The sequence below is a fragment of the Cryptomeria japonica genome, chromosome 3 (genome assembly GCF_030272615.1).
Source record: "Cryptomeria japonica chromosome 3, Sugi_1.0, whole genome shotgun sequence".
Taxonomy (NCBI): Eukaryota; Viridiplantae; Streptophyta; class Pinopsida; order Cupressales; family Cupressaceae; genus Cryptomeria; species Cryptomeria japonica.
Window position 1 is genome coordinate 73,314,596 of NC_081407.1, and position 288,358 is coordinate 73,602,953.

The following is a 288,358-nucleotide window of genomic DNA, read 5'->3' on the forward strand; positions in this document are numbered from 1 at the left end:
TGTAGAAGGAACCGCTTGCATCTTGTGAATCCATGGTCTTCCAAGAATAATGGTGTAGGAGAGATTCAAATCTAAAACTTGACATAATGTATCCTTTTCCATAGGTCCTATCCTTATTGGTGGCACAACAGTTCCTTTAGAAGAACGTTCTGCTTCATCATAAGCCTTGATGGTTATTTTCTTTTTCGGGTCTACTGCATCCTCTGAATATCCCAAAGCTTTTGTCAAACTTAATGCACAAATGTTTAAACCAGCTCCTTCATCTATGAGCACACGTTTGACACGAGTTTTATTTATGGAGACTTCAACATGTAAGGGAGCATTATTAGGATGTTGTAAGGACACGTCATCATTTTCAGAAAATGACAAACAATGAGGAGCTATAAGGTGTCCTACCATGTTTTGGAACTGATCTACATCCAAATCTTTTGAAACTGTTGTTTCCAATAAAGCTTTCTCCAAAATTTCATTATGCATAGGTGAAAACTTGAGAAGTTCCAAAATTGATATTTGAGCGGGTATTCGTTGTAATTGCTCTACTAAATTGTACTGTTGTGGATTGGGTGTTGGGTCTTTTGCTATACTTGGAAAGGTAACCTTTGCTTTGCTTCTCGTAATAACATTGATTCGTTCTGAAGATGGATTTTCGTTAACAATTATCACATTTACTACATCATCGTATGTATAAGTGTAGTTCACTTTGGATTTTCCTTTGTCATCTTTTAATTGAGAGGATTCACCCTTGTCATAATTTGGAAGTGGAGTTTTAAAAGCCAAGTGTCATTCGTTTGTCTTATGGCTATCCACTGTAATGGTTCCATTATCGATTAGATCTTGGATAAGGTGTTTCAATCTCTGACAATCATTTGTTAGGTGTCCTTGATTTCAATGGTAATTGCAAAAATGATTGTCATTCCACCAATTGGGCTTGACTGGTGGTTCATAACTTCTTGCTTCTGGCAAAACAATCAATTTGTTAGCAAGCAAAATTTTTAGAGCCGATTCCAAAGATTCTCCAATGTTTGTGAATTTCCTTCGCGGATTGGAGAAAAAGGACTTAGCTTTATTGTTTTCTGGATTGTTATTGCTTGGGATTTGACTTGATAAATTGAAAATTGGTGGTTGTTGTTTTGTAGTACTATTATCGTCATTCCCTTCATTGCTGACATTCTTATTCTTTGACGAGAACTTGGGTTTGTCATTGTTGTTGTTGTTGTTGTTGTTGTTGTTGTATGTTTTATTATAAAATTTTAGTTCTCCTTTCTTTACCATTGCATTTTCTATTTTCAAACCATTCTCGATCATTTTGGCAAAAGAGGGAGGACATTGCATCCTTAGTCAATAACTCATTTCACTGATAAGATTATCAATGAATATGTCCATTTTTTCTTGTTCAGGTACATCGCTGGGATACCTATTAAACATATGTTTCCATCGTTGCAAGAAAATCATAAAAGATTCACCATTCTTTTGTTTAACATCGCAAAGATCCAGCATTGTTATTTCATTCCTTATATTATAGGAGTATTGTGAAATAAACCTATTCACAAGTTCTTCAAAGGATTTGATTCCGGATGGTAATCTTGAAAACCACTCTGTCATGCCCAAACTTTTGGGCACAAACGGGATAATTATGTTTTTTTAAATACTTAACTTAGTATGACTTACTTAATTAAAATACTGTAAACTAGTTTAGTCTTAACTAAGTTTTTGAGTGTATCAAACAATTAAATTAATTAAGCAATATTTAATACAAGTTACAAGCGAGCTAAATATTTTTCCAAAAAAGTTATCTCTAATCTCCATTAATAAATAATCAAACTCTCAAACCTAACGATTAATCTCTAATTTAAATGATCGATATTTATCTTATAGTTCTTAACTACCTAGGATCTAAATTTAATTGTCCTAGTTATTAAGTTTAACAACCTTATTAAATAAAATCCCCATAAATTGAAATACTTTATAAATTTGCAATTTAAATGGGCCACCTGACCCTACAATTATCGTTGTGTTATTTATATATATATATTTTTTTTTTAAATGTCTACTCTACCCAAGAATTTAAAATCTTCCTCTAACAATGCTCCTACATTTATTTACTAATTTAAAAGAGCATTGGTTAATTTTTTTTTACCACTAACTAATTTCATTTCCACAATTATAGAAGTTAAATTGCTTTTATATATATATATATATATATATATATATATATATATTACCTACGAAGATAAATATATGTTTATAGCATATTCTAAAGAGGAAGGGGGAAGGTTTTATTTTATTTTAACTTTGAACCCCTTTTAACATTTCCACACATATTCTCTTTTTGTTTTTTAAATATAGCCAGGTATGTTTGCCCTAACCCGAAATTAGGGTTAGGGCATGTGTGTTTTAACATACATATTTTTTTATGTGGACTGTGTGTGTGGGAGTGATGCCTATTTTATTGTGTGTGTGTGTGCAGGTGTAGGGATGCGGCAGCCATAGAAAGCGGCATTCTTTTTATCTTATCCCCGGCGGCGCACAGGGCCGAACCGGGGGTTCATTTTATTTCATAGCGGATTGAGGGGGAGAGAGAGCCGAACGGGGAGAGCTTTCTTAATGTTAGCGGGCGTGGGAGGAGACGGCGTGGGGGAGCCGCGGGCTGCAGACAGTGCCGCCCACGGCTGCAGCACCCGCAACCTGTGGACGTCGCCGCCCACGGCTGCGGGTTCCGCAGCCTGTGGACAGCGCCGCCCACAGCTGCGGCTTCCCGCGGCCTGTGAGCGTCGCTGCCCAAGGCTGCGACGCCCCCCATTATTGCACAATGTTATTTTTTTTAACTTTTTTTTTTTGTTAAAAACATACAATGCGAAATATTTACATATATTGTTTTTTATTATTTTTTTTAATTTTTATTTATATATATATATATATATGTATATTGGTAAGAAAAAAAAAACATATAGTTTTATTTTGGGAATGGCAGATTTCACTTATATATATATATATATATATATATATATATATATATATATATATATATATATATATATATATATATATATATATATATATGTTTTAATGACCTATTTAGCAAGTTATCAGTTTTCTCATTCTTCCTTTAGTATTATTAAATCTGTAATTTCATCTTTGTTTGTTTTATAATCAGATTTTCAAAATAATGAAGAATATATATATATATATATATATATATATATATATATATATATATATATATATATATATTACCCTTTTATAACTCATTTTGGCAAGCTTGGGAGGTTATTATTCTTGTATATCTTTTAAATGTATGCAAAAAATTTTCTAATACTTATTGCAGATTGAATAATGAGGAAAACATATTCTTTTATTTTCTAAATAGAGTTGAAGTCACATATGTTGTATATTCCTTTTTTATTTAAAACTAACATTCTATAACAATAACTACAATGCATTCTAATAGCAACTAAAAATATAATCTTTTTGGTAACAAAATAAATCTAAATCTAAATGCTAATTTTCTTTTTGAAAAGAAATAGACTTACTATAATAAGAATTATTTCTACCTTAAATGGAAAAATAATGACAGGTTTAATTAAATTTACAGCAGCATAAATAACATAAAGGAATAGGTAGTAACAACTAATTTTATTTTTTCAGATTACACAAAAATGCATCTACTCCTTTTTTTTTTTGTAAAACATGAAGATTTAAATACAAGCTAATACTATTCTCCTTTCTTTTTACAAAACTAACCAAGTAGGAAAATTATATATTCCTTTAGCAAAGATAGATACAAAGTAAATATGAATACAAATGGGTTTGAAAACCCAACAATATCTTTCTTTTCATGGTAATATAAATAAAATAATCACACTTCTTTTCTTGGAAATAAATACAACATAGCTCACATCCCCTTTTTTTAATACAAACTACAATATTGAATACATTTCTTTTTTTTTTCTTCAATACTTTTCTGCAACCCAAAACAGCAACAAAGCTCTTTATTCATTCTTTTCCCCATCCCAAGCAACCTGCAATAAAACACAACTTGACCATGGAGAGCTCACCTCCCAGCCTAGGCTTACTAGAAGCCACCCCCGAGCTTGGAGAACCAAGCACTAGACGGGTTATAAACAAGCAAACTCCACAACAAATAAAGGAAAACACTCAACATACATCTTCCCATCCCAAGTTACACTTTCACCACACATTGTGATGATCATTCCACGAGTGGAAGTGGACCAAATACCATTGGGGAGATTGCAAGCCAAAATACAACTCAAGCCACCTCATGGCAATACAAATGCAACAAAAATACACCTCCATACCTTATGCCCCCCCCACAAGGCTCAAAGGCCATATTTTCTCCCCTTATGACCCCCAAATGCATACACAAGGCTATGCAACAAGGGTCACAAAGGACACCCTTGAGATCACCCTCCATAAGGAGAGCCTCTCACCCAAGGTTGTCATACTTCTTCCACCCGACGACCCTCCTACTCTCCCAAGAGTAGGAGATCTTGGACACTCCCAAAACAGGAACACATAACAAAAACATAGAAAAGAAAGTTTACACTTCTTTTTTTTTACAACAATTTACACAAACACAACTCTTTCAACAAGCTTTTCTTTCCTTCAACATAACAACATAAACAACATAAATAAGAGGAGATAAAAACCAACCTTATTCTACCAATAGGTATGCTAGATTTAGTTGGGGATGAGCTGCCCAATTCCACACAAACTTTTCTCCAATCTCTTCCAAAAATTCTATTCTACTACTAATTTTCAAAACAATAGCATAATCTCCCAAAAATGGAGAGTGGGTGATTACTCACTAAGTCTCCAATTCTTGCCTAAGAAGGCCTCTCACACACTTCCCAACCCCTTGGGTGAGGTGAGAGTTCCGATTGGTTGCTCTTCCCAAACTCTTACACATTACTAAAACTGGAAAGGGAAAAGGTGAGAGAAGATGGGGAAGAGAGTTTGACATCAAAAGGGAAGGTTGTCTATCCTAGGAGGAACTTTCTAAGTTGAATTTTCGCTCACCTTGGAAAAACCACTTTTTGAAGTGACTAAACAGTCACATGGGAGTAGTCACATGTTTCAAAATACCCCTAACCCATAGGTATACCCTTTGGACCTTTGGAAAAGCCCTAAAACTGACCCTAGGAGTCCATTTAACCCCTTAGAAATCCAACTGAAGTTTACCTACGGGTCAAACCTGAGTTGACCACTCCCAAGACTCCCTACCCAAGGCAAATTTGGGACCACACTCATGTTTTTGAATGGCTTTGGTAGAAACAAAACTCCCTCCAAGAGACAAGTCAAAATCAATGACACTAATCAGCACATGTGTCAAGTGACACAATAAAAATATAATATAAAAATCACACATAGAATTTGTCTCTTGTAGGATTACACATATACATAAAAATTAATTTTAACACTCAAGCATCATACACTTCACAAATAAAATACATTACAAATAGGGTGTTGTCTCTCCAAATAGACAACTCCCGGCTTAACAAACATACATTGGTCTAGGTTTGGTTCTCCATATAAATTCCATGGTCACATGGATAATTTTCCTGCGCATCTCAATTAACACATTAGTAATTCCAAATAATCACAATTATACATAATCAAATACATGGATTTCATTGCACATCAAACACTTCATACATTGGCAACAATAATTCAATATCTCATTCAATTAAATTCGATTCCACATAAGCAATTAACATAATTCTCCAAAATTGAACCATTCATAAATAAGCATCATTTTCATTTTATTTTTTTTATCATCAAAATGAAGTCCTGCAATTCCAATACTGATATCCACCATTTCAAAATAATTCTATTCTAGCAACATATATATAGTTTCATAATCATCATGCATAAAATAAAGCATCAACATATGTCAATGTGATCCAAATCATGGAATCATATAAGTTCCTAAATCCATAAAGCATAAAATAAAGCATCTATAATAGTCTCAATATGCAAATAACTGAAAATGTCAAACTGAATCGGGGTAGGGCCTCACACACTCCATTGATTGTCCGTTTGAACTCCTAGGAAAGAGACGCATGAGGTAAGTTTCATCATGAGCAAATTCCATGCTTAGTACAAAACTCCCTAATGTGATCTTGAGGATCAAATTTTCTATCGTATTTGTCATATTTAGGAATCTCACAATGTTGCGGAAATGGTATCATATTTAGATTTTTATCAAAAGGATATGAGCATATATCTTCTAATGAATATTTCTTGGAGCTTGTCACATTTTGCATGTCTTGTATTTGTTGTTGTAGAGTTTGTATTTGTTGAGTAAGGTTTGATAATGGATTATCCACATAGTTTCTCCTTTTTTCTTCGTGAGCTCTCTTATCACTATGCTCTTTTCTTTTGTCATCCTTCTCTTTCTCTATTTTTTCATTGCTTTCTTTGTTCACATCTTTGTTATTTGGCTCATCTATGTTTTGGGTGTTACCTGCCTCCACATCTTGTTTCAAACTTTCTATGTTAAAGTCCTGTGGTAGTTTAGCTCCAGATTTTGCCAACATCAAGAGAGATTTTTATTTTTGTTTTGTCAACAATTTTTCCATTAGCCTATCAAATTTGAAATCTTGTTCAAGGTCTCCAATGGTGCTATTGACTACTTCCTCGTCAACAACAGTAAATCCAAAAGTGTGGAATATAGGAGTATCTTCTTCCTGCATTTGTTGTTGCTTTCTAAGTTGCTCGTGTTGGGCTCTAGTCCAAACTGGCATGTGATTATTTCAATGTTGTTGAAATTTCCAAAGGACAAAGTCAATAGGTGATTATTGGTCTAGGAAGATATGCTTTGTTGATCTTACCACTATTGTTTGTTCATTGGGATAAAGCGTCTTTTTGTTGAAAGGCACGTCTTTGTAGAGTTTCACTGTCAAATTATGTACCGCAGCCACGTAGGTAGTGACGAAAACGGTGTAAGAATGTCCTATGTTTCAATAAGATCTTGCGATTGATATACAAGAATCTTATCCTTTTCTGAGTAGCTTTATAACTGGGTTTTCTTTTCTTAAGGTGATACTTAAAAGTCATATAAACATTTGGCAATTCACAAGTTTGTTTGATTCCAATGTCGGTGCAATTCTGGTTTTGATATAACCTAGGTTCAAAATAGGAAAGATATATCCAAGATTAGGAACCTAGCATAGTTTGATCAAGCTTCGTGATAGAGGATTTGATTATCATGATGAGAAACTTGATAACGATGTTGATTTTTTTGCACTTACGATGTTGGAATCAATAGCTTGTTGAATGTTGATGTTTATAGAGCTTCTTGGGAATAACTTGTGGGATTAGTGACCTAGTTGTTTGAGCTAGTTTGACAATACGTGATGGTATAGAGACAAACCTAATTCAAGAATAATTTTGATACTGACATTTTGACACTTTGGTTTTGATCTAGTGTTTCAAGTGTTGGAAAGTTTTTGTATTCCCCTTTTCAATCAAACTTTTTTAGTAATTTGTTGGATTTTTGCTCACTTGTAGATGATAATTTTCTTCAATTTTTGACCATTTGGAACATGTTATAGACATAGAAGACACAGTGTCTAATAAACAAAATGCACAAGCAAGTACAATTCCTATGGCAGGCTGAGACAATAGTTGTTGAATCTCATGTGGGGTTTCCCCCGAGGCTATGCTATTGAAAGCGGATATTTAGATGATTGACCCCATTGGCTCCACCCTCGGTACTCACTTCTTCGGGGCTGTCAAGCACCAGTTTCCATGAAAACTCCCCATGACAAACTTTATATCTCTACTAGGAATCGTATGTACGTGAACCGCTTCAGAGGTCCGACCTCTTGCACCAACAACTAAAAGGATTTTGGCAACTAGTACAAGTGGTTTTTAGTAAAGGCTTCCGGTCATGTGGCCATACATGTGGCACTTTCAGCTCTGTAAATATAGAAGGTTCCCAGCCTATAAATGTTACGCTCCATAGGGTTTATGGGGAAACATAGTGTCGGTATGAACTTATCAGCACATGTTGTTTGGGACTTTCGTCACAAACACAATTTATTTATAGTGGATTGAAAGGACTCGATATTAACCTGTTTCCACTTTAGGTCATTCGCCTCTCACTGGCCCCCTCAAAGCAGCTCGAGAAGGTTAGCTCTCTAAAGGATTTAATTGCTTGAAAGTAAAAAAAGCGTAAAAGAGTGGGTTTGGCTTTTTGGTCATCCAATTAAGGGGAGAACATATACCTACCACTTTCAAGACACAGAATACAAGAATTTTTTTTATCCTTTTCAAAGCAATTATTGCCTAAGTTCTATTTGGAGATATTGCTCCAACAAGCATGGTGTTCATTTTAACTTTTTTTAAAGTCTAAGTGTAACTATCTTTAGAGAAACTACTAAAAATGCAAGTTGCATGTTGTCAATTCATCCTCTTAGTTAAATTAGATGAATAAGATATGATATATTACTTCCCAAATGAAGACTTTTAATTAACTAAATGATGAAATGCATAAAATTTGTCTTAAATGTCATCCTGCATATGCACATTAGTAATCTGAAAAACCTGATTTCTTGGACATTCTGACTTGCAAGAAAATTTTGTCAGTTTTATGAATAGAAGCATTAATCTAACATATGCGCTATCTTTTTGCTCAAAAGCGCTAACCTACAGATCATAAGCGCTAACCTAAACTACAAAAACATTGCTCTGTGGATACAAAAGTGCGATTTCTTTGACATATGCGCTAACCAAGGGCACAAATGCGCGAACCTGTAATATAAATGCGCAGACTCTAAGACAAAAGTACTAACCTAGAATGCTCATGTGCTAACCTATGTTGCAAATGCGCTATCCTAGAAGGCAAATGCGCTAACCTACAGAACAAAAGCGTTGTCAGAATTCACACATGCGTGAATCTGCATTACAAATGTGTTAATTTAACTATTTGCGAGATTTTTAGAAGTATATGCGAGGTTTATGAGCCCCACGGTGGGCGCCAAAATATGTGAGCTTGAATTTCATCCTCAGAATGCTACCTGCAATAAGTTAGTTTCACAAAATACAAATGGAAATGCATACAAGAAATCTAAATTCAACCAATAAAACTACATGAAATACATATTAAAATAAAACATTATTTTACCTTAATGTCCTAACTCCACTGTTCTTGGTTGCAAATGGTGTGCTCTCAAACAATGCATTGATGGCTTCCAAGATAGCATATGAAGAATGGACTGATAACTTGTAGTTAACTGATGCTATGATATGCAAATACTACATGGTTATGCTAAAATGTTATATGATATTTGCTATTACTATTTGCTGCAAAACTAAAACTCACGGATGCATATGATTAGCTTGCAAAATGCACTTGAAGTCTCTTGAAGTCTAACTCTCTCTCAACTGAAGCTCTTGATTTTATAGACCTTGAGAGGATTAGATGATGTGGCTTAGATCAACGGTCCTGATCAGATCTGCAAATTTGGATGATTGTGAGCAAAGGTGAAGGTTGAGAGAAAGGGGGAAGGAGAAGACAAGTGTCACTCATCTCACCTTGACTGGGTTGCTGACTGAGAGAATCTAGGGATGGTTGGAAAAGATTTAGGCATGGTAGGACAAGTGGACTCAAGCCCTTCCTAGGATGTAGGTATGTCTGAGAGAATATAGGAGAAGGTTATGAAATATGTGTACGTACACAATTTTCATTAAGTTTGTAAGTTGGAGATAAATGATGAATTAATATTAAGAAATATTAATTTCCTTAGCCACATATTTGATGAGTTGGCAAAGGGAAGATGAAGTGGAAATGAAAGGTGAGTTGAAAAAGGGATTAAATAATTTAAGAATTATTTAATTTTTGAGACTATAGTATAGGAGAATAACTATTAAATATTGGATATTTAATTTGTTTGGAGAATATAATTAAATATTAGATATTTAATTAACTTGGTTAGAAGGATAATTAAATATTAGATATTTAATTAATTAGAGGAATAGGACAAATGAATTAATTAATAAATATTAATTAATAGAAAGACATAAAAATGAATTAAATAAATTAATCTTTTCAAATTAACTATTTAATAGAAGAATAATTATTAAATAAATATAAAATATTTATTTAATTGCTCATAGCCATTTTTTATGTGTATACAAGTTGTTTGAGACATTTGTATTGAGGTCCCTTCGGCTAGTTGATTTATGGTCTCATTTTTTTTTTGTCATGGGCCGGTTGTGCTTGGTCTTGTTTTTGTTTGTCTTGTTCTTTTTGTGTTTTGTGTGCTCTTGCATATGATCGAGTGAGTCAAGATCCTAAGATTGGGGGCTTTGTTCCTCAAGATTGCTGATGTCTTATACCCCTTGTGGTATTGCTCTGTATCTCTCATCTTTATCTCTCTCTCTTTCTTCAACTTTATTGGTAGTATTGGCGTAAGTCATACTCCCGCTAAAGTGGGGGCTAAATGTAGCGTCACAAAATTGCAACCCTTGTAATTTTGACCGCATTTTAGGCCCTCACCTTTGTGATTGCATTCCCCTACTCAATTGCAACTGATGCAGGAGCATCCCCGATCGATGACCAATCTTGCATCAACAAAAAACATTTTTCCTTTCTTGTTTAGTTCTTTGTCCAGTTTCAGTATTCTTATCGGTATGTACCGGTAGTTGCTTGTTCTTCATGGCAAATCTTGTTTATAGTTTCCTGGCAGATTCATGTGGTTGATTTTAGATTTCTAGTTCATTTGGGTTCTTCTCCGGTCAATTATTGCTTTTGGTTCACTGTTTATGGGTTTTTGGGACAGTTCTTGTGCTTACCAGTTGGTTTTGCTTCATTTCCGGTGTGATTCTTGTCGTGTGGATCCATCTTGGGTCTTGTTTGATGTTCTTTGGCATGTGGTCGACCCTCCTGTTAATCCACATCACTTGGTTGTTATTTTCTGGAAAGATTTCTTAAATCTTAGGACCGACCTATTTACAAGTTTCATTTTCCTGCATTGGTGAATGTAATCTTTTGGGGCCAACCCGGATATGTTCTAGTGGGTATAAATATGATGCTATGTAATCATTTGTAGGGGCAGAGGAAGTAGAACTGAGAATAAGGATTGAGATTCGGATGTTGTGATCCGGTTGATTCTTAGAGTCTCCGTTTGATTGTATCTGGCTTGAAGCCTGCATGTAACTGGTTAACTACCAGATGTTCTTTGGTGATAATCTGATGATTACCGAATGATTGCCAGAAGTTCTATGGATTGAATATAATCTGTTTATATGAATTTGCTATGTTTTCTTACTACTTTCGTTGTGTCTCTCTTGTTGCATAAGTCGGTTGACTCTTTTGAGGGTTTTCACCAGTTATGACTGCATTTGCAACCCCTCCCTGCATCATCATTTCAAATCTTCTCCTATTTCGGCCCCTGCATCACCTTGAGACCCTGTCCGGACCCCAAAATAAGGCAGGACAGCTCTCTTAGGGTGGCCCTAAGATGGGTCCATCTGACCCTTGGACCTAATTTGTTTCTCGGGGACTTAAATTCTCCTATGTTGGTCTTCAGTGAGATGAAAATTAATCCTCCGAGGTAAGTATAAAAATGGATTTAGTCCTCTCATTTGCATAAGCGAAGTGGATCATAAGCAAGCATAAGAGAAAATATACATCATCAAGGGTTCAAGTGTACAAATCTTCAAACATCTCCTTCATGTGTTTTCTTCATTCATCAATTGGAGCAACATTACAACATTCATTTGCAAGCATGTGTGTTAGGGTTTTTTCATGTTACATGTCATTTCATGCAACACTTGTGATTAGATTCAAGAAGCAAAGCAATCATCATCAACAAATTATAGATCTACAAGGTATACGTTTCCATCATTTGCATTTAAGCATTTGCAAGTACTTTCTTTCAAGGTTGATTCCTCAACTAGGGTTTGACTGAGGCAAACCCCTATCTACAACCCTTCGTCCCTTTTTTTATGTTTGTAGGTTGCAGGTGCACATTTGTAATTACAAGTTTGGGCTTCATTTTTAGAGATGGAAAAACCCTTTTTGTTTCACGGATTTTTTGGAAGACCGTGTGCACTTTGAACTTGGTCCCGACGACTTTTCTCCAAATTTGCAAGGCAGATCCATATCAATCTAAATATCTCAGATCCAAAATTACAACGCGATCTCGAACCGGTAACTCCTCATTTCACCCTTTTTATCTCTCTTTTCTGCATAATCAACAAGTCAACTCTTCTAATTACAAAATAGGGTAAATTGCATTGCACCCTTGTAATTCACTTAATATTCAGATCCTTATTCACTCTAGGGTTTGGATCTAGTGAATTCAACCCCTCTTTTGAAAGTAAAGTATCTCCCAAGTGAAAATCATCCTAGTGATTTCCTTTCTCTCTCTTAGGTGGGGAATCATTAAGGTTCAATTTTCCACTTTACTCTTACAGTCAGCCATGTCAAATCTAGAGAGCATATCAAGTGCATACTTGGGTTGTTCAAGGAAGAAATGTAAAAGACCCAAGTTTGACATTAAAAATCTATCACTTAGAGCAATTTTAACTGCCTTGATGGTGGATGAGTGACTCCTTGTGATCAACAAGTCATCAACATAGAGAACCAAAAAAGTGAGAGTATCATCCTGTTGTAGAATGTATGCGTTCGAATCAAAATGACATTAAGTGAAACCAACTATCAAAAGGAATGAATCCATCTGGGAATACCAAGCTTGAGGAACATGTTTGAGGCCATAAAGAGACTTTTGAAGTCGACACACAAGTGAAGGATCCTAAACAAACCCCTGTGACTACTCCATGTAGATTTCCTCCTGAAGGTCACCATGAAGAAATGCACTCTTCACATCCATTTGATGAACTTCCCAACAATGAGCTGCAGCTATAGCAAGGACAAGTCGGATGGAATTCATCTTAGCAACTGGAGCAAAAGTCTCAGAGTAATCAACCCCTAAAACTTGAGAAAAACCTTTTTGATACCAAACGTGCCTTATACTTATCAACCGACCCATCGGCTACAAATTTTGTTCGATAGATCTATTTGCATCGAACAAGTTTCTTTCCCTAGGAAGAGGAACTAAATCCCATGTGTGATTCATTTCCAAGGAATTGAACTCTTCTTGCATTGCAACATCCCACTCAGGAACACCTGAAGCTTCTTGAAAAGAATGTGGATCAGAAGCTAAAGCAATGAAGAGATATGGAGCCTGCTGAAATTGTGACCTTGTTCTTCTAGTATCTTATGGATCAACAAGCCAATCTCCTACTGACTCAAATGTTTGTCGAGCCCAAAGAGGCAATGAAGTTGGAGAGTATGGGGGAGAATCATCAACCTCTGAATGATGACTATGAGAAGAATGTGAATCCTCATCATCATTGTTGCCATCTAAAGTGGAGAAAAAAGACTCCTCATCAAGATTAGGAGGTTCAATATCCTCTGAAGAACTATCATCATGATGCAATGTCTCCAATGTGATAGTGGATGGAGAAGTCGTATGAGAAGAACTAGAACTCTCCTCAAAACAAACACTCCTCTCAATGAACTCATGAGTAGAGGGATGGAGAAGTCTATACCCTTTGACATCATTTGGTACCCAACAAATATACAAGGCTTGCTATGCGGATCCATAGCCATATGTTTCTCTTCTAGAATGTGGGCCCGTGCAAGAGAAGCAAACACTCTGAAGTGCTTAACTGTAGGTTTCCGACCAGTCCAAGCTTCAAAAGGAGTTACCCCCTTCACGACTTTGTGAACGACTTTGTGAAGAACTCAGTTCTGGATGTAACACACAGTTCATAGCCTTTGCCCAATTTGAGGTGCCAAAGACTTGGAGTGAATCATACAATTGGTGGTCTACTTTAAGGACCTATTCTTGCACTCTGCGACAACATTTTGTTGAGGACTATATGGAATTGTGTGTTACATGTTAATACCTTCTGAAGCACAAAACTGATCAAACTAATTATTAACATAATCACTCCCATTATTCTTACGCAAAATCTTGATGAACTTCCCAGATTGTTTCTTTGCAAAAGCTTTGAAAAGTAGAAAATTCTAAAATACCTCAAACTTTTGTTTGAGAAAGTAAACCCATGTATATCTAGAAAAGTCATCAATAAATGTCAAGACGTATCTAGCCCTGTTGAAAGATGGTTGCGAAAATAGTCATCAATAAATACAAGACATATTAAAAGAAGAACTGAAGATGCATCCATGATAGCAAAAAAGAAGATTACAAAGATTCAAGAAGAGTGGAAGAAATGAGACACAACAGATACCCACCCTTTCCGCTACTGGCCCCTCTTGAACCAGTCCATAGTCAGTCCGGGTGGGGCTTATTTCCAACACCAACAACCTGCAATATCCAATGAAAAAAGGTAGAATATTTCAATGAGACCTACAAGAATGGAAAGTGCTCGTTTCCAACTTTCCATCAAGTACTCATTTGCAAAAATCCAACACTCAAAACAAAAGTTATGCAACTTTTAAGACAGGTTGTTGAATTTGTCGGTCAGAAAAATGGCTCACGCCCTATTCAAACTCGATTTCTGCGAAAAGTATTAATTTTTTGGGAACACCATCAAAAACCCAAAAAAATTTCAATGCTTAGAAGAAAACCTAGAAATCTTTTATTCTGCAAATGAGCGAAGGTTGAAATTATAAAAAGGAAAAGAAAAACAACTCCAATAAAAAATAATTCACCGTAGTTTTTTTACTCTCCTCCAAACTCTGATTTTGGTGAAGTCACTTTTAACTTTCTCAAACCTTCTGGACACTCTAGAAATGTTGAATAAGCTTCCAATATTACCAAAATGTTGCAATCACCTAGATCTCAAAGAACACATATATATAAAACCATATTTAACTAAAAGCTTATTTTCATTTAAATTGTTTCGATTCTCCAGATCACACGAGAATACAAGAGTATATTTAGTTTTTAAGAAAAATATTAGTTACGTAAAAATCTCAAATCTTTCAAATAAATCAAAAAAAACAATGAACTATACCAAACGACAAAGTTCTGATACCATGTTAGATTCTGCGAGAAACGAAAACCGAGCTAGGATTTGATATCAATTGTAGATCACATGCAACTCCAAGCAACAGATGATCGAAGATCAAAATAGTTGAATAGAGATACATTTGATATGAGAGAAAAAAAATAAAGACAGAAGAAAATTTTGGAAAAAACTCACTGAGCTATCACTGAACTAGTGAAGGTGAGAGTATAATGTTTATTATATAGAAAAATAATAACATACACATCCAAGATGTGTATGAACTCCCACTTCCATAAAAAGTGGAAAGTTTTACCTACCACCCCATGAAAGGTGAAAGGTTTTTACCTACTTAGTAAATGTCAAAACATGTAACATAACCTTCTTACATGAAAATAAAAAGAATTATAAGAGGTGGCACATAAAGTCGAAAGAGGGTGAAATACCCAACTACCCCATAACCCACTTAAGAAATGACAAAATAGTAGTTATGAGAAGTGGCACAAGCAGCCAAAAACTGGTCTATAACTCAACTACCCATGTAAGGTGGAAAGTTGCACATATCGTTGAAGTATTGCATCACTTGTCTTCATATTAACCACTCCTAATAACTTAAGCAAGCTTAATAATATATGTGTAGAAAAAATAAATATCTCTTAACATAAGGAAAATAAAAAACAAAAATAAATATCCCCTAACATAAAGAAAATAAAAAACCTACACTAACACTTGGGCTATGTTTGTCATATCTAAAGGGCTCATTTGAGGAATGCATTAGGTCCAAAATCTATGAATCCATAATCCTAAAACTTCTTACCTTTCAACGCAAGGTACATTTTGTCAAGTAGATAACATAAGGGCTCATCGACAAACTATGGATAGTTCAAGACCTATACCAAGAATGGTCGGTCACTCTTGCACTTTGGGTTTAGAATAAACCCAAGAGAGTATTTCTATAAGTATTTAAAGAATTAACAATATAACATGAATATAACAAATAATTTCTATAACCAAATGTACACTTGACCCCTATAGCTATCACTAAATCAAGATTAACTAACTACATAAGACCTCGAAATAGTTGATAACAAACATTGCACATGCACCTACAAATATCAACTTGATTATAATTCCTAAGGATGGTTTTGTTTATCATTTTTTACATATTGGCAAGGCCCAAACATCCATATTCAAATTCTCTTATGATATGGTTGTTAGGTTTTCTTAATATAGTTTCTTGATTTATATTGCCAAATTATGAACATGCATTCTAATCCACTCCTACACTACTCAAACACCTAATAGGATGGAGGTAATATAGCATATGCTGATCATCAGAATTGTAATTAAAAATGCCCAAACATAGCATATGCTGATCATCAGAATTGTAATTAAAAATGCTCAAACATAACATATGCTGATCATCAGAATTGTAATGCATTTCACTAAAAGAATAAAAACAAAATGTGAATTTAATTGTGTATCACCCAAAAAAATATAAAATTATTAGTCAGTCACCCTGTCAAGTTTAATTGGCACACAAATCACATAAATCTTGAGACATATAGCTTAAGGAGTTCAGATAATCCTTACTCGTGATACAAAGTGATAACGTTCCAATAATCCAAGAAGTACCTGGTCAGAAAATCATGTCTCCTTTGAATGTTTGGTTGTGACTTAAAGTACCATAAGCTTTTTTATGCTACTTACAATGCAACGCCTTTGCATCTTTAAAAAAAAAATTTCACTAAATTTAGTCTAACTTGTCATAATTTATTTAAGAGGATTAAGACGTGAAGCTATCTTTCATCATCCTCTATCATCTAAATCTTCCACAGCAATGTTTTTGTATCTGCATCAGCCCTTTTGAAGCAGAGAAACCATGTCGAAATTGTGCTGACTAAATATTATTATTATTATGGTTGTAGTTATAATGCAGTCTGTTGTTTGGCAGTAAAAGGCAATTTCCCAAAATAAGTAATGACATTTATCATTAGCTATTTGATAGGTCAACAATAAAGATAGGCTATAGATATTTTCATAATATTCATCAATCAACAAGCTGATTTTGAGATAGGAAAGAGAAAACAAATATTATGGTTAACTTAGAAGCTTTGATAATCTGGATGAAACCGCAGAAAATATGCATGATCCGTAGATGCTAAGGTATCAAGAGCACTGACCGACTTGTAAGTTTTCCATACTACACCTCTAGGTTCAAGTACTCGTCAGGGAAGGAAAAATGCTGGTCTTATCTCATCAGTACTTAACAGGGATTAAAAGGTTGGCCCATTCCAGTTCTCCAAATGAGATTTGGCATAAGCAGTTCACCTGCTTGGATAAAGAAGAGGTTCTTATCCCACTATTTGTTGAAGTCTAGAAAAGTTTATTTCAGCTGCCAAGATGACTATAAGGCTAGATGCGATTTCTTGCACAACTAAAATGAATTGTCTACACCATTTTGGGAAAATAAAAATTTGCCAACTTAAACAACAAAGACAGTATATCATGTAAGATAAAATATACTTACCACAGAAATAAGTGTCATGGTATAATAAGTTAGACAAACCACAAAACCCAAACAAAGGAAAGGAAATGAAGAACAACAGACATGTAAGGCTTGACTATTTTACCAGATGAAAAACAACATTCTGGAGCCAACCAACCCATTGATAACCTGAAGAAATTCACTTAAGTACCCCAGAATGAAGAATTACAAACACATTGGTATATATAAATCGGTTTCTGCCTTTGACAACATATGCTGAGTCAAGATTTTCAAGGGGCTTGCAGCACTAATCAAGACAATACCCACCTTAGAATATCCTTGAAATAAAACCTTACAAAACATGTGTAAGAAGTATACGGTTCAACAATGAGAAGGATTGTGATTAATATTACATATTTCAAGGCTCGTACAGCTCACGCCATGCCCAAACTTGTGTTTATTTTCCTCCTCCCTCTCAACGTGAGTTATTCACACTACTGCTTCAGAAATAAGTTTTAGAAATTATTAGAAGGGAGAGATCTGTGTCCTCTCGTAATATACCTAGCACAAGTTAGCAATGTTGTTGTACAGCATAGAATAATCCTTCCCTGAATACTCCACACAAGAACTACGATACCTCGCTTAGCTACGATGCTCTCAACTTCTTGGATGGTGGATTCCCTCCAGCAGCATAGACATAAGTGTAGAAACTAAGCATGAATGCACTGTTTAGATTAAAAAGAGAAATATTAAGAAACCATATACAAATATTACCAGTTCTTAGACATATCCCTAGCAGGTCATACAGAGAATCCAACACAAGTTTTATTTTTAAATGAAGCAATCTAGCTTAAATCTAGTCAGATCAAACTATAATTTGTATTTTACACCTATAGCCATAACCAAGTTTCTATGCATCTTGATAAAAATGTCTTGCACTGAAAGCACAAAAAAAAAGAACAGAAAAAAAATTAAAAACAGTATTGGATATGCTTTAAAAAGTAATATTACTATCAAAATTGTGCAAGTGCATTAAGAATTAATATGCTAGGTGAAAATGAACAAATCTGGTTTTTTCATGATCGGGTGAAACTGATATAATCTTGAGCAACCAACAAAAGACAACCTTTTAATAAAAATATAGAATTGGCAAAACTTCTAGAAATATAGAATTAGAATTCTCTAGCCACATCAAATTATTTTTATTTTTTTTAAGGTAATGGGCCAAAGCCGATAAGGTGTACATATCCTACCCCCTTTATGAGATTTGAACTTGTGACCTCTATTTCAAGAGCACAAGTTCTTCACCACTAGGCCAACTCAGGTTGTATGCCACATCAAATTATTGCATTGTTGTGATGAGCATAATAAAATTGCAATCGGTCACCTTTTCACAACTAAATAGACAGTACAAGTATTTATTCATCAACAAAGTAGAAGGGAGTTCATACTTTTTTTTTTATCAGTAAAGGCAGAGCCGAGATTTATATTAATTATGCATAATTACAGAATTGATATAGCCGGTTGATGCATTATCAAAATGCTTATTGGGTGCTTTTGTAATCTTTCTCAACATTCGAGAAGGAGAGCTTCCAGACATGCAGACCATAAGCAACATATTCTATCCTTCCAAAATCTATCAATATTATGCAGTCTAAGATCATAAAAAACTATAGAAAGTTTGGGTGGCAGATTCTCTACTGCCAAATTAACAGAGATTTTACTAAAATAATAAAGCCAAAATTGATCTTAGGAGAGTCTAGAAATAAGCAACAAGTATCTTTAAACAAAGCTAAATTAGAAACCTAGCTCGCAGAATCATTGAAGATTTCAAGTTGAGGAGTAACATTTCTCACTATCCCACGACCTCTACTCGAAGGACGGCCACGGCCACGACCAGACCCACGATGACCCCTTCTAGCACCACCCCTGCAAACCTGCTCAGCCTGGAGCCTCTCATCTTCTGCTTTCATAGGCAGGAGTCCATTAAGTCTTGCGAATTGAAGGAGGTCATCCTCCCTGCCCTGGTCTTCCAGATTTTCCCCTAAGAACCGCCACTTGAGGTATCTGAGGCCTACTCTAGCAAACACCTTGTGTCTATCCAAATCCGGATAGTAATTGATAAGCTTGCCATGGGCATTAAACAGAATTCTATCCCTTGGCAGAGGAGCCCCTGAATCATAGAGAGCCTTGTTTAGAATTTCTTGGAACTCCTGGAGAACCTCTTCTGGTAATAGCTTCTTAGTAAGACTCCATACAGCTTGCTTGGCTAGTTTTAAGTCCATCAGAGAAGCTACAAACCTGGAGGAAATGCTAGTGTTATTAGGGATGCTCCTCCATGTTCAAATGCCCACTACCCATAATCCTTTTAACTGCCAATATAACAGGGAATTATGAATGGAGAAGGAGATGCTTCAATCTCAGGTTTGTTATTCTTCTAAAAGAAACTTGACGCGTTGAGGCCGAGAGGGAAATGGGAGTGTCTGCACCAAAGTAGGAGATGGGCCTTGGGTAGACACTCATAATAAACCCGTATGGAGGCTCTGTTGACATAATTAGCAGTTGCAGGGCAATCAGACAAGAAAGGGAATGGGGCAGACTGTGCTTTGGAATGATTTTGGAAAGATAAGAATGATAACGACTTGCAGAATACGCTAAGGAGAAATAATTGAGCACTCTCTTTAACGCCTAATTACGAGGGACAGTATTGCATTTAATTCGCCAGCTAAGGTGGCGGAGTATATTTGTCGAATCTACCTTTCGGACAACGCAAACCTTGAGTTCGACTTGACAATTTTGCTAGCTAGGTCTCGAGAAGCGAAGTCAGGAAAGGCTTAGCTCAAGGATGCATTTTAGATGACATCACTGGGTCTGGGCCCACTATTACCCGAAGAAAAGTGAAGTTTGAATTTTTAAAAAGAGAACTAGCCGTTACCACTAGACCGCCAAAGAAAGACATTAGATGTTTGCTTTGGGATAGGAAGCATCTTTAACTGAATTTCTCGCCTCGCTCAAATTTGTCTCTTGCATTTAAGCTTAAAGGACTTAGGGACATTTTCCTCCTGATTAACCTGATCTGCTAGGCCAAGAGACCTGACTCCCTGATCCCACCAATAAATGAAGGTTCCCTGGGCTGCAATTTTTGAAAGGGCATCTGCCTCTGAATTTGCTTCTCTGTAGATATGCTTAGCTTCATAGTGCTCAATTCTAGCCAAGTTTGCTATTATGTTGTCTAAAATTCTTTGCAATCTCCAATTTGGGGTTTTTTTCTTCTTGATTGCATTTATTGCTATCTGAATCACCCTCCACTGAAATGTTTTTTAAACCATGCTTTATGCAGTCCATCAATCCAAGCTGTAATGCTTTGAATTTTGCTATATTATTAGTGTCTGGTGGAATTGGCTTTGCCATTTTCCCTATAATTGATCCTGAGTGATCTTTGATTACGTATCCTATGTCAGAAGGGCCTGGGTTGCCTCTAGAAGCACCATCAAAATTTAGTTTTAGCCAACCAAGCTTTGGAGGGGACCAGGTAGCAGCCTTCCTGGAGTTGATTTTTTGCCCAAAAGAAGAAGGAATCCTGATTCCATGCCAGTTATTCCTTATGCTTTCATCCCATGAGCAAAAAACTTTAGGCGGTTCCAAAGAGAAAGCTATTTTGCAATTTACTGTATCCACCATTACTGATTCAATTGAATTTAGGATTGATTCTAACCTTCTGGATTTGTCTTTAAATAACCTGTGGTTCCTCTCCTTCCAAATTTCCCAGACTAAGCATAATGGGGACACTTCCATAATTAGACTCAAGGTGCTCTCCTTAATTGGAAAAGGCTAGCTTTGAAGTAGGGCTTTAATGTCATTTGGCAAGGCTATGATCAGCCCCAGTTTAGCACAGAGCCAGCGCCAGCATTTGGATGCAAAGGGGCAGTTCAGTAGGAGACGGTCCACTGACTCTGCCTCGGCTTTACACATAATGCACCTTGAAGGTCCTTCATACCCCATTTTTGTAAACTTTTCTGCAATTAAGATTTTTCTTTGATAAGCTAGCCACGCAAAAATCCCTGCCTTTGGAATGACCTTGGAACTCCAAAACAGCTTCTTCGGAATATCCTGCTTGTCCTGATCAGAACTACTGACTAGCACTCTGTAGCCATCTTTAGAGTTATACTGCCCTGTTTTAGAGGATGCCCAAATTAAAGAGTCTTCTCCTCTTCTCAGATTGATATTTCTTGCTTTTAGAAGTTCTGAGAGTAGGTTTAAATCTTCCCCTGAGATTGGCAATCCTTCCATTGATTTCCACCTCCAACTTTGAGTATTAGGTGGGCCATCCTCTACCAAATAATCTCTAACTCGGACACCCCAATGTTGCTTAAACCAGTGCTCTGTTATAGGTATGTTGAGGGAGTTCGCAACAGATGGATAGCCACCCCAAGAGTCCTCCCAAAAGAGACTTGAAGATCCATCATTAATATCCCATGTGATCCGTTCTGAAATAAATTTTCTACAAGAGATGATGAAGTTCCAGGTTCTAGATCCCTTGGGGAAAGTGCCTGTTCTAAGAAGATTGAGAGGATCCTGATCTGGTAGGTACTTGGTTGCCAGCATTCTGACCCATGTGATGTTAGGATTATTACTGAACTTCCAAACTAGTTTGGCCCCTAAGGCTTTGTTTTGCAGTTTAAGATTCTTGATGCTTAAACCCCCTATTATCTTGGGCTTGATTATTTTATCCCAGGCAATTAAGGCAATTTTGTGGTTTTCCTCAGTATTTTGCCAAAAAAAAATTCTCATCTTCTTAATTAAAAAGGCATTGGCACTTGTTGATAAGGATAAGATGGATAATAGGTAAATAGGAAGAGTTGAGACCACTGCTTGTATCATCAGTAATCTTCCAGCCCAAGAAAGCCACTTTCCTTTCCACGAGTTTGAGTTTTGTTCCACTTTTAACTTTAAGGGGTCCCAAGATTTAGTGTTCCTCAAACCTAGGTCTATTGGGATGCCCAAATGGATGCAACGGAGAGATCCTTCTCTGCAATCTAAAATTCTAAGGATCTCGGCCTACAAAAGATTAGAGGTAAAGAAGAAATAGACCTTAGATTTATCCTTGTTTCTTATTTGGCTTGAGGCCTTCCCATAGGTTTCTAAAATCTGTTTTAGGTGGATTGCTTCCTTGATTTTTGCAGCCCCCAAGAGGAGGTTGTCATCTGCAAACTGCTGGTGTGTGACTGCAAAGTTCCTGGTTACTTTGATACCCTCTAAAAGATTATTCAAGTGGCTTGCTTTAATTGACCTTCCCAATGCCTCCCCCATTATGATATAGAGGAAAGGAGAAATAGGGTCTCCTTGTTTGATACCCCTTGTAGAAGAGAAGAAGCCTGTTGGCTTTCCGTTTATCAAAATTGAGAATTTAGGAGTTGAGATGCATTCAAACACCCAGTCTATCCATTGCTTTGCAAAGCCGAAGGCTTGCATGACTTTGCATAGGAAACGCCAATCTACACTATCATAAGCTTTTGATATGTCTAATTTTATTATCATACCTGGTCTTTTTGTGCTTTGAAGAGTATGGATTGCTTCTTGCGCTATTATTGCCCCATCAAGAATTGAGCGGCCTGGGACGAATCCTGTCTTTTCATCTGATATAATACTTGCCATGAGGAGCTTCATTCTGTTCATCATGACTTTTGAGAGAATTTTGCAAACTGTATTGCATAGGGATATGGGTCTGAAATCTCCTAGATATAATGCATTCTCCTTCTTTGGTATGAGAGCTATAAACGTATTATTTACTTCTTTAAGAATTCTCCCTGATCTTCTTGAGCATTCCAGTGCATCTGCAAGGTCCTGACCTAAAATATGCCAGCACTTCTTGAAGAAATCTGCAGGGAAACCATCCGGGCCAGGAGCTTTACCAGAGGGAAGTTGATTAAGAGCTTGAAATACTTCCTCCGACTTAATTCTCTCATTTAGATTTTGATTCTGCTCATCTGTGATAATCTTGGAAATCACTTCCAACAACTTTTTTTGTTCAGGCAATTGGGATCCTTCTATGTTATTTAAGAGATTAAAGAAAAAGGTGGTGATCTCTTTCTTTATCTCATCAGGGTCCTCTATGGTTTGGTTATTCTTAGTCTCCAGTTTTGATATCCAGTTCTTACCCCTTCTAAGCTTTGTTACATTATGGAAAAACTTGGTATTTTTGTCACCCATTCTAAGCTAGTTCTCTCTAGACTTTTGTTTCCAGAAGATTTCTTCTTTTGACAAAATATCCTCATACTCCAAGGGGAGATTCTTTTCTTGATGACAGGATTCCCGATCCATTCCCACCAAGATAATCTTATCATTTAGTGCTGCCATTCTCTCTTCTAGAGATCTTTTTGTTGAAAAAATATTTTTGAAATACTAGGAATTCCATTGAAGCAATTTCTGCTTTACAAATTTTAGTTTTGCAGTAAAGCAAAAGAGTTTTGAACCTTCAAATGATTCTTCCTTCCACCAATTCTCTATCAAAGTGAGAAAGTTTGGATCTTTCATCCACATATTCTCAAACCTAAATGGGGCTCTACAAATATCCTCATTGCTGAGCAGAGAAAGCAGAATGGGATAATGGTCTGATCTTGAGCAAGGGAGAACAGAACAAGAGGGGGGAAATGGAAAGAGCCTCAAGTCTCCTTGCCAAAAGAATCTATCTATTTTTTCAGCTATATTACTAAATCCTTTCCTTCTATTTGTCCATGTGTAGGTGTCCCCTAAATCTATTTCCAATAGACCATTCCTTTCAATCCAATCATTGAAGTCCTGCTGAGATCCACCTAAGCAGGTAATTCCTCCCCTTTTGTCAGAAGCTTTCCTAATGGCATTGAAGTCTCCTCCTATAAAAAGTTGTTCCTCAATCAAAGAAGACAACACTCCATCTAAAGAGGACCATAAGAGACGATTTTTGTGTGGGGACACCGGGCCATAAGTGTTTATAACAAAAAAGGTAGTATTTCTCTGAAGATGAGTAATTTTGGCAAGAAGCCAATTTCTATTAGAAGCAATACCCTCAGCTTTAACTTGGGAAGGCTTCCAGATTATCATTAAGCCCCCTGAGGCCCCTTCTGAAGCCACTGACAAATGCATAGATGTCTGAAATAGAGGGCTAATTCCACTTCCAAATGTGACTGCTTGCTTACTATCCAATTTGGTTTCTTGCAAGAAGATGATGTCTGCAATGACCAAAAGAATACTTCTTTTGATCACCCTTTGTTTGTTAGGGGCATTGAGACCCCTAACATTCCATGATAAGATTTTCATTGTTGTTCAGGAAGGGGATTACCCTTCCCTACTTTCCATAGATCTGGTAGTTTTGATTGATTCTCCGCAACACCATCTTGGGTTTTGGCTTCAATGAGGGATTTGCGACCCTTCTTAGGAGGGGAAGAACCAAAGTTTGGTTTCTCCAGTCCCTCATGATTCTGATATAGCCCTAGTTTCCTTTTTTTCCTTAATCTGAGAGTATAGAACTGCTAGGGGAGTATCTAAAATTGATTCTGGGTCTTCATCCTCAATCATAAAATCCTGAAGAAGTTTCTAAGCATGCTGATCTAAGGAAGAGACCAGGTCTTGAGGCGCTAAAGACAGAGAAAACATGAATGGATTAGGAATTTCTGCCGAAAGATTAAAATACTGGTTTGATGGGGGTAAATTTGAGGAAGAATAAATCTCTCCATCAAATAGATGTGGCTCATGATCCTCCTCTAGGTCAGCTTTAAGATCATTTTCAATGACATCCTCTTCCTGCAGGATTTTAGCAAGATGCATAGGTTTTTTAATAGAATTTATTTGCTGAAGGGTTCCCCTTAGTTTCTTTCGCCTCAAACTATTCTTCCTTTTTGAAACCTTAGCAGGAGGTTGGGAGAATATATTAAACACTCCTCTGGTCAGGGAAGGAGTTTTCTTTTTACCAAACAAACTTCTAACAGCATTTTGAGACTGGATCTAAACAATCGGAGAAAGAATAAGAGGGGGACAACTTAAAGGAGAAGGTAGAGATGTCTGAGGGACCTTACCTGGGCTAGAATGAATCAGCTCGCCTGGCTTTCCTCTAGAAAGTTGTTTTGTTCTGGGAGTGTGGAGGAACTGTGAGTCTAGAGGAGCTGGAGAGACGGGTGGAGAAGCTAGAGCTCTATCTTGAGACTGCCAAGAAGCATTCTTGCTTGCCTAGGCTGCCTCCAAAGCAGGTGATACTAATAGATTTTCCAGGCCCTTGACCATCTTCTAACCGTCTTGATCAGTAGAAATTAGTTCTTAAGGCGGATGAGGAAGGTGGAGAGCACCCATAGAAGCTGCCACTGAGCTATTTTTTACTATTTGGTTTCGAAGGATACATTTGCCAAGGATTTCCTTTCCCATCCTTATCACTTTTTGTTTCCATCTACCCATTTCTGAAATAATTTCTAAGTCGCTATAAAAGCCTTTCTTAATGTCAATCTCCACATAGATGTTTGCTACATCTCCTTTGAGGCCTTTAAGGAAATCCGTCTCAATACCCACTAAGGATCATAAAGCGTCACCTATCTTCAGCAAAGCCTCCGAGCACCAAAACTCAGATGGGAGGCCCACTAAAGACAGCCAAACTGGGGTTTTCTCAAATCTATGATGCACCGGGTCGAAGCCTGGTTTCCAATCTATAAAATGAAGGTCGACCCTTGGAAGAATAAAGGACAGCCTTTCGTGATTGCTCTCTTTAAAGATGAATCAACACATTCTAGAAAGAAGAAATCATTTTGAAGTTGTCTGACTAAAATCAAGCCTGGGAATGAAGACTTCCACCAGGTGATTATATCGATGCTATTCCTGCCACTACCACACCATTGTGCGAAGAAAGCATTTTTGTTGAATCGGGCAATTATAGGGTTCAAGGAATCCGAAGGTAGAACAAACAGTTTGCTACCCATGGACTTCCTGTTCCATTTCTGGTCCTTGCGATCAAAGTTAGGAGTCAGCCGCTGAGAAAACGGTTTTCTGAAGCCCAAGGCCTTCGTACCCCTGAAGGACATGGTGGATGCAGCTAATGTGCGAGCTTGCAGATTTTGGTGAGTATCCCGATTATATGATAGGGGTTCCTTGGAAGGAGAGCATTTCTGAACCCTAGCTGAAATTGGGATGTTGTTTGGGCCTATTGCCACTTTCTTAGCCCAAGAGTCTAAGCTTTGGTGCTTCACAGCATCATTGGACCATTGTTTTTGGAAGCTTGCATTCTGAGCAGAGCCGGACCAGCGAGGAATGACTGTTCTCTCTAGAGGGAAACTTGCCTGAGATCCCAACCAGGAGTGCCTTTGATAGGTCTGGTTCTTATGTAGCTGCTGAAATTTATTCATTCCCTAGAAGCTCAAAGGCTTTTGGATATCTGTCCGAATGGATTGCCGCCTAAAGGGGCCCTGATTTGAATATTGATTGTGGAACCGCACTGATTTTTGGAAGCCTTGATTTCTACGAGTTCTCTGAACATTCAAGGAAAAATCCTGAGGTCTAGAGGAATTACCTCGAGGATGCCATGGCCTATCTAACCTCCTGCCTGGTCTTGATTCGTGTCCTCCATGAATATAATTCAAATTCATGTCCTCCATGGCCTATCTAACTGTTGTGCGTTGCACACGCTCCCTGTCGTCGACAGGGTCCCCTTTCCGCTTTTTGGTCTTTTCGCCTTCGCCCTGTTGTGTCCTACGCAGGGTGTCTCGCGCCCTTTTGAGCGTCCCCATAATCAGTCCATGAGATGATGATGTCATGGGTGGAGACCTGTGAATTCGCAGGGTCAGTTGAACCTTCGGGCATTGAAATTCCAAGAGATCATTCAAATTTGTAAAATCGCTTGAGATAGGCATAGAATGATAGAAACTGGTTGAATCCCCCAAGTAAAAGATAAGGCGTCTGAAGGTCGCATGAGGACCCAAAGTGTCGATTTTCGCCAAAGGATATAGGAGAGGTAAAGGAATGCAAACTGTCAAAAAACTGACAAAACTCCTCCAAATCCTAAAATTTGCACTAAGGAGGAAATTAAATAAGGTTTTAAAAGTTTGCAAAATGGGTGAAAATCCCAATTTTCGCCAGTCAGAGGGTAATTGCGAGAGGGAAAGGAAAGTTTTCAAATCATCCCAAAAACCTGAAATTCGCATTATGAAGGAATGGTGTGAAAAGGCAAAACTTTCAAACCTCCTTCAAGTGCCGAAAATCGCAGTATTGGAAAAAAATGCAATATAAGGTGAAAATGCGAAAAAAAAAAAAAAAGAACATGCAAAGTGCCGCAAAATGCCGAAATCGCGTTATAAGGGAATATTGCGAAAAGTTAAAACTTTCAAACCCCCTCAAATTCTCGAAAATTGCATAAAGAGGTAAGTGCGTAAAAAATGAAAAGTTTGCAAATCTCTTCAAATTCCCGGAAATTGCGTGAGGAGGGAGAAATATAAAGTTGAAAGTTTTCAAAACTCCCTAGAATGCCGAAAAGCGCATTATGGGAAAAAAGTATTAAAAGTTACAAAGTTTGCAAACGCCACCAAAACCCCGAAGTTCGTGTTAGAAGGCAAAAATGCGAAAGGTTTTATAAACTTGCAAACTCCACCAAAAACCCGAAATTTGCAATATCAGGGAAAATCGCGAAAGGAGGTAAAGGTGCGTGGAAGTGTAAAGTTTAAAAAGGCCTCTAAATTCCTGAAAATCGCACATCAAGGGTAAAGGGCGAAAACTCACAAACTTGCAAAAGCCTCTAAAATGCCGAAAATCGCATTTAGAGGAATATCGCGATAAAGCATAAGCTTGCAAATTACCTCCAGACTCCGAAATTCGGATAAAACCCCAAAATCGTGACCTAGGAAAATCGCAATGCTTTTAAGACTGCGTTTTAGTTAAAATTGCCAAAGTTGCACCCCAAAAGGAGATTGCAATTTTTGCCAAGGTTTGGAAACCCTCCCCATTCTCCAAAAATCGCCAAAAATGGCGTGAAAGATAAAAGTTAAAAGTTAGCAAAGCTCTTCAAACCTCTGGAATCACGCTATAAGAGGTTTTCAAACGCCATAAACCCATTTAAAACACCCATCTTTGACGCAGTTTGAAGAATCACGCAGAAGTCACAATCCCAATCAAGGTAAAATCGCTATGTCCAAGTTTCTAAACTGCATTTTCTTTCCAAATCATAGGCGCGAAATTGGGAATAGGGAATTAACTGTTGAAATTTGAAATTGCAGAACTCTCTCATTCCCAAATTTGCAAATTGTGAGTTTGTCTTTTCCAAAACGTAGGGCATAAGAGAGACATTTTTCAAAATCCAAAGGAAATCATTCTTGCAAGACAGGTTGTGCGGATTCACGCCATTCATTTTCGCCAGGTAAGTTTGCTTCGTCTCTCTTGAAATCGTTTGAAATATTTGCAAAATGGGATAGATGTGTTTGTGCAAAATTGATTAAAATGATTAAGTCTTAAAACCGCATCTTTTCCCACTTATAAGACGTCAGGTGCAATTAAAATCCAAGTCTGTTCCTAGGAATCAGCCAGAAAATGCATTTTCAGACTTAGGGAAAATTTTTAACTTCGTCCGTTTTGAAAATTGATCTTAAAATGCCTAAGTGTAAATTCAGTAATCGAAATCGCCTAAGTCTTTGAGCCACAGCCGAATAAATAAATTTGCAATCGAAAAGCTTCATAAATATTCATGTCTAAATCAATCAAGCTTTTTAGCTAAAGTATTACGCTCTTCTTTAAATTCGGTTTTCAAGTTGATCCTTGTGTGCTGGCATATCCCTTCATCTAACTTGCTTTATTTCCTTTATATCGTCTCGTAATCCACGTCCGCCTATGCAGGATAAATGCCTAAATCGGTGGTAGAATCATCAAAGACACCTATTGCAGCCAAGACATCCCGAGCATCCAAGTCAGATATTCCTCGCAAAGTCGAAAAGATTAAGTATCAATATCAGAGAGGAGGACTGAGGGAATCAAAGGTTTAGAGTACGTGGGAAAATGTAGGTGATACTGACCTGGGGCATATTGATATTCAAGATTTCAGAGATCGAGTTTTGATATTCAAGATTTCAGAGATCGAGTTTTCTCCCCTAATGCCTATGGCAGGCCTAGGCGGATGATGGAAAGTGGCATCGCCCAAGCAGTAGGATTTCCCCCATCAGTACAAAACTATGAACTAGTAGTAGAGGCTGCTCGACATTACCAACCAAACTCCAAATTGGTGCTCCTCGAGAATATGGTCCTCGCTGACTTCACTCCTGAAGCCATTGGCGACGCATTTGATATTCCCTTCCCGAACAACCCCATAACAACAACTATAGATGAAGCGCAAGTGGAGTATGATATGAACCCTGCCAAATGGAGAACACTGATAAATGAGGAGTGCTACAAGGAGAGAAGACCTCCGAGCATCAGGATTGGGAAAAAGACCCCCTGGAGTGACTTTCACGAGCATGGAGACATGGTCACATTCCTCAGCAGGATTATGGGACTTCCCCAATCCAACTACTTTGAAGAGTGGATGTTCCACTTCACAGAATAGGTCTTCGCTGGGAAATCCAAGTTCAACTGGGCCCAGATCATAAGTGACAACATCCATACCCAATTGATCGAACTTGAGGCGAAAAAGTACTTTACTATGACATCCTATTTGGTCTACATGTTAACCAGAAACCAGCCACTGTCGGGTTTAATCATGAAGGGTGAGATTGGGAATGGACCCAATCAGGTGAAGGTATATGACTATTATCCACAGCTGCACTATCAGGACATAGCTCAAAGGGAAAAAAATAGCCCTGCTTGTGCGGTTGGTCAGTATGAGCGCGTCAATGACGCCTTCACAAACGCTTGGTCAAGCTGATACAAGGAGGACTACACATAAGACTCTCAGAGCAAGCTACTATTCTAATACAGAGGTATGGCGCCTGGTTTCATCCAGTTCCCAAGGTTCTCCTACATCCAAATAGCTGGCTTTGACGGCACTCCTTTCCGACTTCCGCGATACCCAACCGACAAAATAGTTCTTCTAGAAGTCGCAAGGCAGTCACGTCCGGCGAGCAGTTTACTCAGAGACAAAAAGCAATCTGGATTCATCTTCCCTATGATCATAGGTAACCTTGATGTCCATCTGAAGAACCTAGCTCATGCAAAGGAATCCCTTGCAGAACTAGCCTCCTACGGCCTATAAGAACATTTCCCAAGGAAATGCTTTGATCACGACAATCTGGCAAAGAGAGCCTATGGTAGGCGATACAGAGCAAAGAAGTCAGTTGAAGATTATTGGAAACACTGCTCTGATGACTATGAAGTCCAACGACGCGAATATTCAAGGCTGAGTGTGCAGCATATGCGACTCTATAAATACCGTCGAGTCCCAAATTAGTTAACAGATTCAGGAAATTGCCTACAAGTCTGGGAATTCGAGGCGGTAAGACATCTTTTGCCAGGCGTCAATTGGTCGCAAGATCCAATCACTGATTTTGAGGCGGTTATGGCAGCCCCAGGAAGATACACTGACCAATGGTTGCACCAGCAAATTGAGCAACTGATTCATGAGGGAGTCTAGTTCACCTACCAAATGATGGGTAGCCTTGATTCTCAGTCTTCTGAAGATGAGGGAACCTCCAGTGCACCAAAGGAAGAGGTTGAAAAGCCTGAAAAAGGGAAGAAGGCTAAAGCCTCTAGAGGGACTCAGACATCTAAAAGAACAAGGGAAAAGATCCCTATTAGGAGACCAGAGGTCACTTGATCATCAAAAGACCCCAGTTCATCTGATGATGTAGTTGAACTAGATTATATACCTGCTCCGCCTTCCCAGAGTGATATTGATGCATTCAGAGCTGATGATCCTCCTGCACTCGACAGGCTAGATACCGAGGTAAGAGCCATTGAATCTGCCGAACCTGAGAATCAAGTGGAGGAAGGAGAGATTTCGTCCATTCAAGGGTTGGAGATGCATGAACCCACCCAGCAGAGCCGCCATGAATTGTAGCTGCATAGTACTACCAAGGATGACTCCACTGTTGAAGGAGAGCAAAGGACAAATGAGACTCGCGAGCCTGAAAAGGTTGAAGAGCAACCATCACATGAAGATACTAGACAATTGTTCAGTGAAGTGGGAGAGAATTCGGCTGTGAGCAAAGAACTTGACACTTCCTCCACTCCTCCTCTCACGGAGCAGCTGCAAATATGCAATGAGCCGACTGAAAACATTAAAGAGCAGAGTGCAAATTTAACTATAGCATCAACCCAGACCATACCTCAAGACTGGTTAGTTGCTCGAGCTCAGTGCAAGGCAGCCACCAAGCCACCCATCGACTTGGAAGACATCTTCTCATGCATAAGACCAAGCCAAGGCCAAGGGGAAGAAAAAGCCCAAGGCGTATTCCAAGATAACCCATGATGAGCAAAGGAACCATACCCTTCATATCGCCACCCCACCTGTCGACAAGCCAGCAAATCAAATTACATTGGCTGATTATAGCATCACAACTGTCCCCATCGGACGAGCCACTAAGGAGCGGGAAAGGGAGGAATTCAAAGACTCCATGCAAAACGTGCTAAGACAACTCGAAGAGATAACAGCTGAAAAGAACATGTATCGATTTCGTGCTGAGCAGGCCGAGGGGTACATTGATCAACTCCTGAGACCATTGCATAATGCTTCTGAATCCCACATTCCCCCGACAGCATTGGCACAGAGGACCACAACAGAATTTGAGGGAGTACAAGATACTTGCAAGGCCATCAAGAAATGGATGCAAGGCTTTAAAGAAAGAGGAGAGCAAAACATTGAAGAGGTAAAAGAAATGGCCCACCATCGAGAGACCATTTTGGTCAGGCTGCTCGAGGTAAAACAGGAATACCTCAGAATCCATGAGGTAGCTGCTACAACTCTGCCTCTTGTAAGAACTCTTTTCTGGACCTAGGCATAGATCCCTACACTCTCCGCCATCCCGAACCCCCACGATATCAACGTTTTTAAAGAATGGTACTGGATTATCACTATGAAGAATAAGACAAGGGAAATCATTGACAAAGAGCAAGATGCATGCGAGGGAATTCTGAAGAACATGCAAGAACTTGACAAGACAATCCTCCGATGAATGGTTTTGGGGTGGAAAAATGATCTGTCAGATGACGTAATGCAGTCGGACTGGGAGAAAAGATTGAGAACAGACAAGATTGCCTACTCCACCGAGGACCTTGGTTTTGCAGGTCAGCTACATTCAGACATGTTGTGTTTTGAGTGTAATCGGTCCAGCTGGCAGGATGGTTTGAAGCACGTAGACCGTTATCTAGAGGGCATGCAGTATAAAATTCGTCATCCCCCTATGCCTCCGTTCAGTTTGTTGTTCCAGGAGTATATTCGCAAAGAACGTGCAACAGGTAGGACCTTTGGAAAGAGTATTTGCATGGCGAAGATGAATTTTTAGAAAGAGAATCTACAGATGGAAAAGAAAAAGTGCTTTCCTAAAGTGCTTTTTTCTTTCAAATTTGAAAAAGTCACTTTTTGGCCAAAGTTCATATTTGACTGCCAAGTCAACTGTAAACTTTAAAACTTTTGTGCATGTGCACTTTTTGAATTGTTATGGATAATTTTAATTACCTTTTGTAGGTAGTTATTGCTCCCCTTTGGGTGGTTGCTAATATTTACCCTCCATTTATGGGTATGGGTACCTTTTGTAAAGATGAATTTGGGCCACTTATTTAGTTTAGATCTTGGCCATTCATCTGTTTTTGGAAACCTATTTAAAGGGGACTGGTTTTCCCTCATTTTGTAAGAAGTTCATTGATTGTTGTTGAAGCTCTGGCAAAATTTACACAAGATTTAATGCAAAGTTAAGGCTGTTTCTATTTCATTGTGAGTGCATGGTCTCCTTCACCATTTGAATTATTCTGTTATGTCTTTCATTTTTTCTATAGCATTTTCTAGATAAACATCTGATAGAATCCTCGTTGTTCATACCATTAGGGATTGACTGACTGTCATTCCTTTTGCATGGTTAGTCTGAACCCTCTCACATGCTTAGTTCGGTTATTAAACACTTAGTGAATGAATGTTAAAGTTCTGAAGTTATGTTTAATAGCATGAAAACTTAATTTTCCCTTGAAGATCGCACTAGATTCTTACAAATGTTGTGCTTAAATAGCTGATAGTGTTTAATCTGGTTATTTGGAGGTGTCTATCTCTTTTTCTTAAATATGCTATCTTAGTTAAATAATTAGATTTCCTATATCTCTTTTCCCTATCCCTCTTTTTCCCCCTTTTTTTACCAAGAAGCCCCGCAGTCCTGCTGAATTAGTATCAATCCAACTGAAACCAACCGATAACGAGACTGTTAGAATTTTAGGGAACTCATCCAGCAATTGCCCATCTCACCGTAAGTCCCCTTTGTGTTTCCAGCAAAACACATCAAACCACTGAGTAATCCCGCAGTCAAGACCTGACAATCAAAACCTTGAGATCGTCCCCTCTGATCAAACACAAAAAACAGCATTAGGGATTTCCTTATATAAAGAGAGGATAGGATACTCAGCGAGTACATTCTATTCTGCGTTGGCTGGATGGAGTTTGCAGTGATGCGACTTTCGCCACATCAACACTAACCTATTACCCTATGCATGAGTCTTGATTCGTGTCCTCCATGAAGGGAATTCATACTTAGATACATCTAATATTGTGAATATTATATTATTTGTGTGCATTTTCAATTTTTATTTTTTTTCAAACCAGCTCACAGGTGTCAAAGATGAAAAGAAGAAAAATCACATTAACACAAATGCAACATTCTACGCAGATTGTCATTACTCCAACACTAACTATATGGCTCAATGCAGTGACTGAGAGGTCTAGCTCCACCAGAAAACAGCTTTGGTGAACAGTGAGAAGCTATAAATGATTCACACGCCAGCTGTGAAGAAACTATAACTTCTTTGAGCCATGATAAAACATACATACATAGGACCAGAAAACTTCAGACAAGTTTATGCAACCTAATAAGACCCAAAAAACTGTAGATAATCATGTGCATTTTGATGAAATGATTTAGTGATGTACTATGGCATTGGTTGTTCCAATATGAAATAATAATAACCTTATATATCCATGAAGCCCAATATGAGCTGACTTTTGCATGTACAGTCAACAAAAGAGCAACGAAATACAAATGTAAGAGTACGGAATTCAATTGAGAATAGGATTACAGTAGGTCAGATAAGAAGCATAAACAAAAGGTAATAAGAAGATAAATCCACCCACATACCTTATAAGTGCAATAATCCCCGTTGGAAACGCTGCTCTTGTCTGTGACAAATTTTTCAAAACTGTGTTAGATATGCAATCAAGTGCTAACAATATTTTTTACCTGAATTATCTTGTTTCATTCCATATTGCTGTTTTGTAGTTTGGCTTCTCAGCCTCAAGTATATGCATATCATAATTCATAGGTTAATGAAATGTAAGTGATGCTTGGATTGCTTCTGAGATGATTACAATCATTTCCTCTCACAAAGATATGAAGATGTTATATACGCAAACATCAATCCTAACTGAACATCTTAACTGGAAAAACTAGTTCCCAAACGAAAGCGTGTGAATCTTTGAATGCTTACATGAACAAGTATGGCTTCTCTAATAAGCACATTATAAAGAATTACATATAGCAGAGACAATCAATTAGACTAGAAAGAACTTTACCCAGTATATTCATTATATAGACCTACACTGATTTTGAATTTAGTTCTTCATAGAAAAGATGAGACTTCAATATGTTTAACAATACAAGAATGTTGGAAATGTTGTCAAGGTCATGTCAATAATGGTTTTGTTGTCTAGGCAAATTATCGTTGATGTATGGACGAGATTGTTAGAAGGTTGTCGTTGATGTCAAAGTTGTATTGAAGATTGTTGGTAAGCTTATCATGATTAGTTAACAAAGGATGTTTCCCTTGAAGATGCCTTTCTACATGAATGGGATGCCTCTCTTCATAAGACCATGCAATGGTATAAATAGAAAATAAATGGGAAATAAAATAAGTTTTTTGCAATGAAGATTATTCGAATTTAAGAAGATATAAAATCAGATTGATTTGAAGATAAATAAAAGCATTTTAAAAGGCAACCAACACAAAAGGTGATGACTTTTATAAAGGTCATCTCTATTCAAAGAGATGTCTCTTTCATCATGAGGCATAAGAATATGTAGATATAAATGGTGATGGTGAAATGCGGAGAAGAAGATAAGTGAGTAGCAAGAAAATAGCATCATTCAGATTTGAAGAAACAGACCCTTGAAGAGGAATACGAGCAAAATTATGAAAGAAATATGAAGAATATTGCAGAACTAAAAGAAAGACAAATGCAGATTTGTGAAGCATTTATGAAGAGGAGATTATGCAGATTTGTGAAGCATTTATAGCAGAATTTTAAGAAGTCATGACCATTCAAGTGGTCATCTCCTTTAAGAAGGATTACATCTCCTCAGGATTATGAAGAAATATGTTGGCATAAGAAATATATGAAGTATATGTTGAATATATATATATATATATAAAAGTTTGTTATCAAAGAACATACCCATTCAAAGGTTTGTCACTTTCCTAAGAGTTACATCTTTTCATAAAGACATAAAGATATAAGATGTGGGTATGACTTGTGATGATAACTTAAGTTTATTGAGATGGAATTAGAGATCTGAGCGGAGAATGAATAAATATATATATATATATTTGAAGAAAAATAAAATGTTCAAAGGCAGTGATTAGTATTTAGAACTTTGTTATCAAAGAACATACCCATTCAAAGGTTTGTCTCTTTCCTAAGAGTTAATCTTCAAAGACAGTGATTAGTATTTAGAAGTTTGTTATCAAAGAACATACCCATTCAAAGGTTTGTCTCTTTCCTCAGAGTTACATCTTTTCATAAAGACATAAAGATATAAGATGTGGGTATGACTTGTGATGATAACTTAAGTTTATTGAAATGGAATAAGAGATCTGAGCGGAGTATATATATGTGTGTGTGTGTGTGTGTGTGTGTGTGTGTGTGTGTGTATGTGATTAGTATTTAAAACTTTGTTATCAAAGAACATACCCATTCAAAGGTTTGTCTCTTTCCTAAGAGTTAATCTTTTCACAAAGACATATAGATATAAGTTATCATCACAAGTCATATCAAAGAATCTGCCTTTGAGTATGTGATATGGGTATGACTTTGTGAAGATAAATTAAGTTTATTGAAATGGAATAAGAGATGTGAGTGGAGAATAAAGATATAACATTCAAACATAATCAAATTTATTAATGAAGAGATGCAATTAACATGTGAAATAAAGAGTTATGTTTTAAAGGTGAAAGGAGATGTCTCTAAATGAAATTGCCTCTCTTGGGAAGATATAAAGAGAGCATTGTGTGAAAAATAGAAAGTGTGGATTGAACAAAGAGTTATATCATCTACACACCAGCAGATACAAATATATGAAGAGCAGACTTTTAAAAAGTATACATCCAGTATTTATGAAGGATTTACGTGCAATATTATAGAACATTGTATAAGCAGACATATAAGAGTTTATAGGCACATTTATTGAAGATTATATAAGCAGATCTATGAGAGTATGTGAGCAGATTTATAAAAGATTATAAGAGAGGATTCAAGGGCAGAATTTCAGGATAAGCTACAGCAGATTTATGAGCAGCATATTAAGGATTATTTGTGTCCATAAAGGGCAGGGTTAAGAAGAGGTTACGGCAGATATATATATCAAATACATGAGCAGATTTATGAGATTCTTTTGATCTCATTTTGTGAAGACATTGGAACGAACTTATGATGATTTGTGAAAGACTGTTGTGATGACTTCAACAAGGGTATGAGAAAATTTGTGGAGAAAATTTGAAGAGGAAGTTTGCATACGTCTATCAAATTGTACTTTGAAGATTGGTGCCTACAAATTCAGAAGTGGGAGTTGGTGCTTCCAGGGGATTGGTGCCCACAAATTGAACGAGGGGTTGGTGCCTCTAGTAGCTTGGTGCATACAAGTTTAGAAGTGGCAGTTGGTGCTCACAAATTGAATAAGAAGTTGGTGCCTCTAGTCGGTTGGTGCCCACAAAAAATTTTAAAAGAAGATTAATAAAAAAGCAATATTTTGCCGTGTTTTTCTCTCGTAAAGGTTTCCACGTAATCATTATGTGTTATTGTGTTCTTCTCATGTGCATGATTATTGATGTTGAGTTAATGATGTTATTGTGATTGGTAAGGTTTTTAAATTAGTAAAAGTTGCATTATACAGATTCACCCCCCACCCCCTCTCAGTATAATTGTGTGCTCATCAAGGAATGTACCCCATTAAAGAAGAGAAGTGCCAAGTGATGATGCACAATTTTAGCGGAAGCTTTGATTAAAAAGAACCAACCAAAGGATGATTGCACAGGTGAAAGGCCATTATTGTGCATTAATGTTGATGGGGGATCATTATGCATAGTACTTGTTTATAGAAACTTTCACCAGTCCTAGATTCATTCCAACATACAAGATTTGGACTCGTTTTTTGTGAGAGATTTGATGTTGCAAGTTTTTTGCGCATTTGGAAATGGCAATGTGATATTTGACAGATGGCTCAAAACACCTTCAAAATTGACAGTGGTAGCACAATAAACATGCTTTGACATTTTCTTGATGAAAGTGGCATATAGCTAATACAAGTGTTAAATACACCTGACCTCCTCTGAAGACAATTTCCAAGTCAAACTGGTGGCTTTGATTGGATGTTAGAAGATCTACAATTGGATTCCTTAGTGGGCTCTGGCAACAAAATTTTTGATTCCTTAGGGATAACTAAATGCAGAAAATGCAAATGTTCCTACGCACGAGAAGAAAAAACCAAACTCACAAGATGAGTCAAGAGTGACAAAGAAAATTATGATGAATTAATGTGAAATTTGGCTTGTGTGAGCAGGACATGCTCAAACGCTATCTGCAAGGATTTTGCTGGGTAAGTCCACAAACTGTGTGTAATGCAAAATGATGTCATTATAGGCCAGCAAGAAAAATAACTCTACTTGAGCTAGAATCGGTTAACTTCAAGGCCTTCATAAAGAGGGTTTCCATTGAACCTGTTGTCCGTATTTTTGTATTCGCAAAAATGGACTACCCTTTTAAATTTTTTGTTAAAAAATGAAAATTTTACTCTAAGGCACACTTCCTGAGGTAAAATTTTGCAGCTTAATCCTCAATCCATCCTCAATCCACGTTTCAAATTTCATCACATTTTGAGTTCATTTGCTATGTTTTTTCTTCAATTTCGGGTTTTTTCTTCTTGACTACAAATGGGAAATTTTATTTGGATTGCAAGTTTTATTTTTCTCTTGTTTTAGTGTTGTAGGGAAATTTTAAGTGAATTACAAGTGCACTTTATGTAATTTTTAAACTTGTAACTTGTTTTTTATTTCTCCTTTGTTGTTTTATGTCTTTTAAGTCATTGTAGGAACTTTTTTGACATATTACAAGTAAATTTAAAATTATAAGTTAGAAAGAACTTGTAATTTCTTTTAAAAATTCATACTTAAGTGATTTTAAGTTGTAATAGGGATTTTATTTCCTTATTACAGGTTTTAAAGTTACTTTTTAGTTGTAATAGGGATTTTATTTCCCTATTACATGTTTTTATGTTTTTAGTCACTTGTAAAGGGAATTTTATTTCCCTATGGCAAGTTCTTTTTTTAAGTCATTAAAACTTGTAAAGGGGATTTTATTTCCCTATTACAAGTTAATTTGATGTCTTCTTGTTCTTTTCTCTCACAAACCTGATTTTGCCTTGTGAGTTGAAAAGTGAAGCAAATTAAAACATGTAAAGGGGATTTATAAACCCAATTTCATGTCTTTTGTTTGTATTTAAAACTTGTTCTTTCTTCCCAAGAACCCGACCTGATTTTTCTCCAAGGAATTCGAATTTTGGAGGATTGGCAAACCGATTTTTGTGGAGGAATGCATTCAAGAAGGAGGCATGGTGATTCCTATCCCTTTTATGATGGTTTTGGTGCCACATTTTGCCCATTTTGATAGGCGTTTTTGCTGGTTATTTGCCACGTTTTCCTCCTTTGGAGCCAGTTTTGTAGCATGAAGGAAGGCGTTTTGGCATCTCTAACCTAGACATTTCTTCTCCTTGCTTCACCATGTACCCTTGCTTGGCATTTGGACTGACGTGGTTAGGGTTTCAACATCTTCATTTTGTCTTCTATTTAAGGAGTTGATTGTTTCTTCCAAAGTTATTCCAGCTCTTTGGAGGGCATCTTGATCAAGCAAGGTATGTTTTGTATTCAGTTTTGTCTTTATTGTTTTGAAATTCCTTGATTGATCATGATTTATGCTTGTGTTGTTCTTTTTCATTTCGGGTTTAAGAAAGATCTTCCCATTTCTATCCAAGTCTTGAATGTAATTTAGGGATTGCATTGTCTTTCCCCTTCCGTTTTTCCCTCTTTACTTGCATTTCGGGTTTTTTAAATTCGATTGCAAGTAAGATGAAAAAGTGAGTTTTTCCCCTTTGGTTTTAAAGACTTCATCATTTTTTGCCAAAAGTTCAAGTTTCAAAGTTGTTAAAAGCTTGTCTTTCCAATTTCGGGTTTTAAAAACCTGATTACAAGTGAAGGATTTTCTCATTCTCTTGAGGTTAAAATAGAGATGATCTTCCAAAATTCTTTCCTTATTCATTCGCATTCATTACCCTTGTTCACATATTCCATTCTCATTATCTTTTCCATGCCAAAATTCCATTTTTCACACATCCTTCCATTTTTCTTATTACAAGTATACTTGCATTCGGGTTTTAAAAACCCAATTGCAAATATGTCCTTCCCCACTTGCATACTTGTAACATGTCTCCCAAGATACGAAATTGACCAAAAACCAAGTTCCAAGTGTTCCTATTTATTCACCATTTTCCTCTCAAGAGGGATAGAGTTTTTCCCATTGAAAAGAAGAATATGTTTCATTTGGCTGATCTTGATGTTGCTCTGAAACTTCTAGATCTTCGTCGCAGCGTGCTAGGCTCTTGTTCGATGACTAATTTACAACCTTCCTCTTCTCAAAAGAAGATGAAATACAAATATGATAAGTACCAAAATGAGATCTCTCCATCCCAAGTTTCCACTCCCATGGAGCACATCAAAGATACGGAAATAGGGCATGTATACATGTCAGAGTTCGTCAAAACGAGTGGAGGATCCCAAGGATAGCAATATGCAGTGCTTGTTGGACAGCCACGTTCACCATGCTTCTTCCTTTCCAATGGCTGCCCTAGAACCTGAGTTCGTTCTTGCTTGTGCCAATCATTTTGACAAAGAAACAAGAACTATCAGGAATGATGATGGGGAAGTGATAATTCGGCTTGATGCAGATACTATTGAGAAGGTTTTCAGAATACCACCAACACCTGTTTACATACAGATCTCCAAAGATAGTGCAGCTAAGTATTATGCTTCAAGAGAAAAAGATTGCAAACGCCATATCAATAGATGGATTAGTGAGCAACGGGCTGCTTTTACAAGATGGGCAAAGTTGTACCGTAGTGATTTTAAGTGGGAAATCGGAGATACAATCACTCTTCTCAGCAGGATGATGAGTTTAGAACATTCTAATGTTTTTGAACCATGGATGTATAAGTTCATCATGCTCATAAGAGAATCTCAACACATCTCTTGGGGTGAAATCGTCAATGATACCCTTTGTGAACAACTTGCAGTAGTTCCTTCCACCATGACGTTCTACATGAACTCATATTTGGTGTATATAGCAGCATCACTCAAACACTTCCCTAGTCTTTCTACCAAGGGTGATCGCTTGCTTATACCAGTGTGGGATTACTATGACCAATTGCCTTTGAGACCTAGCAGATTGCACTTCGGGAGGGTCCAGGATGCCTTCTTTGGTCATTATATGTGCCTATTTGATAAGACATTGAAAAACAAGAGAGTATTAGATGTTACCTGAGAGAAGGTGAATGAATATGGCTGCATATTCCCTCAATTCGCAACTTTCACTTACATGAGAGTTGGATGTTATAGCGGCCAGCCATATATGCTTCCTAGATATCCAACTGATAAGATCATTCTTACAGAGTTGGGAAGATAGATCATGGCTGTTCGTGCACATCAATCTGTTAAGCATAAGGATGGAATGGGAATTTCTACAAATAACCCATTGAAAATTGGCTATTATTCCCTCATTACATCCACCAAAGCCAAGGCCATGGAGATCGAAATGTGGGAAATAAAACTCAAGACGTTCAAGCCAAGAGTAGATTTTGATTACCGAGGCATGAAGGAGAAGATTAAAAAGTCTTTCACGCATGTGCATCGGATAGAAGACATTTGGGTTGATCTTCGTATAGAAAAGGAGGTTCGTAAGATGGATTATTGTAGGCTCACTCTTGAGCCGATTATTGACCTAAACTTGGTAAACATTCCAGAGGGAATGATTGATGATGGAAAGATACTTGATCCTGAATATGTTGAAAAGAGAGTTGATGAAGCACCACTTCCATCAATTCAATGGTCGCATAAGGAATGCACTTCCATTCTTGATAGATTTCAGCCTATCTTAGCGAACACCAATACTTGGCTCAAGGGCAACGACGTTAGACTCATCAAGATCAAGGTTGGAAAAGAAGATGATTCCACAGGACCTTTCGAACTCAAGTCTGAAATCAAAGTAGACAACAAGGAAGGTGCATCATCTTCAAGCAGAAGAATCAAGTTGAAGGTTAGTAGAGCAATGGTTCTTCCTCCTGAAGAAGTGACAGTTCGAAGGACAGAAAAGTCTCAGCTTCATATTCATGTAATTGATGTTGAAGATCTAGAGGAAGAACTACAATTAGATAATGCTCTCAAGTCACCCATTTCGAAATCACCTCATGAAGTTCCCCTCAGATTCCTCTAAAATTACCTATGTCTTCTCTTGATGCGAATGTGGATGCTTTTTCCACTATTCATATTGTTCCTGTTTCAACGGGTGAATCTCCTTAGAGAGTCATTCCGATTTCAGTTGTAGAGCCATCTCTTGATCATCCTCAAGGGAATTTGATGAATATCTTTGAGGATAATCCTGCATATACCCCTTTGTCAGAGATTGATACTTCTGCGTCTAGTTTTGATGAGTTCATGATGCGGTCATCAAGACCTTTGATTAATGAGCAGTCTATAGTTGTTCAAACAGTAACTTCTTCCGAGAAGATGACTGTTGTTCAAACAGAAACTGCTCCTCCCTCACTTTCAATCGTTGCTCAAGGAGAAATGATGACTTTACCTCCATGGCTTAGTTCTTATACACCTAAAAGAGAGAAGCAAGAAATCTCTCCTGACATCTTTGATTTCCAGCATCTCAAGCAATCAAAACCCAAGGTTGCCAAAAGAGCTAAGACGATCTCGAGGGTAACAGTTGATAGTAACAAGATGAAGGTTGCTAAAATGTTGAGCCAATTGTAGACAAGCCACAGGAACAGATGCAAGTTGCTGATTACAGGATCACAAGGGTGGAGTTGGGCAAACAAACGCATGAAGTAGTCAAACATGATGCTCAACATTTTGTAGCTTCATTGGTGCAACGGTATGATGAACTTCTAGCAAAGAAGGATAAGCTAGAAGAAGAAAATGTGCAACTTGTTGCAGCAATCCAGAAGATTACCAAGTCTTCAAGTGAAGGGTACAATCCTTCAACTTTCATAAGTACACAGGAACCAGTCCAAGGAGTTGAAAGAGCTGCTCAGAAGGTACAAGCGTTAGACTCTTGGGTGGATCAACTTCATGATCTATGTGCGCAAGTGCAAAGTTCCCAGAGTTGGACTCGGCTCTAACTCGGCAAGGCTGACTCGGGCTCAGACTCGGCAATGACTCAACAACGACTCGGCAAAATAAGAAAACCCTTGAAATTTAGAGATTTTTAACAATTTAAAACTTGTTTCATACACCCATTATTGAATTAAGCTTAAAGACACTATAACATCATCAAATAGAAGCTAATTTGATCACATACATAAACATACATCCATCACATGCGTAGAAATGTAAATTGTAGCTTGGCGAGTCAGGGAGTGTGTATATATGTGTACATTATATACACATATCAAACACACACACACACGCACACATACACACACATTATGTACACATATCATATATATGCATGTGTATGTAATGTCCCATTTTAAGGAAAATGCAAAATAACCACAAAATGTAATGTGCTCAGATAACACTTGTAATGTGCCCTTCAATTATTATTTATGAAAAGGAACATTTAACTCATTAAAATCAATTGCAAGAGACTTCTTTTCTCAATTTCGCTATTACTACTTATAAATAAGGATAATCAATGCAAGAATGATTTGATACACAATGATTTCCACTTATGATAATATTAAGTCAATATCACTGCTATCTCTGATTTGACAATCAGGTGTATGCAAAATGATCTTGATCAGTAAATATATATATATATATACTATGTGCAATGCAACCAATCTTATGTATAGATGGATTATCTCTGCTCTTCCTAATATGTTCGATGATGCTTATGCAAGCTGTGATCTGCAACTCCGCTTTGTCTGATATAATAGTGTGGAATATCCTGTCAATTAGATGTTTCGATCTGCAAATTTAGATGAGATTTCTGCTCTCTGATATAGCAATTGTTGAATATATGCTTTGAATCTCCTTCTTGAATTATAGAAATAATGTTTGCAAGGTATGTCTGGCTTGACAATGGTATTATGCTGATAAACTTTCCCTTTCACGTCTATTGATGAAGGATGAATTGCTGTCTCAGATTTATACTTGATAACTATGCAATTGTCTTGGTGCTATTTCTGATATAAACTTCGCTGTATGCAACCGCTATGCCAAAGGAAAAATGCTCAAGAGAGCCAATCCAAATAGGATACAAATAAAGAAGACAAAGTCCAATTCAATGCTTTGGAGGAGGAGTTCAGTTTTCATCTTATATGTTGGAAAAGGTTGCATTCAAAGAGATGTGTCCTTTATTAATCATGTTTCCTCATAACTAGATCACACCTCTTCATAACATGGATTCTCTTAATGCACTCGCACCCCTTTCTCTAATTAATTGCAGTTAACTTAGTCATCCTTAATCGCACCATCTCCATGCTTTGTCTGATCGCTATCATTATGTGTTAATAATCCTCTTAATTGCTGCTGTTAGTTACTGTTTGAAATCACCAATCTTGTATTAATCGTTCCTTCTTATGCCACAATCATGTCTCTTGATCAAATTGACCCCATGGTGTCTTCATCATTTACTCACATCCTTGTTTCATGCATGATCGATCTGTAATACAGATATCAATATGTACTTCATCTCTTGGCATACTTCCTTAATCTGATAATATCTCTTTATCAATGATAATTGAGTTTCAAAAATGGTTGAACTTCTTAATCAATACCTCTTGCAAATGATCATTGAGATAATCTCGAAATGCTTGCTAACTGTTAGCTCGGACTCGGCGAGTTAGGGAGTGACTCGCTGACTTGGCGAGTCAGGCGAGTCACGCCCCCTGACCCGTCTAAGCCCGGGTCAGGGTCACCGTGACCCGGCAGGGGTCACCCAGCCCGCTGACTCACGTGACTCGCCGCGAGTCACGGAACTTTGGCTGAAACACATATTCCAAATGATGATTAAGTTGGAGACCATTGGAGAAAAGTTGAACTAGGCCTCCAAAACTTTCAAACAGAACCTGGAAAGGGTTGAAGGTAGCTTGACGATTTGGCGGAAGATGCCTCAACAATAGTTGAGTGTTCTTCAAGAGCATGACATTATTCCTTCCAGGGTCATGTATCTAGAATGTGAAGAGCTCCTAGAGAACAAAGCCCTCGTTCTCAAATCCATCATTGAAGATATTGATGATGCTATGAGATTGCGAGTTGAAGGATTCCAAGGTGTTGTTTCTTGCTGTGAGAAGGCCTCTTGCAATATCATGGATCAGAATGGGGAGTTGCTACCAGAAGAAGTTCTTGCAGATCAATAGATGAAGATTCATAATGAGTGGAGGAGTGAACAATGTTCATCTGCCTCAATTCAAGTTTTGATGAAATATCAAATCTTCTTGTAGGAAATCCAATCCACTTTGGAGAAGAACAACTCTCCGCTCCTTCAGTGCCATGATACCATTATGAAGACCATGATTGTTGCCAAGAACACCCACGAGCCGAATCTTGATGAGCTACGAACGGTTATCCAGAAGTTCGAAGGATTCATGTCTAAACATACTACAACTTAAGTGTTTTTCAACACTTAGTTGTATTTTCAGAATTGTAATTTCATAGTTGTAATTTCCTTTTTGACATGTTTACTTGTAAAAGCATTTTTGTAAGATGAAAGTCATCACTTGCACTTTTGTAATTACAAGTTGGCTAGTTACAAGTCGATTTAGAATAGGACTTGTAACTTTGAATAAGTCTTAGTTAGTTGTTGAATAAGTCACGATGGTTGAGAGAATCTCTCAAGTTAGTTGGGATCCTCCCACCTTTTTCTCAAGACTCCTCTCTTATAAATACTTGAGGGGGTCTATTGTAATCTGGATCTTTTGAAAAGCAAGCAAATAAACTCTGTTAAAATTTGCAGCAAAAAAGATTGTGCTTTTTATATGTAAATTGAAGTTGAAAGAAATAGAAGAAGATTGCTCAAGGATTGAGACTTTGTGCTAAATATCTTGAGTTTGTGTTCAATATTATTTTTCTTGCTAGTGTTTCTATAAGAACTTAATCAAATTTGATTTGCAGACTTTGTGTTGCAAGTATTGGAGATTAATATCAGTTAGAGTAGATATCCTGTTGAGAGAAGTTGTAGGACTTTGTGTCTACACTTGTTCTTGAGATAAAGTAGAAGTAGATTTTGTGATTAGAAATAGTTGGGAGACATTGAGCTCACACTAGTTCTTGTTGTTTTATGTAAATGTTGCCTTATGATTTTTTTTAAAATCTTCGGTAACCCTTTCACTGGCTAATTATGAAAAATGGACATAAATTTTAAATACTTTCATTTAATAAGAGCTTAATAAATTATTTTGTACTAATATTTAATTCTTTAAGAATTAAATATTATAATATTGTGCAAAATAGTGAAATATCAAATTATGTCAAGTGAAAATTAGGTGAAATTTAGTTAAAGATTTTTACCTTTCATGTAAATTAATTCTTTCAAGAATTAATTTTTATTGTAATGTGCAGAATTATTGTACACAAATATGTAGAAATCTTAATGAAAGTGAAAAAGAAATGTAAGTGGGTAAACCAAAATTGGGAGGAAAAATTATTGAAAAAGAAAGTTGGGTAAAAGGGAAGTTATGGGTAGTTACCCAACTACTTTAGGTATGGATGAATTCTTTAAAAGGGGATTATTTTTATTGTTGGGAGATTCTCTCCTGTATAGGAAAAAAAAAGATTTGTAACCAAAGTTTATTGTTTTTTACTCATAGTTGAAATACAGGCTTGATAAAGAATAATTGTTTTCTCTCATGAATTTATATTTGAAAGTCTTTGTGCTGATCAAAGAGAGTGGGCTTTGTATCACCGATTTGGAGAAATATTGATAAACTATGTTTTATCAATATTTGCAATTATTCATTGGAGGATTTTATAAATATTGAAAGACTGTGTGCTGTTAATATTCATTTATATGTTTCTATGTGCAAGCATTTATTTCATTTTCCATATTACTCATACCAAAATTATTAATAGACTTTGTGCTATTAATAAATGTTCCTATTTTATTCTGGTCGCAATTGTTTATTTCTTGGAGAGGAGGGATTATTTTAAAGTATAAAATTAACATTTGAGGGAGTTGCTCCTCTTTGAAAGTAGAGGAAAATCATCCTTTTCCATGATGGTTTATCCAATGTTGCAAGGTTTTGTTGCTGTCCATTGGGCAAATTGGTAAAGAAAGCATAGTGACAAATTCATTTGCTAACAGTAAAGAATAAGATATTTCAGACTTTGTGCTGATATACTTTGTTCTTGTTATCATTAATTTAGAAAAGGGCAGATAGGACTTCACATATTCAAGACTTTGAGCTTGATATTGCTGTCTCGTCCCGAAGGAAGTGACGGAAGTCTTTGCGCTTTTAGGAAACTTAATTTCCTTTCTCTCATTTTGTTTTATAAGTTGTTATTGTTGTTATTTTCAATTGCTATCACTTTTCTATGAAGAGAAAAGGATATAGTTTTTCTTGAAGGAAGAAGAAAAAATTGTTGTCTCATCCGTCTTTAATTTAAGAATAGTTTATAGGTAGAGGGAGCCTTCCCTTAATTAGGAGAGTATCATACTCACACATTGTGGCTGAAACCACAATTTTGTACATTCCCCAGGTGTACAAAATTTTCAACCAACAAAACCAAGTATCCAATTTAAGGTCTCTTCAAAGGATACAAAACAAAGAAAAGCATAGTCCTAGAATAAAATAAGGGCCTTCCATTGCTGCAAAGATAGGCAATTCCCCACATTCTCTTATTAGTCCAAAGACAACAGCCTACATAAATACAAAGTAATTCTGAATGTTACAAGACTTGACAACCCCCAAGCATGGAGGTCAAAATGAGCCATGGGGACTCATGACCCGAGTACCCAATGACTCTAGTCAAAATCACCAAACCCGACAAGTCTAGTCAAACTCACCAAGTCTACCAAACTTGCCAAACCTGGTGAATCCCAACAAGTAGACTCAACCAACAACAAATTAAAAAATTAAATAAAATACATAAACATAAGCACTCCAAATAAACTCCAACACTCTAAAAGCACACTCATTTCATTTGCAAGGACAAGGAAGATTAAAAAAAGAGTACTAGAGCCAAACTCTTATGCCATTGAAAACAAATTCACATAAATTGAGGAGCAAACATTGATTGAATATCATTTGAGTGGATTTGCAATAGCCCTTGGTGCATTTAAAGGACCCTACAAAGCATTTGGAAGAGTCCACCATTGATTTTGAGCAGCCCAGCAGCTCAGTATTAATTGGAAGCAAGTTTAAAAAGGTAATTTCATATTTTGAATCTCATTTTGTTCTATTTTAAATTTCATCTGTCTTCTACATTTGTATTATTTTCATTTTAGGTTCCAAGGACAAAGAAAAAACCCTAGATATCTTTAATCTCTTTTGAACAGATCCTAGATGATTTTGTATTTTTCTATATTTTATAGCTGCAAACCTAATGATTTTTATTTTTGTCTGATGTATTAATCTTAAATTATTAAAATGCTGTAAATGTTAATTTATTTTCCTGTTATTTCTGATTGCATTATACTTTATATTTATAAACTGTTTCAAAGTCAACCTCAATTAGAAAGAACCCTTGTTGGATTTTTGCCATCCCTAAGTCAAATAAAGGGAAGATAACTTGCCTATCTTGCAAGACAAAAATACTTGGGGGAGACATTAACCAATTGAAATATCACAGTACACAAATACCATGCTAAGGTGTCAACGTGTGCCCAAAAACACCTCTTGAAGTTGTGTGCGAGGTACAAAATCACTTAAAGACCTCTGAGCAATAGTAGTGTTAGTGTTGAGCCTAAAATTTATGATTCATATATTATACCACATACTACTCCAAGTTCCCAACCATAACTTGAGAGCATGGGCTGGAATAAGGACAAACATGATGCACCAAGGAAGCAATCAACAATTTTTGGTTTTATTGTTCCATTGCATTTTTGTAGCCAAGCAATTAGTTATTATTTTTGTTTTCAAGTAATTTTTGTATTTCTGTCTTCTAGTTTTTTGAATTTAGAGGTTTATAGAATTTAAACCCTGAATTTGATTATACTTATTTTGTTTATTTTATTTGTTTCAGGTCTCTTTATTGACAAAAAATTGTAGATCTCACTCCTATTTGTGGTGCAGGGTTCAAAGGTCTTAATGATGAAGAAATAAAGGGCTCCATTTTGAATCAAAATTTTACTACTTTAAATGCCACAGTTAATGAACAGCATAAGATATGGAAGAGGAAATGTTGCATCATCATGACTGATAAATGGTTAGACGGAAGATAGAATATTGCTGAATTTCCTTGTTTCTTCCTCAAGCGATTGTAATTCCTAAAACTCATTGATTTAGTGATTAAGATTTTTAATTTCTACTATACTGATTAACACTAGCACTTCAAATTTCAATGCTTATTTTTCTTGACTGACAATTTTCTTAAAATTGATTGATGCTTCAAAAAACTAAAAATGATGAGTTCTTTTGTGAGGTTTTGAAGGGAGTTTTGTCCAAGGTGGGTGAAGAAATGTTATGCAAACAGTCAATAGGTAATACAGAAAATTATGTTGCTACAAGTAAACTTCTCATAGAGAGCTAGCCATTTTTATTTTAGACTACTTGTGTTGCTCATTGCCTTGACTTCATATTAGAGAATTTAGGCAAAATCTCATGGACCCAAGCATGTGTGGAGCATGGTAAGAATATTTGTAAATACTTATACGATCATGCTTGAGGCCTCAACCAAATTGGAAAATATATGGACAAGGAGTTGGCTCGTCTTAATAAAACTTGCTTTGCAACAAATATAATCACATTGCAATCTTTACTTCAATCAAAGGCTTCTTTGAGGTGCATGTTTGATGCAAGGATTGAAATGGTTGATTGGATTTTTAATGAACACAACTCAGAATGTATGGTTGCCTATTTGGCTTGGGAGTCTGTGATCTTAGGAATCATACACTTCTGAGGTAATGAGACAACTTGACAGAGCTCAGTGAGTGTAGCTCAACATATATTGTTGTCCAATGGATTGAGAGATTTGTAATTTGGGAGCTCATAATTCATCTCAGGAGCTACACCTTAATGAAAGTTCAAGGCAATTTGATGGAGTTCTACTTGGTGTATTTTCACGAAAAAAAGTTTCTAAAGAATGCCATATTCTTGGCTCAGGGTGTTTTAGTTTGTTATGTTTTGTTTTCAGTGAAGTGAGCCTTAAGGGGGTATTAGAATAATATTAAATTATTAAAAGATAAGGCTTACAATTGTAATAAAGTCACCTTAGCGGCAAAATTTATTTCTATTCTTTGTAGTTTATTTTTTAGCTTTAAGTGAGTCATGTAATGTTTAGTTGATTGGGTGGTTTCATTATCCAACCTCTATATAAGGAGATGAACCTCTTTGTAATTGTATCCTTTTAAATAATAGAATATGAAAATAGTGTGTTCTATTAATTTTTGCAATATTAATAATCCTTATATTACAAATCGAAATGTGTTTATCTAAGGATAACTGGTTTAAATTGAAGACCACACTTCAAATGGAAAATCAACATTAAGGCCAACCCCACAAATGCGCTTAGAGATTTTACTCAACACATTGGACCTAGCCTGCTAAATATGATTATCAATTTTCTCAAGGTATAGCTACAGCAGTAATTGTCAGTAGGACACTTAGCTAGGAATCTTAGTTTCAATCAACCTCCTTTGTAACAACACTGACACAAATTGGAATCTCCAACACCATTTCCAGCTATGAGCATTTTGGCATCCTTTCATACAAGACATTTTTTGAGAATCCAAAGCATCCTGGGACCTTACCCGTCCTACTAAACCAGACTCTTTGTCATCAAACAATTGTTGATAGTAAAGAATTTCTTTTGTAAAAGAAAAAGGACTGACACTATCCCCCAAATAGCACAATATTTTTCCTTTTATCTTTAAATAAACAGCCAATGATCAAGGATGTTAGTCTTTGATAGTCAAAGGAAAATCTTATATTGTCATTCAATCTATAAAGAAAGAAAAATTAGTGTTCCCAATGAATTCCTTAATTCAAGACATATCTACTAGCCATTTAAAAGATTTAAGGAATTTCATCATAAAGGCAACAATGTGGCTAATTTACAAATCAACATGGAAGCCAACTTGCCTGATGAATTTAAACTCAGTTGTCAATTCGGGTACGGGTGGGGTTATAGGAACCGGAACCTAGTATGGTGTGTGTGTGCAGCCATTTTGCCTAATGAATTTAAACTAAGTTGTTGGTTCAGGTCCAAATGGGGGTACGGGAACCAAAACCTAATATGATGGTGTATGTACGTTTGTGCATGTGCATGTGTAGAAAAATCAGCATTCCCAACGAATTCCTAAATTCGAAACATATTAGTGTTGTCACAAAAGTTTACACCCTTGTCTAAGCTCTTACCTCAAACAACCTTGTGAAACATGGAAACAACAACCTAGTGTGGGACCTTGCATTGAGAGGTTGAATCTCCAGAGAAGGCCGGCTTCCTCTTTGATCAGGGTGCAGTGTGGAACCAACCAACACTTAAAGCCTACTTCTAAACCTATTATAGCGACTTGTAGAGAAAAAGGGAAGAAGGAATGCAAAAAGTAAAATAAGGTGATGAATCAAGATTAGAATTTGATCCTCTGCCTATAACTGCAAAAGACATCAATAAGAAACTATCCAAGGGCATACACAGTTCCCTACATTAGTCAAAGTTTGGGCAGTTGGTAAACAGTGGAATGGGGTTGGTTTGAAAGCAATAAGGTGGCCTTCGAACGGTAAAGATTAAGTGATATGACTGGCCAACAAGTCAACGCAAAATTAGAACTGCAGGCCGAAAAAAAAGGGGTTTTAGCCATTGCTAGTATCTCAGATCGATTATAATTGATGCCTCAAGGGTGGCATGAAAATGCCAACAATTAGCTAATAGCCATTGAAAAGATTGAAGGAATTTCATCATAAAGGCAACAAGGTTGCTGATCTACAAATCAGCATGGAGAAAAATTTCCCTTCAATGCGTGCATGCATGTGCTTGTGTGTAATGTTCAAAAATATAAATTATAAGAACAATGATACTCATAATTACCAGATGAAAATACCTCATTCATAATTTGAAAAATAAAAATACTCAACTTTCAAAATGTCATTACACAATGAAAATTCAAATTACAATCGATATTTAATATTCATATTCTTCTTCATCAGAAGCATCAAGGTCAACATCAACATTTGGTTCAATTTTATTTGAACCACAATCAATTGGAATGCCACACCCACTAGCTATGTCAAGTGTAGATGCTGGTTCAATTCCATTTTGCAAACATTTGACAAAATGCCAAATCATTAACAATACAAGGAAAGTGATTTCACAAAACATAAACAAACAGCTGCTACATATGCATAATGTAAATCAACTGAAATCAATCTCATTAATGATGCTATACAGATTATTAAACTCGTGTTCACGGGTACAGCTCACAAATGCAACTAAAATGAAATTTAATTGCTTGATCGTCGGCATATTCCAATATAAAATGATACAAATGGGACTAGATGGATAAAGGAAATGGAATACCCAAAATGATAAAGAGTGAAACTAAGGTTTTAATGTATCAGTTTATGCTTGGGTACAGCCCTGGGTATTGCTTGGGCACCCACGTTCAATATGGGTCCTTCATAGAAAGATCCACAGCAAACCTTGGTTGTACCCAAACCGTAGTCATACCAGGACCTGAGCTTTACCAGCAGTACCCCATAACATAGAATTTAAAACATGGCTAATATTTTAATTTTTAATCCTTCCTCTACTAGGGGCCTAAGGCTAATAATAAACTACAATTTTATTCAAATTGAAGAGTAAAACTCTCTCATTCAATACCACAAAGCTTATGACCTGATATTTATTCCCTCTTATAGAAGACATTTTCGGTCATAAAAGTAGGGGCTACTAAATACAACTCCACAAATATCGACAAGATCAAAATCTACCACAATTTCAACATACTTTGGACCAAGAGAAAACTTCAGTTAGCATTGCTTATCACCTAGCATTTGCGAACCTTCTTTAATCCAACAAAAGCTAGAGGTCTTAGTGTGTTGAAAATTCTTCAAACCATGTTTATCCATGTAATGTCCCCTTCTCAGGCCTAGTTAGCAAGTGAGACCATTAGCCTATTCCAAAGTTCCCGTGCACTATTTAATGGTAGTAAGGGGACTCCAATGATCTTGGAGATCTTGATTTTGGCTTTTCTTGGCATGAAAATGGTTTTGAGCTCAGTATCCAAGATTGCAATGATGCTTTTGGCCTCTTGGGCTGTTCTCAACACTTCTTGGAGAGCATGCCTATTTTTAGTAAGTTCTTGTTTTACCATCCGACATCATCCTTGAGATTCATATTATCTCATGGCATGATTAATTTTACTATCTAGTGCCTTGGTGATGCTTTCTACAATTTGATTGGGAATATTTAAAATATGCACTAAAGTTCTAATGTTGGTGTTTTATTTTTTTACTTAAATGTTATATTTAATATAGTAACGTGATATCCCCTCAAGTGGATGCTTTGGGAAGGGAGACTTGCATTTAAGTTGATTTAAAAATATCAAAATGGAGATTTGAAGGAAAATGAATTATTTTGAATTCAAAATTACTCTTTTTTCCCTCCAACTCTATAAAAGGAAGTCTTGGGCTCTCATTTGGATATGCAAAAGAGTACACATAATATGTTAAATTTTTTAACGTCGATCGTACTATTTCATGCTTCCGATATATATATATATATATATATATATATATATATTAATTTGATTACATATACTAATATGTTAACATTAACTAATGATAAATTAAACCAAATTTAATTTATCACGTTTGACCAACGGTTACACCGTTCATGGTATCGGGTGGTAAAGCAATTCTCAAACAAGTCGCACTCCTTCCGATCGGGTAAGTAAATGGTGACTAGTTTATATACTGTGGTGAGAGGTACGTAGGGAAGAGATGTGTCTTCCCACGTGGGAAGACATATCTCTTCACTACGTAACCCCTCATCCACTTATATAGCATGCTTACATTGAGGAGGATGCATACACCGAAATTGATAAGTGTGGTGCATCTTTAAAACACACTATAGCAGATAAAATACAACTTTCAGATCATATCTCCATCTCTTCTATTTTTTATCACAAAATTTTGAAAGAACTTAACATGGTATCAGAGCGAAGTTAAGGAAGATCATATTAAAATCTCAAACTTTCACTAGGCTCTTGCTAAGCTCACATTCCCATAATCCTAATGGCAACCGGAGTTAGGTTTGAAGATAGATTAGATGGAGCATCTAATTTTGTATCTTGGAAATTCAGGATCATGCTTGTTTTGAAAGAAAATAAAATTGACTCCCATGTCAAAAGTGAAATTTCTGAACCCTCTGATGATACAGAGAAAATTCAGTGGAGCAAGGACAATGAGAAGGCCCTTAAGATAATTGTGGATTCAGTAGGAGACCACATTGTACTACTCATTTCTAAATATGAGACGGCCTTTTAGATGTTCAAAGCACTAGCTGACATTTATGAAATCAACAACACTAGCAGGGTTCTCACCCTAAAGAATCAACTACACAATATAAAGATGAATAAAGGAGAAACAGTTACATCCTATTTCTTGAGGATCACTAAGCTTAGGGATCAACTATCCACTATTGGACATCTAGTAGACAACAAAGAACTTGCTATGATGGCCCTAAATGGACTTCCTACCTCATGGGAATCGTTCATTCAAGGAATCAGTGCTTGTTCTAAATTTCCTAAGTTTGATAGATTGAAAACCGATTGCATTCAAGAGGAATCTCGGCTTGTCACAAGAGGAATAAAACAAAACAGTGGTAATGAAGACGTTCAAGTTCTAAACTCTAATTCCCACAAGAAAGGAAAGAAGAAGAACTTTAAGAGAAAGAGGGACAACAACTCAAATGGGAAGAGGTCTTCAAAGAAGAAGAGAGACATTTCTAAAGTACAATGTTTCAGATGTGACCAATATGGGCACTATGCAATGAAGTGTCCAGACAGGATCAAACAACAAGCTTCAATGGCAGAAATTAAGAAAGGGAGTAATTCCGAGAAGCTAGTCTTCTACTCAGCCCTCTCCAGTCAAGTCACCTCCAGTTTCAACACATGGGTGATTGATAGTGGAGCATCTCGACACATCACTAGATTTCGTGAGCACCTAGATACACTTGTGGAAAGTTCAAATGAAGAAGTGACAATTGGTGATGACTCAAATTATCCAGTTATGGGAATAGGAACCTGCAATATCAACCTAAAGTCAGGCATATCCCTACAGCTGATTGGAGTTCTATTTGTACCCGGTATAAAGAGAAACCTTGTCTCAGTTTCTGCACTTGAAGATAAGGGTTACAGATTAACCTTTCTGGAAGGAAAGGTACTTGCTTGGCCAAAGAACTCCAACATCAAGAAAGCCCACACCATTGGAGTAAGACAAGGGAGCCTCTACAAACTTTGCACCACTCCACCTCTAGCCTTGATTCATGAGACTCCAGATTCGAATGAACTTTGGCACAGAAGATTAGGACACCTTCATTTCCATACCCTACCTAAGATAGAGAAGATGGTGATCGTCTTACCCAAGCTAAGTCAAAAATTTGAAGGAGCCTGCAAAGGGTGTGCCTTGGGAAAGAATACTAAAGGGTCTTTTAATTCTAGCAACAGTAAATCCAAAAATGTATTAGAATTAGTTCATTCTGATTTATGTGGACCCGTCTCTGTAACCTCATTAGGGGGATTTTTATATTATGTAATATTTGTAGATGATTATTCTAGGAAGACCTGGATATATTTTCTGAGGTACAAAGAGTCTGAAGAAATCCTTTCTAAATTTAAGGAATTCAAAGCTCTTGCAGAAAATATGACAAGTAAGAAAATCATAACCTTAAGAACAGACAATGGGGGGGAATACACTTCTGATATATTTAAAGATTATTGTATAAATGTTGGGATTAAGAGGGAGTTAACTGTACCTTATAACCCACAACAAAATGGGGTAGCTGAAAGAAAGAATAGGACTATAGTAGAAGCTGCTAGGGCTATGTTTTTTGACCAAAATATAGAAACCTCATTTTGGGCTGAAGCATCTAGGACAGTTGTGTACATTCAAAATAGATGTCCTCATTCTCTTCTTGACAATAAAACCCCTGAAGAAGCCTTTACTAGCAACAAACCTGACATAAGTCATTTCCGGATCTTTGGGTGTCCAATCTATATTCATGTCCCCAAAGAAAAGAGGTCAAAGTTAGAACCTTTTGGAAAGAAAGGAGTATTTGTTGGGTACAGTGAAACCTCTAAAGCCTACAGAATATACATACCTGGTCAAAGACAAATTGAACTAAGCAAAGATGTCATCTTTGAGGAAGACATAGCATTCAGGAAGTCCAAAAGCTCTAATGAATTAGAACACCAAGATCCTCCTACAAGCTTGGATGAGGATTTCCCCCCTGAAGATGCTGAGCATGAAGTTCAAGGCTTACCTTTAGAAGAAAATTATCCCAAAACTAGGAAGAGACCACTTTGGGCTAAAAAGATGCTTCAAGAAGCTGAAAATTATGCTGCTCCAAAGGGGACCTTCAAAGAAAGTAAGAGACATAACCTATTTTCCAGTTATACTGCCTTGATGAGTGAGATCATTGATGCAAAACCTTCCTGTGTTGGAGATGCGCTCAAGCATCAAGCTTGGAAAGATGCTATGTCGAAAGAGTATCAATCAATTCTGAAAAATGATGTTTGGGATATTGTGCCTAGGCCTAAAAGCAAATCTGTGGTATCTTCTAAATGGCTCTTCAAAATCAAACATGCAACAGATGGTAGCATTGAGAAGCACAAAGCAAGCTTTGTTGCCAGAGGTTTCTCACAGAAAGAAGGTATTGACTATGAAGAGACATTTGCTCCTATTGCTAGATACACTTATGTCCAAGCAGTTTTGGCTATTGTAGCATCTAAAGGATGGAAAGTCCATCAAATGGATGTCAAGACTGCTTTTCTGAATGGTAAGATTGAAGAAGTTTATTTGGAGCAACCTGAAGGTTTTGTGATTCATAAGGTTGAATCACATGTTTGCAGATTAAAGAAAGCTCTTTATGGACTGAGACAGTCCCCTAAAGCATGGTATGAAAGAATTGATCACTATCTCTTGGAATTAGGGTTTTCCAAGAATGAAGCAGATCCAAATCTCTACTGCAAGGTAATCGATGGTGAATTATTAATTCTTATTCTTTATGTTGATGATCTACTAATCACAGGAGAGGATAATTGTATTTCTCGATGTAAGAAAGAATTAGCCTCTAAGTTTGATATGAAAGATTTAGGAATTCTTCACTACTTCCTTGGATTGGATGTTTGGCAGCAGGCAAATGGTATAATCCTTAATCAAGGAAAATACACCATTGATATACTCAAGAGATTTAGAATGTTGGATTGTAGATCCACGACCACACCTATGGAGACAAATCTGCACAAGCTAAAGGAAACAGCTGCAGAATCTGAGTTTGCAGATCCTACACTCTACAGACAGATTATTGGATCTCTGATGTATTTGGTAAACACAAGACCTAATATATGTTATGTTGTAAATGCACTAAGTCAGTTCATGTGTGAACCCAGGGAAATACATCTTGTTGCTGCAAAGCATATTCTGAGATATCTTTGAGGAACTATTGGTTTTGGTTTGAAATATAAACATGTAGAGCTTGATCTACATGGATTCACTAATTTTGATTGGGCTAGAAGCATAGTTGTTAGGAAAAGCACATCAGGATGTTGCTTCAGTTTAGGATCGGGAATGATCTCATGGATATGTAGAAAACAGTCTTTAGTTGCTCAGAGTTCTACAGAAGCTGAATACATTGCAGCCTCTATGGGAGCAAGAGAAGTTGTATGGCTCTAGAAATTGCTTGTAGGATTGTTTGGTCAGCCCTTAAATCCTACTGTCATCTACTGTGACAATCAGAGTTGCATCAAGCTTTCAATGAATCCAGTATTTCATCATAGGTCTAAACACATTGAGATTCCTTATCACTATGTTCGAGATATGGTGGAAAGGAATGTGATCCGACTGAATTATATTAGTACAGGTGATCAGATTGCAGACATTCTTACCAAGCCTCTCTCCAAGATCAAGATTGAACACTTTAGAGATAAACTTGGTATGGTTGAAAATGTTATTTAATTTTGAGAGAGAGTCTCATTTATTCTGATATACTAATATATTTAAAGATGTTTAGTGTGTAATGTCTTTTATTTGTCATGTGTGTGACTCCATGACTGCATGGGCCTTCTGTGAACATTATTGAAGGGTGGCGACTTTTCAATAATGAACACTTGTTTCAAATTGATATTGTAAGGTGATGATTTTACAATTATCAATTTAACTATCTTGATGGATATCATGTGACTTGATATCTGTGGACATGTCATGATAGTATATATATCTGAGAAATTATGGTAGATATCTGTTGGTTGATATCATTAAATAAACCATAATTATGATAGAGATCTTCATGGTGAATAATATGAACATAATATTCGTGGACATGCCATGAAATCATTATCAGTATGGTAGACATCATGTGACTTGATGCCAATGCACATACCTTACTTGATAACTATGAGTTATGGTGAGTATCATGAGACTTGATATTCATTGTTGAACCATATCTCTGAATATCACTATGGTGTGATATCTCCTCTCTTCACAATCAATGGATGAATTGTGATGTTTTCTCTAACATGAAATGTGTCCTCCCTAGTTAAGAGGGAGTGTTAAATTTTGTAACGTCGGTTGTACTATTTCATGCTTCCGATATATATATATATTAATTTGATTACATATACTAATATGTTAACGTTAACTAATGATAAATAAAACCAAAGTTAACTTATCGCGTTTGACCAACAGTTACACCGTTCATGGTATCGAGTGGTAAAGTGATTCTCAAACAAGTCGCACTCCTTCCGATTGGGTAAGTAAACGGTGACTAGTTTATATAGTATGGTGAGAGGTACGTACGGAAGAGATGTGTCTTCCCACGTGGGAAAACATATCTCTTCACTACGTAACCCCTCATCCACTTATATAGCATGCTTACATTGAGGAGGATGCATACACCGAAATTGATAAGTGTGGTGCATCTTTAAAACACGCTATAGCAGATAAAATACCTTCTTCCAGATCATATCTCCATCTCTTCTATTTTTTATCACAGAATTTTGAAAGAACTTAACATAATAGATGTCAGATTGAACCAAAGAGTTCTTCCAAGAATTGATTGAGAATGAAAACCCTCATTCAATCGCTGCTTTTGAATCTGGGAGATGTTCTTTAGCTTTCTGCAGTGATTTTACACAAGAATCACCCTTGTTTTCACAATTTTTGCAGTTCAGGGTTTCAGAAAATAAAATGAAGATATTCAAGGTCTTTTGATTGCAGGTTTTTGGGATTTGTTTCTTGGTAAATGTGCAGAGATTTAGTCGCAGGTGTTTCAGGAATCCTATTACTTGACGTACAGTTGTTGTTTAATGGTGATGCCCTAGCAGGATCGTACCACCATTTCTTGCTTGAAAAGGAGACAACTGAGATCAAAGATCATGGCAATCATTTTTAAGAAGTTTCTCATGCCTGGACTACTATGTTAAGGGTGTTTCTTACCAGTTTGCAAGCTTGCATGAATTTCAAGGTAGGCTGTACATCTTTAACAAGTTGTACAGTCTTGTTTAGAGCTGGATGTAGGGTTTAACAGCCTAAGAACTGCCTTTAGACTGTTGGTTGATTCCTAATGTGGATGCCTAGACTTAGGACGTGGTACTTTCAAGGGTAAAGACCATTCCAGGAGCCATACAGATGCAAAGTGCCAATCACTTCTTTCAACAATAGGTTTCACCGCGCATACACGATGCTAAGGCATCCTTATCTCATTGCTGACCCAAGGGAAATCTACTATGGAGCTCTAGATCATCTCACTGCTATGTTTGTAAGGACGCATCCTACCCCGAATGATCTAAACGCAGCATATGCAAAGGCTATTGAAGTTAGTAAGCACATGGGACAGAATATCACCGGGCCATTACTACATATGGGACCTGTCGCAGCACCAAACCAAATGCAGACAGTGGGAATGGCGTTGGCCAACCAGACTCTAGTCATGAATCCGATTCCACAAGCAACATATCCGAGCGTACAGCCGACAAACCAGTTGGTCCTTCACCCTGGAGTTCCAATTTCACAAGCTCCACCAGCACAACCTGTGTACCTGCAAAATGCCACAAGCTCATCAAGAACACAGGAAGAAAAGGATGAAATGAAAGAGTTGATTGAACAAGTCAAGAAACTATCAACCGAAGTAACTCATCTAAGGAACCAGAATAATCAACTCCAAAGTATGCAAAGGGCCAACCACGGCCAACATACGAATAATCAAAATTTCCAAGGAAACAATAATCAAGGTTTCAGAAATAATAACCAAGGTTTTCAGAGGAGACCATGGAATATGGCTCCCAATAATGGAAATGTGGTGACGCCACTAGATAACCCACCAAATTCTCAGAATCAAGAAAGTCCTTCTACCAGCAAAGTGTTTCTAGCAGAGGCGGCCTTGTCCAGTTGGTGCAGACTCCACAATACGAACCAACATTCTGAGTTACAGTGTCCTGAATTCAAGATCGCAGCTAACATATTCCAACAAGAGATGCGTAGCACTGATCCACCTGAAAATCCGCCCACGACAAGATACGAAATGGTCCCAACCACGCGGTACGATCAAGCTATGATTGTTGAAAGCTGCAAGTATTCACAAGAAGAAGTTAACCAAGCACAAAATGGGAGATTTCCACCAGAATCTGCTAATGGACCAATGGTGCCACCAGGTTCCCAGTTCCCACCTGCATCTGCAAATGGACCCATTGAAAACTCAGAGTATTATTTTCCACCGTTGAACAACAGTGTCCTAGTTGAAGGGATAAAGGAAGTATTTCACCAATCTTCAGGAGGTATGAACCAAAGGGTTTATCATAGAAATCAGAGAAATCAAGAACCTTTGACTACATCAATCCCTCCGAACAATTTCTCTACTCCTCCAGATCCCCAAGCCAGTAACAATCCAGAATATCCACAAAACACGCAAGAATACAGACAAAGGAATATTGCACCCCCCGTGGGCAATGAAATGAAAAGACTGGCCATGTTGGTGTTAGAAGAGCTCAAGAAAGTTAAAGTGAGTTTACCACTCTATGAGTTACTCAAAGTTTCGGAAATCAAAGATGTAGTGATCAATAGCTTGAGTGAGTCTAATACAGTAAGGTCAAATGTTCACGATTAGACCAACAGGGCTCAAGCTACCATCAATGTGACCCAAGAGGAAGCCGATGACCAAGGACAATCTGAACAAAACGAATGCATGGTCCAGACCATAACTTTCCCAGCTAAAAAAGAAGACATGTTGGAAGGAAAGGTGTTACTCAAAAGAGGCGAGACTAAGAAAACTTAGCCTACTATCAAAGAAGGCCTCGCCACTAGCCAAATTCTTCCAGAAAAGGAAGTTGCCATTAAGAAGGATGTGGTCAAGAAAGGGAAATCCCCAAACAAAACAGATCACTCAAAAGAAGGAAGTCTAGTAAAGGACGATTCTCCAAAGGTCAATGAAGTGAAACATCAAGAACCCAATGAGGATTCCTCAGGCATTTCTCAAGGAAAAGATGAACCGGCCCCGTTCCTATTATCAGTTAGAATTTTTGGAAAATTATTACACAATTGCCTTTATGATTCAGGAGCTTCCAGTAATGTGATGCCCCTGGCTGTCTATCAAAGACTAGGAATAACTCCCGCTCCTACCAAAAGAAGGTCACTCAGCTAGACAAGACAGAAGTTCCAGTCATGGGCGAGTTGAACAACATCCATATGCAATTGGCCGCAGACCCGAGGGTCCAAAATTTCATAGACATATCAGTGGTGGATATCCTTGACTCATATGGGATGCTCCTGAGCAGAGATTGGTCACGAAAATTGAATGGGTATGTGTCAACTGATTTTGCACATATGTGGCTACCATGGAGAGGAGTCCCGAATCAAATCAAGATCGATAGCACCCCAAGATTGAGACTTATGATAACCGAATATGGGGAAGACAATGAAGTCTTGTTCTTAGAATCCGATCTAGGGACATACAAACCTAAAGTGGAAGAAATCTTGATGATACAAAACATACAAGACAAAGACGGTCAGCAAGAAGTAATAGAATCCACAGAAATTGTTGTCGAAAGTGATCAAGGATCCGACCAAGAAGATGATGGGATGTTTGAAAATTTCAAGAGGTTCGTACATAGAAACATCTAGCAAAGTGTGCAACTTGGTAACTTAGCATCCGTCCAAGATTTGCTTCTTCCAAATTGGTGCAGGATTCACAATGCCGTTCATTCAGAACTATCTTGTGCTTTATGTCAGACTGCATTAGAACAAGTATACAAAAGAGCCCCGCAGACATTGATCATGGAAGAGATTCGAGATCCAGAAGATGAGAGTTCTGCGGGAAATGAAACTTTATCCGACACATCAACTGAAAGTCAGGAAGACCGAAAGATGGAAGATCAAGAAAATGCAATATGGACATTGAGGTTCGATGGATCTAAGTCTAAACAAGGATCTGGAGCAGGTTATGAATTGATTAGCCCAACGGGAGAGACCTACCTTGCCGCTCATAGATTACAATTTCCTTGCACCAACAATGTAGCTGAATATGAATCCTTGATCCATGGGTTATTGTTAGCTATCAAAAAAGGGGCGAAAATACTACAAGTATATGGGGACTCAGAAATAGCTATAAGGCAAATCAGGAAGCAGTATGTTTGCCACGACAAAAGATTGACCAGATACAGAAATCGAGTCTGGGATCTCATTGAGAGTTTTGAAGCTTTCAACATCAATTCTATATACAGACATCAGAATCAAGTGGCTAATTCCCTTGCGCAAGCCGCCAGTTCTTTGATACCATTAGCAATGGAAGGATTGAAGAAGTTCACAGTTGAGTTAATATCAGTACCTTCGGTCCCAGATAACATCACCAATTTTCAAGTTTTCGAAGATGACAAGCACATATTGGATTTCTTAACCAACACAGATGTCTTCTTAGCCCAGATCATTGATGAAGAAGAAGTGGGAGAAGCAGAATTCGATGCCGAAGGTGTCTTGAATTTAAAGACAAACACTATTCCAAAAGGAATGGTAGAATTGGAAAGAATTTTTGATCCTGACAAATTGAAAGAAAAGAAGAACCACAGCATGGAAGGAAACATGTGTGACACAATCAATTTAGGTGACGACACACAAGCTAAAAATGTGTTCATTGGAAAGTCCTGCACAGCAACCGAAAGAAATGGGATCCTGAAAAACATGAGAGATTTCCCAGATGTCATTGCATGGAGTTATGAAGATCTCAAGACTTACGACACTGCAATTATCACTCACACAATCCCTTTGAAGCCAGGACGCAAGCCATTTAGGCAGAGACAAAGACCGGTTAATCCTTTATTGGAACCCCTGATATACCAAGAAGTTAAGAAGCTGCTCTCAGCCAAGATCATCTTCCCAGTAAGACATTCAACGTGGGTCGCCAACCTGGTACCTGTCAGAAAGAAAAATGGAGAGATTAGATTGTGTGTAGATTTCAGAAATCTCAACCGGGCCTCAGAAAAGGATAATTATCCGCTACCATCACTAGATGAAGTGTTGCAGATTGTTAACGGGTCTCAGATAATGTCTTTTCTAGATGGATATTCAGGATATAATCAAGTTCTAGTCGAACCCGAAGATCGACTAAAGACTGCTTTTACCACCAAATGGGGAACATTTGCATACAAGAGAATGCCTTTTGGACTTATTAATGCCGGGGCCACATCCCAGAGAGCCATGGATATCGCTTTCAGGGACTTGATTGGAAAATGCATTATTATATATATGGACGACATCACAGTTTTCTCCAGGCAAAGAGAAGATCATGTGGATGACTTAAGAAAAGTTTTCCAAAGGTGCAGAAGATACGGTGTCTCCCTCAATCCGAAGAAATGTATATTTGGGGTCACTGAAGGAAAACTTTTAGGACATGTCATTTCAGAAAGAGGAATCTCCATCGATCCTGAAAGAGTAAAAGCTATATCCACTATCAATTTGCCGGCTAGTAAGAAGGAACTCAAATCGTTTTTTGGCAAGATCAACTTTGTCAGAAAATTTATTACAGGATTTGCCGAGATTGTCAGACCTTTGAACGAGATGTTGAAGAAGGACGCAAAGATTGAATGGTCGCCACAAGCCAAAAAGGCATTCGAGGAGATAAAGATGGCAATCGCAGAAGCGCCAGTATTGATCAGTCCTGATTATCTCAAGCCCTTCTATCTATATTCCTTCGCTTCTGACTACACTTGTGCAGCCATTCTTACCCAGAGAAGTGAAGAAAGGGATGAAAATCCAATTGCATTCATGAGTACCCCGTTGAAAGATGCAGAACTTAGATATCCCAACATTGAGAAACAAGCATACGCACTGGTAAAGGCCGTTAAGAAATTTAGACATTACCTCCTAAGGGCCAAGATTTATGCAATAGTACCAGATGCAGCAGTCAAGACTCTTCTCATGCAAAATGAATTAGGAGAAAGAAGAGGCAAGTGGGTCGCCATTATCCAAGAATTTGATATTGAAATCCAGCCCATGAAACTTGTTTGAGGACAAGCTTTGGCGCAAACATTGGCAATTGATGGATCAGGACTAGTCCAGCAAATTTATGAATTAGAGGATGTCACCCCTGATGAATGGTACAAAGATATTGTGACATACCTGCTTAATCACAAATGTCCTGCTCGCATGACACCCACACAGAAAAGAGCATTAAGAATGAAGTGTCAACACTATATGCTTCAAGGATCTGTTCTATATCGCAGAAATCATGAAGGAATATATTTGAGGTTTGTTGACAAAAATGAGGCTAAACAGATAATTGAACATTTCCATTCCAAGTTTGCGACCGGACATGGAGCCAACCTCGCAACAGCTCACCAGATCCTAAGGGCAGGATATTACTGGCCTACACTTTTCAAAGACACATTTAATCATATCAGGACTTGCCACACTTGCCAAGTCGCACCCTTCAGAGAAAGAAATCCTGCTATGCCACTGAATCTGGTGATTGAAGCTAGACCATTTGCCAAATGGGGAATGGATTTTATTGGTGTCATCAATCCCGCATCTTCGGCACAACACAAGTATATCATCACAGCAACTGATTATTGTACCAGATGGTCGGAGGCACAAGCACTCAAAGTATGCACCACCAAAGTTGTGATCAAATTCCTAGAAGAGAACATAATCACAAGGTTTGGATGTCCTTATGCGTTGGTTTGCGACAATGGCTCGGCATTCACATCATTGAGATTCTCGAATTGGGCTTTTGAATATGGAATAACCCTCAAATTTTCATCAAATTATTATCCTCAGGGTAATGGGTTAGCTGAGTCAACCAACAAGAACTTACTCAGCATTATCAAGAAATTGCTAGAAAGAAGTCCAAGAGAATGGCATACCCAATTGAGATTTGCCTTATGGGCGGATCGAATCAGAACCAAGAACGCATTAGGAATTTCACCTTATTTTCTGGTTTACGGCCAAGACCCAGTCTTCCCCATGCAACTCAGGATCCCAACTTTGAGATTTATTCAGGTGTACATGGAAGACACTGATGCTGTTCAGGCTCGATTGACACAGTTAATGAATCTAGAGGAAAAGAGAGATCAAGCATTGGAAAACTTCGCAAAGCACCAAGGAGTGGTGAAAAGATGGTTTGATCGGCAAGCTAGAGTCAAAGCATTCCAGATTTCAGATCTCGTTCTGTACTGGGATAAAGCACACGAGAAAAGGGGAGAACATGACAAGTTTGATAAGCTTTGGAAAGGCCCTTATCAAATTTCAGATATTTTAGGAGAAAATGCATTTAGGTTGAAGACTTTAACTGGAGAAGACATCCCATTGCCTGTCAATGGGAGGTATCTCAAACATTATTTCCAATCCTGAGATGCCCAAGGCCTTCCCTTGTACATACTTAGTTTAGTTTGCTTTCGTTTTTTTTTTTGTTTTTTTTTTTGTTTGTTTGCTTTTCTTTCGTTTTGGTTTGCCTTTTGCTTTGTTTTCGTTTTTTGTTTGGGTGTTTTGTCTTAGGTTAGTTGTTTTGTCCTGAGGGGTATCCATTTGAAATTGGGTGATTTTGTTATGTAACGCTCTGACTTCCCGGTAGGTTGTTGGTTGCATTTGGACAATCATGAGGTCTTTAGGAATTACAAAGGGAGTTTCTTTTAATAAAGCTTTGAGTCAGGACGTATTTGCAATGAAGCAAGATTAGCTTATTGAGCTCGCATATTTTTGTCCTCCAGTTATTATATCTTTTCACACTTATAATCTCCGAGTCGTTATGATTTCCAGGCAAAGCTGTGATCAGTGAAAAATCTAAAGTCTGACTTCAGCGCCACCGCAATCCTCAAACCCTAGTGAGCTTGACTGGTCACGAGTCAAGAGAATTGACAGAACTAAAAGCAGTATCAAAAGAAAAGAAAAGAAAATGAGCTAAAAAAGAAATATCAAATTGGCTAAAGGGGAATATACGAGTAACTCCATCGGGGCTATAGACGCCTGGCTGGCAATGGAGCAATGTTCGTGAGCTTGCGGCGATAACCTCGTCGGGACTATGGACGTCTGACTGGTAGTGAGGCTCTATCCAGGATGCTTTTGGAGTCCAGATAAACTACGTAGCTTATCACGGGGGAACCTGGAGATCATGATTGTCTTGTTGAGGGGAATTAATGCATTTGCACACACATGGGTAACTGTGGACTTGATACTTTGTCTCAATTTGATGATCTCTTCTTGTAAGTGTTTCTTAACTCCTGGTTTTGTTGAAGGAGGTTTTCTGAGTTTTCTTCTAGAAAGATTGATTCCCAAATGTTTTTCAACATTTCTCAGTGGTGTCACCAGATGTTGTGACCATTTCACACATCGCCCCATTAAAATGGGGACCCCCTCTTTTTTTTTGCTCGCTTTTTTTGCCTGTTCTTCTCTCTGCTTTTTAGGGTTTTGGGTTAGTAGGTCAGTCGTCTGGACTAGGGTTAAGCCTTAGGGTTTCCGTTTTATAGATTTCAAGCCAGAGTCCAGTCCATTTTTGAGAGCTATTGAGCATCCTCGCGTAAGATGCAATTTTGAAGTAAGATGAATTCGTCAGAGGTCAAGTAAGTTTGTCTAGGTTCAGTCGGAAATTTTGAATGCGAGTCCAAATTTGCCTAAGTGTTAATGAAAGAATTATGGAGTTTTGTCTGATTGAAATTTTTGACCCAATTTTGGAAATTTTAATAATTGATCATAGGCATTTGAAAGGTCTTTTTTTGCCTTGTCAAGTGATTAAAGCCGTAAAATCATGATATTTTGGCCTAAGGAAGCAAGTTCGCTCCTGTCCCTCAGCCAGGGACTAGAGCGAAAATAATATTTTATGCATCCTGGTTATTAATTTGTTTCATTTGTCTTGTGTAGGGTCGCCGGGAGATGCAGTCGAACGCGAATTGAAAGATTTGGAAGATTTTGAGATTCGAAAATGGCAAATTTTGAAGTTTAAGGCCAAATCGCTCCTGTCCCTCAGTCAGGAACCAGGGCGAAATGTCTTGTTTAGACCATTTTGACCTCATTTTGATCAAACTAAAGCATCAAGGACGTGATGGAAGATGGAATAAACGTAATGGAACCCCAAGACTTAGTCGTTTGCTACGAAAAGATGAACATTTGCCCTCAAGGACAAAAATCGCTCCTGTCCCTCACTGAAGGACCGGAGCTTGTTTCTCAAAATTTCGCTGTCCTTGCAGGATCAAGACGATTTTTGGATTGGAAGAGATAAAGGGAGGCATGTTCTTTCCATTGAATATAATTTGAAGTAATTTGCAAGCAAGGAAATGTGCCAGGAACAAAAATCGCTCCTGTCCCTCACTGAAGGACCAGAGCTTGAAATCCAAAATTGCCTTGTCCTTGAGAGATTTGAACGATTTCGCGATTTGAGAAGAACAAAGGAGATACATTTTATCAGTTGAATATAACTTAAAAGTGCTATCGTGAGGAAAATTGGCCCTAGAAGCAAAATCGCTCCTGTCCCTCTCCCAGGGACCAGGGCGAATTTTAATGGTAGCTCTCGTCCCTCTCTCAGGGACCAGAGCGATTTTCCTTATAAGACAAGTTTTGGGCGAGAATCAAGTGAGTGTCAAGTTTGAGGCAAGCAAAGGAGACGTAACGAATCCGTCGAAGATAATTTGAAGATTGCAAAACGCCAAGTGAAGCCCATATTGTCCTAGGCGCTCCTGTCCTCCAGTCAAGGACCAGAGCAATTTCTTTCCTAGACAAGTTTTTTGCCAAGATGAAGCAAATTTCACGTCAAGGATGAGTGAAGGGGAGCATGGCGGATCCATTGAAGATAGTTTTGAAGGTTGGCGAAGCAAGAATGAGCCTACAAGTGCAAGTTCGCTCCTGTCCCTCAGCCAGGGACCAGGGCGAAATCAAGGTTATCTAACATTTCCCTCCAAGTCTAAACCACTCCAAGCCAAGGTACAAGGGGGCAATGATGTTTTGAACGCCTCGAGGAGAAACAAAGTTGCAAAGACCGCAAACAATGATGAAATTACCTAAGTTCGCTCCTGTCCCTCTCCTAGGGACCAGAGCGAAATGTTCAAATGTGTCCAAATTTGAGGTGCCACTCCTATTTCAAACGTTCAAGAAGGAGTAAAGAACATCATTTTACACTGTGAAGACAATTGCAATTTGATATGAACAAGGATTAGCACAAGAAGCAAAAGTTCGCTCCTGTCCTCCAGTCAAGGACCAGGGCGATATTCATTAGACTTGTCATTTCCTTCAAAAACTACGTCAAGGCGAGGTTGCACAAGATCCGAAATGTCTTTGGGAAGATGATAAGCGAAGAACCAAACATCAAAAGGTGACCAATTTGAGCAAAGAGGCAAGTTTGCTCCTGTCCTTCAGTCAAGGACCAGGGCGATATTCACAAAATCAATCATTCTTTCCAAAAGATCACATCAAAGCAAAGTTATACAAGGTTGAAAATGTCATTTGAAAGGTGATGAATGAGAAGTCAAGGTTTAAAGATGACAAATTTGAGCTAGAAACTAAAGATCGCTCCTGTCCTCCAGTCAAGGACCAGGGCGATATTCACTTGAAGGACAAGTTTGCTTTGCAAAGAAGAAGTTTGGCGTGTGTGAAACAAACAAGGAGATCATTGCCTACCTCACGAATCAATTTGACAACTTAGAAGACAAAGGCCAAGGAGTAAATGCAAGATCGCTCCTGTCCCTCAGTCAGGGACCAGGGCGATAATGATCATAAGAGGCATTCATCTACAAAATTGAATAGACCAAGTTCAAGGTTCCTATTTAAATTGCCAATTTCAACGTAGAGGAAGTGATTTTAAACGTAAAAGGCGAGAAATTCAAGAGCAAAGTGCTAAATCGCTCCTGTCCCTCAGTCAGGGACCAGGGCGATGAGGTTTGTACCTCTTTACTTCTCTCATGTTTTGGCGCTAACATCATTTTCAAATTATTTTAAATGCTAAATTTCGATAAAATGGGCATTTAATAAGTGCGCACAAGACATTTAATTAATTAATTTTGCTTTTAAAAATCGAAACTATTAAAAACAAAGGCATTAAATTAATTAATTATTATTTTAAATAAATAAATTTGGGCGCTTGGGTTTTATTTTCTATATCTTAACAAAAGTCGGCCTTGATTTTTATTTAAAATTTGTTTTAATTGCCTTATTTCCAAAAGTCGGCCTATGGGGATTGAAGAGGTGAGCGCCTATAAAGGAAGGGTGAGTTATTGCATTTTAAAACATCATTCAATAATCCTTTGCATGCGAAATATCAAGAAGACAAGGAGAAGTGCGAAACATCATCAAAGGGAGTGCGAACTTGGTTTGAAGTGGATCAAATTTGCCATCAAGACGTTGGAGGTCCCCAAAAGGTGGTGGAATTGACAAGGAAGGCATTCGCTAGAGGAAGACCACATTGATACTTCAAACTTCGATTTTTTTTTGCCTAGGCGAATTGCCTTATTTTGCATTTTTTAGAGTTATCTCTCAAGTGAGGTATGGTGAAATCTTCCCTTTTTTTGAATTTTTTTTTGAAATGTTGATCGTCATAGTCTTAATTTTAAATTTTGAATTTTGAAATTTTGAATTTCAATAGCTCAATCACATTTAGGAAATGATAACTCAAGGACTTATCATGAAGTTTCCTAAATTTAATCTCTAATCTATAGTTATACATTGCAAAATCTATTTCTTATTATGAAATGTTGTGTAGGTGTTACAATGGCGACCCCGAAGGCGGGAGCATCCACTAGTCGTCCAGTTCTCATGAAGGAAGATCAAAAGAACGAAGAATTGGAGACCAAGATCGTGTCGAAGTGGAGCAACATTGGAGATACCAACTTGGGCAACTTCAGTACGAAGAAGTTTCGAGAGGTCCCTTACATTGGCAAGCCATCACCTGTCGCCAGGAGGATAATTGAAAGTGGCATCATTAAGGCGGCCGGCTTCCCTCCAGCAGTCCAATGCCATGAGTTGATGATCGAGTGTGCTCGCCATTATGATCCACAGTCAAGAACAATCGTGTCCAAGGAGGGAAACACTTTGGCTTATCTTTCAGAGGAAGCTATAAGTGAGGCTTTCCATCTTCCAGAACACAGAGACATGATATACAAAAGCATAGAAGGAGCCAGGTCCATGTACGAAGATGATCCAGATGCTTGCCTGAGCATCATCAACAAGAACTGGTTACTCAACTGGTTACTCAAGAGTCGTCCTCGCCTAAGCAAGATCCCGAACACACCACATAGGATCGATTTCCAGGAGGAGTACAGAGATTTGATTACACTGCTCAACCGAGTCACAGGAGCCCCTCAAGCCTTTTATTTTGAGAAGTGGATGTTCTACTTCATCCAAGTGATAGTTCAGGGAAAAGGAACAATTCATTGGGCTAGAATGATTAGCCATTGCTTGGATGTACAGTTAAGGAGACTGAAGGCTACCAAGTCTTTCCACATGAGTTCATACGTCATATATGCCTTGATCAGGAGCTTTGAGTATGCAGGACTACCTCACAGAGGAGTGATTGGAAGAGGACCCGGCGAGGTCAGAGTTTGTGATTCCTATGTTCACTTGCATCATCCGCCAGGAAGTAACTACAAGTTAGTTAATGATACCTTCACGATGAACATCACAAGGACGTTGCAAGGCGGGATTCACAATAGGCTATCACAGGATGCACAAGAGCTAGTAAAGAGGTACGGTGCTTGGTTCATCCAATTTCCGAAATTTACATATATTAGAGTTCATGGATGTCCTTCACCTCCATACATGTTGCCGAGATATCCCACAGACAGAATTGTGTTACTTGAGGTAACAAGACAATTGGCAGCTTATGCGAAGGCGTTCAGACACAGACATGGGAATGGAGTTCCTGTACCTATCATATTAGGTAATTCAGTTGAGGTATGTCCTAATGCTCTAGCCATGGATGATGCAGAGAAGGAGTTAGCTTTGTATTCTTTTTCATTCTTTGCCTAGAGAGAGCTTTGATCCATATGGATATATAGAAGAGACAGTCGGTAGAAAATATAAGCATGAGTTTCAGATAGAAGATTTTATGATGAATCTCTTAGATGATCTTGAAGTGAAAAGAAAGATGCATTCTAGATTGCCTTTGGATTTCATCAGGAAATGCAAGATTTACAGAGTGGCCGACCAAGCTCAGGACAATGGCAGACATCTCCAATCATCCTATGATCGAGAAAGCAAATCAGTGAGGTTGGATTGGAATGAGCCCGAGGTTGTGGATCTAGATACTTTGATGGGTCCAGTCTTGTCTTGTACTCGCAGATGGGTTGATGTGCAGCATCAGAAGTTGACAGAGCAAGGCATAGCTATGACTTTCACCTTGGAGGAGAGACCAGCTGAAGGTGGAGCAAGTGTAAGTGAAGGTAATCCTAATTCCAGAAATGCAAGCGAAGGCAACCTTCGAAGCGCAAGTGAAAGCAATCTCCATCCAAGAGGCTCGAAGAGGAAAGAGAGACCTGAGAAAAGAGAATCTTCCAAGAAGAAGCAAGAGGCCAACCGAGATCGTTCATCCGGCACATCTTCTCGACAAGAGAAGAGGACATTTGAGATAGAGGAGTCTATGGAATCAATGGTACAAAACGATAAAGAAGGACAAGCACCTCAAAGGTCACCAACTGGATCTCTCCAAGATAATGAGTTGCATGAAGATAAAGAAGATAACGAAGTAACATCTCCTCCCAGAGAAGAAGAAATATTGCCTAAGGAGATTCAGGTTAAAGAAACAAGATCGGCCATCCCAGATTGGTTAAAGGAAAGACTAACAAGGGTGATTGTGATCGAAGACGAGGACAACGTGATTGATTTAGAGAGCCTTGTTGGACATTCCCAGGAAGTGACAGAGAAGAGGAAGGCTACTAAGATGTCCAAGATGATTAGAGATGAGACCGGATCCAAAAAATTGCAGATAGCTACACCGGCAGTGGACAAGTATGAAGGTGAGATCCTTGCTGAAGAATATGATGTAGAGACTTTTGAGCTTGGTCCACTCACAGCCGAGCAGACACTAGATGATGCCACCGATTCATTTGAGGCATTGAAAGACAAGCTTAGGGAAGAAATGGATAAAAATAGAAAGCTTGAGAGAGAGAGAGGTGCATGGAGAACATATTTCAGCTATCTCAATCAGCCTTTAGGACGTCAGGATCCAGCAAGATCACCAGTACAGGCACTTCCCCTTCAATCTATTGGTGAGGTAGAGAGAGTCAGGAGTTTGGTCCAGCTTATGAGCTCATGAATTGACAAATCTCATACAGTTGCCATGGAATTTGCAACAAGGATGATGCAGACTATTCACAGGGTTATCCAGGTTCTTGAGATCATCCACAACTTGATGATAACGGTAGCTGCCTTTGCTCATACTAAAGATGTTATCATTCCTGTCTTACAAGTAATTAGACAAACATCAAGGAAGGCCCTAGCGCAGGAAAAGATAATGGATGGAGGACCTCACAGTTTGCTTCAGTGGTCAACCTTACTCCAGATGAAGGAAGTTCTCTTCGAGGACATCAGTACTAGGTGCAATCATGTTGAGGAGGTTATCCACCCGATCCAGGACAGAGTGTTTGAGGTACTACGTACCATTCTTGGCAGGAGGATCGAAGTTGAGACAGATGTGGATTTGCAGGAATTGGAGGAAAGAGTTAAGGTCATCTTTTGCAAGGATGCTAATGTTATCACAGATGAGCAACGGGACCAGATGTTTGCTATCATGCTCCTGATTGAGAAGACTAAAGAACTTGAACCTGGATGGGACGATGCTCTTCTCAAGGCATTTGATCAGGTCATCCACTTAGAAGAAAGAATGAGGAATCTTCCCGAGATTCCAATTGCTGAGATCGAGGGAATCGTATCAAGATTCATTGCATATGCTAAAAAGAAGCATTGGAAAGGGAATAAGATTCTAGATGAGAGGTTGTTATAGATGACATGGCACCTTAATTGTCATTGGTCTATGTCTCCTAGATTTTTGTGCCGAATTTAATATTTGGCTATGCATTTAATATTGTTCAGTAAAAAGGGGGCTATTTGTAATAAACCCTAATTAGGGTTTAGGTGTCATAATCTTGGCCATTGATCTTCTTTTCGATCTGGACCGTTCATTGTAATTGAGGATGCTATATATACCCTCATTTCATTTCATTTTGCAATTAGAAGTTATTAGATATCAGCATTAGAGAATTAGAGAGAGATTAGAAGCAAGTTATTTTGTAGCAAGATTGAGTTTTGAAGAAGGAATTTCAAACAATTGTTGTTCATGATGGCTTTGAGATCAATAAAATATTGAAGTTATGGTGTTTTATTGCAATTCTTATGGTTATCTTCATGGTTGTTCACTTTCTTGAATCATTCTCAATCAAAGTAGCGTTTTAATTTGAAGGACAAAGTGTTGGACTTGATCTTTGGTAGGATTCACTTTCCAAACCACTAGCTTCTTGCTGATTGTAGGAACGCCTTGCGTGGTCAATTGGAGAAACTTGAATCACTTAAACCTTCAATCATTGTTGTATCTTGGATATGTGCCTTCGTGGTAGTGTCCTTGATCCTTGATGAATTAAAAAATCATTTGTTACCTTAGAAGATCGCATCAATTTCAATTGAGTTGTTGTTTTATGGCAATATTGAAGTTGGTAGAATCTTGCCAAGTCTCGTCCACATTGAGTCATTCTTAGGGTTAGATTAGACTAGATCTCTTGCAAACCCTACTCTTTTGATCTTTTTGAGAACTTGTTTAGTTTAGGAAATTCTTCGGAAACGTAAGGCCCCTTGATGACACAGCAATCACAACGACCACTGGTGCTTATCCACACGTAGAGACCCTACTAAAAAGAACATTGGAGTCACCCTAACTGATCCTTCTTGCGATATCTCCAGCAGTTAGAGACTTTATTCAAGAGAGGATAAGATGCCTTTGGGTATTTTATTCTGTGTATGATTGTGTACAAAATACACGTCAACACAACCATAGCCTAACAAACAAGTCTTCTGGTCTGAAGTAAGGGTACGCATACTAAAGTATATGTCAAGCTGTGTAATCCAATTGTCAATTTTTTTCACATCCACATATCATTCATTGGTAGTATTTGGATCTTGACCTTTACCTTGAATAGAGACTTGAGAAACTATTCTCCACCTTGGGTGCTTCCTCTTCCTCATTGGAGCCCTTGTCTTTGCCCAATCTCTCAAAGAGGACTTCCATAAGATTCATGATCTCCATGGACTAAACTAAACTAGCAATTCCATTCTCCATCTTGAATGACCTTGCTTCGATATCTATATAGGCTTCTTCTCCTAACATGCTTCTCAGTTCCTTCTCCAATTCTGGGATTCAATGCTCTTTGCAAAGGTAGAATGTTCTTTCCACTAAATCTAGTTGTAGGCATGAACCTACAAAACACTTACAACACACATCCAAAAGGAATTAACTTGCTCTATTGCCACTTCATCCTTAAACTAGAAAACATATTCTTCAACTAGCTCACCAACTATGGGTAGGAAAAAGTTTCACTTCAATTTAGTAGCATTTATGAGCAATCTTTTAGTCCTTTTTTATCATTCTTTGGATCAGGAAATAATGTCAGTATTTGATTGGACAAAACAGATAAATTACAAACCAAATGAAGCATGGTATCAATTTCCCACTTCTCAAAATATTGGCACGTTAAAGATATACTAGAAGATGTTAATGCTTCAAGTTCAAAGTGATAATCTAAATTTCCAATGCCAGCAGTGAAAGTTTGCAATGCCATTAAAAAATCTAAATAAGAAATTAATCAATATGCTAAAGTGATATGCAACAATAGCCTTAAAAAAGAAATTATACTTACATAATAAAATTCCCGAAGATGCCCAGCCAAAAGAATAAGCGAGAAAGCTGCAAAGGATTAAAGGAAAAACTGTTAAACTCTACTAAGTGATCACTTCATTCTTACATTTCTTAAAACAACTTAGAATTCAAAACAATTTACATGGGAAGGCATTGCAGTTTCTAATTCTAAAATGATTTCATCTATGTTTAACAAATAATTTTGATTGTTTTACAATAGTATATTAAACTTTAAGTAGGTGCAAATCCAGTTAGGCATGAAAATGAAAATAGCATTGCCAAGATTTGAAATCACTCATTTTGTGTTGCCAATCTACACAAGCATACAATATCCAGTGGTGATCCAAATTTACAAAGTGAAAAGTCAACATGTTGTGAGATCCTTCTGCCGCCTTCCTGCCTTATTATAGAAAAGTATCCTTCTATCAAACTCAAACTATATGTTGAACTTGATTTTACTTTCTGTTATTAAACTTAAGTTAGAAACTCATCATATAATAATAGATTACTCTAAAAAGACTCGAAATCAAACCTTATCATCATGTGTTGTTCTATGCTTATTTAAATTGAGATAAGAAAGATAGTAATAGAACCCTGGAAGAGCAATGTGTTGACGTGTCTAAAGTCGCATCGCTGCAAACTCCATCCGGCCAATGCAGAATAGAATGATCTCGCCAAGTATCCTATCCTCTCTTGAGATAAGGAAATCCCTAATGTTGTTTCTTTGATCAATGGGGACGACCTCAAGGTTTTGATTGTCAAGTCTTGATTGTGGGATAACTCAGTGGTTTGATGTGTTTTGTTGGAAACACAAAGGGGACTTACGATGAGATGAATAACTTTCAAGTGAGTTCCCTGAAATTTAACAGTCTCATTATCGGTTGATTTCAGTTGGATTGATACTAATTCAGCTGCACTGTGGGGTTTCTTCTTAGTAAAAAAAAAAGGGGAAAAAAGGGGATAGGGAAAAGAGATACAGAAAATCAGACTAATTAACTAAGATAGCATGTTCAAGAAAAACAGACAGACACCTCCAAATAACTAGATTTAACACTATCATCTATTTAAGCACAATGTTTGTAAGAATCTAGTGCGATCTTCAAGGGAAACTAGATTTTCATGCTATTAAACATAAATTCAGAATTTTAACATTCCTTCACTATTAATAACCAAACTGAGCATGTGAGAGGGTTCAGATTAACCATGCAAAGGGAATGACAATCAGTCAGTCCTTAATGGTATGAACAGCGAGGATTCTATCAAATGTTTATCCTAAAATGCTATTGAAAAAATAAATGACATAACAGAATAATTTAAATGGTGAAGAAGGAGACCATGCACTCACAAAGAAATGAAAACAGCCTTAATTTTCCATTAATCCTGCGTAAATTTCTCCAAAGCTTCAGCAACAATCCTTGAACTTCTTACAAAATAAGGGGAAACCAATCCCTTTAAATAGATTTCCAGAAACAGATGAATGTCCAAGATCTAAACTAAACAAGTGGCCCAAATTCATCTGTACAAAAAGGTACCCATACCCATAAATGGAAGGTAAATATCAGCAACCACCCAAAGGGGAGCAATAACTACCTAAAAAAGGTAATTAAAACCCATCCATAACAATTCAAAAAGTGCACATGCACAGAGTTTAAAGTTTACAATTGACTTGGCAGTCAACTATGAACTTTTGGCCAAAAAGTGCTTTTTCAATTTTAAAAGAAAAATGCATTTTAAGAAAGCACTTTTTCCTTTCCAACTGTAGATTCCTTTGTGATGAATTCGACCTCGTCATGCAGGTACTCTCCCCAGATATCCCGATCGGTTGCACGCTCTACCCGAACATAGTCCTGAAATCTCAGACATAACTCGAATAGTTCGGTCGTCGGCGACATAGGAGGATTAAACATTTTGTAATGAATACCCTGTAGGAGGTTATCTAAATTCTCCAGCTCTTCCCTCCAGTATGCTTGTGATTTTCAAAACATGATATGTCTACTCGCATCCCAGCAACTAAATCTTTATCCTCCACGGAGTAAGTGACCCTGGGATTAAGCCTATCCTCCCACTGTGGTTGCACCTCACTATCTTCCATACTATTTTTCCAACCAGGAACCATGGATTTGAGGATCCTTTCATCAAGATCCTTCACATTTGATAAAGTGTCATCACACTTATCATGCATTTTATTGATATTATCCTTCATGTTGTCCTTCATGCTAAGGGTCCAATACTATTCTCTGAAGGTATTGACACTATAAGGATTTAGAATACTATCAATAGCGGGGATTTGAGAGCAGGTCCAAAATAGAGCCCTAATGAGGGGCAATGCCCTGGCAATCGCCTCATGAGTGTTATAGCATTCCTTCCTTAGCTTACACATTTTGATAATAGTGGATTCCCTATGGAGGGTCGTTTCGCACAAATCCTTGAAGATTTGCTCTCCTCTTTCTTTAATGCTTTGAATCCATTTTCTGATGGCCTTGGCGGTATCTCGTACTCCTTCAAATTCTGTAGTGGTCCTTTGCGCCAATACTGTAGGGGGAATATGGGATTCAGGGGCATTATGCAATGGTCTCAGAAGATGATCAATGTACCCCTCGGCCTGCTCAGCACGAACTCAATACATGTCTTTCTCAACAGTTATCTCTTCGAGTTGCCTGAGCATGTTTTGCACGAGTCCTTGAACTCCTCCCTTTCTTGTTCCTTGGTGGCTCGTCCGATCGGGACGGTTGTGACGCTATAATCAGCCGGTGTAACTTGATCTGTTGGCTTATTGACAAGCGGGGTGGCGATATGGAGGGTACAGTTCCTTTGTTCATCCTTGGTTATTCGAGAATATGCTTTGGGTTTTTTCTTCCCCTTGGACTTGGCTTCATCTATACGCAAGAAAATGTCCTCCAAGTCGATGGGTGGTTTGGTGGCTGCCTTTCGTTAAGCTCGAGCAACTAACCAATCTTGGGGTATAGTCTACCCGGATGCTATGGTTAAATTCCCACTCTGTTCTTTAATGTTTTCAACTGGCTCATTGCATATTTGTAGCTGCTCTGTTACAGGAGGAGTCGAGGAAGTGTCAAGTCCCTTGCTTGCAGCTGAATTCTCTCCTACTTCGCTGAACAACTATCTGGTATCTTCATGTGATGGTTGTTCTTCGGTCCTTTCAGGCTCGCGGGTCTCATCTGTCCTTTGCTCTCCTTCAACAATGGAGTCATCCTTGGCAGTACTATGCAGTTGCAATTCATGGCAACTCCCCTGGGTGGGTTCATGCACCTCAAGCCCTTGAGTGGATGGAATTTCTCCTTCCTCCACTTGATTCTCAGGTTCGGCAGACTCAATGACCTTCACCTCTGTATTTAGCATGTCTTGTGCAAGAGGATCATCAGCTCCGAATGCATCAACATCGCTCTAGGAAGGCGGAGTAGGTATATAATCTAGTTCAATTACATCATCAAATGAACGGAGGTCTTTTGATGATGAAGTGACCTCCGGTCTCCTAGTAGGGATCTTCTCCCTTCTTGTCCTTTTAGATGTTCGAGTCCCTCTGTTGGCTTTAGCCTTCTTCCTTTTTTCGAGCTTTTCAACCTCTTCCTTAGGTGCACTCGAGGTTCCCTCATCTTCGAAGGATTGAGAATCAAGGCTACCCATCATGTGGTAGGTGAATTGGACTCCCTCATGAATCAACCGCTCAATCTGCTAGTGCAACCACTGATTAGTGTACCTCCTTAGGGCTGCCATGACTGCCTCAAAATCAGTGGTTGGATCTTGTGACCAATCGATGCCCGGCAAGAGATGTCTTACTGCCTCAAATTCCCGGACTTGTAAGCAATTTCCAGAATCCCTTAGCTGATCCGAGACCCGATGGTATTCATAGAGTCACATTTGCTACACACTCAGCCTTGAATATTCACGTCGTCGGACCTCGTAGTCATCAGAGCAATTCTTTCAATAATCTTCAACTGATTCCTTTGCTCTGTAGCACCTGTTGTAGGCTCTCTTTGCCAGATTGTCGTGATCAAAGCATTTCCTTGGGAAATGTTCCTATAGGCCATAGGAGGCTAACTCAACAAGGGATTCTTCGGCATGAGCTGGATTCTTCAAATGGACATCAAGGTTACCTATAATCATAGGGAAGGCGAATCCCGACTGCTTCTTGTCTTTGAGTAAACTGTTCACCAAACGTGCCTGCCTTGCAACTTCCAAAAGAACTATTTAGTCAGTTGGATATCGTGGAAGTCGGAATGGAGCGCCTTCGAAGCCAGCTATTCGAATGTAGGAGAATCTTGGGAACTGGATGAACCAGGCATCATACCTCTATACCAAAATAGTAGCTTGCTCTGAGAGCCTTATGTGTAGTCCTCCTTGCATCAGCCTGACCAAGCACATTGTGAAGGCGTCATTGACACGCTCATACTGGCCAACCGCATAGGCAGGGTTGTTCTTTTCCCTCTGAGCTATGTCCTGATAGTGTAATTGTGGATAACAATCATACACCTTCACCTGATTGGGCCCATTCCCAATTTCACCCTTCATGATTAAACCTAGCAGTCGCTGGTTTCAGGCGAACATATAGACTAAATAGGATGTCATGGTAAAGTACTTTTTCTCCTCAAGTTCAACCAACTGGGTATGGATGTTGTCACTTATGATCTGGGCCCAGACGAACTTGGATTTCCCAGCGAAGACCTGCTCTGTAAAGTAAAACATCCACTCTTCAAAGTAGTTAGATTGGGGGAGTCCCATAACCCTGCTGAGCAATGTGACCATATCTCCATGCTCATTGTGAAAGTCGCTTCTGGGGGTCTTTTTCCCAATTCTGATGCTTGGAGGTCTTCTCTCCTTGTACCACTCCTCATTTATCAAAGTTTTGCATTTGGCAGGGTTCATATTATACGCCACTTGCGCTTCATCTATAGTTGTTGCTATGGGGTTGTTCGGGAAGGGGATGTCAAATGCGTCGCCAATGGCTTTAGGAGTGAAGTTAGCGAGGACCATATTCTCAAGGAGTACCAATCTGGTGTTTGGTTGGTAATGTCGGGCAGCCTCTACTACCAGCTCATAATTTTGTACTAACGAGGGAAATCCTACTACCTAGGTGATGCCACTTTCCATCATCCACCTAGGCCTGCCATAGGCGTTAGGGGAGAATACTCTGTCTCTGAAGTCTTGAATATCAATGTGGCCCAGGTCAGTATCACCTACATTTTCCCATACGCTTTGAACTTTCGATTCCCTCAATCCTCCTCTCTGATACTGATATTTCATCTGTTTGACTCTGCGAGGGATGTCTAACTTGGATGCTCGGGACGTTTCGGTTGCACCAGGTGTCTTTGAGGACTCTATCGCAAATTTACGCATCTATCCTGCACAGTCGGATGCGGATTACGAGACGAGATAAAGGAAACAAAACGGGTTAGATAAAAGGGATACGTTAGCACACATGGATCAATTGAAAATCGAATTTTAAAGAAAGCACGATACTTCAGCGAAAGAGCTTGATTAATTTGAACATGACCATTATGAAGCTCTTTGATTACAAATTTACTTATTCGACTGCGGTTCAAGGACTTAGGCGATTTCGACTGCTAAATTTACACTTATACATTTAAGGATCAATTTTCAAAAATGGACGAGTTTAAGATTCCTTAAGTCTGAAAATGCGTTTCTGGTTAACTCCTAGGCACAGACTCTGATTTCAATTGCCTTGCTTGATGCCTTCCGAATGGGAAAAGATGTGGTTTAAGGATTTAATCATTTAATCAATTTTGCACAAACACATCTATCCAATTTTGCATACATTTTAAACAATCTTAAGAGAGACAAAGCAAACTTACCTTGGATGAAATAAATGGTGTCAATCCGCACAATCTGGCCTGCAGGATTGATTTACTTTGAAATCTGAAAAATGCCTCTCTTATGCCCTATGCCTTTGAAAAGACAAATGCACAACTTGCAAATTTGGAATGGGAGAGTTCTGCAATTTCAAATGTTAACGGTTAACTCCCTATTTCTCTTATTTCGCGCCTAGGTTTGGAGGAGAATGCAATTCTGAGGACTTGGATTTAGCAACTTACCTTGGACGGAACTTCAGCAATTTTGACTCTTGCTGCAAGCTCTTTCTTTGCAATTTTAGTGGTAAACTTCGAGGTTATTGCAATTTTTTCAAACCATATACTTTTGTGTTTTCCCTCCTCTCTGGCGTCTTGGGCGTTTTTTCTTCTTAGCAAACTTCAAACCTCTGCGTGATTTTACCTTAAGGCATCTTGGGGCATTTTTTCTTTTGAAAACTATCAAAAAACTTTTCACACTCCTCCGCGATTGCTATGGATTTATGGCGTTTTGCACTTCATGGGGTTTACAAACTTCGCAATTTTAATCCTACGTGAACTTCGACATTTTTTTGGGGGGAGTTCAAACTCTGCGCTCTTTGCCCTAGCCGCCGAACTTGGGCGTTTTATGACTTTTGCAAACTATGAAAACTTCGCACCTTCGCCTTGGTTCACCACTTCAGCATTCTCGAGGGTCCTTTTAAATTTTAACTTAGCAATTTTCTGTATGGCGCAATTTCGGGATTATGACATGGTATCCAAACATTGAAATTGCGCACTTTAACGCCTTCTAGTCGCCTAACTTTGGCGTTTAGGGAGGTTTTGCAAGTTTCATGAGAAAAGAATCGCGATTTTGCCTTAGATGGCGAATTTTGGGATTATAACGTGGTTTGCAAACTTTAAAACGCCAGCCATTAATGCAAACTTTGGCAAATGGAGAGGGTTTGAAAACTTTTTAAACTTTTGGCACTTACCCTTTGGATCGCGATTTTCGGCGTTTGGAGAGCTTTTTTAAAATTTTAAAAATAGCGACTTAACTCTTTGGTGAAAACTTCAGGTCTTAAAAGGCTTTGGAAACTTTTAAAATTTTCGCATTTTTGCCTTAGTTGTTGAACTTCGGCGGAATGGAGCACTTTGAAAACTTTTTTAACTTTTAACATTCATCCCCTATAGTGCGAATTTCGGGGTTTTAGGTTGCTTTTTCAAACTTTTCATTTTCTATCACTTTTCCTCCATAATGCGATTTTCAAGGTTTTTGGGGTTTTTGCAAACTTTCAAAAAACTATTTGCAATTTACCCCTAATTGGCGAAAATCAAGATTTTCACCCATTTTGCAAACTGTTTAGAAACTCTTGTAATTTTCCCCCTTAGTGCGAATTTCAAGATTTTGGGAGCTTTTGTCAACTTTTGACACTTTAACAATTTTTTCTCCCCTCTATATCCTTTGGCGAAAATCGGCACTTTGGGTCCTTCTGCAACCTTTAGATGCTTTATCTTTTATTTGGGGGATTTTGCAAGCTCCTGCCATTCCTTACCTAACTTAGGCGATCTTACAAGCTTAAACGATCTCTTGGAATTTTAACGCCCGAACGTTAAACTCATCTTGCGGATTCCCAGGCTTCTGCTCATGACATCATCATCTCCTGGACTGACTACGAGCAAGCTCAAAAGGAGACGAGACACCCTGCGCAGAATTCAACAGGGCGAAGGCGAAAAGGTTCAAAAGAGAGGGGGACCTTGTCGACAACAGGGAGCATGTGCAATGCACAACACAATGTTAATTAGATATATCAATTATCATATGTCAGATAAAGATAGTAATATCTGTTAGGATATGATTAGACATGTGTGGTTCACAGGTGGTTAATATATACACATTACAGGTGTAAAGGCAATCATTGTGTGTGTATTAGGAGAAGGTAAGATTATCATTCATGTATGTAGTCACAAGTGTATATACACATGTATTATGTCACATATTCTCTCATATGCATTTAATAAAATTGTTGCTACCAAACCATACCTCTATTAGCCTCCAAGATGTTCCTGAATAGTTATCTCTTAAACTAAAATAGCTACTATACCTAAAAGAGAAAGCTAGCATATTGGGTATGAGTTTGTTTAGAGCCTGTAATTTTCTTCACCAACTGCAGTATGAGGGATTGTGAATAAATAATACTCATTTTATATACATTAATAGTAGATAAGATTATAGAACCTTTATGTAGTCACATACAAATAGCCACATGTAATAATTGTCTCATGTTGTATATGTGTATTTAATAAAGTTGTTTCTACCAACCTTATCTCTAGAAAACCTAGGGGATGCTTCTAGATAATTATCTATTCAATTAACCTACCTTACCTACCTTTCATTAATGTCATGTACCTTCAATGTTGGAGACATGGTTAGCATGTTGATTATACATTTGTCAAAAGCTCGTAAAATTGTTCTTGGGGAGCTGGATAGGAACAAAGTTGCTCAATCAAAGACTAGGGTCAGTGTAGAGATAAATAACTAGTGGGTTGTTGGAGAATAAACAGCAAGCTAATATTCGGATAAATAAGTGGATAAGCTCTTAAAATGCACGATGGGTTTAATTATCTGCAACCTGTTGACGTGTATTTTGTACACCATCATACACAGAATAAAATACCTAAAGGCATCTTATCCTCTCTTGAAAAAAGTCTCTAACTGCTGAAGATTCGCATGAAGGATCAGTTAGGATGACTCCAATGTTTTGGTTAGTAGGGTCTCTACGTGTGGACAAGCTCCAGTGGTATGATGTGATTTGTTGTATCCTCAAGGGGCCTTACACTCCGAAAGTCTTGAAATTTTACTTAAACTAAGAAGCTTTTCAAAAAAAATAACAAAAGGATAGGGTTTTGCAAGAAGTCTAATCTAATCTAACCCTAAGAATGACTTCATGTGGACAAGACTTGGCAAGATTCTACCAATCTTCAATTTTGCCATAAAATAACAACTCAATTGAAATTGATGCGATCTTCTAAGGTAACGAAATGATTTTCAATGCATCAATGATCAAAGACACTACCACGAAGGTACATATCCAAGATACAATAATGATTGAAGGTTAAGTGATTCAAATATCTCCAGTTGACCACTCAAGGCGTTTCTACAATCAGCAAGAAGCTAGTGGTTTGGATTATGAATCCTACCAAAGATCAAGTCTCACACTATGTCCTTCGAATTAACACACTACTTTGATTGAGCATGATTCAAGTAAATTGAACAACCATGAAGATAACCAAGAAAGTTGCAACAAAACACCATAACTTCAATATTTCATTGATTTCAAAGTCATCATGTACAACAATTGCTTGAATTCCTTTCCTCAAACTCAATCTTGCTACAAAAACAAATTGCTTCTAAACTCTAATCTCTCTAATCTCTTGACTATCTCTATTCTCTATTACATTACATTACATATGAAATGAAAAATGAGGGTATAAATAGCATCCTCAATTACAATGAAAGGTCCAGATTGAAAGTAGATCAACGGTCAAGATCATGACACCTAAACCCTAATTAGGGTTTGTTACAAATGGCCTCCTTTTTACTGAACAATATTAAATGCATAGCCAAATATTAAATTTTGGCACAAAAACCTAGGAGACATAAACCAATGACAATTAAGGTGCCATGTCATCTATAACAACCTCTCATCTAGAATCTTATTCCCTTTCCAATGCTCTTTTTTAGCATATGCAATGAATCTTGATACGATTCCTTCGATCTCTGCAATTGGAATCTCGGGAAGATTCTTCATACTTTCTTCCAAGTGGATGACTTGATCGAATGCATCTAGAAGAGTTGCGTCCCATGAAGATTCAAGTTCCTTTGTTCTTTCAATCAGGAGCATGGTGGCAAACATCTGATCATATTGCTCGTCTGTGACATTAGCGTCCTTACAAAAGATGACCTTGATTCTATCCTCTAATTCCTGCATATCCACATCTGTCTCAACCTCGATCCTTCTGCCAAGAATGGTACGAAGTACCTCAAATACTCTGTCCTGGATCCGATTGATCACCTCCTCAACTTGGCTACATCTAGTACTGATGTCCTCAAAGAAAACACTCTTCATATGGAGTAAGGTTGACCACTGAAGCAAACTGTGAGGTCCTCCATCCATGATCTTTTCTTGCGCTAAGACCTTCCTTGATGTGTGTCTAATTACTTTCAAGACAGGAATGATAACATCTTTGGTATGAGCAAATGTGGCTACTGTTATCATCAAATTGTGGATTATCTCAAGAACCTGGATAGCTTGATGAATAATCTTCATCATCCTTGTTACAAACTCTACGGCAACTGTATGAGATTTATCCATCCAAGTACTCGTACGTTGGACCATATTCCTGAATCTTTCTGCCTCATTAATTGATTGAAGTGGGAGTGCCTGCACTGGTGATCTAGCTGGATCCTGACGTCCCAAAGGCTCATTGAGATGACTGAAATATGTCCTCCATGCACCGACCTCTCTCTCAAGCTTTCTATTCTTCTCCATTTCTTCTCTAAGCTTGTCTTTTAATACCTCAAATGAATCGGTGGCATCATCTAGTGTTTGCTCTGCTGTGGATGGTACTAGCTCAAATGTCTTTTTATCATATTCCTCTGCTAGGATCTCACCTTCATATTTGTCTACTGCTGGTGTAGCTATCTGCAGTTTTTTGGATCCAGTCTCATCTCGAATCATCTTGGACATCTTGGTAGCCTTCCTCTTCTCTGTTACTTCGTGAGAACGTCCAACAAGGCTCTCTAAATCAATGACATTATCTTCGTCCTCTATCACGATCACCTTGGTTAATCTTTCCTTCAACCAATCTGGGATAGCTGATCTTGTCTCTTGAACTTGAATTTCCTTATGTACTACTTCTTCTTCTCTAGGAGGAGATGTTATTTCGTTGCCTTCTCGATCTTCATCTAGTTCATAATCTTGGAGAGATCCATCTGGTGACCCTAGCGGTGCCTGTCCTTCCTCCTGCCTATCATTCTATACCATCGACTCCATGGATTCTTCCACTTGAAGTGTCCTCTTCTCTGGTCTAGAAGAAGTACCGGATGAACGATCTCGGTTGGCTCCTTGCTTCCTCTTGGAAGATTCCTTCTTTTCTGATCTTTCTTTCCTCTTCGAACCTCTTGGATGGAGATTGCCCTCACTGGCACATCAAAGGTTACCTTCACCTGAATTTCTAGGATTAGGATTGCCTTCACTCACACTAGCTCCACCTTCGGCTGGTTTCTCTTCCAAAGTGAAAGTCATAGCTATGCCTTGCTCTCTCAACTTCTGATGTTGTACCTCAACCCATCTGCGAGTACAAGACAAGACTGGAGCCATCAAAGCATCTAAATCCACAACCTCGGGCTCATTCCAATCTAACCTTATTGATTTGCTTTCTCGATCATAGGATGACTGGATATGTCTGCCACTGTCCTGTGCTTGGTCGGCCACTCTATAAATCCTGCATTTCCTGATGAAATCCAAAGGCAATCTAGAATGCATTTTCCGTTTCACTTCAAGATCATCTAAGAGATTCATCATAAAATCTTCAATTTGGTACTCATGCTTAAACTTCCTACCGACTGTCTCCTCTAAATGTCCATGTGGATCAAAGCTTTCTCTCAAAGCAAAAGATGAAAAAGAATACAAGGCTAACTCCTTCTCTGCGTCATCCATAGCTAAAGCATTAGGACATACCTCAACTGAATTGCCCAAAATGATAGGTACTGGAATTCCATTCCCATGTCTGTGTCTGAATGCCTTCGCATATGCTGCCAACTGTCTTGTTACTTCAAGTAACACAATTCTATCTGTCGGATATCTCGGCAACATGTATGGAGGTGAAGGACATCCATGCACTCTAATATAAGTGAACTTCGGAAACTGAATAAACCAAGCACCATACCTCTTTATTAATTCCTGTGCATCCTGAGATAATCTGTTGTGAATCCCACCTTGCAACGTCCTTGTGATGTTCATCGTGAAGGTATCATTAACTAGCTTGTAGTTGCTTCCTGGCGGATGATGCAAGTAGGCATAGGAATCACAAGCTCTGACCTCGCCGGGTCCTCTTCCAATCACCCCTCTGTGAGGTAGTCCTACGTACTCAAAACTCCTAATCAGGGCATAGATGACGTATGAACTCATGTGGAAGGACTTGGTAGCCTTGAGTCTCCTCAACTGTACGTCCAAGCAATGGCTAATCATTCTAGCCCAATGTATGGTACCTTTCCCTTGAACGATCACCTGAATGAAGTAGAACATCCACTTCTCAAAATAGAAGGCATGAGGGGCTCCTGTAACTCGGTTGAGCATTGTGATCAAATCTCTGTACTCCTCCTGGAAATCAATCCTGTGTGGTGTGTTCGGGATCTTGCTCAGGCGAGGACGACTCTTGAGTAACCAGTTCTTGTTGATAATGCTTAAACAAGCATCTGGATCATCTTCGTACATTGACCTGGCTCCTTCTATGCTCTTGTATATCATGTCCCTGTGCTCTGGAAGATGGAAAGCTTCACTTATAGCTTCCTCTGAAAGGTACGCCAAAGTGTTTCCTTAATTGGACACAATCGTTCTGGACTGAGGATCATAATGACGAGCACACTCGATCATCAACTCATGGCACTGAACAGCTGGAGGAAAGCCGGCCGCCTTAATGATGCCACTCTCGATTATTCTTCGAGCGACAGGTGATGGCTTGCCAATGTAAGGGACCTCTCGAAACTTCTTCGTGCTGAAGTTGCCTAAGTTGGTATCTCCAATGTTGCTCCACTTCGACACGATCTTGGTCTCCACTTCTTCGGTCTTTTGATCTTCCTTCATGAGAGCTGGACGGCTGGTGGATGCTCCGCCTTCGGGTTGCCATACCTACATAACATTTCATAATGAGAAACTAGATCTTGCAATGAATAACATAGATTAGAGAATATTTTAGGAAACCTCATGATAAATCCTTAAATTATCATTTCCTAAAAAACGATTGAGCTAGTTGGAATTCAACATTTCAAAATTCAAAATTTAAGCTATGACGATCAACAATTCAAAAATTAAAACAATAAAACCATATCGTCATACCTCTCTTGAGAACTAACTCTAGAATGCAAAATGAATAAAATCGCCTAGGCAAAATCGAAATTAGATGGCTTCAACGTGATCTCCTCTTCAAGTTAGCAACTTCGCCACCTTTCAAGTCTTTGACGTGATCTTCCAATATCCTTGGCAAGTTCGCACAATATGAAACTTTAGATTGGCACCTCCTTTGATGATACTTCACACCACCTTGCTTGAAATGAAATTCGCTCTCTCTAAACACAATTCGCACTTTCCTTTGTCTTCCTCAAATCGCACTTGAATGTGGATGATAAAATGATAATGTGAAAATGAAAATCTTCACCAACCTTTATAAGCGCTCACACCTCAATTACCACTAGGCCGACCTTGGTAAAATTAGGCAATTAAAAATGATTTTTTAAATAAATAACAAGGCCGACTTCCATAAACCAAACGCTCTATTTGATTTTAAATTAATAATTAATAATTAATTATTAAATGCCTTTGTTTATAAATTAATAAATTCGATTTTTTTACAAGGCAAAAAATAATTAACTAATGTCAAGCGCAAATTTTAAATGCCATTTTTAATTAAATTTTCAAATTTATCGAATTTAGCATTTAAAATAAATTCAAAAATGTTTGTTTTAGCGCCAAAATTTGAAGATGGAGAAATGCAAACCTCATCGCCCTGGTCCCTTGGTGAGGGACAGGAGCGATCTAGCAACTTGGTCTTGATTCTTGCACCTTTGACGTTCAAAGTCTCCATTCTTACATTGAAATTGCTATTTTCGTTGGGTCATTCGAGCTTGATTGACTTGCTTGTGCGAATGAATGCCTCTATATGTGATATCGCCCTGGTCCCTTGGTGAGGGACAGGAGCGATCCCTATGTTTTTACTTGAAATTCTCCGTTTTTGGTATCAACTCCTCGTTCATTACCTTTCAAACGACGTTTTAAACACTTTGCAATTTTATTTTGACATGATCTTCGAAGGATAACAAGTGCTTTAGCAAATATCGCCCTAGTCCCTTGGTGAGGGACAGGAGCGATCCTGGTGTTTCTCTCCTTGATCTCGCTTCTTTAATCACCAATCCTCTTTATAAGGCGAATAATAACATTGTTTCTCCATTCCACGCTTGTTTCACTTGATTTCTACGAAGCATATTTGATGTTTGGAGGATCATCGCCCTGGTCCCTTGGAGAGGGACAGGAGCGATCCTTGTGTCCTAATCAACATTCTTTGTAGTTAACCTTTAACTTCTCGCTCATTGCCTTCCAAACGACGATCTTGATCTTGTACGACCTTGCCTTGTCTTGATTTTGAGGAAAAATGAATGTTTTAATAAAAATCGCTTTGGTTCTTGTCCAAAGGACAGGAGCGATATAGCTTCCTTGTTCAAATTGGTATTCATTTGACGTTTAAAACCTTTGTATATCATCTTCAAAAGACACCTTGGACCTTTTATCATCTCGCATAACCTTGACTTAACGTGATTTTAGAAGGATTTGGCCAATATGATAAATATCGCTCTGGTCCCTGCCTGAGGGACAGGAGCGAACTTAGGTATTTTGAGCTCGTGTTTGCTTTCTTCAACTTGCCATCGCCTTCATCGCATAAAATGAAGTCCCTTTGATCCCCTTGGATACTTGATGCTTGATAATCCTTCAAAATTTAGAGCCTCATGAGGATTTCGCTCTGGTCCCTTCCTGAGGGACAGGAGCGAACTTGAACATTTGATGCAAATCTTTCAATACTGGCGACCTTTGATGCTTTGTTCTTCATTGAGATGCCTTAAAACGTCCTCACCACCTCGTACTTCGTTCTTGGAGTGTCCTGAACTTAGGTAGAAAGCAAAATAATCATCATTTCGCCCTGGTCCCTTCCTGAGGGACAGGAGCGAACTTGGTTTTGTAGGCTTCATCTCACTTTGCTAACTTCAAAAATTATCTTCAATGGTCTTATTATACTTCGTTTCACTCATCCATGCCTTGGAATTCATTGTAACTTGGCAAGAAATTTGTCTAAGACAAAAATCGCTCTGGTCCCTGGCTGAGGGACAGGAGCGAACTTGGGCATTTGGGTCCCTTGTTGACGTTTTGTAATCTTCAATTTATCTTCAACAGGTTCAACTCACCTCCTTTCTTGCCTTCAAACCTAAAACTTGCTTGATCTTTGCCCAGTACATGCCCTATGAAGAATTTCGCTCGGGTCCCTGGGAGAGGTACGGGAGCTACAATAGATTTCGCCCTGGTCCCTGATTGAGGGACAGGAGCGATTTTGCATGTTTGGTCCACTTTTCTTCATGTTTGTGCCTTCGAATTATATTCAACGGGTAAAATGCACCTCTTTGGACTTCTTCAAATCATCAAGTTGTTAAAATCCTGCAAGAACAAAGCAATATTTGATTTTGAGCTCCGGTCCTTCACTGAGGGACAGGAGCGATTTTGACTCCTGGGGCATTTCCGTGTTCGTGAAATTCTTCAATTTATATTCAACGGAAAGATCACGCCTTTCTTTATTACTTCCACTCGAAAAATCATCTTGATCCTGCAGAGACAGTGAGATTTTTGAAAACGAGCTCCGGTCCTTCACTGAGGGACAGGAGCGAACTTGCTCCTACAGGCCAAAATATCAAGATTTCACAAGTTTAATCACTTCACAAGGCAAAAACAAATCATTTACGATGCCCGGGATCAAATATCATAAAACTCAAAATTTAGTCAAAATTACTCAATTGGATAAAATTCCCATTTCATCATCAACACTTAGACAAATTAAGACTCTGCATTCAAAATTCCAATTGAAAATAGACCATTCTGGCGAATTCATTTCATTCAAAATTGCATCCTACAAAAGGAGGCTCAAAAAGCTCTCAAAACTGACTGGATTCTGGCCTGAAAAGACAGAAATGGAAACCCTAAGGCTTGGCCCTAATCCAAATAACTGACAAACTACCAAAACCCTAAAAACCGAGCAAAAGGCAAGCGAGAAACAAGCAAAAAGAGGGGGTCCCCATTTTAAATGGGGCGATGTGTGAAATGGTCACAACACAACCCCAGAGTTGAAACGACTTCGCTATTTCCACCTTACTGTCGAAGTCATCCCCCTCCTACAACCCAGCCTTCAGAGTAGATTTCTCCTTCTTACACTCCTGCTTAAGCCCATGTCCCCTCTTCATCACCCACTTTCCATGCTGGTAAAGAACATGCCAAACAGTGCTGCAATTGATGAGCTAATGCCTATAGTTTATTTTGCCCCAGTTAGGTCCCAAAACAGCTCCCCTAAATCTCATTTTTTTCTCCACCTTAGAGGCAACTGGGTTTGTCTTCAACAAGGTAAATAGAGGCTCATCAATAGATTCAAAATGATTAAAGGCTATCTATGAGAGTGGGTAATCTCTCCTCTTTGATGTCAACTTAAACTTAGGAGAGTGTTCCCAAAGGTATATCTTAATACATATTCAAATCAAACAAAATGAACATCTAATATAACCTACGTACCTATACCCAATTATACTCAGTCTTAACCCTTATAATTGTCACTAGGTTAAGCTTGACTAGATGCAATAAACCTCTACATAGCTAATAAATACTTTGTGCATGCAGCTGCAGATAATAACAGTATGACTTCATAGACATTAGCCGGTGCAATCTTCAATGGATTGTGCTTATGATTAAGATGTTGGGATGCACAGAGGATGAGCTCAGGTTAACTTTGCATGGTGAAATGGAAATCATCCATTCACCAAAAGTATGAGCGGAGATACAACATTGATTGACACATATCAAATCCTTCATTCAAATTAAAAACAATGAAAGCAAATCTAGATTAATTTTAACTACGTGTTGAGGAAATTGAAACCATGGAAATCATTCAAACAATAGAGATTACAAACAAGCGCACATGCAATATATTATCTGGAAATGACCTTACGCAACAATACATCAAAAACCTCACACTCTCCAAATGAGAGGAGGTAGCCTTATATAGTTTTTCAAAAATAAATGAACGGCCGAGATCAAGCAGTGATCAAGGGCCTAGATTGAAAGCAATAAACCCTAATTAGGGTTTCCCAAAACACCATCAGTTTGAGTGAATAAGAAAGTGACACGTGGCACAGCTGCTAATCTCACTGGGCTGAGCACCTACTTTCCTCTTTCGCAGATTCGACGTACCTGGACACAATAAGCCTAACTTCCTCCATTGTGACACTTGGCAAACTGCTAATTTGGAAATCGATGATGTCCACATCCTCGGTACATGTGGCGAGGATGCCTTCCCGCTCAACCACCTGGGCAAGAAAGTTTTCATCGATGAAGAGAAAGTTTGCAATCTTTGAAAGATCACCCTTGTCAATCATCCCTGAATCCTTGAAGAAGCTTGACTGAATCCTAGCTCTCAGGTTCTCTGCCTGCAAGTGCTTCTCCCTTATACTCTCTTTCTTCCAAATCTCGGATGCTACACGAAACACTTTTCTCAAAATCTCCCTGACACTCTCCTCTGTTTCAAAGCACTTGGTCTCGGATTTCTTCAAAACTTCGGCCCAGGTAACCAAGGTGTAATACCAGGTGTTAAAGACATACCTATCTCCGGTCTATAAGACACCTGCATCCACCAGACTTCTCTTTGACAAACTTGGATAACCTTCAGATGAGGAAGTATTTCATCTTGAATTTCCTCCACGTCCTCCCAATTGGCAGCTAAGTCCTAGATACGACTGACAAGTGAAGAGGCCGACTCATGTGCTGACACTAAATTCTCTACCAGTATATCTGACGTCCTGAGGCATCTGAAATCCACTCCTTGGCCTGTGTAAATGTACCCTTCATATCCTCACAATCCTTCATCGATTCCTGTTGAAGAGGTTGTGGAGGGGTAACCGAGATCTCATGGTTAAGTGGCATGGTGAGATGGCGAACATACTTTCTCCATTGCTGGTTTTCTTCTTCAACCTTCTTTCTTTTCTCTTTCTCCTGAGCTAAACTTGCCTTCAGAGCGTTACAAGAGTCATCGAAATACTGGACCTCTTGGTCTTGGGTGGGCTTGCCCAGCTCTATGGTGGTGATCTTGTAGTCATCTGCGGCGACGTTGTCCCTAATTTTTCCTTCTCTACGCATTGCTATCTGGACTGTTCTGAATCCTACACTGTCTCATTGAATCAGAGAAAACTTTCTGGCGGGCTTGGGCGGTTTAGCTATAATTGGCTCATTCACCTTCTCCAGGAATGTTGTCGTGATTTCTTCGGAACAGGCCTCCTTGGGGACCTTAGCCTTTATTCTTTCCCTTAGTCAATCTGGGATAGTTGATTGCTCTACAGTATTCTGGTCAAATCCATCATCTGTCCCTCCTAGGTTCGTAGCTATGCCATCTAAGAAGACTGTAGGTGCTTCAGTTTGCTCTCTGTCTGGACTTTGGACCACTTCCTTCATTACTTCCTCAACCGAGGGAGAAGGCACTCTCACTTCATCATTAATCATGCATATGTTCATTTCCTATTCCCCAACTGCATTAAGATCGGGTAAGATAGAAGCGGCACTTAGGATGGACTGGCCTTCGCTAGAATACCTTCTTTCTCCTACAATCTTCTTTCCTGTGACCTTTACGGAGCTTCCAACTAACTCCTTCCGAGACCCAACACTTTCTGGATTCCGGGCATTACCTCTAGAGGTACAAGGATTGGAGGGCAAAGAGTCATCCACTCCCATCAATTCGTAGGTCAAGGTCACACCTTTGGCCTTTAATTGCTTTGTCCTTTCAGATGTCCACCACCTGGAATACTCAACCACCGTCCTCATGAGGTCTGCTAGATCTAATTTCTCCCCTTCTGCCCAATCTATCAAAACTAGTGGTTCACTCTTCATCTTTTCGAAGCCCGGTTGTTGAAGCTCAAGGCTATCCTCTTCTTGGTCAGCAACTCTGAATACCCCTGTTGCTCTTACCATACTCAAAGGAATTCTCAACCAAAACCTCTTCCTGATATTGAAACTATGGACATGTTTCCAGCCCATTACCAATTGTAAGAGAGGAAGTTCCTACATTCTTTTGTTTCTCCCTCTGAATTACCATATACTCTTCCAATTGCCTTACAACCTCGAGTAACACAACTCGGTTGGTAGGGTAAGCTGGAAGCTTATAGGGAGGCCTAGAGAATCCTTGAATTCTAAGGTAAGCGAACCTTGGATATTGGATATACCAAAACCCGAATCGACTAATCAAGTCCATAGACTCCTAAGAGAGTCTCTGGTGTAGTCCACCTTGCAATGTCCAAGTGATGTGCATGAGGAAGGTATCATTCACTCTTTTAAAATGGAACTTTTCTTCCATGTGGAGCTGAGGATAGCAATCATAGACTGGAAACTGGTTCTCCTTGTTCCCTACTTCCCCTCTGCAAGTGAGACCTTTGTATCTGTAGGTCCTGGCCAAGGAATAAAACAGGCATGAACTCATGAACAAAGTCCTATTCGCCTCTAGGTTCCTCAGCTGGCTGTCTAGGTTGTCGCTAATCATCTTGGCCCAGTCTATCATTTTTACTCCATTCATTATTTCATTAATGAAATAGTACATCCAGGGCTCGAATGAGGCTCCTTGAGGATTTCCCATTATTCTGTTGAGCAAAACGATCATGTCTCCAATGTCTTCCTTAAAGTATGCTCGCACTAGGCTCTTCCTCTGAAGTTTGGAGGCGCCCTTCCTTGGCTTGTCCAGCCAAGAATGGTTGACTATGGCATCATATTCCTCCAGGTGGTCCTGATACAGACTGTCAGCTTCGTCCTTTGTCACATACACCGTGTTGTGATACTCTGGGATCCTGAAGGCCTCTCTGATGGCCTCATCACTGATGTTCGCCAGCACTCTTCCATCAGGTGCAACAATGTCCTTACTGGTGGGGTTGTAATGTTTAGCACATTCAACCACTAATTCAATGCATTGCATGGTGGGGAGAAAACCAGTAGCATGCACGATGCCACTCTTCATCATCTTTTGTGCAATTGTGGTAAGCACAAGGTTGTCCAGACCAAACATTCGCTTCTTAAATTCCCTCAGATTGATGTGTCCGAGGTTGGTGTCGCTAATATTTTTCCATTTTGAAGTCATCCTTGACTCCGGAGGGGCATCTTTATCCACTTGAAATTTCATAGTGCCTAGGATCTGCAGATAGACAATGAAACTTTAAGTTAGAAATTAATTAGTAATTTGAAGAAAATAACGGGGCTGCAAAATGGCTAAGTGTTGGAAAATTTCATTTTACTCTCATACTTAGCCATAAAAACTGAAATTTCATCTGAAAACCCTTCAATCTCAAGGATGGTTGTGATCGTAAATCAACACCAAGTGGTATAACTACGAAAATTTCTTATACTTAGCCAAAAAAATGATTTTCTTCCCCTAGAAATTCGAATAAATTCACTAAAAATCATTTCTCAAACTCTGAAAAATGCTCAGAAAATACATAAATCTGCATCATGAATTCAATTTCACCTTCGAATGGATGGAAGTAAGGCTGGAATTTTCTCCAGAACACTCAGAAAATCCAAAAAAGATTCAATAATTCTCCCTTATACCTGCTGGCTTCACCCAAAAATCTGCAAATCCTTCGTCACGAAGTTTGTCCAACCACCAGTGATATCAAAACTTTCTCCAGATGAACTCCAAACTGAAAATATTTTATTATGCTCTCCTTAAAAACTTCGAACTTCTTGGTGTGTAAAAATGAAGTTACAAATGAAGTATTTGTAAATGAAGTTGAATTCTCAAATAGAAACACGCAAAATCCTCCAACTCATATTTTTAAATCTAGCTCGCATTTTGGGAAAGTATTGTAATCTCCTTTAGTTCGAAAATCCTTCAATAATGCAAGTTTCTAATTTGTTTTCAGTTGGTTAACTCAAACTAGGCTTGTAAAAGAATATCTTCAAAAGTTTCTAATTTAGAACTTAGCTCGAAATCTTTAGTAATCCTCAAATATTCCCTTTTGAAAACTTTCCATTTTGGATTTAAGTTTGAAATCCTTATCAATCTTCCATATTCTCCTTTTGAAAACTTTCCATTTTGGTTTCTAAGTTCGAAATCTTGAAGGATTTTCATGACATCACTTGCATTTTTACTGATTTTGTTTGACTTTCATGTTTAGGCGGACTTTTGGAGGCTTACCTTCGTATCCATCAAACTTGGGCGGACTTTCCTTACCTCTCCAAGGCATGGCGGAGTTTGAGAAGGCCTCCACATGGCCTAGAGCGGAGTTTTGAAGGTTTTCTTTGATGCTCTTCTTTTGCATGGCGGAGTTTTGACGGTTTTCAGCGTTTAATGCTACCTCACATATGGCGGAGTTTTGATCATTCTCTTAGGGCAGACTTTGGAGCTAGCTCTTCAAGGCGGAGTTTTGAAGGCTTCTACATGGCGGACTTTTCAACTAAGGCATAGGGCGGACTTCTATGAAGGCCCCTACATAGGGCGGAGTTTGAAGGCTTCTCCTTCAAGCATAGCGCGGACTTCTATGGCCTCTTCATATCTATAAAACTTTGGGCGGACTTTTGAAGGTCTTCCTTGGGCAGGATTTAGAGGGCCTCCAACATGGGCGGACTTTTGACAAGGCATGACCACCACTTGACATGCTTGGGCGGAGTTTTGATGGCCCTTCCACATTGTATGGCGGAGTTTGGGAGGCTCTCTTGATGACTCTCTATCATAGGGCGGAGTTTAGGAGAGTCCCAAGACATGGCGGACTTTTGAACATAGCCTCATGGCGGTCCTTGATCATCTTTTCAAACATGGCGGACTTTTGATGCTCCTCCTTCATGGCATGGCGGACTTTTGAGGTGCCCCAGGACATGGCGGAGTTTAGAGGGTCTTCAACATGGGCAGACTTTTGGCTTAGCCTTTTGCATGGCGGAGTTTGATGTTCTCCCTATGGCGAACTTTTGGTACCATGGAGGGCAGACTTTCTTGATGTGACCCCAAGGCATAGGGCGGAGTTTGATGAAAGCTTCTCAAGGTATGGTGGGGTTTGGGATCCTCTCCTCATGGCTTCGCCAAGGTATGGCAGAGTTTGATGATGATTCCTTCAAGGCAAAGTTTCAACTTTCTTCTTCAAGGACAGAGTTTTGGTGACTCTTCAACTTCACACACCTTCCTTCTAAGGCGGACTTTTGTTGAGGCTTCCACATGGCGGACTTTACACACTTGTCATGATACTCAAAGTTATCCATTAGCCATTGACAAAATTTTGGAAAATTTCAAATTTCACATTTTCACCAAAATTAACCAGATTAACTTGAAATTTGAAATCTATATTTAGGCAAACCATTTGAAGCGATACAACCCCTAAAATGTAGGGAACTAGCTTTTCAGGTCAAAACTTGGGAATTTTGGGTCTTGGTCGAAGCTGGTCAGTGGTGTTAGTGCAAACCCTAGATTCCCAACCCGAAAAAGCAAAAGCAGGCATCCCTAAAAAATAGGGAAAAGTTTCTAAAAATAGCCATACCGGGGATCGGGCTGAAAATGCCAAAAACAAAACTTCCTAAAAAAATAGGAAAAAGCAAAAAAGCAAACTTTCTAAAAATAGAAAGTTGTCTGAATTCATCCAAATCAATTGCGATCTTCATCCTCCGGCCTGTCTAAGCACTCTGGTGGTGTTTGTATTTTGGAATCACATGATTTGTAAAAACTAACTTTCAATCGTCAGGGCATGAACTGCTCAAAACTGGGCAAGGCCTAGTAAAACTGATGCAAAAGGCCATAGGACACTAACAAAACCCTAGAAAGAAGGAAAAGAGAGGGTCCCCATTTGCAATGGGGCGATGTGTGAAAAAGGTCACAACAGGATCATCCTAAAATTTAGGAGCTAGGTCCATTAGATAGAGAAATTTCTCACGATTCCGAATCCATAAAAAATTTCCTTATTCTGATAAGATTCAGTGTCTAAAAATGGAAAATTCAAACATTTTTCCGAGGGGACTTTTTACTTTTCATTCCTCCTTGATGCTTGGACTTTCATGCCTTAGACAAATTTCTTCAGTTTTTGGGCTTGGACATGGAATTCATCACTTCCTTGATTCTCCTTGAGGACTCCATCTTGGTGCCTACCATCTTCATTGAGAGGATTTTTGAACTAGTCATGGAATTCATGATTTGGAGGATTTTCCTTCATTACCCCTCTTTAGCGCCCTCCCTAATTGTTGGGCGGAATTTCCCTTAGGTGGAGGAATTGACTATTTTTCCTTCCTTCCAAGCATACTTCATTTTGGCACCCTGACTCACTCATGGGCGGATTTTTACATAGGTGGAGGAATTCATACTTCTTTCTAATCTTTCCTGACCACTCCACTTTGGCGCCCTCCATCTTTTCTAGGCGGCATTTTGCTTTGGTCATGGAATTCACATTTTTTCAAACTTTCCACGTTGACTTCATTCTAGCACCCTTTGACCTTCTTGGGCGGATTTTTGGTGGTGAGGAGGAATTTGGCAATTTCCATGCTATCCATGGAGACTTCATTTTGGCGCCCTTACCTGGCTTTGGGCGGATTTTGACCATGAAGGAGGAATTCAACATTTTGTCCGTTCTCCATGAGCATGCCATTTCAGCCCCCTCCTTCCCTTCTAAGCGGAATTTTGACTTGGTCAAGGATTCATCAAATTTCCGTGCATTCCAAGGACCCCTCAATTTGGCACCCTCCATAGTGTTTGGGCACTATTTCACCTAGGAGAAGGAATTCACAATTTTCTTCCTCCCTGCATGGCACTTGAGTTTTGGCGCCTTCCTTTCATGTTGGGCACTATTTCGACCAAGGAAGGAATTCATTGCTTTTTCTCCTTTCCATCTCCACCTGAGTTTGGCGCCTTGGATTGTAATCTAGCATGGGTGAAGGAATTCCACTTGTCTTAGATTCTTCATGAACTTAGGTGAATTTCTGAGCTATTTCCGGATGAGGACTTGATGTGATTTCCTGGACATAGATAGATTTCTCGAACTTTCTACTTCAGGAATGGGCTTTCAACACTTCGTCATTTTTTGACTGATTCTATCTACTTATCAAACCTTCCGGATTTAGAAATAGTCGTGAATGCTTGACCCTCATTGCTGCTTGAATGGTCCTGTCAAAAATAAACTTTCCAAAGATAGAAACTTTCAAAGCGTCAGTGCTAGATCCCTAGAACAGGACACAAAATGACTTACTATTAATAGACTTGCTAAAAATAGTAAGTTTGATTTTTGGCAGAATGACAACATTCCAAGGCTCTGTAAAATCCCTAAAAAATAGGAACTTTCTAAAAATAGAAAGTTGCTCCGTTTTGGCTCAAATTTTACTAGGAGGTTCCTTGAAGGGTCTTGATTCCAGTTGTATGCTTAGTTTTCCAAAACCCTAACAAAAACCCCTTAAATCTAGGACTAAAGGTAGAAACCCTAAAATTGACGAAATAGGCCCTAGACTTCACCAAAATCACTCAAACAAAAAGCAGACTTAATCAATGCAACCCCCGAACACTCACAAAGCCGAGAGACTGACGAGAGTGCCACCAAAACCACAAAAAACCAAAACCAAACGACCAAAAGGGCCTAAAAGGTAGCGGGTTCCTATCTGGGATGGGGTGATGTGTGATTAGGTCACAACAAGGCCCAATTTGTTTCAGACCTGCTCCACGGCCAGCAATCTCCCAAATTCCACCTTCAATTGGTCTTCTACAAAAATCGCCTTTCTTTCCCAATGAGAATCGATCCACCAATATGCCAAATATGAAAGGACTGAAAACACCTCAAAGATGTCTACCATGAAATTCACATGAACTCGATAAGCACAATTTGAAGGACTGAGATTATCCCTCACTCTAAGCTGCAACACCTCGGAGGATCTCTAACCACCTCAGCTATGCAAATCATTGGGAGTTTTCGTTCCCAAATGATTAGTCTGCAGAAACCCTTGGCTCCACAAGTCTACAAAAGAGAAAAAATTCAATAACCAATGCCCAACAATGAGGCTGCTCCTCTATTTATTCTTTCCCCTCAAGAGGTCGGCCTCCTTCTAGAAAATTCTTCTCTAGCAAACTCATATTCTCTTATTACACTATTATTTTATTACACATTAATTAATTTAATTGCACTTTAAAAAATGATTACATTATAATTAAAGTGCACACGTCACAACATACGTGTAATCTCCTTATCTCACCATAAAAACTTGTAGACATAAAATATGAAGCCTCAAATATCTGCCAAGTCGACCCCCTAATCAATCCCCTTGGCCTACGAGGATCAAATGATAGGCCAAACACTTCAGTGGACCAATCCTCATGAAAATGAGGACATCACATACTTCTACCATTTTTGTAGTGAACCCTACTTACCCTTCCAAGAGCCCTAGATTGCCATTAATGCATCCGTAGTGCCTTGCAACCACTAGATTTAACCCATTGGTGCCCAAAAAACTCTGTTTTAATCAAAAGAAATGGATTTAATGGAATAAATGAATATAAAAGGCAGCTTGTTACGCTGAAGGTGTTGTTATATAAAATGAACCCAGCTGATCTTGACCATCAATGACCTGCAATACTTGAAAAGAGATCCAAGATGTTTGGACTGTTGATCAGCATTGGATTTTGTGTTCATTGTTTTCTCCATCTCGCAACTGAACGGAAACCAATTCTCTGATCATATGTACGATCCTGCCTAATGTTTACAGACTATATACGCATAGTCTTTGGCTTTTACAACAAAATTTCTCACATGAGTTGGTTGGAATTTCTTTTTCTCTACCAGATAGTAATAATATTTGTAGAGGATGTCTGGGCATTTGAATCGTCATAGCCAAAAACATTCACTAAACTTGCTGGAGAAGCTGCTGGATTTGGGAAAATCAGTGGTGTCTCTGCCTGATAATAATGGTAATTCAATTCTGCCATCACCAATGTCTGTCTCTGTGTGGCTTTACGGATCTGGCCAGATTACAAAAAAATCCCCTCTTTTGGCCAGCTCCAGCTCCCCACCAGATTCATAGCTGCAGCTAGGTATTTAAATTTTGACATATATACATTGTGTGTATATCTCAAAATTTCCTGCTTATGCTGAATCTGTCTTTATTTCTATGTAGATGTCTCTCTCAAGCTCTCTTTCAGTGCAATTTTTTAAGGGTAGCAGTTTAACTGGAACGAAGAGGGTTTCTGGACAGTTTGTTTTACTGTCTGTGTAGTTATGTATGTAGTTAGTGATGATCATGGCTCTTGATTGAGAGGTTGCTTTGCAAATCTTTGAATAATGATCCAAATAGATTTGGAAAATTTAGGAGCACAAAGCTCTTGCATTTGAAGGGAAATGAGAATAATGTTTCTTTAAATTGTGGCTTGGGCTTAATCCTGTATCCCTGGTGCCATTTACTATTTAGTTTAGCTATTTCTAATCTTACACTAAATTTTGCCAATTCTTGTTTCCTAATTTGTATTTTTCAAATCTATATTATCCATTGATTTATTAGTTCTAACTCCTACACAATCAAACTAAATTAAACTTCAACTCATTTATAAACTTTTGCATGGCCTTGTTTGATCTAATTTACCGCATACACTTAGGAAATCCATTTTTTCTCTCTTTGTAAATTATTAAGTACAGACTATCTATTTATTCCCCTCCTACATCTCATTGAACTGATAAACTGATATTACTATTACGTAGATTAAAGCAAACTCATTGAACATTTATCTTTTACTTTCAATGCATGAAAGAAAATACAATAAAATTTAAGAGTAAATTAACAAAACATATGAAAAAAGACTTCAATTTCAGAAAATATCATCTTAGTGAAGACTGAAATTGATAAGGATGGAATCAAGTGTACAAAATAAAAGATGCTTCAGTTAAATATATGTCACCCTTCCGTGCCTTTTATGGATGATTTTGCAATGTCTGGACAAGCTGAAATTGTGTCACAACAGTGAGAAGTGCCATAACTTTGGTAGACAGTTTAAAAGCACCAAGTTACTTCTAGAGTTTTATATGCATTGTACTGAAATAAAGATTCAATGTCTATTATTTATCCTATAGTAGTAAATGCTAATGTTTTATATCTTCTCATTATTTGGACTGGAAAATATAGTGGGCAAAAGGTGCCATCCAATCAATTTTGCTAGAATTTATAGTAATATTTATAGATAATTAATTGTGGTTAATGTGACTGGAAGTTTTAAAGGGGAATCATTCAAATGCTTTAAAATTATTATAATCTTAAATAAATTGTTATTGGCAGGTGTTTTAATTAATAATTATTAATTTATAAGTAATAAAATAATTATTTAAAAACCTTAGTCTCTCATTTTAAAGAAGACAATTTTTGAAAGCGTTAATGTTGAGGTTATTAGTACAATGAAATAAAACAACATTTACATAATATTTATATTTGTATAAGTAAGTTTAGCTAAAATGTTAGATAAATTAGAAGTTTGATAATTGGACTAAATGTATTAAGTGAGTATAAATAAATGTGTTGAAATGGAAAGAGCATTAAGGTATAATGGATCATAGAATTTGAATTTATCTGGTTAATTGCATAGTGAAAAAAACTTGATCTTTTATATTTGACATGAATTGTGGATCTAATAGTTGGAATGACCAAATTCTATTTGGCTTTGTATTTGGGAAAAAATTAAGCAAGGATGTTCTTCAATAACTATGATTCTATTTGAAACCTACGATCCTATTCTAACAATGTGATATTATCAAGAGAAGATTATGGTTTTTGATACCTACAAGGAAGATTCACATGTTTGAGAATTAAAATAATGATAGTGCTAAGGATCACCATGGAAATCATATGCTAAGGCATGGAAGTATGCAAACTCCCCTTGTTCCTTAGTCAAGCTCCAAGTCTAAGTTAAAAGTAAAAAGATAAAATGACTATGAAAATGTGTATTAAGTGCTAGTATAAATGGAAGAGTTTGTTATATTAAACCTACAAAATTGTTAGAGATAAATTTGTAGATATGTTGTATGACCTATTCTAGTGTTGAAGTAGTGTGCATTTACTGGTTACATATGCAACAGTTTCTTGCAGGATATTTGCAATAAACCATTGAGCAGCAAACTACGCCACAATGCAATGATGGTTCTAAAAGAAGAACCATGGAAAGCTATCAAAGAAAATGATAGACACGTAATTGAAAAGCATTTCAATTACATCTTGTAGTTAGACCCCAATTCAAAATTTCAAACAAGGTAAACCATATTGTTGAGGTGTTTTTTACGACCTCATGCTACACAGAATAAAATACTAAGAATTATATCCTCTCTTGAACAAAGACCTCTCGGATGCTAAACTATGTGATCACACAAGATGACTACAAGGTTCCAATAGTTGGTTCTTGACTTTATATATGGATAGACTCAATGTATAGATGTGAGTGCTAGTAATCCAAGGGGACTTATGTTATGAACTACAGCTCGAACATGAACATCGGATGTATCAATCATGTGATGCTTCTTCTCCTAAACTAATTCAAACTTAAATAAAAAGGGACAAAAAGGGAAAGGGTTTAGAGAATCTATGCTGACTCCTAATTCCTAAGGACAATGACAATAATGAATGATGCTTTGATAGACAAATCCTTCATGAAACTACTTTCTACTTAACTAGAGATAGCTCACAACGCCATAGAAAGAGTGTGATCTCCCAAAGTAGTGAAAGATCTTCATATTACAAACAACCCATTCAAATAGCCAATATTGGCACAATCCAAATGAAGTATTCACAATCAAACTTAGCCACAATATTAATTAAGTTCAGACTAACCATGTACTACAACTTGCTATCAACAAGGTGTAAATGGTATGAACCGACGGATTCATCAAATATCATCACACTTCTCCATCATAATCAATGAACTTTATCTAAAATTTTGAGGATATAATAAGCATCCATGCAATATCTAGAAGAAACAGCACTCTCCACCATAAATTCAATGAAAAGTATGTTTATTTACATGCCTTGGCAACAATTTCTGCCTTCTCCTATTCTACTCTATTCTTAACTATTAACTATTGTCTATTGATCAACTATTAACCTTTACAAATGTGAGAAGTGAGCCTTATATAGAGGTCTCTTTACAATTGTGATGCTCGGATTGATTCTTAAATCAATGGCCAAGATTACAAGATAAAACCCTAATTAGGGCTTGTTAAAACAAACTCCTTGACCAATAAGAAAATTACAATGAATAGGACACATGTCCTTCTTTGAATGCGCAACAATGAGTGATGAGGTTAGGTACATTGAACTTTGTGCCTCCACATATGGAAGTTATCCTCCTCGTTGGATGAGTCGAGTACATTGAATCTGGATGCTTTGACTTGGAATGATGTTAGTGGGTTGATGACGACTAGGTGCGACCTCAGCTTGCTTATCTTGTAGATCATCACAAAGTGTTTTTGATGGGGCAATATCTCTTTATAATTAAAATTTCTAGTCGCTCCTTCATGTATGTGATGGTGGTGACAGATATCTCGATTGTGACGTTTTCAAATATCGCCACTTTTTTTTGCTTTCTACGATAGTTGTCAAGTCTTTTGCTATTAGCCTTTGCTTTGAAGAAGTGTAGTTTGTCAAGAGTTGATCAAGTCTAGTCTCTCTCATTAGAATGAAATGAGGCACAACGCTTCCTTTGCACAACCAAGTTTTCGACCTATTGATGCGTGTTTTATGCACATACGAACACAGAATAAAATACCAAGGTATCTTATCCTCTCTTGAACAAAGTCTCTCAAATGCTATGCTTCGCGATCAAAAAAGACAACTCCAAGGTTACGAAATGTCAAGTCTTGACGTGTGGATAAGTTCAATGGTTGATGTGAATTGTTGTATTCACTTGGGGACTTACACAATTGTTCGGATTTAGGGATCTTATCATGGATTTGGAATAGGTTTTACCAATGAATTAGGATTTTGCAATATAGCTCTTGATCTAATCTAATAAGGATTTTCAAATAAAGTGCAAAAGGAATAAGGGTTTAGGAATTCTATTCTAAAACCTAGAATGCAAGAGGCGATGAACGACTCAATGGAATCCTACTAGGCAAGGTCTCACCATCAATGAACAATTTGACACAAGCTTAGTGCAATCATCTAAGGCAAATTTTATAGATGTTCAAATTATCACCATCAACATCAGTACCATCAAGGCAATGCATACTAATGGACGTGCAATAATTGAAGTTAAGTTCAATTCCAAATTCCAATTGACCACACAAGGAGATCCTACAATTAGCAAGAAAGCTAGTGGTATGAACTAAACGGATTCCACACAAATGCATTCAATAACTCTTCCATTCAATCTAAAATGCTTGAAACAAATTCTTAATCTAAATTCTATTCTAAATTTTGAAGGCAATGAGAACCACAAATACATACAAAAATTAAACAAAATCAGCAAACTTCAATGATTGTATTCAAATTTGTAGCATATAGGCGACAATTCTCAAAAATCTCTCTTACAAATGAGAGGCAATGGGGTATATAGTCTCAAATGGAATGGAGGACCAAAATTCATTTAGAATCAAGGGCCAAGATCATGCCAAAACTGCCCTAAATTTGCCCTAATTAGGGTTTTCATCAAAAAAGGAATCACCAACATGTGACCCCATGGGATGACGCCTAGTCATCAAGTACAAAAAGTTCTAGAAGATTCCGCCCTGCATCCCACTCTATAGTAGCATATTCCAAAAATCTAGCCAAAACTGAATCAAGCTCCTCCATGGTAATGTTGGGTAAAGCTTCCTATTGTGCATCAATCACATCTAACGCATCTAAGAAAGAATCAAGGGCATTCTCCCAATCAAGCATAAGCTTTTGCAAACTGTGGATGTGGATCAACACGGAACCAAATCATAGATCCGATTATTCTTCAAAGAATACATTTAAGTATAAACTTCATCTTTTCTTTCAATTCTTCTAAGTGTAGACCGTTGGAAGCAAATGACATCTACCCCTAACAAATCTTAAATAGATGTAAGGATTTTGGATTGAATCTCTTGGATCGATCCTTCTATCTCTTGTAATGTCCCCTTTTCTAGGTGACATGAGATGAGCAGAGGTTGACCTACCATTCGAGTTCCCGTAGATCAATGACATGGTTAGGGGACATTCTGAGGGTCATGGAGCTTTGCAAGGGCTCTGTGAGCCATTTTGGACCTTCAGACGACAGTTCCTATTTTTTAGGGAGAACTAGCAATTGACTGAATGACCACCTGGGGGACCAAGGAGTAGAGCAGGATCCTTTTGAGCAGTTACAGGTGTTTGGAGAGAGGTTCCTACTTTTTAGGGCAATTCCCTACTTTTTAGGAGGTTGTGGCAGTTTCCATATTTGAGGTTCCACGAGACCATACCATGGTTTCAGTTTCAGGAAGATTGGGTGTGTTTCCTAGTTTCTAGGAGTATCCCTAGATTTTAGGGATGGGACTGCCAGTTGGCCCATCTTGGCCAGCATCAATCACAGACAAGGGACGAAGTCAGATTCATGTTTGGTTGGTTATTTTGGGCTATTATTGGATCTATGGAAATATTTTAATATATTTAAATATTTCCTAAGTTAGTGATTAAATAAATTAAAATAAGGCTATGTATATAGCCATTTCGGAGTAATAAGGGGTTTTTGGCTTCATCTGGTTTGATATGCCTATGTGTTATAGCTCGTTGGAAAGGTCTTGAACTTTGCTACATGATTCTCACCTCCCAGAGTCTTTTTGGATGCTTGAAGCTATTTATTCGCAATAAAGTGATATTTTTCTATAGTTTGACGCCATAATTGGGAAAGTGTCACTTTAATTATAAAGCGCCAGCTTTACTATTCTTTAGTGTTTGACTTGCAAAGGGAAAGGAGTTATAAGGAGATGAAAACCTAATTGATAGCATCTTTGATCATTTTGAAACTTGCGAATTTGGGAATTGCTCTGGAAGAGTGATTTTGGTCTGGGACGCAAACCCCAGGTCTGAGCTTGTTGGGACGTAGCCCTCAGCAAGAGTTGACAGTGGATTTATCTAGGATTGCACAGAGATTGTCAGAGGTAGAAGACACATCTTCTTGTCCTGAAGATTCAGCATGCATATTGGGGGTTTCAACAGGGCGGCTGGTCTATTTCAGCTGGCACGTGATTTGCAGCAGCTTCCACGCCTCCTTTGCAACCACGCCTTGTTTGTATGTTGGCTTGAAGGGTTGTATTCAGGTTATTTGGTCTTCCTTGTTCGTTGCCAGTAATATTCCTCCATCTGGCATCAATCCAAATTGAGAACAGCTCCAAATAAATGTATGGATTCTTGCTGAATACAAAACTAGGTTATTTGCCTGGTATGATTTGCAATATTTTCAGATTGCTTAAGTGTTCTTACATATGAACATTGTTTACTATTTTATTTCACAGTTGTTGCTATTTATCAATTACTTTACTTATAACATCAAAACCCAAAAAGAAACAATCCCTTTCTGCAACTTCTGTCTATTCTATACGATCACCGGAAAATTACAAAAATATAGTATGTTTAATTAAGAATTTACAGCAGCAACAGCAAAAGGATCCATTTGGGATCTTTCATCTCTGCACAATCTTGTCTCGCATGATGATAGGTGGACTTTCGCATGGCCAATGAACAATCCATCCTTGAAAGTCATAAATATCTCCCTCGCACACAACTCCCTCCTGGATTAATGTGGGCATCGGGATCTGTTGTGAGGTATTCCCACATCGCCCCATTGCAAATAGGGATCCCCACCTTTTTCCTTCTTTCTAGGATAGTGTTAGAATCCTTAGCTATTAGCCTTTGCATTAGAGGGGTATAGGTGGTCAAAAAGACAGGAGTCAAGTGGATATCCTTGTGTGAGGTGTGAAATGATTAAGTTACAACCTTCACTTCATGTGCATACCCTCTAGAACAAACTTCATGTTTGGAGGTATGAGAGCAATTTTTTTCCCTAAAAGCCTTGTTTGAGTGTGAGTTTGAGCAAAACCTAAAGATTGAATCAATAAGCAACAAAGTGATTGAAGACAAGCTCGTTTGAAATCCACTTCATCTCCAAGCCCTCAAGAGGTTTACTTCATGTTTGAGCATAAGTGAGCCAACTTCATGTTAAGGCCTAGGGGAGCAAATTTGTTTCATTTGCCTACAACAAGATGCAAATAATAGATCATTTCCTTGAAGCTAATTTGATGCCTTAACATGTTTAGGAGAGAATGATTTCGAATTTAGGATGATGAAAGGCAAGTTTACTTCATGTTTGAGGGGAGATAAGTGAACTTCACAAGTTGGAGGAGAGGAGCAAACTTCACAATTTGAGAAAGATGAGCAAATTTCACCTTTAACAACATGGAAGTGAACTTCACAAACTAAGGAAAGAGTGGTTTTAAGAGCACGATCAAAAGCAAAGTTCAAGAGTCACTTCGGGTGATGGATGATAAGATCTAACTTCATGTGCTTGGTGAGAGAAGCAAACTTCATGTTTGAATGCGAGCAAACTTCAAGAATGAAGGTACATGAGCGAACTTCACCTTCAAGCCTACATGAGCAAACTTCAAGAATGAAGGCACATGAGTGAACTTCACCTTCAAGCCTACATGAGTGAACTTCAAGAATCAAGGCATATGAGCGAACTTCACCTTCAAGCCTCCATGAGCGAACTTCAAGAATCAAGGCATATGAGCAAACTTCATAAACTCAAGCATATGTGCAAACTTCATGAACTCAAGCATATGAGCGAACTTCATGATTTGAAGGAGAGAGAAATTCATGTTGGAAGTAGAGGAGTGAAGGAGATTTGAGAGCATTTACCTTAAGGTGATTCAATTTGGAGCAAAATTCATCTTAAAGCACCTACGAGCGAACTTCAAGAATCAGCATACATGAGCAAACTTCACAAATTAGTATACCTGAGCGAACTTCAAGAATCAAGGTACAAGAGTGAACTTCATGTTTGAGAGGATTGGAGCAAACTTCATGTATTACTAAATGAGAGTGAATGTCCTTCATTTGCCCAAGAGATGATATAAGAGTATTTACCTTGAGTCGATCTAATTTCAATTGAAAGCAAACTTCATGTTCAATACCATTAGAGCGAACTTCACAAATTGAGAGACAAGATCGAACTTCATGAATGGACGGAGGGGAGCGAACTTCACGTTCTGAGCTTCAAGAGCGAATTTCAGGTGTAAAAGTTATGGAGTGAACTCTACTCCATGTGTTCCTAATTGAAGGCAAATTTGCAAGATTCATTACAAGACCACTACCTTGGACAGATTTGATGTTTGGAAAGAGTCATTTTGAGTTGAGAAGATGAAAGGTGAAAGTTCAAAGATCACTTCATGTGAAGCAAGTTTAAGGGTAACTTCATGAGCATCAGTGTTGGAGTGAACTTCAAGTGCTCCTCTCTAGGAGCAAGAAACAACTTCAATAACTCCTTCATGAGAGTGAATCCTCTCTGAATCCTCTTATTAAATCTGCAAATCACATGAAAACACATAATTACATCAAACTAGGAGGTTATAATAGAAGGAATATCATGTGTGTTTGATGCTTGTTTGTTTGTTTGTTTTGCAGGAGATGAAGAAAGAAATCAACGGGAATCACATTGGAGGAGCATTGAAACAAGTCGCTCAAGGATCAAATTTCAGCATCAATATTAAGATACAAGGAAGATATCCTCAAGGGAACTTCATAGACAGCACAAGAAGGTGATTACACAAGAAGCATCCACTTACACAAAGACATGATCCCCAACATCAACAACATTGTGATGTTCCTACTAGTTAGGGATCACTTTCTTGCAAAACAGACTGTTAGAATGCAACAAATATATATATAACTAATCTAATTTGCAATTAAACTTCAATTACTTAATTAAAACTAGTCTCAAATCTTATTTAATAAAAAGGATATGAATTCAGTACTGGGTCATGTCCTTAGGTGGTTATATTGCCCACCTTCTTAGAACCCATCTTGGTTCCAAGCCATACCAGGAAATCGATGGATAATTCGATTCCTATCTTGGATGTAACATCTTACATCCAAGCCTACCAAGGAAGACCATCGTATATGATCAATTCCTTGCCTTGGATGATACATCTTATCATCCAAGTCTACCAGAGAGGACCGGCCAGATCCGTTCTTCTTGGGTGAACTTTGACACCCAAGCCTTAACATATATGCATATAAATACTCAATATATACTGCCTACCAAGGATTATCATAATCCCTGCATTAGGCTAAGGGAATTTCCTCCCAATAGCCTCCATCATATAGCCACATTATTCATATAACATTCTACATTTCATTATCCTTTTTCAATCCATAATTTATGCCTACATTTACATATTCCTTAATTCCCATTATTGATCCTATATACATATAAATATTCTGCATACATACATATATCCATTGCTACAAACACATGAGATAATATCATTACCCTACTATAACTCTGTTAAAGGAAACGGTATATTATTATGTATGACAAACCCATCCTTAATATATATGTGTGTGTGTGGCACACACGTCCACAAACATATATACCCCTGTGGCCAGTAAGTACTGCTTACCTGTTCGCAGCCCTGTTGACGTGTATTTTGTACACAACCAAACATAGAATAAAATACCTAAAGGGTACCTTATCCTCTCTTAAATAAAGCCTCTGAATGCTGAAGATGTCGCGAAAAGGATCAATCGGGATGACTTCAAGGTTCTTCGTTGTAGGATCTCTACGTGTGGATAAGCTCCAGTGGTATGACGTGATTTGCTGGAATCACAAGGGGACTTACACTTGATGACTGAACGTCTGATTTGCTGGAATCACGAGTCCTATTTACTAACTAGAAGACAAACAAATGGCAAAAGATGCGAGGTTCAGGAAGTCTACTCTACTACCTAGAATGCGAGAAGATAGATGAATGACTAGGTGGAGTCCTACTGGGTTGGGTCTCACCATCAGGGTGAACAATTCAACACCAACTCAGTGAGATCTTCTAAGGGATGCTTCCAATATGTTCAAATCGTACACCATCTGACACTGATCACCATTCAAGATAATGCATGAAACAATAGACGTGTAACGACTTAAGATTAAGCTCATTTTATTCCAGTTGACCACGCAAGGTGCACTTACCATCAGCAAGAGGCTAGTGGTTTGGATTAGACGGATTCCACATAGGTGCATTCAACAATTTCCTTCATTCAATCTAATCATCTACCATCTAGAATTGAAGATTCAACAAGAAACCATGCATATTGCAAGAAACAACACACTTCACCATTACTTCAATGAAAAATGGAGTTTATTTACAATCAATGGCAACAATTTCTTGCCTTGTCCTCCTATTCTACTCTAATTGTTATTCTATCAACTGACTACTCACCTTCTAACTATTGACTAACTATTTTCTATTCTTCACTAACTACTTTCTATTAGCCTTTACAAATGAAGAGTCGGGGCTTATATAGTGCCCTTAATACAATTCAATGGCTAAGATCAATTTGAGATCAATGGCCAAGATTCAACAATGAAAACCCTAATTAGGGTTTGTTACAACAAACTTAATGCTGATCAATGAAATAATTGTATTAATTGGACACATGTCTTTTCTGGAAAATTCGACCAATGGATAGCCAAGGTAGGTACATCGAAGTTTGTGCCACCTCCCATGAGTTAGGTACATTGAATCTGGACACGCTGAGGTGGACCGATCCGACTGGAGGAGTGATGACTAGGATGCCACCTCGTCTGACACTTGTAACTTGGTAGATATTCAACTTGATGTTGCTGAGAAGCTAGCTTTAATTAACTCTTCTGAAACTATTTGGTTCCCTAATGAACCCTTGCTCTGACTTCTTTTGTCTTTGATGTGCAAGATGATGATGTACCTCGCCTTGGAATGCTGGATTGGAAGAAGTTATTCCTGATGATGCTTGACCGAAGAAGGTCGTCCTTGTCGATGCTAGACTGGAGGAGGTCGCCCTTATCCTTGCTCAATCTTCTTGGAGGAGACCGTCCTTGACCTGGCTTGATTTTCTTTGATGAGAGTCTACCAAGTAATAGATCTTCCGACTCTGGGCCGCCATTTGATGCCTACACAAAAGATTAAAGTTAGTCTTTGAGCATCAAACCTTAAAGCATGAAATTTAAGACCTTTCAAGGGTGTAACTTAAGATATTAATTTGAAAAAGACATGATAAATCAAGAATTATACATTTTCAAATTAATTATGAATGGAAATTGTATTTTCAAGACTTAGATTCTACAAAATTGCAATGAGATCACAATAAGTCTTGAATAAGAACTTCAAAATGATTCTTCATACCTCCTCCTTGAATGCTTAACTACAAAACCTTGACAAATGATGAAAGAAGACCGGATTTTGATGGACAAGGCTTAGATTATAGTCTTCCCTTGGATGAATTACGCCTCCATTAGTCTTCAAAAGAGCTCCACCCTCCTTAGCCTCCAACACTTAGCAAAATTTCGCCTCTCCAATTTGCATTTAAAACAATGAATGAATGATTTGCATTTGAAACAATGCCCCCCTATTATATAGAGCACTCACCTTCTTTCCTCCAAGGCCGACTTGGCAAAAGGGGTAAAAAAATAAATAAAAACTTTTTAAAAAGGTGGCCGACTTGCCTATAAAGGCAAAATAATGCCTTTGAGCGCTCACTAACAAATTTTAATTCCAAAAATTAATTTTAGAGCCTCCAAGGGGAATTTTTAATTTATTTCAAGGCCTAAAATTAATTTATTAAATGCAAAATGCTTTCAAATTTAAATTTAATTTTCCACATGCCTCAAATTTATAGCAATTTTGGTGATTTAATGCAAATTGGAGAATATCAATTTTTTGATCAAGGTCTTAATGAGGTTTGCTAATGATTTCGCCCTGGACCCTCTCCAAGGATCAGGAGCGATTTTCCACATTTAGCTCAAAATTGACATTTTTCAAAGCTCAAAATTTCTTCAAGGCATCTCAAATAGGTCTTCTTACTGAATTCCAGACTTAGCTCTACCCAACTTAGGAGAAAAAGTGTGATTTTGGTGTTTTTCACCCTGGACCCTCAACAAGGGTCAGGAGCGATTTTTGCAATTTTGAATAAAAATCCTCACTTCCTCATCTAAGAACTTCTCCACCAAGCAAGATCATGTTTATGCCTCCAAACTAAGCAAGAAAATCCTCTTTCCAAGTTTTTCGCCCTAGACCCTCAGCAAGGGTCAAGAGCGAACTTTGGGTTTTAGGCCAATTTTCAAATCCTTTCATCTTCAAATCACTTCCATGGCATAAAACATCACGTCCTTCTCCCATCCAAGTCAAAAAACCAAAATCCAATCTTGAAATGCAAGGAAAATAGGAGGATTTGAATATTTCGCCCTGGACCTTCAGCAAGGGTCAAGAGCGAATTTGCCTTTGGGCATCAAAATTTGCATTTTTAACCATCCAACCCAACTTCAAGGCAATTCAAATGTCATTTCACACCCATTTCTAAGCTTGGCCTTGCTCAAATTTTGGAGGAAAAGATAGGTTTTAGGATTTTCGCCCTGGACCTTCAGCAAGGGTCAGGAGCGAATTTCCTTTTCTAGGCTTGGTTCTTCATTTTTCAAACTCAAAATCACCTCAATTTGACCAAACAAGGCAAGAAATGTCTTCTACTAAGATTTTCACCCTAGACCCTCAGCAAGGGTCAGGAGCGAAATTTTGGTTTTAGGCAAAATCCTTTATTCTTTTAAGTTAAAACTTCTCCGGAGGGTAAAGGGAGATGTCCTCATTTCATTCATGCCCAAGACTTGACTTTTTTCACTACAAAATGAGAGCTATTCAAAATTTTGCCGTGGACCCTTAGCAAGGGTCAGGAGCGATTTTACCTTTGTTGCCCAAAATTCATCATCTTTAATGCTTTCCAACCTTTCAAAGGCAATAAGAATGTCCAAGCTTCCCTCCAAGGTACCCTGCACAAAACAAGTTAGCCAAAATTAGTGAAAAATAGGCTCCAATAAGATTTTCGCTCTAGACCCTCAACAAGGGTCAGGAGCGAAATTCACAATCAAGGCTAAACTGCTCAATTTCTTAGTTTCAAACCACTTTACAAGGCGAGGTAAGATCATTTTCAAGGCCAGGAACAAGGTTTCAAGCTCAAACAAGGTGGCAAATGAAGTTTACAATGAATTTCGCTTTGGACCCTCAGCAAGGGTCAGGAGCGAAATTCCTAATCTTGGCCAAAATCCATCATTTTTTTCAAGGTTTTCAAACATTTCCAACTTTCCCTTCAAAATGCCTTGCAAGTCAAAATTTGGTCAAACAAGGCATGAAATGAGTCCTAGATTGATTTTCGCCTTGGACCCTCTGGAAGGGTCAGGGGCGAGATTCGCTTTGGATCCTCTGGAAGGGTCAGGAGCAAAATTCGCTTTGGACCCTCTGGAAGGGTCAAGAGCGAAATTTGACTTTTTGAACTCTCCGTCAGGATAATTTTATGCAATATAACATATAAGTGACATTTCCTTCTATCTTTCTTCTTTCTTATACTTTAAGTTATATTCCATATATACTTTCAGGATGTTTGAGAGTGGTTTCAGACCTCCAAGAGTTATATTGCAAAATCTAGTTTTTGGAGGATTTTTAGTTTTCCAGACTTAGTCAAATTTCAGGATCAAGACATTCCAAACTTAGCCAAATTTCAGGATCAGGACATTCCAGACTTAGCCAAATTTCAGGATCAGGACTTTCAAACTTCATCACTTACCAACTTGACCTAACTCAAGCAGAACCTTCTATCCAGGTGATCCCCTTGGGGACACTCAAAATGCAAAGGCTAATAGACAAAACCCTAAAAGACCTAGAAAACAAACCCTAGAAAGCAAAAAAAAAAAAGCAGGGGTCCCCATTTGCAATGGGGCGATGTGTGAAATGGTCACAACAAGTCCCCAGCCCGCAGTTTGCAGTCCGCAGTCCTCCCCCCCTTTTGTTGATGGTTGCCCCTCCTTAAATACCTTTGGTATGGAATGGTTGCCACACTTGATTGGAATAGATATATCCCTTCCCTAATCGCACCCTTCCATTACTCATACTAATTAACTTGTTATCCAAATCGTACTCCTCCATAAATATTATTTATTTGCTTATTATAAGATGACTTGATAACCAAATCGCACTCCTCCATAAATATTAGTTATTTGCTTATTATAAGATGACTTGATAATTGTTTGACTAATCGAACGGTATGAAGGATGTGTCTCTTCTCTCCATCACACCCGTTTGAATAATTAATCATTGGTTTTCACTCAAACGATAATCTCATGTTGTCCGGTCATCACAGTACTAAGCACTAATGGCACGTTATGCTCCCAATCTATGAAATGTCATTGACTTTAGTTTGAAATCAATCTTATAATATTTGTTTGATATGATCGAAAACACCTCTAGCGCATTAGCCCCAAAAGATGAATATGAGTAAAACCATCGTCCATATTGGAATACTAAATTCCGCCTATAGCGATCTCCTTTTTGGTATTCTTCTTTAGTGTGTGGTTAGCATGCATGCCTGATTTGGAACACTCGATACTAGTTTGGTCTCACATAGTAATAAGAGATTATGAGTCTTTCACCTTATGCGATTCTTAATGAATACGTATGCATCGAGTTCGAATCATTCTACATTTTTCCCTCGACCTGTGGCCCTTGCTTTTGGACTTTGACAAATCATTGTTTACACTGCTGGTAATATATCTTATTGCTCTTTGATCATGTTTATATGAACTTGCCCTCTATTGAATGGTTAACATAATTCCAAACGGAGGAGCACGCTCGTAAAAGGTCTCGATGAACTCCTTTTATATTCATCAACTTGATTGTCTTTGATTTCAATAGCCGTTACTAAGTGAATAAACGGTGGACGCTTCAATTAAAACTTATTTATCCATATTTAATAATAAATATTAATTAAATAATAATATTTAATAAATTTCAAATAATTATTAAACTAATTAAAAATAATTATTTCAATTAGGCTTTATGTATATAATGTTTAGAGAGGGGACATGACAAACATGAAAGGAGTCAGAGAATGAATTCTAAAGCAAAGAAGCAATTGTGCCATCAAATACTTCAAAAACTAAGAGGAAGACAAGATCTATACCTTGCACCTCCATGATTGAAGCCTTCAAAAGAATAGTTTCAGAAGAGTTAATCAAAGTTAGAAGATCATTATCATCGCAAAAGCTAGATAATGTTGAGTATCAAGAAATATTCCTTCATGATGATCTATCAAGCCTACAAGCACAAGTTAAAAGGTGGATTCTTAGTCATCATCCCAGTCACTATCTCTACCAATCAGAGGAGTTCCACATCAGCACATCTTGATTCAATATACCTGACTCGCCCATGATGGCACAAACTTCGGGGCACCTACCCTTATTATCTATTGGTTATGATAAAGTGTTGTAATTATTTCATTGGCCAAATTGAGTTTGTTGTAAGAAACCCTTATTAGGGTTTTCATTGTAAAATCTCAACCATTGATCTCAAATTGATCTAAGCCATTGAATTGTATTGAGAGCACTATAAAAGGCTCAAGCTCTTCATTTGTAAAGGTTAATAGATAGCTTAGAAGAATAGCTAGATTAGAGTAGAAGTTAGATTAGGAGAAGGCAAAGATTGTTGTCAAACCTAGTTGTAAAGAACAATTGATTTCATTGAAGTTACAGTGAATTTGATTTGTTGCTTCAACGACTTGCATGATCTTTACTTCTCAATTTGCTTTCTTGTTATTAGATTGAGTGGAAGAATTGGTTGAATGCATTTGTGTGGGATCCGTTTAGTCCATACCACTAGCCTCTTGTTGATTGTAAGTGTGCCTTGCATGATCAACTGGAATGATATGAGCCTAACTTCAAATTTGTATGCGTCTATTGTTTATGCATTTACTTGAATGGTGATCAATGTTTGATGGTAAGAATTTGAACATCTTTGAAATGTCCTTAGAAGATTGAACTGAGCTTGTGTCAAATTGTTCAGTTTGATGGTGAGACCTTGCTCAATAGGATTCCATCTAATCATTCATCCATCTTCTTACATTTTAGGTCTTAGAATAGAACTCCTCAACCCTTCATCTTTTGCCCTTTTTTCAATTCAAACTAGTTTAGGACAAAAAAAGCATCACCAGATTGCAACATCAGATGATCAAGTTCCAACGATTCAAGCATTCGACAATTCATCGTAAGTTCCCTTCTGATACCAGCAATCACATCAACCAACTATGCTTATCCTCACATCGTGATCCAACATTTATGAACTTTGGAGTTGTCTCAAGTGATCCTTAAGCCAATCTTCAGCATTTGAGAAGCTTTGTTCAAGAGAGGATAAGATACTTTTGGGTATTTTATTATGTGTTCACATGTGCGTAAAAAACACATCAACAAGATCCACTTCAATGCCTTGAGGTGAGGAATTGTCTTCTCCTATATCGGCTGGAAATTATCCCAAACTCCTTCCAAATATTGTATTTTGAACATGAGCATTGACGATTTGTCAAATGCTTGGACAAACTAAGTTGTGAAATCATCTACCTATTTTGTAACATTTTCAATGCACTTTCCAAATTTTGTATGTATATTTCTCGTTGCCTCATGATCATAGGGAAATCCACCATCGATTGCAATAGGTGAGACAAAAGAAGGATCCTCACACCTATGGGAACTCATCCCTGCAATGTATTCCTTGAGTCTCCTATTCTCATCCTTATACATATTCTTCTTTTCAATTGTCCTATCTAATCATGCCCTAATTGCCTAGACTGTATCATCAAGTTCTTTAAACTCATGTTTCTTTGTAGTTCGTCAAAGGTCAATCGCAGCGATCTAATAATCCATAGGAGTAGCTACATCCTGTTGTGACCATTTCACACATCGCCCCATTGCAAATGGGGACCCCCTCTTTTTGCTCGTTTTTTTCGCTCGCCTTTTTGCTTCGTTTTTAGGATTTTGTTAGTCAGTCAGTTGTCTGGATTTAGGGTCAAGCCTTAGGGTTTCAATTACCGTCTTTTCAGGCCAGAATCCAGTCAATTTTGAGAGCTTTTGAGCTTCTTTTGTAAGAATGCAAATTTTGAATGCAATGATTTCGCCAGAATGGTCTATTTTCAATTGGAATGTTGAATGCAGAGCTTAAATTTGTCTAAGTGTTGAAGATGAAATGTGAATTTTGACCAATTGACCAATTTTGACCAAATTTTGAGTTTTTTGATTTTTGATCCCGGGCATCGAAAATGATTTGTTTTCGCCTTGTGAAGTGATAAAATGTATAAAATCATGTTATTTTGGCCTGTAGGAGCAAAATCGCTCCTGTCCCTCAGTGAAGGACCGGAGCTACAAATCGAATATCGCTTTGTCCTTGCAGGATTTTAATGACCTAACGATTTGAAGATGTCCAAGGAGATATGTTTTATCAGATGAATATAACTTGAGATGCCGTCGTGAAAGAGAATGGTCCAGAATGCCAAAATCGCTCCTGTCCCTCAGGAAGGGACCAGGGCGAAGTACATTGTAGCTCCCGTCCCTCTCCAAGGGACCAGAGCGATATTCTTCATAAGGCGAGATTCAGGCGAAGATCAAGTCAAGTTTATGTTTGAGGGCAAGGAAGGATGTGAAATGAACTCATTGAAGATAAATTGAAGATCATGAAACATCAGCAAGGACCCTAAATGCCTAAGTTCGCTCCTGTCCCTCAGGAAGGGACCAGAGCGATTTTTGTTATAGATGATTTTCTTGCCAAGTTACAATCGATCTCAAGGCATGGATGAATAAAGGGGTACATTACGAATCCGTTGAATATAAGTTTTGAAGATGACGAAGTAAAATGAAGCCCACAAGAGCAGGATCGCTCCTGTTCCTCTCCAAGGGACCAGGGCGATACAATGAGTTTGTTGCCTTTTCTTCAAGTTCAAAACCGTTCCTCCAAATTCAAGACATTTCAAGATGAGAAACGAGGTGGCAAGGACGTCTTAAGGCATCTTCGTCAAGCACAAAGCATCAAAGGTCATCGACATTGAAAGATTTACACTAAGACCCCCAGTTCGCTCCTGTCCCTCAGGGAGGGACCAGAGCGATATTTCCATAAAGGCATAGATTTCAAAAGTTAAGCAAGTTTCAAGCGACCAAGGAGAATCAAGGGATGTCATTTCACGCATTGAAGGTAATGGCAAGTTGAAGAACATGAGAACAAACTCAAAACCTTGAACTTCGCTCCTATCCCTCAGGAAGGGACCAGAGCGAAATTGGATGTATTGAACAATTCATGCAAAAATCACGTTAAGTCAAGACTTCACGAAGTTGTAAAAGGTATAAGGTGTCTTTTGAAGATGATATGCAAGAATTTTGAACGTCAAAGTGTTACCAATTTGTGCAAGGAACTCATATCGCTCCTGTCCTTTGGACAAGGACCAAAGCGATTTTTACAAAAAACACTCATGCTCCTTCGAAATCAAGACAATGTAAGGAGTGGCGAAGTAAAGGACGTCCTTTGGAAGGCAATGAACGAAGAACGAAGATCAAATGTTTACAAATTTGAGCCAAGACATGGAGATCGCTCCTGTCCCTCTCCAAGGGACTAGGGCGATATTTGCCAAAACACATGATATCCTTTAAAGATCACGTTGAAATAAGGTTGCACAAGGTTTTAAACATCATTTGGAAGGCGATACAAAGGGAGATAGACGTTAAATATTACCAATTTGAGCTTAAAATGGAGAAAAGACAAGGATCGCTCCTGTCCCTCTCCAAGGGACAAGGGCGATGATCCTTTAAACATCAAAATGCCTTGTGAAAATCAAGTGGAACAAGCATGGAATGAACAAGCAAGGTTATTATTCACCATACGAGGAAAAGTTGATATCCAAATGGAGAATTTCAAGTGAAAACATTAGGATCGCTCCTGTCCCTCTCCAAGGGACCAGGGCGATATTACATCCAAAGGCATTTGTTCGTACAAGCAAGACACTCAAACTCAAAAGACCCGACAAAATGGTCGATTTGAACATGGAGATGAAGACTTTAGACGTCGAAATTGCAAGAATCATGATGAAGTTGATGGATCGCTCCTGTCCCTCTCCAAGGGACTAGGGCGATGAGGTACGTATCTTCCATTTTCAAAATTTGGCGCTCAAACATACATTTTTGAATTTACTTAAAATGCTAAAAAAAAAAGAAAATCGATATTTAATGAAAATTAGCATTTAAATATTGCGCTTGGTATCAATTAATTATTTTGCCTTGTAAAAAATCGAAATTTATTAATTAAAAATGAAAGGCATTTAATAATTAATTAATTAATTAATAAAAAAATCGAATGGAACGTTTGGTTTTGAGAGTCGGCCTTGTTATTTATGTAAAAATCATTTTTAATTGCTATATTTTTACAAAAGTCGGCCTTGGGGATGATAAGAGGTGAGCGCTATAAAGGGAAGGTGAAAATTGTTATTTTCACATCATTATTTGTCATTTCTTACATGCGATCTTGAGGAAGACAAAGGAAAGTGCGAAGTTGTATTCAAGAAGCGAATTTCATTTCAAGTTAGAAGGCGCTAGTAACTTCCAAGGTGGTGCGAATCTATATTGGGCGAACTAGCCAAGGTGTTAGAGGATCACGTCAAGGACAAAAGGGTGGCGAAATTGATATTTTGAAGAAAGAGATCACGTTGAAGACTATATATTCTCGATCTTGTTGCCTAGGCGATTTTGTTCTTTATTTGCATTCTAGTGTTAGCTCTCTTCTGAGGTATGGCGATTTGATTTTAGTGTTTTAATTTTGAATTGTTTATCGTCATAGCCTAAATTTTGAATTTTGAATTTTGAATTCCTAGCTCAATCGTTATTTTTTAGGAAATGATAACTCTAAAGACTTATCATGAGGTTTCCTAAAAAATTCATCTCTCTAATCTATGTTATTCATTGCAAAATTTAGTTTCTCATTATGAAATGTTGTGTAGGTATGGCAACCCCGAAGGCGGGAGCATCCACCAGTCGTTCAGCTCTCATGAAAGAAGATCAGAAGACCGAAGAAGTGGAGACCAAGATCGTGTCGAAGTGGAGCAACATTGGAGATACAAACTTGGGCAACTTCAGCACGAAGAAGTTTCGAGAGGTCCCTTATATTGGCAAGCTATCACCTGTCGCCCGGAGAATAATAGAGAGTGGCATCATTAAGGCGGCCGGCTTTCCTCCAGCTGTTCAGTGCCACGAGTTGATGATCGAGTGTGCTCGTCACTATGATCCACAGTCCAGGACGATCGTGTCCAATGAGGGAAACACTTTGGCGTACCTTTCAGAGGAAGCTATAAGTGAAGCTTTCCATCTTCCAGAGCACATGGACATGATATACAAAAGCATAGAAGGAGCCAGATCGATGTACGAGGATGATCCAGATGCTTGCCTAAGCATAATTAACAAGAACTGGCTACTCAAGAGCCGTCCCCGTCTGAGCAAGATCCCGAACACACCGCACAGGATTGATTTCCAGGAGGAGTACAGAGATTTGATTACCATGCTCAACCGAGTTACAGGAGCCCCTCATGCCTTCTATTTTGAGAAGTGGATGTTTTACTTCATCCAGGTGATCATTCAAGGGAAAGGTACGATACATTGGGCTAGGATGATTAGCCATTGTTTGGACGTACAGTTGAGGAGACTCAAGGCTACTAAGTCCTTCCACATGAGTTCATATGTCATCTATGCTTTGATCAGGAGTGTTGAGTACGCAGGACTGCCTCACAGAGGAGTGATTGGAAGAGGACCCGGCGAGGTCAGAGCTTGTGATTCCTATGCTTACTTGCATCATCCACCAGGAAAAAACTACAAGTTAGTTAATGATACCTTCACGATGAACATCACACGGACGTTGCAAGGTGGAATTCACAACAGATTATCTCAGGATGCCCAGGAACTAATCAAGAGGTACGGTGCTTGGTTCATTCAGTTTCCCAAGTTCACTTATATTAGAGTGCATGGATGTCCTTTACCTCCATACATGTTGCCGAGATATCCGACAGACAGAATTGTGTTACTTGAAGTAACAAGACAATTGGCAGCATATGCGAAGGCATTCAGACACAGACATCAGAATGGAGTTCCAGTACCTATTATTTTGGGGAATTCAGTTGAGGTATGTCCTAATGCCTTAGCCATGGATGACGCAGAGAAGGAGTTAGCCTTGTATTCTTTTTCATCTTTTGCTTTGAGAGAAAGCTTTGATCCACATGGACATTTAGAGGAGACGGTCGGTAGAAGATTTAGACATGAGCACCAGATTGAAGATTTTATGATGAACCTCCTAGATGATCTTGAAGTAAAATGAAAAATGCATTCTAGATTGCCTTTGGATTTCATCAGGAAATGCAGGATTTACAGAGTGGCCGACCAAGCTCAGGACAGTGGCAGACATATCCAGTCTTCCTATGATAGAGAAAGCAAATCAATAAGGTTGGATTGGAATGAGCCCGAGGTCGTGGATTTAGATGCTTTGATGGCACCAGTTTTGTCTTGTACTCGCAGATGGGTTGACGTTCAGCATCAGAAGTTGAGAGAGCAAGGCATAGCTATGTCTTTCACTTTGGAAGAGAAACCAGCCGAAGGTGGAGCAAGTGTGAGTGAAGGCAATCCTAATCCTAGGAATTCAGGTGAAGGTAACCTTCGATTTGCCAGTGAGGGCAATCTCCATCCAAGAGGTTCGAAGAGAAAAGAAAGGTCAGAAAAGAAAGAGTCTTCCAAGAGAAAGCAAGGGGCCAACAAAGATCGATCATCCGGTACTTCTTCTAGACCAAAGAATAGAACAATTCAAGTGGAAGAATCCATGGAGTCTATGGTACAGAACGACAGGCAGGAAGAAGGACAGGCACAGCATGGTTCACCCGATGGATCTCTCCAGGACTATGAGTTAGAGGAAGATAATGAAATGACATCTCCCCCCAGAGAAGAAGAAATAGTGCATAAAGAGATTCAAGTTCAAGAGACAAGATCGAATATCCCAGATTGGTTGAAGGAAAGATTAACTAAGGTGATCGTAGTAGAGGACGAGGACAATGCAATCGACTTAGAGAGCCTTGTTGGACGCTCACACGAAGTAACAGAAAAAAGGAAGGCTACCAAGATGTCCAAGATGATTCGAGATGAGACTGGATCCAGAAAACTGCAGATAGCTACACCGGCAGCAGACAAATATGAAGGTGAGATCCTAGCAGAAGAATATGATATACAGACTTTTGAGTTAGGACCATCCACAGCAGAGCAGACTTTAGATGATGCTACCGATTCATTTGAAGCATTGAAAGACAAGCTTAGAGAAGAAATGGAGAAGAACAGAAAGCTTGAGAGAGAGAGAGGTGCATGGAGGACATATTTCAGTCACATCAATGAACCTTTGGGACGTCAGGATCCAGTTAGATCACCAGTACAAGCATTGCCGCTTCAATCAATCAATGAAGCAGAAAGATTCAGGAACATGGTTCAACGTACAAGTAATTGGATGGATAGATCTCATACAGTGGCCATAGAGTTTGTTACAAGGATGATGAAGATTATTCATCAAGCTATCCAAGTTCTTGAGATAATCCACAATTTGATGATAACAGTGGCTGCATTTGCCCATACCAAGGACGTTATCATTCCTGTCTTGAAAGTTATAAGACATACTTCAAGGAAGATTTTAGCGCAGGAGAAGATCTTGGAGGGAGAATCTCACAGTTTGTTTCAGTGGTCAACCTTACTCCATATGAAGAGTGTTTTCTTCGAGGACATCAGTGTTAGATGTGGCCAAGTTGAGGAGGTGATCAATCCGATCCAGGACAGAGTATTTGAGGTACTTCGTACCATTCTTGGCAGAAGGATCGAGGTCGAGACAGATGTGGATATGCAGGAGTTAGAGGATAGAATCAAGGTCATCTTTTGCAAGGACGCAAATGTTACAGATGAGCAGTATGATCAGATGTTTGCCACCATGCTCCTGATTGAAAGAACGAAAGAACTTGAACCTTCATGGGACGCAGCTCTTCTAGATGCATTCGATCAGGTCATCCACTTGGAAGAGAGTATGAAGAATCTTCCCGAGATTCCAATTGCAGAAATCGAAGGAATCGTTTCAAGATTCATTGCATATGCTAAGAAAGAGAATTGGAAAGGGAATAAGATTCTAGATGAAAGGTTGTTACAGATGACATGACATCTTATTTATCATTGGTCTATGTCTCCTAGGTTTTTGTGCCAAATTTAATATTTGGCTATGTATTTAATATTGTTCAGTAAAAAGGAGGCCATTTGTAACAAACCCTAATTAGGGTTTAGGTGTCATGATCTTGTCCGTTGATCTACTTTCAATCTGGACCTTTCATTGTAATTGGGGATGCTATTTATACCCCCATTTTTCATTTCATTTGGTAATAGTTAATAGTCAATAGTTGATGTAATAGAAAAGAGAGATAGCTAAGAGATTAGAAGTTAGAAGCAATTTTATTTTGTAGCAAGATTGAGTTTTGAAGAGAGGAATTCAAGCAATTGTTGTACATGATGACTTGGAAATCAATAAAATATTGAAGTTATGGTGTTTTGTTGCAACTTCCTTGGTTATCTTCATGGTTGTTTAACTTACTTGAATCATGCTCAATCAAAGTAGTGTGTTAATTTGAAGGACATTGTGTGAGACTTGATCTTTGGTAGGATTCGTAATCCAAACCACTAGCTTCTTGCTGATTGTAGGAACGCCTTGCGTGGTCGACTGGAGAATACTTTGAGTCCCTTAACCTTCAATCATTATTGTATCTTGGATATGTACCTTCGTGGTAGTGTCCATGATCTTTGATGCATTGAATATCATTTTATTACCTTAGAAGATCGCACTAATTTCAATTGAGTTGTTATCTTATGGCAAAATTGAAGTTGGTTGAATCTTGCCAAGTCTTGTCCATACTAAGTCATTCATAGGGTTAGGCTAGATTAGACCTCTTTCAAACCCTACTCTTTTGTTATTTTTTGAAAAGTTCCTTTAGTTTTAGTAAAATCTTTGAACTTTCGGAATGCGTAAGACCCCTTGAAGGAAACAGCAAATCACATCATACCGCTGGAAGCTTGTCCACATGTAGAGACCCTACTAACAGAACCTTGGAGTCTTCCTAACTGATCCTTTATGCGAATCTTCAGCAGTTAGAGACTATTTTCTCAAGAGAGGATAAGATGCCTATTGGTATTTTATTTTGTGTATGATGGTGTATAAAATACACGTCAACACATCCCTAGTTACATCTCCTATTAGGACTGCCACTTGTGTAATTCGCACACATGTTTCATCTCTAGCCACAATGATCTTAGCCTTCTTTTGCTCCTCTTTGTCTGTCCTTGCTAAGAAACCATCAATATCTTAGACTCTTGTGACCTGGCTCCCAAGGCTCCTTACAACTGAAACATAATTTCTTTGTGTAATTCATTACAAGCCTCATCATCTAATTTGTCTTTCTGAGGCATCCTTGTGAAAAGTCTTTTTACCCTTATCCTTCTGAGATGGGAATCATTTGGACTGAAATTTATTCTTGGCAATTGAAAAATCATGTCTCTAGCCTTCTTCATGGCTTCCAATGGAGTGTTTGGACCGAATGCTTCTATCCATCCTGTTAGAGGGTCTGACAATCCAACCATAAACAATGCAATCAACCTCCTCTCTAATATATCTGTAATCAACACTGATAATCTCTGGAAATCAGCAATGTAATTGTCCACTGAACTCCACTTCTTCAACTAAACCAACTCCTTAAAATGAAGTTCTGGGTCCTTATCAAATCTATTAATGAGGCTTTCAATGAACTCTACATAAAAGTCAATCTAATCATGCCCTAGAGTAACCATTCCATGGTGCCACCACTCATGAGCACTACCATCCAAGTGACTAGCAACATATTTGATTGCCTCATTCTCTGCCATGGGGTTAATCTGAAAATAGGTGTCGAGTTTTTGCACCCATGCTCTAGTTGTTGTCTTTCCAAACCCATCATAGTAGTGAATGGTTAGCTTGCCAACCTTCCACTGCAAGTCAATATTGTGTGATCTACCACCCCTATGTGGTCTATGTTTCATCCTGAGGTCCATGTAATCCTAGAAAGACATCTCAAACTGAAAATCCACACCTGAGTCCCTCCAATCCTGAAAGATCTGATCCTGCAACTCTTGCTGTGTAAGTTCATTATCAGCTTGTGGATAGTTCCTAGTAGGAAAGTTGGGCATAAGAGGTCTTAAATTAGCTGTTCCAACACACTGATTTGCAGTTCTATTATTAACTGAATTGTCTCCATGGCCATTGTATCCACTGTTGTTTCCTCCAGCATTGTTATTATTGTTGTTGTTACTGTTGTTGCCCAAAATATGTTGAGCCATCATATTAACCATTTGAGCAATGTTTTGTTGTAAATCACACTGTCCTGTAGCCAAATCATTGATAATGTCTCTTATGCTAGGCTCATCCTATCTATGTTCTCTATGCTCTCTATCACCCATGTTTGTCTCAAACCTATCACCTTCTACCAATGGGTTTCTTGTGTGGTTGTAATGATGTGTGTAAGGTGGGGGTGTAACTGGCTGCGTTTATACTGAACCCTCCCGGCTGGCAGGATACATGGCTCAGATACCACTGTAAAATACCCTGTTGGTTTTGACCCAACTTTTTGCAATCTTCTCTCCAACTAAATCTGTCAAATGATTTTCTTGATAATTTAAATGCCTTGTTTCAGGATTTGCAGAGATAATGTTTATGAACAGATAGCAAATCAAAGCATGCATTGACTCAATAATAACAACTTATATCCTTCCACACAATCAAACTGAAACAAAGAACATTTTCCTTAATGGCATTAGCAAATGAAGTTTACAAGACCAACATATTTATATATATTCTTGACCTCTTTTTTACAAATATCTATCTATGGTGAGTAGCAGCAATTAAATTCATCAATCTGGAACAACAGCAGCAGCTATATATTCCTCTCCATTCACCCAGAGAAAGTGACCACAAGCGGCATTAAATCATTCTGAAACTGTTCTCTTTTCAGTGCACTCAGATTTGAAGGAACAAATAGCAGAAATCCTCTAGTTTATGGCCACGACCTGGTTTATATACTCACATCTATGAAGGGAGAGAGCTCACGCCTCTACAGAAGAAGTTTCTCACCCACAACTTCAATGCAGTCTCAAACCTGCAGCAATAACTCCAAGATTAGAAAAGAAGTGGTCATGACTTGCATAGGAGGTGAAACGCCTCCATAATGATTCAAAACAAATCCCCAATACTCCTGTTCGCACCCACAATGACTTCAAAACGACCCTAATCCTCCTCACGCAGCCAGCAAAACTTCTTGCGTCCTCCCAAAATCCTGGCAATAAGCTTCAACAACAGCATTAAGGGCATGACCAGCAATACTCAACATTTGCAACTACAAATATGAAGGAAATAATTAATGGGTTGGGCCCTTTAATTATTTCTTTGTCCACTTTTACCTTTTTGGAATGGCATCTGATTTCATTTCATTTTCGCATAACTTTATTCAAGCAAACTCATCAACACATTCAACCTTCAGTAAATCTCTTCCAGCATATTAAATAATATAGAACCCATGGTGTCCAAGATATCCATAAATCTCCAAGCTCTGCAAATTGTCTTTGAAATAAACTTCACAAATTTGAAACTCAACCTGATAAATCCACTATGAGAAATTTGAATAATCTCCCCAACAAGCTGGCTAAAGTAGATTAGTCTGACTACCGAACCCAACACCCTTAGGGTTTCAAGCTTTGAAAAGCTTGGATTATTTATTTCCCATTGGATTTTTGAGAGCTTTTCAAAGCTGGAAACCCTAAGGGTGTTGGGTTCGGTAGAAGGGAAATAAAACGACTTTATTAAACTCTTCATTAATAAACCACTTAAGTCGCTTTATAAACTTATTAAATTATGTAAGTAATATTACCCTTAAAATAAGCATTGTCCGAAAATATTAAATTAATGAACACCTTTTTTTCTGGCTTTTGCCTGCGGGAATTAAATAGGCTAGCCACTAATTAGTCTCTCTGGAATACTCTTGGAAAGGGAGATTACATGCCATTTCATTGACAATTTTCAAAATCACATATGAGCAGATCTACATTGATCATATCTGATTTGCTTCCTTTGAGTTATGTTTGCCTTCCATGTTTTGCATTCACTGAGAGCAGTAGCACAGATTTGAACCATACACGTCTCCAGAACTTGCATATTCAAAAAGTATGCAAGTTTTACAAATTTATCACTTCCTCGAGATGCAAATCCAGAGATGTTACAAACACTATGAAATCTCATGCTTGTTTCACAAATGTGTGTAGTTTCCTGTAATTTAACCAATTACAGTAGTTCACTTCACGTGATTCTAAATCTCAAATGAGATTTCATTTGGGCAGACATCATCACTAGAAGATGTGGAATACAATGTTATGAATAAATTGTAAATTTATCATTCTCTGATTTGTTTTTCAGCAGTAATTACCACTAGAAAGTAACTACAAAAGTCAATTTACAGTCATTTCCATATGCAGAGTAGGACTTTTAATTTACAACATAGCAGAAACATTTCAAGCAATCAATCTGTTAGCAAACATATGCAAGACCTATATCAGTAGTTTGTGTCTCAATAATATTGCAGTTTGGTCCAAGCATCAATCTAAAACTACTTATCAAAGAAAACTGCTTGGAATTAACATAACACTTTATCTTGCAAAATTGCAAACAGTTAGTTTGAGCCAATAAAAGAGAATAATTACCAGCTTGTCTAAAAATGAAAGGGATGCATGATTTCCCTTGCCTCCATACTTTGAGGCTAGTAAGACTAAGACCTAACACAGAAGCGCCCGTTATTGAACATAGAATGGAATTTATGCCACCACCAATAAGAAGTCCAACCAATCCTAAGCCAACAAGTATCCCCCCTGCAAAAAACATGAACAGATGTTCACTGGTTATAACTTATAATTTATAAATAGAATGTGCCTAAATAATAACAAGCTATCCAAGAAATTAGCAAATTGAGCTTTCCACAGGTAAACATTGTGATAACACTATTTGGATACAACTGTGTTATGATTTTTCTATTCTGATATTTTTAGTATCCTTTGAGAGCCCTCTCCATGGAAATATTGGATCAAAGTTGTTTGAATATTTCTCTAAAGAGAAAAATTTGATGCACCAATGGAAAAGAAAATTCATAACACGGTTATATTCAGATCTCCAAGATGTTTTAAACTCTATACAAAATAATTATTGAGCCCCTAATTATTTTTTCATCTAAAATTGCATATCTAATACTGAGGAAAATGCATATACATTTTATGGCTTTAGTGAAAATTCCCTAAAAGCAGGCATTAAAAATGCTTCTGGCAAAAGACTTTGTCAAAGTTAAAAAGACAAAGGAGCTAAGAACAAAACACTTGCATGAAATTACAATGTAATTTTCTCGGGCCCAAGTTTAGTGAAACTTGTAATGTAGTTTAGAGAGAACTCTATGTTACAGGTTCTTTGCTCAGCCCCCCTAGATCCATGTCTGATATGCACCCAGGGTGCAGTCCAACCAAGCAATCATCCAATATGCTATCTTTCACCTGTAGGTCCATCTTGAATGAACCCAGGTGAACCCACTTCAAACCCAATGGTATCCAACAAAAACAATAGGAAACCCATGATAGTTTGGCCTTTTTTCCTTCGCAATTTTTAAAATTCTCTACTAGTAATCATTGGAAAAACCTATTCACCAAGGTGTGAATGTTACTAGCAAAAGACTTCGTCAAAGTTAAAAAGGCATAAAGTAGATAAGAAGAAAAAAATTACATGAAGTTACAATTTAATTTTCATGGATACAAGTTTAGTAAAACATTCGTGGGAAAGTTCTTTGCATGGCACCCACCCCTCCCTCTAGGTCTCATCGACACCTGGTTTTGGATTTGTTGCTGCCTGGCCAAGCAATCATCCAAGAGGCAACTTTTCACCTATGGGTTTGTCCCAACAAACCCAGCCAAATGCACTTCAAACCCAACAACATCAAATAAAAAACACTAAGAACCTTTGGCACTTTGGTCGTTTTTAATTTTTCTTTGCTTTTGTTAATTATTTTTTGCATTCAAATTTAACTTGGATAGATAAAAACATATCCCTAACCCTTAATAGTGACTTTTAAAGCATTTGAAAGACTTAAACAAACAATTGTACCTCATTGCAAGTTCAAAACACAAAAACCATTCAATATTGGTTCACTTGCATTGTTTTTTGGCATCACACAAATAGAGTTGAAATTTGATCAATGGAGGTTCCTGTTGTGACCTATTGCAAATGGGGACCCCCTCTTTCCTGCTTCCTGTGTTGTTTAATTTAGGGTTTTGGCAGCATAATGGGCAATTTTGATTTCCCGAGCCCGAGTCTTTGATTTTTTATCATGCCTATTTGTCATTTAGGGTTTTGGAGTTATAGGATCAAGCACATAAAGTTGAGATTTTAAATGATCCTAATTTTGTCCAAGTGTAGACTCTTTGAGCGTTAATGTGTTTTTGAACGTCTACGTCGGTGATTTTTAAGTGCTAAGGTGTTTTAGGACCCTTTGGAGTTATTTTCTCGCTCCTAGGAAGTTATTCAAGTTGATTTTGCACTTTATCCCGATAGGTTCCCTAGTGTTTCGCTCAAATTTTTGATAAAATTGTCCAAGTCCGTATGAGTTTTATTGAGTTTTGAAGTTTCCTAGTGGTTTTGAGTGGAAAAATCATCATTTTCTGAATGAAAATCCATATTCTAAGGGTCAAAAGGTCAAAATTCCACACTAGAGGTGCTTTTCCCCTCATATTCCTGACTACCCATGATTTTCCCCACTCAAAATCCAAACTGGACATGAATTTCCCCTGGAATCCAGACATGTCTTGTTTTTCCACCATTCAAAATCCATCCTAGGGGTGATTTTCCACCAGATGACTAAGAATTTGACTAAGTGTTGAGAATTTTCCTGACAACTCGCGTTTTTCCATTGGGAGTGTGGATGACATTGCGGATGACTAAAAAGATGATTCCTAACATGGATCGATTTTCCACCAAGTGCTTTTGTGACAAGATTTCATGGATTTTTATGCAGATAATCATTCCAGACCCTAGGCAAATTTCCATTGAGGACATTTTGATGATTTTTGTGTCCGGATGACTGTCCAGACTGGGGTCGATTTTCCCTTGGACCCAGTTTTTGTGCAAGTTGATGAATTTTGATAAGGATTTTTATCCCTACTTGGTTCGATTTTCCCTTGAAGGGGGATATTTTAATGATTTTTTGGGGGATTTTATCCCAAGTGAAATCAATTTTCCCCAAGTGACCATTTTGATTCAAATTTTGAAATATTTTAAATAAATGGACCCCAATTTAATTGTTTTTACAAAGTGCAATGATTATTTAAAAATAAAAACAATTAATAAATGATTTGCAATGAGCATTTAATAATTTTTACCTTTTAGAAGCAAATCGACTTTTGCCAGGCAAGTATAATAACAAGTTTTTTATCCCACATTGCTTGTGTGGTGAAAGTAAAAGGCAAGAGCAAGTTTAAAAGAAGAAGGCCAGCATTATTATATTATTATATTTGCCAAGTGTGTGCTTGCTAAGGTGATTTTTTTTTTCTCCAGTTGGCGAATTTTGGTGAAGTGTCAAGTTGACACATTGGAGCTTGAAGTTGATTCCTTGTTCATTCTTCTCCATTTCCTAGCTGGGCGATTTGTTTTGGCTATCATTGGAGGGTGTTTGAGCCTCATTTTCAGACTTGTACGATTTTCCTAGAAGTGGCGCCATTTTTTGAGGGAGGGCAATTTTGGTTTGGAGGTGATTTGCCTTCATTTTTGAGTAAATTTCTTCAGCATTTGTGACATCTTGGCTGGGAGATTGCTGATAATTGTTTTCAGACCTGTTATTTGCCTCCATTGCTGAGATTGTTTTCGACCTCCATTGCTGGCTGTGCGTGACATTTTCAGACATATATTTCGTTGGCAGCCAAATTCCACCCAAGGTGATTTGTCCAAACGGCTGATTGGAGTTGTTCTCAGTCAATTTTCAAAGCTTCTAACTGCTGTTGCAGGTCTGAAACTTCATTGTAGGGAGGCTGTCCTCGGAAAATTTCAATTTCCAGCTACCTACCTAACTTGGCGATTTCATTTGGGAGGCATTTTTGCTTCATTCTGGGGTCATTTTCTGAGTTTATCATCATTCCTATGGGTGCTGGTAAGTCTGAAAACTTCATTTTCAGACTTGTCTTCAGACTAAGTTTTCATTTTCAGCCCTACATATATACTCAAATTTTTTCATGTTTGTCTTGGAAAATCAATTTTCATCAGGTTTGTGCATATTTGGGTGATTGCAACATGTTTTTAGAGATTAATTCATGAAGTTGCAGGTTGTCTTCAGACTTGCTGGCAGCCATTGTTGACCTCGGAGGGTGTCCTCACACATAGTTTTGTGTGAAAACACAACCTTACACACCTTTCCTTGGTCTGAAAACTATTGATTTTAATGAATTTCATGAGGGTTTTATACCCTGACCTTTTCACATTTTGCATTCTATTGTTGAAATCTATTGAGAATGTGGATTATTTTCCTGATTTCCATACCCAAACTTGTCTAAATCATTAGGAAGTCGAAATTTTTGTCAGGAATACTTTCCAAGGTTCTAACTTCTAGCTTCGTACAGGTACGATGTCGAACTCTCGACTCAAGGAAAGGAGAGAACAATAAAGGATTGTTGAGACTGGATTCTATCCACAAATCCAAGATGTCATCCAGATGGAAGGAGATTACAGACACGAACATGCATTTCCTGAACATGAGCCAGATGCGACAACGTATGTTTGGAATTGGAAGCCAAATTCCTTCCCTGGCCTATGTCAACATTATGAAGAGTGACATTTATCAGGCCACTAGATTTCCACAATCTATACAATGCAGTGAGCTTATCCTGGAGTGTGCACGATGCTATGATCCTCACTCTTGAATGATCAAGACTCTTAAGGGTGCCATCATTACCTACCTTGCTGAGGATGCGATTGCTGAGGTGTTTGGAATTCCACGTGGAGCACACATGAAAGATATAACCAAGGATGAATATGAAGATGGATATAAGAAGAAGATGGATGCGTGCAAGACCATAATGAACAAGGAGTGGATGATCAAGCCTAGGACTCATCATTCCAAGGCTTCCAAAACATTCATGTGCACAGACTTCAAAGAGGGCTATAGTGATTTAGTATTCCTACTTAACCGAGTGATGGGGATGCCACAGGGTGCTATATACGATGGATGGATGTTCTATTTCATCCAGGATTGTCTAAAAGGAACATTGATTAACTGGTCTAGAATCATAAGCAGAGAAACGAGAATCGCCCAAAATTGTCGAGTTTGAGCGATTTCCAAGTCGAGTCATGTAGGTCGAGTCGAGTGGGCTCGGACTTGGACTCAGCCGAGTCTGGGGTCCAAACTCGCTTGGACTCAGCTAGACCCACTAGACTCAGCTAGACTCGGCCAGACAGACTCCGGTCCAAAATATTTAAAAATCTCTAAATTTCTCAAGTTTTTCACTTTGTCGAGTCCAACCGAGCCTAAGCCAAGTTTTTTTTGCCGAGTCGAGTCAACGTCACCGAGTCCGAGTCCCGTTTCTATGATCATAAGTGGCAATCTAGACTTTCAGCTGAGGAATGTGAAGTTGTTGGTGTTGGAAATAAGCCACACCCGAACCAACGATGGACTGGTCCAAGAGGGGCCAGTAGCTCAGTGGTAGAGCACTCTAGTAGCGTACGGAAGGTCCTAGGTTCGATTCCTAGCTGGTCCATGTCTCAACATGGTATCAGAACCAGGTCCAGACCAAGAGCCTCAAGCACAGGAGAGGTGTGGCTTAAGGGGGGGTGTTGGTGTTGGAAATAAGCCACACCCGGACCGACGATAGACTGGTCCAAGAGGGGCCAGTAACTCAGTGGTAGAGCACTCCAGTACCGTATGGAAGGTCCTAGGTTCGAGTCCTAGCTGGTCCATGTCTCAACAGATCCAGGTCATTCTCCATGACTTCCTATTTGGTGTACCTGCTTGCATGATTTGTTACATACAAAGGATTGATATGCAGAGGTGAAGTCGGGAATGGACAAGGACAATTCAGGAGTTATGAGTGCTATCCACAGCTGAACATGTACCAAATTGAAGATTATAAGAGAGTGAATGATGTATTCACAATGTACATAACACGAATGTTGCAAGGTGGAATCCACAAGAAGTTGTCCAAGGAGGCAACAGAGCTAATAGAGAAATATGGATCGTGGTATGTACAGTTTCCCACTTTCACATACCTAAGGATTCATGGATTTCAATCCAAACCTTACAGACTTCCTAGGTATCCTTCTGACAGAATGATTTTGTTGAAAGTGGTGAGACAACTTCTGGAGTTTGATTCTATCAAGAAGGAAAAGCACGGAACTGACATGCCAGTTCCTATTTTCGTTGGGAAGACATTGGAGGTTTGCCAATCCACCTTAGCAGCAAGCACTGCAAGTGACGAGCTTGCATTCTAGCAATTTGCAACATACAAAAGAAGAGAAAGATTTGATCCACATAAGAAAGTTGGAAGGATCAGGGGAGATAAGTTCATCCACAAGGTAGACATAGAAGATTGTTGGGCCAACCTGATGGACGAGCAAGCAGTAAAGAGAAGAATGTGGTCCAAAATGTCAATGGATTTCATGAGGTGTGGACTTTTCCTCATTCCTGATCAGGTGTTAGATGATAAGGATCATACGCATCCACAACATGAGAATGAAATGAAGAAGGCAATTTTACTACCTAATTGGTCAGAACCAGAAGAAACAGATTTGAATGTATTGATGAGAGAGGTCTTGAATTTCTCCCAAACATGGGTGGATATTTGTTGATGTGTTTTTTGTACACGACCAAACACAGAATAAAATACCTAAAGGTACCTTATCCTCTCTTGAATAAAGCCTCCGAATGTTGAAGATGTCGCGGAAAGGATCAATCGGGATGACTTCAAGGTTCTTCGTTGTAGGATCTCTACGTGTGGATAAGCACCAGTGGTATGATGCGATTTGCTAGAATCACAAGGGGACTTACACTTGATGACTGAACATCTGATTTGCTGGAATCACGAGTCCTATTTACTAACTAGAAGACAAACAAATGGCAAAAGATGCGAGGTTCATGAAGTCTACTCTACTACCTAGAATGCGAGAAAATGGATGAATGACTAGGTGGAGTCCTACTGGGTTGGGTCTCACCATTAGGGTGAACAATTCAACACCAACTCAGTGCGATCTTCTAAGGGATGCTTCCAATATGTTCAAATCGTACACACTCTGACACTGATCACCATTCAAGAAAATGCATGAAACAATAGACGTGTAATGACTTAAGATTAAGCTCATTTTATTCCAGTTGACCACGCAAGGTGCACTTACCATCAGCAAGAGGCTAGTGGTTTGGATTAGACGGATTCCACACAGGTGCATTCAACAATTTCCTTCATTTGATCTAATCATCTACCATCTAGAATTGAAGATTCAACAAGAAACCATGCATATTGCAAGAAACGACACACTTCACCATTACTTCAATGAAAATGGAGTTTATTTACAATCAATGGCAACAATTTCTTGCCTTGTCCTCCTATTCTACTCTAATTGCTATTCTATCAATTGACTACTCACCTTCTAACTATTGACTAACTATTTTGTATTAATCTTTACAAATGAAGAGTCAGGGCTTATATAGTGCCCTTAATACAATTCAATGGCTAAGATCACTTTGAGATCAATGGCCAAGATTCTACAATGAAAACCCTAATTAGGGTTTGTTACAACAAACTCAATTCTGACCAATGAAATAATTGTATTAATTGGACACGTCTTCTCTGGAAAATTCGACCAATGGATAGCTAGTGTAGGTACATCGAAGTTTGTGCCACCTTTAATGAGTCAGGTACATTGAATCTGGACATGCTGAGGTGGACCAATCCGACTGGAGGAGTGATGACTGGGATGCCACTTTGTCTGATACTTGCAACTTGGTAGATATCCAATTCGATGATGCTGAGAAGCTAGCTTCAATTAATTCATCTGAAACTATCTGCTTCCTCAACGAACCCTTGCTCTGACTTGATCTTCTTTGATGAGGGTCCTCCAAGTAGTTGATCTTCCGACTCCGGGGCCACCATTTGGTGCCTACACAAAAGATTTAAAGTTAGTCTTTGAGCATCAAACCTTAAAGCATGAAATTTAAGACCTTTCAAGGGTATAACTTAAGATATTAATTTGAAAAAGACATGATAAATCAAGAATTATACATTTTCAAACTAATTATGAATGGAAATTGGATTTTCAAGACTTAGACTTTACAAAATTGCTATGAAATCACAATAAGTCTTGAATAAGAACTTCAAAAAATTCTTCATACCTCCTCCTTTGAAAGCCTAACTATACAACCTTGGAAAATGATGAAAGAAGACCGGATTTTGCTGGACAAGGGTTGAATTGTGGTCTTCCCTTTGGATGAATTACGCCTCCATTAGCCTCCAAAAGAGCTTCTCCTTCTTTAGCCTCCAACACTTAGCAAAATTTCGCCTCCACTCTGCTGGATTTCGCTCCTCAAATTGCTCCTCAATTTCGCACTTAGAAGGATGAATGAATGATTTGAAACTTGAAGCAATACTCCCCCATTATATAGAGCGCTCACCCTACTCAACCATGAGGCCGACCTAGTTTTTTAATAATAAAATAAGATAAAATCCCACCTAAAAGGAGGCCGACTTGCTTGTAAAAGCAAATAAATGCTCTTGAGCGCTCACCTTTTATTTTTTTAAATTTCAAAATTAATTACAAGGCCCAAAGGTGGATTTTTTAACTATTTCAAGGCCTAAAAATTAATTTATTAAATTTCCAATGCCTCAATTAATGCGCATTTAATTCAACCTCCCAAATGTCTTGAATTTGGCAAATTTGGCGAAATTTGGGAATATCAAGGTTTGTTTGAGGCTTAGTGAAGTTTCTTCAAGATTTCACCATGGACCCTCTGGAAGGGCCAGGAGCGATTTTCAATTTTAGGCCAAAATTTCACCTTAGTTTGATCATTAAACTCCTTCAAGGCGATCTCCAGGGTTCATTCACCTCCATCACTGGGCTAGCTCATCAAAAATTTGAAGGAAACATTGCATTTTTGGGAATTTCACTCTGGACCCTTTGGAAGGGTCAGGAACGAAATTCTCTCCTGAGCTCAAAATTCTCATTTTTCAAAGTTCACACCCCCTTCAAGGCATCCCAAATAGGCTTTTTCACTATAGTCCAGGTCTAGTCTCATTCAAAACTTGGAGAAAAAGGTGGATTTAGGATTTTTCGCCCTGGACCCTCTGGAAGGGTCAGGAGCGATTTTTCCTCCTTAGGCTTACTCTTTCATCATTTTAACTCCAATCAACTTTACAAAGCTAGGAAATAGTCCTCTTCATTCACCCAATCCAAGCTTGGTTCATTCCTGCAAGGTAAAATAGGAGATTTTCAAATTTTTGCCCTGGACCCTCTGGAAGGGTCAGGAGCGATTTTAGGTTTTAGGCTATTTTTCCAATCCTTTCATCCTCAAATCACTTCTATGGCATAAAACATCTTGCCTTACTCCCCTTCAAGTCATAAAAACCAAAATCTCATCTTGAAATGCAAGGAAAATAGGAGGATTTGGAAATTTCGCCCTGGACCCTCTGGAAGGGTCAGGAGCGAATTTCCCTTTGGGCATCAAAATTTGCATCTTTAACAATCCAACCCAACTTCAAGGCAATTCAAATGTCATTTTACACCCATGTCTAAGCTTAGCCTTGCTCAAATTTTGGAGGAAAAGATAGCTTTTAGGATTTTCGCCCTGGACCCTCTGGAAGGGTCAGGAGCGATTTTCAAGTTTTGAGCACATTCCTCTATCCTTTCAACTTCAATTCACCTTCAAGGCTAAAAACACACTTCTCCTTGCATGTTCAACCCAAGTTTTACTTGACTTCGCCAGGGAAAATAGGTGTTTGAAGAATTTTCGCCCTAGACCCTTTGGAAGGGTCAGGAGCGAATTTTCTCATTTGGGCTCAATTCCTTCTATTTTCACCTTGTCCCATACTTGCCTTAGCAAAACTTGATAGCAAAGAGTGATATTGAGAAAATTCGCTCTGGACCCTTTGGAAGGGTCAGGAGCGAAATTTTTATTCTTGACCAAAAAATCATCATTTTTCCAACTTGAAACTTCTTTGCAAGGTGGGTTTTCATCTTTCATCATGCTAGGAATAAAGTCTCATGTCCAAGGAAGGCCAAAAATGTGGTTAGAAGGAATTTTGCTCTGGACCCTCTGGAAGGGTCAGGAGCGAAATTGCCTTTCCTGGACAAAACTCCTTCATTCTTTCATCTCCAAACAAGCTTAGGGGCTTCCTCATGTTCATTTCACCTTTCATCACGCCTTTGATACTCCAATTCGCCCAAACTGAGCAAGAAATGTCCCCTATAGAGATTTTCGCCCTGGACCCTCTGGAAGGGTCAGGAGCGAATTTGCCTTCTTTGCCCAAAATTCATCATCTTATACTTCCAAGTCTTTGAATGATGTCCAATCTTCACTCCAAGAGACCCTGCATATCACAATTTAGCCAAAGTCAGTGAAAAATAAGCTCAAATAAGATTTTCGCTCTGGACCCTCTGGAAGGGTCAGGAGCGAAATTTGACATTTTTAGACTCTCTGTCAGGATAATTTTAAGGAATATAACATTTAAGTATAAGTTATATTCCATCATTTATACTTTAAGTTATATTCCATATATACTTTCAGGATGTTTGAGAGTGGTTTCAGACCTCCAGGAGCTATATTGCAAAATCTAGTTTTTGGAGGATTTTCAGTTTTCCAGACTTAGTCAAATTTCAGGATCAGGGCATTCCAGACTTAGCCAAATTTCACGATCAGGACATTCCAAACCTAGCCAAATTTCAAGATCAGGACATTCCAAACCTAGCCAAATTTCAAGATCAGGACATCACTCAAGCAGGACCTGCTATCCAGGTGATCCCCTTGGCGACACTCAAAATGCAAAGGCTAACAGACAAAACCCTAAAAGACCTAGAAAACAAACCCTAGAAAGCAAAAAAGCAGGGGTCCCCATTTGCAATGGGGCGATGTGTGAATACGTCACAACAATATTCAAATGAACAAATTAGTTGATATGGGTGTCACCTTCACTTATGAAAAGATGAAATAGGAAGAATCTACTTCAGAAGATAATCAAAAGACTATCAATGATATCAAGATTCATGCGGATGAGGAGAGTCAAGCTCCCAAGCGAAGGAAGAACACACCAAGAGAAGTCAAGGCTAGAGGGAAGAAGATTGAGGACGTCAAGAAGAATAAGCAAAAGACTACCATTCCTTCGCCTATCATTCCTTCACCACCTCTCAGCGTCTCATCAATCAAGGAAGTAGAAATACACGAACAGATCAAGGAGTTTGAGCAATGTTCAAACACAATGATATTAACAGAGAATATTCCAGATTTACATGCCACAACGACATCTGCTCCACCTAATGAGAATGATGATCAGTCGGGATCCCCTACTATCCTTTTAAAGGTTAGTTTGGGAAAGGATGTATATGATTTGACCAAGGATAATCCCGATGATGCTGATGATGTTATCTCGGCATTGAGGGGGCTTGATCGAGATGTGTCTCAATGATGGTATGGAGATGGCCGTTATTCCTGATTGGCTGATGAAGAGTATGGAGGAAATAATGAAAATGATGAAGGCACAGCCTATTGATGATATTGATGACTACTTAGCTAGGAGCAATAAGGAGAAAGAACCTAAGAAAGCTGAGATTTTGTCACACATGGCTTGAGATGAGACAGGAATGCAGATTGCGCAGGTGGTTGTTCTTATTGGAGATGCTACGGCAGACATTGCTACTCCCATGGATTTCCAGATTACCTCAGTTTCCCTTAGTCGTACTACAAATGAGCAGGAATTTCAAGAGGTTGGCAAAACTCTCAAGGCAATCAATGCGATATTGAATAGTGAGATAGAGAAAAGAGAGAAGTATGAAGCAAAGAATATCAGACTTAGAGAGTACATTGCAGGGATAAGGCATGAGAAACCCACCCTTGTTTCCCCTATTGCAGTTGATTGTGGACTACATACACATTATGAGGCAACGAAAGATACACTCTCGGAGGTGGAGAAATGGATAGAGGCTACAAAAGAGACAAGCAGATGATTTCATTACTCATTTTGTCCAAGCTTTTGACAGGACAACAAGGCTTATATTCAGGATACACTATTTGGAGGGAGTTTGGGAAGAATTCCGACCCATTCAGGAGAAGACTATTCTACGCCTCAGAGCTTTGAAGAAGATTCCTATGTCCACGTTGATTAGAGAGAATTTTGTGCACAATGGAGGTAGATATGATTTCCATGGTTGGTATTGTTAATTAGCCATGAAGAAATCCACTTATGAAAGCACACAAAAGAGTTGTGCAAAAATGGAGGGATCTATTCATGATATTCAATCGAAGATCCTTGCCTCAATTGAGGAGTTATTGGGGGTTGACGTCAGTGAAGCCAATGGGCTACACTTAGTAGAATTAAGAGACAAAATGAAATTCATGTATTTTAATCAATTGGACTCTTTGAAGAAGAGTCAAATCGATGACTTGGTCTCTTTGTTGATCCATATTCATGATTCGCAGATGCTTATGCTAGATAGGGAGAACACTTTGGATGTTTGCTCGGATGCTTTGGACATGATTGATTTACAGCAAGATACCTTACCTAGCATTTCCATGGAGGATTTAGATTCTTGAAGTAAGCTAGGAGAGAGAGAAAGAGAGAGATGCGGGGAGGAATCTTCTAGAAGATTCCCTATTTGATGACTAGGTATCTTTCTATTGGGCCATATGTTGGTGGCACCATTTTTTATGTAAACCCTAATTAGGGCAACTCTAGGGTTTTATTGACATGATCTTGGCTCTTGATTTAGTTTTAATCTTGGCCATCCATTTTGTATGAGACTCTATATATACCTCATTGCCTCTCATTTGTAAGAGAGATTTTGTAGAATTGTTGGTATATGCCGCAGCTTTTGAATATAAATCATTGTTCGACTTGATTGTGATTTTGTCTTTCAAGTGTTCTCTTGCATTCAAGGTTCTCAATTCCTCCAAGTTAGATTAGAATTTTAGATTTAGAATTTGCTTTCAAGTTTGTTAGATTGAATGAAAGATTTGTTGAGTATATTTGTGTGGAATCCTTAATCCATACCACTAGCCTCTTGCCGATGGTAAGTATGTCGTGCATGGTCAACTAGAAATTTATGCAAGCTTAACTTTGATTATTATACATCCATTGATATGCATCAACTTGGGTGGTGTCAATGTTAGATGGTGATAATATGAAAATATATGAAGTATACCTTAGATGATTGCACTAAGCTCATGCCAAAATCTATTCAACTAGATGGTGAGACCTTGCCTAGTTTGATTCCACTAAATTTGTTCATCATTTCCTACATTCCTAGGCTTAGAATAGATTTCCTGAACCCTATTCCCTTTTGTCATTTTTTTTAGTAAGTCTCGTTAGAATTGAGTCTAGAACTACATTGCCAAATCCTAAGTTATTAGCACACCCATTCCATGTTCATGATAAAGAAAGGTAATTCGAACAATTGCTAAGTCCCCAACTGAAGACAGCAATTCACATCAAGCATTGAGTTACCCACTCGTCAAGACCTGACTATAGAAACCTTGGAATCATTTTAGTTGATCTTACACTCAGCATCTAAGGTGATTTTGTTCAAGAGAGGGTAAAGTACTTTGGTATTTTATTCTAAATGTTATGTGCATAAAACACACATCAACATCTTTTGGCGCTAGAAGGAGGGCCTTTGCAATCATCTTTTGAAGATTATGTTCTGAAATGGTGTTGCTTGAAGAATAACTTTTCCAAGGTGAACAAAGAGATGTCATTTCACAATTCAACACTCTTGCTTGGAGAAACCAAAGTAGTCACGCTGAATTCAAACGAGTAAGAGCAATAATTGATAAAGAAGAACGGTTGGGAAATTTGCCTCTGGTTGTCATTGTGCCTGAAGTAGTTAATCGTGAGAACCAGTCTACCAATCAGCAGAGAAGAAATTGAACCAATTGAAGATTTCCAAGTTTAGTATGAGTCACGATGATGCTACGTGATCCTGATAGAAGTAACGAGCTTGACCTTGACAAACTTGAGTTCCAGCAGCCGAACTTGGGAGACGAAAGAAAAATCATATCCGGTTTGAACAACCTTGCCTGGGAAGTGAAAACAAGTGCACCACAATACATTGGAGTTTCTTTTGTGTTAAACGAAGAAGAGGAGATAGCTGCAAGAATCGACGCACAACTAGAAGCACAAATTGAAAGGGATCTACTTGCTCAAGAATTACAACAAGTCCGGATTGATCCTAGATAGATCATGCTGGATCGCATCAATTCCTTTTCACCTAAAAGATTTTAGAGAATTTTAAGATCAGCTCCTGAAGAACGAAGACATTGCGCGTTGGGGACTCCTTGTAGATCCAGATTTGGAAGGTGGTAGGCTTCACCAAGTTCAGACATAGCAAATAAAGACCGACTATTCAATCAAGAGGACGTGCTAAGAGGAGATAATATTTTTCACAATCCTCTATTTCAAGATCAAAAACAAGAGGAAGATTAGGAGTTTCAAGAAGAAGATCAAGAGATGGATCAAAATCAGGGTCCACCTCCAAACAGTGCTACTTGGTTGGTCACCAACCCATCGCCGCTTGCATTTGAAGACATTCATGAGATGTCGAAGAATCCGGAGAATTTTTGCTCGAAGTACAATGTTAATGATTTGAACCGGACGGCCGAAGATCATATTAAGATGTTTGAAGACCATTTGAGAAATAGGCCAATTGAGTACGGAGATGTTGCTTGCAGACTTTTCCCTTATTCCTTGGGAGAAGAGGCATATTATTGGTTCATCCATTTACCTGCAAGATCCATCACTTCATGGGAGGAATTGAAGGATGTGTTCATTGGAAAATTTGGTATCCAGATTTCCCAATCAGAGTTGCATAAACAGTTTGGTGAATGTAAAAGACAAGAGCACGAACCTATTACTTCGTTCAAAAACCAGTTTCAGAAAGCTTACACAAGATTGCAGACTCCCTATCTTATTCTAGATGCTCGAGAGATATACTATCATGCTCTAGATCCACTTACAGCAATGTTTGTGCAAACTAATCCCTCTCCGGCAAATTTGAACGAAGCATACGCAAAGGCAATAGAAGTTAGCAAGGTACTATGTCAGAATCTTAGTGGAGCTTTGCTCAATTTGGGGTCACTCGCGGCCGCAAACAAAATTCAAAATTTAAGCCAAGCTTTGGTGCATCATACGCCAATAATGAATCAAGTTCCACAACCAATGTATCCAGTAGTTCAACCGTCAAATCAGTTGGTACTCCATCCTAGGGCACCCATTTCTCAAGCTCCGCAAACGCATCCAATGTACCTGCAAAATGTCGTGACATCCACGAGGACACAGGAGGAGAAGGAAGAAATGAAAGAGTTGATAGACCAATGAAGAAATTATCTACAGAGGTTGCTCATTTGAGAAATCAAAACAACCAACTCTACAGTATGCATAGAAATTACCAAGGTGGTAACCAAAACTATCAGAACAATCAGGGTTACCAAAGCAACAATCAAAACAATCAGAGTGGTAACAACCAATGATATCGTGGCAATAATCAGAACTATCAAAAGAGAACGTGGAATACTACGCCCAACAATGGAAATGTGCCATCACCTCTTGACAATCCACCAACTTCGAAGAGTCAACCGGCTGATAGAATCTTCCTTGCGAAGGCTACTTTATCAAATTGGTGCAGATTACACAACACTAGTCAGCATTCAGAGTTGCATCGTCCCGAATTCCAGGTTGCAGCTGATATTTTTCAACAAGAGGTGCGTAATAGCGAAGCATCGGAGAACACTCCGACGACAGGATATGAAATTGTTCCTACCACAAGATATGATCAAGCGTTATTCATTGAAAATTTCAAGTTTCCTCCAATTTGTGAAGAAAGTTTAATATGTGAACAGAGCGGGAGATTTCCTCCGGAATGGACCTATGGTTCTACCTGGTTCCCAGTTCCCACCTGCCTCATGTTAATTTTAACACTTTCAGATTAATATAAACTAAAAATTTATATTTAGTTTCTAATTAGTTTGATTAGCTGAAAGAATTAGAGATTAGTGACAACATAGAAATGAACAAAATGAGAACAAGACATAGTTACCCTGAGAAAACCTCATAGGAGGAAAAACCCAGCCAGAAAAGATCCTCAGATTTGATTATGGATTATAGTCATCTAATCATTACAACACTTATCTCAAGTACTTGAAGATGCAGATGTTGTTGTCACAAGAAGGATGGCAAATTGAGGTAGCTGCCTTCAAGATTAGCTTGCTGTCACATGGATGATGGTTGCTGCCACTTGGTTGATGTTTGCTGCCCCTTTAACCTAGATCGTAGACCTTCAATAGGGTTTGTTGTGCTTTCAAGGAATTCGTTGTGCATCCATTAAAGTTCACTGACTCCTAATGATGATTCACTGATTTCTGAATATGATTCGTCAAACATAGAGATGCTCTATTGTAGTGTACCAAAGTATGGATGTATTAGCTTCTTTAACCTTCGCAGTTAATAGAGGCATATTTCGCATGCAGAGATGATGAGTGAATAACAATGTGAGGTTTGACATTTATTTATATGTGGAGCAAAGCCTTTAGATAGGTCGGTTTTTCCTTATAATTATCTTTAATTATTATTTTCCATTTAGCAAATTGCCTTGTGAATAGGGTTGGCCCTATTTATCAACACGTTGAGTGTGTGGCGTGAGGTTTAAGTTGACATGAGGTATAGGGCCCTGCCCTACACATTTGAGGAAAGGGGCCAGCCCTTTGGGCAGATTCCAATGTTGCCCAAGGAAATTGGAATCTGCCATTCCCTAATTAAAATCAACACTCCCTCTTAATTAGGGAGGAGAAACATAACTATAATCTTCCATCTTGCACACAAGCAACGAATGGATTACATAATCAGAATATTGTAGTCTTCCATCTTGCACACATGCATACAATGAAACTAAATAATATAATCTTCCAGCTCGCACACAAGCATAGACTGGATCCACCTTACATTGCCCACAGAGGGTGGAGAGGATCTTTTCTACCATCTTACATTGCCCGCAGAGGATGGTTAACAATTACTCTTCTCCTTGAGAAGATTACAATACCATTTTACATTGCCCGCAGAGGATGGTTAACAATTACTCTTCTCCCTGAGAAGATTACAATACCACCTTACATTGCCCGCAGAGGGTGGTTTGATGCAACACAATGTATTACTGAGGTTGAGACTCCCTCTCAATCAGGGTTTCATTTTCCAAAACACCGAGTCTGTCGAGTCTGTCCTTGAAGTACACAAACTTCACTTTGGACAGAGGCTTGGTAAGAATATTTGCAACTTGCTCATCAATGCTGACATACTTCAGCTAAATGGCGCCTCTTTGCACCATATCTAGAATGAAATGATAATGAGTTTCCACATGTTTTGACCTGTCATGAAACACTGGATTGATAGACATTTTGATACAACTCTGATTATCACAATGAATAACTGTAGGATCCCAAGGCTGATCAAACAGCCCAGCAAGAAGCTTACGAAGCCATACCGCTTTTCTAGAAGCTACGCTTGCTGCAATATACTCAGCTTCAGCAGTACTTAGTGCCACTGAGGATTGTTTTCTGCAAGCCCAAGAGATCACTGTGGATCCTAAGCTGAAACAAATGCCAAAAGTGATTTTCCTGTCTTTGACGCTTCCAGCCCAATCTGCATCTGAATAACCTTCCAAGGCTATTGAGGTGTTAAGTGGATACTTCAGCCCATAACCAACTGTGCCTCGCAAGTATCTTAGGATGTGTTTGGCTGCAACAAGATGAACATGTTTGGGCATGCTCATGAACTGGCTGAGAGCATTCACTACAAAGCATATGTCAGGTCTAGTGTTAAATAGATACATCAGTGATCCAATCAACTCCCTGTACTTCGATGGATCTGCAAACTCAGAGTTAGCTGCAGAAACACTTAATTTCTTTAAGTTAGATTCCATAGGAGTAGACATAGGTTTACAATCCATCATTCTAAATCTTTTCAAAACATCAATAGTATACTTTCCTTGACTTAGAAAAATTTCGTTAGATCTTTACCATACTTCTGAACCTAGAAAATAATGCATTAGACCTAAATCTTTCATTTCAAATTCTAAAGCTAGTTCTTTCTTGCATCTAATGATAAGTTCATCCTTACTAGTAAGAAATAAATCATCCACATACAGAACTAGAATTAGCATTTCATCATTGGATAACTTAAAATAGATGTTAGAGTCAGCATCATTTTTACAAAAACCTAGACTTAACAAGTATTTATCAATTCTTTCATACCAAGCACGAGGAGCCTGTTTGAGGCCATACAGAGCTTTCTTCAACCTGCACACATGAGTTATTCTATCTTGAATCTCATAACCCTCAGGTTGTTCAATATAGACCTCTTCCTCAATGACACCATTAAGGAAGGCAATCTTAACATCCATCTGATGTAGCTTCCAACCTCTAGCAGCAACAATAGCTATTATAGTTCTAATAGAAATATATCTAGCAACAGGAGCAAATGTTTCTTCATAGTCTATGCCTTCCTTTTGAGAAAAACCACGAGCTACAAATCTAGCCTTATATTTTTCAATACTACCATCAACATTATGTTTAATTTTAAATAACCATTTAGAGGAAACAACAGATTTACCTTTGGATCTGGGCACAATATCTCAAACATCGTTCTTGATGATTGACTAATACTCTTCATCCATAGCAAGCTTCCAAGCATGATGGTTCAAGGCTTCTTAAACATTGCAAGGTTCAGTTTCAATGAGATTGCACATCAATGCAATGTAGTTGGAGAATACTTGAGGTCTCTTTGTTTCACAGAAGGTGCCACTGGGAGCAGCAAATCTTTCGGCTTCTTGAATGGTGTTTCTTACCCAAAGAGGCCTCTTTTTGGTAACAACAATGTCACTAGGAATATCCGTGGGATTCATGGGCTCTGGTAGATCATTATGTTCTTCTTGAGGTGGAGGTTCAACAGGCTCCCTCTGAATCTCAGGGTTAGTATCAACATTCATATCTTGATTGTCATTAGCTTCATCAATAACAGAAGAACCTTTTGATTTCTTAAAAGCAATATCTTCTTCAAACGTAACATCCCTACTTACCTCGACATACCTTTGACCAGGGATATAGATCCTGAAGGCCTTGGAGGATTCACTGTATCCGACTAGCATGCCTTTCTTCCCGAAGGGCTCCAACTTGGTTCGCTTTTCTTTGGGCACATGAACATAAACAGGACTTCCAAAAATTCTAAGGTGACTGATGTCTAGTTTGGATCCTGTGAAGGCTTCTTTAGGGATCATGTTCTTTAGAACACGGTGAGGACATCTATTCTGGATATATACGGTTGTTTTAGAAGCTTCAGCCCATAGAAAGGTCTGCAAATCTTGATCATGAATCATAGCCTTTGCAGTCTCAACAATAGTCCTATTCTTTCTTTCAGCAACTCGATTTTGCTGAGGATTGTATGGAACACAAAACTCCCTCTTAATTCCTGACTCAACACAAAAATCATAAAAGCTACCGGAGGTGTACTCACCTCCATTGTCAGATCTTAAACATTTAATTCTTTTACTATAGGAGTTTTCAGTTAATGCCTTAAACTCTTTAAATTTACTTAAGACTTCATCAGATTCTTTAGATTTCAAGAAGTAAATCCAAGTTTTCCTAGAAAAATCATCTATAAAGATTACATAATAAAGAAATCCACTAGGAGATACTATAGACATTGGACCACATAAATCAAAGTGAACAAGTTCTAGTTTATCTTTAACTCTATTTTCACTTTTATGAAAAGGACTTTTAACATTTTTACCTATAGCACAACCTTTGCAAGTATTATCATGAATTTGACTGAGTTTAGGCATACCTTTGACTAACTTTTCAAGAGAGGGAAGAGCTTGATAGTGTAAGTGTCCAAGTCTTCTATGCCATAGCTCACAGGATACAGAAGCCTCATTAATGAGGGCTTGAACAGGGTTAGTAGAGAGCTTATAAAGACTATCATATCTATTACCGATTAGACGAGCAGATTTAAAACTAGATTTTTTAGGCCAAGCAAGTACTTTTCCCTCAGAAAATGCAATTTGATAACCTTTATCTTCTAGAGTAGAAAAGGAAATTAAATTTCTTTTAATTCCAGAAACAAACAAGATGTCACTAAGGTGAAGTGAAATACCAGAGTCTAAATTTAAAGTAGTGCCAGAACCTCTTACCGAATATCGAGCATCATCACCAATTACCACGTGGAGGCTAGAATCCTTTTCTACTAAGTCTAAAAGATGATCATGGTAGCCTGTGATGTGTCTAGAAGCACCACTGTCAATCAGCCACGTATTACAATCTGTAGGTATGTTGCTTGACGGGGCAGAGATGAATAAGAAGTCATCATTTTGTTCTGAGACTTCATTTAGGTTGGCTTCTCTTTGAGTAGGATCATTCTAACATTCTTTAGCATAGTGACCAAATTTGTCACATCTGAAACATCGAACACAAGATGTATCTCTTGGTTTCTTCTAAAGGTGCTGAGAGCTAGATGGTCTGAATTCCCTATTTCTCTTTGGATAATGCTTCTTCCAATTTTCTCATTTCTTGCATTGGGCAACAAACATGTGTTGGTCATCTACATGAAGACTTTTGGTTTGCCCTCTTGTGATCAGGCGAGACTAATCTTGAATGCAATCATTCTTAAGGCGATCAAGGGTAGGTAGCTCAGTTCTACCACTTATGGTTTGAATAAAGGACCCCCATGAGTGGGGTAAACCATTTAGAGCAATCATGACAAGGTCTTTGTCTTCCATGTTATGTCCAATTAAACCTAATTGATTCTTTAGTTCTGTCATTCTCATTAAGTAGGAAATAATAGAATCTTCTTTTGCCATTTTGATATTAAGTAGTTGTTGTCTTAAAGTAATTGCCCTACTGAGATTGTTAATTTCATATGTACCTTGTAGATGGCTGAACATTTCCCTTGCAGTAATGAATGAGGCAATAGAGGTGACTAGGTGGTCTTTAACTAAATCAATGAGAATCTTTCTGGCCTTGACAGCATCTTTTTTGAATTGTTTTAGCTCGGTTGCATCCATAGGTTCAGTTAGCTCTTTCACTTCTATGAATTGAAGAAAATCTTCTTCCTCTAGAGCCAACCTGATTTGAACCTTCCATGCAGTAAAATTGAGATTCCCATCAAGCCTATCTTCAACTTTCAGCCCATTGACCTGACATGTGAATGATACAACAATCTAGAAATAAAGGAGTACTAAATTCTGAAATCTGAAAGTTGATCTAGCCTATAGCTCTGATACCATGTTGATTTTAACACTTGCAGATTGATATAAACTCTGAATTTATATTTAGTTTCTAATTAGTTTGATTAGCTAAAAGAATTAGAGATTAGTGACAACATAGAAATGAACAAAATGAGAACAAGACACAATTGCCCTGGGAAAACCTCCTAGGAGGAAAAACCCAACCAGAAAAGATCCTCAGATCTGATTATGGATTATAGTCATCTAATCATTACAACATTTATCTCAAGTACTTGAAGATGCAGATGTTGATGTCACAAGAAGGATGGCAGATTGAGGTAGTTGCCTTCAAGATTAGCTTGCTATCACATAGATGATGGTTTCTGCCACTTGGTTGATGTTTGCTACCCCTTTGACCTAGATTGCAAACCTTCAAGAGGGTTTGTTGTGCTTTCAAGGAATTCGTTGTGCATCCACTAAAGTTCATTGACTCCTAATGATGATTCACTGATTTCTGAATATGCTTCGCCAAACATAGAGATGCTCTGCTGTAGTGTACCGAAGTATGGATGTATTAGCTTCTTTAACCTTCGCAGTTAATAGAGGTATATTTCGCAAGGAGAGATGATGAGTGAATAACAATGTGAGGTTTGACATTTATTTATATGTGGAGCGAAGCCTTTAGATAGGTCGGCTTTTCCTTATAATTATCTTTAATTATTATTTTCCCTTTTAGCAAATTGCCTTGTGAATAGGGTTGGCCCTATTTATCAATACGTTGAATGTGTGGCGTGAGGTTTAAGTTGTCGTGATGTATAGGGCCCTGCCCTACACGTTTGAGGAAAGGGGCCAGCCCTTTGGGCAGATTTCAATGTTGCCCAAGGCAATTGGAATCTGCCATTCCCTAATTAAAATCAACACCTCAGCCAATGGACCTATTGAAGATTCAGATTATTATTTCCCACCATTGACTAACAATGTTTTAGTTGAAGGAATAAAGGAAGTTTTCCATTAGTCATCTGGAAACACAGGACCCAGAGTTTATCAAAGGAGTCAAAGAAATCAAGAGCCTTTAACTACTTCCATTCCTCCGAATAACTTTGCCACTCCACCTAACCCGAATGCTAGCAATACACCAAGCTATCAACAAGATTCACCTGAGTATAGACAGAAGAATGTTCCTCCTCCAAGAGAAGAATTGAAGAGGCTGAGTCTGTGTGTGTTAGAAGAATTCAAGAAAGTCAAGGTGAGACTGCCATTATTTGAATTGATGAGGGTACCTGAGATTAGAGATACATTGATAAATGGATTAAATGAGAATATTGCAGGAAGAGCCTTTGCTCAAACCAGTTCCAACAATCAGAAAGGCGCTACAAATGCTCATCAAGCGAGCATAAATATGGTTCAGGATGAACCTAATGTTCAACAATTGTCAAATGGGGTATGTGTAGTTCAAGATACATCTAATATGCCCAACAAAGAAGAGTTAATGAAAACTGCAAATGTGCCAAAGAAAGAAGATATGTTAGAAGGCAAAGCTTTGCTCACAAGAGATAATGTAAAGAGAGTCAAGGATTCACCAGTTAGGACTAAAAAATCCGCCAAGTGTGAAATCCTTCTAAAGAGTAAAATTGCTTCTATCGAAGATGCAGTCAAAAATGATGAAGTTTCCAAAGAAAGTGTAAAGAAAGAAGAGAACTTGCAAGTTCATAGGGATAAGCCAGCAGTAAACTATCAACATGAGCCAGCCCCGTTCTTGCTTTCAGTAAGAATTTTCGGCAATCTTTTACACAATTGTTTGGTAGATTCCGAAGCTTCAAGTAATATAATGCCAAAGGCTTTATGCGAGAATTTGGGTCTCATTCCCATACAGACTAGTAAAAGAGTTACAGAGTTAGATAAGACAGAGGTACCTATGATTGGAGAGTTAAACAATATTCATATGCAGTTGGCTGTAGATCCAAGAGACCAGCACTTCATAGATATATCAGTTGTAGACATTCCAGATGGATATGGCATGCTTCTGAGTCGAAATTGGTCAAGGAGATTAAATGGATACTTTTCGACTGATTTCTCTCACATGTGGCTACCTTGGACAGGTGTACCTAACTAGATCAAGATCGATAGTACCCCTAAATTAAGATTGATGATAACAGAATATGGGGAAAATAATGAGATTCTTTTCCTAGCAACCGACCTAGGAAATTACAGACCTGTTGTGACGTATTCACACATCGCCCCATTGCAAATGGGGACCCCTACTTTTTGCTTTCTGGGGTTTGTTTTTCTAGGTCTTTTAGGGTTTTGTCTATTAGCCTTTGCATGTTGAATGTTGCCAGAGGGATCACTAAGATAGCATGCTCTGTTTTAGCTAAAGGTGAGTCAGTGGATGCTTCGGGTTAGGGTCATCTTTGAAAGTCTTCATTAGGACAAACTTTTGCTATTGTTGCTAATTGTGTCTTGTTTGAGTTTGAGGAGGTCAATGAAGCTTGGTGAGTGAATATCATCTTTGAAGGTCTAAGTTAAGTCAAATTGGTGAGTGATGAAGTATGGAATGTCATCCTGATCTTCAAATGTCCTGAAATTTGGCTGTCTGGAATGTCATCTTGATCCTGAAATTTGACTGTCTAGAAAATTGAAGAATCCTCCAAAAACTAGATTTTGCATTGTAAGTCCTGGAGGTCTGAAACCACTCTCAAACATCCTGACAGTATATATGGAATATAACTTAAAAGTGTAAGAAAAAAGAAAGATATAAGGAAAAGTCACTTATACTTAAATGTTATATTCCATATATGAATCCTGACGGAGAGACCAAAATGTCAAATTTCGCTCCTGACCCTTCCAAAGGGTCCAGAGCGAAATTCTCCATAAGACATTCTACTGACTCAAACTTGGAACTAACTCATTCCCAGGCATTATTGAGGGCAAAACACTTGTTTGGATGAAGAAATGTGAGAAATGAAGTCAAGATTTGAGCCTAAATATGAATTTCGCTCCTGACCCTTCCAAAGGGTCCAGAGCGAAATTCTTGAAATACCTTATTTTCTCACTTAGACCTTGAAATAAATGCCACTTTGAGAGCAATTTTACTTGATGATGGTAGGAGGAGGGCTAAGAAGTCATATTCAAGCCAAGAAAGGGAGGAAAAAGATGAGAAATGAGCCCAAGTAGGAATTTTGCTCCTGACCCTTCCAAAGGGTCCAGAGCGAAATTCACATAACCTTCATTATCTTCCTTGATATGGCCAAGTTTTGGACTTCTAAGGCATGGTGGGAGTGACCTTGAGGTGTTCTAGCCTTTGAAAGAAGGTGAATTGAGGCAATGGAGTGTGAAATCAACCTAATTTTTGAATTTCGCTCCTGACCCTTCCAAAGGGTCCAAAGCGAAATTCTTAGAAGACACCCTTTACTTCCTAGATTAGACCAAGGTCTTAGTTTCCAAGGCATGTTGTGAAGGTTTTGATATGTTCTTGCCTAAGGAAGTGATTGGAAGTATTGAAAAGTGAGGGTTTTGTCCAAGAATGAAAATTTCGCTCCTGACCCTTCCAAAGGGTCCAGAGCGAAATTCCCCATAAACCTCATTTTCTTCCTTGTTTAGACCAACATTCTAGTTCCTTAGACATATTTGGAAGTGGATTAGTTTGTCTTTGCCTTTTGAAGTGACGGGATGTAAAAATGTGAAAGATTTTGTCCTAAAACTAGAATTTCGCTCCTGACCCTTCCAAAGGGTCCAGAGCGAAATTCTTGGAAACTCATATTTTCTTCTTGGAGATGGTCAAATTCTTGATTTTTGTGGCATGGTTGGAAAGACTTTGATGTGCTCTTGCCTAGAACAAGAATTTCGCTTCTGACCCTTCCAAAGGGTCCAGAGCGAAATTCTTGATAAACCTCTTTTGCTTCCATGTTTAGGCCCCAAACCTTGTTCCTTGGGCGAAGAGTGGTGTATTTTTACCTCGCAAAGATGATTGGAGTTGAAAAGATGAAGAGTCAAGTCTAGAGTTGAAATTTCGCTCCTGACCCTTCCAAAGGGTCCAGAGCAAAATTCCCCAAAACCTCCCTTTTCTCTCCATTTTGTGCCAAGCCAAGTGTGGGTCAGGGTGAATTAGGATTGGAGATGTCCTTAAGCATGGCTTTGAGTTGCTAGTGATCACCAAATGTGAAGGATTTTGGCCTAGAAGGAGAATTTCGCTCCTGACCCTTCCAAAGGGTCCAAAGCGAAATTCTTAAAAAAACCTATTTCCCCTTCAAAACAAGTCAAGTTCTTGGTTTTTATGGCCTAGATAGTAATAGATTGATATGTCCTTGCCCTTTTGAGGTGAATTGAAGTGGAAAAATGATGAAATAAGCTCAAGAAGGTGAATTTTGCTCCTGACCCTTCCAAAGGGTCCAGAGCAAAATTCCTAAAATCCAACTTTTCCTTTCATTTTTGTGTCAAGTTAAGTGTGGATCAAGGTAGATTGAGCTTGGAGGGACCCCTAGGCATGCCTTGGAATGGATTGTGGCCACCAATGACCAAGATTTTGAGCTCGAACAAGGATTTCGCTCTTGACCCTTCCAAAGGGTCCAGGGCGAAATCCTAAGGCCATGGTTCTTAGCGAAATTCTCCTTTCATGCCATTTTGAGGTCAAACAAAGTGTTGTCTTCATAGGGGAAGGATCTAGAGATGAGAGTCCAGGTATAGAATGTGAGAAGAATGGAGCTAAGCAAGAGAAAACAAGCAAGGAATGAATTTCGCTCCTAACCCTTCCAAAGGGTCTAGAGTGAAATTCTTCAAACCACCTATTTTCTCCTTGAGTGAAGCCAAAACTTTGATCCCTATGGCATGGTTGAAGGTAGAGTGGGGTATTCTTGCCTTGTAAGATGAATTGGAATAAAGAAAATGAAGGATCAAATCTAAAACTTGAATTTCGCTCCTGACCCTTCCAAAGGGTCCAGAGCGAAATTCCCAAAATCACCTAATTTGCCCATGATTGAGATTAAGAGATGGATTCCTAGGACTTGGTGGAGAGAAGGGCAGCATGTGCTTGTCTTAGGAGGCATTTTGGAATGAAGAAATGAGAAGAATTTGAGCCAAGAATGCAAATTTGCCTCCTGACCCTTCCCAAGGGTCCAAGGCGAAAATCCCAAATAGGTCATGTCCTTGGCCAAGGTCCAGGGTGAAATTTGATGGGGCTTGTCCCTGGGAAGGATTTCAAGCGAACTTCATTTTGATAACTCTTATTGATGATTGAAGGTAGAAAATGCTATGTTAGAATGAATTTATTATGTGTCCTTAATCGTCTTTTAGTTTGTGTTGCAGATGAAAGAAGACCAGGCCAAGACAAGGACGACCTATTCCAATCCCATCATTATCAAGGACACTTCAAAGGCATGGAGGAGGACTCAAGGTGCTTCTAAAGCGTTGGAAGACTTCAAATGTTCGAGGAATTGCAAGCTAGCCTCAAGACCTCATTCTACCACATAAAGGAACCACATGATGACAGAGAAGAATGACCTTTGCCAGCACTTCCAGGCGGAGGTGTGCTACTAGAGAAGAAAGACTTAACAATAAGGAATCCTGGACAAACAAAGGAAGTACATCATTCATCATGTCAAAAGACAGAAGAGGATCAACCAAGTCACAAGCGTTAGACAAGGTGGTATCCCAATCATCATTCCTCCGATCGGATTGGTCTACCTCAGCGTGTCCAGATTCAATGTACCTGACTCATTGAGGATGGCACAAACTTCGAGGCACCTACCCCTGCTTCCTATTGGTCCTCACTTTGGGAATGTAATTTTCTCATTGGCTAGAGGAAGTTTGTTGTAACAAACCCTAATTAGGGTTTTTATCTTGTAATCCTAGCCATTGATTCTAAGACAATCAAAGTCGTTTGTTTGTAAAGTGTTCTCTATATAAAGCCCTGGCTAAGAAGATCACACTAATCTTGTGGAGATGATCCTAGGATGTCAAAGCAAGACTTAGTTGGAATTTCATCAAAGGTCATACATTGCTCTTACGTTCTTAGCGTTAGAAATAGATCCCGTTCCAACCCTTATCCTTTTTTCAAAATCAAGGGCCGATGAAATTCCACGTTCCAATAATATCCAAAGCAAATCAGACATTCAAGTCGTCGAAATTAAGTCCCCTTGTGATTCCAGCAAAATCACATTGTACCGCAAAGAGCTTATCCACACGTAGAGAGCCTACACATCAGAACCTTGGAGTTACTCCGACTGATCCTTCGGCAAGATCTTCAGCAGTCTGGAAACTTTGTTCAAGAGAGGATAAGGTACCTTTAGGTATTTTATCCTGTGTTTGGTCGTGTACAAAAGACACATCAACAAGACCAAAAGTTGCAGAGGTTTTGATGCTTCAAAACCACGGGAAAGAGATAGAAGAAAGTCGAGAGATTGTGAATTCCATAGAAATTGTAGTAGAAAGTGATCATGATACAGATGAAGAAGTTGGTATGATTGAAAGTTTCAGAGGATTTGTATTCAAGAATATTGAGCAAGGAGTTGAGTTAGGCAACCGCACTCGCATTCAAGATTTGTTATTACCAAATTGGTGTCGAATTCACAATGTTGCTCATTCAGAATTCTCTTGCGTGATGTGCAAGATAGCTTTAAATCAGATACACGAGAATTCCTGAAATTTTGACACTAGAAAAAATTAAAGAGGCCTCACCCGAGCCGAATGAGGAAATTGAAGATAAAACTAAAGAAAAAGAAATACATGAGGAAGATCAAGTTTGGACATTGAGATTTGATGGCTCAAAATCAAAGAGAGGATTAGGAGCCGGGTTTGAATTGATTAGTCCCTCAAGGGAATCTTATTTGGCTTCTCATAGATTACTGTTTCCATGTACGAACAATGTTGCTGAGTATGAATCCTTAGTTCATGGATTGTTGTTAGCCATCTAGAAGAAAGTGAAGATTTTACATGTGTTTGGAGATTCAGAGGTTGTAGTGAGACAAGTGCGAAAACAATGTCTGTCACGACAAAAGATTGATAAGATACCGCAATAGAGTATGGGATCTCATCGAAAGTTTTAATGCTTTTAATATCAAGTCAACATACATATCACAGAACCAAGTGGCGAATGCACTTGCACAAGCTGCTAGTTCCTTGGTACCCATTGCCATGGAAGGATTGAAGAAGTTTACAGTAGAGCTTGCATCAATTCCATCCATACCAGATAATGTTAACAATTTCCAAGTTTTTGAAGATGATAAGCACATATTGGATTTTTTGACAAAGAAAGATATTTTTTTGAGTCAGATTATTGATGAAGAGGAAACCAAAGAAGCAGAACATGATTCAGATGGTATCTTAGACTTAAAGACGAATGTCATTCCGAAGGGGATGATAGAGCTAGAAAGGATATTTGATCAAGATAAGATGAAAGTAGAAAGACCACATGACTCAAGTGGAGGTGCCTGTGAAACAATGAATTTGGGAAATGATGAAGAAGTTAAGAAGGTATTCATAGGGAAAGCATGCACACCTAGTGAAAGGGAAGGCATATTGAAGAACATGAGAGATTTTCTCGATGTGATTGCATGGGGATATGATGATTTGAAGACATATGATACATCAATCATTACACACACTATTCCCTTGAAGCTAGACAGTAAGCCATTTAGACAAAGACAGAGGCCGGTGAACCCTTTGTTGGAGCCTCTCATATACCAAGAAGAAGAAATTATTGTCAGTTGGGATTATCTTTCCTGTCCGACACTCAACGTGGGTCGCCAATTTGGTCCCAGTTAGAAAGAAGAATGGACAAATAAGGCTCTGTGTTGATTTTTGAAATTTGAATGGAGCATCAGAAAAGGATAATTACCCACTTCCGTATATATTATATGTGTTTGATGCCTTATTGTTTGTTTTGTAGGTGACAAAGGAGGGAATCAAAAGGGCAGGCCTGATTGTTGACATCAGAACAGCATTCCAAGGAAGGTAGTTCAACATCAAGACCAAGTTCAAGTCATGCTAAGCAAAGATCAAAGCAAGCACTAGGATACCAAGGAAGGTGACTACACAAGAAAGACTTGGGATATTCAAAAGCTTTCATTACATCATGGCAACATGATGAGGTTAAAGACACCAAAATGTAAAGGAGAGATCATGCAATCATCTCAAGGCAAGATAAACAAGCAAAGATAGAGGAACGACTTAACCATAACGATGCTTCCCATCATCATCACCACATTCAGCAAATTGAATAATGTTGAGTATCAAGAGATATTGCTCAACATTCCTTCATGATAATCTATCAAGTCTACAAGTGCAAATTGAGATGGCATCCTAGTCACCACTCCACCAATCAAGAAGTTTCACATCAGCATGTCTAGATGCAATGCACCTGACTCATCATATGGAGGCACGAACTTCAAGATACCTAAACTCATATTCTATTGGTTCACATTCAGTATTGAACCTAAATGTAATTTTCTCATTGGCCAGACGGAGTTGTTTAAACAAACCCTAATTAGGGTTTTCATCTTGTAATCTCGGCCATTGATTGTGAATTAATCTAAGCTACTCAATGTAAAGAGCTATCTATAAAAGGCTCAAATCTTCTCATTTGTAAAAAGGGGGGGTTAATAGCAAGTTAATAGTTACTAGACCAGTAAGCAAGTTAATAGTTCAATAATAGCAGATAGTAGCTAGACTAGAATAGGAAAAGAAGGCAGAAATTGTTGCCAAAGTTGTAACTAAACTTCCTTTTCATTGAAGGTATGATGAAATGTGTTGTTTCTTCTACAATTGCATGGGTTCTTGTTGGATCTTCATGTTAGATAATGATAATTAGATGAATGAAAAAACTTTGTGCATAATCAATGGTGAAAATCATATACCCATACCACTAGCAATTTGTTGATTGTAAGTTTGCCTTGTGTGGTTAACTAAACTCCTTAAATGAGCTTAACTTCAATTGCTATTCACATTTGATATGCATTGCCTTGATGGTATCCTTGTTGTTGATAGTGATTTGAACATCATTTTGCTCTCCTTAGAAGATCGCATTAAGCTTTGAGTTGTTGCTTTGCATGTCAAAGCAAGGCTTAGTGGAGTTTCACGAAAGGTTGTCCATGGCTCTTGCATTCTTAGGATTAGATTATATTTCTTGAACCTTATCTCTTTTGCTCTTTTATTTCCCAAGCAAGTAGTTAGAATCTAAGTTCCAACAATATCCAAATGTTCAACATTCAATTATTCAGCGTGAGTCCCTTTGGATTACCAGCAATCACATCAACCATTGAGCTTATTCACAAGTCAAGACCTGACAGTAGAAGCCTTGGAGTTATCTCATTTGATCGTGAAGCATAGCATTTGGGAGACTTTATTCAAGAGAGGATAAGATACCTTGATATTTTATTATGTGTTCGATTGTGCTAAAACACACATGAACATGTTGGTGACTTATTGTGTTTGGAGCATTTGCTTGTTTCTTCATCCTTTTATGAGAAAACTTAAAATTTGAAAAGACAAAAAAAAAAAGATAGAATAGAATTTGCTTTAAGTATTTAGATGAATGAAAGATGCATGTGCATGATTGATAGTGAAGCTTTCATTGTTCATACTACTAGTATTTCATTGATGGTGAAGTATCTTGCATAGTCGACTAAACTTATTTTAGCCAAACTTAATTTCAATTACTATTTCCTTCATTGATATGCTTCATCTTGATGGTATCTATGTTTGTAGTAGTGATTTGAAAATAAAGTTATCCCTACAAGATTGCACTAGCCTTGTGAAGATGTCCATTGCCTGTCGAAGCAAAGCTTAGTTGAGCTCACTTGAAGTTGTCCATTATCTTGCATTCTTAGCGTTAGTTAGTATTCCTAAACCTTACTCCCTTTTTCACTTTTTTATCAAAGGTCATTAGCAGTAGTGCGAAAGTGCGATATTGCAATATCATTCGAAGAACAGCACTACTTGAGCTTGAGAAGTTTCATCTTCATGAACAATTACATAAGTCCCTTTGAAGGTACAGCAAACACATCAAACCATTGAAGCTATCCAACACATCAAGACCTAACATTGTAAACATTGGAGTCGTCCCAAGAGATCCTTTTCGTGTCCAGCATTTGAGAAGTCTTTGTCCGAGAGAGGATAGAGTATTCAATACTTTATTTTGTGTTCGATCATGCATGAAAAACACGTCAACAGGTAGAGGATAAAAGCAAAATAATATTATTGAGCTTGATGACAGTCATCTAGATCAGTACATGAGGTGAATGAATGGATTAGTCTTAGAGGCATTCAACATGCATATCATTGATCGACTATGCTACCTTTTGACTAACAATGGAAGCTCAACAGCAGGACGGGAATTTTATCACTAATCCTCAAATAAACAAAGGCATTAAAGATTCAATTGTTGCACATTGAAGTAAATATGTTGGTTGGCATGAGTTTTCATCATATTGTTGGGTGCATGAATAGAGAACCAGGTCAGAGGCTGAAACATTCATTAGAGGGGCGATTGAAGTTATTTGCTAGCCATGGGCCCAAGGTATCTGGACATGGGAGTTACCAGGCTGGTCACACCTCATGAAGGGCCAGCCATGAGGTATAGCAGGGTTAGAACAGATTCAAACTGGTTTGAATGGCATAAGGAAGGGACGTGAGCTCAGTGGAAGACCATTTCAGAAGCAAAAGACTGTTGGTATTTTGGATATGTTGATATGGTTTTGTCATTGATGTCAACACTTATCAATACCTATCAGCACTTGAAGAATTGGTTATGTTCACCGGCAAGCAAGTGACTTATGCACAGTCACCGGTATTTGGTTCACCCGCAGGATATATTGATCACCAGCACTTGGAAACACCTAAAGACTACTTGGTTATGTCGAAGACATTGTTCGGATACTTTGTCTTGGTGATTTGTTCATTGGTTTATTCGAGTTTGCATATTTGTTGTTACCGGCAAATAGGTCCAGGATATACACCGGCAGGCTTATCTATTCCAGATCAGCACAGCACGTCAAGGAGATGATTTTGTTGTTATTATAAATGCATTGAGCCGACATCATGCATCGGATATTGTTTTATTTGTAATTGATTTTATTGTAATATCTTTAGAGCCGACCTACTTAATTGGTCTTAGGTTATGGTATAAATGTAAGATCTCATTTGTGAGATCAATATGCGATTGAGAAAAGGATTGTAATTCGGTATATGCGAATATCAACAGAGTCATACACGCAAACATCATTCAAGATTGAAGGAAGGTTTGAAGAAGGCATATCAGAGCTAAACCGGTAATGAATCCAACATATGGAGATGCTACTTTGAGCAATACATTATCATTGGATTTAATCATCCAATTGTAGTCAGTGTGACTCTCATTTTGTGATTGAGCAGTGAGCTCTAGGTGCTTGGCCTTTTTGCATGTGCAGACCCCATATTGTACACACATACTATCTGCAGTAGTATCATCTGATTGTGGGTAAGGTTTCCCACCGTAGTTTTTCCCCTTACAGGGTTTCCACGTACAAATATTGGTGTTATGTGTTGTGGATGTTATTGCCTTTCTGTTTCATGCATTAATCTTTACCGGTACTGCAATTAACTAATAAACTTTCTACCGGCATAAAGTTTGGTTTACCGGTATTAAGCATTAAGTTTGGTTAAATTAATTTTGGTTTTGTTAGTCCGCCCACAATTTTTCCCTTTTTCAATATTCAAATTCATGGGTTGCCTTTTGTGCTTTTACTTCCGTCAGGTCACATGTTCTCCTCGTACTTGAACCGTTGAACTCTTTTTGTTAAGAGGTTCAAATGGTTCAAGGTTCAAAGCGCGATTTAAAAATAAAGTTGTGTCGGTCTTTGTCATAGTGAGACAAGCGCGCTTTTTGTTTTCGGTCATTGAAGTTTTGAACCCGTTGAACCAAATTTCAAGAGGTTCAAGGTTCAAGGTTCGAAATGCCTTTTTGTGAGTCGCGGCAATGTATTGTTATATGACGAGCGCGAGTCTTTTTATGTTGAGTTGGTATGCGGTCTTGAACCTTCAACCAAATTTCAAGCGGTTCAAAAGGTTCAAGGTTCACTTTAAATAGTCCTTTTCTTTTGTCGCTCGTTCCCGGTGTTGTTTATGTGCCGACCGTTACTGTTTTATTTCTTAAGTGAACTTGAACCATTGAACCTTGTGTTCAAGTGGTTCAAGGTTCATAAGTTCTTTTCAAACTAATCCGAAAAGCTTTTTGGTGGAAATAAAAGCGGCGCGGCAAGAAGGAATATTCCCTTATTCGGCTTTTTGAAATTCTAAATGTGGAAAGTAATCATGAAAACATCAAATTGCCTATGCAGAAGTGATGGGTAATTAAGAAGGTGTCAGGTTTGTCATTTCACTGTTACTTCGCACGCTTGAGTAAATCATGATGAAGCGTATGCAACCCTATTGATATTTGCTCGTCTGATTAAAAGAAAAATGTATGAGTTTATTTCCATATTTAGGAAGGTCGCAGTTGCCATATTTCAATTAATTGGAGACGCCGAAGATAAATCCAGCTCTGTTCTCCGAAAGAATTTCCAGTTTTCATGGTGTTATCGGGTAAGTTCAGTTGTCTTCTCCTATGTTGTGTTTCTTTGTGCACTGAAGTTTTATCAGTATAGAAAAGGGGGGAATCTGAAAAAATTGTTGGGGTAGCATACTGTATTGCTGTTAGAATTTCTTGGTTAAGGGAATAGATAGTTAAAATGAGGTTCAATCAGGTGCTGCCAAAGCTTATCTTGCTGGAAATGGAAGACACCTCCTTAGTTCAGGTAGATTTGGGGAATTTCCTTGAAAGGACTAAGAATCCTCAGGCTGGGTCACTAATGGAGAAGTTAGTTAAGAGTGGTCTTGTGGAAGCTGCTGCATTCCCGTTAGCCGTGTCGTGTCCAGATTTTTTGTTGGCTTGTATGAACAGATATGACTCTGAGAACAGGTGTATCAAAACCAATGACGGTGAGGTGTTAGTTAGTATTAATAGGGAAACGGTGATGGCGACAATGGGTATTCCGCATAAAGAGGAGTATGAGGATTGGACCATTGGAAATTCATACGCCTATTTCTCTGAGAAGAAGAGCAAGTACAGAAGTGTGATTGCAAGAAATTGGCTCTTGAGAGTTCAGAAAGGAGGATCACGACTACCCAAACCCTTAACCAGAGAACACCTCATCACTGAGGTGCGGGACATTGTTGTGCTTTTAAACAGAATAAAGGGAAATTCACATTCCTTCTACTAGGAAGATTGGATGTACTTTTTCGTCCAAGTGCTTCTATCTGGCGACAGATTTCTGGATTGGTCTTAGGTAATTGCGGAGAGGCTTCACGAAGGACTAAGCAATTTTGTGGGTATGACTAGGTTTTACATGTCTTCTTACCTATTTTATATTTTAGCCTGCACAAGAGATTGGCCTGGATTACCCAATGAACCTTGGATTGACGGAATGAGGGTTTACAATTTTTACCCTTTGTTGCAACAACAGAGATATGTTGAGCAAATTGACAAATGGAATGGAGTCTTTGCGGGAAGACTGGCCTTTGAACTTCAAGATGATGCCAACAAGAGAATGTCCATAGAAGCTTTGGAGTTTGTGAGTATTTATGGGAGCTTCTTTATCCAATTTCCACGGTTTACTTACATACGAGTAGGTGGTTTTGAAGGCCAACCATTCAAATTGCCCAGGTACGCCTTTGATAGCAACGTACTTACAGAAGTGAGCAAGCAGCTGGCTCATATAGATAAAAGACTAGGAGCAAAGGGTGAATCCGGGGTGGTTTTTCCTATTGAGCTTGGGTATTACAGTTGCAAATCGGTATCAGATGCTTTGAATCTGGAACTGGAGTTCAAAAGGATGAACTTGCAGCCATATGTGGCTAGGCGAAGATTTGACAGCAAAGGTTATGCAAGGGAGAACCTTAACATAGACAATCATTTCTGTCATGAACCTCAAATAGAGGATTATTGGGAAAACTGCAAGGATGAGCATGAAGTGAGAAAGAGGTTGTGGTCAAGATTCACTTTACGGCAGATAGTTGTCTTGAGGCTCCCAATTAATACATCAGGTGTATTGGAAGATACAAAGGAAGATGTCCTGGACGCTGAGTTTGGTACTGAGATTGAAGGGAAGCCAATTCCAGAAATTGACTGGAACAAAAAAGAAAATGACAGCATTCAAACAAGGACCTTCAATGTTGTCAGGAGAACAGAGAGATGGTTGAGGAAACTGAAATTCAAGGAGGGTCCTTCAATGTCCCCACGCGAATCAAGAAGTGATTCACACATCTTGGTTCAATCTCCTATTTTTACCACTAATAAAATTACTGATATTGCAGGTGTCTCAAAGCCCACTGTAGAGAAACTACCGCCAAGAAGGTCAAGAAGGTCACCATCCGGTCTTATAGCTGCCCAAGTAACCCGGTCAAGAAGCAAAAAGAAGAGTAGAGAACCTGTTCTGCAACAGGTCGTGGTGGACTTAGACCCCAGAGAAGAGTCTGAACAAATAATGGACCCACAAGATCAAAGCGAACTTGGGATACAAGAAGTGGATACAAATGAAGGAGTAGAAACTCAACAGGATCCCATGAATACCCAGTAATCGTTACCTCCCCAGATGCATAGATCACCCCGCCACCTAAAGGACCTACCAATGCACCAAGATGGCTGGAAGCCACCATTGGAAAGAAGAGGAGCATGGTGCCGGTCACCATTCCATTAGAGGACATGGTTAGTAAATACTTAGGAAAAGCATTAAAGCCCAAAAAGCTCAAAACATAAGCAATGCTTGATGTGGATGACACAACAGGACACTGGACAGCTGAAGTGGCCAAGCCCATTCCTGGGAGAGATGTAGATAAGGCCACAGAGGAAGATTTTACTGTGGAGAAAATAGATTTGGGCATTGCATCAAGGGCCGTGGATGTAAACCATTTGGACTTCTACATCAAGATAATCTCAAGGACTTGGAAAGATGAAAAAGACGAGAGAAATGAAGCAAATGGTCACACAGCTGGCAGAGTACATCAACGCTATTCATAATCCAAATACTCAACCCTTGTCGTAGATACCAGTGTCATTTGACCCTAAGTCTCCAGCAAACCAGAAGATGCTTGATCAAGTTCAAAAAAACAGGGTAGTTACGGAGATGTTCAACAAATGGCTGGATCTAATAATTCAACAAGGATCAGAATATATTACTAATCTGGTCAAGGTTTATAAGGATGCAAAAACTGTGAGTAAAGAGCTCGAGCTAGAGATAGTCGCCTGGGAAAAGGAAAGGATTAAGTGGGTAGCGGTTCTCGCACAAATGAATGATTTTCAGAAGTATGGAGTGATGAAGTTCCTAGCTAAGAAACCAGTGGAGAACCTAGATGATAATGTGCTATACGTGTCAAAGAAAAACGTGGAATGACGCAACTCAATCATCAGGCAGGGCCATGAAGAGTCCACTAAGCTACTCAGGGGACTAACTGATTTGATTGACACTATACAGAAGGACCTTAAATGTATTGATATCCAACTCATTAAGGAGGAAGCTAAGGTGATTGAGGAGGTTGCAGACTATTGTGACCTTTTTCCTGCTTTCTAGGGTTTTGTTAGTGTCCTATGACCCTTCCACTTCAGTTTCACCAAGCCTTGTCCAATTTTGAACAATTCAGGCCCTGACGATTGAAAGTTAGTTTTTGCAAATTATGTGATTCCGAAATACGAACACCACCAGAGTGCTTAGAAAGGCCAAAGGACGAAGATCGCAATTGATTTGGACGAATTTTGACAGCTTTCTATTTTTAGAAAGTTTGCTTTTTTCCTATTTTTTAGGAAGTTTTGTTTAGGGCATTTTTGGCCCGATCCCCGGTATGGCTATTTTTAGAAAGTTTTTCCTATTTTTTAGGGATACATGCTATTTGCTTTTTCGGGATGGGAATCTAGGGTTTGCACTTACACCACTGACCAGCTTCGATTGGGACTCAAAAATTCCAAGTTTTGATCTAAACAGTTAAATCCCTACATTTTAGGGGGCGTGATGCCTTAGATGATCCACCTAGGCATGGATTTCAAATTTCAAGTTAATCCAGTTAAATTTGATTAAGATGTGAAATTTTGAAAAAATTTTAAAAATTCTTCTAAGTCTGGCTAACAAGGGTTTTTGCAGGTTCAAACTCCGCCATGAAGAGAAGACCCTCCAAAAGTCTGCCATGTGTTGAAGACCCTTCAAAGTCCGCCTTGAGCCTTGTATAAATGATGCCATGTGTGTGGGAAGCCATGAAGAGAGGCACCTAGACTCCGCCATGTGTGTGTGTGAGGTCATGTGGGAACACCTCCACCATACCCTGAAGGAGGACCCTCTAAGTCCACCCTAGGCCATGTGAAAGAGTCATCAATAAACTTTGCCCTATCCTACCACCATGAAGGCCAACACTCCAAAGTCCGCCATGAAGGAGGACCCTCTAAACTCCGCCCTAGGATAGAAGGTCACCAAGAGAGCCCTCCAAAGTCCGCCATGGGGAGATAGTCCAAAACTCCGCCTTGGTGGAGAAGTCACCAAAGTCTGCCATAATGGCCAGCGCTCCAAAGTTCGCCATTGTCTTGGAGAAGCCTTGGGAGTGGTCTTCAAACTCTGCCATAGACATGTGGAAGACCTTCAAAACTCCGCCCAAGGTCTTCAAATGTTGAAGAGGTGTCTTAGAAGTTCGCCATAGGGGTATAGCCTAAAGTCCGCCCAAGCATGTCAAGTGGTGGGAGCCTTGTCGAAAGTCCGCCCTAGGGGATGTGTTCTAAAGTCCGCCCTATGCCTTAACTAAAACTTCGCCTTGATTGAGCTTTGCTCAAAGTCCGCCATAGAGGTATCAAAACTCCGCCATGTATAGGTTAGGTTGGGAGGCCCATGGGGTAAGATCTTAGAAGTCCGCCATGAAGAAGGTTATCTAGAAGTCCACCCAATGTTGAGGACCCCTCAAACTCCGCCATGCTTGAAGAGTTATCATCAAAGTCCGCTCAAGGTAGATAGAAGCCAAGTCTAAACTCCGCCCTCCAAGCATACTAGAGCCCTCAAAGTCCGCCTTGGTGAAGGTGACACCAAATTCCGCCATGTCTTGGGAAGATGCCACCAAACTCCGCCATGGGGCTAGTTCAAAACTCTGCCTATGGTGGAAGTAGCACAAAAGTCCGCCTAGGCCATGTGGAGACCTTCTCAAACTCCGCCATGCCTTGGGAAGGTAAGGAAAGTTCGCCAAAGTTTGAGGAAGAAGAAGGTAAGCCTCCAAAAGTCCACCTACACATGAAAAGTCAAACAAAATCAACATGATGTCACAAAACTCCTCCAAGATTTCGAACTCAAAGACCAAAATGGAAAGTTTTTAAAAGAAGAATATTGGAAGATTGGTAAGGATTTCAAACCCAAATCCAAAATAGAAAGTTTTCGAAAGAGAATATTGGAAGATTAATAAATATTTTAACTTATAAACCAAATTGGAAACTTTGGAAGATATTTTCTTCAAACTTGGAAACATGACAACACTTTCCTACAGAGTGAAGATGGAATTAGAAGTATGAGTTGGAAGATTTTAAGGGTTTCCAATTGAAGAGTTAATTTTATTTACAAATACTTCATTACAAACTTCATTTTTACACCAACAAGTTTGAAGTTACTAAGAAGAGCTTAGTAAATTATTTCAGTTCGAAGATCATCTAGAGAAAATTTTGATATTGCTGGAAGTTGGATAATTTTTTTTGACAAAAGTTTCACAAATTTTTGGAGAAGGGCAACTAGTCTGAGGAAGAATTATTTAACCTTTTCTGAATTTTCTGAGTGTTCTAGCCCTACTTCTACCCATTCGAAGGTGAAACTAAATTCATGATGCAGATTTATGGATTTTTTTTTGAATATTTTCTAGAATTTAATAAATGATTTTTTTCGAAAATTTTGGAGAAAGAAAATCATTTTTTTTTGTCTAAGTATGAAAATTTTTGAAAGTTTCGACAATTGGTGGTAACCACAACCAGCCTTAAGATTGAGGGTTTTTGAGGTGAAAATCCAATTTTTTTGGCTAAGTATGGGAATAAAAATGAAAATTTTCCAACACTTGGCCATTTCACAGCCCCTTTATTTTCAAAACTTTGCAAATTATTTTCTAACTTAAAATTTCATTGTTTGTCTGCAGGTCCTAGACATTATGAAATTTTAGGTGGATAAAGATGCTCCTCCGAAGTCGAGGATGACTTCAAAATGGAAGAACATCAGCGACACCAACCTCAAACACATCAATCTGAGGGAATTTAAGAAGCGAATGTTTGGTCTGGACAACCTTGTGCCTACCACCATTGCGCGAAAGATGATGAAGAGTGGCATCGTGCATGTTGTTGGCTTCCTCTCCACCATGCAATGCAATGAACTAGTAGTCGAATATGCCAAACATTACAACCCCATCAATAAAGACATTGTTGCACCTGATGGAAGGGTACTAGCGAACATCAGTGATGAGGCCATCAAAGAGGCCTTCAGGATCCCAAAGTATCACAACACAGTGCATATGACAAAGGACGAAGCTGACGGTCTGTATCAGGACCACCTAGAGGAATATGATGCCATAAACCATTCTTGGCTAGACAAGCCAAGGAAGGGCACCTCCAAACTTCAGAGGAAGAGCCTAGTACGAGCATACTTCAAGGAAGACATTGGGGACATGATTGTCCTACTCAATAGAATAATGGGAAACCCTCAGGGAGCTCCATTCGAACCATGGATGTATTATTTCATTAATGAAATAATCAATGGAGTAAAAATGATAGATTGGGCCAGGATGATCAACGACAACCTAGACAGTCAACTGAGGAACCTGGAGACGAGTAGGACTTTCTTCATGAGTTCTTACCTGTTTTATTCCTTGGCCAGGACCTACAGATACAGAGGTCTCACTTGTAGAGAAGTAGGGAACAAGGAGAACCAGTTTCCAGTACATGATTGCTATCCCCAGCTCCACATGGAAGAGAAATTCCATTTCAAAAGAGTGAGCGATACTTTCCTTATGCACATCACTCGAACACTGCAAGGTGGGGCTGCACCAGAGACTCTCCCAAGAGTCTATGAACTTCATTAGTCGGTTCGGGTATTGGTACATCCAATATCCAAAGTTCACTTACCTCCGAATTAAGGGATTCTTTGGACCTCCATACAAGCTTCCAGCTTACCCTACCAACCGAGTGGTGTTGCTCGAGGTTGTAAGACAATTGGAGGAGTATATAGTGATTCAAAGGGATAAGCAGAAGAAGGCAGGAACATCCTCACTTACAATTGGCAATGGGCTGGAAACATGTCCATCATCACAAGCTGCTGCAACCGCTAAGAAGGAGCTAGCTTGGCATCCCTTCTATCAATACAAGGCATGAAGGAATTTCGATCCATTCCACAAGATAAAGAAGGGCGAAGGAACAGCGTTTGAGCACAGACCGGATCTAGAAGATTACTGGGTTAATGCAGCCGATAGCTTCGAGATTAGGAAGAGATTCTGGTCGAGAATCCCTTTAAGCATGGTGAGAGCAACAGAGGTATTCAGAGTTGCCAATCAAGTGGAGGAAAGCTTAGAGCTTGAGCAGCCAGGCTTTGAAAAGATGAAAAATGAACCCCTGGTTTTAATAGATTGGACAAAGGGGGAGAAGTCAGATCTAGCAGACCTCATGAGATTGGTGGTTGAGTATTCGAGGTGGTGGACGTCTGAAAAGACAAGGCAGTTAAAGGCCAAAGGTGTGACCTTGACCTATGAATTGATGGGAGTAGATGATACTCTGTCCATCAATCCTTGTACCTCTGCCGGTGATGCTCGAAATCCAGAAAGTGTTGGGTCTCGAAAGAGGAAGGAGTTGGTTGGAAGCTCCACAAAGGTCACAGGGAAAAGGGTTGTAGTGAAAGAAGGGAGTCCAGCGAAGGCCACTCCATCCTTAGTGTTGCTTCCATTGTACCCGATCAGAATGCAATTGGGGAGCAAGAGATGAACATCTGCATGATTGATGATGAAGTAAGAGTGCCTTCTCATCCGGTTAAGGAAGTAGTGGAAGAGGTTGTCCAAAGTCCAGACAGAAAGCAAGCTGAAGCACCTACAGTCTTCTTGGATGGCATACCAGCAAACCCAGGAGAGGCAGATGATGAGTTTGACCGGAATACTATAGAGCAATCAACCATTCCGAATTGGCTGAGGGAAAGAATAAAGGCCAAGGTCCCCAAGGAGGCCTGTTTTGAAGAGGTCACTGTTGCATTTCTAGAGAAGGTGAATGAGCCCACTATAACTAAACCACCCAAACCCGCCAGAAAGTTTTCCCTAATTCAAAGTGACAGTGCGGGGTTCAAGACAGTCCAGATAGCGGTGCCCAAAGAAGGAAAGACTAGGGACAATGTCACCGCAGATGATTACGAGATCACTACCATAGAGTTGGGTAAGCCCACCCAGGACCAAGAGGTCCTGTATTTTGACGACTCTTGCAACGCTCTGAAGACAAGTCTGGCCCATGAGAAAGAAAAGAGGAAGAAGGTCGACGAGGAAAACCAGCAATGGAGAAAGTATGTCCTCCATCTTACCAGCCCACTCAACCGTGAGATCCCGGTTACTCCGCCATAGCCTCTTCAGCAGGGATCAGTGAAGGATTATGAGGATATGAAGGGTACATTCACACAGGCTAAGGAATGGATTTCAGATGCCTCGGCACGTGCAGATATACTGGTAGAGAATTTAGTGTCAGCACATGAGTCGGCTTCTTCTCTTGCCAACCGTATCCAGGATTTAGCTGCCAATTGGGAGGACGTGGAGGAGATTCAAGATGAAATACTTCCCCATCTGAAGGTTATCCGAGGTTTGTACAAGAGAAGTCTGGTGGATGCAGGTATCATACAGACCGGAGATAGGTACGACTTTAGCACCTGGTATTACACCTTGGTTACCCGAATTGAGGTTTTGAAGAAATTCGAGACCAAGTGCTTTGAAACAAAGGAGAGTGTCAAGGAGATTTTGAGCAAAGTGTTTCGTGTAGCATCCGAGATTTGGAAGAAAGAAAGTATAAGGGAGAAACACTTGCAGGCAGAGAACCTGAGAGCCAGGATTCAGTCAAGCTTCTTCAAGGATTCAGGGATGATTGACAAGGGCGATCTTTCAAAGATCGCAAACTTTCTCTTCATCGATGAAAGTTTTCTTGCCCAGGCAGTTGAGTGGGAAAGCATCCTCGCCACTTGTACTGATGATGTGGACATCATCGACTTCCAGATTGGCAGTTTGCCAAGTGTCACCATGGAGGAGGTCAAGCTCATTGTGTCCAGATACATCGAATCTACAAAGGAGGAAAGTAGGCGCTCACCCCAATAAGATTAGCAGCTGTGCCATGTGTCACTTTCTTCTTCACTCGAGCTGATGGTGTTTTGGGAAACCCTAATTAGGGTTTAAGACTTTCAATCTTGGCCCTTGATCACTGTTTGATCTCGGCCATTCATTTATTTTGAAAAACTATATAAGGTTGCCTCCTCTCATTTGGAGAGTGAGGTTTTTGATGTATTGTTGCGTAAGGTCATTTCTAGATAATATATTGCATGTGCGTTGCTTGGTAATCCCTATTGTTTGAATGATTTGCATGGTTTCAAATTCCTCAACATTTCGTTAGAATTAATCTAGATTTGCTTTCATTGTTGTTAATTTGAATGAAGGATTTTGATAAATGTCAATTGATGGTGTACCTCCGCTCATACTTTTGGTAAATGGATGATTTCCATTTTACCGTGCAAAGTTAGTCTGAGCCCATCCCCTGTGCATCCCAACATCTTAATCATAAGCACAATCCATCGAAGATTGCACCGGCTTTGTGTAGTTGTCCCTAGTGTGGCGAAGCAAGGTTTGGTTTCTCGAGAGCATCCAATTGATACCATCTCCAGAGTTCGTAGGATTAGATTAGCCTTCTTAACCCTATCTCTTTTTCCTTTTCTTTTGAAAGTCTAAATTCCCAGAAAATCAAAAAAAAAAACGAAGAGCCTAAAATTGCTAAATCCATCTAAGTCCAGCAGTTCAAGATAGTTGTTAAACATAAGTCCCCCTCGAGATTTTCAGCATACACTACCCAAGAAGCTATTCCACTAAAGTCACTTGTTCGCACATATAGACCTTGGAATCAGTAGTGATTTTTCAGGAGAGGATAGAATGTCTTCAGGCATCCTATTCTAAATGTTTGGTAGATGATAAAACAGACACCAACACAGACATGATTAAAGTTTTTCAAGATAGAGTTCATTCCATTCAGACCACAAAATCTTTGACTACCAATGACTTTTCGAAGGTAGCAAATTGAATCAATGCTCATTGTCTGTTCGGATCACTTGGAGGTTCATAAAGCGAAGGTCGCGCAGGTGAATATGGACAAGGAAGTGTGGAAGTAGAGGATCATACACATGGAAGCAGAGGATCATACACATTGGCCAGCCCTATTTCCAAGTTATCCTGAACTTTTCGACTGCACACCTAGAATGGCGAGGATCCGCGACAAAACAGGACAAGCCCGTAACTTCCTCAGTTGCAGTAGATGCTTAGTTGTGCTACAATGAAATGTCGGTGTTTCAGTGGCTATTAGTTTAGCTTTCTTTTGTGTCATTTGAACTGTTTCTTTCACTGAAGTGAAAGTAAATGTTATTTGTTAATTATGTAAAAACTATGGCCTGGTGGCTATTTAAGCTGAAAAGTTTGCCTTCGAACAGGTTCTGAAACTGTGATTTTAGAAACAATAGAAAAGTTTTTGATACAAATTGTGGGAAATGAAATAATGGCTGATTATTAATGGAATGTTGTGATATCTTCAAATCTATGCATTCTGAGATTCGTAATTCTTCTTAGGTTGTTATGTGGGCATAATTTAATCTGATAATCAGTTATCTCTGCATTTCTTTTCGGTTCATATTTATTATAGATTGTTGGATGACTCACATGGTGTTAATCTGCTTGATCCCCCTTGCCCTGTGAGGCACGAGAGAGTCTCGATTAAGCTACTAGTTTCTCTTACTGAGTTCCCATTTTGTTTTTGAATGTATGCAGTAAATATATATTAATCAGAGTCTGTGAACTCCTCTTTGAGCAATTTCTCAGGAAAATTTGGGCATTTATTTGTGTTGATGGATAAATGCTGAAGCCTTTCACTGCTTTCTGGTTAAAAGTGTTAGCATATCAACTGTATAATAAATTCATTGTAAATCATACGAGGAGCTGCCCTCTAATGCAGAGGTTGAATTATCATTAATTCTTCCAACTGTTGGTATAATTGTTTCTTTCTAAAGGGTGAATCAGAGTCATATTTTGTTTTATATTAAGATTTCAGAAAAGAGACAAATCTGTTTACCAACAGGTTTGAATATATTTGACAACTGATTCACCCCGCCCCCCCCCCTCTCAGTTGTCTCCGGGACCTAACACAGACAGAATATTATTACAACTCACACAAGAGGTGACTCGGCAGTTCTTGGAGGGTCATGTAGTTCACTCAGGATTCTAATATTGTCTGTGTATGGAAGACTGTTCTTGTGACAACTATGTGTCATATTTCTGCAAGAAAAAGGTCAGAAATCGTGTATTGTTATCTCTGTTATTGTAGACAGTAAACTGAAAGTTCCTTGTAATTCAATGTAATCTGTCCAATGACAGTGGTCATCACTTAAAGAGTATTGTTGTAACTTGATGCTCGATAGTCGTTATCAATGTCAAATCTTATTATAAATATTAGATGAGTCCCAAACAATATTGCAAAATGTCAACTACAACATAAATATTTCATTATCTACATGCATGCCAACTGTTTGATATAATGTTCATTGAGAAGAGTGCAAAAAATTTGGTGAAATTTTAATATGGGTGTTTACACTAAAGGTTGGAATTATTGCATTTTAGGCAAGGAGGACCTCAGATCTGATGTTAGTGTTGATTGCAGTTGTGTTTTTGAAATAACATAGCCTTGTTCACAATTAGTGGTATTGGGTTAAGTTGGTGTCTCATCTTTGATGTTTTGTTGTGCTGTTTCCTTTTGCTCTCTACCTGCTACTAACCCTACATGGGTTGTTTGTGACAACATTTGATGGTTCTTCTCGCATTGTACTATTGTTTGCTGCTAGTTATTTGGGCTGAGGACCACTATAGATCTCCACTACTATTATTTAAAACATTTGTAAACAGAGATATAACCTCCCACATGATATAATTATTACACCACGTAACACCAGAAAATGCGGTGAAAACTAATCTCATGTATGGGATCACTGATATTTTTTATGAAGACTGAAAAGTGGCATGGTTGAACATTTGTAGTTTCCCTCCCAAAATAAAAACCAAAATGAACACTAAAGAATATTATACAAGGCTATGTAAGTTGCACACAAAAGGTTATTAATTATTAAATGATTGAAAGAGCACATTGCATGAGTTTCTACATATCTTGAATCAAGTGATACATAGCCCATTGGTACAACAAGAAAACTAAAAAGTCTTTTGATGACTCAATTTCTTTCAATCAACCACTCTTTTGCTACAGTAAATGAATAAAATTAGGTCAAATTCCCAATCAGGGAGTACAATCCTAAGCAACCCTTAGGTTAGCATCATCCTTAACTACCATGGAATGGACAAGATCTGGAGCAGAAAATGTAAAACAGGTCAATCTATTTAGATGACCGTCTTCATCAGGCAATCAATAACAGCATAAAAAAAGGAAAAATAGTAAAGACTTAAAAAGGTAAATCTTAGAATGATAAGGAAATACTTATTAGCATACCATATGGAATTCCAAAACAAAAGTCATGGATTTTTGCAGCCTTCCTTTGTTCTTGGACGGGTTCATTTTCTGTAATATGAGATTTATCGTCTTCTTTTCCAGTAGCCTCTTTTGATATATCTGCTAATGACTCCTTTGCCTCTTCCACTTCTCTGTCCAACTCCTCAATTGAGTTCCTCGAAGAATCAAATGGCTCTGTGTCAGGATTTTCAAGTCCCTTGCTCTCTCCATTCCATGTTACAGCCTCATGTACACCATTAATATCTTTAGGACCTTCTACAACATTCCCTTCAACTTGCAAATCAGTTGATCCCTATATGGAGAAAAAAAATATTCAAAAGTCTGGTCATCACTATATATAATTCAAGTAACCTTGGTATAGAAATTAAAATTGCCAATTGGTGAACAATTGATGCAGTGATATTTACAAGAGAAATGCAATGGATACTTGTCATATATCTTATAAGTACATTGCTTTTTCTTTTGGAAACAATGGTATAAGTCATCTGTTTTCATAACATTACTTACAAATATAACATCACCAAATACGAGCATATAGAAATTAGGAATGCTGAGCTGAAGAAGCAATAATCTAAACTTCCCAGGGTGATGAAATGTTTGATCAAATAATACAAAATTGAGGCTATGTGTCCTCAAGCAATATGCCTCACCCATAAAAAGCATAAATATAAATGTCAGAACTCACCTGCAGCCTGCAACAGTTCTCAAAGCAAAGTCTGTAGACAATCTACATTGTTAATTGGGTGTTTACACAGAAAATTTACACCAAGAAGTAAGCATCAGTGAGAAAAAAAATGAGCAGCATGGTAGCATAAGCAATCACTCAGATCATTAAAAAAACCAAGATAGACAGCTAACCATCTTTACTAGTTTTGTCTCTAAAGCCCTACAAAGAAAAAAGGATTGACCTTGGTCACACATAACATTACTTTGACCCACAACCCTTGATCCAATTTTGATCATTTAGTATTAACAAAATAAGCTACACAAGCCACTTTCTCAAGAAGACAGAGCATGTAACTTGAAACAATTCCGAATGATTGTTTCAAGAGGTTACAGTAAAGAACAAAGAAGAACAGACAGTTCATAGGTCTACAAAGGTAGTCAAGTCTGAGGAGATCTTAACACCTGTTCAGTTCAGCAGAAACATGAGAAAAGCAATGTTTTGTGAATGGTAGAAGTGACAGTTCAAGCAAGCAGCAATTATGATTGTTGGTTTCCATATTGACACAGTTGTAAGCAGCAATTTTGCCTCTGTAAAGTAATGGTTTCATCTGATGACAGAGAGTAATGATCATAAATGATGCCATTTCCTTTTCTGAATCATTCTAACTTCCTTCTTGAGCTTTTGAAGATGTGTAAATGCTTTATACTCTTATAGTGGAAATTGTAAAAAGATTGGTTGAGAACAAATTGATTGCAAACAAGCTATAATGTCTTATAGAGATGGAGTGTGTGAGGAAAGTAAGCTGAGCAAGTTGCAGAGCTTAGGTGTTTGGACATGATGTTTATGCAAACAATGTCCATAGAAGCCTTGGGAAGGCAGTAACCCTGTAAAAGCTCAGACATGGTAGCATGAAGAAGAATTTCCTCACAGTTTTTGGATTTTTCCAGGGTAACAGTCGTCTTGGACACTTCTGTTTCAGGTATCCTTGCTTTTTATTTTACACATTATGTACTTCTATCCATTTACAAACACACACAAACAAATTTCCGTAAGATCATTTGAGGAATGGCAACTTATTCAATCAATCACTGTGGGACAAATTTGATTCTCATTGGTGAGTTACAAAATGGAATGTCCATAATCACTACAGATTAGATTAGAAAGAGCAGCCTTTTGTCCCTTGTTTAGTTTTGTGTAGTGTAACAGTTTCGAAGATTTATGTCCATTACTACGGAGGCTAGTGCCACAGTAAGTGTCTTGGTACTTTTATAATTAAAAAAATACACAACGGGGGATTTAAAAGTGAGAAGAATGGCTCTGGGAAGGGAGAGTACATCACAATTGTGAAAAAAGGTTCAGCAAACGGGAGGAGATTGATAAGTTGGAGATAATCATAGAGATTCATATGGGGAAGTTAAGAGCTTCAATGGAGATCCCAGAACCACGTGGAGGGTTAAAGACTTGAGCCAAGCCCCATACCAACCAAGCTCAACCTCCATTCAAAGCAGAGGTCAAAATAGGAATCCAGCCTTATGAAGGCAATTAACCTAACTAGAACAATGCTTAAGTTTACCTCCCATAAGTGAAGAGAAGAAAATTGATTCTGCATGATTGAAGCTAGTCAGTTATGCTTTGACTCGGGTTGAGAGCTCTGTCCATTCCTTGTTTATGAGAAAACTACCAACAATTTCCAAATGAGATGATCTTAAGACACTCATTAAGAGACAATTTTACAATATTTGTTCTGAAAAGGAAAGGTCTATTGATTGGCAAATTTTCAAACAAAAATAAAGGCCCAGATGTAGAAGATTATACAAGCAAATTTCACAAGAAGGTGATCCAAATGGGCAAAGATGTGTTGGATCAAGACATCTTGATGAAGTTGAGAGGAGGGTTCCACACACACTTAAGGAGGCATACTTTGTAATGTCCCTCCTAGGGATCCACCTGCAATTTCACCAAAAAATACAATTCCAATTCAAGTCTCAAGGACATAATTCAATTGCAAACTTTATTATTTACAACATTGTTAGCCATAACACTAGCATTATATGTATATAGTAAACTCAATTCAATATCAAGCAATTTCCTTTGATAGTCATGTTAGGAATTCAAGTGTATGTATGTAAACCACAGTCTCAAGGGGGGATTCCCTTGTACTGCAAGAGAATGGGTAGGGCTCAGTCCATCCATTGTGGGTTGGCATACTTGAGGGGAAATTTCAAGCCCAAAGGCACTCATTTGCCCTGTCGCCCATGATATCTATTGCAGGTTAGCATACTTGGAGAATTCCCCGAAGCCAAGGGCACTCATTCGCTCCTTGGCCCACAGCATATGGCATGACCATAAGCCAACTCCATCCCTCAAGCCACCTTGGAGATATCACACACTCCTTGATCAAGACCAGGAACACTCAATCGCCTCCCAACCCACAAATGTCGCATCTCAAGGTGGCATGCTTGATAAGACACATGAGGATTGCCTTCCTCACCAAGCCCAAGAGCACTCATTCGCCTCCTAGCCCACGAACCTTCAACTCGGGGTGGCATGATTGCTCCAAGGTAGGACAACTCTGTCACCACTCATGACTCGAAAAGCTGAAAACACCTTCCTTTTTGCAACTCATTCCATTTGGATTCCAAATAGACTATTTCAAGGAGACTATAATTAATTTATAGTTATAGAGATTACATAATATAATCGTTATTTACTCATAAATCACAATATACATCTTTTATATTATACACCTACTTGTAGTAATTAATTATTCTAATTCAAGCTGAAATAATGGATATATTCTATTAGTCTCTTAAAATTTTGTACTTCACTTATTTCTTATGTTGATTTCCTTATCTGCTATTTCTGCTTTTATTTTCAATCAGATCTAATTCTATTCAATGCCTTTCTTGGAAGAACGGTTTTTCTTTTTATATCTTTTATTTGGATAGGGTTATGTCTCTTGAGCACATCCCTTTTCCCTAGGCAGGTGTTGCCTCTCTTCAAACTAGGCACTTGACCTAGCGAACCCCAAGTCAACTCCTTCAAGGAATTATTTCAATTGATGCTCTTAATTGTCCTTAAACCTGTCGTCTCCTCAACTACAATTCCATTTTAGTCAACCATTTCCAAAATAGTCATAGCCTGAATTTAATAATTTATAACTTGGGTCAGCCCTTATTTATTAGCTCCTTTTTTCCCTGGTTGGCCCTAATTTCTTAATTATTTCTGCCCAAGGTTTAGCTATTAATGTTGCAACCCGTTATGTCTTACTTTCTTGCTTTCACCCATAGATAAGTTAGCGATCCAAGACATCTTTCTGCTGCAATTTCAAACCTTTGTTTTCTGCTGTGACTTCTTCGTGATGTTTTTAGTTAGGGCATGACATACTTTTGTAATGAAGGGAAATAGGATAGGCCAACTAGGTTGGGAATCCCCTTTTCCAATCACATTGGAATATGAAGCCACCAAGAGGCGAATATGATTGACTAACCCCTTATCAAAGAGATCTTAGGGCTTCTATTCTTTTGCTGCTTGGAGATGTCAATTGGAATGAAACAAAAGGCTAGGGTTTTAAACTTTAATCTGAAAATAACTATGACAAAAATTTGTGAACTATAAATCAAATGTGGAAATGAAATAGGAAGAGTATAGTGCATCTGTGATTCAAATCTGGACTGTTTTTGTAGAGACTGGGTTGCCTAGGGCGACTAGTTCCCAAGACTGAGAAACTGGCTAAGATTCTAGATCTAGGCTCCCGAAGGTCTGTACCTGCTCTCTCCCAAATTTTAACTAATTTTGGGTGGACTATGGCACCCCCGGTGACCTAGTCCTGAGTTTTCCTAATGAAATTGAAAATCTAAGTCTGTCACAGTGTCAGAAGGTGTTTCTTCTGCCAAAATTTTATCTAAACCTATAGTTGAACCTAGAACACAAAAAAATGGTGTGTGTGTGTGGCTATATAGGGGTTTGTCTTGGTCAATCCCCTATTTTGGTGATTTCCACATCCACAAATAGCCAATATTGAAATTGGAATTGGAAGTGCTCTTGAATCTTAAGTGTGTCTAAGATTGCTATGAGCTAATAATGCATAAAAACAGCCTAGAGATCTACTCAAATGTGTTAGAGTAAAGCCCTAAATGATATTGAAAATGAAATTACATGAATCATATAACTTGAAATAACAAACTTCAGATTTGAAGCTTGTATGTAGAAACATGAGAATAACATGAAATCATACCACACCCAAAGGGAGAGGTACTAGCCAATCATCAATCGATAATTCCCTATGATCCTCCAACATCTCTTGAAGCTTCCATGTTGATGATGAAAAATGGATTGAATCTTGATGTTTGCTGATTTTGTTTTTTGCTTTGCAGATCTTCATCTCATAGGATATCTTCAAATTGCAGAGCTAGTCCTTCACAATTGTTTCCCTTCTACAAAGAGATGAGATAGCTTGCCTTTATATCTCACCAAAAATTTCGAGGTCAAAAACTCAGAGCAAGATGACACAGGAAAAGACTTCCCACTTAACCAAGTTGACGATTATGTGGTTCAAATTTAAGCCAAAACATCAAGCAGCAGGCCGATCTGATCGGCATGCTCCCTCCAATGCGGGCCTAAATTTAAACCCCAAGCCTAGAATGCAAAGGAGAAGCTAGGATTAAATGTAAATTGGGTTATGATGTCGGAGTAAGATACAAAAGACCGCATATGTTGAAATAGGGCCTAGGTAGGTAAAAAGAAATGAGGAGATGAAAGATTTAAAGGCCACGCCTATGATTCAGGGCCCATGTAAGATTTTATTGAAATTTGAATTAGGAGAGGACTCATATCTTTGAATTAGTCATTAAATAAGTGCATAATGAAGTCCTATAATGCATACTAGAGTGAAACACACTAAAATGAGTGATAAACAAGTGTGAAATTGGACACCCTAGCAAAGGTGTACAATTTATGACGCTACAACTTTCTTGGCTAAGGCCCAAGGACATAGATGAGGCTTCTATTCAAATGCTCCCAAGCATTAAGATGGTTCTAAGCCAAAAGAAAAAGGTAAGTGTAATGCTACTACTACTTTTGATAAAAATAGGCATTATGAGTATTAAGGCATTGATAGCCATATAAATGGTACTTATTGGAAGTTGCATCTGAAATTGAATCTATTAAAAAAACATACAAAAAGAAAAAGCCTATGACTTCAACTTGGTGTAGCTTCAATGTGGATGAAATTATTTCTTGAACCTCCATTTGAAATCATAAAGCTCGAGCCAAAGCTGAGACTAAAATATGTCATATCAAAATTCAAAATTCAAAATTAACAAGATTACAATTGATGCTCTTTGATTCTTGCTCCCAAGTTTGATCTCCAAAAAAGTATGTATATAAATTTGGGTTGGAAACATAAGATCATCATAATCCTTAATCTCTTGGCTGGAATCCTTCCAATCACTCGCTTTGGAACCATTTTTACTTGCTGTTCTCAGACTTGAGTTGGCAGATTGGAGTGCATTTTGAAGACATATTTTCAGACTTGTGTGAGGTGGCGCCATAGTTGGAGAAATACGATTTTATTTTGCAAGTGTTTTGGTGCCATTTTTTTTATGGATTCCCTTCATGATTGGTGGTCGCCAGTATCCCTACCTGCTGTGATTACTTCAGATCTGAGTTTTAACGCCATTGTTACAGCTGGTGTGACCTCCATTGTTGGCTGTTCATCCATTTTCAGACTTAGATTTTCATTGCCAGCCAACTCTAACTTTGGCGATTTGCATTTGGGAGCATTTTGGGATCATTTTCAGTCAATTTTCAGACCATTTGAGGGCTGTCACAGGTCTGCAACTTCATTTTGGCTGCTTGTCCTCAGAAAATTAAACTTTTACGAGCCATACCTATGTTCCCGAATTTAATTGCTTTCGTCATCACGATTGATTTTCATCAAATTTGTGCATGTTTGGGTGATTGCAACATGTTTTGAGAGATTACTTTGTATAGTTGCAGGTTGTCTTCAGATTTGCTGGCAACCATTGTTGACTTCGGAAGGTGTCTTCAGATTTAGTTTTGTGTGAAAACACAACCTTTCACACCTTTCCTTAGTCATTGTTGATCCGGTATGCTCCTTTGCACTTTAGTTTGCACACAAATTTCTAAGTATAAGGAGGTGTTGATTTTAATGAATTTCATGAGGGTTTCATACTCTTAACTCTGTAACATTTCGTATTTAATTGTTGAAATCTATCTAGAGTGTGGATTATTTTCCTGATTTCCATACCCTAATTAGTTTAAATCATCAAGAAGTCACGAATTTTGTCAAGAATATTTTTATTTTCCTAAGTTCTAACTTCAAGCTTTGTACAGGTGCGATGTCGAAGTCTGGACTCAAGGAAACGAGAGAACAACAGAAGATACTTGAGACTGGATGCTATCCAGAATCCAAGATGTCATACAAATAGAAGGAGATTACAAACATGAACATGCATTTCCTGAACCTAAACCGGAAGCGACAGCGTATGTTTGGAATTGGAAGCCAGATTCCTTCCCCAACCTATGTGAACATTATGAAGAGTGGCATTTTCCAGGCTGCTAGATTTCCGCAATCCATACAGTGCAGTGAGCTTATCCTAGAGTGTGCACGATGTTACGATCCTTGCTCCTGAATGATCAAGACTCCTAAGGGTGTTGTCATTGCCTACCTTGCTAAGGATGCGATTCCTGAGGTGTTTGGAATTCCACGTGGAGCAGACATGAAGGATATAACTAAAGATGAATATGAAGACCGATATAATAAGAAGATGGATGCGTGTAAGACCATGGTAAATAAGGAGTGGATGATCGAGCCTTCAAAGAGGAATATAGCGATTTAGTATTCCTGCTTAACCGAGTGATGGGGATGCCACAGGGTGCAATATACAATGGATGGATGTTCTATTTCATCCAGGATTGTCTAAGAGGAACATTGATAAATTGGTCTAGAATCATCAGTGACAATCTGGACTTTCAGCTGAGGAATGTGGAGCAGTCCAAGTCATTCGCCATGACTTCCTACTTGGTGTACTTGCTTGCACAATTTGTTACATACAAAGGATTGATATGCAGAGGTGAAGTCAGAAAAGGACAAGGACAATTCAGGAGTTATGAGTGCTATCCACAGTTGAACATGTATAGAATTGAAGATTATAAGAGAGTGAATAATGTATTCACAATGTACATCACGCGGATGTTGCAAAGCAGAATTCATAGGAGGTTGTCCAAGGAGGCAATGGAGCTGACAGAAAAATATGGATCGTATATTCAGTTTCCCACTTTCACATACCTTAGGATTCATAGGTTTCAATCCAAACCCTACAGGCTTCCTAGGTATCCTTCTGACAAAATGATCTTGTTGGAAGTGGTGAGGCAGCTTCTGGAGTTTGATTCTATTCAGATAGAGAAGAACAAGACAGGCATGACATTCCCTATTTCAGTTGAGAAAACATTGGAGGTTTGTCAGTCTGCCTTAGTCGCCAGCACTACGAGTGAGGAGCTTGCATTCTATCGATTTGTAGTATATAAGAAACGAGAAAGGTTAGATCCAAATAAGAAAGTTGAAAGGATCAGGGGAGAGAAGTTCATCCACAAGATAGACATAGAAGATTATTGGGCCAACCTGATGGACGAGCAAGCAATAAAGAGACGAATGTGATCCAGAATGTCCGTGGATTTCATGAGGAAGTGTGGACTTTTGCTCGTTCATGATCAGGTGTTAGATGACAGGGATCATACGCATCCACAATATGAAAATGAAATCAAGAAGGCGATCTTATTGCCTAATTGGTCAAAGTCAGAAGAGATAGATTTGAATGCATTGATGAGAGAGGTCTTGAGTTTCTCCCGAGCATTGGTGGATATTCAGATGAATAAGTTAGTTGATACGGGTGTTTCCTTGACTTATGTAAAGATGAAACCGGAAGAATCCACTTCTGAGGATGATCAGAGAACTACCAGTGATGTCAGAATTCACACGGATGAGGAGAGTCAAGCTCCCAAGAGAAGGAAGAACACACCAGGAGAAGTCAAGGCTAGAGGGAAGAAGATTGAGGAGGTCAAGAAGAAGAAACAAAAGACTACCATTCCTTCGCCTATCATTCCTTCACCACCTCTCAATGTGTCATCAATCAAAGAAGTTGAAATGATAGAACAAAACAAGGAGACCCAGCAATGCTCCTACACAGTGATACAACCAGAGAATATTCAAGATTTACATGCCACAGCGACATCTGCTCCACCAAATGAGGATGATGATCAGCCAAGATCCCCTACTGTCCTTTTGGAGTTTAGTTTGGGAAAGGATGTATATGATTTGACCAGGAACAATCCTGATGATGATGATGATGATGATGTTATCTCGGCATTGAGAGGACTTGATCAAGAGATGTGTCTCAATGATGGTATGGAGATGGCCGCTATTCCTGATTGGCTAATGAAGAGTATGGAGAAAAGTAAGAAAATGATAGAGGTACAGCCTATTTGTTAAGAAATTAAATTTATATCAGACTGATGCAATTCGTTCAATGTGCAGATTTCCCTTTCAATTCAGAGTATTCAGAATTTAATCCTTCCAAAATATGAATGTCAACAATGATAATGTATCAAGGGCAGTGCAGGGGTTTTTCTTCAAGTCTGAAATTCGTCAATCAAGGGAGAGAGAGCATTTATTGATTTCTATATCCTTGTCTCTTGAAATCAGCGAATATATATATATATGTGTGTGTGTGTTTAGTGGGACATGTTATGAGGGGACATGTCTCCGCAATGTGGAGGCATGTCCACTCATAACGTGTCCATATATATGTGTGTGTGTGTGTGTGTGTGTTTAGTGGGACATGTTATGAGGGGACATGTCTCCACAATGTGGAGGCATGTCCACTCATAACGTGTCCCTTACATACCAAGGGATGCGAACTTTATTTATGTTGGTTAACTTAACTCTTAACCAATTAAAGTCGTCGATCTGTGCAAAACACATTATCAAGTTTGATTTATCAAGTACGAACATATAAGTTCGATCTAATGAATACGATTATGTAAACTTTGATCTTGTTATATGCAATGGTGCCTTAATGATCATTACACGACACAAGGCAAGAGAAGAATAGAATCTGATCACACACAGATTAATGTAGAGTTTCAATCAGACATAAGGATGACGGCTTGCAAAGTATTTGAAGTGATTATTCTTATAAACACAAGGAAGGAGTATGTGTGTATGTCTGTCAGTCCACATAGTGGACTGACATACATACATACATGCTTATATATGTATAATCAATATTAATGGTCACCCTTACAGATGATATTGATGAATACTTAGCTAGGAGCAATAAGGAGAAAGAGCCTAAGAAAGCTGAAATTTTGTCACACATAGCTAGAGATGAGATAGGAATGCGGATTGCACAAGTGGTTGTTCCTATTGGGGGTGTGATGGCAAACATTGCTACTCCCATGAATTTCAAGATTTCTTCAGTTGCCCTTGGTCGTACTACAAGAGAGCAGGAATTCTAGGAGGTTGGTGATAACCTTAGGGTGATTAGTGCAAGATTGGATAGAGAGATTGAAGAGAAAGAGAATTACAGAGAAGAGAATATCAGACTTAGAGAGTACATTGCAGGGATAAGGCATGAGAATCCCACCCTTATTTCCCCTATTGAAGTTGATCGTGGACTACATTCACACTATGAGGCAACAAGAGATACACTCTCGGATGGAGAAATGGATTGAAAGTGCAAGAAAATAGACGGATGATTTCCTTACTCAGTTTGTCCAAGCATATGATAGGACAACAGGGCTCATGTTTAGAATTCAGTAGTTGGGGGGAGTTTGGGAAGAATTTAGACCTATCCAGGAAAAGACTATTCCACGCCTCAGATCTTTGAAGAGAATTCCCCAATCCACGTTGATCAAAAAGAATATTGTGCACAGTGGAGACAGATATGATTTCCATGGATGGTATTGTTCATTAGCCATGAAGAAATCAACTTATGAGAGCGCCCAGTTGAGTTGTACAGAGATGGAAGGATTAGTTCATGATATCCAATTGAAGATTCTTGCCTCAATTGAGGAATTATTGGGTGTTGATGTCAGTGATGCTAGTGGTTTACACTTAGCCGAATTAAGAGACAAGATGAAACTTATGTATTTTTGTCAATTGGACTCTTTGAAGAAGAGTCAGATTGATGATTTGGTCTCTTTGTTGATTCATGTTCATAGTTCGCAGAAGCTCATGCCATATTGGGAGAACACTTTGGATGCTTGCTCAGATGCATTGGACATGATTGATTTACAGCAGGATACCTTACCTAGCATTTCCATGGAGGAGTTAGATTTTGTATTGACTAGATTCTTGGAGTATGCTAGGAGAAAGAGAGATCCAGGGAGGAATCTTCTAGAAGATTCGCTATTTGATGACTAGGTATCTTTCTATTGGGCCATATGTTGGTGGCACCATTTTTTATATAAACCCTAATTAGGGCAATTCTAGGGTTTTGTTGGCATGATCTTGGCCCTTGATTTAGTTTTAATCTTGACCATACATTTTGTATGAGACTCTATATATACCTCATTGTCTCTCATTTGTAAGGGAGAGTTTTTGTAGAATTGTTGGTATATGTTGCAGCTATTTGAATATAAATCATTGTTCGACTTGATGGTGATTTTGTCTTTCAAATGTTGTTTTACATTCATGGTTCTCAATTCCTCCAAGTTAGATTAGAATTTGTTTTCATGTTTGTTAGATTGAATGAAAGATTTGTTGAATATATTTGTGTGGAATCCTTAATCCATACCACTAGCCTCTTGCCATTGGTAAGTGCGCATTGTGTGGTCAACTGAAAATTTGAGTAAGCTTAACTTCAATTATTATGCATCCCTAGATATGCATCAACTTGGATGGTGTCAATGTGTGATGGTAATAGTTTGAAAATCAATAAGTATACCCTAGATGATTGCACTAAGCTTGTGTCAAAACCTGTTTGTGAGACCTTGCCTAGTTCGATTCCACTAAATATGTTCATCATTTCCTACATTCCTAGGCTTAGAATAGATTTCCTTAACCTTATTCCTTTTGCCTTTTTTTAATAAGTCAAGAAAGAGTTAAGTCCAGAGCTACATTGTTAAATCCTAAGTTGTTAGCACACCTATTCCGCTATTTCATGATCAAAGAAGATAATTCGAACATTTGTGTAAGTCCCCGAGTGAACACAACAATTCACATCGACCATTGAGTTACCCACTCATCAAGACCTGACATGTAAAAACCTTGGAATCATTTTAGTTGATCTTACCCTTAGCATCTGAGGTGATTTTGTTCAAGAGAGGGTAAATTACCTTGGTATTTTATTCTAAAATGTTATGTACATAAAACATACATCAACACGAAGCAAAGCTTGGTTTGGTTTCACTAATTCAACAATCATTTCTTGTATTGTTAGGTCTTAGATTAGATTTCCTATCTCTTTATCCCTTTTAATCTTTCTTTGTTTGAGTTAAGTTAGTTTCAAAGTTCCAGCTGCTTTGCAGAAGCATAAGTTCCTTTGTGATACCAGCATATAACACCATTTCAACTGAGTCTATCCAATTGCATCATCAAAACCTGACTAAAGAAACCTTGGGGTAGCCTGCCTTGATCAGATTGTTTAGCATATCAGATTTCCTTGTTCAAGAGAAGATCGAATAATTAACATTTTATTCTGTGTTTTTGGTGTCATAAAAAACACATCAACGGTATCTTTAAAATATCTCAAAACCCCATATCATACTTTTTGAGAAATTGATATTTTACTATTTGCTGTTACTCTGTGAACAACTTTACAAATCTAAGAAAAATTCATTTCTCAACTACTAAAAATTCATCTTGGATTTGGATCTTGGATGAGGAGCGAACCTTGGAACCATAGATGAGATTAACTTGATTAGTTTTGAATAATTAGCAAAGATCTTGTGACTAATTATTAGTTGATGTCTATTTGCTAGTTATTAGCAAATTGTTGTAACTGCTGAGAAACTTTTGGATCTGCATTTATTATTGGTTATCTTAGTTTCAGCCAAGTTCATTTATAAATAAGAGTGCCTTCCCCATTCCAAAGGGAGGACTCTTAGAGCAACAGTCCAATTTATGATGGAATAAATCATATTTCTTTGAGATTTTGTGTTAAAGATTTCCCTAGTGTGTTTAGTTACTGTATTTTCAATTTCATCATTTCCTTAAAGCATAGTGTGAGTTTCAATTAAGTTCTCCAGGCACCCTGTCTCAAGGGAGGAAGAGCCCACTTTTTTGAACAGGTTGCAAGTTTAATTCAATTCAGTAGTGTGTTTATTTCCAGTAAGTATGATTTAGTTCCTGCAAGTATAATTTCCTTTCAGCAAGTGTGTTTCCTTTCAATCGCGTGATTTGATTCCTACAAGTGTGTTTCATTTCCTGCAAAAGTGTTTAATTTACTGTCATGCTCTTTCAATTCCATGTCATAGATTACATCGACATATAGCATAACAAATGCTAGGTAGGGAAACTGTAGCCTGCATATGCCTTGTACGATAACCTTGAAATAAACAGACGTACCCTGGATTGACAATTAATGTGTAAGTAATTGATCGTTTTTATTAGCAATTAATTTACCCAACACCTTGTAGTTAATCATTTCATCAAAAAGGATGCGTTCAAGTGGCAAGAGTGTCAGGGGCTTCTATAACAGATACCAGGTTCAAAGCACGGCAGACAGAATAAAATGTTCAAACTCGTGTTAAAAATAGCACCAAACCTGCAAGGTGGGGCAGATCCAACCAAACCAGGCCGGATATAGATCACGGGTAATATTGATCAAAGATATACTGCTTCATTGTAGTAATTAAAATAACCCCAATAATTTTTAAAAACGATTTTACCAAATTATAAAAATACTACGCCGATGCAAAACTAAATCAATATATACATTTCATATATATCGTGCCAATGGTAAAACGAGATCGATGAGGATCAATGCAGGTCTACCAAATCACAGAAAAATAAATAAAAAATTGTGCTACATTTTTTTCAGGATCAAACAAAATATACAAGGAAAATATATATTATGCCACCGAAAAATCAAAATTATTAAGAATCAAAGTAATTTTGTCATATTTTAAAGGAATACAACTACCAAAGCAGATGGCAAAATATATATTGTTGGTTCACCGTATTTTTACCGATTCTTCGCGAGAAGCAGCAGGAGCAAAAAACTTCCTAGAGAGAGCATCATTACGCCACCCACCAGCTCGTAAATTGACTCTTTCTCCAACAAAGCCTAATTGCGATGGAACCCTACCTCCCTTAAACCCCAAAGCTATCTGTGAGTTAAAACGGTTGATGTTTGAAGAATTTCTTAAAGGCAAATTCCCAGCCACTGTTACTGCACATTTCTTTACTCTAATACTGCCCAGACACGAAGAAGGCGATAACATCAGTTTTTCCATGACAGGCAATAAAATCTTTGACGGACTTTTCTCCAAGAAAAATGGCTCAAGTGTTATAGGATATTGAGGAGTGGAAACGTCTAAGTTTTGCGACAGTATTTGTACATGCGATACAGCAAATCAAATAGGGGTTTATTAATGGAATCAAAGGCAATAAATTTACAAAGAAATAGGCAACCATAAGGTTACCGACAAAATAAATGAAGGGCTTTTTTTGGTCAGCAATGGAGTGCGTCTGCTTGGATCTGTCAAAACATCACAACGTTTTCTGCGCAAGTCAAAAATCATATAGAAAATGTTGAATTTGTATATACCCTGTAACAAATAAGCTCGTGCCAAAAACTAACCCGATTCCACCCAACTTAGTAGAAAGAAGAATTATAAGGTCGTGGGTTTCTCTCTCTATTTTAAAAGATAAAAGTGATCCCATTCAAAATTTACTTTAGAGTGTAAAAAAAAAAATTAATGTAAGAAAATAGGAGGTTTATATTTTATGGTAAAGATAAAATGGCTTAAAAAATTTCATCAAAAAATGGTGAAAAATAGTTTTAAATGGTTGACAAAAGATTAAAGAAAAATTCATTAATTTTAGAGGATGTTTATAGTCAATGAAAAGAAGTGTCACACAGAATACTATGTTTAATCATAAAATGGGAGGATATAGAAAGTTAAGCAGATTGGATAGATATTATGTTTCCCGCAACTTTTATTTGGTTCATAACCATTTGGGAATGTATGTTTAAGTGGATCTATCGTCTACACTTTCAGATCATTATCATATCATGTGCAATATTTATTTATCTCAAAATTTAAATGTTGATAACTGTGTCCCTTTCAAGCTTAAATGTATCCCATTTAAAAAACCCCACCCGCTTAGCTGCTGGTGCAGGAGCACCTAGTTGAGTAAAATTCTCCTTTTTGAGTATTTTATGATTTCATGTTTGTAATGTCTTGTGTTAGGTTTATAATGTTGTTTTAGGTTGTTATGTGTCTTGTCTAGTGGTTTTGATCTCATTTTGGGCTCAAGAGGTCAAGTTTTGCCTTTCAGGCTTTGAGTTGACAATTTTTGGCAAAAATGTGCAAAATTGCCTTAGAGGTCTCCAAATGTTTTCCAAAGCATTGAAACATGTTTACTAAGTGGTTTTAAGCATGTCTAAGGTGTTTAGATGAGTTGATGAGGTTAGGTTGTCAAAAATGTCTTGTGGAGCAAGAAATGTTGTCATTTGGGCTTGTCAAAATTGTCATTTTTTTTATTTTTCTTGCAAAATGAAGTTGTGGAAGCCTCATGTCTGTACTGGGCTTGATAACTAATTTGATGGACTATAAAAAGACCTCCATTTTCCTTGAAGAAGGTTGGTGATTGTATGAATGAGAGAATCCTAATAGAAATCATGAAGTTTTGGTTTTTATCACTGTTTTTTCCTTCCTTGGAGTAACAGTTAGTACTGTAGCACTCATTGTCCGTATTGTACCTTTTGGGAGGTGTACATATTGGTTTCCTAATGCTTTTCAATTGATTTTTGCACTAGTTTTCTTTTTGAAAGTTGGAGAAATAAAAATATCTTTCATTATGTGTGCTCACTGCCCTGTCAAGGGTTTGAGGTTTTAAAATGCTACCACTTGACTAATCCAGGTCTGGGATCCCACAAAATGGATTGGGTCAAGTTGGTTTATGTATGTACATTGTGTATATATTTCTTTTTGAGTCAGAGCTATGGGTGGAGGACAAATTTGAGTGAAGATTAGACAAGTTTTAGAACTTGACTAATACCCTTCTTGAAAACTCAAATTCTTGTAATCGAATGCATTGGAGTGTTAAAGATGTCAAGCAAGGAGTCTAAGAAGTGTTACAAGTTATTTTGATTCAACTTCAATAGTTGACAAGTTTGTAATGTGCAAGTTTTATCATTTATTGTAACTGGCAGCAAGTTCACTGTTTTGTGATTTGCATTGTCAAAATGTCTCAAGGAATGCTTCAAGAGCATTAACCAAGCCTTGTAACTATGAAGGCTATGTAATAGAAAAGTTCATCAATGTTTTACAGACCTCATTGAGGTATATTTCCAGTTCAAACTCCTTGCTATGCAGGTCCAAAGATGTGGCAGCAGCTGACTGGTAAAAGGGCAACATTTTAACAGTGACAGTGACATTTCACCTCTTTTCTCAGATGTTTGCCAAGTGTTTCGCATAATGCTTGTATGGCAAAGGTAGGGGACACATGTTGAAGAGATGTTAGAGGTCTTATGAAGATCTAGGCACTTGTAGTGGTGAACAAGGATGAAAACATAGTGGCTACACTCCAAAACCCTACTTTTAAGTCCAAATTTGTGGACAATCACTAAACTTGGTTAGTGGAGCCTAAGACCATTAAAATCCTTGAGCCTAGACCTCCAAATTAGCATCCAAGACAAGTTTGTGGGAGGATTTGGCCATCGTTTTCCAGGGTGAGCAAAACTAGGCCAATTGGGCCTCCACGGGCTAGTAGCCCTTTTGACTGCATAACACACACTTTTCAAGAACCCGATCACCTTGCACTCATGCAATTTGGAGAGATCTTTGGATGACAGTCCAAGATAGTTAATGAACTTTGAGAAACCTCCACGACACCCCTGTGAAGCATTTTGGGTTGTGACACCTAAGGAGTTGGTTTGAGCAAGTGAAACTAAGAAGCCAAAACAAGAGAATGAAAACAAGCTTTTTGAACAAAACCTTCGTCTATTCCTCTAAACTAGTTGGAGGTGCTTGTGAGAATAGAGAATAGTTAGAATCATGTCCAAAAAGGGATAGAGGAGTGTGTAGGAAGAAGTGGAGTGGTTTGGCATAACCAATAGGAGATGAGTAGGGGAATGAGTCCAGTTAAGGGGAGGTTGCTTGGGAAGTGTTGTAAGAGATGCTAGCATTGAAACCACAAGATTGATTTTGGAAACATATACAACAGCCTCAAATAAGTTTTTGGGAAAAAAATTGAACCTTTAGACTTAAACATCCTTATTGAGCACTTACCTAGCAATCTCCCTATCATAGTGGTATCAAAGCCAACAAAAGATTCAGGAGGAAAGGATCATTAGGAAAACATGGTGACTAGTGTTGAGTTAGCCAAGAAGGTCGAAGACCAAGAAGAGGAAAATAGGGCACTCAGAGAAAGATTGGATCAACTAGTAATGAAACTAGCTGAAGTAGAAGTCAAAACTGAAGAAGTCCATGATAAGGTTGGAGATTAGGGTAAAATGATGGCAATAGAGGATGAGGTCGCCATGCCTGACCCTGTCATTGAACAAGAACTATTCTTGAAAGCTTTGAGAGCTATGAGTGGTAAAACCTTAGAGGGAGTGTCTCTTTTCAATGGAAAGATGGATCCAGATGCTCTTACAGAGTGGATTGAAGGTCTAGAAAACCATTTTGAATGTGATGGAGTAACTGAAGCACAAAAGGTTAAGGTAGAAAAATCAAGGTTGAGAGGGGCATCCTTAAATTGGTGGAAGTTCATCCAAGAGGAAAGGGTGAAAGAAGGTAAGCAACCAATAGCCACCTGGAAAGCAATGGTAGCCAAAATAAAAGAAACCTACCTTCCTAAAGACTATGAAATACAACTTCACAGGAAAAGACAAAATTTGAGACAAAAAGACCTAGATGTCAGTAGCTACACTAAGGAGTTTCAAAAACTATGCATGAGATCCAGAGTAGTAGAGGATGAGAGTATAAAAGTGGCAAGGTACTTGAATGGGTTAAGATGGAACATCCAGGAAGAGATGAGCTTGTTATGCCCACAAATAGTACACAAGTGTTATCAACTAGCACTTAAGGTGGAAGAGAAAAGTAGGAGAAAGCAAGAACAAAATAACAGAGGAAGAGGTAGGGGAAGAGATGGTAGAGGCCATAGAGGCAGTTTTGGGGGAAGGATCATAGATCAACGATCCCAAGGAGAGTCTAAACTTATAGAGCAAAGTGGGGATTCTCAGAGCAAACCCAACTATAGGGGTAGGGGATCAAGCAACCCGAGTAGGGGTAGATCTAATGGACTAGGGAGAGGGTCCTAATTCTCAACCATGAAGTGCTATAATTGTCAAAAGTTGGGCCACGCTACCTATAGATGCCCAGAGAAGCCTAGTTCATCCTATGGTGGTGAGAAGAGGGTAAATTATGTTCAGGAAGATGGAGTTAATACCAGAACTTCAACATTGAACCTGGCTTTAAAAGATGTTGAGAGTTTAATGATCAAGAGAGTGTTAATGAAGAAGCCACACAGTACATAGGTCTCACAGAGAAGAGCATTGTTCAAGATTAAGTGTAAAATCATGGGAAAGGTGTGTAAGGTGATCATAGATTCAGGATCCACAGATAACATCATATCAGAGGAAGCAGTAAGTAAATTGAAACTACCTAGGATACAACACAAGGAACCATACAAAGTAACATGGTTAAACAAGGGACAACATGTGTTAGTAAATGAGCAAGCCTGGGTAGATTTCCACATGGGTGGATATACAGATAGGATCCTATGTGACATCCTTCCTATGGATGCTTGCCACCTACTGTTGGGTAGACCATGGCAGTTTGACAAAAAAGCACAACATGATGGGGAAAGAAACTCCTACTCATTTCAAAAAGATGGAGTAACCTATCAGATTCAATCCCTCAATGAAGAAGGAGAGAGCAACAACAAAGTGCCTAACATCTTGTTAGTGAATGAGAAAGAATCCATAAAAACACTATAGAAGAAGGTGAAGGAGTGGGATTTGCACTCATAGTGAAACCCAAGGAATAAAAGGTAGAAAAGAAAGTTGAGATACCATATGAGGTGCAGCAAATCCTTGATAACTTCAAAGCAATAATCAGCGATGGTACACCTGCAGCTTTACCACCTTCTAGAGCCATTAGCCATCAGATTGATTTAATACCTGGAGCCTCTTTACCAAATAAGGCAGCCTATAAGATGACCCCTAAACAAAATGAAGAGGTAGCAAGACAAATACAAGAACTCTTAGACCAAGGGTTGATTAGGAAAAGTATTAGTCCTTGTGGAGTACCTATAGTGTTGGCACCTAAGAAGGGTGGAACATGGAGACTTTGCACAAATTCTAGAGCCATAAACAAGATCATCATCAGATACAGATTTTCCATACCCGGGATAGAGGATTTGATGGATTGTTTGGGGGGTGCACAGTATTTTAGTAAGATTGACTTGAAGAGTGGTTACCATCAGATAAGAATCAAAGAGGGTGATTAATGGAAGGCAACTTTCAAAATGAATGAGGGTCTCTATGAGTGGCTTGTCATGCCATTTGGACTCTCTAATGCTCCCAGTACATTCATGAGACTCATGAATGAAGTTTTACATGATTTCATTGGCAAGTTTGTTGTTGTGTATTTAGATGATATTCTTATTTTTCAGTAAAACTAAGGAAGAGCATCTAAAGCATTTAGCTATTGTTTTGAGACAGTTATCTGATGAATAACTAACCATTAATCTAGAAAAATGTGATTTTATGAAGCAAGAATTGGTCTATTTTGGTTTTGTTGTATCAGGAGGCAATCTGAAAATGGATCAATCTAAAGTTGCAGCAATAACCAGTTGGCCAACTCCTAAGACAGCTAGTGATGTCTGAAGTTTCCATGGTTTGGCACAATTTTACAGAAAATTCATCAGGGGATTCAGTGAGATTTGTGCTCCAATGTTAGACACCATCAAAGGGGGTGTAAAGGTAAAATTTCAGTGGACAGATGTAGCCAATAAGGGGTTTGAATTATTGAAAACTAAAGTAGCTACTCAACCAGTGCTCATTTTACCTAGTTTTGATAAGCTTTTTACTATTGAATGTGATGCTAGTAATATTGCAGTAGGAGCTGTTTTAAGTCAGGACAATAGACCAGCTGCATACTTTAGTGAGAAGTTGAATGATGCCAAGAAAAAGAACTCTTCCTATGATTTAGAACTCTATGCATTAGTACAAGCACTTAGGAAATGGAGACACTATCTTCTTCCTAAAGAGTTTGTTGTATACACAGATAATCAGGCACTAGGTTTCTTGAACTCACAGGATAAACTGAATCATAGGCATGTTAAATGGGTAGAGTACTTGCAAGCTTACACTTTTACTCTTAAGAATAAGAAGGGTTAGTTGAATAAAGTGTCAGATGCTTTGAGTAGAAGGTTGTTAACTGTTCATGAGATTCAAGTATAGAGCATTGGTATTGATAGTTTTAAAAATATGTATCCTACTAATGATGATTTTGTTGAAGCTTATAAAGTTTGTCAAAGTTTTGAGAATCATTTCCATGGTGCATATGCTGATTTCACTTTGTAGGATGGTCTGTTATCCAGGGGTGGACAGTTATGTGTTCCAAAAGGCTCTATGAGAGAGAACCTCATTCTGGAGAAGCACAATGGGTGCTTAAGTGGACATTTTGGTCTCAACAAGACCTTGGAGTTGGTTCAAAGGTTCTATTATTGGCCTAAGATGTAGAAAGACATCTGAAGGTATGTTGAGAAGTGTTTGGTATGTCCAAAAGCAAAAGGTAATTCCTCCAATGCTGGTTTATATCATCCTCTTCCCATTCCACATAGGCCTTGGGATTGCATTAGTATGGATTTTGTGGTAGGATTACCTAGAACTCAAGCAGGATTTGATAGCATCTTTGCAGTAGTTGACAGATTTAACAAATTGGCTCATTTTATTCCTTGTAAGACAACACATGATGCCAGTCATATTGCTTACTTATTTTTCAAAGAAGTTGTTAGAATACATGGTTTGCCTACTAGCATTGTTTCAAATAGGGATGTTAAGTTTCTTTTTCATTTCTGGAAAACATTGTGAAAGAAATTGGGTACTAATATCTCTTTTGGTTTAGCTTATCATCCACAAACTGATGGCCAAATAGAAGTTGTGAATAGGTCTCTTGGAAACATGCTTAGGTGCTTGACAAAGGAATATGGGCAGAGTTGGGATCAGCTCATTCATCAAGCAGAATATGCCTACAATGATAGTGTTAACCGGTCTACAGGTAAAAGCCCTTTTGAAGTTGTTTATGGTATGCATCCAAGGCGTATAATGGAGTTGAGGGATATCACTAACTTGCAGCCTAAGAGTGGAACAATAGATGACATGGCTCAATCCATGAAGGAGGTTCATGAGCAAGTGAGAAAGGCTCTTCAATAAACCTCCCAAAAAGTCAAGGCAAGAGTGGATGCTGCAAAAAAAGATGTTCAGTTTTCCATAGGAGATTATGTGATGGTTCATTTGAACAAGGCAAGGCTACAAAAGGGAGTTCCAAGCAAACTTCGGATGAGGAGAATAGGCCCTTGCAAAATCTTGGCTAAGTATGGGTCTAATGCTTAGAAAGTTGATTTGCCTACTGATGTTTCTTTGTCTCCCATTTTTAATGTTGCAGATTTGATTGCTTTCAAAGGGAAGTCACCTAAGGAGATTCAAAGAGTTTCATATGTTGCACAATCCCTTTCTGATCTATCTCTCCCTTCTCTTTCTATTCCCCAAGCAGAACAGGTTCTAGACTCTAGGATTCTCAAGAAGACAAGGAATCCCACCTATATGGAGCATCTAATCAAATGGAAGGATAAGCCTATCTCAGAGGCCACATGGATACCTAAAACTAACTTTCAGAAGTTTGGAATCCTTTCTTCTTTGCTTCCTCAAGGAGTCACATGACTTCTTTGTTTTTGGGGGAGTATGGTGCAGGAGCACCTAGTTGAGTAAAATTCTCCTTTTTGAGTATTTTATGATTTCATGTTTGTAATGTTTTGTGTTAGGTTTATAATGTTGTTTTAGGTTGTTATGTGTCTTGTCTAGTGGTTTTGATCTCATTTTGGGCTCAAGAGGTCAAGTTTTGCCTTTTGGGCTTTGAGTTGACAATTTTTGGCAAAAATGTGCAAAATTGCCTTAGAGGTCTCCAAATGCTTTCCAAAGCATTGAAACATGTTTAATAAGTGTTTTTAATAATTCCTAAGGTGTTTAGATGATTTTATGAGGTTAGGTTGTCAAAAATGTCTTGTGGAGCAAGAAATGTTGTCATTTGGGCTTGTAAAAATTGTAAAAATTGTCATTTTTTTATTTTTCTTGCAAAATGAAGTTGTGGAAGCCTCATGTCCATACTGGGATTGATAACTAATTTTATGGACTATAAAAATACCTTAATTTTCCTTGAAGAAGGTTGGTGATTGTATGAACAAGAGAATCCTAATATAAATCATGAAGTTTTGGCTTTTATCACTATTTTTTCCTTCCTTGGAGTAACAGTCCGTACTGTAGCACTCATTGTCTGTACTGTACCTTTTGGGAAGTGTACATATTGGTTTCCTAATGCTTTTAAATTTATTTTTGCACTGGTTTTCTTTTTGTAAGTTGGAGAAATAAAAATATCTTTCATTATGTGTGCTCACTGCCCTGTCAAGGGTTTGAGGTTTCAAAATGCCACCACTTGACTAATCCAGGTCTGGGATCCCACAAAATGGATTGGGTCAAGTTGTTTTATGCATGTACATTGTGTATACATTTATTTTTGAGTCAAATCTATGGTTGGAGGACAAATTTGAGTGAAGATTAGACAAGTTTTAGAACTTGACTAATACCCTTCTTGAAAACTCAAATTCTTGTAATCGAATGCATTGGAGTGTTAAAGATGCCAAGAAAGGAGTTTGAGAAGTGTTACAAGTTAGTTTGATTCAACTTCAATAGTTGACAAGTTTGTAATTTGCAAGTTTTATCATTTATTGTAACTGGCAACAAGTTCACTGTTTTGTGATTTGCATTGTCAAAATGTCTCAAGGAATGCTTCAAGAGCATTAACCAAGCCTTGTAACTGTATATGGTGAAAATGGATAACAATAATAACAAAATTGAAAGGCTAAATGAATTCAACCACCAAACCCTAGCCTAACAACAACAAAGATCCACCATAACATATGAAGATTACCTAAGACAATGTAAATCAAATGAAATCATAAAAATTATACCATTACATGTCCAATAGGGTTTTGATCTCCATTCTTCCTATCTCCATTGATCTTGCTTGATATATTTGCTCTCAGATTTTATGTGCACAAGAGCTCAACAAAGAATGGAATGTGGTTGCAAGTAGGATCGTAGTATAGTCAAATGATAAAAAATAGTTCATTAGGGTTTGATAATGAAGGAAGCATCTCCTTAAATAGAAGACACTATATGAAATGGAGGGATAAGATTGAGAGGTGTAAAAAGGAGGTCGGCTATGATTAGAGGGTAGGTAGAAGAAATAATAAAATAATGAAAGAGGTAGGTAGTGTAGGAATTAAGAGATGAATGACATGTGTCATGTGTAGAAAAAGGCTAATGAATTAGTTAAACAAATAAAGATTTATTTAATTAATAGAAGAAATGGGATAATTAAATAAATAAGATATTTATTTAATTAGAAAAAGGATAATTTAAATAAATAAATGTATTTATTTAAATGAGAAATAAGGCTAGAAGAGGATAAATGAATTAATTAAATAAATAAAGATTTATTTAATTAATAGAAGAACTAAGCTTAGATAATTAAATAAATAAAATATTTATTTAATTAGACATGACAATTTTAGGTGTCTACATTTTGCCCCTCTTTGAGACAATGCGGCTTGTCGCATTGTTTCAAAGAAGATAAGATGAACTGATACAGAGTTGCCCCAAGATGGGAATGATATGCCCCCTCGAGAGATTGGATGAAAATGTTTGAAAAGATCGCAAACAATCTCTCGATAAGAAAGACGAGATAGAATGGACTGACCGGATAAAGTGATAGAGTCATGGGATAAAGAAGTCTGACTCAGGAAATGAGGGCTAGGGTAGTCTATAAGATAGACCACGAGGGAAATACATCCTCATTGTCATCTACACCTCCAAGAAATTAGAGTGCAGAGAGAGAAAAGAGCAGCAGCAGACAGTAGCGATGCCTTTGGTTCACAGATTCGATTGCGTTCGCCGATTTCAGAGGCCAGCAGAGGTAGGAGAGCCACCAAGTACCACAAAACCTCCTTGTACTCTGATGCATTTATTGTTATCATTAATGCATGGTAGATAGGGCAATAAATGCACTTAGAATAGGGTCCCAAAAAAATGTCAAAAATGTTTAGGCGCGTATGCGTTGGTGCCAGGCGCGTCTTTGTCTGCTAGGTGTGTTTGTGTTGGTGCCAGCCGCGTTTGTGTTTAGAAACGTGTTTATGTCAAATGCGGACACGTTTGTGTAATGTAGGGGCGTCTGTGCCAAGAAGGCACGTCTGTGTCGCCCAGGTGCGTCTGTGCAGAGCATAGGCACGTCTATGTCTTGCAGGCGCGCCTGCATTTTTTCAAGCGCATATGTGCAATCTTTGAGCGTGTTTGTGTTAGGAAAGTGCGTTTATGTCCAAAAAATGCGAATTTTTGTCTTCTAGGTCAAATCGGCAGTTTTGTGATGAACATACACTGTCGATTGGATAAGCTGCTGAGAGGATACACTCAAGCAGGTCCTCTAGGGAAGACTAGAATAGATCAAGGCACTTTGTGATGAATAGTGAGTACCAAGATAGAGTACTTTGTGATGAACAAGAAGTACTAAAATATGAGCAGCACTTTGTGATGAACAAGGAGTGCAAATGTGAGGAGCACTTTGTGATGAACAGGGAGTGCAAAACACGTAGTACTTTGTGATGAACAGGGAGTACCACTAGGATAAAAGCAACACTTTGTGATGAACAGTGAGTGTCACTAGGATAGATAGCCATATGCATTTAGATAAAAAGTAGCATTTTGTGATAAACAGTGAATACCACTATGACTGACATGATTGATTTGCTTGACTACAGGAGTACTTGCCGATGCTATAGTCACGAGAGAGATTTCCGTCGACACAGAGATTGCGACCTGAGTTGACACTTGAGGATCGAGCAACAATTGAGGCTATGGGATTGAGACATGTTCTATATGTGCCTGAGTTTCGAGCAAACATGGGACTGCTGACTGCACTGGCGGAGAGGTGGCACTTTGCGACTTGCACTTTTCATTTGTCGATGGGGGAGATGACAGTCACCTTGGAGGATGTATACAGGATTCTGCAGATACCGATCGATGGGGAGCTGATTCCGTATGATCGAGATGGAGACAGGGATGCCCTTAGACTAGTGTTCTAGGATCCAAGACTGGAGATGAGGGTGGGACATGTGGCATGGGATACCATGACATGGACAAGATTAGCACTACCAACAGTGTTGGCAGGAGTTATCAGTGGGTTCCTCTGTCCGGATAGGGTGACACGAGGGGTGGCTGCAGGGGACACAAGGGCCAGGAGAGATGATCTTGGGGCAGGTCCTTCTAGGGTTCAGACTCTATCGAGGCCAGTCAGCTCTGAGGAAGGGAATTCATCATAGCCGTAAAGGGCTCCCTATGTATCAGTATTGTACCATTTTGTATGATGATGTAGACACCTGCGGGTGATTGTAGCCATATGATTTTGACATCATTGTATCAGGACACTTTATATATATATATGAGATGATTCATCTTTGCAGCAGCTATATGCATGCATACCTATGTGATGTATGTTTCTATGTGATGCTTATGATATGGATGCAAATATGTATATGATGCAATGCAATATTTTTTTTTGTTCTTTTATGTTTTATATGTGTATGCATGATGCAAATGTGAATGTATGTAATGCAGATGAATATGATAATGCAAATATAAATTGTGCTAACAGGTGTTGTGTGCAGGATGTGATGCAGTTGTGATATCTATATGTATGTATGAAATGCTTATATGTGGTAATGCAGGTGCAGCTACATGAAATGCAAATATTTTTGGTGTGTCATTATACTTAGTCATGTGATAGCAGGCTATGCGGACTCAAGAAGGACGATGGAAGTCAATCAAGAAAGGGGGATGAAAGATAGAAGATATGAACGTGAAAGAGCTTCTTGTGCGTTATCATCATTGAGCTTTATTATGGCAAGTAGGTTATGACAATCGAGGCATATGTTCAACCCAGAAAGTCATTGTACCTGTTTGCATGGAGATAAGACAGTCACAAACAAGGAATGCCCCAGTTCACACTAGACTTACAGTGTCCTGATATCCTTGGACAAGTCATAGCATTACTAAAAGACAATCCACAAACAACAAAAGAAAATAGGTGATGATACCCCATCCTTGCCTTTCTAGTTAAAGACATCCTGGAGATAGAATCTCTAGTCAGAGACATCCCGGAAAAGCTAAAAGACATGTCACCAAAAAAAGATGAAATCAAAAGAAAACCAAGACTCGACACCAACATCCACTGTAGTCCTCAATTTTAGTGTCTCTTGTCACTTGTATAAGTCTTATTTGATTGTGGTCACAATGTTTACTTTCACAAAATCGATAGATAGCACTGAACCATACTGTTGTCTGAGTCTGTTGAAAGATTTGATTTGTTGAAGCTCATTGTTGTTGCTGTCTCATCTGAAACTGACTGAATCCATGAAGCTGATACTTTATTGCGGAGAAGATGAAAATTTATTGCAGACTGGCGATGCAAATGTTGCTTTATTGCGGATTGTGCGCGAATAGACTAAAGGAAGCTGGAAGAAACTATACTCCTCGAAACATGTGATGTTCTCAATTCCACACCCATCACTAGACGTAGGATTTGCCTTAGCCACAGATAGGATCTGATTTATTATGGATGGAAAGGGAGGTTTATTATGAAAGGCTAACCAATCTTGGGTAGATCAATAACAAGCCATGATGGGAATGGGTAAGTTTATTATGGATGAATTGGTCGTGAGTGTGTGTAAAGTGAAAGGATGAAATTGGATCCTGAATGAGGGAGGAGCAATGTCTCTACACATGGCACTGGTGACCTAGTTTTCACCATGGTACTTGCCCAGGGCGCCACCGAAGTGGTTTTCACCATTGGACGAAATGTTTTTCTTTACTTTTTTCAAATTTTCAATGTTTTTTTTTGTGTCACAAAGCGCCTGTTTGCCAAGTTTTCACCAAGTAACGATTTTTTTTGTTTTTATAATTTTTTTTTGTATTTTTGTATTTTTTTAATTTTTTTTGTATTTTTGAATTAGGATACTTCAAAGAGCTATGTGTAGAACCTGCGAAGGTGCATGCTATTGATAGGATCCTCCAAAAGTTCACCTTCTATAGTTGAGAGCTGATATGCCCCAGATCCATAAGCTGCTGCAATGATGTAAGGACCAAGCCAATTTGGTTCGAACTTGCCCTTCTTCTCTCTATCTTGCTGATTTTTGGGGTTTTCTCTGCGAACCAAGTCCCCTACCTCAAATGTGTGAGGCTTGACTTTATGATTGTAGTTGCATTGTTCCTTGACTGAATGATGTGTAGCTTGAGTGTCTATCTTCCTTGATAAAGGAATTGAGATAGAATTACTAGCGTGTGGACTACACAGGCTCGTATGCGTGTCATCTGAAGAAGTTTGGGCATCTCTAATAACAAAGTCCCTTGAGGAAGCTCCATTAAAGGTCCATGATGTATCGCCAGAAGGGAAAGGATGTGTGAAACAAGTAGATGAGTGATGAAGGCTTATGATTGCAAAAAGAAGTGAAAGTAGGATAGCATGATGGAGACTTAGGATCAACAAGTATGCTTTATGACTTGAAATTTTAGAATTTTTGCCCCCAGTTATTTTGGTATTAGGGGAGATCAACTCTTGTTCTTTTTGCTTCATAGGATTTTTATCCTTGACTTTGATTTTTTCAGAGTCCAATAGCTTTTGATTTTGATTTGGACTAAAGTACTTTTCTTTATTTTTGACTTTTAGATTTTTCTTTTCAAGGCTTGATTTTTTATCCCCAATTAGTAAGGGCTTTTGTAATTCTTGTTGATCCAAGTCTGGGAGAGGAGTGGAAATGGAATGAGTGGATGAAATGGTAAAGCTATGTGAGTTATCAAGAGGGCTAGCAATATGCTCAATAGATTCTTTGCTAGAACCACTCTTAGGACTATTTATATCACAAGATGCTTGCACCACTAGAGGAGATTTGCATTCAGACTTAGTAGCCACAACACTAGGTGGTTCACACCCAATTCCTTGCAAACTATTTATAGATTGTTCTTGTTGACTGAATACCTTAGGAGATAGTGGGAGTTGCTCAACATGAAAGATACACTCACCACATCCCAGGTCTTTAATCTTGAACTTTTCTTTGAGCTCTGCTTGTTTTGATGTAGAAGCTTTCAATGATTCTGGATCCACATATGCTGATGAAGATGGAATAGCCTCTCGATTGATTGGAATTATTATTTCTGATTTAGGTCATAGATTATTGCAATATATGAATGGATTTGGGTCAGCTTTGACACTCACTTCAACTCCATTGTGTGGAAACTTGATGCATCGATGATATGTTGATGGTACTACCCTCATTTCATGAATCCAAGGACGGCCTAGTAATATATTATATGTGAGATCTAGGTCTAGGACTTGACAAACCACATCCTTTGTAACTGGCCCAACTCTGAGAGGTAAGGTGACTGTACCCTTGGATGAACGCTCTTCATCATCATATGCCTTGATGGTAATTTTGTTTGTAGAATTCACAGCTTTATCAGAATATCCCAATTGTTTAATAGTGCTCAATGTACAAATGTTTAGACCTGCTCCTCCATCTATCAAGACTCGTTTGATTCTATGTTTATGTATGAAGGCTTCAATGTGTAATGATGCATTATGTGGCTGACTTACGGAGGCATCATCGGCTTTTGTGAATGTAAGGGAGTGTGGAATGGAAAGGTATCCCACCATGGCTTGAAATTGGTCCACGTTCAGATCCGTAGGAATGGTGGTGTCTCTCAAGATTTTGCTAAGAATAGCTTTATGAGTGGGGGATATGCGTAAGAGCTCAAGTATGGAGATGAGCGTGGGTGTCTTCCCTAACTGTTCTACAAGGTCATACTCAGGTTTGGTTGATGAAGAAGCGGTGTGTTTAGTTGAAGCACCTGGCAAAGTAATTTTACCTCGACGGGTTGTAACATGACATTCAAAAGTAGGTTCGGAAGAAGATCCAACACCTTTTAGGACAATCTTGGGTCTCTGAGTAGGATTCTCAGGGTTTTTATCCTTAATGATAATAGTAGAGACATAATTATCCATTGAGATGTGATTGATGGTTGAATCATAGTTGTAAGGTGCTCTAGTATAGTTGGTTTGGTCATTTGTGGCTGCATCTTTTCCCTTGTCATGCTTTGGGAATGGTTCCTTAAACATCTCATGTTCTTGATTGGATGAGTGTCCTTCAATCTCAATGTCACCTCTATCAATAAGATCTTGTATAATGTTCTTCAGTTGATGACAATTTCCTGTCTTATGACCCTTGCTCTTATGAAATTCACAATACTCATCATCATTCCACCAATTTGGTTTAACCTTTGGTTCATATGGAGGAAAATCTGGAACTGTGATTACCTTGTTTGCCACTAACTTTTTGAAGACTGACTCAAGTCGTTCTCCCAATGGAGTGTACTTCCTTCATGATCTAGAAGTTGTTTGAGTATTCACCTGATTTGATCTGGAAAAAATGAATTTGGGTCGCATTGTATTGGCATCAACAACACCATCATTGACTGTGTTCTTGTTTATATTCCAAAATCCTGGCTTGTCTTTTCCTTTAAAGTCATCTTTGTTTTCCTTGAATATCTTAATGACTCCTTGCTCAATTAGGACCTTTTCTATTGCTAAGCCTTTTTCAATAACGTCCTTGAAAGTGGACAAACAAGCTTTCCTTAGATCATAGCCAATGTCTTTGTTAACGTTTTGTGTGAACATCTCTACCATTTGTTTTTGTGGAATTTCACAAGAGCATCTGCTGGCTAGATTTCTCCATCTTTGTAAAAATGATGCAAAAGACTCTCCCTCTTTTTGCTTGGTGTTGCATAAAGTAGTGACTGATATGTCTGTCTCTATATTGTAGGAGAAATGTTGAATAAATGCCTCTGCTAAGTCACCCCATGACTTAATACCAGGTGGCAGTTGGGAGAACCATTCCATAGCTTGATCACCTAAGCTTTGTGGGAATAATCTCATCAAATATGTCTCTTCTGAAGCTACTTCAATGCAAGCTATGAAAAACTATCTTATGTGTGCCTTTGGATCCCTTTTTCCTCTATACTTATCAAATTTAGGCGTCACAAAGTGTGTAGGAAATGGAGGCATTGGAATGCTCTTGTCGAATGGATAAGGATATATGTCTCTCATTGTGTATGTTGGCTTCGGTGTATTTATGTCCTCCATTTTCTTTTGTAAGTCCTTGATTTGTTGCTCCAAATTGCTCTTAGGTGGAGATCGACTTCTTGGACCATACCCCATGTTTGAGGCACCAATTCGAGGAGGAGCATGTTGCATATATGGATGATATTGATCATACACATGTTCATATGGAGGAGGTCTATAATGATGCTGCGTATATGGACCACTTGGTATAGATTCATGTTGAGAAACACCATATCTATTTTGTCCATGTATACCATACTCTACAGGCATGTCATGTTCTAATGTGTTGCCCCGAAATTTGACACGGGGTTTCCTTGTGTCCAAATTTTGAGCATGCCTTTGAATATCCAATTGCTTTGGTGGTTGATCCTTAGCATTGGTATGTGATTGAGCATATCTTTCTGCATGAGACTTCCATAATGGTCTGCGAAGGTGAGTATCATATGCTTGACCATGTGTATGTGGGACCTCTGGTTTTTGAAACAAAGATGATGGTGATTCAGGTACCATATATGGTCCTCTATTTCCTCCACTATTAGGTCTCCCTTGATCCATGTTGGATTTTTGTTGCAAAGGTTGATTTTCCATTATTTGAGACATGTCCAAATCATGAGGTATCTTGGCCCCACTTTGTGCCATCATTTGTAAGAAATATTGTCTATCCCTCCTCATTATTTCCTCAACCAACCGATTGAAATGGGGATTCATAATGGATTCTTCCACATCTGCTGAATGTATTGAAAAGTTGTCCATATTGTCATTGTGTGTATCATTGTTGTTTGTAGTGCCCATGTTCTCAACATTTGAAATGTTTCTATAGACATCCATGTCAGGTAATGTGTTATGATCAGTATTGAAAAAGACATCATTGTCATATTCATAAACACTCATGTTTGCGGACTCTTGAGCCTCTTTAGTTTCTCTCCTAGATTTTTGAAGATGAGTTTCAACCATGAACTAGGTATTGACCAAGATGTGTGAGACTAGATGAAAAAGGAAAAAGTATGGAAGACCAAGAGTTGGATGGAGTGTAAATGAATCTGAGGTGTACTTGCAATGTCCAAAGTGTAAGACCAAGTATGTATGTAGTAGAGTAGGTGTGGCTTCCAAAGAGATGATAGTTTCTCTTGATGAGGTAAGTTGACCTTAACTCTAAGTAAGACCAAATGAGATCCAAAGGTAAGAAACCTTGATGAGGGACCACTTAGCAAAGTGTTGTTGTATGTAGTGTGTTGACAAAGTATGACAAGGACAAGCAAGTGACCTTTTGACTCAAGTTTAGACAAATGTAAATGTAATGTAAGGTGTAAAGCAATGATGGACTTTGTGAGACCCAAAGACAAGTTGAATGCTAGATGAAAACCTAGAGAAACAACCTAGGAAGCTCAAGAATTTCGAAACTGATTGCTCTTGTTTGCTGGACTGTAAAATTTTTCCAATTTGTGAAGTTGTTGGTTGTGACCAAATCTGAATGTTTGACTATTTTTTTTGACAAGAGGACACAATGTTGATGAGGACTCAATGTTTGCAAGTGTTTAGACTGACAATGACTCCAAGAAAAGTGTGTTGTCTGATGTAAAATTGTTTTGCATACACTTGAAGACACAAAAGACATAATGTTTTGTTGTTTGGTCTTGAATATTTGAATGTTTAAAATAAGTCAAGCACAATTCTTATGGCTGGCCAAGACAATAGTTGTTGATCCCACATGGGGTTTTACCCCCGAGGCTACGCTATTCAGAGCGGATACTTAGATGCTTTATCTCACTGGCTCCACCCTCGGCACTCACTTCTCGAGTCAACCAAGCATCAGTCCCCATGAAAACTCCCCGTGGTGAACTTTGTATCTCTACTAAGAACTGTATGTGTGTGGGTCGCTACCAGAGGTCCGACCTCCTGCCCCAACAACTAGAAGGATTTGGGCTTCTAAAACAAAAAGGTGCTAGTAAGGGCATCCGCTCGTGTGGCCATACATGCAGCACTTTCAGCTCTGTAAATACAGAAGGCTCCCAGCCAGTAGGGGTTACGCCCTACAAATGATCAAATAAATTTGATCAAACAGGTTTATGGGGAGACATAGTGTCGGTATGAACGAATCAGCACACGTTATTCATAGTTTTCACCATGAATACATTTGTTTATAGTGGTTTGGAAGAGGTTGGTTTTCCTCGCTACCACTTGGGTCGTTCTCTTCTCACTAGTAGTCCTAATGACCACACAGGAAGACAGACCCTCTAAAGATTAAACAAAAAGAGTCTATTGCTCAAGACACAAAAGACAATGATTCAATTTTAGTGCACCAATGGAAGTGTTTGCTAGTCTATGAAAACAAGGCACACAATAAAAATCCAAAAACCCTTGCCAAGGACCTGCAACAAAGAGTTGTTAGTAGTTTGAATTGTTTCAAATGATCACCCCTTCCTCCAAGCATACAAGTTAGGTAAATTTTAGATCCAAAAGACTTTGTGAAATAGGGGCCTTCAACAATGTGTTTTGTTGACCAATTCAAAGATCTGATTCATCATAAAAAAAGAACATCTGTAAAATTTCAAGAGATTTCCATAAATGTAAGAAAATCCAAAAAATTTGCTAATTTGCTTTCAAAATTAATTTTTTATGAAAAATAATAAAAAATTCATATAAAATGCAAAATCTATTCAAAAAATTTGAAATTTTTACTGGAGAGTCTTGATGGTCTTCCAAACCTGCATAAAAAAATTTCTACAACAAATCCAAGTAGTTTGTGAGATATGAGTAAAATAATGTAAAACCCTAATTTTCAAAGATCTGATTTTTGAGGAATTATTTTGCATCAAATTTAAAATTACAAAGATGAAATCCTATGTATAATTCTGAAATATTTCCAAAAATGTAAGAAAATCCAAATAATTTGCTAAGTTGCTCTCAAAATTAATTTTTTATGAAAAATCATATTAAATTCATATAAATTGAAAAATCGATCCAAAAAATCTTAAATTTGTATTGGATCCTTTCGATGCTTTGCCTGACCTGCCAAGAAAATTGTATGACAAAATTCAAAGCCGTTTGTGAGATATGATCAAAATAAAGAAAAACCCTAATTTTTAAAGATCCGATTTTTAGGGAAATATCTTGCATCAAAATTAAAATCACAAAGAATGGATCCTATGTATAATTATGAGAGATTTCCAAAAATGTAAGAAAATCTGAAAAATTCTCTCATTTGCTCTCAAAATTAATTTTTTATGAAAAATCATAAAAAATTCATAGAAAATGAAAATGTGCTCCAAAAAATCTGAATTTTATATTGAGAGCTCCTGATACTTTCTTCAACTTGCAAAAAAATTTTGGTGCAAAATTTCCCAGCTGTTTGTGAGATATGATCAAATCTCTCCAAGATCTTGATTTTTGGTCCAAAACCCTATCTGCACAAGGTTATTCTCCAAATTGTTTTACAAAACAGCAATATAGAGTTAGAAAAATATGCAAAAAACATAGATCTAACAAAAATCCATGTCCCACAGGGCGTGCCAAAATGTATATGGTGAAAATGGATAACAATAATAACAAAATTGAAAGGCTAAATGAATTCAACCACCAAACCCTAGCCTAACAACAACAAAGATCCACCATAACATATGAAGATTACCTAAGACAATGCAAATCGAATGAAATCACAAAGATTATACCATTACATGTCCAATAGGGTTTTGATCTCCATTCTTCCTATCTCCATTGATCTTGCTTGATATATTTGCTCTCAGATTTTATGTGCACAAGAGCTCAACAAAGAATGGAATGTGGTTGCAAGTAGGATCGTAGTATAGTCAAATGATCAAAAATAGTTCATTAGGGTTTGATAATGAAGGAAGCATCTCCTTAAATAGAAGACACTATATGAAATGGAGGGATAAGATTGAGAGGTGTAAAAAGGAGGTCGACTATGATTAGAGGGTAGGTAGAAGAAATAATAAAATAATGAAAGAGGTAGGTAGTGTAGGAATTAAGAGATGAATGACATGTGTCATGTGTAGAAAAAGGCTAATGAATTAATTAAACAAATAAAGATTTATTTAATTAATAGAAGAAATGGGATAATTAAATAAATAAGATATTTATATAATTAGAAAAAGGATAATTTAAATAAATAAATGTATTTATTTAAATGAGAAATAAGGCTAGAAGAGGATAAATGAATTAATTAAATAAATAAAGATTTATTTAATTAATAGAAGAACTAAGCTTAGATAATTAAATAAATAAAATATTTATTTAATTAGACATGACAATTTTAGGTGTCTACAGTAACTATGAAGGCTATGAAATAGGAAAGTTCATCAATGTTTTATAGACCTCATTGAGGTATATTTCTAGTTCAAACTCCTTTCTATGCAGGTCCAAAGATGTGGCAGCAGCTGACTGGTAAAAGGGCAACATTTTAACAGTGACAATGACATTTCACCTCTTTTCTCAGATGTTTGCTATGTGTTTGGCATAATGCTTGTATGGCAGAGGTAGGGGACACATTTTGAAGACATGTTAGAGGTCTTATGAAGATCTAGGCATTTGTAGTGGTGAACAAGGATGAAAACACAGTGGCTACACTCCAAAACCCTACTTTTAAGCCCAAATTTGTGGACAGACACTAAACTTGGTTGGTGGAGCCTAAGACCAAAAAAATCCTTGAGCCTAGACCTCCAAATTAGCATCCAAGACAATTTTGGTAGAGGATTTGGCCATCGTTGGGCAGGGTGAGCAAAACTGGGCCAATTAGGCCTCCACGGGCTAGTAGCCCTTTTGACTGCATAACACACACTTTTCAAGAACCCGATCACCTTGAACTCATGCAATTTGGAGAGATCTTTGGATGACAGTCCAAGATAGTTAATTAACTTTGAGAAACCTCCATGAAACCCCTATGAAGCATTTTGGGTTGTGAGACCTAAGGAGTTGGTTTGAGCAAGTGAAACTAAGAAGCCAAAACAAGAGAATGAAAACAAGCTTTTTGAACAAAACCTTCATCTAGTCCTCTAAACTAGTTGGAGGTGCTTGTGAGAACAGAGAATAGTTAGAATCATGTCCAAAAAGGGATAGAGGAGTGTGTAGGAAGAAGTGGAGTGGTTTGGCATAACCAATAGGAGATGAGTAGGGGAATGAGTCCAGTTAACGGGGAGGTTGCTTGGGAAGTGTTGTAAGAGATGCTAGCATTGAAACCACAAGAATTATTGGAGGTTATATTCCTAATTGAATAGACACTAACTATAGTCAATATCTAGATAGATCTCTCTCCTTGGAAGAGTTAGAAAATTTTTGTATTTTTCTATGGCTCCTTATAAAATCTAGACAGTGATGGGCTCCCTATGGAATTCTATTGAGCTATGTGGACTCACATTAAGGAAGACTTCTACTGCTTATATCTTAAGGCATTTGAGAAAGGATCTTTAGGGCCAATCATTAATTGTGGTATTATCAAGATTCTTCCAAAAGTAAAAAAGGAGGATACTAGCTCTAGTTGGTGTCAAATTATGCTACTTAACACCTCTTATAAAATCATAGCAAAAACCTTAGATAAAAAGATTAAACCTATGATTCAAGGAATTGTTCAGATTGAACAAACATGTTTCATTGCTGGTAGATACATTCTTGACAATTTGATTTTGGCATGGAAAACTTGTGAATGGGCCCAACAAACTAATCAAAATGTTGTTTTTATCAAACTTGATTTTGACAAGGCATATGATAGGATTTGATGAAATTTCATCCTTGAGATGCTTCAATGGTTGGGGTTTGGTCCTAAAATTCATGCCCATGTGTGAATGTTGTTTCAAGATGCTAATGCTTGAATTATAATTAATAATCAAGTGATTGATTCCTTCCCTATACAGAAATTCATTTGTCAAGGATGTCCCTTAATCCCTTATCTCTATGTTCTTACAACTGATACTTTGGGTTATATGCTTCAAAGTGCCGTTAAAATGAAGATCATTTTAAGAAAATGCATCCCCCATAATGGTGTTTCTATAAAATCTCATTATGTTGATGATAGTTTATTATTCTTACAAAATTCTGAAAAAGAATTTTCCAACACAATGGATATTTTGGAGTTGTACTGTGCACTTTTTGGATCTAAGCTTTCTCATGACAAAACTGAATTTTTGATGATTCAAGCGGGGCCTACACCTCACTAGATTCCTCAAGAATGGAAGCAAATTAAACATGTGGAAATTATTAGATATCTTGGGATGTTTTTTACTATGGGAAAAACAGGTTTTGAAGGGATCCCGAAACCCTTTACAAAAGATCCTTAAAAGATAATAGCATTAAGAAACAAGAAAAGACATTCTGCAAAAAAACCAACATAGTTCTAGGCAAAAACTAGCATAAAAGCCCAACAAAACCAGCAACATCCAACCATAACAGAAAAAAGACAAAAGACAAATTACTTAATGTTTTTAAGGGCATTAGCCAATTTTCCGCTAATCCTTGCAAATCTTTAATATTATCCCCGAGCATAGGGATTTCCTTGGAAGAGGCCAAAGTAGCTTTTTTCATACTTGCCCCAGTCCTTTTTGTTATGCCACCAGAAGCACTTTCCACGTTCCCTGCCTCAATAGCATCCTCATCAACATCTAGGTCCGCAATAGGTTTGGAAGTGCTGGAGCCATCAAGGAACTTGGCAATTTCCTCCATATTCCTAGTCACAGAGGTAAGGATATCCGAAATCATAACCAAAAAGTTGTTCATGGTTGTTTTTCCTTCCTCCAGTTTACTAATCTGAGCTTCCAGCTTCTCCACTTTTTCCTCCATAACCTTTTTCCACTGCTCCTGGTTACTTTCATCTTTCTTTCTTTGCTCTTCCTGTTGCTTATCAATTTTTTTCAGATTCTTGATTCTTTCATAAACCCACCTATCAAAACCCATTTGAGCCTCATACTGGTTTTTGAGTTTATCCAGAATAATCCCATCTCTAGCTTTATCTCATTCCCTGCTCATTTCCTCCTTATCCTTCTCCTACTCAGTTTCCATTTCCCTTTCCTCCTTATTAATCTGATTGTCCTGCTCCTCCATAGGCTAGTTGTTAACATTACCAATACTCACGCTGTGGGTAGGGCTATTCTTATCAGAAACCTCCTCTTCTCCTCCTTTCTCTTCCCCCACTTCCTCTTCTTTCCAACTCTCCTCTCCGTCAGACTTGTCAGTCTCCATCTCAGTTATATCCATAATCATCAACAACCTTCTCAATATCCTTATTGAAATGCCAACAATCTCTCCTTTTCTATTATAATGCCAACAATCTCCCCCTTTGGCATTGATGGCAAAACCAATTGATTTGACCTAATTGATTCGGATTGCTGTGAGATTTTGAAATATTGAAATGCTCTCCCCCTATCATCGGTCTTATCCCCCATACATTAGTATCCACTCCTTTTCTTCAATCTTCTCCCCCTTTGACAACAATGCCAAAAAGTAAAGAACTAAAACATAATTTCTTCCTGTATGAAGTGATTTCCTGCTGTTATGTGTCAACTTAGTCTCGGTCAGAGCATTTGTCTTCAATTCCTATTCCCTATATTGTTTCTTGCACACCTTTAGAAAACATCCTTAAGTGTGTAAATCAACACCAACTCCTAAAAGATATTTTGTAGAGTTATCGAATTGATGCTTTGACCGAACTCGGTCAGTGAGTAGAAGATAGGGGTAGGACCCTAACTTACTTCTGAGATACTCAAAAGTGTCCCTTAGCAGTGGCTTGGTGAAGATATCTGCTATTTGTTCCTTTGTGCTAACATACTCCAACACCACTTTCTTCTCTTGAGCTTCTTCTCTAAGATAATGATATTTGATAGAGATGTGCTTTGTCTTAGAGTGCATAATAGGATTCTTTGAAATGTTAATGGCACTAGTATTGTCACAGAATATAGTTACTGGCTTGGTAACTTTCTCATTTATACCTTCCAACAATTGTTTGATCCATGCTATGTTGGCACAATTCAATGTTGTAGCAACATATTTAGCTTCTGTTGTTGACTGTGAAACACATCCTTGTTTCTTGCTAAGCCAACTCACTAGTCTTACTCCTAAAAAGAAAGCTCCTCCACTTGTTCTTTTCCTGTCATCAATGTTGCCTGCCCAATCAGCATCAGTACAAACTTTTAAATCAAAATCATGTCTTTTCTGATATACTAAGCCATAATCTTCAGTGCCTTTCAAGTATCTGAAAATTCTCTTGATTGTTGTCATGTGTGTTTCCTCAGGATCTACAGAGAATCTTGCAACTATACCTACTGCATGTGCTATATCTAGTCTGTTGTGAACAACATATTGTAACTTTCCAATCATGGATCAGTAAAGTGTCTCATCAACAGATGCAGATTCATCATTCTTTGATAGTTTATAGTTGGTAGTCATAGGAGTACTTACTGGTTTTGAATCTTCCATTCCAAATTTTTTCAAGATTTCTTTTATGTACTTGGATTGAGTAATGAAAATCTCATCTTTCATTTGCAGTATTTGTAAACTTATAAAATACTTTATCTCACCGATTAATGACATCTCAAATTCTTTTTTCATTTCATTTCCAAAGTTCTTGCATAGAGAGTCATTCCCACAAAATATAATATCATCAACAAATATGGCTGAGATCAGTATTCTATTTTCATCATTCTTCATATAAATGTTGTTGTTTTCACTTGTTCTTATAAAACTAATCTTGATTAAATAAGAGTGCAATATTTCATATCATGCTCTAGGTGCTTGTTTCAAACCATATAAAGCTTTGTTCAATTTACATACCTGATCTTTATTCTTGTCTTCAACAAATCCTTCAGGTTGTTCAATAAAAACTTCTTCTTCTAATATACCATTCAGAAATGCAAATTCGACATCCATTTGATATACCTTGAAATTCTTGTAAGCAACATATGCCAACAATGTTCTTACTCCTTCAAGTCTTGCTACAGGTGCAAAAGTCTCACCATAATCAATTCCTTCTTCTTGGGCATAACCTTTGCAAACTAGTCTTGCTTTATTTCGAATGACCTCACCTTTTTCATTCAGCTTGTTTTTTAAAATGCACTTTGTACCGATTACATTTTTGTCCTTCGGTCTTGGAACTAGTGTCCATGTGTCATTCTTCTTGATATGATCAATCTCTTCTGTCATAGCATTTATCCAATCTTCACCGTTAAATGCCTCTTTCACTAGCCTCGGTTCAAATTTAGATATCAGACATGTGTTCTGTCTTAGTTTGTTCCTTGTCATCACTGGATCATCCTTATCTCCTATAATATGACTTGATGCATGATGTCTTCTGACATACTTGGCTAATACAGGCTCGATAGGCTCTGTATGATCTTCTTCATCACTCGGTAACTAGATATTCTCTTCATTTCCTTTTGCAGTTTTCTCGGTAGGACTTGTTAGTTGAACATAGACAAATTCATCATAATCTTATGTTTCTTTGGAGTTTCTTTCATCATTTCTTTCTGCAAATTTATCAATTTTCACATTTGCACTTTCTACTATTTTGTTAGATGATTTGATCAGACATTTAAATGCTTTACTTCTAGAAGAATAACCAAGAAATGTTCCTTCTTCACTTTTTTGATCAAACTTGCCATTTCTATCATCCTTGTATACATAGCATCTACTTCCAAAGATTTTGAAATAACTTATATTAGATTTCTTGTCATACCAGATTTCATATGGTGTCTTCAAAGTTCCTTTCTTCAGTTGTGTAGACACCCAAAATTGTCTAGATTTTATTTATTTAATTATCTAAGCCTAATTCTTCTATTAATTAAATAAATCTTTATTTATTTAATTAATTAATTTATCCTCTTCTAACCTTATTTCTCATTTAAATAAATACATTTATTTATTTAAATTATCTTTTTCCTAAATTAAATAAATATTTTATTTATTTAATTATCCCATTTCTTCTATTAATTATATAAATATTTATTTATTTAATTAATTCATTAACCTTTTCTACCTATGACACATGTCATTCATCTCTTAATTCATACACTACCTACCTCTTTCATTATTTTATTATTTCTTCTACCTACCCTCTAATCCTAGCCGACCTCCTTTTTACACCTCTCAATCTTATCCCTCCATTTCTTATAGTGTCTTCTATTTAAGGAGATGCTTCCTTTATTATCAAATCCTAATCAATCATTCTAATGACCTAATGAGCTAATGAACTACTTGATCAATTGGCTACACTACTTGCAACCACATTCTGTTCTTTGTTGAGCTCTTGTGCACATAAAATCTGAGAGCAAATGTATCAAGCAAGATCAATAGAGATAGGAAGAATGGAGATCAAAACCCTATTGGACATGTGATGGTATAATCCTTGTGATTTCATTTGATTTGCATTGTCTTAGGTAATCTTCATATGTTATGGTGGATCTTTGTTGTTGTTAGGCTAGGGTTTTGTGGTTGAATTCATTTAGCCTTTCAATTTTGTTATTATTGTTATCCATTTTCACCATATACATTTTGGCACGCCCGGTGGAACTCTTGTCCCTTTTTGCATTTAACATCCTTGTTGCAGATTTTGTGTTTTGAAGTTGCAGATATGACATTTTCGATAGCATTTTGACATATTTTTGCGTCAGCATACTTTTGGATCGCGTCTGTGCACTTTCAGATCGTGTTTGTATTCCCGAATCGCGTCTGTGAACCTCTGAACCGCGTTTGTGTTTATGGCAGTATTTTCATTTTTCAAATTACAGGTTTTCATTATAGGCGCGTCTATGGGCATTTTAATCACATCTGTGAGATATAATCATGTTTGTGATCATTTTAATCGCGTTTGTGCTTTGCAGGATTTTCTGTTTTGCATTTTTTTTGTAGAAACGCATCTGTGTTGTGGAATCACGTCCCTGGGCAATTTAATCACGTCTGTGAGATCTAGTCGCGTCTGTGATTATTTTAATCGCGTTTGTGAGATCTAGTCACGTTTGTGATCATTTTAATCGCATCTGTGCTTTGCAGGATTTCCTGTTTTGCATTTTTTTTTGCAGAAACGCATCTGTGAGCTGTTAAAATGCGTCTGTGTTGTGGAATCGCGTCTATGTAAGGTAAAATCGCGTTTGTGCTTTGTAGGATTTTTTGTTTTGCATTTTTTTTTTCAGAAACGCGTCTGTGAGGTGTTAAAATGTGTCTACATTGTGGAATCACGTCTGTGTTTAAAAAAAAAAAAAAAATTGTTTTTTTTTTAGGTTTTCATTTTTCGCCATTTTGTCTTGCATTTAATGTTTCAGATCCAGTTTATTTTGAGCTAACATTTTCAGATCTAGCTAACGAAATTGGTGTAGCTTGTTTTGAAAGTAAAATCGTTTGGTTGAAAGCCCCTATATTCACAAAGTCTTTTGGGTTTAAAATTAACCTAACTTGTGTGCTTGCAGGAAGGGGTGATTATTTGAAACAATCCAAACTATTAACAACTCTTTGTTGCAGGTCCTTGGCAAGGGTTTTTTTGGATTTTCATTGTGTGCCTTGTTTTCATAGACTAGCAAACACTTCAATTGGTGCACTAAAATTGAATCATTGTCTTTTGTGTCTTGAGCAATAGACTCTTTTTGTTTAATCTTTAGAGGGCCTGTCTTCCTGTGTGGTCATTAGGACTACTAGTTAGAAGAGAACGACCCAAGTGATAGCAAGGAAAACCCACCTCTTCCGAACCACTATAAACAAATGTATTCATGGTGAAAACTATGGATAACGTGTGCTGATTAGTTCATACCGACACTATGTCTCCCCATAAACCCGTTTGATCAAATTTATTTGATCAGTTGTAGGGCGTAACCCCTACCGGCTGGGAGCCTTCTGTATTTACAGAGTTGAAAGTGCCACATGTATGGCCACACGAGCGGATGCCCTTACTAGCACCTTTTTGATTTAGAAGCCCAAATCCTTTTAGTTGTTGGGGCAGGAGGTCGGACCTCTGGTGGTAGCCCACACACATATGGTTCTTAGTAGAGATACAAAGTTCGCCACGGGGAGTTTTCGTGGGGACTGATGCTTGGCTGACTCGAGAAGTGAGTGCCGAGGGTGGAGCCAGTGAGGACAAGCATCTAAGTATCCACTCTGAATAGCGTAGCCTTGGGGGTAAAACCCTATGTGGGATCAACAACTATTGTCTTGGCCAGCCATAAGAATTGTGCTTGACTTATTCTAAACATTCAAACATTCAAGACTAAAAAGAAAAACATTGTGTCTTTTGTGTCTTCAAGTGTATGCAAAACAATTTTACATCAAACAACACACTTTTTATTGGAGTCATTTTGGAGTCTAGACACTTACAAACATTAGGTTTTCATCAACACTGTGTCCTCTTGTCACAAAAAATAGTCAAACAGTCAGATTTGGTCACAACAAAATGACTTCACAGATTGGAAAAAATTATACAAATTTTACAGAAACGCGTTTGTGTCTGTCATAATCGCGTCTATGCTGTCTAACAGTGTCTGTGAAGGGCAGAATCACGTCTGTGCTTTCTAACCGTGTTTGTGTTGAATAGAGACACGTCTATGTAAGGGAACCGCGTCTGTGAAATATACAGGCGTGTCTGTGTTCAGAATTGCAGAAATTTTACAATCCAGCAAAAAAACACAATCAGTTTCAGAATTCTTGAGCTTCCTAGGTCATTTCTCCAGGTTTCATTTAGCATTCAACCTGTCTTTGGGTCTCACATGGTCCATCATTGCTTCACATCTTGCTTTACATTCACACTTGTCTAAACTTGAGTCAAAAGGTCACTTGCTTGTCCTCATCATACTTTGTCAACACACTACATACAACAACACTTTGCTAAGTGGTCCCTCATCAAGGTTTCTTACCTTTGGGTCTCATTTGGTCTTACTTAGAGTCAAGGTCAACTTACCTCTTCAAGAGAAACTATCCTCTCTTTGGAAGTCACACCTACTCTACTACATACATACCTGGTCTTACACTTTAGACATTGGAAGTACACCTCGTATTCATTTACATTCCATCCAACTCTTGGTCTTCCATACCTTTTCCATTTTCATCTGGTCTCACACATCTTGATCAATACCTAGTTCATGGTTGAAACTCGTCTTCAAAAATATAGGAGAGAAACTAAAGAGGCTCAAGAGTCCGCAAACATGAGTGTCTATGAGTATGACAATGATGTCTTTTTCAATTCTGATCATAACACATTACCTGACATGGATGCCTATAGAAACATTCCAAATATTGAGAACATGGACACTACAAATAACAATGATATACACAATGACAATATGGACAACTTTTCAGTACATTTAGCAGATGTAGAAGAATCCATTATGAATCCCCATTTCAATCGGTTGGTTGAGGAAATAATGAGGAGAGATAGACAATACTTCTTACAAATAATGGCACAAAGTGGAGCCAAGATACCTCATGATTTTGACATGTCTCAAATAATGGAAAATCGACCTTTGCAACAAACTCACTCCAACATGGATCAAAGGAGGCCTAATAGTGGAGGAAATAGAGGACCACATCTTGTGCCTGAATCACCATCATCTTTGTTTCAAAAACCAGAGGTCCCACATACACATGGTCAAGCATATGATACTCACCTTCGCAGACCATTATGGAAGTCTTGTGCAGAAAGATATGCTCAATCACATACAAATGCTAAGGATCAACCAACAAAGCAATTGGATATTCAAAGGCATGCTCAAAATTTGGACACAAGGAAACCCTGTGTCAAATTTCGGGGCAACACATTAGAACATGACATGCTTGTAGAGTATGGTATACATGGACAAAATAGATATTTCATTCCTCAACATGAATCTATACCAAGTGGTCTATATATGCAGCATCACTATAGACCTCCTCCATATGAACATGTGTATGATCAATATCATCCATATATGCAACATTCTTCTCCTCCAATTGGTGCCTCAAGCATGGGGTATGGTCGAAGAAGTCAATCTCCACCTAAGAGCAATTTGAAGCAACAAATCAGGGACTTACAAAAGAAAATGGAGGACATAAATACACCAAAGCCAACATACACAATGAGAGACATATGTCTTTATCCATTTGACAAGAGCATTCCAATGCCTCCATTTCCTACACACTTTGTGACTCCTAAATTTGATAAGCATAGAGGAAAAGGGGATCCTAAGGCACACATAAGATAGTTTTTCACAGCTTGCATTGAAGTAGCTTCAGAAGAGACATATTTGATGAGATTGTTCCCACAAAGCTTAGGTGATCAAGCTATGGAATGGCTCTCCCAACTGCCACCTGGTATTAAGTCATGGGCTGACTTAGCAGAGGCATTTATTCAACATTTCTCCTACAATATAGAGACAGACATATCAGTCACTACTTTATGCAACACCAAGCAAAAAGAGGGAGAGTCTTTTGCATCATTTTTACAAAGATGGAGGAATCTAGCTAGCAGATGCTCTTGTGAAATTCCACAAAAATAAATGGTAGAGATGTTCACACAAAACGTTAACAAAGACATTGGCTATGATCTAAGGAAAGCTTGTTTGTCCACCTTCAGGGATGTTATTGAAAAAGGCTTAGCAACAGAAAAGGTCCTAATTGAGCAAGGAGTCATTAAGATATTCAAGGAAAACAAAGATGATTTTAAGGGAAAAGACAAGCCAAGATTTTGGAATAAAAACAAGAACATAGTCAATGATGGTGTTGTTGATGCCAACACAGTGCGACCTAAATTCATCTTTTCGGGATCAAGTTCTACCAACAATCAAGTGAATACTCAAACAACTTCTAGATCATGAAGGAAGTACACTCCATTGGGAAAACCACTTGAGTCAGTCTTCAAAAAGTTAGTGGCAAACAAGGTAATCACAGTTCTAGATTTTCCTCCATATGAACCAAAGGTTAAACCAAATTGGTGGAATGATGATGAGTATTGTGAATTTCATAAGAGCAAGGGTCATAAGATAGGAATTTGTCATTGACTGAAGAACATCATACAAGATCTCATTGATAGAGGTGACATTGAGATTGACGGACACCCATCCAATCAAGAAGATGAGATGTTTAAGGAGCCGTTCCCAAAGCATGAAAAGGGAGAAGCTAAAGCCACAGATGATCAAACCAACTATACTAGAGCACCTTACAACTATGATTCAACCATCAATCACATCTCGATGGACAATTATGTCTCTACTATTATCATCAAGGACAAAAACCTTGAGAATCCTACTCAGAGACCTAAGATTGTCCTAAAAAGTGTCGGATCTTCTTCCAAACCTACTTCTGAATGTCATGTTACAACCCATCGAGGTAAAATTACTTTGCCATGTGCTTCAACTAAAAACACTACTTCTTCATCAACCAAACCTGAGTATGACCTTGTAGAACAGTTAGGGAAGACACCCGCGCTCATCTCCATCCTTGAGCTATTACGCATATCCCCTGCACATAAAGCTATTCTTGACAAAATCTTGAGAGACACTACCGTTCCTACTGATCTGAACGTGGACCAATTTTAAGCCATGGTGGGATACCTTTCCATTCCACATTCCCTTACATTCACAGAAGTCGACAACGCCTCCATAAGTCAGCCACATAATGCACCACTACACATTGAAGCCTTCATACACAAACATCAAATAAAATGAGTCCTGATAGATGGAGGAGCTGGTCTAAACATTTGTACATTGAGCACAATTAAACAATTGGGATATTTCGACAAAGCTGTGAATTCTACAAACAAAATTACTATCAAAGCATATGATGATAAAGAGCGTTCATCCAAGGGTACAGTCACCTTACCTCTCAGAGTTGGGCCAGTTACAAAAGATGTTATTTGTCAAGTCCTAGACCTTGATCTCACATACAACATATTGCTAGGACATCCATGGATTCATGAGATTGGTGCAGTACCATCTACATATCATCGATGTATCAAGTTTCTGCACAATGGAGTTGAAGTGACCATCAACGCGGATCCAAATCCATTCATGTATCGCAACAATCTACAACCTAGATCAGAAATAATAATACCAGTCAATCAAGAAGCTATTCCTTCATCAGCATATGTTGATCCAGAATCCTTAAAAGCTTCTACATCAAAGCAAACAGAGCAAAAAGAAAAGTTAAAGATTAAAGACATGGGATGTGGTGAGTATATCTTTCATGTTGACCAACTCCCATTATCTCCTAAGGTATTCAATCAACAGGAACAACCTAGAAACAATTTTCAATGCCAAGGAATTGGATGTGAACCACCTAGTGTTGTGGCTACTAAGTCCGAATGCAAATTTCCTCTAGTGGTGCAAGCATCTCTTGATATCAATAGTCCTAAGAGTGGTTCCAGTGAAGAATCTATTGAGTGTATCACCAACCCTCTTGAGAACTCACATAGCCTTACCATATCATCCACTACTTCCATTTCCACTCCACTTCCAGACTTGGATCAACAAGAATTACAAAAGCCCTTCCTAATTGGGGATCAAAAATCAAGCTATGAACAAAAAAATTTAAGTGTCAAAAATAAAGAAAAATCCCTCAGTCCAAATCAAAATCAAAAGCTATTGGACTTTGCAAAAATCAAAGTCAAGGATAAAAATCCTATGAAGCAAAAAGAACAAGATTTGATCTCCCCTAATATCAAAATAACTGGAGGCAAAAGTTCTAAAATTTCAAGTCAAAAATCATACTTGTTGATCCTAAGTCTCCATCATGCTATCCTACTTTCACTTCTTTTCACAATCATAAGCCTTCATCACTCATCCACTTGTTCCACACATCCTTTCCCTTTTGGTGATACATCATGGACCTTTAATGGAGCTTCCTCGAGGGACTTTGTTATCAAGGATGCCCAAACTTCTTTAGGTGACATGCATACGGGCTTGTGTAGTCCACACACTAGTAATTCTATCTCAATTCCTTTATCAAGGAAGATAGTCACTCAAGCTACACATCATTCAGTCAAGAAACAATGCAGTTACAATCACAAAGTCAAGCCTCACACATTTGAGGTAGGTGATTTGGTTCTCAGAGAAAACCTCAAAAATCAGCAAGACAGAGAGAAGAAGGGCAAGTTCGAACCAAATTGGCTTGGTCCTTACATCATTACAGCAGCCTATGGATCTGGGGCATATCAGCTCTCAACTACAGAAGGTGAACCTTTGGAAGATCCTATCAACAACATGCACCTTCGCAGGTTCTACACATAGCTATTTGGAATATCCTAATTCAAAAATACAAAAAAAAAAAAAAATTTCAAAAATACAAAAAAAATTTATAAAAACAAAAAAAATCGTTACTTGGTGAAAACCTGGCAAATAGGCACCTTGTGACATAGAAAACATTGAAAAATCAAAAAAGTAAAGAGAAAAAATTCATCCAATGGTGAAAACTACTTCGGTGGCACCCTGGGCAAGTACCATGTTGAAAACTGGGTCACCAGTGCCATGCGTAGAGACATTGCTCCTCCCTCCTTCAGGATTCACTTTCATCCTTTCACTTTGCATACACTTACGACCAATTCATCCATAATAAACTTACCCATTCCCATCATGGCTTGTTATTGATCTACCTAAGATTGGTTAGCCATTCATAATAAACTTCCCTTTCCATCCATAATAAATCAAATCCTATCTGTGGTTACAACAAATCCTATGTCTAGTGATGGGTGTGGAACTGAGAACATCACATGTTTCGAGGAGTACAGTTTCTTCCAGCTTCCTTTATTCTATCTACGCACAATCCGCAATAAAGCAACATTTGCATCACTAGTCCGCAATAAAGTTTCATCTTCTTCGCAATAAAGTATCAGTTTCATGGATTCAGTCAGTTTCAGATGAGAGACGACAACAACAATGGGCTTCAACAAATCAAATCTTGCAACAGGCTCAGACAACATTATGGTTCAGTGCTATCTATCCTTTTTGTGAAAGTAAACATTGTGACCACAATCAAATAAGACTTATACAAGTGACAAGAGACACTAAACTTGAAGAGTACAGTGGATGTTGGTGTCGAGTCTTGGTTTTCTTTTGATTTCATCTTTTTTGGTGACATGTCTTTTAGCTTTTCTGGGATGTCTCTGACTAGAGATTCTATCTCCAGGATGTCTTTGACTAGAAAGGCAAGGATGGGGTATCATCACCTATTTGTATTTGCTGTCTGTGGATTGTCTTTTAGTAATGCTATGACTTGTCCAAGGATATGAGGACACTGTGAGTCTAGTGTGAACTGGGGCATTCCTTGTTTGTGACTGTCTTATCTCCATGCAAACAGGTACAATGACTTTTTGGGTCAAACATATGCCTCAATTGTCATAACCTACTTGCCATAATAAAACTCAATGATGATAAAGCACAAGAAGTTGTTTCACGTTCATATCTTCTATCTTTCATCCCCCTTTCTTGATTGACTTCCATCATCCTTCTTGAGTCCACGTAGCCTGCTATCACATGACTGAGTATAATGACACACCAAAAACATTTGTATTTCATGTAGTTTGCACCTGCATTACCACATATAAGCATTTCATACATACATATAGCTATCACAACTACATCACATCCTACACACAACACCTGTTAGCATAATTTACATTTGCATTATCATATTCATCTGCATTACATACATTCACATTTGCATCATGCATACACATATACAACATAAAAGAACATAAATATTACATTGAATCATGTACATATTTGCATCCATATTATAAGCATCACATAAAAACATCCCATCACATAGGTACACATGCATATAGCTGCCGCAAAGATGAATCATCTCATATATATATATAAAGTGTCATGATACAATGATGTCAAAATCATATGGATACAATCACCCGAAGGTGTCTACATCATCATAAAAAAATGGTACAATACTAATACATACGGTGCCCTCTAAGGCTATGATGAACTCCCTCCCTTGGAGCCGCCTGGCCTCGACGAAATCTGAGCCCTTGAAGGACCCACCCCAGGATCATCCCTCCTGTCCCCTCTCTCTGGTGGTGGTGGAGGACCCATAACCCCACCACTAGATGCTTGTCTCCTCCAACTCCCTCTCGTAGCTGTCACTGTCCGCGATGGTCTATGGAAGCTTCTCACCCGCTGATCCGCTAGCACTGCACCATAATAGAGGTCCTGCCAGTAGGCAATCTCCTCTCCTGCCTGTAGAACATAGGCGTATCTGACCCTTGTGTCCTCCGATACCTGTCTCCCTACCCTCAGCACTGTCTCAGCCTCTATATAACGCTAAATAGCCTGATCTCGCTCCTGCTCAGTATCTCAGAGCCTCCTCTTGAGCTGATCCCTCTCCCTCTCCAACTCCTGGATCTCATCTGCCTCGCCCTGACAGATCTCCCTCAGCTCTATCAGCTCATCCTCCTCTGCGTTAGCCCCCTTCGCCTCTTCCTGTGGCTCCCCCTGTATGGGTGCCTGCCTCTATGCCTGTACCTGTATTGGTACCTGTCCCTGTATTTGTCCCTGTCCCTATACCTGTACCTATCTGGGACCCTGTGCTGCTGGTACCTATACCGGCAATCCATCGCGACCTCTCACCACTTGAGCCTGCCTCTCCAATGCTCCCTCCCTCCGTGGTGCAACCCTCCTCTCTCCAACTACCCCCCTCCTCCTCCGTCAGCCTTTGCCCCCATCAGCTCCATCATCATCATCGTCCCCACCATTATCTCCCTCAAATAAATCTCCTGGATTTGTCAGACGTGGGAATGGATGCTCCGCCCAGTATGCTGTATACTCAGCATCCATGCCGGCATCCTCGATATCTGGCCACATGTCCCAGGGTAGGGGCACCATCTCTACTAGCTGCATCACAACCTGATCATATGATAGTAAGGGTCCAAACTATGCCTGATCCCTGACAGTCTGCACATACATGCCTAAGCCCCGTGGCATCCTCTGGATCCTACCATACTGCCTGCAAACCCTGTCCACAAGCTGCCTCTCCAACACATAGGGCATTTGCCCAATCAGATACCTGCTTCAAAAGGTGTAAGGAAGCTCAACTGCATCATCCTCCCACTCCTCGCATCCCAGGTATGGCCTCCATATGACCACATCAATATCATCTATCACTCATCGCCAATGCTCTAACCTACCAATCTGTGGCTGCAACGTAATCATATCATACAGGTGCACAAAATTGCATCCATGTCCCCTGCCCCTGAAGTGTATCGACCTCATCACTGGCAGATGCTCATAAGCCCACACCTGCAACAATGTCATCCCACAGCCCAATCCCATTGATCCATGGTATACAAACTGATGCAGCTCATAGTACAGATGTGCCACACACACGGTCCCTAGGCATATCTGGTGTGTTGTGTCACCAAGGTCTCCAATGCACCTCCCCAGCCCACAACCAACCCCGGTGTCGCTCTATCAGGACACAGGAACCCACTGATCGCTCCTCCTATCACTGCTGACATCGCCAATCCTGTAGCAGTCATCATGTCCCAAGCCACATGCCCATCCCTCATCTCTAATCGAGGGTCTTGGAACACTCGTCTCAGTGCCTCCCTATCTCCATCTCGATCGTACGGAATCAGATCCCCATCGATCGGTATCTTGAGTATCCTGTATACATCCTCTAGGATGACTATCATCTCACCCATTGGCAAATGAAACGTACATGTCTCAGAGTGCCATCTCTCCACCAGTGCAATCAGCAATCCCATGTTCGCTCGAAACTCAGGCACATATAGAACATGTCTCAATCCCATTGCCTCAATCGCTGCTCGGTCCCCAAGTGTCAACTCAGGTCACAATCTCTGTGTCGACGGGAATCTCTCCCGTGACTCCAACATTGGCAAATACTCCTGCAGTCAAGCAAATCAATCGTGTCAGTCATAGTGGCATTCACTGTTTATCACAAAATGCTACTTTTTATCTAAATGTATATGGATATCTATCCTAGTGACACTCACTGTTCATCACAAAGTGTTGCTATCTATCCAAGTGACACTCACTATTCATCACAAAGTGTTGCTTCTATCCTAGTGGTACTCCATGTTCATCACAAAGTACTACGTGTTTTGTACTCCCTGTTCATCACACAATGCTCCTCACATTTGCACTCACTGTTCATCACAAAGTGCTGCTCATATTTTGGTACTCCCTGTTCATCACAAAGTACTCTATCTTGGTACTCACTGTTCATCACAAAGTGCCTTGATCTATCATAGTCTTCTCTAGAGGACCTGCTTGAATGTATCCTCTCAGTAGCTTATCCAATCGATAGCGTATGTTCATCACAGAACTGCCGATTTGACCTCGAAGACGAAAATTCACATTTTTGGACATAAACACGCTTTCCTGACACAAACGCTCTTAATGACTGCACAAACGCGCTTGAAAAACATAGACACGCCTAAAAGACACAAACATGTCTATGCTCTGCACAGACGCGCCTGGGCGACACAGACGTGCCTTTTCGGCACAGACGCCCCTACACAACACAGACGCAACCATATTCAACTCAGGCACGGTTCAAAATACAGACGCACCTAGCACCAACACAGACGCACCTGGCGGACACAAACGCGCTTGGCACCAATGCAGACGTGCCTAAACTTTTTTGACATTTTTGACCCCTCACCTAATGCGCATTTATTACATTACCTAGCATGCATTAATGACAAAAAATGAATGCATCGAAGTACGAGGCGGTTTGGTGGTAATTACCGGCTCTCCTGCCTCTGCTGGCCTTTGAAATCGGCGAATGCGATCGAATCTGTGAACCAAAGCCATTGCTGCTGACTGCTACTGCTTTTTTCTCGCTCTGCACTCTGCTCTCATGGATGTGTAGATGACAATGAGGATGTCTGTCCCCCGTGGTCTATCTTATAGCCTACCCTAGCCCTCGCCTTAGCCCTCATTTCCCGAGTCAGTCTTCTTTATCCCGTGACTTTGTCACTTTATCTGGTCAGTCCATTCTATCCCGTCTTTCTTATCGAGAGATTGTCTGCAATCTTTTCAGACATTTTCATCCAATCTCTCGAGGGGACATATCATTCCCATACTGGGGCAACTCTGTATCAATTCATCTTATCTTCTTTGAAACAACACGACAAGCCGCATTGTCTCAAAGAGGGGCAAAATGTAGACACCCAAAATTGTCCAGTCTAATTAAATAAATATTTTATTTATTTAATTATCTAAGCCTAATTCTTCTATTAATTAAATAAATCTTTATTTATTTAATTAATTCATTTATCCTCTTCTAGCCTTATTTCTCATTTAAATAAATACATTTATTTATTTAAATTATCTTTTTCCTAAATTAAATAAATATTTTATTTATTTAATTATCGCATTTCTTCTATTAATTATATAAATCTTTATTTATTTAATTAATTCATTAACCTTTTCTACCTATGACACATGTCATTCATCTCTTAATTCATACACTACCTACCTCTTTCATTATTTTATTATTTCTTCTACCTACCCTCTAATCCTAGCCGACCTCCTTTTTACACCTCTCAATCTTATCCCTCCATTTCTTATAGTGTCTTCTATTTAAGGAGATGCTTCCTTCATTATCAAACCCTAATCAATCATTCTAATGACCTAATGAGCTAATGAACTACTTGATCAATTGGCTACACTACTTGCAACCACATTTCGTTCTTTGTTGAGCTCTTGTGCACATAAAATCTGAGAGCAAATGTATCAAGCAAGATCAATGGAGATAGGAAGAATGGAGATCAAAACCCTATTGGACATGTGATGGTATAATCCTTGTGATTTCATTTGATTTGCATTGTCTTAGGTAATCTTCATATGTTATGGTGAATCTTTGTTGTTGTTAGGCTAGGGTTTTGTGGTTGAATTCATTTAGCCTTTCAATTTTGTTATTATTGTTATCCATTTTTACCATAAACAAGTTGTACTCGGTTAAGGGTGTAAACTGTTTTGCTTATTGCTTCTCTCCAAAATGTTTGTGGTACTTTCTTTTCAATCATCAGGGTTCCAGCACAATCTACAATAGATCTGTTTCTTCTCTCAGCAATTCCATTTTGTTTTGAAGTTCTCGGTGCAGAGACTTGTCTTTTTATACCATGATCATTGCAAAATAAGTTGAACTCATCAGATGTGAACTCTCCTCCTCTATCTGATCTAAGACATTTTAGTTGTCTTCCTGTTTTATTTTCAACTCTTGCCTTGTACCATTTAAATATTTGAAAAGCTTCTGATTTTTCTTTTAAAAACATAACTAACATCATCCTTGAATAATCATCCACAAATAATATGAAATATTTATCACCATAATAACTTTGAACTTTCATAGGACCACAAAGATTAGTGTGCACAAGATCTAAAGTTCCCTTAGAAGTGTAGGACTTACTTGTAAAGCTTGATCTTGTCATTTTACCCATCTGACATCCTTGACACATAGCATTCTCAGGTTTTTCAAGACTCGGTAGACCTCTTACTTAGTGCTTCTTGCTTATTTTGATCATATTATCAAAATTTACATGACAAAACCTTTTATGCCATAACCAGGTATCATCTATCTTTGCATACAAACATTTATTTTGAGTTGAGCCAAGGTGAAATGTGTTACCTTTTGTTTGTGTCGTGGTAGCAGCTAACTTTCCATGCTTGTCATGAACTTTGACAATTCCTTTCTAAAATTCTATTCAGTATCCTGTATTGTTTAGCTATGCTACACTTAACAAATTGTATTTCAAACCTTCAACCCAATAAACATCATTGCATCTTGCATTGTCAAGAAGTGTTATAGAGCCTTTACCTTTTACCATACATGGTGCATCATTACCAAATCTTACATAGCCTCCATCATAGTCTTCTAACATAACAAACTTGTGTTTATCACCTGTCATGTGATGTGAGCATCCACTATCTATGATCCAAGAATCAATAGTATTTATGTGAGATATTAAGGCTTTTTTTTCATACCTTTCTTCATCTGATCCATCTTTGATAGCCACGTAAACTACTTCCTTTGTATCAGTTTCATCTGATTTATCATCATTGGATTCCTCATCGGCTATTAAGCATGACTTTCTATCTCTTCTTTTGAGGTCTCGGTGTCATCTGTAATGATTATCTTTCTGTCTATCATCTTGGTAATCCCTCTTTTCAGTAGATTCTTTGTCAGGATAGTTAGAAGCCATATGTCCTATCTTATCACAATTGAAACATTTCAAAGGTAGTTTTCCTTTATACTTACCTTTGCCTCTTGGTAACCTTCTGGCTAATAGTGCTTCAAACTCTTCTTGCTTTCTGATTTCCTCATATAGTTTGTGTACTTCCTCCATGTTCTTGTGAAATCTTTCACTTGCTCCACTGTGATCCCCTTTAGTGTACTTACTCATTCTATCATTGTAATCATCAGATTCACCAATATGAAAAGAACTAAATGCAGATTCAACTTTATTTACTGATGACCCACTGTTATCAAAGTTACTTAACTCAAATGCATGTAGCTTACCAATAGTAGCATCTAAAGAAACTGACATATTGGGTATAGACCTTAATTCATTGATTGCAGAGACTCGGATTGCATAAGCCGGTAGAAGGGTTCTTAACAACTTACTTGTTATATCCTTTTCTTCAATAGTTCCACCTGCTCCTTTGATTTGATTGACAATCTCCTTTAGTCTTGTATTGTACTGGGTTATGTTCTCACCTTCATTCATCCTCATAGATTCAAGTTGTCCTCTTAGACTACCCACTTTTTCTCTTTAAACATGTTCATCTCCACCATACACAGATATGAGCTTGTCCCACATTGCCTTTGCATCATTGCAGCCTTCTAGATCATTAAACTCTGAACTGGTCAATGCAAATGTTATTTCAATCATTGCTTGGATATGTTCTTGCTTTGCCTTTATCTCTTGTATTGTCAATGGATAGGTTCTTGGTGTGATGAAATCATTCTCCAGATAATATACAACATATTCGCCAACTCCTGATAGGTGTAGCTTCATCATTTTCTACCATGTAGAGAAACTTGACTTGTTCAGGTTTGGTGCATCCCTCTTATACATCTTTGGATCTTTGCCTCAAGTACCTTTAAACTTTTTCTTCTGGAGTCCAAAGCTCTGATACCAATTGATAGTTCTGATACTTAATGTTAAATATAAATGCCAAGCTAATAAGATGAGAGGGGGGGGGGTGTGAATCATACAAACTTAATCTTCCATAAAAACAACAGATTCAACCTCGGTAACATATACTTCAGTAATATAACCAAAACTACTAAACATGCAAACTCAAAAGCATATAAACATCATAACACTCATAACACCAGATTTAACGTGGAAACCCAAATAGGAAAAAACCACTATGGGATTTCAGACCCACTAAGAAATATACTCTTCTAGAGTATGCTCGGTTAAAAGCAAATCCTGTTAAAGATTACAAACACATTGCTAGATGTGACCTGGTTAAGGGATTTCCCTCAGATCTGTTAGGATCTTCACCTTGTTAGAAGTGACATTGTTAAAGTATTTCAAATACTCAATCAAAATGTCACCTTGCTAGAGGGTTTTACAAATAAGATTGTTAAGTCCACTCGGTTAAGAGATTTTCTGTCACTTCACAAAATAATAGTAATAAAAATCTATCTGCAACTTCACATCTAAAATGCTAAAGCAGATTCTTATTTGCTCAATATAATAGGACTTATCTTGTCCATCTGTTGGGCTCTATACTCTGTTATTCAAACAGGTCTTCAAGCTTCTATGCTCGGTAATTACTATGTAGCATCCCTATGCATACACTTGTCCGAATCCATTGTTTATCAACAGTTCCTTATTTATAAACAATTCACTAACCGCTTAATCTCCTTGATCACATTTCCCATGATCAATCATAGCCATTATATCTTCAAACTTGACCAGGTTCAATGTATCCTTCGATCTGAAAACATTTTACCCTACCTTGGAACTTGCATATATTTCTTGGAACTTGTGCTAGGGTATTGCGGTTCAATCCAAGGTGTAGATCTTCTTGCCGATTTTCCTTAGCCATAGATTCTTTAACAAACTTCATTCATGACATACCAATCATTTAATCATAGCCAGCTCATTAGCTTCCTTCATTAAACAATGCTTTTATTCATTCGATGTATTTTGTTATTACTCAGTTGCAACTCGATAAATACTAAACTTCACTCGGTAGACATTCTGCCTTCATTAACCGATAGCGATAACCTTAGGGTTTACCGACTAGGTTCCTTAGGGTTTACCAACTAGGTTCTTTGCTTAGTAACATAGTATAGTATTAACCTTCCAATTAATAACATATGTAGGATATCAAAACAATCTAAACATCATGATCTCATCATTGTCTAACTCAGTAATAGTTGCCCATTGAATAACTTATTTCTCCCCTTATTCATCACATTATTTCTGTGTCTTTTACCGATATCTTTATACTCATCAAATCATACTTCTTAAGATATGGCAACATCATAGTGAATTAGAAAATCAATTTTTTGACATCAATGACAAAATAATAATATTAAGACAGTAAACATCCTTAATCAGTTATATCCATAATCATCAACAACCTTCTCAATATCCTTATTGAATGCCAACAATCTCTCCTTGTCTATTATAATGCCAACATAGTATCCATCTTGAACTGGGTCGTAGTACTACCGATAGCCTTCACTAAGTGATCCCAAGAGTTAGGCAATTAACATAACAATAACATGCAACATTCTTCTTCGTGAATGGTCACACCAACAGAAGTTAACTGTGCAAGAACTATGTTGAATGCATTCAAGTGGTCTGCCAATGGCGTTCCTGCATCCATCTTTAGAGAGTACAACTTCTTCCTCAAGAAAAGTTTATTCACCAAGGATTTGTCTTGATAAATATCTCCCAACTTATTCTAGAGAAGATGTGTAGTCTTCTCCTTATGAACGTTTAACAAAATAGAATCAACAAGACATAGCCTGATTAGACCCCTTGCCTTTTGATCGGCTAATTCCCAATCCTCTTGCTTCATGCCTGTAGGTTTCTGCCCAGATATCGCAATCCAAAGGTCTCGCTTGACCAACAAGTCTTCCATCTTGAGTTTCCATAGTTCAAAACTGGAACCATTAAACTTCTCCATGTCTATGTGCCCTGAGGTGCTCGCCATCTTAACCTTTAAAAGAAACAAGTAGACACTCTACAAGACTCCCACTAAAATAGAACTGACACAAAAAACCAACCCTACCCAACAAGGATAACAAAATAGGCCAAGCTCTGATACCACTTGTAAGGAAAGCATAGTGCGGAAACGCCTTCCTAATGTCAATTAGCAGGGGAGATCATACAAGGATGCAATTTAAAAACTTTTACAGAATGTTAAGAATAATATAGACAAACAAATATAATCAACACAGAGACATAACACCAAGAATTACGTGGGAAAACCCTTTCGGGAAAAAACCCACCACCAATAGTCGATACACTTTATTTCCAGTAAATGAATTTATAATAAAGTTTTAGTCTACAACTACAGGTATTCGTTCTCAGATTCTCACGAACTGGACACTACAATCGATTCACGCTATTCATCTTACACCATAGTTATCTAATGGCTACATATATCAGATTTTTGACAGTTCATCTAAGCAACTGCACCAATGGTTTGAAGTCTAACCATCTGCGTTGGTCTGCATTCATGAGAAACACAATATCCCACATGCACCAGGAAGTCGGGTCGGTTCATATTCATATACATTGACAAGACCATCTTCAACTTCCAAGTGTTTATCTTTTCGACTCCGGTTCAAGCGCACACCCGTAGCTAGTCTCTACTCCATCTGCTCGACCTCTAGCTCGCATCTTTGCTAGTTTGCCACAGACTCACCATCAGAAAGAAACTCTTCTTTGTCACTGGGTCATGATGGAAAGTCTAACAAGCAATTTCCCATCATGACCTAGCAACCACCGTCGGATCTTCTGCAATCGTCGTCTGATCATCTGTGATCTACTTGGCCTTTAACTCACCTTAGCCGCTCTGCTGTCAGGTCCCACCACTTGGTCACCATGTCATGAGGGATAACATTTCGGGCACTTCACAACCTCGGGTACAATGATAGCCACTGATAGTCCCAAAATTTTACTCCATCATTGATCTGTCGTTGGATCTTCTCAATTTGCACGACCCTTATCTCACCTGGGCCGCTCACTTATGCCACATGTCACTTCCTGATTGGCTCCGGAGTCCCTGCTCTGCCACCTTAGCACAACCTCACTAAACCACTAGAATGAAGCTCTTCTTTATCACTGGGTCACGATGGATATTCTAATGAGAAGTTTCCCATTGTGACTAAGCGACATCATTGGATCAACCTTGATCTGCTCGACCATTATCTCACCTTAGCTGCTCTCTTGTCGGGCCCCACCACTTGGTCACCAAGTCATGATGGATAATGTTTGTGCATCTCACCATAGCAATATAGCAATAGTTGTTGATCCACCTTCAACCTGCATGGTCTTTAGCTCGCTTCTTTTTGCACAAGCTTTGTCGCTAAGCCGCGCGGAATAACTTTTGATCATCTTCCCATCGTGGTATAGCGACAACCATTGGATCATCTCGGACTTGCTCACTCGATAGTCCGATCACAAGAAGAGGGTTCCATCGGCCCATTGGCAAGAGTCACACTGACAGCTGTTCCATCAGGATAGGTTACTCCAATTAGTCTAAACACAAGTCAAGTTAATTCGAGGCACATTTCCACCAAAAAGTGGATAATGGAAACAACAATATTGAAAGACTAAATGAATTCAACTACACATCCCTAGCCTAACAACAAGAAAGATCCACCATAACATATGAAGATCACCTAAGACAATGCAAATCAACAAAATCAAAAAGATTATACCATCACATGTCGACTAGGGTTTGAATCTCCATTGATCTTGCTTGATATGTTTGCTCTCAAATTTTATGTGTGCACAAGAGCCCAACAAAGAATGGAAATGTGGTTGATAGCTTGATTGCATAAGATTTATTAGACACCTTGATTAGAATGTTCATTAGATGATTAGAATACTTAGGCTTGATAATGAAGGAGAGTATCCTCTTATATAGAAGACACTGAAGAAAATGAAGGAAATAAATTAAGAGGTGTAAGAGATAGATGGTCGGCTAGGATTAGAGGGTAGGTAGAAGAAATAAGAAAATAATAAGAGGGTAGGTAGGTAAGAGAAGAATGACATGTGTCATGGGTAGAAAAGGCTAATGAATTAATTAAATAAATAAAGATTTATTTAATTAATAGAAGAAGTGGGATCAATTAAATAAATAAAAGTATTTATTTAAATGAGGAAAAAGGCTAGAAAAGGATAAATGAATTAAGTAAATAAATAAATATCTATTTAATTAATAGAAGACTTAGGATAAAATAATTAAATAAATAAAAATATTTATTTAATCAAACAGAACAATTTTAGGTGTTTACATCTAGAATGAGGAATGAGAGCTCTATTTATAAGAAAATAGGGCAATGGATGGTTAAGATTGAATAATCTTAACAAAGGCTAGGATTGAAAGTTATTAATCCATTTTTACAATTTTCACTAATGAAATGGTGACAATTGTCAACAAGAGGTTGCTTGAGAGGAGATGCAAGAGGCATTAAATGCCCGAGGAGACATGATGGCTACTTTAGGAGGTAAAGTTATGGCTGGGTTAGGGTCATCCATTGGATAAAGCTTTTACCCAAAAGATAAACTCTTGTGCAAGGGTTAATAGGATAACCAAGGTTAAAATCATGAGTGCTTGATGAGACCCTTGGGTTAGATGAGGGTTAAGTTAGAGAGAAAGTCTCTAACCATGCAAAAAAGGTTGAATTAACCATTAATGGTTAAGAAGATTTTGGGGACAAAATTGTAAGAGTCCTTCCAAATTTGGGGAATTTAACAAGTTACCTTGTTGAAGAAATAAAGATTTGAATGCATTTGGAAGACTTTCCTCCAATTTTGAGAAGTGACCTCCTCAAACGTAGGGAAATGACATGATTGGAAGGATTAAAGCTTAATTGATTAGGATTAGATGGGTTCTAGAAGAATAATTAAGAGGCAAGTGGGAGATGTAGGAAAATGCAAGTGGGTAAGGGAAAATGATTTTAATTAAAATAAAATTACTTTATTTCAACCAAAATAGATGCAACTTGCATAAATACAAGTGGGGGATTATAAATAAATTAGATTTATTTATGTGCAAAGGGGAATTTTATTAAAAGGGTGGAAGGGGATTTAATTAAAGGCTAGAAAGGTTTATTAATTAAATAAATTGAGTAATTCATTTAATCAAATAGATGAATATAAAGAAATTAATTAAATATAATTTATTTAATAAGGGGATATGATTTAAATAAATATTAAATATTTATTTAGGAAGGTGGTCAGATTTATACATCTACATTTTGCCCCTCTTTGAAGTGACACGTGTGCACATGTTGATTCAAAGAAAATCGTTGGATATGCTGCCAGAATTTTATCGATGTGATGGTCCAGATGTGTTTGATAAATGATCCTGATGATGCCCCAGATGTTGATTTGATATGAGATGTCGATATGGAACGTATGTTGATATGATACTGATATGATGATGCCCTATCGGGAGATGAATCAAGAGTATGTGTGAAAGAGGATCTGTTGAGTTGATTGCAATAGGATAATGTCAGATGCACAATTTGATTCATCTCGTGAAAAAATGATGTGGATAAGGTTAATAATTGGGAAAGTGGTGTGAAAATATATGCCCCACTTATTAACCCTAATTTCCACCCTTTTAAAAAGGCAAAAAGTGATTTTGAAAAGTCATTTGCATACTTGTCTTCTTGTGATTGTGACATTTGGAGCTCTGACCACGATGTCACTTCCATACTCTTCTCACTGATTTGAGTGCTTCAAGTGATACCAGAGACCCGCCGCATATGACCCACTAGTAATTGACCGAGATCTCTATTTGTTTTGATTAATTTAATTAATTTTTGTCATATTTTCAATTTGTTGTGTCAAAATTTGCTGATTTAGTGCGTAGGGTCCCTAGGCTAGCACATAGAAAACCCTAGGTTAGGTTTAGCATCCAAGTACCAAATGTTAGCGCGTTCGGGGGGTACGTTAGTGCGTTGGTGTGTTGTAGCGCATATGGTTCATTATTTAGCGCAAAGGGTATGATAGGTAGCATATAGGGTAAATGAGCGCGTTAAGCAAATAAGCTAGCGCATTGGAGTCATGTTGTAGCACGTGCTAGAAAAATAACACATACACATAAAAGATTAGCACATAAGTGGCAGTGTAGAGATTTGAAGCTTTGTTTTAGCACGTAGGTAAAATTTTTGGATAAATTAGTGTTTGAAAAATGCTTCGCGAGTTCAATGAGTTGGATAGGTTGTGTAGATGTCGATATGGGTCTGTCTATTGTCTACTATGGGTCGTGATTCAATGCGAGTCAAGTTTTGTTATGATGCGTGATTCTAATATGTTGCTAGATTGTGATATAAGTCCATGTTTGATATGGGTCTTGTGTCGATATGAGTCACTTTTCGACATGAGTCAAGTTGTCGATATAAGTCTGATTTTGATATGGGTCAAGTTGTTGATATGGATCTAATTTCGTTACATGTCATGATTTTATATGGGTCAAGTTATCGATATGGATCATTTTGTTGATATGAGTCATGATTTCGTTGAGTCCTGAGTTGATATGTGTCCCGATTTCGTTATGAGTCCTGATTTTTTATATGGGTCTTGATTTCATTGCCTTAAGATGATGTTGTTATGGATTTCTTCGATATGGTGCCCTGATTGATTTCATCGATACGATGCTTTGTTTTGATATGGTTCTTGATGTCCTGATATGGTTCACTAATTGATTGATGAGTCTTTGATGCAATGCACTGATATGTGTCACTGATTGGTTGATGATATGTTTCATGATGAGCTGATGTACCGATATGTTGTTGATATGATACTTGATATGATTCACATTTGAGATTATTTATTTTTGATAAATTTGATCAAATCAAGAACTAATGATGGATATGTGTTGATTTGCAGTAGATATTGGTGTGCTATAGTCTTGGGAATGATTCCCGTAGTCATGGACACTGATCCTGTGCTTGTCATAGACTGACATACATGTGATAGAGAGATGTGGTTTAGAATCTCTATTAAACATGCCTTGGTATACAATTAATCAGGGTTTCTTGACAGCATTGGCAGAGGGGTGGCACAGTGACACAAACACCTTTCATTTGGCAACCGATGAGATGATAGTTACATTAGAGAAGTGTTATTGGATTCTATGGATTCTCGTGGTTGGGGATTTTCTACCCTATGAGCAGATTGAGGAGGGTGGCATAGAGGCTCTTTGCCATGTTTTTCAGGATGATCACATTAGTGTCTATGAGATCCCGTGGTATGATTTTTTGGATTTGGGTTACGCTCTTCTTCTTTCAGTACTAGTAGGTTTCATTGGTGGGTTCTTGTGTCTTGACCCTAGGTCAAAGGGACTAGTTGTCGGATGGGGATTGGTTGTGGAGGAGATGGTGACATAGGGATGCAGGTTTGCATGGGGGTGTTATATGTTGGCCCACTTATACAGGGAGATACACTAGGTAGTGTATCCAGGATACATGAGTTTATCAATCAGGGTCACATTACTACATGTGTGGGATTGGGAGCACCTACCAATGATAATATCACTCACGAAAAGAGATAGTCTAGTTGGTTGCGCATATGCATATGGTTATACAGGTGTAGTTGTCCAAGGTAAGCTGGGAAAACTAGAACACTAGCACAGGGCTTTGGATGACATTGATACGGTCGTCGGGAGACCATATATGGATTGTGAGGTGTCGGTAGAGGATGGGCTAGATATGCCCTATTTGTACATGTCGAGGTACCTATAAAATTTTGAGGGTTTAGGGTTTTTCCTTTTTTGTGAAAAACATTTAGAAAAATTAAACCTTTTTAGCGCATTATTGTAATTCATATTGAACTTGAACCCTTGAACCTTTTTGGTTCAAGGTTCAAGGCTCAACCATTTTTCTTGCATGAGTCATGACTTTAAAATATTTTTTAATAAGCAAGTGAAAATATGTTATGTCAGTTTTGAACCATCTACAATCGATTCAAGGTTCAAGATTCAAAATGACCCTTTCTTTCGCTAAAAGTCTTTGCTCGTTACCTTTTTCCACTTTAGTGGAAGGGTCTGTGCATCATCGAGAGGGACCCCATCTAAGTCTAGGCTTGGGTGGGTTCTGATAAATTTTAATTTTTTCTAGGTCCTATGTCTTTTCCTATGTTTCTGGCAGTTTTTTGAACTTTTGTCTTATCAACAAGACCTACCCCGATTGGCAGGACTTATCCCGATGAGGTTGTAGGCGACGTGTGTGGAGTTATCAGGTATTGGGTTGAGCGGTTTCATGCTATCCCGACCACCCAATGACATGGTGCAAGTGGAGGAGGTAATACAGTGGTGACATCATCCATCAAAATAGCTCAATGTACTGTTACTCGATGACATGGTGCAAGTGGAGGAGGTAATACAGTGGTGACATCGTCCATCGGAATAGCTCAATGTACTGTTACTCGATGACATGATGAAACATCATCCATAGCGTGAAGTTTGTCATCGACCATCAGAAATTAAGTTTTGAAGTTATCCAGATAACCCGATGGATAGTGCAAAGAAGTGCGAAGCACAGAAAGATGGCATCGACCATCGGGTTTGCATGATTGGAGAGATCCCGATGATTTGATGGAAGGGCCTGGGTAGCCCATTTATCCCACATTGGCTGCAGGGAGGAGTATTTCAATATTTATGTGCAAGGCTGCATATATCCTAAGTGTCAAAGCTTACAGGCTTTTGGCAAGTGGAAACTTAGAAGCAGTGGGCCGCCTGTGTGGATCTAAAAGCGCCCAAAATTTGCATAAAAAGGCAAGTTAAACAACAAGCAAGTTGAATGCAGATCCACAACCATTGCTATACTGCCATGCGTAGGTGATCGACTATTAATGGCCGTGGCTTGGTGACTGATGAGGTGGCAGACAAGTGGTGGACACATGGTGACACCATGGCATAGGATGTAGCCACTCAGAAGGGCTAAGGGTCGAGCAGATCAAGAAAGATCAACAACGATCAAGATGGATCTAAGGGTTGTCGCTATGTCACGATGTAAAAATGCTCGCCAGATATTGCTTGTGACTTGGCGACAAACCACTAGCGGTGAACCGTGGTTGATAGTTAATGCAAGTGATTAAGGTAGGTGGTTCATTTTGGTGGTTAGTGGAGTCCATGCTAAGGTGTCAGAGTGGAGAGCCTAGAATGAATACCCTTGCGACAGGTGGCGTCGATTTGTGAACTCCGGAGCCAATCAAAGTGTGCCACGTGGCATATCATCAAGGTGTATATCGAGTAGACCATGGCTTCGATGGATCATTGAAGGGACTCACCCAAGGCATCGGTTTCATCGACATGAAAGGTGTCAATGAAACTAGGGTTTTGATAAAATATGAAAATGGCTAGATGAAGAGGAGGTTTACCTGAAAGAGTGGTGCATCTGGTAGTGTTGAGGTGGCGGATGGGGCAGCGCTCAGGTGGATCTTGAGAGAAAATCATGAGGTGCCACGCGATTGATGAGGTGGAAGGTCTAGTGGTGTGCCACGTGACAGAGCAGGTGGTATGTCATCAAGATGAATATCGGGTAGACCTTGGCTACCATGAACCTCTAAATGGTTTCACCAAAAGATTGGTTCCATCGACAAGGGAACATCGAAGAAATATCAGCTGATCCCACTGATAAATAATGGCATCAATGAAACTATAGTTTCAATGAGATAGGAAAATGGCTAGCCAAAGAGGATGTTTGGCCGAAAGAGTGATATCCGCCAGGGAGGAGAGTAGCCCAGGTGAATTAACTGGTGGGCAAGTCAACCGGGATCTAACAGTTGGATCGATGATTTGACGGTGGTCGCCATGTCATGATGGAAAGATGCTCAATGGCTAAGAGGCGTGACTTGGCAACTAAGTGGTGGGACCCATAGGAAGAATAGTTCAGAGGAAGTAAAGAACAAACAAGTTCAAAGAACATCTACGGTTATCACCATACCCCAAGATGGAGGTGCTTAGATGTTAATGGCCATGACTTGGCGATTGATGAAGTGGCAGGATAGGTGGAGTCCAGAGGGGCTCATGAGCAAACCATGAGGTGACATGTGGCCGAGATCTGCGAGGGTTAATTTTTGCCCAGATATGAATTTGCCAAATATCAGTGGATGGATCTCGATCCGAGGAATCTGATTTTGCAGACAAGTGCAACCCACGATAAGTATTTTTGGGACAGTGACCTTGGGATCTCAGGGTTTATTCTTCAGTTAGAAAGATTGGATTTTCTATAGGCCAAGTGTGGTAGTGGTTAAGTTTTTAATAGCCAAAGACCAGGTGGTCGGGCCTGTTTCTAAGCGGATTACTCAGGGAAGTTAAAAGGTGTGTTAGTTTCCCATGATCGGATGACTGCCTCTATACCGCAATGGAAACTCGTTCAAACTTTAAAGGCCGCAACTTGGTGATTAAAGGAAAAGTGCTAAGAGAGAAGGCCTCCTGATTTGTTGGTGCTAAAGAATTTTAAATATTTAAAAGAAATATCGGCAGAGCTATGCAAGTTGCATCTGACATTGCTTCAAGATGAAAATGGCTTGGTGAGAGGTATCAAGGAGATCTGCAAGGAGATATGTGAAGAACATAGTGGTGCATCACTCTATGTTTTCTTAGGTAAAACCATCAATGCTCTGGCTCGAGATAATACACCGGCATTATGAAGCTGCTAGTTGTTGTAACCAATTTTGGGTAATAGGAGACTGCCATTTCGACCATCTTCCAAATGAATGCCTAGTGAATTAATAAAGCATGCATCCCAGGAAGAATGTTAGGTTTCTCCCTCAACTGTAATGGCACAAAAATATAACTTTTTCAATAAATGACAGTTAGGGTAAGACTTTTCTTCGAGGTAGTCTGAAGCTTGTTGCATCTTGATTTCTATAAAAGGATACCAAGGCTACCTAGAAAAGGGGACACAAATTTTTGTAGCTAAACTCTAGCAAAATTAATACAAGCCTTTGTCTTAGCAATTTCTGAGTCAAATATGAAGTAATTGTAACCTTCTGATAGAGGAATGAAATATACAGTCTAGAGAATTTAGATTCAGATTTGTATTGTCTCTATGTCACTGTACTAGTGTTTATTTCATTTAAGTAATCATGGATTGCTTATTTGAATGATTTGTTAGGCATCTAATGAAGTTGTTCTGAGTCTTTTTTCTTACGGAGAAAAATATAAAATACTTTGAACAAAGTCATTGATAATAGTACTCTTGGTGTGGATTGGATGATGAAGTCTGATGCAGATTAGGACTCTATGTATGTCAGGCATATTCAGAGTTGATAGATCAAGAACTTGTTATTTGTGTACTAATTTCTCTTGTCAGGTTGTATTCTGTTGTAGATGAATTTATTGCTCGGATAAGGCACTGGTTTATCTGTTGGTTTTTGCGTTATTTTGTGATCCTTTAAAAAAAAAGTTAAATCAATTTTCTATTTAGGTTAGTTGTACTGGTTAGTAAGGAAAGTTTGTAGGAATTTACACTGGTTTTCTACAAACCATTTACTATTTTTGTGAGAAAATAGTCTTTAAAAGGGTTCACCTGCCCAAGATTTTATAAGCTTAAAGTGTAGGAGGTTTCCTAATTCAGGAACCTCATATTGTTGTCTTTATTTCAAACTTTTTTAGTGCTCTTCCATTGCAACATAGAGGCAGTAATTTTCACTTTTAAAGAGAAGAAACAAAAGTTTTCAAAATGGAGAACAACAAAATTGGTGACTTTGCTGGGGAGTAATATAAAGATCTCTAGTATAGATTGTTGAATCAGATTGTAAGTGAGTTTCCCATCCGAGTCACGACAACAAAAATGATGACTTTGCTGGGGAGTAATCTAAAGATCTCTGGTTTAGATTGTTGAATCAGATTGTAAGTGATTTTACTCCTTGATCTATCTCCTAGCATCTTAGAATACCATTCAGTTCTTTTCTAAAGATCAACAGTTTCATTCTTAAGTGTCTTGTATGTGATTCACTGTGTTAAATTATATATTTTACTCCCAAGATTATTGGGTGGTGACTCTGAAGTAAAAAAAAACCAGTGTTCTTTTAAAAAGGAATCACAATCACTTCACAAGGTTAGCAAGATGAATAGGAGAAGGAATACTAGGTCCTATATGAAGAAAAACCCTCAAGAGAAGTTGCATGAAGGGTTACCTGAACTAGTCAAGAAGGGCTAGAGAGGAACTATTATTCCTGATCAGTCAAATCAGTAATAGAAATAGAAGAGTAATCAAGTGGGTAAGTCTTATGAGCATCTTGTATATGCAAGTTCCAATGCCTCCTCTCATGTCTCTAACCATGATATGATGGGTTTTCATGCTGGCCTATTTGGCACTAATGATGATATCCAAACCTTTCACCAAATATTGTCTAATGCCAGCGTTTCTGGGAGAGATAGGAATAGTACAAGTAATAGGGTCAGTTCCATTCCCAAAACTATGGAAGCAAATATCAATCTAATTGATATGGACCAGTTAAATGTGTTTGATTTAGAGGAAACTTTCTTAGACCAAGATGAAGTGTCTTAGGAGATTGAGGTTCTAAATTAGAGAGTACATCAATTGATTTCCATAAGAAAAAGAAAGAAAAGGAAAAGAAGAATGAAACCAAAGCCAAACTCATTGAAAGAGATAGGTTATTAAGACAGATTGCAGAGCTTGATTTGTTTGCTCAAGTAGAACCTGTGAGTAAAGAGAAAGGTCCTGTTATTAGGGAAATCCTTGATCCAAAAATTGTTTCTGCACCTAAAGTTGTATCACAACCTAGTAGGGAGGTTCACAGTGATCCTCAACTTGCCAGACTCGTTGTTGACAAAGGAAAGTAGAAAGTAGTGGAGAATAGATCTGCGAGTCTAGTGTCAGGAAGTGCAGAAGGACCCCTGAGAATGATGTTGCATGAGATTGAGGTAGAAAGGATAAGGAAAGAAAATGAAGACCTACAAAGGGAGTTAGAGAAGGCTGAAATAGAAGCACTTAATGCCGAGTTCAGGAGAAAAATACGATGCCTGAAAGCTCCTCCTATAACTTTCCCACCTATAGATCATTGTAATCCTATGTCCCAACATACTTTTGCCTCTCTGTTGAACACTCAACCAATGATACAAACAAGTGCTATTGCACCTATTAACCAATCTAAAAATGATGCCTCAAATAATTCTGCTATTCCTCCAAATACAATTCCAGCAAACCAAACCAGTCATCCACCATCCCATAATCAAAGTCATCAAACTCTTATAGTTGGTAGTTTAGGCCCAAGGGTGAATACTAGAAACAACTTTATTGGAAATCAATTTCAAAGGAGACTGATAAATGTTGAGTTGTATAGGCTATTGTATTTTGATGGAATTCCCAAATACCCAAACCATGTCCCTATTGAAATGAGGGATAAACTCCAGAATTTTGCTAGGAAAAATGCTGTCAGTGCTGAAGAACATCTAAAATCTTTTGGTGACATGATTAATGAATATGAAATTGCACATGATGATGTCATCATGAAGCTGTTTGTGCAATCTTTGATTGAGGATGCTAGAGATTGGTACAGAGGGTTACTTGTGGATAGTATAGGTTCTTGGGAGGAATTCAAAAATTGATTTCAACAGTAATATGGAGATAAGACAAATGTGAGCTTCATGCTCAATGAATTTAATAACATTAGGAAATTTGATAATGAAGGTGTCACAAATTTTAATGCAAGGTTTCAAAAGGTACTGTATAGACTTTTTCAAGTAATGAGGGTAGATGAAAATGTGTGTCTGACTACCTATTACAATGCATTCGACCCCAAAATGGCTTACATTCTTAGAGATAAGAACCCACATAGCTTGAAGGATGCTTTCAAAATTTCCATTAATGTAGAAAGTAATAGAAAAGCATCGGTTAAAGTGGGAAGAAGGACTGATGGAAGATTGTGGTAGGAACAAAAAACACTATAAAATAAATCCTCTAAAGAAGAGGATAAGATAGAGAAATTAATGACTGTTGTCAAGGATCTTACTGCTAAAGTAAGTAAACCTAAGAAGCCTCACTACAACTAGCAAGACAAACCTGCTAGGTTGCATGATATGCCATATAACACTGCATAGAAAGATGGCAAACCTGTGCAAGATAGATCAAGAGGCACACACAATCAGAATACCCCTGATCCTTTGAAGGGAGGAAACATACATAATGTGGAAAATACCCTATGGTGTATGACATGTGACAAGCCACATTCCCCCTATTAGTGTGTTGTGACTCAAGCTCTAAATGAATCCATGAGAAGTGAGGATGAACCTGCAGTTAATATGTTTGAGTATACAATGGAAACTGATTGTGAGTCTTCAGAAGATGAAGCAAGTGAATATGATGTCTCAAGAAGCAATGCAAATTGCGAGGAGCAATTGACAATTGATTGGCATCCCACTTCGAATGTAGTCATAATAGAAGTTCAAGAGATTCACCTTAGAAGGCCTAGTGAGGAGGAAGTCAAGAATCTCACTAAGGCTGCAATAGCTAAAGCTAAGCATAATTATAATCTGAGAAGCAACAAAGATGATAGAAGTCAAGGTGTGCTTGGTTCTCTATTTTTTAAAGAAACTTCTTCTAAGAGGTCCACTAAGAACAAAACTTTTGTCAAAGATAGTTAGGCTGAAGATGATCGGTCAAGTGATTCAACGAAACCTAGTATTGCTGATACAACTGGATGTAAGGCAGAAACCATTGGTGACAAGAGAATAAGTCACAAGAAGGCAGAAAAGGTTAAAACTCATGTTGAGTCTAATAATAACACTACTTTTGATATGACTCAAGCTTTAACACATATGAAGGTTCCAATACCTTTGATAAATTTGTTGAAAATAAAAGAAGTTAGAGAGGTTGCTTTTTCTCCGATTTCAAGTATATCAAATGGAGATGCTTCTTCTAAAAAGGGAAATGAAAAAGATGAGAAGGATCAAGAATAAGGGGTCCCAAAAGTTTATGTGGACACCACTATTAATCAGGAACTATCTCAGATAGATCCCTTTTATGTCACATTGGTAGTAAATAACAAATTGATAAAAAATTGCATGATAGATTCTGGTGCAGCTGCTAATGTGATGCCTTATGGGGTTATGAAAGAGCTAGGTTTGTTAGTTCACACTTCATATGGGAGGTGTTATGCCAGGGATAATAGAGAAGTGTTGGCATTTTTGTAGAGTTTGATGACATGTTGGGATTGTATGTTGTCATTGATGTCAATATGCTAAAGTATGAATCGGTATATTGAAGTAAGCAAATTGGCAAGTGAACCGATATGATAGTATGAACCGATATATGCAAAAAGTAAACCGATATGTTGGAGTGTGAACCGGTATATGCAAATTTTGTATCGGGGTTTCATTTAATATGACTACCAGTTGGTAGTCTTAGCTTCAGGGTTTCTAGTTGATGCATTCCAAGTCTATGTGATTCGACCAACGACATCTTGTGATGAGTTAGCATTGAAATGAAGTTTAGATCACGTTACCACGTCAGCCTTATGTTTGTGAAGAATCTCCTTGAGGATCTTGTATGAAGAAGATTGAATCTATCTACCTTGGGAATGTGCAAAATCTTAGTAAACGGTGGAGAACACGTGATGGGTTATCAGCTTCCAGAAGCGGTGAAGAACGGATGATGGAGAACGTCTTGAGATTTGTTCAAGATTGTTTTACCCCATGTAATGTGTTTAAATGGCCAGGATTGGATAGACTGTATTGTTAACCTAGATGCTTAGGGTTTTAGGTTTTTGGTACTGACCTAATTGTTGTCTATAAGGCCGATGATGGTTTCTATTTGAAGTTGTTGGCAAATGAATGTATGTGAGGTGATTCTTGCCAGACCTAAGGAGTAAGCAGAGATCTGTAGAGTGTGATTGTAGATGTAAAGGAACTAAAGCGGATCTGCCTTGGCATTAAGTGTTATTATCAGATCAGTGTATTACCTGTTGACTTCTAACCATTTCAGTAGATGGAAAATCCCATAACTGGGTAGCTTTAATAGGCTTTTTGTAAATCCTTTAATAGGGTGACTCAAAATCATTGAGTTCTTCAAATCTTACAAGGTAACCTTTAACATAGTTTTAACCTCTAACTAGGTATTTAGCCATCCTTTAATTGGGTGATCCCTAGAAGGATCAGTTCCTAGAAGAATCTGTTGTAAAGTCTTTAATTGGTCTAGGCTCCTAACAGAGCAGACTTCAGAAGAGTTCAAGAAAAACTTGTGGGTATTCATCCCCACTATGGTTTTTCCCAGTTGGATTTCCACGTGAAAAATCAATGTGTTATGTGTGATGCTTTTTCATGTTATGATTTAGTGTTTTCTGTTAAGCAGTAAAGCATGTTGATCTAATGGTCATTGTATTTATTATGTATTACCTGCTTAAGCATATGGGTGAAATTGAGATGAGATATTAGGTTTTGAGAAGATCTAGATGTTACCGGTTTATGTCTTTTACAGTCATACTGTGTTTTACCAGTAGTGCCTTGATTTAGATCGGTGATATTGTTTACCCGTTAGTGCAGTCTTTGCAGTTTAAGTTGTTTAAGAAGTTTTTGTCCATACTGATTCACCCCCCCTCTCAGTATCTGTTGGGTATTTACTATTTATAATTATTCATCAATAAGTGCCTATTGTGGGTACTATGAGCTTTCCCTGAAGCTACTTATAAAATGGATGTAATTATTATGGACACCAAGCCACATTATGGTGTGCTTCTGTCTAGACACTGGGCTACTGTTGTTGGAGGACATCTTCAGTTGGATTTGTCATATGAAATTATCCCAGTGAATGGGAATTTTGTAAAATTGTATAGAGAACCACGTGCCCTAGTGGTTATTGAAAAAATAGACTCAAACATGCTTAATTGCATGATTGATGTGGATCTTGATAACTTCAAGATTGAACCCATTCAGCCTCAGTTGAAGAATACTGATCCTATTGTTGATGAGATGGAATCACAACAACAAGGCCTATGTCAGATGTATTTTGATGGAGCTTTCTCTAAGGAAGGGTCTGGAGCAAGAGTTCTATTTGTTTCACCATCAGGTATTACCTTAAAGTAATCTTTTCTGTTAGCATTCCAATGTACAAACAATATAGCCGAGTATGAAGCTCTGTTATTAGGCTTAGAAATTGCTAAAAGACATGGGATCAAGTTGTTAAGGGTTTATGGAGACTCAAAACTTGTAGTGTCTCTGATAAGGTCAAGATATGTATCTAAAATTGACAAGATAAAAAGGTACAAGCATGTTGTTTGGGATGTCATTGAACATTTTTATGCATTTTCTATTGATTGGATTGAAATATCTAAGAACATTATGGAAGATTTTTTAGCTAATGTTGCATTAAAAAATGATGATGTAACATTGACTAGAGTTTCAATAATTGAGACAAAAGCCAGACTAGCGATCCCAGATAATGTGTACAATTGGCAAGTTTTTGAGGATGATGAAGACATCCTTAGATTTGTACAATGCATAGATGACTATGAAGGTCAAAAGATTGATTTTAATGCATTGGTGGAGGTAGTAGATGGACAAGAAACAATTTTTGGAAGTGACATAGTGCAATTAGAGACAAATGAAATACCTAGGGGACTAGTTGAACTAGAGGGTATGTTCAATTACAGTGATGGTCACTTACATCAAGCATCATCTACAAAGTTGGAGGAATTGGATGAGGTGAACTTAGGGACATAACCATCCCCTAAGTTGGTGTATGTTAGGAAGAACCTATCTCCCCATATTAGGACCAACCTCATTAACTTATTAAAAGGGTATAAACATGTTTTTGCTTGGTCCTATGAGGACCTAAAGGCGTATAGACAAGACTTATTTCAACATGAAATTCCTCTGCATCCTAATGCTAAGCCTTTTTGAAAAAACAAAGACCTATTAACCCCCTTTTGGAGACCAAAATGCAACAAGAATTAACCAAGTTAAGGGAAGAGGGGATCATAAAACCTATAAGACATTCTTTATGGGTATCCAACTTGGTTCTTGTCAGAAAGAAAAATGGGGATATAAGGCTTTGTGTGGATTTTAGAAATTTGAATGTTACTTCTCTAAAAGACAATTATTCTTCCCCAAATATGGAGGCTATGTTACAAAGGGTAACTGGTTGTGATTTATAATCAATTATGGATGGGTTCTTAGGTTATAATCAGGTATTAGTAAAGGAGTCTAAGAAATTTAAGACTGTTTTTACTACCCCTTGGGGGACTTATGTGTACGTGAGAATGCCATTTGGTCTAAAGAATGTTGGAGCTACTTTCAGAGAGCTATGGATGTAGCTTTCAAGGAATTTATTAATATCATAATGGTTGTTTACTAGGATGATTTGACATGTTTCTCAAAGAAGGCAGTTGATCACTGCGGTCAATTAGAAAGGGTCTTTTGCAAGGCTTTGGAGTTTGGTGTATCCTTGAACCCCCCAAAATGTCATTTTGCAGTGACTGAAGGAAAATTATTGGGGCATATTGTCTCCAAGGAAGGGGTTAGGATAGACCCTGAAAGGATTGAAGCTATAAATAATGTACCTCAGCCAAAGAATGTCAAAGAGATTTAGTCTTTCTTAGGCAAGGTGAATTTTGTCAGATGATTTATTGCAAATTTTGCTGAAATTGTCAAGCCCATTGTAAAGCTTTTGAAGAAAGATGCAAAGTTTTCTTGGGATGAAGAAGCTACACAGGCTTTTGACAAAATTAAGAAGGCTATTCAGGAAGCACCGATGCTAAAATCACCTGATTAGAGTAAGCCTTTCTAATTATTTTCTTTTTTCTTCTTATCACACAGTAGTCGTAGTTCTACTACAGAAGGATGATGAAGGATATGAACATCCAATTGCTTTCTATAGCAAATATTTACAGGCTTCTGAGTTAAATTATGAAATCATGGAAAAATAGGTGTATGCTCTAGGCAAGGTTGTTAAAGTATTTTGTCCTTATCTGGTAAATGCCCAAATTGTAGCCTATGTACCACATGTTGTGGCCAAGGATATCTTGTCCCAGTCTGAAGTAACTTGAAAGAGATGCAGATGGATAACTAGAATACAGGAATTTGACTTAGAGATCAAGATCACCAAACTGGTAAGAGGATTAGGCCTTGCCAAATTGATGGCTAAATCAAATCTAGTTACTATTGATGTTAATAATGTTGAAATAGAGGAAATCCTGATCACTAGTATAGAGAGGCAAGCGTGGTATTTAGATGTGGTGTATTTTTTGAAGAATGCCTCATGCCCAAAAAGTATGACACATAATTAGAGGAGAATATTAAGATTAAAATCACAGAAGTATGTTCTTATTTAGGGAGACTTGTATTGGAGGAACAACGACGAGATGCTACTGCTTTGCCTGGACACATTTCAAGCTGAGATGCTTCTGATAGAGATGCACAGTGGGGTGTGTGGAGGCCACTATTCAGCTAAGACTACTACTTGTAGGATAATCCAAGTAGGGTATTATTGGCCAACTTTGTTCAAGGATGCTCACAAATATGTTCAAAAATGTGATCCTTGTCAAAGGTTTTCTTCTAAACTAAGGTATGCTGGTGCCTTGCCTTTGAATTCTGTTACAGTTGTAGCCCCTTTTGTTCAATGGGGCATTGATTTTATTGGAGAGAGAATAGAAAAATCAAGCAGAGGTCATAGATGGATTATGGTGGCTACAAACTATTTCACCAAGTGGATTGAAGCCATACCTACCAAACATGCCACTAGTAAGGTACTCATTATTTTTTTGATGGATAATATAGTGAAAAAATTTGGCGTGCTAGCTAAAATAGTCATGGACAATGCTATGTGCTTCAGGTCTGAGGAGTTATGGGATTATTATGTCGTACTCCTAACCCTACCACCCACAGGGAAACAACTAGGCAGAATCAAGTAATAAAAGTCTCCTCAACATCATCAAGAAAATCCTAGAGGACAATAAAAGGTCCTGGGATCAAAATCTCAGATTGGCTTTATGGGCTGATAGGGTGACTATAAAAAAGGCCATTGGTACATCCCCTTTTGAGCTAGTTTATGGAGTGATGGCCAAATTACTTGTAAATAATTTTCTTCTAGTTTACCAATTTTTGCGGATTGAAGAACTAGAAATGTTTGAACCCATGGAAGAAAGAATGATTCAGTTGGTAAAGCTAGAGGAAATGAGGACTGCAGCCCATAAAAGGAATATGAAACTTCAATTACGGTTGAAGTACCTTTTTGATAAAAGGACTAGTGCAAGAAAGTTCCAGATTGATGACATGGTATTGCTGTGGAATGTAAAAGACCAAGACAAAGGCAAGCATAAGAAATTTGAATCACTATGGATAGGCCATTTAATTGTTTGTGATATCAATGGAAAGGATTCATACTTCTTGCAAAGAATGAATGGCAAAGTATAGGAATTTCTAGTTTATGGACAATTCCTGAAATATTACTTCTCTTGACCTATTTCAGTCCATGCACAGTAGTGGTAGGCTATATATATTTGCTTACAGTTGTGTATTTTTCAATAAGGAGCCCTTGTTTTGAATTGAGGAGAAGTTATTTGTTCCCATTGGTTTGCGTTCTAGAGTTTTTGCCAGATTTTTGTGTTGGTATTGCATCCAACCATCCTCAGTCACAACCACTATTGGGACCTATAAGGATCTGAGGGTTTAGGGGTTTTGCTTTTCTGTGAAAAATATTTAGAAAAATTAAACCTTTGTAGCACATTACTGTAATTCATTTGAACTTGAACCCTTGAACCTTTTTGGTTCAGGATTCAAGGTTCAACCATTTCTCTTACGTGAGTCACAACTTTGTAATGTTTTTTAATAAGCAAGTGAAAATACGTTATGTTAGTTTTGAACTATCTACAATCAGTTCAAGGTTCAAGGTTCAAAATGACCCCTTCTTTTGCTAAAAGTCTTTGCTCGTTACCTTTTTCCACTTAAGAGGAAGGGTCTGTGCGTCATTGAGAGGGCCCCCCTTCTAAGTCTTAGCCTGGGCGGGTTCTGATAAATTTTAATTTTTTCTAGGTCCTATGTCTTTTCCTATTTTCTAGCATTTTTTTGAACTTTTTCCTTATCAGCAAGACCTACCCTGATCGGCAGGACTCATCCTGATGAGGTCGCAGGTGGTGTGTGTGGAGTTATCGGGTATTGGTTTGAGTAGTTTCATGCTATCTCAACCATCCAATGACATGGTGCAAGTGGAGGAGGTGATATAGTGGTGACATCAGCCATCAAAATAGCTCAATGTAATGCTACCTGATGACCTGATGGAACATCATCTGGAGCGCGAAGTTTTTCATTGGCCATTCGAAATTAAGTTATGAAGTTATCCAGATGAATCGATGGATAGTGAAAAGAAGTGCGGATCATGGAAAGATGGCATCAACCATCAGGTTTGCATGTTTGGAGAGATCTCGATGACCCGATGGAAGGGCCCAAGTAGCCCATTTATCCCACATTGGCCGTAGGGAGGAGCATTTCAGTATTTATGTGCAAGACTGCATATATCCTAAGTGTCAAAGCTTACGAGCTTTTGGCAAGTGGCATCTTAGAAGTGGTGGGCCTCCTATGCGTATCTCAAAGCACCCAAAATTTTGTAGTAAAAAGACAATTTAAACAGGGAGCAGGTTGAATGCAAATCCATGACCATCACTATACTGTCATGCGAAGGTGATCGACTATTAATGGCTACGACTTGGCAACTTATGAGGTGGCAGACAAGTGGCGGACACGTGGTGACACCATGGCATAGGATGTAGCTACTTAGAGGGGCTAAGAGTTGAGCAGATCAAGAAAGATCAACGATGATCAAGATGTATCCAAGAGCTGTTGCTATGCCATGATGTAAAAATGCTCACCAGATATCGCCTGCAACTTGGCAACAAACCACTAGCGGTGAACCATGGCTGATAGTTAATGCAAGCGGTTAAGGTAGGCAGTTCATTCTGATGGTTAGTGGAGGCCATACTAAGGCGTGAGAGTGGAGAGCTTGAAATGAATACCCTCACGACAGGTGGCACTGAGTTGTGAACTCTAGAGCCAATCAAAGGGTGCCACATGGAAGACAGGTGGCATATCATCAAGGTGTATATCAAGTAGACCATGGCTTCGATGGATCATTGAAGGGACTCATCGAAGGCATCAGTTTCATCAACATGAAAGGTGTCGATGAAACTAGGGTTTCGATAAAATATGAAAATGGCTAGCTGAAGAGGAGGTTTAGTTGAAAGAGTGGTGGGTATGGTAGTGCTGAGGTGGCAGATGCGGCCGTGCTTAGGTGGATCTGAAGAGAAAATCATGAGGTGCCACCCGGTTGATGAGGTGAAAGGTCCAGTGGTGTGCCACCGTGGCAGAGCAGGTGGTATGTCATCAAGATGAATGTCGGGTAGACCTTGGCTGTGATGAACCTCTAAATGGTTTCACCAAAAGATCGGCTCCATCGACAAGGGCACATCGAAGAAATATCAACTGATTCTGTTGATAAAATAATGGCATCGATGAAACTATGGTTTTGATGAGATAGGAAAACAACTAGCCAAAGAGGATGTTTGGCCGAAAGAGTGATATCCACCAGAGAGGAGAGTATCCCAAGTGAATTAACGGGTGGGCAAGTCAAGAGGGATCTAATGGTTGGATCGATGATCTAATAGTGGTTGCCATGTCATGATGGAAAGATGATCGATGGCTAAGAGGTAGGACTTGGCGACTAAATGGTGGGACCCATAGGAATAACAATTCAGAGGAAGTAAAGAACAAGCAAGTTCAAAGAAGATCTACGGTTGTCGCCATACCGCAAGATTGAGGTGCTCAAATGTTAATGGCCGTGACTTGGTAATTGATGAAGTGGCAGGATAGGTGGAGTCCAGAGGGGCTCATGAGAAAACCAGGAGGTGACATCTGGCTGAGATCTGCGAGGGTTAATTTTTGCCTAGATATGGATTTGTCAAATATCAGTGATGGCTCTCGATCCGAGGAATTTGATTTTGCAGACAAGTGCAACCCACGACAAGTATTTTTTGTACAATGACCTTGGGATCTCAGAGTTTATTCTTTAGTCATAAAGATTGGATTTTCTACAGGCCAAGTGTGGTAGTGGTTAAGTTTTTAATAGTCAGAGACCAGGTGGTGGGGCCTGTTTCTAAGAGAATTACTTAGGGAAGTTAAAAGGTGTGTTATTTTCCCATGATCGGATGGCTATCACTATACCATGATGGAAACTCTTCCGAAATTTAAAGGCCGTGACATGGAGATTAAAGGAAAAGTGCTAAGAGAGAAGGCCTCCTGATCCGTTGGCACCAAAGAATTTTAAATATTCAAAAGAAATATCGGCAGAGCTATGCAAGTTGCATCTGGCATTGCTTCAAGATTAAAATGGGTTGGTGAGAGGTATCTAGGAGATATGTGAAGAACATAGTGGTGCGCCGCTTTGTGTTTTCTTAGGTAAAACCATCAATGCTTTGGCTCGAGATAATACACTGACATTATGAAGCTGCCCGTTGTTGTAACCAATTTTGGGTAATATGAGCCTGCCCTTTTGACCATCTTCCAAATGAATGCCCAATGAATTAATGAAGCACACATCCCAAGAAGAATGTTAGGTTTTTCCCTCTTAACTGCAATGGCATAAAAATATAACTTTTGCAATAAATGACTGTTAGGGTAAGACTTTTCTTTGAGGTAGTCCGAAGCTTGTTGCATCCAAATTTCTATAAAAGGATACCAAGATTACCTAGAAAAGGGGACACAAATATTTGTAGCTAAACTCTAGTAAAATTAATACAGGCCTTTGTCTTAGCAATTTCTGAGTCAAATATGAAGTACTTGTAACCTTTTGAAAGAGGAATGAAATATACAGTCCAGAGAATTTAAATTCAGTTTTGTATTGTCTCTATGTCGCTGTATTGGTGTTTATTTCATTTAAGTAATCAAGGATTTCTTATTTCAATGATTTGTTAGGCATCTAATGAAGTTGTCCAGAGTCTTTTTTCTCAAGGAGAAAAATATAAAATACTTTGAACAAAGTCATTGATATCAGTACCCTTGGTGTGGATTGGATGATGAAGTCTAAAACATATTAGGACTCTATGTATGTTAAGCATATTCAGAGTTGATTGATCAGGAACTTGTGATTTGTGTACTAGTTTCTCTTGTCAGGTTGCAGTTTGTTGTAGATTACTCTATTGCCCGGATAAGGCACTGGTTTATCTGTTGGTTTTTGTTGCATTTTGTTATCCTTTTGAAAAAAAAGTCAAATCAATTTTCCATTTAGGTTAGTTGTACTGGTCAGTAAGGAAAGTTTGCAAGAATTTACACTAGTTTTCTGCAAACCATTTACTATTTTTGGGAGAAACTAGTCTTTAAAAGGGTTCACCTACCTAAGCTTTATAAAGCTTAAAGTGTAGGAGGATTCCTAATTCTGGAACCTCATATTGTTGTCTTTATTTCAAACTTTTGTTGTTCTCTTCCATTGCTGCACAGAGGCAATAATTTTCACTGTTAAAGAGAAGAAACAAAAATTTTCAAAATGGAGAACAACAGTACCTTATTGGACGGACAACCTTTATCATTGAGTGATTTTTGCATAGTCATGTTCAAGGATAGTACGATAAATAATAGGGGATGCCATAGGAAGCCTATTTTTATGCTCGTCAATGATAGGCTGTGCTAGAGTGGGGGCCTACATTAGATAGTGTAGCGGTCATGGCTGAGTACATGACCTTGGCAGGACAAATCTGGGAGTACAGAGCCGGGGTGGTGGATGCACGAATGATAGAGGAGTTCTTGTCCTAATTCGTGGCACATGTGATGGCATGAATATCAGCTCCAGTAGAGTCATTGCTTGCTTTTGATGATGATGAGGAGGAGGGGCCATAGAGGAGTTCTTGTCCTACTTCGTAGCACATGCGATGGCACAAATATTGGATCCAGCAGAGTCATTTCTTGCTTTTGATGATGATGAGGAGGAGGGGCCATAGAGGCGAGGTGTGTAGTGGCAGAGAGAGGAGGATAAAGGGGGATGGAGGAGTTGGTGATGGTGGAGGTGGGGATGGTGGAGGTAGGAGAGGTGGTAGAGGGGGAGATGGTGGAGGTAGGAGAGGTGGCATTGTTTTTGGTGTGGGTAGTGGTATGATTTTAGCTATTGTGGGGGGTGTGGGGGAGGTTGGCAGGCGACCAAATCAAAGGAGGAGATCATATTGTTGGCATATGGACACTCCAATGAGAAATTGTATGTGATTGAAGGTTTTGTCATTGATGGAAACCTTGCAATCCTATGGCACCGTCAAGACATCATACCGACAAAGCATTACATAGGCAAGATAGTGCACCGGCATCAACAAGATCACTCTACACCGGCATCGGCACCGACATAGAAGAAACATGTATACCGGCATAAAGGCCGACAAGATTTTTGTTATGTAATATTTTGTTTATTATTGTAAGCTGACTTGGCAAATTGTAAAATGACTCTTGTATATAAAGGAGATTATTGTAGACATTTAGAGAAGTAATGGAGCGAGCATAAAGAAAATTATTAGGCAGAACTAATGTGCGAATTATTGGTCAAGGGTATATGTAAAGAACAGAGCAAGAACTGGTATTGAATCTGGCATTGGAGATGCTATTGTAAAGTAGTACAAGTCATTGGATTAGTATAATCCTTATTGTAAGTCAATGTGACTTTCCATTGAGCAGTGAGCTCTAGGCAATTGGCCTTCCTTCATGTGCAGGCCCCTATTGTAAGTAATATTCTCTTATTGGCCAGTGAGTGAATATTGTGGGTCACAAATCCCACTGAGGTTTTTCCCACACCGGGTTTCCTTGTTAAACATCTTGTGTTATTGTGTTCTTTTCATGTGGATATTTCTGATTCTATTTATTGCATTAATTCTTGCATACCGGTACACTGTTATTTTATGTTTTGCATGTTTTAATCTAAGAAATTCTTATCACTGGTTAGATACTGATTCACCCCCCCTCTCAGTATCTGTGGGAATCCTAACACATATGTTCTATCTTCACTAGCGCTGAGGATAGGGACAGGTATAGCTAGGACCATGATGCAAGTACCTATTTAGATCAGGGTACCATACCACCAATAGGATGCACAAATCAGAGCATTACAAGTCTCAGTGCAGGAGCTGTAGGCATAGCTATTAGCGCAATAGTGATAGATTGTGTAGCTACATGCAGAGAGGAACACAATAGTAGAGCGTCAAGGTCAAGCAAAGGCTCTTGTTGAGAGGTTAGAAAGAGAAGCAATAGGTGCTCCACTCTGGGACATGCTAAAAGAGATCTAGTACTTGGCCAAGGAGGTCAAGTATTATAGGCATTTATATGAGGATATGGTCCCGCGAGAGCACAAAGCTCCAAGTTATGTTGTAGTGGCATCCACTCATTTCGAGCGTAGTCATTCTTAGATGAAGAGTAGAGGGGTGATAGGACTAGCACAACATGATCAATCTGGTGGGGATCCATGAGCGGGGTCATCTGCTACAACACTATCAGCCTCGAGAGATAGCCACACTTGATAGACTCATGCTTTATGATATGGATCATCCTTTTTGTATGTGTAGACATGAGACTGAGATGTATAATATGACCTCTCCTTATGTGATATATGACACTGATTTTTGACATATGACAATGATTTTCGTGACCCACTTATAATGTGTCATGATGATGAATGGTTCTTTGATTATGCATGATGCTTATGATTTGATATGACGATGTTATGAGGATGATTAGATGCGTAGATATAGATTTTATGGTGGTATAATATTTTGATGATATTGTGAATGCATGGGTTGTGATGGTATTCTAGATATATGCATTTTGAAAATGTGATGATGTATTATTGATATGCATTTTGATACGAGTTTTGATGGATAATGATAATGATAATGCTAATGATGTGAGATGCATCTTGAAAATGAGATGTAAATGAGAATGATAATGCATCTAAATGATATGAATGAAATTAACTGATATGAATGCACTAACTGATATAAATGCACTAACTAATATAAATGCATTGACTGATATGAATGTAACTAATTGATATTAATGAAACTAAATGATATAATGCATTTAAATGATATGCTTAACTTTGTTGTTGTCATTCATGTTAGTCACTTGTTTGTGCTCGTATTGTCATCATTGAGCTTTTGATATGTTGAAAGCTGATACAAGCATGATGGTAGTATTGAACCATAATGACCTAAGTATAACTTACATGGAGTTTGATATTGCAAGATTACACAAGTGTCAAGGTATAATTAAACCAAGATGACCTGAGTTTTGCTTGCATAATATATACAAGAGTTAACCTTTAGTATACGCAAATGCGAAATGTCTTCAATGATATGCTTGCAATCATGTCTCAAGACAATCTTACACAGTACTAATGATAAAATCATAGATAGCAGAGAAAGAAAATATTAGATACAAACAATCAAAACTTTATGCTAAAATGTAAACAAATCAAGATAGAAACAATCAAAACTTTATGCTAAAATGTAAACAAATCAAGATAGAAACAATCAAAACTTTATGCTAAAATGTAAACAAATCATAATTGAGAATAGATCATTCATCATGTTTGTGTTTGGCATTGATTTTGATGTTGGTGCTGATGATCTTGTTCCTAAGTTATGATGTGAATCTAATGATTGACCTTTTGTCGCTCTATGTATGCTCGGATTCCTATTTTTATGTGTTCTTGCTCTTATCGTTGGGTGTCTACAATGTATGAAATGAATTCGCTTTGACTGAAATTAGGATTCTTCCTCCAGTGTTCAAAGAACCGTTATATATATAGTGGGTACCAAGCCATGGTGGGATATGATTTAAGATAACTAATTCAGAGAATCAAGGATAATGACTATGCTAAGTGTGTCCAGGATAATGCTGCGTGTGTAGGTTTTCTACAATGGCTATTGGTGTAGATCAGATGGATAAAAGATATGAGGTAAGTGCGTGATAGATAGAGGAACTGTTCTCTCACAAATCATGCATGTTGCCAAGTTTTCACCACTTGTTTTTATTGCACTTTTTGATTTGTTTTTCTTCAGTTTCTTTTTTTTGTATTTTTTAAATTTTTTTGTGTCACAAGGTGCCTGTTTGCTAGGTTTTCACCATACTGATGATTTTTGATAGTTTTTTTCATTTTTTATTTCTTTTTTGCTTGATTTGTGCATTGGACGACTCAAGTGTAGAATTTCCTCGAATGGATGTTGTTGGTTGGTTTGTCGAGCATGTCTCCCTCTGAATTTGACAACTAATATGCTCCTGATCCATAGGATGATTTGATGACAAAGGGTCCCAACCAGTTAGGTTCAAATTTCCCCTTCTTTTCTTGGTCTTGTTGATTTCTAATATCTTCTATTAGAACTAGATCACCAATTTTGAAAGCCCTTGGGATGACCTTGTGATTATAGCTTCTACACATGCGTTGTTGATATGCTTTGAGATGGTCATAGGCACATTGTCATTTCTCATCAAGAATTTCTAGTTCCTGCAACCTATTGACTCGATACTCCTCATCTAGAATGAATCCTTTCAAAGAGAGGGGATTTCTACCTCAAGTGGCAAAATGGCTTCTGAACAATATACCAATGAATATGGTGCAACCCTTGTAGGTATCCAAATACTGGTTCTGTATACCCTTAGTGTTGGATTGTGTTGCACATGCCAATCTTTGCTAGAATCATTTATTGTTTTGTTGAGAATCTTCAAGATTGTTTTATATAATGCTTCTACTTTACCATTCCCTTGAGGATAGTATGGTGTGGAAAAATGATGTTGGATATTGAATCACTCACATAGCTCTTGTACATCCTGATTCTTGAAAGGACATCCATTATCTATGATGATGGAACTAGGGATGCCATATTTGCAAATGAGATAGTTGAGGATGAATGATGAGATCTGCTTTTCAGTCACGGTGGTGATTGGGACTACTTCGATCCACTTGGTGAAGTACTCAGTGGCAGTGATAATGAACTTTGTTGGAAATATTCAGGACTAACCAAGTTACTGAGAGGGGAGGGGTGAATCAGTAACACTTAAAACTTTTAATTCATTTCTGCGCTTGCATATATTAAACCATTCATTCATTTAATCTACTGTATGCATGAAAGTATAATCATTCACAATACTTAACACAAAGATTTGGTGACCCAGAAACCTTCCAAATAGAAAGTAAAACTGGGGTGGGGATGGTACCCACAAAACTTTGGTACTGCAGTAAAAGTTGGCCGGTTAAGGCTTACAATGATCACTTCTGATGATCTGCCCTGTTAGAAGCAAATTCGGACTGCTAGGTCCACCTTGTTAGAGGATTTACAGACATACAATGAAGTATGCACTCGGTTAAGAGATTTACAAAAGACTATTAAGTCTACCCGGTAAAAGGATTTACAAACTGATTCAACTGTTAGGATGAAACAGTAGATCTTGACTTACAACTTTATTGCTGATAAGATCTGTTGAGTATTGATCTCCTTCTGAGATAGATATGTCGATTCTGCTCCTTTACTGACTCTGCGAAAACGTTCTGATCTGCTGCCTTAATGCAGTTTCTGCTCTGCTCTTTCTAATTTCGCATATTCATATACCTTACATACATTTTTTTATATTCTCAATTACAGATGGTATAATACATCACATATATACCGTCCATAATTACATTTACATTTCATAAAGTCGGCCTCATACAAATTAATAACACAAACTCATTCATAAGTTGGCCTTACATAGGTGAACAAAATATTACTGAGTCGGTAGATACTCGGTTCCTCAAGCTGGCTCGGTGATCTTCTGATACACGGCATCCACTATAGTACTCGGCATCGTCATGCTCTCGGTAAGAGTAGAAGCTCGGTCCATACTAGTCTCGAAGTGTAGCTTGGAACTCGGTAGATATAGTGTCACTCGGTAACCACTGGTAACTCGGTAAGAACTGACTTCTCGGTTACTGCTGTTTGTCTCATATGCTCGGTAATAGTCTTACTGCTCGGTATGAACTGTTTAATCGGTAAGCTTTACCGAATGCTCGGTATAGGCTGTGGACTGAGTGATGAGCTCGGTAAGCATTCAAAATCGAATAAGTGTTTTCACTAAGTGTTATTTACTAATGACAAATATATCATTATTCCAACAAACTTGTGTCCATTTGAAGAGGAAGGATGAATTTTTTGCACTAGATCTAGTGCCCATTGACAAAAAGGCCAAGAATGTAGTGAATGGTTGCAAGTCTTGCGCTGGTGCATGTATAAGGTTACCACAAATTTGGCATTTAGGACATTTTATTGCAAATAGATAGGATTCTCTTTCCATTGTTGACCAGTAATATCCCATTCATAAAAAATTCTTGGCAAGAGTAGGACCATTTGAATGCATTCCACAAATACCCTCATGAAGCTCATGTAAGGTGGAATCAGATTCGTTACGATCGAGACATCGAAGGAGAGTACCATCAAGACCTCGACGATAAAGTGTGTCAGTAGTTAAGGTGTAGCAAGATGCTTGTTGGATAAAGCTTTGTTTTTGGTTGCGAGATAGGTTTGGTGGGAGGTTATTGGTTTTGAGATAGTCATAGATCTTCCCGTATAAGGGGGAATCAAAACCGGTCAGGGCATAGATGACTTGGGATTCTAAGTTATCATAGACTGGGGAAAATAATTTCTCCACTAGGAATTCATAATGACTCTATTTATCTGGAATTTGTAGGAGCAAGGCGATAGTGTCCATTGCATCAGCAACTCTATTGTCCAATCTTGGAATGTGTTCGAAGGTGATGTTCACAAAATACTTCTTGAAATCATCCACCATTTGCTTGTAAGGAATTAGCTTATCATCCTTTGTCTGATATTCATCATTGATCTGATTAATGACTAATTAGAATCTGTTCAAAGGTGATGTTCACAAAACACTTCTTGAAATCGTCCACCATTCACTTGTAGGGCATTATCATATCATCCTTTGTCTGATATTCATCGTTGATATGATTAATGACTTTGATTCCTTTGACCAAGGATTCATAATGTTAACCCTACTTTTTGAGGAGTGAAAATTGTTGGAATTCTTGTGTTAAACAATTTGAGCCAATAATGATATTCAATGAAAAATGAATATATGAAAAGCACCTATATTCACCAAGTTCAGAAAGTGAGTTGATTGTTATCGCCAAGTTGGTAAATAACATAAGTAACCGATATGTTTTCATGCAAAGTTTTGACAACTTCTTCATCGGTAAGTTGGTGGAGTCCATATATAAAAAAGAACAAACTAATTCACTTTATTTCAATATCCCACGGCAACTTGTGGATGGAGATTAAACCACCGATAGATAAAGATCCAATTATCATTAATGAAGTGTTGATGGCCAGATTATCGCTAAGTTGAAAGAATCAAATTACTGATACAGTCCATTTCTACGCACAATGTGGAAAATCTTAAAGTCATGTAACTATTTCATACACCGATGAGTTGGCCAACCTTAACAAGATGCCGATACACTTCAATTCCTCCATTCTCATCGGTGATATGAGAGTGTTTTAAAATACAACGCCTTTCCCTTAAACTTCCATATGGCAAGTTGAAAGCACCACGTGGCCCATAATCAACGCAAAGTTAGTTCTGATAACTAACTCTTAAAATGGCTGAAGCTTCCAGATATCTTTAGTTCACGTTGAAATAGAGATATCAAGAGTATCACATTGTTGTTTAAAAGAATGAAAGCATCGAATATACATATTGTAGCATGTGCACAAAATAGATTTGTTGAATATGCTCTAAGTATGCTCCAAGAAGGTTTCAAGGAAAGCAACTAGCCATCGCAAAACTTTTTCCTACCATCCCAGCCAACCATTACTTCTCTGCTTGAAGCATCAACGAATCTCCATCAAAGTATAACAAAAGAGCATTTTTAATAAGATGATTTGAGTGGAAATGCTCAAAGAGACATGCATGTGAAGGGCATCAAACCAAAAAGAGTCCTTATCACATGCGTCTCATTATCTGTTGACATACAACTGGGAAGCTACCGTATCGAATAAGGGTTCTCTTCTACATTGAGCAACCAATAATGAGAAAATCATGGGTGTCTGGGTTGAATTGGTATGACTCAATCTGCTACCTACCTAGCCAAGACATTTGAGCTTGGGTCCCTAATGACATTTGAGAAGCGCCAAACATGATGCAATCCATGGTTGCAAACATGATGCACAAAAAATGCTTGATAAATGTTTTCCAACAGTCTAAGCATGAGTTTAAGAAGTGAGTCCAGATCTAAGCTTAGTTGAAAAGATACAATTCCTTATTCAGCGCTAGTGGCATAGACAGAGGTTTTGATAGAAGCAGTTTACGGTAGTAGTGGACCCGGATGTAGAGTCTAGTAGAACCATCAGTAGAAAAGGCAAAGACACTTTCTCAAATAAATGTGGTCAAAACACAGAATGAATTAGTTGAAGAAGTCTTAAGAAACTTTCAAGTCTGTAAATGTACATCCAAATGTAAAGAATGGATATGCATGATTACTTTCTGCACTAGCAGAGTAATGTGTTATAGAAGAGCTTTAAAGACTTCTTTGTGATTAAAGAGGAACTTACGTAAGTTTTAGTTCAAATCAATATCATTCATGCATTGAAGAATACTGGGTCGGTTTACTTCAAAACCCATGCTCGCTATCTCAAAGAGCTTTAAATATGTTATGAGTATTCTTTTCAAATACAGATTGAAGAAGGAGTTGTGTCAGCTACCATGAAATATGGAGAATGAGAGATATGATTTATTTAATAAATTATCTCAAAGAAACGTAATGCAATGATTCTAGCAGTAGCATGCTATTGTTTTAAATTATCTTTCAAGTTTTCAAACCTATGGGATAAGAGGGAGTCAAGAGATATTTTTAAACATTGTTTAATTTGCTGCAATTGGTAATAACAAGACGCTTTAAGAACTTCTTAGTATAAGAATCTGCAAAACACATCAACATGAAATACAAGGCTCAAGAGTATGAGTATGCCCCGATGATCACCACCATGATTCCAAAGGTTCATGATACCAAGGTTGGGCCCATTAATTTGTAGGAGATCAAAAAGTTCTTCATGGAAGGTGACAGATCAAAGTTGTCTTGTAGAGTGGTAGAAAGTGGCTTGATTAAAGCAGCATGTCTTCCCATATCAATTCAATGTACAGATTTGGTGCTAGAATGCTCAAAAAGATATAATCTCGATGCAAGAGAGATAAGAGCTACAGATGGATCCTTAATGGCCAAACTTGATGGAATTTCAATAGCTATTATTCTTCGTTTGCCATATAAGGAAAAGTTCACTCACATCGATAAGCAAAAAGCTTACAAATACTTCAACGATAATAGAAGCAAATGCCTCAACAATCTGGCTAAAGAATGGATGGTTGCGCCACGAGGAGGACAGTCTCAGCTTCCAAAAACACTCCATCATTCTCTTTTCATCAAAGAGATTTGTTACTTGATTTTGTTACTCCATAGAGTGACAGGAAGTCCTGACTCCACTGAGTTTGAAATGTGGATGTATCTCTTCATAACAGTCATCTCTGCCGGTAAGCAATTCATTGACTGGGGCCATCTCATCAGCAATTGCATACATGACCAATTAGTACACTTCAAAACAAGTCAACGCTTCCATATGATCTCTTACTTGATATATTCTATTGCTAATTTGAGGTCATGGCTAGGGTTAAGTACTAATGGTGTCCTAAATCAAGAAACTCAAGTTTACCATTATTACAAGCAATTGCAACTTGAGGAAAGCTTTGTGTATTTTAGGCGGGTGAATGATGCTTTCACAATGTGGGCAGTAAGGTTATTACAAGGAGACATTGCCACCAGAATATCAAAGGAAGCCGCTAAATTGATAAAGAAATATGGAAGTTTCTTCATCCAGTTTCCGAGATTTACCTATCTTCGAGTAGGAGGCTTTGAAGGTTATCCATACAAGCTACCTAGATATGTTGATGATAAGCTCATTTTAGTTGAGCTTTGTCAGCAATTGGTTTCAGTTCAAAAGAAATGTAGAGATAGAAATAATAAAGGGCTGGCCTTTCCCATTTGTCTCAGGCACTATAGATGTGATTCAAGTTCAAGAGCAGATGAGATAGAAAAAGCTTTATCCAAGGTCAACCTGTATCCATACTAGATGAGGTTCCCTTTTGATAGCAAGGATTATGTCAAGAACAGCTTAAAGTTAGGTCCTGGCTATTTTCATTTTCCTAATCTCGAAGACTTTTGGGAGGATTGTCAAGATGAGTTTGAGGTTAGAAAAAGAGATTGGACAAGGTTAACTTTGAAGCAAATGAAAGATTTCAAGATGGATTGGACCATAGAAGGCATTGAAGATGATGGATCTGATTCGATTGATCCTATCTATTTTGAGCAAGTCCAGTCCCAGCCACTTCCCAGTTTGAATTGGGTAGATATGGAAATGAGAGATGTCAGAGAAAGAACAAGTTTTGTAATCAAGAATTCTGAAGCCTGGATTAAGAAGAAGATTACTCAAATGACTGCTACCAGACCAACAAAGGAAACTCCAAGAAGGAAAGGAAGTCAACTTGAGAGCTCTACGTCACTGCATTCTTCCCATACTCCAGCTAGGGATACTCCTTCTTACCAGAATACTCAAGGAAGTGATGGAGATGAAGACCCTCCAAGGAGGAACAATCTTCAGAACACATGTGGTGATGAACCTCGACAAAAGAGAAAGAAATCTAGAGCAAAAAGCATAGAAGAAGATTCTATTGCGAATCAAGAAAAGGATCAAGTTCTAGTGGAAATTCTAGATGACACAAGATTTGATGATGGAATGCATTCCATATCTCCCTCAATTCCTATTGAATCCCTACGACAAGAAGCACAACAAAATACTTTAGTCATGGATTCATCATTTCCAAGCAATCCAAGCAATCAATTTGAAGAAATCAGGGAGGTGACAACAACAATGGTAGCAAGACAAGAAATCATCCAAGAGTCTACAGAAAATTCTTCTTTCCCATGGTTAGAACAAAGTCTATTGAAGAAGAGGAAGGTAGAAAAGCTAGTGGTACCTGAATTTAGTAGCATATCTGATCTCTTTGGAAGAGTTGAAAAACCGAAGAAACTCAAAGTATCCTCAAGAATAAAGACTGATCCAAATTCAAGGAATATGTGCTTAGAGATTGCTCAACCCATATCTGAGAAGGATACAAATGAGGCCACCTCTGCGGACTTTGTTGTGACAAAGGTTGATATGGGACCTTCTTCTCATGAGTCTGATATTTAGAACTTTAATGTGATGGCAGCCAGAATGGTGGAGAGAAGTGAAAAGGATAAGCAATCCAAGGATCAATTGAAACAACAAGTGCACACTTTGTCTTCTTACTTGAGATCCGTAGTTGATACCTCCACTATGCCACTAAGTGTAGATCGCCAGCCAATTATATTTACACTAGAAGGAGTAATTGAAAGGAATGTTATGGATAATCTTCAAAAATACCAAGCCTATGGAAAGGTAATTGAAGGTTGGGTAGAAAAGGTCAAAACTCTTGCATGTGATTTCCTAGTCCAAGCAAAATCTATCCATGATGAGGCCTTAATAAAGAAAGATACTATTGAGAAAGACTTGAAGAATGTCAAGAAAGAGGAAATAGCTTGGAAGGAAATTGTGAATGATTTCAAACAAATGATAGAAATTGGAATGGACACCCTTGCAACTGAGAAAATCCTACCTAATAATGAAAAAGATTATCTAGAAATATGGATAGAAAGCATTAACTAGAAACTAGTGATCATAGATCAAGTTTCATCAGAGTTAGGAAAGCTCATGCTTTCATGTGATCAAGTGTGTACCAAACTCCAAGGACAACTCACTGCTCTTTTCCCAGATGTGACATTGATAGAAGATTTGCAGGTGTTACAGAATAGCTTCCAGAACATGGTAGATCAGTAGCTTTTTAATAGGACAAACTTCAATGAAAATACCATGGAAAAATTGATTTATATTTACTCTTCCTTGAGAATCTCTATGTCTCAGATACTCAGCATGGTGACAGAACTAAGTGGCATTCATAGAAACTTGAAGACATGGAAAATGAGGATAGCCAACATCCTAATTCCCAAAGGAAAATCTGTCACTTCAGCCATCCGACTTTTTAGAATCTTCAGAGAACAAGGACCTGGACAACATAATGTGCCTACAGAAGCGACAGCCTCATCAGCAGCGCAAGGAGTTAGCTTAGAATAAGTGCAGAGTTGCATTTTGTATAGTCTTCATTTTTGTTGTGTTACTCACATCATGTTTTTGTCTTTCTTTGTAAATAACTCTCATGATTGAGTTTCCTTTCTCTCATCTCTATTTCTGTATTGTAATAAAAGATAATCTTGGATCTTTTCATATGAGGTAGTTATCCTAAGTTCTCATTTTGGGTAGTTATTCTAAGTAGTTATTTTTCCCAAAGTTGAGGAAGTTATTTCAAGTAGTTGAGGAAGTTATAAAGTAGTTATAAAGGTGGTTAGGGTAGTTACCTCAGGTGGTTACCACTTCACCTATATATACCTCATTATTATTCAATGGGAGGGGGATTCCAATTTTTCACAAGCTTTGAATGAGAGACTTGGATAGTATTATTCAAGCAATTAAGCAATAGAGATCAATTTGGATGTGTGTTCAACTTATTCTCATGGGTTATTATCAATGTTCTTATGTTTAATTGATGATTACCTAATGCTTTCCCTTTAACATTGAATGTGAAGAAGTTTATTTCAAGTTGTGGTATCTCAAACTTGATTATATGGAATTTATTTTAATCTAGATTCATACCTTATATGGCGTTCAATCTTTCTTTATTGTTCGTTCTTTAAATTTTTGAAAAATCCAAATACCCCCATTATACGAGGGAGCTACCCCTCTCAAACGCAGAGAAGAATTACCATTTCTTCGTGATTCTTCAACTGTTGTGAACGCTTTGTTGCTAATTACAGGGCAAAATAGAGTTTTTCAAGAAAGTTTCTTAAAGCGACAAATCCGTTTACCAACAAATTTTTGGCGACTCTGCTGGGGATTTGGAATCGAAATAAGAAGACAGTCGCCTTGATATGCCAAACATGAAACAAGATGGTTCTTCCACATGAGAACCTCTTCCCTGTGCTACAACCGAATCTTGATTGGATTCATGCAGAGCAAGAAGATATACTTTTGCAATTGGATACTTTAGCTTGGAGGAATAGAAGAAGTAGGGCTGAATATCAAAGAGTAAGTGCTATATTGGCGGAAGAAGAAAGACAAGCTCAGAATCCAGTGGTGGTCCATGAAAGAATAGTGGAAAGATTTCCTCGTGTGTTCTTGATTGAGAAACCAAATCAAAGACAACCTAGAATATGACAAATTGATCCAGAGTACTAACAAGTGCATCAAGTGTTGGTGGAAGAAGTTGAATTATTACTTTCTTAGGAGAGTACATCCTAGACAAGAACTTATTGTCATTAAGAGAATTTTTGTGCTTCCTAGGTGTAAAAGACAAAATATTTGATGTATGCAAGACTAGTACAAGCAAGGTAATTAGCAAGCATGCTAGCAAGCAAAAGGTATACTAGAGGTGATAGAAGTAAGGGTATCATTGACCCTGATTTTGCTGAACTATACAAGGTTGATTTTTCCACACCTTCTACCACTTATAAAAAGAAAGTTAAGTCTACCAGTAGACCTTCTTCGCCAAAGACAGCAAGTGCTCATTCCTCATTTTTCCAAGCCTTAACTTTACTTCCTCCTCTTGTTATTAACTTTACACAACCAATCATGGCTCATCCACAACTAGTTCCATGGGGTGCTGCCATAGGCCCTCTAGCTTTAGGAAATCAATTGCATGATTTGCCAACAGGTTTAAGGAAGCATCTTCCAAAGTTCTCAGGAGATGGAAAAGTCACTACAGAAGATCATATTAGTGCCTTCTTTACTGCATGTGCAATCCTTGGAGTTCAGTATGAGGATGTTTCTATACGACTTTTTCTTGAAACTCTAATTGATGCCGCAGCTGAATGGTTTAATCAGCTACCATCCGGTTCCATTACTAATTGGGCGACTCTGTTACAAAAAATTGAAGAAAGATTTAAAACTATAGATGATGGTCATTTACTTCTTGCTCAATTAACCCAAATGAAGAAAGAAGTACATGAACCTATGAGAGAATTTGTGGCTCGTTTCAACAAAATAGTCAATAAATTAGTAGCTAATAAGAGGCCTATGAAGGAAAATAAAAAATGTTTCTTCATTAATGCACAACCTCCTGACATTAGTTTCCAAATAAGAAGAGGATGAGTAGCTGATCTCACTATAGCACAAAGGTTAGCCATTGAAGTTGAAGATGACCTACTGAGTGCTGGAAAGTGGAATAAAGAATTATAGAAAGGAAAAATTCAACAAGCCAATCCTGCACCTACCAATCCAATGATTCAAAAGCTAGCTAATGATTTACTTCAGTTGAAGAAGCAATTACCATAGAATCCACCATCTATGTATCAAGATATTCCTAGAAGGAATTATATTCCATATCAACAAAACCGGTAACCAAAGCTACCAACTCCAACACCAAGGTTGGCGATTGAGCATCCATCTACAAGTAATCGTCAAACTGCTGCAATGTGTGATTTTCATCTCACAACAGACCATGATGGAGCCTCATGTCTCGAGATGACTAGGTTTATGCAGATGAACCGGACCAGTGAAAAGATTGAAGAATATGTTGAAGATGAAACTAATCAACAGTTTGGTCCACCTACAGTTAACTTTTTAGAATATGAGTCTGGCAAGGAAAATGAGAAAGATAGTGACATAAATAATCATTCATGTAATGTGTTTACAAAGAATTGGTGCCAGAAGCTCGGGCAGAAAGCTAAGTTAGCTACAAAAGATAAAGAGGTGGATGAGGTTCCTAAGCAAATTCTTTCCAGGAAACAAAGTAAAGAAGAAGGATCATCAAGAAAAGCTGAAAAAGAAGTTGGACATGGTGATTCCTCTTTTGAAGATTCTTTTGATTTCATTGAATATTGTAAAAAGACTAAGGTGCAAATTTCTCAATTTGAGTATCTTAAGAAGAATCCACAACAATTGGATAAATTGCTGCATTGTATCAAAAAGGATTACAAGCAACCTCACTCAGACGTACATCAAGAATCAAGTGAGAGTTTTGATGATGATGAGCAAGATGAGTCTATTACAAGGGAATCATCTCTTGTTACCACTTCCTTTTCTAATAAACCAGACCCTTTCTATATTTCCTTGTACATTTCTAGTTGGAAGTTGAGTAATTGTATTATAGATTTCGGTGCTTCTGATAATGTAATGCCTTCCAAAGTTGCTCATGCACTAGGCCTATCTTTAAATAAACCTACTGGTAAAGTGTTCTCAATGGAATCAAAGCAAGTACCTTTGGTCAGACAAATTAAGGATGCTCAAGTCATTTTAGCTGCTCATCCTCAAAAGAAGTTGAAACTTAACATCTTGGTTGCCGATATTCTAGCCAGCTATGGTATGCTCTTAAGGCGTAGTTTCTGTAAAGATTTGGGTGGAGAGATTCAATTAGATTGGTCACATGCCTTGATTCCTCTTGGCAACAAGAAAGTTAGATTAGACCCAGAACCCAAAGCCAAATACATAGTTCTCAAATGTGATGATCCAAGAGCTGAAATATTATATGTTGAGACTGGCCCAGGTACATATATGATCTCATCAAAGAAGGAGAATGTTCCTAAAATTTTGGCTCCTGACATATCCGCAGAACTTTGGGTAATGCAATTTGATGGAAGTTCTTCATCTTCCGGTTCAGGTGCTGGTGTGGTGTTGATATCTCCTCAAGGGGAAAAGTTTCCTAAAGCCTACAAGCTCACATTTGATACTACCAATAATACGACAGAATATGAAGCTCTTCTTCTAGGTTTGGAATTTGCCAAAGAAAAAGGAATCAAGAAGTTACAAGTTATGGGAGATGCTGAACTAGTTGTCAACCAGGGGAGGAGTCAATATCAGACCAAAAATAAAAGGCTCAAGTCCTATCAAAACAAAGTATGGGATGAGATCGAAAGTTTTGATGCTTTCTCCATACAAGCCATCCCAAGAGAACAAAATACAAAAGCAGATTCTCTTGCCGTTTCAGCCTCTTTTACTGCCCCATCCTGAGTTTGAAAAAGATGTGTATATAGTGGAAATGATCTACCGACCTAGTGTGCCAAATAATAATCAAAATTGGTAAGTTTTTGATGATGATAAGCATATCATCTCATTTTTGGAGGGCACCAAAACCTTCTCAAATTTGTCCTTTGATGGTAATCATTCTTTGACAAGCCAACAAAATATAAAAGAAGAAGATAAAGAATCAGAGATTTTGCAACTAAAGGGAAATACTATTCCTAAGGGATTAGTCACTCTTGAGAGTCTCTTTGATAAGAATGATCAGTTTGTAAAGAATGATGAAAAGAAGCCCTCAAGTTCTCCAGATACAGAAAAAGTAAATATTGGTTTTGAAAATGATCCCAAGATGGTTTTAATTGGAAAATGCTTGACCCACAAAGAAAGAAAAGTCATCATTGATTTGTTGAATAGCTATATTTATGTATTCACATGGTACTATGATGATCTCAGTGTGTTTATGAATGGAAAATTTAAGCATCATATTCCTCTTAAGCCTGATTCACCCCCATTCAGGCAAAAACAAAGGCAATTCAATCCAAAGATAGCAAATGCAATTTTTGTGGAAGTAGATAAAATGTTAAAGGCTAAAATCATTTACCCAATCCATCATTCCACATGGGTTGCAAACATAGGGCCTGTCAGAAAGAAGAATGGCGAGATAAGAATTTGTGTTGATTTTCGCAATCTCAATCAAGCATCTCTTAAGGACAACTATCCCTTACCAGTAATGGACCATCTCCTTCAAACTGTCTTTGGTTCGGAGATGATGTCAATGCTTGATGGTTTTTCTGGATATAATCAAATCAGTGTAGAACAAAATGATCAGCATAAGACAACTTTCACTACTCTATGGGGAACCTTTTCCTATAACCGTATGCCTTTCGATTTGATTAATGCTGGTGCCACCTTTCAACATGCAATGGATCTTTCTTTTGGTGACTTAAGAAATAAAATTATTGTTGTATATCTAGATGATTTAACCGTCTTTTCCAAGAAGCGAGAAGAACATGCTTATCATTTGGAGTGTGTGCTACAATGTTGTAGACAACAAGGTATTTCATTGAATCCAAAGAAATCCATTTTTGGAGTGATTGAAGGGAAATTGTTAGGTCACATTGTTTCGAAAGAAGGTATTCATATTAATCTAGAGTGAGTCAAAGCCATTCAACAGTTACCATTACCTTCTAGTAAGCCTAGTGTTTGCTCTTTCTTTGGCCAGATTAATTTTATAAGAAAGTTCATAAAGGATAACATAGCATGTCCTACTGTTAGATCGACAATGGTGTCTATGCTTGGTAAAGGAAAGTCATCCTTTGAACAAGCTTTGTTGAGATCCCTGAAGTCTGTGCAGATTCTGATGCTTTTGTCGGGTTTGAAAACTAGTACAATGTTAGATAACCATTCCGCATAGTCGATGGGTTGAATGAATCCGACATCAAGTAGCTTCTTTAGCTCTGCTTTGACTAAGATGGCCACATGTGGGTTCATCTTTCTTAACTTCTATTTTACTAGCTTAGCTCCAGGAGAAATGGATAAGTGATGCATGATAAAATGTGGATTGATCCTAGCATGTCTGCATAAGACCATGGAAAATTGGTTTGCTTTTCTTTGAAGAATTTGATGTAGTTAAGTCTTTCTTGTTCTGTTAGTGATTTTGCCAGATGTATAGTTTTGGTTTCTACTTCAATCTCGATATTGATTTGTTGAGTCGACTCAATCAATATTAGTGACCTCTCTTGGTAATGTGGAGGAAGAGTGTCAAGTCTCCCATCCTCAAGTGCCTCTATGAGGTTTTCACCCTCAAATGTGTCCTTTGTTTTTACTTTTTTTGCGATCTAATACTACTAGTAGATGGTTTTCATGATTAGATCGATTTTCAATTTTGCTTTTTTGCGACTTAGAAACTTGGCCACCTCCTGATTGTAGATATCATTATGTGTTTCACTGGTGGAGAAAGTTTCTGGGTTAACAAAATAGAGGTATTGAACAATGGTTTCATTAGTTTGGAATATGGATATTTTGTACTCAGGTTCTTCCTAGTCTATGAGGTTAGGGTAGATAAGAGGTAGGGAATCATACGATGGGTCAAGATTAGCTGTTTTAAGAGTTGTGATAGAATAATTTTCATTGTCACCTGTGGGAGGGGTAAGGTATATGACATTCTCTAGGTCTGCAATGGTACTCTTGTTGATATTGCCTCTTTCATATTGAAGTTGCTCATTCTCACTAGCCTCGATATGTTGTGGTCTGAATTTAGATGATCTAGAGTTTGATCCTTGTCCTTCATGGGGAATGGGTGTGTATGTGTGGAGTGTATCCACTCCAATATCCTCTATAATATCTAAACAAGAGTCCCACTCATACTCATTGGAATTAGTTTCAGAATCACTATCCCAAGTGACTTCACTGTATCAGACAGGGATGTCGTATAGTGAAAAAAGATTACTGATAATTGATACAAGCTAAGTAGCTTGCTCTCATTCAGGATCTATGTTGGATTTTATTCTTTGGATTTATTCATACACTATTTCCCTTCTGTGAGGAGTAATTTCCCTGGATTGTGGTTCTGACTCAGTTTGATCAGGTTCTTGTACATGATGTACTTTTTTATAAGAGGCCTCCTCTCTTTGGATAGCTAGATCTTGTTGTTGTCTTTCATTTTCAGTATTCTTTTGTTCTCTTCTTGTCTTTTTGGTTGTATGGTGTAGCATCTCTTTCCATGAGTCTTCGTTATGCATCGCCTTTGCTTTCCATTGGGTCTTTTGATGATGATCTCTTTTGTACACAGGTTGAATATTTTGACATATCCAAATCCTGATTTATCTTTTGCAAATTGTGAATGGGGTTGTATGGGTTCTATGATGCCTTCTTGTCACTTGTCAATATGACCTTTTCCTTTGTATCCCATGTGTTACATGATTCTGAATCCAATGCCATATTGATCTGTTGGTACTACGACTTCTAGGGAAGCAACTCAGATTTCTTCCTTGTCTTTTTATAGCCAACCAATGATGTCTTTGTCTTATGATTCTTTAGCTAGTGTACCCATTTGGATAAATCTACCATCAAAATTTTTGATGGGTTGTGTTGCCTGATGTCTTGATGTAGAATGTTGTCCATGAGATCTTGGTGAAGTTGGTAACTTAGATAGACATAGGGGTTCAAAATAGTATTCCCCCATGCCTTGGTCCTTTATCTTCATCTTTAGCTCAAAGTTCATGGATAAGGATTGGAGTTTTCCTTGATAGTTTAGATGATGAGGAAGCTTGGGCCCCCCTGTTGTGTGGAACTAAGATATATTGAATTGCCCCCATAGCATTGCAGTACTGAAAGGGGTTAGTATCTACTGATATAGAAATTTTGTATCCATTGTAGGGGAACTTAAGACATTGATGGTACATGGAAGGTACTACTTGTATTTCATGGATCCAAGGATGACCCAATATTATGTTGTACGTTAAGTCTATGTCTAAGACTTGGTACATAGTTTCTTTTTGCATAGGTCCTACCTGAATGGGTAGTACCACTATTCCTTTAGAGGACCTCTCTTCATCATCATATGCTTTGATGGTGATATTCTTTTTGGGATCAATAGATTGCTCAGAGAAACCCAATGCATAGATAAGATTTAAAGTACATATATTGAGACCAACTCCTCCATCTATTAGTACTTTTTTCACCTGATGTTTGTAGACTAGGACTTCGATATGGAGCGGGTTGTTATGTGGATGACTGAAAGAATCATCATCATGCTCAGAAAAAGATAAGTTATGTGATACCATCATATGGGCCACCATGGATTAGAACAGATTGACATCCAGATCATTTGGAATGGTTGTTTCAACAAGAGCTTGCTCCAAGATATCCTTGTGATTTGGTGATAACTTTTTAGCAACTCAAGGATTGATATTTGGGTGGGTGTTCTTCGTAGCTGGTCGACCAAGTTATACTGAGTTTTGGGGATATTTGTTGTTGTTGATGTGTTCCCCTTCAAAAAATATTTATGAGCCCTCATTATCACATTTATTGATGCATGTTCTTGTTTATCTTTGATTTTTTATGACATTTATTTGATTGTCATATGTTGATATGTGATTTATGGTGTTGTCATATATGTGATTAATGCGGCCTCCTTTGTTGTTATTTGACATTGAGGCTCCTCCCTTGTCATAATTAGGAAGGGTTTTTTGAAAGCTTCAATAATTTTATGACCATCGACTATTAAATATCCACTGTCTATCATATCTTGAACTAGTTTCTTCAACCTCATGCAATCATTTGCTCTATGCCCCTTGTTTCTATGATAATGATAATAATGCGAGTCATTCCACCATGGTGGTTTGACTTGGGGTTCAAAGTTGCTTGTGATTGGTAGTGTGATAATCTTATTTTCCAATAGTTCTCAAAATGTTGATTCCAAGGTTTGTCCCAATGTGCTGTATATTCTTTGATACAAAGGCATGTTGGTGTTGTCTCCTTGATTTTTGTTGTTTGCTAAGTTGTTTTTATTCCCGCGATAGTTGTTGTTGTTGTCATTGTTTGATGTTGATGCTCCTTGATTGGTAGTATGTTGATAAGTGTCAGTGTCTTGATTTTCACTTGTTTGATCATTATTGAATGGTGTGTTACCTGATAAAATCAGGACTGGTTGTTTAGACTTTACATTGTTGGCATCAACTACCCCATCATTAACAACGTTTTTGTTTCTAGTCCAAAATTTCAACTTGTTTGAATTGTTGTTATTATATTGATTGTTAAAGGTGTTATTGCTTGATGAACTAACACCTTCCTTGAAGAACTTCAAGGTTCCTTTCTTGGTGGAAGCCTCCTCTACTTGGATAGAATTCTCTATTAATTTGGCAAAAGATGGTATATATTGTAGTTTGAGTTGATAACCCATTTCACTGTTTAAATTGTCTATGAAGATTTCCATCTTTTCCTTTTTAGGTACATCTCGTGGGTACCTTGAGACCATGTGCCTCCATCATTGTAGGAACACCATGGATGTTTTATTGTTCTTTTGATTTGTATTACATACATCGAGCATGGTGATCCAGTGTTGGATATTATAGGAGTATTGTGTTATGAATTTATTCACCAAGTCATCAAATGATCTAATGGGAGGTGTGAGTTTTGACAACCACTCCATTGTTTTCCCTCCAAAACTTCTTGGGAATAGTCTCATCAAGTATGTATCATTATGAGCAAACTCCAAGCTCATAGTATGAAATTCCCGAACATGATCATGGGGATCACTCTTACCATTGTATTTTTCATACTTTGGTATATCTGAATTTGGGGGAAAAGGTACCATGTTCAATCTCCTATCAAAAGGATAAGGACAAATGTCCTCCAATGAGTATCTCACCATTGTCCCTTGTTGCATGTCTTGCATTTGTTGCTGGAGTGTTTGGAGTTGTTATGTAAGAATAGCTAGGGATGCATTGGTTCTTTGATTGTGGGTGTCCCCTCATTCATTAGTATTTTCATGATCATGGGTATTGTCTTGTTCATGAGTGTGATCTTGTTCATGGGTGTGATCTCGATTGCGTGTGATGTCTTGATCCTGTGTGTCCTCTTCTCTCCGACATTCTTGATTTCATGTAGTAAGTCCTTGCCCTTTGTCAGGAGATTCTCTCATCAGTATTTCTTAAATTATCTATATCAAAATCATTAGGAATATTGACTCCTTTACTAGTTAGGATGAGGAGATACGTTTGCTTATGTGATTCTATAAGCCTTTCCACAAGTTTTTGGAAAGTGGAATTCTCTTGACATTCTTGGAGAAGCTCTTCGGTAATCTATGTTTCCTCCATATTTGTATATTCTCCAAAAGTATTAGATTCTTTATGACTCATGTTGGATTCTGGTTGTGATTCTTTCTCTTATTTTTTCTGAGATAGAGTGACAACGAGCATCAATATATCTCTATAGTAGTGAATTCTTCTTCTTCTATCAGGGTTCTTAGTGGAGTTGGTGGTTCAAGTCGATCTTCATGATAAGTGATAAGAAAATTTGGAAACAAGGCTGGATTAATCCTTCCTCCACTATTAAGGTGTTGATTGAATGCTTCTTTTCGAATGTAATCCTTACTTCTCAAAGGCTCCTTGTCAAACTCGTTGGTTTTTCCTTGGATATACAACCGCATATCACATAAGAAAACATGATGTGATTTAAAGAGCTGATGGTTGATGTAGAGAAATTTATTCCTTTTGGCAAGGGCCTTAGGACTAGGTTGTCTCTTCTTCAACTTAGTCTTTTGATGAAGACTTCTTCTCAAAATATGAGGAGTGGTCAAACACAAATGATCAATGTTGATGTTGATGGTTGATATGGATACTTCTCTTTGGATACTCAAGTTTACATGTCAAGTAGAGATTTAGCTAGATTCACCCCTATGACAAAGTGTGTCAAATGATATGAGTTAAGTTTCACGATGTAGAAACTTAATTTGACAACTTAAAAACTAAACTAGGTATTGTTTGGATGAAAATTTGTTGGATGGTGGAACATTTGATTATTGTTTTGATACTCCTTAATCTTGTTGGATGAAATCTTATCCTAATATAGTTGAAATGTTGATAGCCACCTCCAAAGGTGCTTGGTTGGATTCGAAAATTTCTTCACTTATGATGCAATTTGCCCTTTTATGTCAAATTTTTCAAAGGACCCAAAAGGGTATCCGAAACTGTCGATGAAAAGTTTACAAGGTTGCTGGTTGCTAGTTTGCTCACTTATGATGCTATTTTTGATCATGCTCTAAAACAGATCCCTTATGTGCTAAACAATGACCTCAAAGCATTACATAATGTTCCCTATGTGCTATGTTGATTCTCAAATGCGCTATTTTCCACTTTTTGATAACTAAGTTGTTGAATTGGTTATGTGCTAATATGTCCCTCTGAGGTGCTATTTTTTTTGCAAATGCACTAGGCTAATGCTCCTATGCACTACAAAGATGTTGGCAAGCACTATCCGAGTTTTAGAAAATTTAAACTTCTCATGCGCTAATTTGAGTTGTGGAAGTGCTGACTTTTGGCTAAAATGTGCTATTTGATGATTTAGATGCGCTAGGAGGTTGCTCCTACGTGCTATCTGTCCTGGTAACTTTGTTTTGATGCTTTTGCTGAGATGTTGAAAAATGATTTTTGCACTTTGACGAATGATTTTTTGAAAAATGACCTGAAAACACAGTACACAAAGTAGTAACAAATTTGCCTATGCTAACAAATAGTGTATGTTCTTGTGAGGATATTTTTAAATCCTTGATGTTTTCACTAGTTTGGATTACAAACAAGATAGATCAAGAAGATGCTTTATTAAAGGGTCATTGACAATATCATAGTCAACTAGTCTTGATACTTCGTCAACTCAAACAACCTTGTCACTCCCTAAGGGGCGCCCTTTTTTTTTGCCTTTGTCGAGAAATTAAGCCAAAGTGAATTTCTTCACAATTGGGTAGTTATCTTGGGAGATATATGGTGAGTAATCTTGGGGGCCGATTCTTCCCCACCCTTGTGTTAGGATTCCCAAAGATACTGAGAGGGGGTGGGGGGTGAATCAATATCTTTCCAGTTTATAGATTTTCTAATCTTATTAAACAAATTGCATTCCAAAATAGTGTACCAGTAAACCATAATTAATGCAGTAAATAAGAACAATAAGCACAACATAGAAAGCACACCATAACACAATATTTTTAATGAGAAAACCTAGTGTGGGAAAAACCTTAGTGGGATTTGTGACCCACAATATTCACTCACTGGCCAATAAATGAATATTACTTACAATAGGGGCCTGCACATGCAGGAAGGCCAACTGCCTGAATCTCACTGCTTAATTACAAAAAGGAAGTCTCACTGACTTACAAAATGGATTATGCAAATCCAATATAATGCATTGCTTTGGTTCAGCATCTGCTATGCCAGGTTCAGTATCGGTTTAAGCTCACAAAATAACCATAAACCTTACTCCAAAATTTGCTGTAATATTCGCATGTTCACATCTACCTCTTACATTCTTACTTCCACAAATGATCTATAAGATCTCATACTTATATACGAGTCCTATTATAATTCACCTTGTCGGCTTACAAAAAGATATTACAATTAAATACAAAATACAATAATCAAAATCCTCTTGGCTGGGGTGCCGGTAATCATCTTTGCCTCTACTGGTAAATTATCTACTGGTGTAGAGTCTATCTGTGCTGGTGCCATAGGATTGCATGGTTGCCATCAATGAAAATAACTTCAATCACCTACGATTTCTCATTGGAGTGTGCATTTGCCAACAATCTACACCTTTGGCATTGATGGCAACACTCATGAGAAAAATCCAAAATATGTTGTCCAAAAATTTGCCAAAATTGTGTGCTCCCCTTGAGCAGATGATCTCTTCTGTCATCATTTTTCTCATCCCAACTACTCCCCCTTTGACATCAATGACAAAGGTTGTCAAAAATGTCAACTGAGTGTAGCTCTCAGCTGGATCCCTATACCCGGTTGGTTACAATCTAAAATAGATCTGCCAGTACAAAATTTAAGCTGTTATTGAACCTTTCACTGTCTTTTAATGCTGCTTCTATCTTTTGTATTGTACTGGTGGGTATGTGCATTTTCTCTTCTGGTGTCTTAAGTCCAGGAGCGAGTGCCTTTGAAATCTCTTTTCTCAAAGAAATGAGGATGTCAAGTTTCAGACTTAGTCTACATTTTAGTTCCTTAGCCTTGAATTTTAATCTCTCCTTATCTTTTTCAAAATTTTCAATTTTCTCTTCAAAGCCTACAATTTCCTGCTCTATTACTGATATAGGTTCTGATGAACCTATGAGATTATCAACAATATCATTTATTTCCTTTTGTGCTCTGCTCATCTCTTTATCTATGTCCTCTGTCAAATGTTAGTCTTGCATGAATCCCTGTACAACTTCTTAAAGTCCATTATTGTTTTTCCTAGTGCCGATAATAATGTATCAATGTGTTCCTTACATCTGTTTATTGACTCTTCAAAGAATTTTTCTTTCTCTTTGATCATTTTCTCACTGTAAGTCTCCTCATTAATTTGATCAACTGTCAAAATATTGCTGGTGATATACTTAGACAATGTGTCTAGTTGACTCAAAAAATCTTTACTTTCCACATTGCACTTGGGTGAAATCAATTTCAAAATAGGGATGGTATCATCAATTGCCTTGTATGCAAGTGCATTGCAATCTATGATTTTCTTGATTGAATCCAACAATACCTCTGTTACATTGGTCGGTCTAAATTCTATTAAGAAGGAACTAGAAGATTGTCCAACTACTTTAACAATCTGCATTCCTCTGGTGTGAGTAACCTCTTTGCTTATGATGACCTCTGGTAGGTCAGTCTGAGTTTGCATCTCAACTAGCAAAGGTTTGGGTTTCTTAGCTATTGTCGGTGGCACTGTCTTTGTCTCAACCTTTTTCTCTTCATGTTTCTCAGAATGTACCTCAGTATGTTTCTTTGTGCATTCCACTGTCGGTTTCTCTGATTGTGTCTCAGTGTTATCTACCGGCTTCTCTGTATGTACCTCTGAACTATCTACTACCGGTATCTCAATAGATTTTACTATGTTATCAGAGCCTGGTCCTCTTTTTTCAAAAGCCTAACAACTTGAGGAAGATTCTGACACCAGTACAAATGGATAACTTGAGAAAGCAATTGGAAACAACTCTTGTAGATTATGATGAAAAAAAGTTGAAGAATATCAAACTTGAAGATGATCTGAAGGCTGCACAGGAAATCATTCAAGGACATTAGGAGAATCTTACTATTGCTAGAAGGAAAAGAAGAGAACTTCATGAGAAGATATAGAATGATGATGATAAAAAGGAAACTCTTAATGATCTTGTAAGCAAGTTGAAGCAAGAAAACATGACCTTGAGGAACGAGATGCAAGATATGACTATGAGATTTTGTAAAGACATTGAAGACAGAAACAAGAATGTAAGAGGTAGATGCGAACATGAGAATATTAAGGCAGATTTTGGAGTAAGGTTTATTGATATTGCATGAGCTTAAACCGGTACTAAACATGGCATAGTAGATGCCGAACCGAAGCAATACATTATATTGGATTTGCATAATCCATTTTGTAAGTCAGTGAGACTTCCTTTTTGTAATTAAATAGTGAGCTTTAGGTAGTTGGCCTTCCTGCATGTGCAGGCCCCTATTGTAAGTAATATTCATTTATTGGCCAGTGAGTGAATATTGTGGGTCACAAATCCCACCGAGGTTTTTCCCACACCGGGTTTTCTCATTAAAAATCTTGTGTTATGGTGTGCTTTCTATGTTGTGCTTATTTTTCTTATTTACTGCATTAATTCTAGTTTACCGGTACATTGTTTTGGAATACAATTTTTTTAATAAGATTAGAAAATCTGTAAACTAGCAAGATACTGATTCACCCCCCCTCTCAGTATCTTTGGGAATCCTATTACCTTTAACTATGATATTGCCAATGTATGGCAACTGAATCGGCTAAAAGCTTCTACTTCTATGGTTTTTAATCAGGCTTCTATTCGGTCTTCAGTGATAAACTCCCTCACGAGGCTTCCCAACCTTTAGAATAAAGGCTTTACGTATCTTAAAGATACTAGGGGAAGACTAATCATTGAGAAAACCCGTTGGAGGAGATTTTCATTAGCCTCCACATTTGATTATAGTGGGTTGGAATACTTGGTAATAAAACCGTTTCCCACTTGGGTCATACCTTTCTCACTATCCCCCTCAAGGCTTCGGGAGGAAGGCCCTCTAAAGGATGTAAAATACTTGAAGTAAGGAAAGCTTCAAAGAGTGGATTTGGCTTTTTGATCACCCAATTAAGGGGAGAGCATATATCTACCACTTTAGAGACACAAATTACACACTTTATTTTTATCCCATATTGTAGTTGTTTTCTAAGAGATATCCAGAAGACACATGGTTCTTTTTATCTGATATAGCAATGTGTAAAGATAACCCAAAATTTTAAAAAAGAAATCTTGGTCAACCAAAGTAAATTTGCCAAATGAATAACAATGGTTTTGCAATCTTGAAAGATTAATGAAGTGAAGGTTCTTTTTAAACTCCCAAATGAAAAATGAGGTTCTTTTTAATCAACACCAAAGGAAAGTGATGTTCAATTTTAACTTGTGCTGAAATTGGAAAGTTTGTTTTGTTCTTTTTAGAGCCCAAAGAAAGATGATCCTATCTTGCATAAAAGGAAAGATTTGATTTTGTAGTTCTTTTTATCCATGCAATAAAGAAAGATGAAGTTTATTTTAGGCACCAAAAGAAATCATGAAGTTCTTTTTAAGCATCCAAAAGGAAAAGTGAGATTCATTTTACTTTTGTAATAAAAGGAAAAGTGAGTTCTTTTTACCAACTTTACAAGAAAGTAAATAAAACTAACTAGCTCCTCATGTTCCTGCACTGAAAAATGTTAGAACCCACACATAGTTAGTCAAAAAACAAATCTCGATGGTGGGCTTCATAAGCCTAAATTTTTGACTGTTACAAATTTTCTCTCTATCATAGCTACGCACTAAATTCTTGACTAGATGCGCTAAAGTATGGTGCAAAAGCGGTAACAGACAACATCAAAGTGCTACTCTGAGGCCTGGATGTGTGAAAACAATGCTCCTATGCATTGAACAAGCAGAGAGGGGTATGCACCAGAAAGATAACAAAATGCACTGAGTTACGTCTCTATATGCTAAATATGGATGATCCAAAACAAAAGTTTGAAATAAAAGACCAACATACCAATGAGACTCTTGGTACAAGTATATAAACTAATTTGAACTAGTTTAACTTCCCAAGGGGTGTCCCATTGTTCTGTATCTCATAGGATCCCTAAAGACAATATTTTGCTCTCAGATCATTGAGCAAGTGACTTAGGAGTAACAACTCCAAGAATGAGTGCTATTGTGATCTACATGCATGAATGCACTCTAAGATCTATACGATGTATTAAAAACTATGATGATTAAGATATTATGAAGATAATGATATGATAAAGAGATTAAAAAATTATCCTAACATGATTTACTAGCATGAATATTCTACGATATGAAATGAAATGCTTCTAAATGCTATGATTTTCTAACAAAGAGAGGCTAAAATACTTATAAGTAAATTAGATTATAATGTACATGTATAAAACTTAGATATCTAGAATGAGGAATGAGACCTCTATTTATAGGAAAAATAGGGCAATGTATGGTTAAGATTGAATATTCTTAACAAAGGCTAGGATTGAAAGTTATCAATCCATGTTTACAATTTTCACAAATGAAATGGTGACAATTGTCAACAAGAGGTTTCTTGAGAGGAGAAGCAAGAGGCATTAAATGCCCAAGGAGACATGATAGTTACCTTAGGAGGTAAGGTAATGGTTGGGTTAGGGTCATCCATTGGATAAAGCTTTTACCCAAAGGGTAAACTCTTGTGCAAGGGTTAATAGGATAACCAAGGTTAAAGTCATGAGTGCTTGATGAGACCCTTGGGTTAGATGAGGGTTAAGTTAGAGAGAAAGTCTCTAACCATACAAAAAGGTTGAGTTAACCATTAATGTTTAAGAAGACTTTGGGAACAAATTTGTAAGAGTCCTTCCAAATTTGGGGAACTCAACAAGTTAGTTTGTTGAAGAAATAAAGATTTGAATGCACTTGGAAAACTTTCCTCCAATTTTGAGAAGTGGCTTTCCTCCAAGATTGGATGGATTAAAGCTTAATTAATTAGGATTAGATGGGTTCTAGAAGAATAATTAGGAGGCAAGTGGGAGATTTAGGAAAATGCAAGTGGGTGAGGGAAAATGATTTTAATTAAAATAAAATAACTTTATTTCAACCAAAATAGATGCAACTTGCATAAATACAAGTGGGGGATTTATAAATAAATTAGATTTATTTATGTGCAAAGGGGATTTTAATTAAATATGAATTTAATTAAAAGGGAGGAAGGGGATTTAAAAGGATAGAAAGGTTTATGTGAATTTAATTAAATAAATTGAGTAATTAATTTAAATAAATAGATGAATATGAAGAAATTAATTAAATATAATTTAATTAATAAGGGGATATGGTTTAAATAAATACTAAATATTTATTTAGGAAGGTGGTTAGATTTATACGTCTACAATAAGTAATTTGTAATCAAGTTTCTAAGACACTATTGCAAGTAAAGTTAACTTGCAGTTTGATCAAAAAGTTCCCACTTGTAGTGACATCAAAAAGTTCCTACTTGCAATGATGAACTCAAAACCCAAAATTGCACAAAAAGAAAAAACCAACCAAAACTTGGACAATGATGACAAACACACCCACTGATGATTTGACATTGATGAATATGAGTTTTAAACCATGTAAAATGTGCCTTAAAGAAGAAAACTATGAATTTTGAGTAAAACTTTGTAGGGGATGTCAATTTTTTGAAAATTAAAAAATCGAGTCAACACCTCGAAAACTAGTTTTTAACAGTAAACAACATTTTTAAAGGGCGATACTGATTTGGTAAGGCATAATTTTTTTTTCTAAAATAGATATGAATGTGATTCTTTCGAATTTAGTTTTGTAACATTGATATAATTCTTGCAATTGGTTTCATAATATTATTTTATTTAGTATTTCATATTTTGTTTAGTTTTGAAGTTGAGTTAACTGTAATTTTGACATATGTTCATTTGGTAGCTTGTAACTTGTTGTGTATTTATCGAATTTTAATTTATTCATTTTGTTGGAAGGAGGACATCAATGCCTATTATAGAGATATTTTTTAGATTTTTTTTCACTACTTTTCTATTTTTCCATAAGCATTGAACAAATTAGTTGATGTTTGGTGAGAAACCTATGTTTAGTTAATCTAGAAAAAATCATAATAAACTCAATATATATTTAAATTATAATAGTTGGAAATCTCTCTTTGAGTACTACTATCATGCATTTGGATTTGTCAAGATTGTTCCATTTGAGCTCTTAATTGGAACCGTAATATGGTGAAAAATGATGAGGGCAGATCAAGTGAAAAGCTTTACTCCCCTCAAAAGAGGAATGAAAGTTTCACAAAGGATTCCCTTCAATTTTTCACACATTACATTAAAAAGAGGGGTTGAATTCATTAGATCCAATCCCCAATGATAAGAGATTGAATACTAAGTGAATTGTAGTAAATTTGGAGAGTATTAGGAAAGTAAATTAACCCTCTTTTATAGTAGACTAGTTGAATTAAGCAAATTGAGACTAAGTGTAGAAATGACAAAGAAACGATTATATCTTGAGATAGAGATGTGGGATGAAGTTGTGCACCTGGAATTAGCACTAGAATGTTGAGATGAAGCTTCCTTGCAAATATGAGCAAAAGTTGTAGGGACTGTGCGTAAGTTATGCACGGTCCTCCAAAAAATCCTCACATCGAAAAGGGTTTTTTTGTCTCTAAAAATGAAGCCTAAACCCGAAATTATAACCGTGCAACTGCAACCTATACATAGAAAAGAGATGAAAATGTTGTTGGGATTGGGGATTTTCCTTCAAGTCAAACCCCATTTTGGAATTAACCAAGTGGTTGTAAAATGCTGCACGAAAATGAAAGGAAATGTCTGAAGTAAATCCACCTCAAGGAGGGGATGTAATTGAAATGTTGATACCTTCGTAGATGAATTTTCTTGAATGGATATGTAAAATAGGACGTCTTGAGTGTTGATAGAAATATCCCCTTCAATGGTTGAATCCTTGTCTTGAATGCAACACCTAGCCTTGAAAGGAGACTTGAAATGCTCAATACTTGAATGAATGTTTGAATACTTGATGCTTGATGATAATGTTGCGTTGTAATTTTGCCTTATGATCCACCTTATCTTCACTTATAGGAGGTGAAGTGCGCCTTATATACTTTCCAATTAGGGGTATTTAGGTAATTTCCCATCTTAGGCCAACATAGGAAAAACTTTTCCCTCTCACAAATTGATAAGCCCAATCCAAAGGGTAATCAAAGGGGACCCTATGTTAGGCCCAATATGGAAAGCTAATGTACTAAGAGGGGAGGGGTGAATCAATACTTCAAATCCTTTTCGTAACAATATCTTTACTATTAAGCATAAACTGAATAGTGTAGTCACATAATATAATGCTAAAACAAATAAATAAAAATCATACATGATTCACTCCAACACATATTTTGGTTACGCAAAAACTCTTGGTTAGAGAGAAAAACTACGGTGGGGATGGCACCCACAACTTCACTACTGCAATAGTAAAGGTTGCTCTGTTAGAGCTACATGTTTAGCTATTTCTGATAGCTTACCCTATTAGGAGTATCAAGATCTGTTAGATCTACCTTGCTAAAGGATTTTACAACACTTAATCTAAATGCTACACCTGGTTAGAGGCTTTACAATTTATAGACTTGATTAGAGTCTTTTACCTTGTTAAAGGTTTCTCTTACAACTTCAAAATATTACAATAAAATCATTACAAATATCTGCAACTTTACATCTGGAATGTTATAACAAATTCTATGTGCTTAGAATAAGATTACCTTTCTTATAGCATACCTCGGTAACCCATATAGTAACTCGGTAAACCCTTCTGTTTACTTTGTTCTTTGACTGTTCTCTGAAATCCTTCTCGATGACCTCTGTGTCTCTGTAACAATCATAACACTTAGTGCTTTCACATGTCTTGATTCATATATTTCTATATCTTCGTTTCTGTCATGCTACATGTATATGTGTGATCTTAATCCATGTTGTATAAATAGATCTCTTATGTCAGTGATCCATTCATTGCTTCGATCTTACAAACATGTTTTATCGAATGAATAACCATGCAAAATATTTCATTGGTTAGATGACCTCAAAATCATACACAATCTTTAAGTGCAATTTCCAATGTGATAACGGTTCTATGTTCCTTGATCTTGTAACACATTTCCATATGTATGTCCAGGTTCAATGAATCTGGTAACACGTTTCACTCGGTGTATATCAACTCGGTGTGTCATCTTTGCTGCTTGGTAGACATGGAATGATACTCGGTAGATAGTTCAGTGCATACTGGGCTCTGTGACTACTTTCTTCCATAACCGACTGGACTATACATATTGAGTAAATATTTTGGTAGAGATAACCGACTAGAGTATATAGAATAACTTTGAACATAAAACTAATGGCAACTTGATAAGTAGTAACAATCTCCCCTTTTGACATTAGTTGAGATGTTTGACAAAAACTACTTTCAAAGTTATAACTCAATAATCTATATACTTCACAAAATTTTTCTATATTGACAGTATATACAATAGTCAATGAATTAGTAAATCTAGATATACTCCCCTTATCAATATACTATACAAAACTCTGATGCTCAGTGATCTGCTCTTGTTCTTTGCTTACTGTTTTGTTCACTGCTCGGTTCACTGCTCTTGGATACTCTGCTTACTCTGCTCAGTATACTCCCCCTGTATACTACACTCCTTTTGTTTGGTACTATACTTTGATGCTTTGAATAATATATCACTCCCCCTTTTTGACAAACATCAAAATTTAGTTACCATTCGGTGGTGGCAACTGGTCAAAAATGGATTTGTACTTTGTCCATGCTTCGGTGAGAGTGAAAGAGAGGGCATCCTTTACATTGTCCATTAAAGAATTATGCACTTGAAGATCAACCAATAATGATACTAAGCCATCTAAAGTGCTTCCCTCTTGTGTAGTAGATAAGTATGTGGCTCGGTTGATCTGTTCTTGGATGGATGAAAGATGAGGAAGGATTAATGTCTGAAGTGTCATTATGTCCATCCTGATCTTGTGTTTGTCATTTCTTAGGTCCAATTGTTGAGCCATGAGCTGTTGTAATTTTGTATAGAAATTCTAAACTGAATTGGGCTCTGTGGTCAACTTATTTGAGAGATTGGTGATCTCTTTCTCAATTGCTTTTGTTTTATTTTTAATGTCTTGAATGAATAAAGAAAATGTATAGAGTTTTTGAAATAAATAATGAATGTGCTTGAGTTGAGGGGACAACTCAATAATAAATTTGACAAGTTTGACTTTGCCAATAGCTATAGCTTTTTGTACCTCTTCTATCATTTTTGCAGTGAGCTCCTTGTCTTTTAGCTTGCTCAAATATTCGGATGCATCTACTCCAGATGTCTCTATCTTGGTTAGGAGTTCATCTAGTTGAATGTGGATGGTTGCATCTTTGGTTATTGAAGCTTCAGGTAGCATATCTATTAAGAGTGCTTTCACCTTTTGAAGTACTTTATTTTTCCTTTGAATAGCCATTTTCTTCTCTTGTTTGGCCTTTGCTTTGCATAGTTCACCGAAATCAATGAGTTCTTGCCCCTTTAATATGGATATATCAACATTGGGCAACACTATTGGTTTGACAAATCTACTTTGAAACTTTTCTTTTTCATCTTCTTTTCTTTACCTTTCACTAATTGAACTAAGACAATGGCTTGTGAGGCTTGATGACCCTTGGTAGGTTGCTCGGTAGAGGCAACACTTTGGTCGGTTTCTTTGGCCTTTGTAGTGTCCTTTGGTGTCCCGGTACTCGGTGTCTCAGTTGCAACA

General features: G+C 38.0%; 1 protein-coding gene and 1 long non-coding RNA gene across 5 annotated transcripts; both read right to left on the reverse strand.

Annotated features, from left to right (window-relative positions):
- Positions 1-17,712: 17,712 nt before the first annotated feature.
- LOC131032357 (protein FATTY ACID EXPORT 1, chloroplastic) lies at positions 17,713-189,632 on the reverse strand. 4 transcript variants are annotated; one of them, XM_057963306.2, is made up of 7 exons: positions 188,989-189,632; positions 175,086-175,398; positions 129,550-129,714; positions 75,849-75,895; positions 34,756-34,796; positions 18,141-18,219; positions 17,713-17,991 (listed from the first exon to the last, which is right to left on the reverse strand). In XM_057963306.2, exons 1-6 carry the CDS (start codon positions 189,253-189,255, stop codon positions 18,141-18,143), a joined length of 912 nt encoding a protein of 303 aa, XP_057819289.2. In that variant the 5' UTR covers positions 189,256-189,632; the 3' UTR covers positions 17,713-17,991. The 4 variants fall into 4 exon arrangements, with proteins under 4 accessions (XP_057819289.2, XP_059074048.1, XP_059074047.1 ...); XM_059218065.1 differs by having other exon boundaries at positions 18,132-18,219; XM_059218064.1 differs by having other exon boundaries at positions 17,713-18,219.
- On the reverse strand, positions 127,884-128,543 carry LOC131032371 (uncharacterized). The gene is made up of 3 exons (XR_009103433.2): positions 128,257-128,543; positions 128,066-128,132; positions 127,884-127,955 (listed from the first exon to the last, which is right to left on the reverse strand). It is a non-coding gene; the product is annotated as an uncharacterized LOC131032371 (long non-coding RNA).
- Positions 189,633-288,358: the final 98,726 nt, after the last annotated feature.

What these genes read in the sequence shown, in the direction of transcription:
- LOC131032357 (XM_057963306.2), bottom strand. Translation starts at nt 189,255, where the DNA reads ATGGAAAAACTGATGTTATCGCCTTCTTCGTGTCTGGGCAGTATTAGA. An exon ending in CTGCTTCTCGCGAAGAATCG is followed by an intron (nt 175,399 to 188,988) that starts GTAAAAATACGG and finishes TTCTCCATATAG; the next exon opens with GGATCAACTGATTTGCAAGT. An exon ending in ATCTTCGGGAATTTTATTAT is followed by an intron (nt 34,797 to 75,848) that starts GTAAGTATAATT and finishes AATTTGTCACAG; the next exon opens with ACAAGAGCAGCGTTTCCAAC.